Source organism: Chaetodon auriga, chromosome 20 (genome assembly GCF_051107435.1).
Source record: "Chaetodon auriga isolate fChaAug3 chromosome 20, fChaAug3.hap1, whole genome shotgun sequence".
NCBI lineage: Eukaryota > Metazoa > Chordata > Actinopteri > Chaetodontiformes > Chaetodontidae > Chaetodon > Chaetodon auriga.
The window spans coordinates 8,214,513-8,470,712 of NC_135093.1; the positions used below are offsets into that span (position 1 = coordinate 8,214,513).

General features: G+C 42.5%; 15 protein-coding genes across 25 annotated transcripts; 8 read left to right on the forward strand and 7 right to left on the reverse strand.

Moving 5' to 3' along the window:
- Positions 1-1,966: 1,966 nt before the first annotated feature.
- LOC143338649 (zinc finger protein 503-like) lies at positions 1,967-4,626 on the forward strand. Its single transcript, XM_076759205.1, has 2 exons — positions 1,967-2,497; positions 3,067-4,626. The coding sequence occupies exons 1-2, from the start codon at positions 2,243-2,245 to the stop codon at positions 4,501-4,503; spliced, it is 1,692 nt and encodes a 563-aa protein (XP_076615320.1). The 5' UTR covers positions 1,967-2,242; the 3' UTR covers positions 4,504-4,626.
- Positions 4,627-34,595: 29,969 nt separating this feature from the next.
- Positions 34,596-41,732, forward strand: LOC143338843 (catechol O-methyltransferase domain-containing protein 1-like). 2 transcript variants are annotated; one of them, XM_076759638.1, is made up of 7 exons: positions 34,596-34,719; positions 36,528-36,652; positions 36,771-36,876; positions 37,562-37,680; positions 38,715-38,769; positions 40,341-40,474; positions 40,566-41,732. In XM_076759638.1, the coding sequence occupies exons 2-7, from the start codon at positions 36,548-36,550 to the stop codon at positions 40,716-40,718; spliced, it is 672 nt and encodes a 223-aa protein (XP_076615753.1). In that variant the 5' UTR covers positions 34,596-34,719; positions 36,528-36,547; the 3' UTR covers positions 40,719-41,732. The 2 variants fall into 2 exon arrangements, with proteins under 2 accessions (XP_076615753.1, XP_076615752.1); XM_076759637.1 differs by lacking the exon at positions 34,596-34,719 and adding an exon at positions 35,162-35,295.
- On the reverse strand, positions 41,110-45,673 carry LOC143338844 (non-selective voltage-gated ion channel VDAC2-like). Of its 2 annotated transcripts, none has more exons than XM_076759640.1 (9): positions 45,568-45,673; positions 44,533-44,603; positions 44,356-44,405; positions 43,836-43,988; positions 43,696-43,748; positions 43,370-43,597; positions 43,051-43,201; positions 42,061-42,118; positions 41,110-41,956 (listed from the first exon to the last, which is right to left on the reverse strand). In XM_076759640.1, exons 2-9 carry the CDS (start codon positions 44,597-44,599, stop codon positions 41,865-41,867), a joined length of 852 nt encoding a protein of 283 aa, XP_076615755.1. In that variant the 5' UTR covers positions 44,600-44,603; positions 45,568-45,673; the 3' UTR covers positions 41,110-41,864. The 2 variants fall into 2 exon arrangements, with proteins under 2 accessions (XP_076615755.1, XP_076615754.1); XM_076759639.1 differs by having other exon boundaries at positions 44,499-44,603; positions 45,568-45,662.
- Positions 45,674-46,561: 888 nt separating this feature from the next.
- Positions 46,562-56,366, reverse strand: LOC143339393 (sphingomyelin synthase-related protein 1-like). The gene is given in 8 exon segments (XM_076760590.1): positions 46,562-48,335; positions 49,148-49,298; positions 49,400-49,517; positions 49,604-49,699; positions 50,236-50,811; positions 55,982-56,052; positions 56,054-56,089; positions 56,319-56,366. Coding segments are annotated over 8 exon segments (1,386 nt in total). The 5' UTR covers positions 56,352-56,366; the 3' UTR covers positions 46,562-48,030.
- Positions 52,199-53,107, forward strand: LOC143339388 (dual specificity protein phosphatase 13A-like). The gene is given in 3 exon segments (XM_076760585.1): positions 52,199-52,446; positions 52,552-52,769; positions 52,914-53,107. Coding segments are annotated over 3 exon segments (660 nt in total).
- LOC143339390 (dual specificity protein phosphatase 13A-like) lies at positions 55,061-56,694 on the forward strand. The gene is made up of 3 exons (XM_076760587.1): positions 55,061-55,302; positions 55,490-55,707; positions 56,257-56,694. The coding sequence occupies exons 1-3, from the start codon at positions 55,175-55,177 to the stop codon at positions 56,466-56,468; spliced, it is 558 nt and encodes a 185-aa protein (XP_076616702.1). The 5' UTR covers positions 55,061-55,174; the 3' UTR covers positions 56,469-56,694.
- A 3,791-nt stretch (positions 56,695-60,485) lies between these two features.
- Positions 60,486-62,887, forward strand: LOC143339389 (dual specificity phosphatase 29-like). The gene is made up of 3 exons (XM_076760586.1): positions 60,486-60,641; positions 61,554-61,774; positions 62,552-62,887. The coding sequence occupies exons 1-3, from the start codon at positions 60,487-60,489 to the stop codon at positions 62,776-62,778; spliced, it is 603 nt and encodes a 200-aa protein (XP_076616701.1). The 5' UTR covers position 60,486; the 3' UTR covers positions 62,779-62,887.
- A 911-nt stretch (positions 62,888-63,798) lies between these two features.
- LOC143339391 (dual specificity phosphatase 29-like) lies at positions 63,799-65,198 on the forward strand. The gene is made up of 3 exons (XM_076760588.1): positions 63,799-63,926; positions 64,147-64,364; positions 64,996-65,198. Exons 1-3 carry the CDS (start codon positions 63,799-63,801, stop codon positions 65,196-65,198), a joined length of 549 nt encoding a protein of 182 aa, XP_076616703.1.
- A 2,207-nt stretch (positions 65,199-67,405) lies between these two features.
- On the forward strand, positions 67,406-68,953 carry dusp29 (dual specificity phosphatase 29). Its single transcript, XM_076760589.1, has 4 exons — positions 67,406-67,472; positions 67,596-67,815; positions 67,890-68,113; positions 68,739-68,953. The coding sequence occupies exons 2-4, from the start codon at positions 67,634-67,636 to the stop codon at positions 68,951-68,953; spliced, it is 621 nt and encodes a 206-aa protein (XP_076616704.1). The 5' UTR covers positions 67,406-67,472; positions 67,596-67,633.
- Positions 68,954-69,845: 892 nt separating this feature from the next.
- Positions 69,846-93,266, reverse strand: kat6b (K(lysine) acetyltransferase 6B). 8 transcript variants are annotated; one of them, XM_076760583.1, is made up of 17 exons: positions 92,914-93,266; positions 89,887-90,745; positions 85,663-85,771; positions 83,892-84,007; positions 83,578-83,659; positions 82,949-83,078; positions 82,346-82,401; positions 80,202-80,323; positions 79,363-79,475; positions 79,098-79,239; positions 78,802-78,963; positions 78,213-78,306; positions 76,421-76,652; positions 75,968-76,127; positions 75,264-75,539; positions 74,106-74,397; positions 69,846-73,983 (listed from the first exon to the last, which is right to left on the reverse strand). In XM_076760583.1, the coding sequence occupies exons 2-17, from the start codon at positions 90,502-90,504 to the stop codon at positions 71,135-71,137; spliced, it is 5,553 nt and encodes a 1,850-aa protein (XP_076616698.1). In that variant the 5' UTR covers positions 90,505-90,745; positions 92,914-93,266; the 3' UTR covers positions 69,846-71,134. The 8 variants fall into 8 exon arrangements, with proteins under 8 accessions (XP_076616698.1, XP_076616696.1, XP_076616691.1 ...); XM_076760581.1 differs by having other exon boundaries at positions 81,440-82,401; positions 92,914-93,178; XM_076760576.1 differs by having other exon boundaries at positions 81,440-82,404; positions 92,914-93,178.
- A 2,375-nt stretch (positions 93,267-95,641) lies between these two features.
- LOC143338628 (adenosine kinase-like) lies at positions 95,642-196,837 on the reverse strand. 2 transcript variants are annotated; one of them, XM_076759169.1, is made up of 11 exons: positions 196,458-196,837; positions 193,563-193,637; positions 193,415-193,468; positions 181,410-181,488; positions 155,657-155,829; positions 153,591-153,699; positions 125,577-125,747; positions 110,155-110,190; positions 105,095-105,209; positions 97,231-97,317; positions 95,642-96,908 (listed from the first exon to the last, which is right to left on the reverse strand). In XM_076759169.1, the coding sequence occupies exons 1-11, from the start codon at positions 196,505-196,507 to the stop codon at positions 96,784-96,786; spliced, it is 1,074 nt and encodes a 357-aa protein (XP_076615284.1). In that variant the 5' UTR covers positions 196,508-196,837; the 3' UTR covers positions 95,642-96,783. The 2 variants fall into 2 exon arrangements, with proteins under 2 accessions (XP_076615284.1, XP_076615285.1); XM_076759170.1 differs by lacking the exon at positions 196,458-196,837 and adding an exon at positions 194,540-194,646.
- A 1,764-nt stretch (positions 196,838-198,601) lies between these two features.
- Positions 198,602-225,834, reverse strand: LOC143338629 (vinculin). Its single transcript, XM_076759171.1, has 21 exons — positions 225,505-225,834; positions 214,007-214,077; positions 211,438-211,588; positions 209,866-209,974; positions 209,165-209,287; positions 208,899-209,059; positions 206,401-206,491; positions 206,142-206,289; positions 205,471-205,624; positions 205,201-205,376; positions 204,396-204,586; positions 203,279-203,478; positions 202,390-202,518; positions 202,102-202,251; positions 201,837-201,945; positions 201,451-201,753; positions 201,231-201,355; positions 200,960-201,145; positions 200,670-200,873; positions 200,448-200,552; positions 198,602-200,320 (listed from the first exon to the last, which is right to left on the reverse strand). Exons 1-21 carry the CDS (start codon positions 225,670-225,672, stop codon positions 200,174-200,176), a joined length of 3,201 nt encoding a protein of 1,066 aa, XP_076615286.1. The 5' UTR covers positions 225,673-225,834; the 3' UTR covers positions 198,602-200,173.
- Positions 225,835-232,634: 6,800 nt separating this feature from the next.
- LOC143338576 (C1q-related factor-like) lies at positions 232,635-237,477 on the forward strand. Its single transcript, XM_076759040.1, has 2 exons — positions 232,635-233,463; positions 236,331-237,477. Exons 1-2 carry the CDS (start codon positions 232,816-232,818, stop codon positions 236,508-236,510), a joined length of 828 nt encoding a protein of 275 aa, XP_076615155.1. The 5' UTR covers positions 232,635-232,815; the 3' UTR covers positions 236,511-237,477.
- Positions 237,478-245,397: 7,920 nt separating this feature from the next.
- dcakd (dephospho-CoA kinase domain containing) lies at positions 245,398-249,582 on the reverse strand. Its single transcript, XM_076760812.1, has 5 exons — positions 249,265-249,582; positions 248,419-248,530; positions 247,697-247,900; positions 246,949-247,036; positions 245,398-246,678 (listed from the first exon to the last, which is right to left on the reverse strand). The coding sequence occupies exons 2-5, from the start codon at positions 248,528-248,530 to the stop codon at positions 246,393-246,395; spliced, it is 690 nt and encodes a 229-aa protein (XP_076616927.1). The 5' UTR covers positions 249,265-249,582; the 3' UTR covers positions 245,398-246,392.
- Positions 249,583-249,974: 392 nt separating this feature from the next.
- Positions 249,975-252,299, reverse strand: pus3 (pseudouridylate synthase 3). Its single transcript, XM_076760304.1, has 6 exons — positions 251,879-252,299; positions 251,459-251,736; positions 251,197-251,380; positions 250,858-250,967; positions 250,552-250,724; positions 249,975-250,407 (listed from the first exon to the last, which is right to left on the reverse strand). The coding sequence occupies exons 1-6, from the start codon at positions 252,293-252,295 to the stop codon at positions 250,136-250,138; spliced, it is 1,434 nt and encodes a 477-aa protein (XP_076616419.1). The 5' UTR covers positions 252,296-252,299; the 3' UTR covers positions 249,975-250,135.
- Positions 252,300-256,200: the final 3,901 nt, after the last annotated feature.

Below are 256,200 nucleotides of genomic sequence, written 5' to 3' on the forward strand. Positions count from 1 at the left end.
ACATAAAACAGTGGTGGAGGCAGGTGGAGGATAATCTGAGCCACCAAACCTGAATAAATTCAAAGAAAACACTTTAACAGTAAAAAAATATAACTTTGTCCTTTGAGACCTTAAAAAAGAGGTTTTTTGTCGCCCTGCATGTTGTTCACTAGTTTTGTTTTGTTTATTGTTTTATCTTTGGCCAAGGACAAAGGTAGACCTAAGGACAGCCACTGGTCAGTAGTATGAGTCTGGACAAAAAATAAAATAAAATAGAAAAAAGGATTTTTAAGGATCATACCTGAAAATGTGTCTAACTGCTCATTTTAGCCCCTTTTTTATTTACTAAAGTTTTCTAACAACCTGAATTCATGTCCCAAAGGAAGCTCTAAGGCACATTTAAAGAAAACAAAACATAAATGAATCCTTTAATGAAAATATTAATAATGAATCTCTAAATGCTCAGCCCGGATGGAGGCTTGTTTTTGGGGTACCCAGCCCTGCTTGTGAACGGCTGTGTTTGCACGGACTCCGGGTGATTCATAAACGTGTCCTTGTGTGAAATATACTAGCAGGAGATTTCAAGCTTTCTGTTTAAAAGTAATGAATTACGGCGACGAAAAAATGCGCAGCCATTTAAGGATAAAGCCGAGAATTTGGTGTCTGCCGCGGCGAGCCATCCATCACGTCCACAATAAAGGAGTTTTTGCCTGACGGTCGAAATTTATGGTCGCCCTTCTCTGCCCTAATAACTCAAAGCGCTGTGTCAGAGCCTGACAGCCGTTGCCGAAAACAGCCCCCCTGTTATCAATCAAAAAACACTTGCATATGTTTAACTTTCGCCTGATCAGCACGACATTTATAGGCTATTGAGTAATAAGATAAGTGGGTCTATTTCGATGGGAAGAAATGTGGAAGCTTTAAATGATTAATGGCAGCCACAAGAGGGTTTTTTTTAAGCGCTCTTGGAATAAAAAGAAAGATTTTTTGGCTCGAATGTGGCGGAAATGTGGAGGAATATTTTTAATTTTCAATACATGAAAAAAAAAACACTTGAAAAATGACATGCTATTAAATAGATGTCTGTAGCAGAATTAGGGCTCTGTAAAAATGCCTCAGAGCTTATCTCCAATTAAACAAATCGCAGTTTTGAGTTTTACCAGAGCAGGCAGACTAACAGGCCTAAATTATGACGGAGGAGAGAGGGAGAGACACATCATTTCTTCTCTCCACTTCTCATGGATTCACTTTACCATAGTTGACCTGAATCTGACTGAGAAGAGCAGAGAAAAAACTGCCAGACAGCTGACAGATAGCTGGCGTGCAGGACAGGGAACTGACAGATGACAGGCTGCGTGATTGAGAGGAGAAAGTTGCCGAAAATGTGAAACATGCCGATGGATATCGGCGCACGTTGGAGTGAATATCTGACCAGAAACGCCTTGTAGCCTTTACGAGTCAGAAGTTATTCATTAATGAGTCACTATGGTGCAAACGTCTTTCTTGCACGGAGCGGGCAATCAGATGGGCTTGAACTGTTAAGTGCAGTCCAGTTATCCAGAGAAAATTAAGTTTAAATGACTTAGTTTAAGTTTGAGCAAAGAGTGTAAACGTACAATATTTTGGTCAGATGTGTCATTTTGCCAAATGTCTCACTAGAACATCTTTTTCGTACTCTGCTGTCTGTGTTCAAAACGGTTTAAAATAAACCGTGTTCACACTTCACATAAGGAGGTTTTGGTCATTTTTATCCCCTTGCTGGCCTGGTCCCCAAAACCACACAGGATGCAGAGGCGGCGCATGCGTCCAAGTGCCAATTACGCAAAGACGCATGTAAAAAGTCAAAATTAAAAGCGTTCGGAGTGGGTGAAATGTGAAATAGACACCCGTCTGAGGAGGAAACGTCACATTCTCTCGACCCCCCGATCACCTCGGGATCTCTTTTTGATTGGGAGGCGGCAACGGCTGTGATCTGCGGACTAACTCAGACGCTGCTGGAGAGGAGGCGGAGTGATCTCTCCTGCCCACCACTCACGTAAACCGAGTCCGCTCTCGGACCCGCAGCCACACTGTCAGAGCGACACCGGGGATGAGGCAACGAGGCTGCGATACGCACGGATTCTGCTCACACACTGCGCGTCTTTTAAGGATTTAACGTTGTGTCTTTTATCTCCGGAAACGGCTTGAACCATCTGACGCTTTGAGTGTTGGCTTTATTTACCCTACACATGCATTTCTCAACCATTTCCACGAGAATTGGGTCATGATCACATCGCCCACGGTCTCTGTCCTGAGAAATAGCACGAATCCAGCGTGGGAGAGCGGCTCCTCAGGGGAGAAGGGCGCAGAGAAGATCAGCCACTTATCCGCGCACAACTCCGTCTCTCCCGCAGACCCTTCTCGTCAAGCCAGTCGTCTTCCCATAAAGGTTTTGAAAATGCTTACGGCTCGGGCAGGACACCTTTTACACCCGGAGTACCTTCAGCCTTTACCGTCCACCCCTGTCAGTCCCATCGAGGTAAGCACCGAGACGATTTTTGTGAAAACGTTTGCGCACACGGCCATCAATTCGCTTCATATCCAACAAAGTGTTTGACACTGAAATCACCGGACACTAAAGCTTAGATGAATGTTGTGGACACAGTGGGTCAGTTATTGATAACAAACAATATTTTATTTACACTATCCAATCGTCATCGAATAATGCTCTCTCGGTGTGATTTTTACCTCTATTTTCGAGCTGAATTCCGGCATTTTCACTTGATTTTCTTTCGCTCTGCGTTTTTTGGACTCGCCCTGAAATGTAATGACCTTGTCGCAAATTGATGTCCATGTTTGCGATGTCGTTTTCGACGCGTGGCAGTTGCAGTCTTATCTTGTATCTCACGTAAACCAGATCTGTGTGCAGCGTACGTTCCTTCTTTACATGCCCGTAACGCTGAGTTGCTCTGAGTTTCATCCTGAGATAAGTTCATGCGCAATGCGTAAACTATACGCGGAATGGTCATGTGCGTTTTTACCACAGAACATGATATGTGCGAGTGATTTCGTGGATTTCATTAATTGTGATTTTGTTTTATTTCACAGCTGGATGCCAAGAAAAGTCCTCTGGCTCTTCTGGCCCAAACGTGCTCTCAGATCGGCAAACCGGACCCGCCGTCCTCCTCCAAACTGTCCTCGGTGACCTCAAATGGATCTAGTGACAAGGAGACCAAATCCGGTCCGCTGAAAATGAGCGACATCGGAGCCGACGACAAATCCAGCTTCAAACCTTACTCCAAATCGTCGGAGAAGAAGGACTCGAGCAGCAGCCTCAGTGGAGATAAAACCAGTTTCCGAGTGCCTAGCGCCACCTGCCAGCCGTTCACCCCCAGGACAGGCAGCCCCAGCTCCTGCACCTCCGTCTCTCCTCTGCCCGCTGAAGGCAAAGCGGGGGACAAGGAGGAAAAGAAGGAGTCTGATAGCAATAAAAGCACGACAGAGAGCAACGGCAGCCATAGGATAAGTGGAATTACCTCTGATGGCAGCCAACACCAGGAGAACACTTCTGGATCCAAAACTGTTACATCAGACTCAACATCTGTATCTTCCTCGTCCTCCGTGCTCGGCTCTGGACTGGTGGCCCCTGTTTCCCCATATAAACCTGGTCATACAGTTTTCCCCTTGCCACCTGCTGGCATTTCCTATCCTGGAAGTTTAGCGGGTGCCTATGCAGGTTACCCGCAGCCGTTCCTCCCTCCCGGAATGACCCTTGACCCCACCAAATCCAGCAGCCAGCTTTTGAGTGCGCAGTTTGCTGCTGCCAACTCACTGGGATGCAGTAAAGCAGGAACGAGTCCCTTAGCTGGAGCGTCCCCGCCGTCTCTAATGTCCGCTAGTCTGTGTCGAGACCCGTACTGCCTGAGCTATCACTGCACAAGCCATTTGACCGGTGCGTCCAGCGCAAACTGCGCACATGACTCTGCGGCGGCTGCTGCTGCGGCCGCCTCCGCGCTCAAGTCTGGATACCCGCTCATGTACCCGACGCACCCGTTGCACGGCGTGCACTCCTCGGCCCCGTCTTTCAGCGGACATCCCTTATATCCTTACGGGTTTATGCTGCCCAATGACCCCCTGCCGCACGTGTGTAACTGGGTGTCTGCTAACGGACCTTGCGATAAGCGCTTTTCGTCCTCAGAGGAGCTTCTCAGCCACTTGCGGACTCACACGGCCTTTGCCGGCACGGAGAAGTTGTTATCTGGGTACCCGGGCTCATCTTCTCTCGCCAACGCTGCCGCCGCCGCTGCTATGGCCTGTCACATGCATATGCCTCCAAACGGCAGCCCAGGCAGCCCCGGCACACTGGCCCTCAGGAGCCCCCATCACCCTCTCGGACTGAGCAGCCGCTACCACCCTTATTCAAAGAGCCCCCTGCCCACACCCGGTGCCCCGGTGCCGGTGCCCGCAGCCACAGGGGCATATTACTCCCCGTACGCCTTGTATGGACAAAGACTGACAACAGCCTCGGCCTTAGGATACCAGTAGAGACAAGAAATTATACATTTATAAAGGAGATTTAGGCCCAATGAGTTTTATATTGTACTTCATGCAGGAACTGGATCCGTGTGGGGATCAGTGTATTTATTTGCGATAGCTTCAAGCGTGACTAAAATAAAAAAAAAAATAATATAACTTTGAAAAGCCTCAATGTGCATTATTTTACACAGGAGAGATGATTGTTCTATGTTTACCTGCTGTGCATCGAAACGGTATTTTTTGTGGAGATTTTAAAGGGACCTCTGTAAGTGATAAGGACATTATTCGTTATTCTGGCTCAGCTGCTCAGACGGACCTCCGCTCAGTGATCTGACAGAATGATGGACGTGGAAAAATCAGAGCAGCTTCTTCAGAATTGTTATTGATTGATCTTGTGGGGAGCAAAGCGTTTTATGAAGCCCGTTTTGACCTGGATGGCATTTTTAAAGCTTCACGCAGCTGTCAAACGGTTTACAGTGGTCTATTTTCCAATTTTAGAAAGGACATTTACTTTTATGAGGTCAAATCAGGTTAAAAATGCTTCAAGGTTTAGATAAGAGAAATTTATCAGGTATTTTATATTAAGGATTTCTTTTTTTAAATTTTGTTTGGGGGCGTTAGTTTGGCTTGTGAAAGATTACTGTGGGCTTTTAATGAAATACATATTTTTAATTTTTTTAATTTGCTTGTGAGGAAGTGGCAAACATAAATGCATTCTGTATAACGATCATATATATTTAATTTTACTGTGGATAGTCGTGGAGAAATCTGACTCCTTTCACGTTATTCCTAACTTAGCTTTTGCATTTTATGTTTTGGTGTGACCACGAGGCTGACAATGGGTTTTGCGAAGGGCCTATAGATGGAGAACTAATTATATAGCTGTAAATCCTCTGCATGTTTTATATTTAGTAAGAGATTATAGTGAAGCTTCTGTAGGCATGTTTTTGTTTTATTAACTTGTGGTGACAAGAAGCTAAAACCACTTGCAGGCCCTGGTGCCGTAGCTACAGTATGTACAGTGTGTGTGTGTGTGTGTGTGTGTGTGTGTGTGAGTGTGGACATGTATTAGTCATGATGTGAGGCATAAATCTGCTTACACAGTCACATTGTAGGGACTCGCCTTCCTCATGGGAACAAAACACAAGTCCCCATAATGTAAATCATTACAGTTTAGGGTGAAGACTGGGGTTAAGGTTAGGGTGATTCTCCAGGAAATGAATGTAAGTCTATGTAACATACTCAAAGTGATGGAAACACAACTGTCTGTGTGTGTGTGTGTGTGTGTGTGTGTGTGTGTGTGTGTTCAGATGCATTGTCTCTTGGGCTCATCAAAACATGCTGAATCTTCTCAATCACGAGGTCACGGATTATCGTTTCATTAACAAAGACAAACGAGCTACTGATATCAGCGAGGAGCTCCCTAAACAAAGATTTACGATGACACCAGATGTGGGGACGTTTCCACGGCTTTTGTGATCGCTGTAATGAAGCCACGAAGCAGAGAGCATGAAATAAAGCGAGGCCGAACTATTTAATCAGCCCCTTAAAACAAGTCAACTAAATCAAGCCAACAGTGTCATTATCCATCCTCAGTAAATCAGGCTGTTCTCCAGCAATAAAATCACCATCATTAACGGTCAGATGTCATATTCATCAAATCCACCCATCCCTCATGTAGATGAGTCCTAAACATAGCTCACTGATAGATGGTAATAAAGCCCCTAACCCACAACTCAGCACTGCAACCAGTCAGCCATGAAGCCAGTGTGGATCATATGTGATGCATCTTTTTTCATTTGCAAACAGCACATCAACGTGATGTGAACAAATGGGATTAAGATCTTTGGACATTATTCCTAAACATTTAATTGATGTGCGACACTGCAGCATAAATTCACACACGCTCTCATGTATGGGACCAGGCAATAAATTATTCAATACATTTGATTTTACAACATCAGCAGCTGGATTATTTTGAATGTAGCTATAGACGGAAAGTCTTGTTAAACTGCTTGAAAATTAACATTTAATTAGCAAGTCTTGGATTATATAGTGTTGTTTCTTATGTAATAGTCCTGTTTTTATTTAGGACAGTACATATTCAAGTGATAGATTTTATAATAATATGTTTTATAGTGGAAGTCTCGTGCAAATCAAAAACTCTTTTCTAAGAGAGACCAAACTATTGTAAATTATTAAAAAATATCAGTGGGGAAAATTTAAAAGATCAAGTGTCTCCATAACACTTCCATTTATATGAAGTACACAAACATTTAATAATTCTTTGTAACTCTCTGTAATATAGTTGTAAGCAGAAATAAATATTTATTAATGTATGAGTCTACAACAAAAGGTACCTGTGGGCACCCATAAGAAGGTGATTTATAAACAGATAATGAATGAAAATACAGTAAAACAACATACAGTATAATGTGTTACAAACATGTTTATATACTGCTTATAGATGCTAAATGGGGGGTTAAAGTAAAGTGTCGATGTTAGTGTTGACCCTGCATTCTGCTGCCATTAGCTCTGACTTCAACTTGAAAAACAACCTTAAATAAGATTGTAATGTCTTTTTCTTTAAGAAGGAGAAATGAGCTAATCTCCAGAATAAGAATCCAATTCAACTTTGTAGTTTATGAGCAAGCTGTTCCACAGGAGTTTTCTGCCGTCCAGCCGGTATTTCTAACACTGTACTGTATCAGCTCTTCGTTTGGCCACGGAGAGCAAGTGGGAGCACGGACGGTTTCAGTCTGTATCATACATTTTGCCTTCAGAGCTTGAGTGTAGAAAAAGTTCTCTTAATGAGGGAGCTCTTGCGGTCATCGGGGTCAGATGCTGCATCATATGGATGGAGGTTAATTATTACGTCTCTGTTTGTTACATTATCTGGATCAGTGGGCTTCACGTATATCTGCCCTGCATGTTAAAGCCTATCAATCTTTGAGGCAGTAACAGAGGATCTCTTTCCCACATGTTTGAACGTAAAACACTGCCGGGACATGAGACACTGGACGGCTTTGTGACGGCACGTTGAATCACGGGGGCCGGCCCCACCTGTTCTGCTTTGAACTGCAGCATGAGCAAGACACATGGCCTTTCACCTGAGGGGGAGCGCATCAGCGCGACGTGGCCCATCGCGGACGCGTTGGTGTTAAAAATGGTCACTTTTGCACAGCTGCGCGCCATGTGTTGCACTTCCTGTGGTCTGTTATGATTAAAGGTGGTGGACATCATCACTGCAACGCAGAGCTGATGTTCCTCCTCGCAGCGCCAACATGCACGAAAACTGACTTTTCAGAAAAAGGTTCACGCGTCAAACACATACATCAGCCAGCTTTAAAACACTTGTTCCGCATGTTGTGGTCACATAATGAATTTAACACCCTTTCGTCAGCCGTATTAATGATCCACGCAGGGGATTTCCCCATTGTTACATAAACTTTTGCTGCTTTGAATAAATCTTCCTCAACGCTTATGTACTCTGGCAAGGCGGGCGGATCTCTGTTTACAGACGCAAAAAGAAAAACCAATGACCTTTTGCATGTTCAATCAGCTGAGAAGTGTGTCTTCCATCATCCCGAGAAACATGGTGGTTTATGTTTGCAGGAGAATGGCTTCTCCAAACAAGCCCCATATTTATCATCACTCCATCATTTCCTCCCTTTGACAAGCAAAGCAAACAGAGGGAATGAGAAGTTAAAGCTGGGTTTCGCTGAGCCGGTGACCTTTGGAGCTCGTCTTCTTCTATCAAATCTAGTGAGGCATCATAAAATGAAGGAAGTGAGCTCGAGATTATCTTAATGTGGATAACTTGTGTGTGTACGCCGTATGGTCACAATAAAGCGGGCCTTAGGAGTTAGGAGCTAGTCGATGGGAAATGGAGGAAAAGGGGAATTTTCCCTTGAAGAGAGTCTGTCAACACACAAAGCAAAGGAAAGAGCAACAGTGAGTTAAACAGTGGGCCCTTGTCTTTCAGCACTCAACATGCCCTATAATTTACACACCACTGACAGGGGCCATTTTGAAGTCTGTCATAGGCGGCAAACTTTTTGTCTCCAAACGTCTTGCTCACAGTCAGCCGACTTCTGCTTGTGTCCGGGTGATTAATGACTTATGGCCTTATTGTGTGGAGGTGGCTAATTAACTACAGGCTGAGTGAAGAGACACGCTATGAAAACCCTCCTCTGATAACCCCAACTTTTTTCCCCTCCTCGTCTTGGCATGTGGAAGCTCTTACTGACAAATTTGCAAGCAGCAGACTAACGTTGAGTAAGATGAATGGCCTCTGAGAACAGTAAACAGCCTTTAATTCAACAGTGTTTAAATGTATGACACACTGGCATTGTGCTGCAGCGCTGTTCGTGCTCTCTGGTCGGGAAACGCAGCCAAAGTTCCCCCGCTGTTGGTTTAAAATTAGGCTTGGCATATTCATGGAGGGAGTTTCTGGGTGCTCGGGCTGGCAAACATGTGTTCATTGCCTCTTTAAGTTTTCTGCCGTCCCTTCAGACTGACATTCTGAGACAAAGACAATCAGTTTCTCTAGTCTTAAATGCACCGAGCAGGCAGCCGATGAGAAGAACATCTGATACAATCATAAACAAATCAAATTCTTTTGTAGAGCCAGCAGAGGAAGAAGTCAAGGAGAACATCATGTTGCACGCTATCTAATAATAAACCACACAAGCTTTTTCTTTAAGGTCAGTGGCGACTGGCCAGAAATTGTGCAGCCATCCCCTTCACTTTACGTCCCCCTTCCTATTATTAGGTTTGTTAACATACTGTATTGCCGTGTTTGCAGTCATGTCGACAGGCTAACTTAATCAAGTTACCATCGAACTTGTGTGCTTCGCCCAGCGCGACAGTTTTAGTGCCAGAATTATTGCCTTGACCTATGAGAGGAAATTAGCTGTGGACACAACTTGGAGACTTTTCTTCCTGGTAATATATATATATACACACCAGAACAGTGACAATGATGGAAAATAGCTGGTAACAAAAACGGTCCTTCAGTAACGTTGCAAATGAAAAATGCCACGTGGACCCAAAGTGGTGCAAAATGCATAATGCCAGCTGGCAGACCATTACAGGTGATGGACATTTCACTTACCTAAGTCAAATATAACAGACTGCTGTTCATTAATATACAGGAGGGCCTTGCAGAATCGAGCCTGCCATCTGGTTAAATCGACAGAGTAATCTACAGCTCGTGATTAGGGCTGAGGAGCAGAGTTTCTCTTTAATCTTTTTCAGCTCTCAAAAAAAATTCCATCTGCACCATGTGGCACATCATTTTTCTTTAGGACAAATGGACTGTTTTTGTATGATCCAAAATTAGATCAGCACAAAACAATCAATCTTGTAAAAGGCCTGGGAAAAGAATTGAGATTTGGATTTTCTTCTCCCTCCTCTTGTCTTCAGCATCTCACCTCTCACTTGTCATTGCATGACTGGCTTTGCAGCCATCAGCATTCCTCCCATGATGCGCTCTACTCAGTGCCATCACATATATCAGGCCCTGGACTAATGATGAATATGAAAACCTGCCTTAATGTAGTGGTCCCTCTTCAGCTTTGTTCCCCGTGGCGCTCCACAACAGATGGTGACCTGTGAGAATATGTGACACCAGAACCAAAATCCACACTGAGGCAAAGAAGAAGACAAAATACTTCAAGTCGCCCTGTCTGCAAATTAGTGAGATGACACAACTGTCAGGTGCCAGCCTCCTGTGACAGTTGCCCCCCCCTCCCATTACAGGACCAGCGATGCTTTCACTGAACGACAAAAGGGAAATGGGTGCGTGTTTTTTTATAGGAGACCTGTCTGTCAGCTGGCTCTCAAGTCATAACAAATCACCAGCACTCAGCTGAGGCTGAACATTCAGGGCGTCAGGAGGAAGACGGATGACCTGCAGGCCTTTGAAGTGCTCTGGCAGTTCAGATGGCTCAGCGGCGCTGACAGAGAAATATACACAACAGAGCAACCAATAATGAGAACATTAAACATTCCAGCCACCTGACAGGCTGACAAAAACAGCCTGGCCCCACATCAATCATCCGCTGAGACATAACCTTGACAATTAGTCCTTTCTGATACTCCCCGTAACCTCTGGGCCTGCGCTGCAGTATGACTCCACTTAAGGAGGAGAAAACCAAAGAGCTTAATCTAATTCCTTAATTCTGATTGATAAAGACATAGTAGGCAGAGACTGCAATATATCGGTTCAACGAATGATGGATTCAGAATCAGCTGGCAAGCTCTTTGTAAAGTAATGGCTCTCCAAGGATCGATGGGAAAATAGAAAAATGCACATACTGTAGTTCAATTATTCTCCTGGCTGCCTCTGAAGATGTTTCAGCTAAGAACACAAAAATGCATCCAGCATATGTTTATGGCTCTGTCTGCTCAAATATGTGTTTTAATGACGCCCCACAGGCATTTGGAAGCTATATAAATACTTGTAGCAGAGCCAACGCTTACGTTTCAATATAACTCAAGGCATAGTTTAGCATAAGGCAAGAATAGTTCTGTAATGTGTGCCTAACGAGGTTACATATCTTACATCTGTATCTGTGTAAACATGTGTTAAATGTCAAGTTTGCTATTAAAAAACTCCATAAATTTTGCTCACCAAAAGACTTAATATCATTGACGTTCTATAAAAAAAAGCTCCAGTGCTTTTCATTTGAGCGTACTCCTCATTAGCCACGTACGGAATATTCTTTAGTCTTGCCCACACACTATGCTTCAAATCCAAAAGCAGTTGACCCTCCGAAAAAAGCAAGGGGCCACGTTGTCATCACTCTATTCACTCTAACTATGTAGTTGCCATATGACAAATGAGCCATGTGAAATGACATTTCCCTTTTGCCTTCACACCTGTAGAGAAAAAGCAAAGCACCCGACAGATGGACGGATGGCAGAACCTCAAAACTACTGTATCTCCCTCTCATTTGGTGAAATGGAAAGATCCGGGGCCAATGGATGTTTACAAAGGCTACCTGAGACGGAGCTGCGGAGTTCCAAGCCCTGAGGATGATAAATGGCTTCGCTAACCCTGTGGGACTGCAGACCCAAACGAGGACGGAGCTAATTGCCGTGCGAAATACTTTGGCATGAATGAAAAGAAAATGCAGGCGAGCTGCGGCCAAGAAAGGGCCCGGTTGCCGCTCTGAACTCCAAGCTGGCTTTTGCTTACAAGAGTTCACTCGGTGTCCATAAATCACAGCCTGCTTACAGCCGAAACTGCCCTTAGTCATCAACATGCAATAGACTGAGTGACAGATTCCATCCTGACTACATTAGCCTCCGGTTCAAACGAGGCTCCTTTTTTAAAACTCTCCTACCATCTTGAACCTCACAGGAAATGAAAACCAGATGGCTGAGGATAGCTGTGTATAACATAAAGCTGAGCTCATAAGAGAGATAAAGACACAAAAGAGTAAAAAAAAATAACAAAAAAAGCATATACATTGTTGAAGGAAATGACAGGGGTCAATTTGAGGTATCCTGGGTTTTTGATATCCTTCAAATACTCCTTCAGATACGGCTTTATCCCGAGGCTATGATCTGCAGCACATTACTCATTTTCAGCTGACAGGAGACCTGAAATGTGGTTTCAGTCTGTGTTACTCCCACACATGTGAGCACCACTCCACAATTCGTTGGTGATTTCTGAACTCCGATGCTGAACTAGACAGCGCTCGCTAGAGAGCACGTACCTCCCCCAAGGCTCCAAAAAGAAATAAAAAAAGTATTAATTTTATATTTTAACGAGAAGGACGGCTTGAATTGCATCAAGGTCCAGATCTGCATCAAAATAATCACAGGGATAGTCAATAATGGGATGCTAGAGCCAGATTTTGTCATGAAAGTCAGTGCAAGAGGAAGTAAATGAGCAGGTCAGATTGCTCCTAGGTGCCCCATTTCACAATGTCAAGATGTTTTTTTCTGCACCAAAAACTAATTGCTTGCTACTTGGCCCATGGCTAAACTCTACACCAAGTTTTTTACTGAAATCATTGAGCATTTGTTGGGGAATATTTTTAACTGAGGATCTGGTGAACTAGTGAGACTTGACAGCAGCAGGACGGTGAATGTGGACTGAAAATAAACTACAATGCCCATATTCATCAAAATGAGCAAACATGTCATCCAGTGCGACGGTGAGGGTCAGAAATGTGCTTTTAAAAGTTTCTGGACAACAATGAAGATCTCTGGCTTGCAGGAATAAGATGTATCAGGCTGTGGCTGCACAGGAAATACTTTCGGTCTTTTCTTGGGATTTGTAGACAAGAAGAAAAATGTGTAATATCACGAGACTTATCCCGGACTTATCTTTAGTCCCGTAAAATCTTTGAATCACGGTCACATTATTTAAAGGGTTGGCTCACCCGTATTAGATATAAACCACATGGAGTTAGAATCAGTTTTCAGCCACGGCAGCAGCAGGCAAAGTGAGTCTGTCGGGTGGTCCACAACTGCAGGGTGACATTTTTGGTTTTTATTGAAATATCTCAATAAATGTTACACTGATCACCAGGAAATTTTGCACATACTTTCAAAGCCCCCAAAAGATGAATTCTGCTGACTTTGGTGATCCTCTGTCTTTTCCAGTAGTGCCACCAGAGAGTCAGAGTTTTCGCTTATCTTGAGATTTATCTCAACGTCTACTGGACGGATTTGCACAAAATTTGTTCCATTCATGGTTCCCAGACGATGAATCTTATTGACTCTAGAGATCCTCTGACTTTTCGTCTAGCACCATCCTCAGGTCAAAATGACAGTTTATACAATACTTTGGTTTATGGCCTGTAAAACTAGTGCTAACTCAGCCTCAGCTGTTCTTTGTGTTTATCGCTAATTAGCACATACTAGCATGCTACCATGCTAATCTAAGATGGTGAACATCATCAACATTACTGCATAACATCAGCATCTTAGCACTGACATTGTGAGCGTGTTCCTATGGTGACATTAGCATTTAGCTTTGAGCACAACCTCACAGTGAGGCTAGTATGGATGTAGACTTGCATTATACACTGTATCAAAAACTGAATCCGGACAAGTGCAACCAAAACTGTCTGCATGGCTACATACTGAAGGTCTTCACGGGTCCCCTTGGTTCATAGTTATCCAAAACAGGTCCCAGGACTTGTAAGTCCAAACTGTATTGCAGCAGGTCTCGGGTTTCGATGTCAAAATGTCTGATACCAAAGTGGATCTGAGTGGACCCACTATCAGCTCTGCTCGTGTGTTGTGTCAAAACACAGACACACACACACACACACACACACACACACACACACACACACACACACACACACACACACACACATTTGTGCATGTTTTTCATGAGGCGACTAGATATGTCTTGAGGTAAGTGAGGAAATATGTTTATTTTCTAATTTGGGTGAACTGGCCCTTTAATGTTTAAAACCAATTACGCAATGTGGCTAATGTTCCACTAACTTTTTACTGTATAATAAAACATTTATACTGACTGTTTAAAGATCACAAATTATATTCTCAGAGGAAAAAACTACCCCCCAGTTCAGTACTAATAAGGCAATCAGCATATCTCACATAATAGCACATATTTATCATGTGTTTTGTAATGAGTTCGGTCAACCTCTCCCAGTGCCTCCTGGGGATTCTCTTAATGACTCAGCTTTCAAATATATTTAATTTCTTTAATTCCAAATAGGTAGAGCTTGCAGCTGGTGCATGTTTGCTCATGAGCTTAACTACCAGCATGATTAGACCTTTAAAGTATTCTTTTTGTAATCTATAATGTAAAGGCCATGAAGCACATTATTCTCATCTGGTTAAGTAAACATCAAAGTAAAATCACAAAGAGCCTCATGTGGACGTGGAGAGCTGCACTACAACAACAAATGGCTGCAATGTAGTGGAAAGCAATTTATGGCGCAAAGCAAGCCTTTGTTTTGATTGATATATATTTATCTCAGGAATCTTTCCTTCGCAATAGATTCCTTATGTGAGCTGCAATCAATTATATTTTTAGTTTTCTTGCCACCATCAAGCAGACCTATGAAATGTTCCCACCTGCCCTTCATGCCATAACATTATTTGAGATTTTATTTTATGAGAAAAGCTGGCGGTGACTCATTTTAATTCAATTGCATGAACCGGAGGCACAATCTGTTTTTCATGTTCTCTGGCTCCAGCTGAAAACACCTGCCCTGTTCTCACAGCTAATATATTAAGTAGTAAGTGCCTGAGCAGATGTTGTAGGGTCAGCAGGGAGTCCAGGGCCTATAGAGCGCTCAATATTTATTGGATCAGAAGGCAATGACATGAGCCGTCTTCTCTTTTGATAAATCATGTTTTACATACAGGTAGAAGCCAGCGCATACTCTCCCTTCCTTGAAAAACCTTTTCCAATTTGTCAGCCTCTAAATCATTACAGAGGCCTGATGTTCGCAGGTGTTTCTACCTCTAGAAATGCCAATCAGGGGAGAAACCTCTTGGAAAATGTTCGAAAAAAACACTTCAACTTTCTCACTGGAAACTGTAACACGCTGGAATATTTTATTTGTGTTTGCTTTGCAATCATTCACAGAGATCAAAGCCTGTGCTTAAGGCCTCGGTGTCAGCGCAAGACATCGATGACATCTCCCATTCACACCGCGTCTTCTCCTCACATCTCACATGCACTCAGTCGTCACATCCCACAACAAAGAGAGATGCCCCGAGTTATCATCCATCAAACCGAGCCTTTTATGGCCCATCAAAAGACAATGAACTGCCAGAGTGAAAGGAGTGTTTGCAACATGAAGTGACAGCGAATACTCCAGACACAGATTAAACAGCGTTGGAAATGAGAGAGCTACATAATGTTTGGGTAATTTGTGAGAATTAGGCATTATGATTCATCTTTATGAAGGAAAAGAAGCCCAGATATAAGCACTGCACGGGCCCCCGCTCGGATAGTTCAGGCGTCTCAATTTACTTTGGTTTTGAAGTATAAGCTTCATATGGTTAGAGAGCGAAACACTTTGTTTTCAAACATCGTGAAACGTCTGTAGCGCCTCAGTTCTAAGGTATGAGCCACATGTTAAGATATAAAACAGGCTTACTTTCCCTCAAAGGCATCCCATTTACTCCATCTACTATCAAAGCAAGGGAGGTTTATGAATAAAGGACTACTGGCAGTACAGTAGAACACTGTGTACAATAAAAGACTTGCAACATAAACCATCAACGGCTCCTCTGTATGTTATCACCCATGGATTATTCCTCTTAAGTCAACCATCAAGCTCTGCGGTTACGGCGACGTACACGGCTGCACTGCGCGCCACCATGTGCAGCGTAGATTTTGCTGAAGCGTTCGGCAGAGGCCAAGTGAAACGGGACACCCGCATGATTATGCTGTATCCTGTCTGCTTCTGATTTATTGTGACAGCAGAGACTCCCTGCAGGACTGTGTCGTCAGGTGCTAGGACTTGTGCAGCGTGGGACACTTGATAGGCTTCAGGCTTTTAGTCAAGACCTTGTGAGACGGTCTCCAGAGACGCCGCGGAGAGCAGTCGAAATCCTCATTACTAAATATATGGCCGCGAATCTGCTAATGGTGAACGGAAACATACCACTCACGTTTGGCCTGAGAAGTGCCAGCTGTGACTTTCTTTTTAAACTGGAAATACTTAGAGGGGTAAGGGGTTCTGGCCCTGGTTTTGTTTGCTGGGTAGGGAAGAGATTTCAGTGAAATCTGGTGAATGTTGGAACAAGTGTGTCGGTTTTAAATGCTGATCCAGCATTTTTGAGACTTGAACATTGTTGTCACATTCTCAAGAGCTACCGCAAACGCTTATTTTTCCACTTTCCATGTATCTCATGATTGTTTATGCTTATTCTTTCTGAATACCCGGGTGCTTTCTACACACTTCTTATACTACGACTGACTAAAAGGGATTCTGCTCTTTAGCTTCTGGCGCCATCTTTGGTGATGAGCAGTTGTTGCTCAAGTGTGTTTGAACAGCTACTCTCAGAGATCACTTAAACAAATCATTGTCAGCAAAACCGTATTTTTTCCCTAACTTTGTAATCATTATGTTTTTTGGTGTCAGATTTTTCTTCCTGATTTTCCCTGCAAAAAGCTCCCCAGCACCACATTTGTCGGAGCAATAAATCTAACACTACCTACGGGCTGAGTTGCTATCGAGTTATATGAATTTAGGGTGGAAAAACAAACTTTTATTTAAATGTGCATGTCACAGATAATTACTTCGTCCACTGGGAGTACAAACCTGTCGTCTGAGTCACCTTTAAACCATTGTTGTGTGTCATTACATACATACTATGAAATAACAATAACAAGATACACACCGAGAGACATCAGTCAAACCACAGCTTTGAAATTCCACCGACAAATAAACTTCGCAAAGACAAAGAAAGTGCTTTTCGTAAGATGTTAATTTTTTGTTTTCTGAACTGTTTCACCACCATCCACAATTACTTTAAATGTTTTCAGATGCAAGCAGATCCTCCATTTCTTCTGTGCATTGCATTGGAGTACAATAGTGTCTACCAACAGCACATTCTCAAATCAAGTTTATTTTTATTTTTTTTTTAGTGTTTCCAATCTTTTTACATATTGTTACATATTGCAACTTTACAGTCAGTATGTAATATGGATAGGTCCTTTTCACAGATGACATTTTGAACCGTTACAGGAGGAAAAGCACAGGTGTTACTAATAAAATTAATGATGACTGAATTCCATTTAGCTCCTTCAGTTTCAGGGTCCTGCTATTGTTCTTTCTGACTCACCATTACACTGTCAAGGCTTAGTGGGACATTTGAATAGAACAGAGCCATCATTAATGTTATTAGTAACACCTGTGCTTTTCCTACCACAAGTCAAAATGTCTGCTGAGAAACAGAAGTAGTGGGATGAAAGCTGCGTCCCAGAGAGAGATGGAGTATGCAGTGTGGTCAGATTTAAAAAGTGACACAATAAATAATGTTCCTAGTCAGTACGCATACTGTAAAATGTTAATATTTTGAGTGTGCTGTTGATGTACATTGTTCCTCCACAATGCATGCACAAATAAAATGCAGATGCTCACAGCTGGAAACATTTTTCTGCCTCTTTGATTATGTTCAATTGGTAGCTGTTAAACAAAGTTATACTGACGCACTGTGCATGTATCATTTCCTGTTAATTTCCTATAAAATGTACGTTGGCATTTTTGTTTGCTATGCAGTACACTATTATGATAAGCATAGTACATACTGTATGGAGTTAGTATGCTGTATATATTTGGGACAAAGCTCGGGTATTAAAGGTGCTGGAAGGTAACTCAACAGTATTTGAGAGAAGAAACACAGCTCAGTGCGTCTGTATTCTCCTTTTGGTGTGTTATCATGAAACCCCAGAACCCCTTCAGAACGCATCTCTCACACACTTAATTACGGAGTTTAGCTGTGGCTGATTCACAGCAGTCAGCCTCCAGTCAGATGTGAGGAAGTGGCCCTTAAAAATCTATGCTGTCCTGTGTGACCCAGTGCATCTGGACACCAAACAGGAGCTTCTCAGTGCACACGGTGGTGACGGCGCCGGGGTAGAGTTGGGCCATGTGACTGGGTCTTGGCGTTCTGATCATATTTTAGGAGTGTTAGCCTCCAGAGGTGCAGATGCACAGCTGTCTGGGCCACATCAGGAGTCTGGACAGAGGGGTTTCGCTGCACAGCAACTGAACGGGATCCTCCCTAAAACATCTTAATCACTGCTAATCGCTCCATTGTCTCACATCACATGACACCAGCACAGCCCAGCGTGCTATTTCAGAGACACCAGTGAACCTTTCTGCATATGTTGTTTAGTAATTCAGTGCTCTCTGCAGAGAAAATTACATTAAAATAGTTTGTAATTAGATCCTCTGCAGTAAATTATTCATGATACTATCTTGGTTTGTGATCCCCTTCAGGAATAATTGAAAATATACTTAATTAACACTTTCATTAAAAGCCTCCCTGAATAATATGCATTTGTTGCTTTTCTTCTGTCAGCCATTCCATGTAATTGTTGCAATATATGTTTGTCTAGGGGGAAGGGATTAAAAAAATACAGTTTATGGCGGTATCACCTGAACACAGCACTTTGAGCATGAAGGGAGGCATTATTCAGAATAAATGGATTATCAGGGAAACCAGCATAAATGACTCAATAAAACTGTTAAGCAGCCAGCCAGCCAGTGGTGGCCAACATGATTAATCGCAGGCGTTCCAAGATTGGATTTATTTTGTCTTTTATTTCTCCTTTAATGACTCGCCGCGAACACCACTCTTAATATATCGCCCATGTTTCTAGATTACCAGTGACTAATGAGGATTCAAAATCGCCGTTATCTACATTAATGTCTTTTTATTTGAAAAGTCAATACTGCCCGCGTGTGCATGTGTGTGTGTGCATGTGTGTGAGGAATATTCTAGTGAGAGCGACTTGCAGTGATCCGTTATAAGCCTCCCAATTAAAAGGGTTTTGGAAAGCATTAAGATATGCTGGCATTTATACGAGTACACTGGTGTATCGTTGTATTTATAATTTTCTCCCACTCTTGATATAACTCATTCAAATAACTGCAAGACTTTGCTCCTCCGTTTATCAACCACATCCACTTTCAGTGTATTTACAATCCCTCCGCATACATCTGAATTATTTAAAGGCTCCAACAGTATGTTGTCACCTATTTTTCTCCACAGAGGATCAATGTTCTGCATTCGTGGGATAAATGAAGCTATACTTTACATGTTGCTGTTTTCAAAGTGGTTTTAGCCCGTGGAGGTACAGTATATTCTTGGTGGAGGGCTCTCAGAAGGCCCTGTGTTGAAGCAGGAGACATAGCTCAATTTAATGAAAGAGTCCGACTCAGTAATGACCCCAGTGATTCATATATCCGTAAAGGAAATCAATCCCACATCAGCTAAGTGCAGAAACAGGATCTTCTGCAGCTTTAAATCTTGGCATCGGGTAATATACGATAAACTGTAGGTTACATTAAACTGGAACATGTCATTGATGTGCAGAATAAGACAGATGAAGTTCATTACAGAGCTGAAAACAGGTATGAAGACAAAACATTGACTCCAATAATGGGCTGTGGGGAGAATGTAAAACGCAAACCCAAGGCAGTGCTTTGTCAGACTGGACTGTTGTGCCACCAGACTGTTGTTCTTTCCATCTATGATTTAACACAGCCGAGCGTGGCTAGATGGCACCCGGGAGAGGACTTGATTTTCATGTTTGCCAATCTTCCTCTATACCTGCCCGTGGTGACCATAAATACACTTTTATGCCTCCCGGAGAAATGCTTAAAGAAGCAGTTTGTCCAAGTCCAGTATGGACTCGCATGGCAATATTCTTGATTGATGACAGCAGCAAAGTTTAGAAGACGCCCCAGAGAGTTTTCCAATCTCATTTGTTTGGGAGTTTTACATTTGAGCATAATTCCTGCTTGGCTGTATTTATGTGGGTTTTGGACTACTACTCGGAGTCTTTTGTTCCCACAGTTCACTAATGAGGCAGAGCACCACCACTGGCCATGGTCATCTCAAAGAGCATGTTGTGGAGGGATGCTGAGATGTGGTCACCCCAAAATAGGAGTGTGATTAAAAAAGATTTTAAAAGCTCTCCAGGAAAACTTTAACATGCTCAGTCAGCTGATAGTAGGCAAGTAAATGACTCTGGGTCCGTTAACCCTTTTCAGGATCACTGATGGATTTATGCTGCACATCATAGTGGTTTTGGCAAAACCTGACTAGGACTGCAAACAACAATTATCTTTTTTTCTGATCAATCCTTTTTTCAAGTAATCAGTTATTTTTTCGCATATTTTGTCTTAATATGATCAAAAATATAGCATATAGTGATGAACAGAAGCATGATAAAAATATGGCAACGAGTGAGGAAGCTTTGAGTTTCAGCCTATTATTTCTAAGAATGGTAAAGTACGCTAAAAGCCATCTAGTCCTGTTCCACAGTTTGACCTTACAACTCATACACAAACAGTCCAAGGCCTAAATAAGTTAGCCCAAAACAAGCAAGCAAGACTACGACGGCGTGCAGCTCAGGTGACGTTTCATCGTACTCCCTCACATATCTATCACTTGACATTGGCAAACATACACTGAAAAAAAAACCCAATACTTTTAATCACCTAAATGCTGGAGGACAATTCAGGAAAACAACTTGCACAAAATGATATGACTAATATGCTTGTGGCCTACTTACTACACTTTGGTGACTCAGGCTGGGCCTAATAAAGCTGCAGCCAACGTTTCTCAGATTTATGGAATCTCCTCAGTGATCTGTCTTGTGTTTCATGGTCAGGTCCTTCTCAAAAGCAAGCTGAATTAAGAGTTTTCTGGCGGTGTGACACGCTTCTTCGAACACATTTTTCAAAGTGGAAAAAGACTTCTCGCAGCCTCTTACTGTAAATGTTAAATCCGATGATGCGTGAGCCCTAAAATGTCTAAAAGGGAAACAGTACGCAGCCTAGCCTTTCACCGACAACTCAAGCCAGGGTCTGTTTTGGTACCAGGCACTGGCAAAAGTGTGCTTCTCTGTGAGACGAGCCGAACTGGAAAACTATCCAGGAGTAGCTGGTTTTGTCGACCCTGAGGCCATCTGGAATTACACTGCCTATTTCTCCAAGATGAGGGTTGAGAGAAGGGCTGCTAGCCGATGCACAGCTGCCATCCTGTTCTGAGGTAGCTGCTGGGGGGGGGGGGGGGGGCAGGAACCCACCCCCTGGTAGTGGTGGTAGAGGAGATAGCAATAGGGGGTGGCTGCACTTGTCGTTCCTGCGGTTGCTAGCTCGAGGGTAACATCAATGCTAGTCCCCGTTTCATTACTGGAATCTACAAAGCTGTTAGCTGTAGCTTCTTGTAGTGTAGCTGCACCTGCTGAGTGACCACCCTCATTAGGTGAGCTTTTCATGCTGGTAAACAACTTTCTTATGTCCATTTTCACAGAGAAACATGATTGCTAATACTTAGACCAAGCTAGCCAGAAGCTCGCTGAAGTGAAGCATCATATCCACTTAAAAACGTCCACTCACACTGTTACACACACCTCAAAACCAGTCTAGAGGATCACCAGCAGAAGGTTTACTGAGACCATATTCTCTGAAACTAAGCCAATTTTTTCATCCCAATACAAAAACATGATACTCTGTGTCACGCTGCAAGATAGTTGAATACAAAAAAAAAAACATCTGGATAAACCACCCAAAATATATATATTATGCTGATTTATTCTAGGAGGGCCAAATTCCTTGATGGGCGGGTCTGGCCCTCTGGGTCCAAACATAACTCCTGGTCCGATCTTGCCACCTGCTTAACCCGTCTTCAGCAGGTGCTATACTGGGATGGACAAACTGGGAGGTCTGTGTACAAAACTGAATGACCCTCTGCTAAAAAATAACCCAGCTGGACTATACATAGAGAAGAGCCCCTTTAGCTTTTTCTGGGATTGATATATGGAAGAGCAGCAGCATGACAGAGTGACGCCATCCCAGCCAGCCGCTCTGACCTATCGTAAATACCTCCCATTACGCAGCAGGGTGGGTCGGTGCTGGGATTTGTTGAAATCATTTCTATAAAACAAACTTTTCCCTTGATGTTGTTGTTGATTGACTTTAAGCGGAACAGTATGGCAATGACATATTTATATCTCACAAAATTCAATAAATGATCCCAAACTGTAGTCAAAAACTAACAAAACGATTTATTGAAGGGCTTGTTTTATTGAAGTTCAGTTTTTGTTTTTGTGTTTTGAGTTTTGTCTCTATAGCAGCAGATCACTGCTTTGAACATCAGTTTTATGACTTTGTGTGTGATTTACATACTTTTTCCATGTTGTGACATATGTCATTATCAGAAAAATACTGTTATTAATAGAGAGGCACCCCGACGTTTACATAAAGCCTAACCTTTTTAATTTATCAAACGTTCCTCTCAGTTAGCGACATGCTCATCCAAAATCTGTGTCTTGATGTCACAGCTTTATTCTTATGTGAAAGATATGTTCATTAGGCACAGGTGCAAACAGGGCTATTTTAATACACAGAATTAAATTCATTAATTGCTGTCATCACGTCAATCTAATGCCAAGCTAAAGGAGATGACACCCAGACAGAATTAACTGCTTTCAACAAATACTTCACGAACAAAGTCATTTCTAAAACAAGCTAACAGCTGTTGGAGGGTGACATCTTCAGAATATGTTATACTTTGGGTAAATGATAGACAGAATAAACAGAGCCCGACTGAAAGTATTGGTGGAAGTCATTATTTTCCTGCACGCTGATGTTTCCATGACCGAGACATAATTAACGTAATTAACTGTCCAAGCTAAGAATACACTGAGCTCATAATGGAGGGGGGGAAAGGTGGCTGGAGACAGAAGATCATTAATCTGACCCATCTGTGTTTTTATCTGTGATCTGGTTTGAAGCACTGGTGGAATGTAACTGAGTCCATTTACTCAAGCCCTGTATAGGGGTGCAGCCATGGACCAGCGTCACGCTATACCATAGTATGAAAATTGAATTCTACCATATTAGCATTGTTTAACAAAAAAAAAAAAAAAAAAAGTCATGCTTATATCAAGTTTCATGTCTGTTAGCACATAATATGTTATGAAACTACAATAAAGGGTTCATTCAACCAAAAAAAAATGTTTATTTAAGTGTCATTGTGTCACAAGTACAACTAAACTGATAATGGATAAGTAGGTCAATAAAGTCAACTGTCACATTTCATGCAGATACCTTTCATGATTCTACCAACTACAGATAAACAAACAAAAAAAAAAAAAAGACGGGAAGCCAAAACCTTAATAACTTCAGAATCACTATGTCTTGTATGAAAATACAACACAACAAAATCCAGTTTTATATCGTGAAAAAGCGTTTGAAAAAATCCAGTTTAACATCCATCAAATGAACACATTTGGAACATGACGACTGGTATCATTGAAATGGTGCTAGAGCTCTTCTGACAGCACAAAGAGGGCACATCAGACAAAGAAAGCTGGGAACAAATGCTGTAGAATGAGAACATTCTCCGACCACTTGGGATCAGAAAACCCTTCCAACCCTACAGGACAACAGCTAATTTCAAAACAAAATATCTGTTTCAACACGACAGCATTGACACATAATGAGAGACCTGCCCTGACGCCTGTTGGGTGATCCGGAGCAGAAACTGAGCTGTATGGACGAGGCTGAATCAGACTGAGCGACTGGCCCACATGGCTAGCCAGATAGATACACTGTAATGCAGCATTTAGCGTCACATTACAGTGCCTTATGCTTTCCCAGTCAATAACAAGATGATTGGTTGGCAGTGGCAAGTCTAGTTAGCGGGACATTCTTGCGCTTGACATTTATCATAGCTCCAGGGTCGTGAACTTGAAGCTAAACAGCAATTGAATCATTAAATGTGAACGACTGCAAGACCGCCATCTCTGAGGCACTGACCTAAGTGTTTTCATGCTGAAACGAGTGATTGACTTCCGCTAAGCTAAACACGTCTTTGTTCAAACTGGGACATTATACGCTAAGAGGGACATATACTCCGGGGTTGGTGAAACAATGGCCGCTTTAACAAGCCGATTATTTGCTGCATTTGATATTAATACCAATTACTATTGTGGATGGATGTCTTCCTGAAAATCAAGTCATGTGTTTTGTCTAGGGAGGCCAAGAAGGAACAATCATTCCTTTTTAGACTGGATACATTACTCACTTCTTTTGTCTGTAAAGTAGAGGAGCATCATAATCATACGATACCAGAAAACAACTGGCACAAAGATCCAGTTGTACTTAACAACATAAAGCAATTGCTGCAAGGGCCTTTCAGTTATTCATTTAGCTCTTCTTGGCATAAATTCGGACCCTAATACTGCAGAGTTGTACGAGCAACATCTCTGTCATGTTTTGTAACTCCACATTTGGAAATATTTCCAGTGTGAATGGAAATTAAAGAAGAAGAACACTCTGTTATTGGATAAATTAATCAGAATCTGTAGTTCAATAAACAATCCAAATAGCTCAATTTCCACTCCTCAGCTTAAAGCAAATAGGATGCTCAATGAAAACATTGCACTGGCCCTCTCTGTTAAAAAAATCAATAGCTAGAGGACAAAGAACCTATAGCCATCACTTAATTCTCTTATCTGTGTGATTTAGGGGACACGGATGATGTTAAATAACTGTAAATCCTTATCTTTGACTTTGTGGGTGGTTTATGGCAGTTTCAACAGCAGTTCAGAGACAGAATGTCCATACCTTCTGCCGGACACACGATTTATAGCTTTATTACTCTTTGTCTAAAAGAGCAGAGAAACATATAATTGAAAGGAAGAGATAGCAGCTAGCGAGTGGAAGAGCCGGAGAGGGGGGCATGCAGGAGCTGAGAATCATCATTGCTGGAGACATATCACGGCGACAGTTTTATGGCTAAGGAGCTGGCCCTCTGTTTTTTGGGGGATCGTTTTTATGAAACAAGTGAGATCCAATTTTCTGATTCATCTGCAAACGGTCCACATTGAGTTTAGTATTCTAACGCCAGGCTTCAAGCTGGCCTACATGAGGAGCGTAGAGGTCACCGAGAGGGCTTGAGGAGTTGAAGTCATGAGTTTGCGCTCACACTGTCACAGGCCCGCTCATATTTTTGCCCTCAGTGACAACAAGCCCATTGTTCTCCCTGATAAGGCTTCAGTGTGCACAGTAATGGGAATTAAGCAGGGCATAAGTCACGGTGAAATTGGGTGACAGCAGATCAATAGATAGTGGTGAAGCCTCAGGGACCATTACTGAAGAGGATCCCTTTGTTTGTCCACCAGCGTGGAGAGTTAGTGGATGTTCGGTCTTGAATTAACTGTCGAAACTAAGAATACATTGAGCTCATAAGAGGGGAAGGTGCTTGGTGACACGAGTTCATTAGCCTGACCCGTGTGTTTTTGAAAACAGTGGGATGTCATTATGAGGTCACACCCGCCTCTTTTTTTTTTTAAACACAGGCAATCTACTGTTGTTACAGACTGCAATACAATCAGCTCGAGCTGCAACTAAAATGATCTCCTTTATCGATAAATCTGTTGATTGTATCTTTGATTAAAGGGTCAGTTCACCAAAAACACAAAAAACCTTTTCTGTACGGTGGGTGCCTGACCAGCCTGATAGTTCTGGGTCTGTTTGGGATAACCTCAATACAATTCACCTTCACTGAGTTTTTTTAATTTGTTTATGCTGTTCAACTCATGAATTGAACCTTTTTTACCCTTTGCATTCAGATTTCTTTATCTAATCACATTTCCATCCATTATGTGTATTTTATTCCATTTTATTAGTATGTTGTGTTGTCTGTTCTGCTGCACTATGAATGCATAGAGGCAAGTCCCTAACATCGTTTATTGTAATGGGAATAAAGTTTAATCAAATCATCCTGGCAAAATAAAGCCAAAATGATCTGCATGACTAGATGGTAAGTGAGAAAATATGCTCCACTGAAATTTGGGTGAACCAACCCTTTAATTAATTCATTGTCTATAAAGTCTACAAAATGTCAGAAAATATTGAAAAAGACATCAAAGGCGGCTTTGTTAAATTGCTTGTTTTGTCCAACAACAGCTCAAAATCCAAATATTTTTCATTTACAGTGATATAAAACAGCTAAAAGCAGCAGATTCTTACAAGTAAGAAGCCAAAACCAGCAAATGTTTGGTATTTCTACAAAAAAAATGGCAAACAATCATTCACCACAACTGTGGTGGTTTCATTTTCTGCCAATTACTTGACTAAATGCTTCGAAACTACAACGAATTGAATGAAAAAATCCATCCTCTTTCTTCAGCAAAGCGGTTTTCAGCTTCAGTTTTTCAGCTGTTACTGAGAGCATGTGTTTTTGTGGACTGTGTGGAAAGCATACAGCGTGATTAGAGACGCCCTGCAGCCCTACACTGACGCTAGAGGACGGAAATGCATTAGCCCCAATCTTTACAGTGTTCAAAATGATTAGCCAGAACATGTGACAACTCCGATAAAACAGATTCCCCCATTAAGGTCTTAAGGCAAATGCATATTGTGGCAATCACTCCGAGACATTCCCACTTAAATGCACAGATAATTTGTTGTTGCATTGCATTATTCCTGCCCCATAACCAGACCCCAGCTGAGTGAGCAATGTGCCAATGATAACTAAAGATATTAATTGGTATATCACGATGGCGGCACATGTATTTTCACTATTAATAAATTCCAAGCCATCGGGTTGTGATTTAATTATGAATTATGTAAATGGTTGCCATGAATCATTTAGGTCTATGCATTTTATTAGCTAAATGGGAGTGCAGAATGTAGGCATATCACAATGATGAGGATTTACACGCTCGAGTGACGACAGCACAAGTACGAGAATATTTAGTAACTTGATCACAACTTCCTGCTAATGGCAGAAAACATTTCACGTTGATGAATAATTGACGAAAGATGTTGTTAAATGGCTATTAAAGGGTCATGTCTAGCCATAGGTCTTAGGTTTGAAAAGTTCTTTGGTGTGTCCATTAAGATTCTGGCACTGCATTATATATTATTAGGACAGCTCTCTTCTCATCGTATATTCTATATGTATAAGTCCCATACAGTGTAAGGACAGGAGTCGTTTTGATTTTATATACATAAGGCTGCTTATAGCCATGGTGGGGAAGCCACAGTCCATCTGTTTGGATATTCAATTTTTAAGCAATAATGCCAAAAACTCCAAACCTCTGAACTAGGGCTGCAACTAATGATTCATTTCTGTGTCTTATTTCATTAATCTATTGCTTATTTCATTGATTATTCAATTCATTGTCTTCAAATAATCCTCAAATGTCTTATTTGTTTGACCAAACATCCAAAACCCAAAGATATTTAGTTCACTACCATAGCGAACCCTGAAAACCAGAAAACACTGACATTTGAGAAGCAGGAACAGAGATATTTTTTGTCATCGCTGCTTAAAAATTGAATATCCAAACAGATGGACTTCTCCATTAATTGACTAATCTTTTCAGCTCCGCTCTGAACGGCTGCCTAGATCTCTGGTTTGTTCATTTCAAACAATTCAAATGGGTCTGTTGCGTGGTTTACTGATGGCTGTTTTCCCTCGTTGGAGAATTAATGGTCCAATCAGAATTTTGCAGGCGGAATCAAGGATGAGGACATCATCTTCCTGTGCCAGAGCGAGAAAAATGGCAACATAAAAATGCCTGCAAAAATGGCAACAAGCACGGAGGAGATGCATGCAGCTGCACAGGTTGTTGTAAGTCAATTTACAGAAATTACCTAAGTTAAAAAGCTGGAATTTAGCTAGTAACCCACTGCAGCGATGACATACGCAGGGCAGATGCATCATGGGTCACTGATGGTTTGGGAAAACAAAAACTAAGCAACAGTAATTGGTTAAAATGAAAGGATGTGACTCATTGAATGAAATGTACTAAATGGCAAATCAGCAAATTTTTAACTATTTTCAGACATTTTAGGGACTAAAGGGTTCATTTAAATCATTAATCAATAGATGGATTAATAAGGTAGAGATAAGTTGCAGCCCTAAAACAATATAAGGGACAAGAAATAATATTTCATCACTTGTCCGACAATGACGGCAGAGTTAAGCACTGGGTAGCAGCTTTGTGTGTTCGGACATTTGTTTCTATTATTATTTCAAAGTGAAATCTATATCAGAGTATAGATATCTACTTTTTTTTTTTACCACTTTTCTCCTTGTCAAGTTGATGTAGTGCCAGGAACAAGGAGTATATTTGGTTTGAAGAGGGCTGTCAAATCAAACTGTCAGGCTGCACTTTTTGATGGAGTCGTATCGCTCGCTCATCTGTCAGTCAAAGAGAAAGACTGCTGCCAAAGTCAAATTCGAGAGTTGAGAGGAGCGGACTTACATGACATTTCATTGTCTGGGAGAGCAGAGAAGTCTGACGAGCACAGTGCGGCTCTGATTTCAAATTTGTAGGGCATGTTTGCTAAGTAATAAATTGTAGTAGCGAGTAACAATGTGGACGGTTGATGCAGACGTCACCTAAATCTTAACGAGTGCTCTGAAATGATATGTAGAGAGAGATAATGGACCCATAACGTTTCCTGTAATGTGTGATAAAAACAGAATATTGCCTCATCACACATACAAAGAAGGTCTTCACATTTCAGAGCACATTAATCATCCCGGCATCATAAAACACTTCATCTCACAGACAGTAGACTCGAGTCAGGCCGGCCTATAAAATTCAATCATCACAACAGTGTCAGACATTGTTCTGGCATACCAGAAAATTCCCCGACCCGGGGAGCGTGTCTCTCTGCTGGATTGTTATGGTGTTTACTCACACGAGAGGCTTACCCCGAGGCAAGATCCACACCTCAGCAGACCAGCTGGAAGCGTCCCAGCCCCCCCTGGAGGAACACTCTGCCCTCCCCTGCTGTCCGGACTCTGTCAGGAAGCTGCAGCAGCAGGCCGGCAGCCAGGGCTGTCTGGGAGCTGGAGATCAGTGAGCAGAGAGAGCATCAGGTAGCAAGCTATCAGTCAGGTACAGCGGGTATAAGGGGGAGTAATTTAGAAAACGGCACTTAATCCAAATCTTGTTCTCTGTGAGGATGAATACTCCCCTCTGCACTCTGTTAGTGTCACATAGGAACCTTTGCCGCCACGGTGGCCTTCACGCACACTGGATCTGTTTGTGTTTGATACAGCTTCTTTGTCACTGTTCAGTAATATTAGAGTATTTTGATTATTGTACTGTTGTGTAGTCTGCAGCACTCATAAAAAGAAGGCTCATTTCCCCCTCTAGTGGATACACTTCCATCTGTATCTGTCTTTATTACGAAATAGGAAAGTGTAAAGTACATTGCCTGCTTAAAGTATGAGATAATTTTGCCAGAGTGCTGCACATACACTGGGGAGCTGGAACCCTTAAACTCATACATTAAAACACTTTTATGTTGGAGTTAAAATGAAATGTACATGTAATAAGTTTATGGAGAAAAACAAAGTGGAGCTCTAAATGTTAATACTCCTCAGTCTGCTCTTGTACAGTATAAATGATTACGGATTTTGCTAACTTTTCAGTGAAAGCATGAGGAATTTATTAAGAGATTCATGTGACGTTGGGTTTGTATTTCTGGGTGTATGTAAGATTTGGAATAATTAAGGCATTTTAAGGCTTGTTTGACTGCTACTCATTAGGTTTGCCCTGTCTTTACCACGTAAAAGGAAACTATTTCTTATCACTAACACATGGTATCATTGTTTGTCTTGCACAAATAGAACTCTTAATTCTGCTTAGTCATGTGAGTTGAAGGTCATATCATATCATGTACTCTTCTGGTGTATTTATCAGAACAGCAACTATTTTCTTCCTAAATGGAACTTAAACATAACTGTTCATGGGGGACCAAGCCAGCATGTGTAGCATCAGTGGTAAAGGAGCGTCATTGCCTTGACAACACTGCCCCCCTCTGTATGAACACCAATATTACTTCAAATTCAACTTTATTGTCCATTTTATTTGTTTGCATTTTATACAGGAGGCAAAGCTGACACGTTATCGTCATTAGCTTTATGATAAGAATTATGGCTACTCCTTTCCTCACCAGCACAGACTTTGAGGATGGTGAGGAGGAGTAGCTGCTTTCCTCCATCAAGGTACTTCCATTTGTATTTAAGGGGAATACCCAGTGTCCGTGCCTTCAAGTCTACAAAGCCCCAAATCTTCTCTTGGGTTTATAAATTGATCAGAGCACCAATCAATAATCCAACCCAGACACGACAGGTTTTTTTTAATTCCATGTGATTTTAGTATTCACACCCCAGCCCTGCATAAATGAAAGCACTCACACTCTAAAACATAGATGTCATAAAGCAGAGTGTCAGTGAAAGGCCTCTAAGCTCCCAGGCCACCATGAGGACCTTCAAACCTTGATGAAGCATTTCAATGCAGATTAAAAAAAAAAAAAAAAAAAAAAAACTCTATACACACCTACGTTTCCAATCTTATTTGTCACAAAGTGGGTTTCGAGCCCAAGTGCAGAACCACTACAACACGGGTAAAGCTTTTATCAACCTTTTAATCTTGAATTGGCAGGACCAGATCAGCAGAAACAAGAACAGTCTCTGGTGTTGCGCAGGGAATAAAACATCCAGCAGTCACAGGCAGGCAAAGACTTGGGACGTGCAGAGTACAGTGTCTTGGAGTCTCTGTAAGTGATTGGTGCGGCAAACACCAAACACTCAGGTAAACAATATCCAGGAAACTAAAGCAAGACTCATAGTCAGGGACAAAAGGCTAAGGCAGTTACTGGGGAACAGTAGGACAGGCAGGGTCAGCAACGAGAGATCAGCCCAAGATTTAGCTGGAGAGTCTTGCATGAGGACAATGACAGTCTGGCCACCAGTGAGTGCAGCAGAGCAGCTTATATAATGCACTGATTGCAATGAGTCTCAGGTGTGTGATCAGGTGAGCAGGCAGGTGGGTGTGGCTGAGAGTGGTAAAGTACTGAGGGCACCGGTGAGCAGATGAGTGGCAGCAGGTACGACTGTGACACTTACTGACTCAAATACTTCTAATCCCAAGGTGCTTATTATAGGCTGTGCCGCTGATGCTCCCCCTTCTGTGGATGAGTTTTTAATGTTTTTTAATCAAAAAATCTGCCTCACTCCGCAGAGTATTACCTCCCTCATCAGTTTGTTTACCTGCTAGGCCTAATACTTGCTGCGCTCTCTTCAACTGTCCCTCAACCGAAAGCTCAAACTGTTAGAAACTGTCAAAAAAATGAACTCCTCCTGCTGCCTTCTTGACATTCTTCAACATCGATTTATTAAAGAAGTTTTAAACAAATTTTGTCCTTTTACGCTTAACATTTTGAACAGCTCCCTTTCCTCTGGTCCCATTATTCAAAAGTGATCTTATTCATTCCCTGATGAAGAAACCCAGACTAATTCAAATGATTTGAACAATTTCGGACCCGTCTCTAAACTCCCTTTTCTAGCCAAAGTCCTGGAGAAGATTGTTGCCTAACAACTTTTAGCTTTTATGAAAGAATATTCAAGATTGGAATCCTTCCAGTTAGGTTTTCGAGCTCACCAGAGCACATAAACTGCCCCTCTTAAAGTCACGAATGACTGGCTTTTAGCTGCTGATGCTGGATGTCGCTCCATTTTAGTGCTCCTCGATCTCAGTGCAGCATTTGACATAGGTGATCACACCATCCAGTGAAACTGAAATTGACTCATAAACTGTCACCAGGACATTCATAAATGGACGGCTCAAAATTTCCAGCTCAACTCTGAAAAGACTCGGGCAACAACTCCTCCAACACTCAAATTACAAACACAGTAAGTTCATACTCTCATCTCGTTACTCCACAGTGTGTTAACTTTGGTGTTCTATTTGACAGCAGCCTCACTCTGAACAGCCATATGAAATCTGTCATACAGCAATGCTCACAAAATTTCTAACATTTTGGCTGGCCAAAAACCTTGAAACGCTCTTTCATGCTTTTATTTCATCACAGCTAAATTATTGGAACTTCTTTTCCTCCATTTGCAGCAAAAAGTCTCTCTCCTCTTTACAACTAACCCAAAATACAGCTGCAAGGAAGCAGAAATAACAAGCACATCACAGTTATCCTTTCATCTGGCTGCCTATTAGTTTTGGCCTTGATTTTAAATTGTTATCACTTTTAAAGGCCAGAACAGTTTGGCCACAAGCCATTTTGCTGACCTTTTAACTCCCCATGTACCGTCACGGGTCCAGAGGTGCTCACATGCTGCTCTCCTGGTGGTTCCCATTCCTATTCCTGTTTGTTGTATTTATTCTGTGAAGCACTTAGGAAACTCTGTCTTGGAAAGGTGTGATATGAATGAAGTTTATTATTAACTACACATTTTTATTAGTTCCTTATAATAATAGTTTTTATCATAAGATGATAAGGTTTTAATTATTCTCTCAAAGTTCAAGCTAATACTGGACTTGTATTAATGGTCAATTGTCCTGATTAATAACAGAATTCCCTTAATAGTTTTCTGTTAATTCATTGCCACTTAACACAATGCACCTTATCACATACTTCTATGATTGAGTCAGTCTGTCAATGTGAAGATTTGGTGTCACTAGATACTAAATGCAGTTTGAAAATACATTTCAAAATATATATGATGTTACATATCAGACAGAAAATAGCACAAATAAATGCAGCTATGAGTTCAATTCCAAAATAATGAAATATCCAGTTATGGACACTCCCATAGAATAAAACATGTTTCTTTTCTGCAAGGTTGGCATAATAATACAGTAATTGTATTAGCTTTTGTTTTATATATAGTGTCTTCAGTTTTATTGTGACATTATATCTTTGAGTATAAATCTCCATAACATCTTAGCATCTGGAGTGAAGTCCATTAATGATAAAACAGACGGTGATAAAGCCATCATTATAAATGCCTGGTACTTTCTGGAGATGCAGAAATTCATTTAGTGGAGTGGTTTTGGGCAGAAAGCAATAAACTGTTAAACACGTGTCAACTCGAAATACCAAATATACACACAAACCAAACTGTCATATATACCACATTGAAGAAATATACAATTATTGTAACTTATGGTCCATGATGTGGTTTAATAACATAATGCCTTCACAACTAATAACCAGCAAAATGCAGACAAACCATTTATTAACACTGAGGATGTAGCTAACCTTCATTCATGACAACACAGCCCCATTCTGTAGGAACCTGTTTTAGGGGTACACAAAGATAATGGACGGATGGATTTGTTTTCATTCAGTCAAGAAAGAAGAGTCTCATGTTAACTTTGCTTTATTTTTTCATTTCATTATTTTCTGTATTTTCATGACATGACTTATTATCTACTGCTACTTAATATTAACTGTTTACATTTTATGTACAAAATGCAAATATGGCAAGTTACCAACCGTATCCCCCTGAGAATATAGCAGAGATTCAGAGACTGACTAAATGTTCACATCCAGAGACACAGCGAGAGTGTGTGCTTCTATTTTGAACTGAAACTGAAAGTATGTACCATTATTTAATCAATAAAAGGTCAGAAAAATGTGTTCAAAACACAAAGATATTCAGTTTACAATGATATAAAACAGAGAAACACATAAAATCTTCACATTGGAGAAGGTGGAATCAAAGAGTCTTTGGTGACTTTGCCTAAAAAATAACTTGGATAATTATTCAACAATCAGGACAGCTGCAGATTAATCTTCTGTTGATCAACTAATAAATAAATTTACTAACTGTTGTAGCTCTATTTGCATTAATAATAAGTCACAAACTGAACTACTGAACTGAGTTTGTGACATCATCTTATTGTGACACGAAAAGAGGCTCAGAAAGGACGTACGTGTCTGTTACAATGAGCTATCATGAGAGCTGCAGACGGTCAAATAACTGCCATTATCTACTCATGACAGACACTGTTAATGCTGAGGTGGCACAAAAACTATTCACAGAGAGAGAGAGAGAGAGAGAGAGAGAGAGAGAGAGAGAGAGAGAGAGAGAGAGAGAGAGAGAGAGATTGTGATAAATGGCTTAATTTTTATGTTTTATTATTCAGTCATGTCACACTGTTCTGCTTGGAAGCTACAGGTTAATGATTTCACAGCGACTTATGCCATAATTTTTACTGTGTTTAATCTTTAACTGCAGTGGTAAAAATTTACTTCACGCTACTTAATTACAATTTTAGATATTGTACTATAGTAGTAGTAGTACTCGTATCAAGGAGAGATAACAGATGCACCAAAACACATGTACTCCACCAAAGACCACCAGACTCAAACTATGACCCTTCTATAACATTTTTCACCCTGTTGAAGACAGAATTATTGGTATTTGGGGGTATTATTAAGTCCATTTTTACAATACTAATACCAGCAGCGTTCAGCCACAAGCCCGTTGTGCTGTCACTTGATGTTTCCATCACCGGACAGCCAGCAGTGAGTCGTAACAGGGCGTCAGTTTCACAATCCTATCGTGAGAGCTGATGCAGGTCATATGACCGTCATCACTTCTGTGTGACTGACCGCATGTCTAAGGTTCGTTCACACAGGAATTCATCCGATCGCTCCCAGAGACGACCATCATCTTAGACGCAACTTTGTGGTGAGTCGTTTTCAATTCAATTCAGTCCAAGTCAGTTTTACTTATATGACGCCAAATCACAACAGAGGTCGTCTCAGGACACTTTCACAGCTGCTCCTTATCCACAGAGACCAAACACACACTCATGAGCACTTCTTTATGTAACGGCTTACAGCTGCACGTTGGTTTCACTTCATGGCTCACGTCTAAACTGCGCAACACGCTTCATCAATCCAGTACGTTCGACTTTTATCACCTGTTTCGGGTGACTGGACATAGTTGGTGTTTTGTTTTTTTTCTGCTTGCGTTCCCGTCAAACTAGCTGTAGTCATTCGATCGTAGTGGCTGGACACGTAGGATGCCCATGTACACCTAACAGACATTCTGGTCCCATGGCGATGAGCAGACGCGACCTTCGCCTCTATTTGCAGTATTACGGCTCAACGCTACGCCAACGCGGAAGAGCTTGAACTGGGGCTATTTAATCGCGTGGTGTCACAGTTAAAGGCACCACTATGTCATTTCGGAATATTTCCAAAGAGGCTCTGGCTGGATCCATCACACTGGGAGTTGTTTTTATCGCTGGTTATTTCATTGGTAAGAGTGAAGGTGTTAAAGCTTTATACCGTCGCTGTTCCACCAAGGAAACCTGTCCGTCTTAAGGTGCGCGTCGGCTCACCTCAATCAGTGAAGGGCACCCGGAAAGAGCAAGCAAATCAAGTTTACCTGATTTGGCTACAGTGGTTTTTATTTAGAGTGAAGGCTCTGCACAACAGAGGAAAAAATGTTTACACAAGTAGAATAAAAGTTTCACAAAGGCGCTCAGGGCATTTGAGATCTGAGAGGAAATCTAGGAATGTGTCGAAGTACAGCAGTTTTCAGTGCAAATCTGGGCAAATGTGTTCTGGCCAGAGGGGAAAAGCAGGTCTTTTAAAGATGTTGGACATAATAACTGAGAATTACGTAATAGCCTGACCATTCTCTTTCAGGTTTTGTCTGTGTTTTAATTTTTGTGGCTTTTTCATAGTCATCTTCTCAATTTGGGGGCTATGCAAATGCTGCATTGAGGATTTTGAGTTTAATGGAAACACATGTATGCTCCTGAGTGATCCAAATTTGAGGTAGTGCTGCCTTAAACCACTTGGTCTTCCCAGCCAAGATTACATCATACACCAGTTAAGCATTAAATCCTGTGCATTACCAGGTTATGACACAGATGGAAAAAGAGCATGAGAATATTTATTGAAAGTTGAACTAAAAAGGTATGCAAGGTCATGTTTATCCTAATTTTCACCTCATATCAGTGTCGTATAATGTGTTTTCCAGAGACACAGCTTGTTTAAAAGTTGCACATTAAACCCCCCAGCACAGAGCCATCCAGTACAAAGTCCCCTTATACTCATTTACTTATTCACTCTTTCTTCCAGCTGCTATTGACCATTATTGCAAAACAGTCAAGCCTTCAAAAAAACATATGCCAGCTGAATATTAGAAATCATTTGATGCACATGCAAAATAGAAATGTAAAGACAGGTCACAAGATTGTTTTTGTCTAGATTGATTCATTTCATTGCCCTCAAGATGTGACGTTCTATTGTCTTCCGATTCCCAGTATTAATTTCTTTATCTGGATCTATTGCTGCTGGTGCAATAATTGCAATTTTCTCACTGAAGTCATTGAAGTTATATCTCAATCAAATAACTATTGTACACTAACTGGACCAGACTTCAGTTTCCTATGAGATGTATAAGCTTAATGGTAGGTCCCATGGCATCATCATGCTCTTACGATCCTTATCGGTGTTCCATGGTTTAATGTTCGCCCTCAGGGAAAAAGAAATCTTGCAGAATGAGCATCTCCAAAAGTCACGGTGAGGGAAAGGAGGACCCTCTGTTGCAGTACGTCCTCAATCACTCCATGAGGGAGCATCCAGTCCTGAAGAGGCTCAGACTGGTAAGAATATCTTGGTATCTGGAATATTGCTGTGCTCTGGCACAATTAAGCATTCAATGTCTCAATGTCACAAGATGTAATCACGTTTCACAATGAAATTTCCGCCCATTGCTTTCAGAGGACAATGGAAGACGCTTGGTGCATCATGATGGTCGCCTGTGAGCAGTCGCAGTTCATGGCCAATCTGGCAAGACTAATAAAAGCCAAGAAAGCATTAGAGATTGGTAAGTTAGACTTCAACTTAACATCACATCTAGTCTATGAAGCATGTCCATCTGCCACAATGCACTCAGACATGCCTTCACATGCACACAAGGCAACAAGGTTTTTGGGGGGTACTTGTAAGTTTGCTTATTTTTTAGCTTTTATTTGTTTTTTTCAGTTTGCAAGAGGAGAAATTCAGTTGTTGCAGCAGCACAAGGACAGAAATAAGAAGGAATACACAGAGAGTAAAAAATGAATAAGAGGTATTTAAAACCAAAATAAGAACACAGTAAAAATAGAAACTATGCAAAAGCAATTCAACAAAACATTCAGAGGTGGAAATGGTATGATTAGTAGCAGCAAAGTCAACAGAGCCAGTGTATGTACACTAGTGTGCACCAGATTAATATATAACATGACAAAGTATACTTAGTGTTTGCCTATTAACATTGAAATATAATAGAAATATAGTACATTCAATGTTATAAAACATAACAGTATTAAGTGTCTTGATGCTTTCTTGTTTCATCGGTTTCATATTCTGCACCTGAAAAAACGTTATGTCATTTTGACTATTTTTTTGCCTTTGAAGCTGACAGCAACCTGGTTACTTAAATGTATGCAAATGCCTATGCAAAAACCAGTGTCCATTTTGCATTTTCTATTGTCATTCGTCATCCTGATTTTAGTGTCCTCTCACTGCAGGAGTATACACAGGTTACAACACACTGAACATGGCGCTGGCTTTGCCTGACGATGGAGTTTTGGTGGCATGTGACATCAGTGAAGAGTACACCAACATCGGCAAACCCTTCTGGAAAGAGGTACCATTAACACCTATGTTTTATTATTTGTCAAAACACTGTATTATCATAGAGTTCATTATATGGTGTGTAATGCTGCTGTATTGTTCCCATATTGCAAAGTGCTGATCAGTGCAGAGGATTTGCATACGTTACAGGTAACAGATCTGTTTGATGCAAGTCTGTGTACCTGCATGTGGAGCAGGCTTCAGTGTCGGTCTTAAATCTGTTCTTTAAGTTTTAATCTTTTCTGTAAGTCTTTTGATAATCCTGTCAAAAAGATGTAGTTTGGTTGATTCATGGATTGGCAGAAAATAAATCAAGAACAATTTTGGTGATCAATTAATCACTTAAGTCATTTGTCAGGCAAAAATGACAAAGACTTGCAGATTCCAGCCTCTAAAATGTAAGGATGTGCTCGTTTCTGTTTTATATCAATGCAAGTTCAATATCTTTAGGTTTTGGACTGTTATTCAGACAAAACAAGCAGAAATTAGGTTGGCATTGGGCACTATTTTGTGACAGAATAAATGATTTATCAAACAACTAATTCATCAACAAATGTTCCCATTAGTTATGAGAGTCTGAATAAACAATATTGCTATAAAACGTGAGCACAAGAAGCATTATTGCAAAAATAATCAGTTTTAAAGTGATTTGCATCAACACCACATTCATAACTTTAATTTCATTGGTCAATAAATGCAGACTTCCAACTCCTCAATATTTCCGAGCACACAGCATTTTGAATTCTGCACGTTACTGGATTAAGATTTTAATTTCACAGTAAATCTGCTGACATGCTTGTTCATATACATTGTTGTATGCATTAGTAACTGGAATATATTGAATAGGCCTGACATGTAGCTTATAGTCAGTTGTATCCAGGCTGATATCACTTTATCTTATTTTATCCAGACAATAGCAAAACCAGGCTATTGTAAACAACTTCCTGTTTACACAACCAACTCATACATTGTTTCCCATCTGTTATCAAACATTTAATCTGCTGCACTTTTACTTAAGAAAATATTCTTGTTTCTTTTTGTTTACAGGCTGGAGTCGAGCACAAAATTGATCTGCGCATACAGCCAGCATTGAAAACTCTGGGTACAGTAATACGTCTCTTCTCTTAACTTACTGATCAAAATCTGACAGGGAATGCACAGTTTCCTGAAGCCACAGTTACAAAAGTCATTCCAGAAGTCTTGTGTGAGTCTTACTTTCCCTGAAATAATAAATCATGGATTAATGGTCCCATGGATTTCATATCTTTAGTAACTTGGATTCCAAGATGTGTAAGAGTTTTTCACAAGAATATTAGAAACTGAGGTCACTGTACATCAATTCACAGGTAATAATTCACATTTATTAATATCAAGAGAGACCTCAGATGCCTTGGAGGCATCCTTAAGAAACAGGGCAGTATCATCTGCCAGTCATCTACCTGTTGACAATAGCAGTGTCTTTTGAAGAGCTGGCTTCAATCTGTAAATTAAGTAATTGTGCAACTAGGAAGAAGAGGTATACAAATAGGACAGCCACAGTGGATGAATTGGTCAGTAGTGTAGGTAGGTGAGACAGGTGAACTGTTAAGTCACCTGAGGTTTTAAGTCACTCAAAGAAAAACTGCTTTTTTTGTGCACTGAAAAAACACACACAGCACACTTCCACTGTACGCTGTACTTCTTCAGCGGTGTTTCTAAGATATTTCCGTCGGATTTATGAACAGACTGCCTGAACCATGAACTCCAAAAGCTAAAGTCAATTTCCTTATTTACAGTTTGGCAAAGCAATTCAGCATTCATGCAGCGGCGTGTTAGCTAAACCTGTTAAATTTGACTTGTAATATGCTAAGCAACACAGAAAGACGCCGCGGCAGGAACGATAACCCAAAATATAGCTAACATAAGCTAGCTACATGGCTACAGATAATGGCAGCTAACGGCTAACGTCGCGAAAGTTTTCGTACCTGGATTCCAGTTGTCCTGCCAAACACGTCCAGCTGCTGCTCCTCTCTTCATCCTTCACCGTTTATAAGAAACCTAAGTGTGAATTATTTCGGAAACAGCTGAATACACAAACGTGTTTAGCGTGTTAGCTCAATTTTAGAAGTTTTTCCGGCTTGAATCAAACGCTAAAAAACGCAGTGACCGTGAAGACGTACGTGACGTCACGCGCATAAATCGTTGAGGCGGTCACCCGGATCAAGTGGCCTCGATTTACCTTTTTTTTTTTTTTTTTTTAGATTTTTTTTTTAATACAATGCGACTAACATATTTTACTAGCCAGTATACAGAATCATTTGAATGCGTCCAATGTAGTACAAATAATTTAATTTATATAATTCAGTTATCAACAAAAATCAAACTAATTTCGTCAAATCTCATCACAAAAGATTTGCATTTGCTTGACTGTTAGAAACTTAGATTCATAAAATCACTGTAAAGTGGGGAACTGAATTCTGAAATTATATTTTGACACTAAGATTTACAGAATAAGCAAATCTTTTAATTTCTAAATTTTTAGAAATTTCTTAATTTTTAATTTCTTATTTAGCAATGTGTACTGTTGACCAGAAAGAGATCGATGTTGAGTGACAGATATAGTACAATGTGGTGGAGGTTTTATCTGTAACCTGAAGTGTAATTTTCCTCTCTGTTCCGGGGTGTTTCTTTCAGATGATCTGCTGTCTTCTGGCCAGGCTGAAACATTTGACTTTGTCTTCATTGACGCAGACAAAGTTAACTATGACAACTACTACGAAAAGTCCCTGCAGCTGTTGAGGAAAGGGGGCGTCATTGCTATTGACAATGTGAGGGCTTCACCAAGACAAAAATATAAGTTTGACTTCTTGCAATACTTCAAGCAGCTAATTCTGTTAACTTTTTTTTCTGGCTTTTCAGGTCCTCTGGGGTGGACAGGTCATTAATCCAGCCCCTGACGACAGAGACACTGTGGCCATTGACAAGCTGAACAAGAAGTTACACCGAGACACAAGAATTAACCTGAGCATGCTGACAGTTGGAGATGGAGTCACAATGGCAATCAAACTATAAGACAAGTGACCGATAGCTGCAGTGATTTATAGGCTTTAGGAGGCACCACTTGGATACTCTAGGTCTTCTTAAAGTGAGTTACACTATGATGTTGGGTGTTTGATGGCAGATGAAACACATGTATTACCATCTGGGCTGAAGTCACCAACGGTCAATGACAATTATAGAACACTGGATTTTTACGTAATTTTCAATGCCGTTTTATTACATCAGTGGATAACTTAATCATGATTGACAGTTACGAGACAAAGTGCAGCATTGGAATAGTGACTGAATTTGGTTTAAAAAAAAAAAAAAAAAACTGTACATGCCATTTGTTTTTGTAGTGAATCATTATTTTACCAAACTCATACCATTATGTATTATTGTCAAATTACAGGAGAGGATGACAGTTGGTTTCAGGACTTTATTGCAAAGGTTAGACACACGCCAACACACAAACAGCTTCCTGATTAGTGTCACAGTTTTCAAAAATGGGAAGAAAAGTGGATGATTCACTCACATATTCTTTCACTCGAGTCACACTGAGGAAAGCAAAATTCAGTTAGCATTGTCTTGCAGCTTAGAAGCAGGTATTCAAGGTAGCGGATGTCTCAAAATCACACCGCACAATTAAGCCTCTCTAGAAAGATAAGTGAAGACCAGCCGATAGGTTGGCTTTGACCTTGTTAAGCATAATTTGTTAGAGTTACGTCCAACAGGCAGTACATCACTACCAAAATACAAATACAGTGTGCAAATAAAACAAAGGAGAAAGAGCTTAAATAAAGGTATAATTCTACTGTGCAAAATAACAGCTCAGATTTACATTCTACTTTATCAAACTTCAGCAAAGTAATAAGGTGTTTGAAACCATTCCTGGACATGTGCTCCCAGAAGAGGTTTGTTCTACCAATATAGAGGATAAATTGGCAGAAGGAGTAACTGATTCATAAATACATGTGATTGAGAAATGACTGGTTATTGTGACCACGATAAAAGGAGGCTGGTGGAAAGGTTTCCATCTCAACAGTGCTCAAGAACTGGGCTTCTTTTTTGTTTTGGCTTCAACTCTTTTTAAAATATCTGTTGCTGACCGGACAGGAACACTCAGGGTTAGATTCAGCTGATAGTCCTATTCTTCACATGAACTGGCACAGCAGACCCTCATGCCTCCAGCTCCAGGCCCAGACCAAGTTTGTGACCACCAGCATTGATATTCTTCCCATCCACCAGTGCAGAGAGGAGTAGTTTCATGCCTGAAATACAAATATCCAGTATATTCATAGAAGTTAATGAAAAAGAGGCCCATTGTGTCTGTAGGTTTGTTTGAATTGTATATTAGACTACAGATGGTTCTTACCAGGCCGCAGGGTCTGGGTGTATCCAATTCCTACCAAGCTGGCATTATTAACCTTGGCCTGGAGAAAAAGCATTAAATCACTAAACCAGCATTCCAAGAGTGTATACAGTACTGCCTGTAATGCTACACAAATTAATACATTTGCTTTAATTACACATACTATCGTGTGTGTGCTGGTCTATGTTATTCCATTTTTTGTTCTGCTGCAACAGCTCAAATTGCCGTGAGCTGGAAGGAGCTCAAAAATGAAACTCGGCCCAATAACAGGACACGATTGCGCAAGTGCTTCCTAAGAAATATGAGCCCTATCGGCCAGATGGTGGTGCTGTAATTAAAGGCCCCAAAACTCAATTATGGAAAGGCCACAACCCTCACGCCATAAGTCTGATCGACTTGAAATATGACACACAAGTCAAGCTCAATGAGCCTCTTGGACCAAATGGATTTTCTGCCATTTTCACTTTTTGGAGACACAGTCATGTGAAAAGACTCTGTTGGATTTTAACTGGATCAACACCAAAATTGGAATACAGCATTGCAGGACTGAGATACACATTTTTAATATAAATCAGGATGAGCTCAGCGAGAAGATGGCCATAACTTGTTGATGATTTGTCCAATCATCAGAAATCCTGATACTTGTTTTCAGGTCATGTTTGGGAATAGCATTCTCAGCCTGACCCATAGGAGGCGCCACAAATACCAAAACATTTACATCAAAATGCAAAAGAAAGTCACCAGTTTTGGTGAGCATGCTCTTGGGGCAAGTATTAACCGAAATCTAATATTAGTAAGGGAACGAGAAAAGTGGAAATGAAAAATGTTCAATCAAAATGTTAAAAATCCACACAAATATCAGTCACTTGTTCGTTAGCCCTCGGTCTAATTCCAAACAACATTTCACTGAACTCACACGTGTTTAAGACACCTGCTGACAAACAGGAAGGGAAACATAACTTCCTTGTGAGAGGTAAAAAAAAAGATACTTACTGATATGGAGGCACTGGAGTCTAACTGATATTTTGCAGCAATGCCAAAGCGAGTGCCGTTGCTACCCGCTGTCCAGGCCAGATTCACAGCAGTCTCCAGTTTGTCGTTTACCTTCTGGTAAATGGATCCACCAAACTCTGAACCATCATTCCTGGGAAAGAAGAAAAGTGCAGTGTCGCCTGCATGTCAGTATTCTTCAAACAAGTTTACCTTAAAACAAATAAAAACCACAAAAGTTCTTCAGAAAGCTATTTGTGTTACTCTGCAGTTAAGTCACTCATCTTGCTTAGTTTAAATATTTGCTCATCCCAAAACATACACATTAGTGTGGAGCTGGAAGTCGCCGGTCTTGTAACCGACTGCAAAGTTGCTCTGGGTCATCTTGGACTTGGCTGTGTCAAAGGTCATCTGGTAGCCTGCCAGCCAACCCTCATAGCCAGCCACACCTGCTCCATGGATAGTAGGACCAGCGAAATCTAAATCTACATCAACGCCGGCATTAAGGTATTCCCTTTTATAGGCTGTCTTGACCTTGCCGCTCTTCTTGCTGTGAAATTAAAGAAAATGAAGTGAAGTGAGAAGGGTGTTATCAACACAACGATTGCAAGTCATAACTTTACAAGTACGATATAAACTGCAGCTTACCCAGTATTTGGTGAAAATGTTGTGTCAAAAGTGAGTTTCAGCCCTTTGGTGATCTAAAGAAGATCATTCAGTCACAGTCAGTCACACTTAATTCAGAGCCGTTTCATTTGTTGGACGATCAGCAACATTTTTCAATTTACCTGATCCTCAACACAAATTTCTGTCCCGAGTGTGTTTTCCGTGGTCCACTTCTCTGTGAACGTCAGCCCATACTCAGCCCACTTGTACTTGGTCTCCAGGGTTCCGGTGACCTTGCTGGTGTCTACATTAGATGAGCCAGATGTTTTAAACTCCTGAAGTGAATACATGAGAAAATTAATTATACTGTCCTCTGAAACAATGCAGCGGGTTGGAGAAGTTCATCCACTGTCACTACAGTACACTACAGTTGAGATGGAGTAAGTATAGTAAAATGCAGACACTAATATGGATGGAGTTAAAAAAAAAAAAAAAAACTACTGTGACATATGTTCTGAAAAGAGCATTTTACAGTTGAAATATAACTTTCTGTGCTCTCTGATGGATAAACTATGTTTCTAAACTACCTCACCCTTGTTTACTTTCAGCCAACTTATAATATTATACCTGTGATAACCCAAAATCAGCTGAAAATACCTGCAACGCACTATGTATATTTATAGCAATAACAGCTAAACTCACCACTCCGCTTGAAGACTTTGTCTTCACATCAAGCTTAACCAGTCCAAAACCTGCAAGGACAAGGAAAGTGAGGGACTACTTTCTGGGCTGGGTGGCACATTTCAAACAGCCGGCCTGTCCTCTGAGGGACAATAAATACACACTTATAACACTGCCTTTTAGCTTGCTTCCAGTTACCATATCCCTTATTGAAGATGTCCTTTGCTGATTTTCCAAGGTCTGCATACGCTGGAGGAACTGCCATTTTGCTGTCAGAAAAAGGACATTTCAGAGTGTAAATGGTGACAAAAGGACCATAAGTGCAATTCTTGATTGAAACTAAGCACGTGTAGAGAAAGGTGAGAAAAATTAGGCATCTGTAAACTTTTAAGTTTAACTACCACCAGGACTGAAGCATGGAGGATGCTGAGCTCATATCCTCAATATCTTTTCTTGGAATTTGTGCTTTACAGCCACCTTGAAGGAATTCACATTCTACAACTTCTTCCTATTAACTACTTTTATACTCAAGTTACTTAAAATTGATGCTTTGCAGCCAACAACTAAAACAGTGAGGGTGAAAAAAATGGAGACAGTATCTCCCCACCTATTTCTTGCAGTGTGAAGAGGACTGCACATATTTGATTGAACAGTTAAAAAGTGCCATTTCTGGCCTTAAAACATTCGTACTGTCAGACACCTGCAGCACTTGAGTCATACAGTCTCCATGACTCTCAGATTCTGATGTCACGTCTCCTCACTGTCAAGGTTAGACCGGAGGCTCGTCTGAAGCAGCCTGCTTACAGTAACCAGGAACACAACACCTGGCAAAACACCATTTAATGTGTCTCTTTGCATTTACTACCATTACATTTCTGCATGCACATAGTTACCAAAGCAGCAGTTTTTAGAATAACATTTTGGATAAAATGGAGAATAATGGTGAAACTGAAATGATTGACTGATTTTCTGTTTGTTACATGCACACGCAGTTGAGGGTTGCTCATTAGGCATTTTTACTATACAAAGAGGTAAGAACCTCTGCCAGTGATACGACATATTATGCTGTGACCGGTGCCTGTTTCAGTAACGTTATTTCGAAGGAGTTTGAAACCATGAGAATGACAGGGGGCGATTTCTAGCTAGCAAATGGGACGTTTGGTAACCATCTTCCAGACATTCCAACAAAATACAACATGAGCAACGCAAGTAATTTTACGGCCATTTACTTACCGAATATTACTGTTGTTGGTGATGTTGCTGTCAACTTGAGGCAGGAAAAGCGGCAGGGACCGGTGTAGGACGATATGGAGGAGACACCGCAACAAACACCCTCCTGACCTCGGCGCCGCAGGACCCGAAATTTAGCTGTCTACTATGTGCCCGTTTGAAAGCGGAGCGAGAAGAGAAATCTGTAATTCTCGGTCATTTCATCGAGTGTTTGCTCAAAGGTTTGGTAGCTGCATATATAATTCTTGTTATCAACGAAAGTAAATGCTTGTCATGCCAAATGTGTACTGCCAGCACACCGGCACGTGAAAGCCCTCTAAGTCACCATGGTAACCAATACGCCAATGTAGCTTACGATTTACTTAGCTAATGCCACCTTTTACTTGTCACCATGAACAAACAAAAAGTGATAATGCCAGGGAAATAGAAAACTATTCAGCATTAAAGCCGACCATATAATTAGCGTTTTCATTAAACAACAATTTTACAGTACTTAACAGTTTTAGGATTTTTCATATTTTTGATTTTATCATCAATTGGTTACTGTCAAATGTGCCCAACATCAGCCATGGTGTCAGTTCTTATGTAGCTATCTTATATCCTGCGGACCTAAATGAAAGTATTACATAGGAACCTAAATCTTAGTCAATCTCTCTTTGTTAACTATAAAACAAACATAAATAATCTTATTTTTACTATAATTATCAAGTGAGTTTTACTCACTTTATTTTACATTAATTTTATATCCGTTTTCATGTTCATTCTATATGACACTTAAAACTGCATTTCTTGTATGAAGTCGTAAACAAATAAAGTTTACAATTATATTAAGAGAATAAATTCCGTATAAAATCCCCCCCCCCCAAAAAAAAAAAAAAAAAAATGAAAACATACTGTATAACAAATAGTTGGCATGTACTGTTAGCGTAGGAACCTTACAGAAACTAAAGATACTTCAATACTAACACATTATATATAAAAACCAAACAATCTGGTCTTTGATTTCAGCTCTTTAATGATAGAAACGACTGAACCAGACATGAAACGAGTAATGTGGCTTTGCAGGAGCGCAGGAGCGCATGAACACAACAGCATCATTCCTAAATGAAAGGATGTGTTGCAGTCTGTCAGCTCCACTGAGACTAATCATGTTTCTAACACGCTGCAATGATCAAATCAATGACATGTGGCAGGTTTCACTCAAGAAGAGGCCAATCTGAAATCAACGTTACACTTAAAAAGCACATTGTGTTTCAAACAAATACATAGTTAAGAGCAACTGTAAACATATTTTTCCATGTGCATGTTGCTATAACACAGTATATGAAATATAAAAATACCTATTGACATTTACAAAATTAAATAAATTAATATAAACAAATACATACAAATTTAAGAGTCCTTTTTAAGAACTATTACTACAGATTAATGTTAAAGATTATTGTCAGGGAACGCTCAAATCCTACACAAGTCTGGTCATTTACACGCTATGATGATTTTTAAAAAAGCACTATACAACTATCCAACAGTAAACATGAAAGACTTGGGACATTTTTAAAAGAGAAATCTTTTGTAACACTCAAGGTAATTGGCAAATGGAATTATACTTAAGACAGGTGGAAAAAGATCTTTGACTCCATGTTTTTTGGCTGATGATGATGTTTACTTTACTGTATCTTTTGTGGGTCTGGTAAGAAAAAGGCAGAAATAAGTGAACACTATCAACAAAGATCTGTTGTACTTTACTGTTGGTGTCAGTGAGCCATGAATTACTCAACATTTAGTAACACTGTTATAATGTAAGCATAATCTCAAGGAATGAAGAAGACTTTTAACACGATGGCAAAGATGTGTTTCTCAATACTGTATGAAACGTAGATCTTTACATATTGCTTTAACAGTGGTCCATAGTGTTACGTTTGGATAAATTACACAGTGGGAGGTAAGACAAACATTTCAGTCAAGAATCCAAACCTTGAAATGAATTTGTAATTGCACAGAAAATAGCAAACTGCTGTAAAGGATTGGGTACGCTGCTGCCTGAGTTTTTGATGTGGCTTCCTTCTAGCATGTGCTAACCAAATACTCGAACAGACAGGTATGTTTTTACAATGTGAGGTACTGACAAATGCAGTTCATGCTACATAAAATGATATCACTTAAAAAATAAGCAACCAACACTAAGACACAGTATCTCCACCATGTTCACTTTTTCAAATGAATGAATGAATGTAGGGTTTCCTGGTTTTTGTATTATCCGCCTTAAAATGGTGACAGGGAACGCAGGTTTGAGGATGACTCTCAGAATATAAGAACGTATGGCTCTGTGTATCCCATCAGGCCCTGGTGCTAACAGGATCACATCGGTTGTCTTTGTTGATGAAGGTAACACACACCACTTCAGTTGGCAACTTGACAAAGCAGACACAGAAACAGCACAAGCTAAGAAGTGTCTGATGCTGCTCATTATCCAATCAGCCTCCTCATCATCGCAGGTCTAGAGAAGGGCCAGCAGTACTCGTTGGGGACGGGCCCGTTGACGTTGCACTCAAAGAAGGAGAACATGGGGAACCAGATGCGAGCTCGTCGACTCTGCTGGTAGGCCCGGGTGTTGGCCAGTGTGTGGTAGTACAGGAAGAGTCTGGTGGTGATGTAGAATGCGATGAACACGTCGATGGAGTAGTGTTCGTGTGCAGCCAGGATGAAGAAGATGCCGAAGAGATTCAGGACCCAGGACAACGTGTGAATGAAGTTCCAGCTTCGTGGGGTGTCTGTTAAATACAAAGAAAAAACAGTTGAGGACAGATTCAGCAGACTAGCTTATTGTTGTTGTTGTTGTTGTTGTTGTTGTTTGGAGTTTCAGTGCACCATCCAGAAATCTGTCACATCCTGAGGTGACAGACGTCTTCTGTGCAGGTGGGACTGAGGAAGGATAGTTTTCATTTCAGTTGTAATACCACTGAAGGACACTGGGTGGCAACAAAGGGACAATGTTGCCAAATATGGTTACAGAGTTTCTTCCTCTGCATGCTCTGATTTTTTCTCTGATGTCACAAATAACCGCTCATAATATCACATCCTTTTCATGAATGAATGTGGGTGGAATCTGGCAAACAATTTTATATTCTAAAGGGAACTGTGTGTAAGTCTCAACAGAAAGCAAAGTCAGAGCTGTCTCATGTTTCTGTGATTTTTTTTTTTTTTTTTAACAAACTGCCGTTTAACTAAATCTTAGGTGAAATTATTAAACTTTTAATATCATATCATCAGTTATTATCAGTGATTTCATTGTCATTTCACCTTAATCTTAAAAGTCCAGTGTGAAAGATTTCAAGGGATTTATTGATAGAAATGTAATATAATCTTCACAGTTATTTTTTCATTACTGTATAATCACCTGAAAATAAGAATCATTGTGTTTCATTACTTTAGAATGAGCTCTACATATCTCGCACTAGATGCCACTCAATCCTTCACACTGGACCTTTAACATGAAAAGTTTTTGAAGTATAAAGCTATGAAGCTGGTCCTGGTCCCCACTGAATGTAAAGCAAAAATGACCTCAGACTGAGACACTACTCACACTCTGTGACAAAGAAGTTGAGCATGGTAAGGACCACAGTGTGGCCGCTGAACATGTAGTCACCACAGGTATGAACTCCTGTCAGGGTCATCCCAAAACCGCTCCAGATGGCCACAGCTCGCTGCAGTTTGGCCCACATGTCACCATAGATCTAGAACATGAGAAGTGAAACCGTCAGTACTGTGATCTTTCAAAAACAGGCAGAGGTGTAGTGTTTCAGAATTGCTATAGAAGAAATGCATCATGCGTCACCTTTCCTGAGCATTGCAGGTGCTGTCCTGGCACAGACAGGGAAGTGACAAACATGGTGATGCAGCGCAGCATGAACACCGTCCCCATGAGGCTGCACATGCGCCGCAAAAGGATGGACCTGCAAGTGGTGAGAAACAGTTAACCCGTGTATCCTACAGCACAGTCCACGCAGTAACAATACTGCACTGATGTGGATGGCTCTACCTGTGCTTATGGAGCAGCAGAACCAGCAACCAGATATTGCAGAGGATCACTCCACATGCTTCAGCCATAGCAAAGGCCCATGGTATTCTAGGCACACTGTTTGAACAAAAAAGAAAAAAGAAGAGGTTAGCGCTAAGATGTCAATTAGCTGTTCCACAAAAAGTTAACTGACAACTATTTGTGGTAATCTTTTAATAGTTATTTTTATTATTATTATTCTTATTATTAATAATTTCTGTCATGTATGAACAAAAACACGCAGGTTCACTAAAACCCTGAACTGGCACTTCCTCGAAATGATGTTTCCCAATAAACTGCGACATTCCATGAAAGGCTAAAGGCTAGTCATAAACAACGGGTCACACTACAAAGTAGGTCACTTTAAAAAACACTCAAAGATCTCTTTGAACCAAAGCTAGCCCATCAGGAATATGTGAGGACAATAATAGAAACATGCTACAAGGAAGTAGGGCAATTATAATGTCCACCATCTGGTGTGATGTTCTGAAAATGTATATTTCTGTTGCGCTGTCTCTTTGGAATTTCACAGCTGACTGTTTTTGTTGTTTTTTTGAGGGCTATCCAATGCCCCAGGTCAGAAAAAAAGAGTGTCTTAGCTGTCACACACCCACCTGTCGAGGAAAATATCTGGCAGTGGAGGGTACGTGCGCATGTCAGGCACCCTCTCGTGCACTATGACCATGACAAAGGACGTGAACCCAAACACAAACACCACGTAGATGGAGCTAAGCACTGTTTTCCAGTACTCTGGATCCAGGCGCCTCGTCTGCTGCTTGTACTTCCCATTAGTGTACTGGTGATACTCCTCTCCCACTGGTGCTGTATCAGTGCTATCGCAGTCCCTTCCTGAGTCCCCATTACACAGCCAGTCCAAACTGCCCCCGGAGCCTGTCGGAGAGTGACCGTCAAAGGGCAGACCCAGCTCCTCCAGCACGTCTATGTTCTGTTTCTGGAGCTTGCGGATGGACACCATCAGCCGTTTGATGTCCCCCAGCACCTTGAGCTCCAGAGGTGGCGAGCGGAGGTCATACTCGCTGAGGGCGAGCAGGCTGGTGCCGTCCAGTCGGTGCTTGTTGCACAGCAGGTCCACATAGTCACAGAAGCCCTCTTCCTTCAGCCACTTGGCGACGTGTTTGGGCGTCCAGCGACGGACACTCAGTTGTGTCATTTCCTTCTCACTCTGAAGTCTGAAGAAAAGCACATTTAAGTTGAAGTGTGACTCTAATGACTGGGCTCTCTCTTACTATCTGTTCCTGTCTGACTTCCTCACCAGCAAACAAAGGAATCATAAGGAGAAGTAGGCACTCTTTATTTCCACTGAATCAGCAATACTATAATAAGATATAAACAGAAAATGACTTCACTTTGTGTCCAAATTATGAATGAAAAGCAAGTTTAAGATGATCCCTGAGCTACACAGAGAGGCTGAGCAATCACATCTTAAGCAACCATGTGAGGCAAGACACAGGCTGGAGTTTGCTTAGATAAGTTTGCACAATGGAAACCACACCCTAAGAATTTAGGTGAAGGATCAGACAAATTCACCAGACCAGACACTGACTTGGAAATAGAGATGGATAAAAACATGCTGGTTATTATCCCTAATCTTATTTGTAGTTGACACCATCCTACACACTGAAAGGAATAATCCTCGTTTCAGCTCAACTTCAGTGTCTGTGCCAAAAAAAAGCTTTTTAAAATCTGTTTCCAGGATTGGAAAGACATCCAAACAATGTTAGCATCTATCTGTTCAGGGCTGACATATTTTGGCATTGTAGCTTTTGTGCTTTACAGACGGTCAGTAACTTTGTCCATTAAAAGCAGCTACCTGCAATAATCCCCATCACCAGCTATCAGTAAGGTGGGGCCACGAGCTAATATCACTAACGCCTTTCACTATATGGTCAGATAACCAGCCAGCCTGGCACTTGACAGTGTTCATAATCACAAGCATGTCTGAGGTCGACATGATAACAAGCGAAAGCATCCTTTCGTCTATCACAACAACCCTGCCCCAGCAGGCTAATTCAGTTCGAGCTAACGTTAGCTAGCTAGCAAGCAAGCTTTGATCAATGCGTGCGCCTTACCCTCACTCACGCGGACTGAGATGTAACAGAGGACGATGTAGAAACTCGTTTACGCAGCTAGCTAACTAAAAGGCATCTCACAAGAATCTGGAGAAATCATAATAGCGTTTGCTGCAATAACACGGGCTTGCTGGAAATCATTTCGCTTTGGCTTCGCGCTGGTTAGCATTTGTTGACAACGGAAAGCGGTAATGTCTACAATAGCTGCGCACGTGAAAAGACCCGCTACACGGGGTTCGGCTCCACCTGGCCAATAGGGACACCAACAGGTGAAAAGTGGATACTGCAGCGTGTTTAATTCTGTAGCATTGTGGCTGTTAAAAAGAAAAGCAAGTCATTCTTTGAGCAGTTAAAAGCCACAGAATTAGAAATCGTAGTTGGACATAAAATGTACTTCATAAAGATTTGGAGGTGCGAGGCTGACATTCAGTATATGGGTCAGTGATTTAATTTTAGAACAGGGACACCTGTCCTTGTCAGTACCAACATGGTTGTAGTAAATGCTCAACAGAGTTTGAAAACAAATGCTGGGAGAAGAAAATAATACAAATTTCAGAGTACTCTTTTGCTATGCAGACAACTATAAATGTGCATGCAGTCAACTATGAACCAGGACAGTAATGCAGCTTCCCCTGTCACTCCTTCTGTTAAAGACTTGGTGAAGGTTTTGTACGGAGGAAAAAGGTTTGGTAATCATGTGGATGAAGTTTGGCCTAACCTATTCATTGGCGACATGTGAGTGGCATTTCTCTTGACAGCTTATGAAATAAAAATAACCCCAAATTGTTTCTTTCTAAAATGCTTTTTTTTTCTTTTAATCCCTTTGTCCTTTGTCCACAGGTCAGTAGCCAATGATCGCTACAGTCTATGGAAAATGGGAATCACTCATGTTGTGAATGTAGCTCATGGGCGGATGCACTGTCAGGGAAGTCGTGACTTCTATGGCTCCACTGTGGATTATTATGGAGTACCTGCCGATGATTCACCATCCTTTGACCTCTCTCGCTATTTCTTTCCAACTGCTGCGTACATTCAGAGTGCACTTGACACAGCATGTGGTAAATACCCATCGTGTTGCTTTATTGTCACTCAGTTTTATCTCAGGCTATGCAGGCCTCCTGCACGCCCCTCATCTTATCCACAATAAAATCCCAGCATCAGCTCATGTTTTATGCTCATTGTAATCTTTTTCTTCTTACCAGCTCGGGTGTTTGTCCACTGTGCTGTTGGAGTGAGCAGGTCTGCCTCCCTCGTCCTGGCCTACCTAATGATCCACCACCATTACACCCTCCTAGAGGCCATCAATAAGGTCAAAGAGCACAGGTGGATTTTCCCAAACAGAGGATTCCTCAAACAGCTTCGTGCTTTGGATATGAAACTGCGCATGACATCCTGAGTAATCCTCTGCACCTCATAGATTTTCTAATTTACAGAGCCTCAAACACCTGTTTCCTCAAGATAAATGAAGGATTCAGCACCTGCCAGTGGAAGGACATGGTGTACTTTGACTCTAATCAGTTTGTTTCAACAATGCTATTGAATTAACTGTATTTTCATTAACTCTGATGCTGTGTTTGATGTGAATCATGCTGCCTGCTCACAGGATATTGACCCTTATATTCATAGGAGATGAGTGTAATCAACGCACCCTCAGGCAGAATCGATTCTAAGACTGAACATGAGACAAAATGACTTATTTAACCTTTCCATTATGTCGAAAAATATTTGCAACCCTGCTGCACACTTTCACTAAAATATCATACTTAACATTCAGTTTTTATAATTTAATTTGTTACATATTGCCCTTTTTTGTCTGTATTATGTCATGTTGGTAGCACTTCATTTTAATCTCTTGAATGTAGCGTTTAAAAACAGCATATGAACAGTCAGTAGATGGTTTATAACAGAGAATAATGTCGCTGCAAGCAAAGTTCAGGACATTTTAATGTGATTATTAATGTAACTGAAAACATATGAAGCACCCATAACTGGCATGCTAACAGTTTTAAGCTCACCTGTGAATGACAGATGTGCACGTCAACACTAGTTAATAAATGCTTTATAACAGGTTGTAAGGATTTGTTTGTAATCTAGCATCATTATACAAGATTACAGTTATGTTATGAAGTATTCCCTATCTGTTTATGCACTGGATATGAATATATTAATAAACATTTGTTTAAACTAAACTTAAAATGTTTGATTTTTAAGGAAGAATGAAATGAAGTAAGTAATGGTACTCATGACCTCAGTATTTCTCCATCAGATTCTTTAAAACCATGAAATAAAAGCAACCAGTGGTCTTAAATTATGCTGTGCACACTTGCTAATGTGAAGTGTTTAACTCCTCAACCCTAACCCAGAGACATCTTCCCCTCCATGACCGGAGTTCTTCTGGGTAAAGGATCATTCCTCTTCCCTGGTAAATATTCTAGAGCTCATTGTTGAGTGCCTCTCTCAGAAAAGTGCTTAAAATGCTTCGGAAACAGCTTCTCAAACACAAAGTATCCACACATTATCAACCGAACCTCTTCCCACACATGAGCATACATAACTACACTTAGCATCTGGATCGCACCAGAATCCCACATTAACCAGCAGGTACGGATCGTATATTCAAAGTATTACATACATATCAGGTGGGATTTATTCCCACCACATACACTACCATACGTTGATCAATAAGCAGAAGCAGCACTTTAAATAATCAATCGATAACTGTCTCCAGGTCAGAATGACCCGCAGACCTTTATTGACGGATTTTGTGTACAACATCAGGACTGACTTTTCACAGCACACCACTGCATCTATGCTTTACGCACACACACGACCCTGAATGAAGAGAAGTCATCACATTTGATGACTTAAAAGAGAGGTTAATTATGTTTTTCTTCCATTTAAAAAGCTGAAATGGAGGAAATTGACCTGCAACATAATAGGAAGGTTAAAAGAGACACTTGCAGCAGTGCGAGGGCTGTTTATTGTCATGTGCAGCCAATGGCAAAGCTTCACTTTTTTTCTCCTCTTCAGCCAATTTGCTTTCACAAGATATTCATGTCAGAGCGGTAAAGTAGCTGCATGAAGCTGTTAGAGTATTTCTGTTCCATGAATGCTGCATCACATCGGACTTTCTGTCATCGTAAGCAATGCACTTAAACATTCTGTCCTTAATTACATCCAATTATTGCTGCTTTATGGAATGATTCATCTCTGTTTGAGGCTTATTAAATTAGAGTCCCACAGCGGTGTGAAAAGCAGAGCCCGGGCAGCACTGTTTGTTGTTCTGCCCTCTGCACGAGTAAGACTACACGCTAGGTTAAGCACTAAATTGGGTAACTGTCCAGTGACAGCAGATAAACACCTGCTCGTACAGATCATCCTGAGCCGGAGCTGACGGGAACTGCTTTGATATAACAAACATTTGGACCAGTAATCGATCCAAGACAAGGGATTTGGACTTAAAATGTCAACCCTGAAAGACAAGAGAAAAGAATATCTGACTGTGAAGGATCTGCAGAAGGTTTTGGACTCGTGTAAACTACATCTCAATGAAGTTGATGAGGTCTGGCCAAAAATATACATAGGGAATGTGTAAGTATACAGTTTTATTTTTAATCAAACCCGACTTAATGAGTTCGTCTTGAATGGAAATGTGAAAATTGTTACTTGTAATGTTAAACAGTCATCTTTTCCAAATGATTGCGTTATTCTGGTTTGTGCTGTGATGCTTAGCGTTCACATATGTCTTGAACCTCTTTCTGTTTCTTTGTCTTGCTAGGGCAGTAGCCCAAAACAAGGCTGCCTTGCAGAAATTAGGTATAACTCATGTATTAAATGCTGCACACTCCAAGCGAGGCAGCATAGGGAACCAAAGCTTTTATGGCAACAGCTTTGTGTATTGTGGCATTCCAGCAGATGACTCAACATACTTTGATCTGGATGTTTACTTCCAGCCTGCAGCTGATTTCATTCATAAAGCTCTAAAGTCACCTGATGGTAAGAGTCCTCAAGGCTTCATTTTCACCTGAATTATCATATTTCAGAGTTCTAATTATATTAAACAGTAGCTCTAACGATAGAGTAATTTGCTGCAAAAATATGGTAGTTTTCTAAGTTCCTGCACATCTTTTATGTCACTCCTTTCATCCTTAATAAACCCACCTACTCAAATTCTCCCATCATGCTGTCCTTTCAATGTCACCACAATGTAACCCAACTTGCAAAGGTATGTAAGTGTATTTTCAGCCGGCAGTAATAATAAGGGTCTTACCTTGCAGAATTTAAGTCTATAATGTGACCATGGCTCTTTTCAGAGAAGCTATCAAGCAGAGGACGAGTTGGGATTAAAGAGACAGTCGGACCCAGTCTGCAAAGGGACCTTAAATGAACAAAGGCAATGAATTGTGGGAACTATTTTTAGCTCACGGCAGGAAAAAGAAGGGCCACAGCGTGAGACGGGCAGCCATGTATGATATTAATAAGACTGAGGCCTCTCGCTAATCCTTCCGTCACATCCCCTTCGCCTTCGTCTTGTCTGTTTTTCAGGGAAAGTTCTGGTGCACTGCATCATGGGAATGAGCCGGTCATCGACTTTGGTGTTAGCATACCTCATGATCTACTGTCACCTTCCGCTCAAACATGCTTTGAAGAAATTGATCCAGAAGAGAGCCATCTACCCCAACAGGAACTTCCTGGCTTTGCTGCTGGATCTGGATTTGCAGCTGACAAGAAAAAAGAAAACATGTCAGATCCTGTAATCACGAGAAGTTTACACTTCTTAGCCACACAGCAGCGTGGTATCTAGGGATGGTGGCGATGCCGGTCTGTCTGCTGCTCTGGAGTGAAATATCTCTACAGCTAATGGACTGTCATAAAATTTGTTTCAACTAATGATTTAATTTTCGTCAAACTCAGATATACTTTGAGATTCACACTAATTAATCATGCTATCATATTAAGAAAAAAAGAAGAATGGGAGAGCTGAACGCATAATGCACTTATTTAATCTAATAAGTTTTTTTTATTAGAATGTTAACATGTTACCAAATATCATTAATATGACAACATTAATTTAACACGCTAAATATTAATAACTTTTCATTTTTAATACTGTGATGTTGTGTACTGTGACTCATGTTGTGCTAAATATTAGCATGTTACACCAACATGTTAAAAATTAGCACATTAGCATGCCAAGTAGGCAACATCCATGTTATCACGCTAATATATACATGCATAAACATCAGCAAATTAGCATGTTGTTAGCATAGCAACATGCTTTTGTAAAAGTTTAGATTCTAACAGACTGTTAGCATCCAGTAAGCTAACTGTTATCATGCATGGAAGCATGATGGTTGTTGGCATGTTAACAGGCTAACAGATGTTAGGCTACACTCACGTTAACATGCTAGCATACAAAACATCACATTCTAAATATTAGCAAATTAACATGTTGCTAGCATACTGACATCCTATTGCTAATGTTGTATTCTAACAGCATGTTAACATCCAGTACACTAGTTGTTAACAAGCATGGAAAAAGGCATGCTAACATGCTAACACTTGTTAGCATTCATGTCACTGCACAACTGAGCCAAAGTACAGTTGAAGCTGATACAGCACATCAAACTGGAAGAAAGTTGCACCAAATCTGAAAATGAAGAGCAGCTGAGCCCATGGATACAGGAAATGAGCTTATAATACATTTTATAATTTTAGAATACGTCCATGGCTAAGCTTGTCAAGAGGGGTTTGAGGTGTGGTAATAATAACATAGTAAGAACATGACCTTTCCTCTGGCGCCACCCTCAGGCCAAGCTTTACATTTTAGGTCTCGGGGTCTAACAGCGCATTGCATTGCTACCATAGACTTTAAAGGCTTTTTTACATTTTTGGAGGCAGTAATGTTAAGAATGTCTTAACAAAGAAATGGGTTGGTTACAGAACAGATTAAAACTTAATCTATGTGAAGTGAAAACTGAATAACGAACACTAACAGTAAGAAGATTTTAGTGCTTTTTATGTCAAGTCGTTACCTCTCATTCATGTAAAACGTTTTCTTTTCTTCAACGCCTCACTTTGTTTTACAGCAGACTGGACCAAATGTCTTATGGAAAATGTTTTACAAAGCATCATTTTTGTAAACTCCAAGACTCAGAAAAGACAGAACACGTTTCTTCATGTCAACTTTCAACTCAAAATGGGAATCAATCTACGACGTCTGTCTCTGCACCAATCAGTGTTGACAGTGTGAAACTCCTTTGGTGTATTCATCAAGCTGGATTGAGCTGATCAACCCTGTACTGCACATCAAAGATTTTCAGGCCTTTGATTGTCATTTGAGAAACATTATGAATGTCAAACACAAAAAGGTACACAGATTCATCTGAAATATAGTTTGACAGCAATGATTCCCACCTGCTTTAAATCATTATCTCCCAAACTCACTATATCACACACACACGTACACAAACACACATTTGAATCAGTTCATTGTGAATAAAACCTCCAAATATTATGACAGAAAACAGCAGTATGTGGAAAAACTACACTGAATCATATGGCAGGAGTTCTATTAGACATTCAGTTTCAATACAATCTTTAGGTAGTTTATTTGGATCTGAGAGAAATGATACAGTAAATTAAGAAGTTTTACAAAAAATGATGAAAAGACATGTTTGCATTGTTTGTACATATGTTCTTCTCTGTGTAATTATTTTGACATATTTCTTTAATGCTTTAGCCAAGATATGTCCATATTGCAAGTGGTTTTTTTTTTGGTTTTTTTTTGCTTTGTTGAAGGTTTATCTTAAATCAGCTTATGTGTTTTCATTTTCAAATGATCCACATGTAAACGGAGATCAAAAACTCCTGACTTGACCACATGTCCAGGTGTTGATTTAAACACACCTCGCTGTAGAGAAGAATCTCAGCAAAGACTGTGTCAGATTTAAGCTCAAGTGCAGCAGCACTGATCTAATTCTCTTGCTATTGAAAAAGCCGTGTCCTATCCTCCCTCCTGTGCTGGTAGCTCGGGTAACCTTTAAGGAATGCAGAAGATGATGCCAGAATTATTTTGGGCTGAGATTCAGATGTTAAAATAGCAAAAAAGGTTGCAGGGTAGATTACCAAGGAGAACGAAGACAGTTGTGCTGTCGACCTACATGTAGCTCTTGTACAGAGAGACCTTGAAAAGCAACGTTTCCAGCCAAGGCAAGTGTCTACTAACAACGTGTTCTTACGATTTTATTGCAGGTCCATGTTGGAAAATATTTATTAGTGTGTACAGTGTCTATAAACTACAGTGTGTGTATTTATTGTACTGTATACCTTTGTTTGCAAGGTAAACATATTTCTAAAGCACTTATATAAATGAGTATGCACTGTGATGATACTGCATTGCCTGATGCATTACTGCTCTTTGTCCTTTTATTAATTTGCTAACAAATCCAGACGAACCACATCCAAAAGGCTAAAGAGAGAAGTGTAATTCATAAAACCACCGAGAAGAGGCCCAGAGGAGGTAAAAAGCCATTTTTATTTGCCCTCCATGTTAACCGTGGGCACTTTCCCATACATAGCATCTTTAATTACACAGAAGTAGAGCAGGAAGGACAGGTTAGCCTAAGGGGGGAGGCTATGAAAGCAGCGCTGCAGCTCAACATGTGCACCAGGGAAATCAGTTCTCTGCCCTGTTGGTGGGAGGGAGGGAAGGGTTGTACTTATAGATCAATGAAGAGAAAGAAGAGCCTCCAGGTACTCTGGGCACATGTTGTACTTGTGCAAAGACACACTTTATTCTGTCTTTATGACTCACAGACTCATATGCATGGAGCATATGCCTGGTGAGATGCAGCTTCTCTTGCATGCATATGCTCTGAGTGACACACATGCAACCATGCACATGCAGAGATGGATAAAGCCATCATGATGTTTGAGTGCACCTCCATATGCCACGGCAGCTTAACAAAAGGTCACTGAAACAGATTTGGTCTCAATGACTCATCCCTGTGGACACGACAATAAGTCTCCGAACCCCGAGCGCCACATTATGTCTCCACACACCAGCAAAATGCAAATATGAAGCTGAGCCGCCATCGGTTTCTTTACTATAACAATGCATGCACATCGTTCGTACGTCCTCAGCCTGGAGCAGAATCACACAGCTGCCTAAATGGATGCTAATGTATACAATAACCATAGTGTAAGTCTCTCCACAGCCCAGTGTATAAATTGTAAATGCACAGGTTAGACTTGCCTGCAGGAAATGAAAAGCTGATGTTTACAGGCCTTGAATACCAATTTTCTTTATCTCTGGAGATAAATAAACCCACCAAGTGCTACTGAACTGTAGATAAAATAATGAGAGCATCATGAGGTCATCTTACAATGTTGTCATCTTAATTATGTGTTCTTGTGGTCCTTTGCTGGTGTGGAGTGTATTTATTACCATATGTATTGTCTAGATTTAAAGGCTATAGGCCTCTATACCTGATGTCCTAGTAAATGATTATCTAGCATTCACAGGAACATCAGAATGTGTCTAAATCTGTATCCGCATTTCCTGTCTTCAATTGTGGATGAGCACGGTGAAGAAAAAACATTTCCGACCCTTCTAATGACTTCTCAGCACTTGTTGTGCTCAAACCTTCATAGCAATGACAAGTTCTGTTGGTTCAACAAGCCCGCTGCATAAACTCCCAGTTAAACTCTGGTAGAATATTATGTGGTACTTCTATGTGACAGGTTGTAAAAGCAGAAGTGGAGCATCCAGACATGCCCAGAGGCCTCAGCTGCTTGGCGAGCCCTGAGGGGGCAGACGGCAGGTATGAGACCCCCCCGGCTTCAGAGCTCCACAGGCTGATGTGGACAAAGAAAGGAACCAGCAGCCATCTGGATGAAGTTCAGCCAAGGATCTATATTGGAGACATGTGAGACCAGAATAGTAAAAATCTTTCTAACTTGTTTTACTACAAGACATACTAATGAAGAATATACAGATTGTAACCAATGAAGGTTTTGAACCCTCGTGTAAATGAAGGAAGTCAACTTTCTAATGCAGCCCTCAATTTTTCAGCTGTTGTTTAATAAATATGTTAAACATTAGCATTGAACTGGGCTAAACCTGTGTATGCCAACATATTAACGTAAACATTAGGCTATTTGCTAAACATTAGCATGGCACCATGCTAACTATATATATGCTAACATTAACATAAACGTTAGGCTATAATTATGCTGAACACTAGCACATTAAAATGCTAATTTCACACAAATTAGCCATGGATGTAGCATTAGCATGTGAGCATGTTAACGAGCTAATGTGCTAAACACAAAATATATCTGGGAGGTGCAGAGTTGGTGCACCCAAACAGAAGACAACAGTCAGCATAATGTATAAACTGCCAAGGTTTAGATATCTGTCATCCCAAATACGATGGAGCTGAAATAAATTTAATTTGTGCTGTTAAAAGTAACATTAAAAAAATTAAACAGCAAGTGAGCAGCAACTGACAACACTTGTATGTGTATTATTTTGGTGAAGGAAAGTTGCTCCAATTAATTATTAAAAATCAATCCAAACCAAAAGGTTTCATAACTTAAATGTGAATCCACAACTTAACAACAACATAAAAGCTCTTCTAATCAATGCAATATACAGCTTATTAATTATCTATAAGGCATTAGTAAATGTTTTATTAATGATAAATATGACAACCACTAATTAATTTCGAAGCATTCCTTATTGTGCAGTGGTCATACGTATTGTTTGCCATCATGGACTGTGCTCATAGGACGGACTAATCTGCACTGGACAGATAATTATGCTTTTTCCCTTTTAGGTATGCAGCCAAAGACAAGAGGACACTCCAGGCTCACCACATCACCCATGTACTTAACGCTGCTGATGGGAAGTTCAACGTGAACACGGGGCCCAGCTTCTACCGAGACACCAACATCACTTATCATGGAGTGGAAGCTTTTGACATGCCATCCTTTAACCTGAGTCCCTTCTTTTATTCAGCCGCCAATTTTATCAAGAACGCTTTGAGCTCGCCCACAGGTGAGCAGCTCTCACTGTACTCAAGGTATTTCTCATCACTCTTGCACATTAACTCAGGGAAGACGTTTTTTTTTTCTGCAAGGCAAAGAAACAGAAACATTTGTCAGTCAATTCCCATTAGAGCAGCCCCCCTAGTTGTATTAGTCATTAAAATGCAAATCAAACACTAAACATAATATCAAGCTAATATCTTTCCCCCACGGTAATCTTCTCATAAGCTCAGACCCTGGCCAGGAAAATTGGTTTTAAATGGATTGCCCTGGTAATTTGTAAGCAACACTTTTATTGGACATGGAAATTACACAATTATGTTTGTGGCCTGTGCCTGCCTGGCCTGTTATGCAAAGTGAAGCTGGTATCTGACATGACAGTAATAAGATGAGGCCTCCTCATTCACATGCTGGCTGATCGGGGGCTCCAGTGTGTGGCGGGGCCTACAGTAATCCCCGGCAGAAATACACAGACGCCAAGACAGTTCAATTACGCGCTCCTATGCCCCCTAATCCTCAGGCCCGATAAGGAACCAGGGATTACCGTGTGTAGAAACATTTGTTGCAACATTGTTGAAAACTTTTAGTCAGGAGTTAGAAGTACTCCTCTCTGTGATGTGCATGGTTTTTAATCCACAGAAGAGTAACAAATTAGACATCAGAATAAAGTTCACCACAATAATCCAGTCATTGGGTGGTTGTAAATATAGAAAAGGAGCTGGTAGAGGATGGCGGAGCTCTGGTCTGATCTGCAGGAAGTGAGATGTTGTTTCCCCCTCTTTGGCAGGTAAGGTGTTTGTCCACTGTGCGATGGGTCTCAGCCGCTCGTCCACCTTGGTTCTGGCCTACCTGATGATCCACGAGAACATGACGCTGGTGGACGCGATCAAAGCTGTCAGCGCCAACAGGAACATCTGCCCTAATGATGGTTTCCTGGAGCAGCTGCGACAGCTGGACAAGGAGCTGCACTACCAGGGATCGTCGCAGAGCTACAGTGTCAGCAGGCGGACTTGAGATAAAATCCATCAGCCTGTGAATTTGGATTATATTGCTGCTTCCTGTCAGTAACTGAGTTTGAAGTAGACATTACAACAAAGATATGACTGATTGTCTTTTCTTTGTGTGATTAAATTCCATTTTTTGTTAAGAACTTAAAGTGACTCATGCCACATTAAAGGATTTATATTGTAATGAATAAATGTTATTTGAAGGTCAAAACCAACAATAAGTTTATCCTAAAAAGAGAACTGTCCAAGCCATATAACGTCTTTACAATAAACACAACAGGTATAAAGAAAGAGCAACTACTAAATGTTTCCTTAGTGTTTTAGTCTGTGAATGACAAATCCTTAAAGGAATAGTTCAACATTTTGGGACTTGCATTCATTGGCTTTGTTGCCATCATGTGTTTTTCATAGTTTTTTGTATGATAATGTCATGCAGTTAATTCATGGTAGTGAAATAAATTCATTGTTGTTTTTGTCTCCTCAGACGATTTCTAGTTAAAAATGAAAAGGTAAAGTAACACCAGCATTATCTTTTAAGGTCTCCACATTAGGTACAAATTAATTAGTGGAGTGCTTTGGATGGACTAATGTGGCAACCTGACAATAATTCCTCACCATGTTTTGAACCGCTTCCACTATTACAACTGTAAACACTGCTGTGGTTCTGGAGTAGCTGAGTTGAAGTTGTCACCACACAAGCTGCCTGGCTTCTGTCACACTCGTCTGAGGAATAAATAGTCCACCCAGACTCTGGCATCTTCAGCTGTCTCATTCCAGGGGGGCTCAGCCTCTAAACAACACTGATTCTCTGCTCAGATGGAAAACAGAGCAAACTGTACCAATAAGGTTAGAGTTGACTTTAGTTCCTTTCCAGCAGGAGAGACTAGCAGGGGAGCAGCAATAACTTCTCAAGTTTTCCATCCAGGAACATCAAGCGTTTGGGGAAATGATCTAACTGCTAACTAGGTGCCGAGCTGAATATAATTTGTGATAATTATACAACAACACCAGAGTGAAAGACGCAGACATGAGCCCAGAGGAGGAGCCAGAGTATCAAACACCGCCCACCTGCGATCTGCTCAGCCTTCTGCTGAAGAACAGACGCCCCACTGGAGCTGTCAACGAGGTCTGGCCCAACCTCTACATCGGAGACGCGTAAGTGGCATTCTCACTTCAGGGCCCCGCTGCAATATGCTGATCCGATTGAGTAACTGTTGCTGCAAACAAGTCCTCTATTTGGCCAACTGATTGGATAAATATAAAATCTGTACATTTGAGTCACAAGTGTTGCATTTGCACACATATGCTTACAGAGCTGGCCACAGGCAAGAAAAACCCACTACACTCCTCGTGTCATCTCTTGTGTCGTTTACAGGGCTACAGCTCAGCGTAAACCCCTGCTAGGGAATCTGGGAATAACACATGTGGTGAATGCCGCGGATGGCCCCCAGCACATTGACACCGGGCCACAGTTCTACAAAGACACCGACATACAGTATCATGGAGTCGAGGCACCAGACTGTAAGGATTTCGACTTGAGCCCGTTCTTCGCCAAGACGGCTGATTTCATTCATGGCGCTCTGAGTCAGAAAGGTACGAACCCGTTTGAGCCAGAGGAAACAGAAGACACACATTGGGCCCGAGGTTTAATAATACTGCACAGCATCACAGAGTATACTGTGGTATAAAAACATGAGTCATTAAAGCTGAAAAATGATGACCCAAAAATGCACATTTCATTGTTTAGTTTGCATATATTCAATGACAGAAGGAGGAAATGAATATCATCCATTAAACTGTGTAAATTCAGCTGCTGCCTTAAAAAAGAAGTGTGTTTAAATTGGGGTTTGTTGCCAGCTGAAGCCTTTGGAGACTCCACAGTTCAGACATTTGCTCTTTATATTCATGAATTCAGCCTTTAGTTTCAAATTTCTTTAACTTAATTGTATTTTAATTGCATTTGTTTTTTCATCGAAAACAATCTATTTTTGCATCTTGCACCAGAATCTATAAGAACAATTTGTCGTCTTATCAGTGAGTTTTCATCCCAACTTTGTTATATTGAGTTTATTAAATTTTGCTTTCTTGTTCCACCCGTACAGGAGAACATCTGTCTTTGAAATCAGTCACAGTCTGATTGTTATTTAGCTATATAAGCTGCAGCTTGCATGTCTTGTGCAGTCACAGCTGATTCTTTGAGTGATTCTGCCTCCTGTCCGTGTAGGTAAGGTGCTCGTCCACTGTGCACGAGGAATCAGCCGCTCAGCGACTCTGGTTCTGGCCTTCCTCATGATCAAAGAGAGACTTACCCTCGTGGAGGCTGTGGAGGCTGTTCGCAGGTGCAGAAACATTCTTCCAAATGTTGGATTTCTGAATCAGCTCTGTCACTTGGACTCTTTCTTGGCCCTGCAGAGGAAAAAAAAATAACATCAAGGAGTAGAGCACAGAGGGAGAATTCCCTCCAACCAGGATCTTAAAGGACTAGTTTTGATCTGTTTAATATAATTCACATATTCTTTACATTACTGAACATTTTGGAAACATGGCTGCTTTGTTTTAGGTTTTTTTCAGTGTATTTTTCTACCTTCCAGACAGTATGAAAATCAGGAAGCACATGTTTCAAACTGACTTGAGTTGTGTAACCCATCACATTACACAACCGCATTTTAATGCCATTATAATGGATTTAAGTGCAGATTCAATTGAAGGTTCTGCACTGCATTACGTCATGACAATGATATAATTGAGAAAAAGAAATGCAGACTTGATGTTCTCTTAGTGGATTTTAAAATCAAGCAAATTTCAAGAGTCTGTAAAAGAGAGCGGACTTCAAACACTGGACAAACAAAACCGAGGACTTGAGATTTGACTTTCATTTTTGCTGTAAGACCTGATTAACTTGAGACTTTCTGCTGAAACAACAGGCCTCGCATAGTCACACAGCTTGAATATTTGCATTGAAATATTGTGGCTGTGCTTGAAAGGAATTCATCTCAGCTATGTTAAAACATGACAGCTCAAAGGAGGAAAATGTTCAAATGTTTGTCACTTTAAATGTCTGCCTTCAGAGATGTGAACGATTTTCATCTTGATTTGTAATCTGTTTATGACGACTTGGGACTTGACTTCAACTTGTCTAGAATGACTTGTGTATTGACTTTGACTTGTCTTGAATTACTCGTGACTTGCCTTGGAGGAGTCTTGAAAGACTTGAGACTTAAGACTTTCTGCAACAGACCACTGACTTGGTTCAGATTTGTCTTGAAAGACTTGTGACTTGACTTGAATTAATCTTGAATTACTTGACACTGGAGGAAAAGTCAGAGCAGCTCTGCCATGAACTGGTTTTATCCAGAAATGATCTGAAACCAGAGTCTGTCTGCAGTGTCAGAAAACACATCTGAAGCATTTAGCACGCATTTGAAAACAGCAATAATGTGAAGTATGCATGATTTGTCGTTAAGGAGCTGAGACACACAGAAACGCTGATCTGGCCCTTTAAGCTTGTGTCAAATACACAGCGCAATCAATACGTATCACAGGGGCCATTAAAACAAATGTAGCACAACTGCCAAAACCCCTGCTGTACTCGAACAACACGGAGACAGCGTATTCCTATAAATAAACAATGCTCCACTTATATATTCACATTTCTCAAAATACTGTGTCTTAACTGCTGCAATCCACCGCCGTACAGTTAAAACTGTGATGTCTAAAGAGGCTTGATACAAGATGATAAAAATATGCCAGCATGGTTCTGAGTGTGTGTATACAGATTCAGGTCAGACTTTGAAAAGAGATGAAACGCTGAAGCCATCTTAATAAGAGATGCTCTCCAGAGCACACTGGGAGAAAGAGAGAGGGAGATGCTGTCAAAATAAAAGGAATTGGATATCACAGGTTTAATGATTTCACTGTCAGAATGAATGATGGCAGAGTATGAAGATATGAGGGAAAAATAAAGGAGTCTGATGGTGTGAAAACTCTGTCTGACATGTTAGCAGCTTCATCCAGCCATTCTGCAACACAGTCATCATCACACTCTCACTTTGGGGGCTTGCATTTAGATCACTGAATGGACCATGCATATCATATAACGGGAAATCAAAGACATGTGCCATCCTGTGAAAAACCTCATCTGTCTAACAGTCTGACACATTTCAGTTCTCTTTTGGCCCCAGAGAGGCTCCAGAAAATGCAGAACATCCTTAACGGGTGTTGTGAGGCAGCGCTTACACGGTTTCTCCCAGCGTCTGAAGATATGCAGAAAGGCTAAGAGAGACTGACACAATTTCAAGGATTCGCTCATACGGCTGAGCAAAAGCTCCGAGTGTCCTGTTCACTCCAGTGAATATGGGTATCCTTTGGCAAGTGCAAAGTTTGGATAAGCACGGCTTCCTGCCAGCAGTGGAGATTAAAGTTGTGTGTTTAGAAGTGGATGGCAGGGACTGGCTGGGTGGAAGTTTTCCCCACAGGCAGGGAACGCGGCAGCTAAGGTCAGGGGCCCGCCACATCACAGCCCTAAAAATATCCTCCGCATTTGATGCCCGTCACAGAGCGGTTATACAATCTGTGCCCTGACTTGAGCCTGCCAGAATTAAACCTCACCGTGTTCTGCCTTTAAGGACTGCTTCACAACAAGCTGCCAGAATGATGAAAACAAAATTTTCAAGCAGGAAGACGGAGGACCTCAAACTCTCGGTGAGTGGTACTGGAGATGCATGTGAAAAACAAAAACCAAAACTGCACTTTCGCATGATTGCAGAGGGAGAAAAGTGGAAGGGAGAAAAAAAAGCGAGTGTGGTATTTCTTTTCCCCCTTAAGCTAATAAATCATGTGTGAAAGGAAGCCACAGTGAGAAAATGGCTTCTCACAAGTCAAAGACTGGCACCAAGATAAATGTTACAAAGGCAGCAGAGGAATCCAGTCCAGTGGATGAATATGTCACACCTGGGGGCTATGAGCTGGAGAAAATCCTCAACCGTGGGAGTGTGGCTTACACTCATGTCAACGAGGTCTGGACTAATGTCTACATCGGGGACGAGTAAGTAAAAAAGTATTACCAAACTGAATAAAACGACAGAGGATTAAAATAATATTCACACTGGCTTCTTGCAGGCAGACTGCAAAGGACAAGTATAATCTGAAGAGGTTGGGGATTACGCACATCTTGAACGCAGCAGAGGGGACGTGGAACAACGTAGACACCGGAGCTGGTTACTACAGCGACATGGACATTGTCTACTATGGCGTGGTGGCAGAAGATGTGGCAACCTTTGACCTCAGCCAGTATTTCTTCTCTGCTGCCCGGTTTATTGAAGAAACGCTGAGCAATCCTCAGAGTAAGACGACACGTAGTTAAAGGGTCATTTCAACATATCGCTTAAAGGAAAGGGTTTTAGTGACTTTGAGACATTTGCGTGTAAACATCCACCACCCGAGCATGCTTTTATGATCATTTGTGATCTTCAGAAGCATTGAAATGCAGACTTGTCAATGCTTTGAGGACCACGGTTGAAATTTAATTCATCATATTGAGCTGGTGTCAAAAAAGGTTTGGTTGTAGGAGCCCGATTTTTGAGATATTCGCCCTCAAACATCACCCGTCATCCTTCAATGCTGGCATGAAAGGAATTTTGATTTCTGAAGCTCAAAGAAACTCGACATTAATGTGTAGTTTTCCAAAACAATGTCCTGGTTTCTCTGGATTATCTGCAGCCTTTGCTGTGGACGGTTTTTATAGGGACTGTGAGGTCTGTGGATTATCTGAGACAATGTTTTCGGGAAATGTTTCTATTCTTTGAGGACCGCAAATTAAATTTGGTGGCAGAGATCTCAGTCATGGATGTCGCTGAGCCAAAACTTTCCGCATGGTTAGATACCACTTCTAGGAAAGTGAAAAATATTTTTTTGTGGTTTGGGTGAAAGTGTGTTATGAAGCTTTTCCATGATTGTGTGGTTCTCCAGATAAACTGCTGGTGCACTGTGTGATGGGAAGGAGTCGGTCTGCCACACTCTTCCTCGCCTACCTTATGATCTGCGAGAACATGACGGTGGTCGACGCCATCGAGCACGTGAAAAAACGCAGGCGGATCATCCCCAACTGGGGCTTCCTGAAGCAGCTGAGAGAGCTGGACATGCACCTCCTGGAGAAAAGGGAAGAGTCGAGAGAGCAGAGCTGACTGAAGGACTCGTAGGGCAAGTTAAGCCACGAGTCAAGCCTCAGGTCGACGGAGGCAAACTCAAGCTGGCTTTCAAGTGATGTGAGCAGTCTTTGTAAAGTCGAGCGTCAAGTCATCAGGAGCAAATAAAAAGTTTCGGTCATTCACGACAAGTCCATGTTTAAGTTCTAGTCAAGTCTGAGGGCGATCACAGCAACTCTCAAATCCAAGTCCAAGTCATGGTGGAATACCAGGTTGATCACTGCAAGTCTCAACATTCAAGTCCAGTTTATGTCTTAAGGCCAATTTGGGTAATTACAAAATCAATGAAGCTGAAGGTCAAACACTAAATATATTGTCTTTGTACTGTTTTCAATTTAGAATCGGGTTGTACTCATGTCTCGACTTGGAAATGACCCACATTAGCCTAAAGACCTAAACTGGATTGGTTCAAAGTTAACCTGTCTAAATAAGTAAACTGCAGTTCAGGATTCAAGTATTTCATGAATGAAAATTACACAGCGTTTGAACATTTTCCCTTCAAACCTACAAACATTTTCCAACAACTGACGCCAGTTCCTTTTAATGCAGAGGCCTAATAATTAAATATTCAATATGTGTGACCATGCAAGGCCTGTTTGTTTTTTTTATCTTATGGGATTTTACCAGGTAAAATCTTGAGATGAGAAACTTTTGGCTTTTGAGGTTTAATATCAAGAGTAAATCGAGTCTCTGAGCAGTCAAGTCCAAATCAACTTCTCTTTCTCTTCTTTTACTTCTTTTTAATCTAAAATACTGTTCTGCAGAGGAAACAGCTGCCTGGATGACCACGAATTCAAACTCTATCACTGCATGTTCACTCTGACACGCCTCAGGCTAGTAAATGTTTCAAATTAAAATGAGAACAGTCCAGTACATGGTCAATCATAATTTATTCTTATGCTAAAATGTACAGCATTTTAAGTAACTGACAAAAGGAGAAAAGTCATAAATACAAGAATGTCATTCTGTCCGATTTTTGTGCACATAGCCAGGTATTTCCCCCCTGTTCTTACCAGCAACTCTGTACAGGTACAAAGGCTACAAAAGAGCAATATAAACAAAAACACAAGTACAAGTTGCGTTTTACATGCAATCCATTAGCTTAGTTTGGTCTATTCACAGGCTCTATTCTTCTACACTTCGGTAAAATATAAATCCAACATTTTATAAAGATAGAAAACAAATCTACAGATGGAATGAAAACGTAGCTTTAAAGGCATTATGTAAAATATCAACTTTGGACTAAATTTATATTTTCTTTATTGTTATTCATCGTTATAATCATTTAGTTCTTTTAAATTCTGCCACACTTCTGGACATTTTGAAATGTTTTAGAATTTTCAGGGTACAAACACTGAGATATGCTTTGTTATTTTGACAGAAATCAGTCTGCTTTATTAAACAGAAAGCTGCCTCAAGGAGATCTGTTACAAAAGACTTCAGAATTATACATACATAGCAATAAAACCTCTCAAACCGAACAGAAAACAGGACTAAGTTTACATTTTTTTACATTATTAGAATTAACAAAATATAGTTTCATCTTTCTCCCTGTGGAGGGAAACCTAATAAAGGCCAAATATCTTTAAAATGGCTTGCTATTAAGCACAACACTTGTACAGTACTACTCAATGCACTGTCACTAACAGAGACTGAAGCATGCTAGTTGTCACTTTACAAAATAAGTACAATAATTTAAATATACAAAGGCATGAGTATAGTACAAACTAATTGTCAGCACTGTTAGACAGGTACACTGAACAGGTTCAAACAGCCACTAACTCCACTTGTAGCAGGCACATTAAATGGCTTCATTTGAGGCTGCTACACGACTGCAAGACCACTGATGAAATCTCTACCTCTGAGCTCTGAACCCGCCTGCTCTAAAGACACATCAGAGACACTAACACTAATTAAATAGATTTTCATCGTAATGATGTAAGGCTTCCCATTCGGAGAAACAAAAATACTTTTTAACATTAGCTTCAAAGTTTTACTCACTGATGAAAAATTTTGCATTCTTTCCAAGTGCTGCTGCTGGTTTTTAAGTCATAAACAATAACAAAAGGACACCAAAAGAAGAAAAACAAAAAGGCCAGATCAGTGCATCTTTAAACAGCAAAATGCACGTGAGAAGAAACAGCTGAGTCCTGCGGGGAGTTACCGCCTGATGAAAGGCCCCTTCAGGGACTGCTTGGACATGCCTGTGTTCATGTAGCCATGGTGACCAGCTGGAGTGTACACCATGTTGCCATGTGGTGGAGCCTGCATGGGCTGCTGGGGGTATGGCTGTGTTCCCATCATTCCCATCTGCATAGAGTACTGGGGTGACTGGTTCATATAGGCATGGTTGCCATGGTAGCCACTGTTCATCATGGGCTGGCTCATGCTGTAGCCATTCATGGCATTGAGGGAGGGCATGTTCATGGAGTTGACATTGTATGCTGGTGCCGGCATGATGTTCACGCTCATGTTCATGCGCGGCATGGCGGCCAGCGTCCTGGATGGCGCCTGCATGGCCACAGTCTGTGGCGGCTGGGCGTACATCTGCTGCTGGTGGTGCGACAGCGGGGCCGACTTGGAGCGTGCGGAGATGTGACTCTTGGCGGCCATTTGGGGCTGGATCCGCTGCGAGGGCGTGATGCCCATGTTGCGCTGTAGCATCATGGGTGGTGGGGAGCTGAGATTCGGGGGTGGGGTCATGGTGGCCTGCACCTGTGGGTTGGGGACTCGATGTGGGGTCTGGGACAAGGAGACCAGGCTGGAGTGCTGAGATGACAGCGATGGGGTGTTTGCATAAGATGTGATGGGGTGTGAGGCCGAGTGGTTGAAAGGCAGCGAGTGAGGGTGGTCTATGAACGTGTTGGTGAACTGCTGCAGTTTGGCCAGACTGAGGCCAGACGACTGAGAATAGTGCCCGCTGCCATACTCGCCCTGGTGGTTGATCCTCTCATAGAGGGCGAAGTTTGGGTTGCCAGATTCGGGAATGTCAGCCAGCTGCATGGTGGTGGTGAAGTTGGGGGGTATGGCACACTGCGCCATGGGCTGCTGCTGGCTGTGCTGACTGTGTTGATTGTGAAGGCTATGCTGAGCGTGCTGATTGTGCTGGCTGAGCTGATTGTGCTGCAGGTGGTGATTGTGGTGGTGACTATGCTGGTTGTGGGGATTGTGTTGACTGTGCTGGCTTAGCTGATTGTGTGGACCGTGCTGATTGTGTTGGCTGTGCTGATTGTGTGGGCCGTGCCTGCTGTGAGAGTTGTGTTGACTGTGTTGGCTGTGCTGGCTGCGCTGGCTGTGTTGACTGTGCTGGCTATGCTGGCTGTTGCTGGGAGGCCTCTCCACCACCACGCAGCCCTGCGGCGACTTGACGTTGCAGTGCGGTGGCGAGCTCAGACTGTTCTGCTGAATCATCCCGCAGCTGCCGGGGTTGACGGCAGCCATTTGCTGGCTCACGGCACAGCTGCTCTGGGCCAGGCCACTAGGGGGGATGCTGCCATAGGAGCAGCTGTTCTGGGAGGGGCCTGCCCCACAGATGCTGCCCCCCATGGTGGAGTCGTAGCTGCTGGGGTTCTCGTAATTCTCTGTGGTACTCTCGATGCTACCCAGATCGCTGAAGCCACTGTCCACCACCTGCTGCGAGTGATCTGACACCGACGGCACATCCATCATGGGGCTCGTCTCCATGTTGTGGAGCGAGGGCACTGAGATGGCACTGTGGTCGGGGCTGATCTGAGTGTAGCCGCTCTCCAAGATGGAGACAGCCGGGCTGTTAACAGAGCGTACGGACTGGCTGGGATGGGATTGCGCGGAGGAAAGGGGACTGCTGTGGTCTGACTGGGGGCAGTCATCCAGCGAGGTGAGCTGGGGGCTCTGGGCCACATGGGCGTAGGTCTGCAGGCTTCTGCAGGGCTCCTGGCTCTCCACACAGTCCTGGAAAACATTCTCCCGCTCAGTCTCCTGCGTCAGGGACTGAACAGCTTGGGCTGTCTCTGAGTCAATCTCTGTGCAGATTGGAGGGTCCTCCCTCAGCACGGGACTGAGTGCTGGCCTCTCTGCAGGCTGAGGAGGTGGGTGATCCGGACATGGACTGGGCGTGCTCTCTTCCTCTGACTCAGAGTCTACAGGGTTATCAGAGTCTACAGCTGCTACCGAAGCGACTGCTACTGCTTCAGGTGGTGGTGTTGCTACTGTCGTTTCTGTCACGGCCTCCTGGATGCTTTCTGCAGCGGTAGCTGGTTCCTCTTCACTACATGGTACTGTAGAAACCTGCTGACTCAACTCAGAGTCGTTGTCTTCTTTTGGATCTAAAAAAGGTGGGGTGCACTCGGGTATTTCTTTCAAACTCTGTTCTACATCTGCTTTGCTGATCTCGGCTTCTGCTGTCTTGTTGTGACTGTCATCTTCATCATCTGCATCCTGATCCTCAATTTGAGTTCTCTGCTCATCCTCCTCCTCATCTTCCTCATTGTCATTCTCCAGTGAAACAGCACCCACTGTGCTGTGTTCCACATCTTTGGCTGGGGAGTCCTGACCGTGCTCACTCTCTTGGTCTCGCTGTTCATCTTCAGGTGGCCCTGGGGAATCAGCTCTGTCCTCAGGCCTTGGGGACATGGCACCAGGAGAAGCAGCAGGTGAGCATACTGGAGAAGCCACTGGTGATCCTTCAGGGGAGCTCGACTTCTGGGAGGCATGATCAGCAGGACTTGGAGGCTCGGAGGGGAGCCTCTCTAGAGTTGTATCTGGACTAGCCAAGCCTCTGCCTGCTTTGCTGCCCTCATCTGCACTGACAATATCCTGGTCTGGTTCCCCTTTTGCTTCTTCAGTTTGAATATGGTGCTGCTCAGCTTCCATTGGGGTTTCAGGGGGTGTGTAGAGATTGAGCTTGAAGCCCATCTTTCGTTCATTCTTTAGCCTCCATTTGGGAGGGCCTCGTTTCACTCCTTTCGGCCAGCCTTTCTTCCGTTTCACTGGGCGGGGTCTGCTGGGTCTCTTAGAGAGGATGTCAGCTCCTAAGATGAAAAATAAAATTAAACAACAGTTCACTATTTTGTCAGAGAGATAAAACAATCAGCTATATAACAATTCTATGAGAAGTGATGTAGTATTTTTATGGCAGTCAAGATGCAAATACCTTCATTCCAGTGTTCAAGATTGTCTTTCTGTGCATTCTTCTCCAGCCTTGGGCGACCTCTCCGGCGTTTCATTGGTGTTATCGGAGTCTTGTCCTCCTGTTCCTCCTCCTCTTCTTCTTCCTCCATCTCGCCCACTCTGCAGGTGCGCTCCAGCAGGGGCATAGGCCGCTCATCCTCTGAGTTATCGAACGGCTCGTTCAGCACCTCAGTTGTCTCAGAGATGGTTTCTGTTGTAACACTGCTGTTTATTCTCTTCCTTTTACGCCCTCTCTTCTTGAGCACAATGTTTCTCTGAAACAAAAATAAAAGGTGAGCCAATGAAAACAGAATAAAACCTCCAATCAGAGTAGAGTAGTTTTGTAAAGACTGAAAACTAGGGCACTAGGTGGATGACCTCCATGAAGATATAACAGGAAGTCATTCAGGCTTTTGTGCTAAATGTAAAATGTTAAAACCACACAGTGAGGCTAAATGTTTGAGCAATGCAGCCTGGTGTGGAAAACCACAAATGAGACAGGCAGAGTAAGCAGAAACCACAGTCTATATTTTACATTCTCCAGTTGTTTCCCACCGGCTGCCTACGACTCAACCGCTCTCTTCTCCGAAATCCTCCACAAGAAGAATGTGAAATCAATACTGTAACTAATGCACTAAATAAACTCCAACAGCCAGCGTCGTTCTTTTCAGGTTTCCACACAGTTTTTGTTGAAAAGGTCTCCCTGACATCATGCACCCGGCTGTAATATTATCTCCAGCACAAGGGGGCAGTGCCATATAGACAGAACAGATGTGAGAAGCATAGAGGAGGGCAGTAAATTAACCATGACCATTGACAATAGTACAAGGTTTAGCCTGCACAGTCTCGACACCAGCAGTGAAAACACAATCTATTATCTACAGCTGCAGGCACACAGGGAGGCTCCGGATGACAGGAGGAAGCCACTGAACCCTCCACTGAATTCATGAATATTTATCAAACCCTTCCAACTCACCAGAGTACACAACACAGTCCCTAATGAAGGAAAATATCTAATGATATACACTCAATTCCACTTTGTCTTGGAATAAAACTCCAGATAATCAATGAGATAATCCCACTAGGGAGAACAGCTGACTTGTAAAAGAAGCATGATTCATCAACAAACAACAAAAGTCACCTTTCTCTTTGCTGCAAGCATTGCATGGGCTTTTGTCAGGATGGGTGGTGAACCATCGGAGTCATCATCATCGTCATCGTCATCAGCTTCGTCATCACTCACTTCCTCTGACTGCTGGATGCGCCTAGTCCAGGACAGTGCAGGGCGGCGTTCGTAGGTCCTGTAGGGAACCTTGCAGTGGACCTTCGTGAGAGGTTGCCTGCTGCTGTGAGTCATCATGTAGCCCTCTCTCTCCTCCTTCTCCCAGCAACTGGCCTGCTCCTTCAGCCGCTCAGCCTGGTAATTAAACAGACAAGACGCATTATCTCTGGGAAAGGCGCACGCACGGCTCCAACATCTGAGCAATGAGGCTAATGGGAAAACAAGAGATTGGAATTAACATCATGACAAATGAATCACTGCAGGTTTCTCCTGATAATAAGAACAGCGTCCTGATTGGATGTCTGCCCGTCATGGAGGAAACATTTCCGTTAAGCAACCGTGGAAAGATTGCATTTCATGGAATATTCAGCACTATCAATTATGTAGTGAACTGATTTAGGGCAATTTTGCACAACATTAGATGCCTGCTGACAGTGAGAATGCCTTTCCCCTTAACGGCCTCTATTTGAACTCTCCAGCTAATCAAACAAACATCCAATAATAGCATTGTAGGGAAGTGTAAACAAACAACTACTGTGTCCTGATTGAACAAGGAGACCTACATCCATCTCTGCCTCCCTCTCCTCCTCAGACAGGACAGCACTGAGAGTCGTGGAAGGCGTCCAGCGCAGGGCATCGGGGTCCACCTCATTCCGGCGTGGGTTAGCTCTCAGGCTCTCCATGTGCCGTTGAATCAATCGCTCTCTTCTGATCAACACGATCCTAGTTCACAGTGAGAAAGGCCCATGAGTTCACGTGCACAAAATAGTGAGGCACTAGCCAGGGTAGACAGAAGGTAGACAGAAGGTGATGTGTGGTTAAACACGGGCACAAAGACGAGCTCCTTGGGACAGCAGGTGCTCCATGTCCTTGGGGGTGCTTAACCTGACTTACTTCTGTCAATATTCAGCAGCATTAATGGATATGCTGTTAAAAATACCCGCTGGCCTGGATAAGTCAGACAGCATACAGAAGCGGCAGCACAGGCTGAAGGAGACTGCGGCTGCGGAACTGACCTGCCATCCTGTCTGTCAATCATGCCGAGCTGCTGGAGAGTAGCGGCGATGTCATGTGGACACATCCCAGTGGCCCTGCTTATTCCTTTAACACTGATGTGTTTATCTGGGTGCTTATAAAGGTACTCCAGTATGACACTTTTCCAATATGCCAGGTAGGATAAGCGACCCAGATCTGACAGCGGTTTCTCCGGGGAGCCGGCTTGTCCTTCTTGCCTGGTGAGAAGGTAACCTAAAAAGACAAGATTCAAACACAAACAAAATGCTTTAGTCAAGCTAGAGGCTGCTGCTGGGTTATTTCAGATTGCAATTCAGTCACTACACCCCCTCCCTTATGGATTACATATTCATGTAAGGATGTGACACCAAACCCTGGTTGGGATTTCACCTTCAAATAGTATAAAGGGAAGCGAGGCAATCAGTTTTCCTCTCCTTCAACCTCTGTCAGAAGCTATGATACATGCTGGCAAGGGCAACAAAGGAGGTTGAAAGAGGGGAGTAAAGAGGAAACAAAGCGACAGAGCGAAACAGAGAAGCAGCTGGATGTCATTGCTCACAAGAGACTGCACTTAGGGGAGATAACGAACAAGAAAAAAAACCTAATACTAATATGTATCTGTGTGTAATTAGTTTTATAGCGGCCCTGTCAAGGGTCATCCATTACGAGCGGCATGAAATTAATTAATGCCTTTTAATGTGCACCCACTACCGAAAACCAAACAAGCAAATCTAATCACCAAACAGTGAACACATAATATTCCAGTAATCATGACAATATTCATTACTAAAGCTGAGAAGAGGAGCGTGTGATAACAAACACTTAGCAATGAATATTCAAATAAATTAATTGAAAAAAGCCATATTTCATTCTGTGTCATTTTACAAGTATATTATCATTAATAAACGAATACAAAAGAGCTACTCTGCGTCCTTTGAATTATGATTTGAAAGAAAACATTTTTCACACAGGCACCCACTAATGCTCTGCTCTCAGAGCTACCTGAGACAAAGTGTTCCTCTAATACAATCCAATATAACAGAAAATCTTAATCTAAACAACTTCCAGCTCCAAAGCTACATTTTCCAATAAAGCCTTCAAAGAGCTCAGAACTCAGCTGTGTTCAATCTCCCTTAATCCCTGTCTTTGTTATCAGCACACTCTCAATATCACAGATCCTCTTGCATCTCTGTGTCTCAATGGCTCCCAAAGTGAACAGGAAATCAAATGCTCCATTACCGCCCGCCCACCCCGCACTCGCTGCTGCTCTCCCTTCTCTTCATCACACACAAACTCGGCAATGAGACAACTCTTGAAAACAATAAACCGCCTTTAATGACAAAAAAACTGCCCGCCTAAACACAGAAATCCACTCAAGGCAGCAACTGTTTTCATAAGTGGACCACAAAGCTTTAAATATTGTATGTGTTGCATTTACTGGTCTAAAACATGAAAGCACTATCTACACCTCATCACAAGTCAAGGAGAGAAATGGGGGCTGTTTCTATGAAAAAAGCTCTTCAGGCGATGCTTGGATGAAATACTATTGGCCATCAAATAATGCATGCAGTTAGAATGTAATGTTTCTCACTCCTAATCTTCTGTGATTGCCTAAGCACCGTACATGAATGCTCTTGATTAGGCTACTTCAAAGCCTTAACCAAATAACAGCACCTTGCCACAAGCTACAAATTCACCCCTTAATCTGAAAGTGTTTGTAAAGACCAATGAAAGAAGAAGAAGAAAAAAAAAAAACCTCAGTTCAGTGGTCTAAAAAAGCATTAAGGAACTTACTGAAATCAATAAGGAACCTTCCAAATCCTTGCCTTTGGTACTGAGGCATGATCATTATGCAGGAGACATTGTACTTCTGCTGGCAAAGCTTTTCCTGAGGGAAGGAGAAACAGATCAAGTATGTCAGAGCTCTGCTGAAGCTGGCAATTTACTGCACCTGCCATTGTCCTTGTCTAAAGCTGTGCACGTGCACGCCACAGACACAGGGTAATGAGCTTCCACTGGAAAGTTTCACTCTGTTCTGAATTATGGCTCCAACAAATGATAGCTATCTTTTTGTTGGTTAATCTGTCAATTATTTTTCAAAGTGATATTTTTTTAACGGTCCAAAACTTAAGGATAATTTAATTACAATGATGTCAAGCACACAAACACAGGAAATCCTTACACTTCAGAAGCCTGAACCAATGAGTATTTGGCATTTCTGCTTGACTAACTGATTAATCGACTCATCATTTACTGTGAATAAGTTAAATCCATGTTACAAGAACAGACAAATAACAGTAAGGTCTTACTGTATCAGCATCACCATTCAAAAATGATGTGCGGTATTCCTTCATTTCCCATATAATGACTCTGTAATTCTTACCTTGGAGAAATAGCCCACAAGATGACAGCCTTTCTCATCATTCTTTGTAAGTATGTAGAAGAGGAAAGGCTCCACATCATAATACAAGGTCTTGTGATCCAGGAAAAGCTTGGCTAACAGGCAGAGGTTTTGGCAGAATAGTTTGCTGACATTTCCATCAACCTAAACACGGAATAAAAAGAGCAAGAGGACACTATTCAAACAGTTCCCATTTTTCCCTCCTCCTCCCAGAACCCATTCAGTGGAATCTCATGCAGCATACAGTTATTGCTTTATTGCTGTAAAGGGAAGCTGACCTCAAATACGGAAAGGTCGTCCTTTCTGTAGATTTCATTGGCTGGCGGGTGGAACCAGCCACACTTCTTTGTGTGTCTCTGGAGAATGTTTTTGCTTCTCATATACTTTAGACAGAACTCGCACAGATAAAGCTTTTGTAATCTGGCAGAGACAAAAGGGAGAGCTGTGGTTTGTACTTCAGCGACACTGAAATAAACGTTTCAATAAAATGCACCTCCAGTGACAAAGAAACAGGCATTATTTGTCACGTAAAAGCAGCGTTACCTTGAATATTCAGGCGGGTAAGGCGATGAGTACCAGGTTTGAATCTCATACTTCCCAAATTCAATGATGGCAGGGCATCGCATGGAGTCTGTGTTCATCAGAGATCCCGTTCTCTGTGAAAAGATCGAATACGAGCAAATGGATAAATGTGGTGACCCAGATAATTGAATCTCACAGTGTCTCAAACTGAGACTGTGGTTCGATGTTCCCATGTCTAAATGAAAGATACATGAAATCTGACCAAAATCTGTCACCAGTAAGATCTTAAATACTTAATATTATCTCTAAGACTGCTGACATTTAGGTTAGCCTCTGAGACACTCGATTTCAGAATAGCAATACAAAACAAATTGGGATGAAGAGGAGTTAATATTTGTAACATGGTACACTAATCAAGATAATTCTGAGATACCTTTCAATATAAGAAGTTTGTCCTTGTCACGCACATCTACCCTTAACACATCACTGAGGGTGAAGAACAGTGGGAAAACATATGCGAAAGCCAAACTAAGGCTACAAACTCATAATCCTGCTGAACAAAGCCCGATTGGAGGAACAATGTGATATTTTGTGACTCCAAAATTGAAGGTAGTGTGGTTAAAAAAATGTTAATATCTTCAGTGCTTGTCCTTTTATTGTCATATTGGCAAAGGATCGCGATAATGAAAGTATCTGGAAGAGAAGTTCACTGCTGATTTGCTACTTCACACCTAAATATACATGAAGGGCATAGGGTATATACATCTTTATAAATATATATATATACTTGAAAATGTCAAAAATTAACCTAAAGTTCCCGTTGATGTGTGACATGCTTAGCCCTCTCCCAGTTTTCTCACCTGCACGGCGAGTTCCTGCACATGCATGAACGTCTCAATGTCCTCCTCTGTGACGTGGTCTCTGGACATGGCCGCGAACTCGGCTCTGGCCTCCTGCTTCACGCGCAGCTCCCCGTTGTGGCCTGTTACAGGCACAATAACACGACATCAACACATCAGACAGCACATCAACACCGGCCTGTTTGAAGCAGCCGTGGCTGAATAATCTCATAAATGCATTCTATGCAAATGTGTTTATACTTTGAGTACTTCTGCTGAGCCTGTTTGAGGCCGTGTCTCTGAGGAATTTCATAATGTATCATCTTTGCATGTTTATATGAAAATCCCTAATGTAATGAAGTGAAACTAAATCACTCTAATTGCGTAACTGCTTTCATGTGCTTAGTCATCCACCAAGACAGTTTCCCATGAATGAAGAAGCAGATGCAGTGAAGGGAGCGAGTGTCGACATGAAAAGCAACTGATGCTGGAAAGCAGGCAGTAATTTTATGAAAGACATCAACACCATGACTTAACCACCAAAACAAAAACCCATTACAAGTGGACGTGATGTGTCATTAACATATTTATGGAAATGTACTGTTGGGGTAAGTAGTGTTTGTGAAGTATATTGTTTAGAACTGCTTGAAACATATATCCATTTGTTTTCCTTTCTACCGTGTTATTTTATATAACTGTGACTCCATTCGTGAAGACAGTGAAATGTAAGGGTTACTGAACTTCTGGCTATAATCATCATGTCAGTTCTGAGTCAACTTGGGTGGGTGAATCACTGGGTTGTATGTGTCTAATGACCGCTGGAAGTGAGGTTGAGTGGAGACAGAGATTTCAAGAGTGAGGGTGGGATGAGGAAGAGTGCTGATGTGACTACAGCCTCTACTAGGTAGTGATCACAATGTGTGCACTACTGCAGAGGGTCAAGGACAGAGCAAGGAGCAACATGAGGGAGTTAGTGGGCCATGCACTATGACAAAAGCCAACGGGCGAGAGGATGGAAGCCACGTAAACTCCGCAGCCAAGTCAAAACGCAACGAAACTGGGTTAAGAAACTAAAAGAATTCAAATTAGGCAGAAGATTAGTAGTCTGTTAGAATGTTGAGGGTGTCTTCTCAAAGAAAAGATTAGCTCTAGCCTGGAAAAAAAATAAATAACTGCGAGTGTCAAGCTTTAAAAAAATAAAGAAGAAGCTTAAAGGTGTGGAGACGCAGGTCTTGGCTGGAGTTTCGAGCCTTGCTTACCATGATTATTCTCAGGCTTAATTCTTCCGTCTGTCAAGTCTCCCTTTCCTGGTGAGGGGGCTCCCTTCTGAGGGCTCACTTTATACCTCAGCCTGCCTAGTGTCCTGTGCTTTTTAAGGAAGGGGTTACGTTTGAAATGACTGACAATCTTAAATGGGTGTCCTCTGGGTCGGCCCGGCCCTGCAGATGTGGAGTGTAACCTATTTTTATTAAACTCATTCTTTCCAAGGCGCTGGGGCCCCGTTTTGGACGCATGGGGTGAATCCTGCTTAGGGTGCATGCGCTTAGGTGGCGCGTAGCAAGGTAGTCTCTTTTTCCGCGACTGTCCCTGAGTAGTATAAATGTGAGAGAGTCCGTCAAATAGTCCCTTAAGTTGGCTGCTATTGCAGAGACTGCTCAGGGAAGGAACACTAGACTGGCTGGAGGAGCTCTGGGGTGAGTTAGCAGAGGTGGAGCTGCTGGACACCTGCAAAGGGGGGCTAAGTCCCGGCAACGTGGGAGCGGAAGGAAGTGCAGGGGACGAGGGGGTTATCTTTTGAGTGGCGTCAGCAGCAAAGGCGAATGGCTCTGGTGGCTTGGACAGTTTGGGAGGACCCTTGTCTCTAGAGCTTAACTGTTTGGCGGGCGACTCTACGGCAACAGCTCGCGAGCGACGGCCCACGGGGGAAGGGGTAAAGAATTTGGAAAGCCCATCGATAAGCCCTTTGGTTTTCTTGTTAACGGTGAGTGTAGCTGGGGTGGAGGTGGGCGTGAGAGGGGGAGTGGTGGTGGGGGTGGAAGTGGTGAATTGGGTGGCGTCGACCGCACAACAGGGGTCTGCAACAGCCAATCTGTCTCTGGCGTCCTTCACAGATGCAGCATGACCAGATGAAGGTGTGGAACAGACGGTAATCTTTTGACCCCTACCAGGTGACCCCCTTCCTCCAAGTGCTACCATGGAGCCGTCACCACTGGTTACAGACCTGCTGAAACAAGAAAGACATAGATCTCAATGTAACAACATTTACTCCAGTGATGTCCTTAAATACAATTTTGAGGTACTAGTAACTTGTATTTCCATTTTATTCAAAAAAAGTTAAATCACACCGAACTCAATAAACAAGTAATGTCACTGTCGCTTGTATTTACTTATTGTTTGCTTGGTGTGTTGCTCTTCTCTGTTAAAGAAAATTGCAGTTTACTACAGCTCGTCTTGGTTTACTAGTTTTGCCCATATCTGCTGAGATAACACTGTACGCACCAAAGTAATTGCTCAGATCTGTAAACATCACACACAACAGTTGGTCAAAGCTGAACCAGGAACTTAAGCCAGCAAACTGTGATGGATGTTTGCCACAGACAGTTGTGGTAACAATATTACAGTTGGGCTAACCTGGGGACTTGTTTCAAGATGTCCCGTTTGATTTCTTTTCAGCAATGTCGCCATGTTCCCAAATCTCAGCAATAAACTTAATGAACTAATATTAGCACTTTAACAAAGTGCTAACATTCAGATTATTCCACACTCACATTCTTTGTTTAAGCTTATTTCTAGGCCTTCCGATTGGCTTTGCATATCGACGTTTGATCTGATCGGCTTTCTTGTGCAGCAGTTTCTTCCCATTCTCCTTCGGCCTGCAAACTTGGCAGATCCAGGTTCCTGGAGGGTGTCCAAACAGAGAGAGTACCGTTTGGGTGGGTTCATCAATTCAGAGGACATACAGTACATTCATTGGAAACATTTCCTTTAATACCGAGAGCTGGCGAGAATCCCACCAGCTCACAATGACAATCAATTACTCAGCACAAAGCGAAAATCCATAAGAAAAACATTGGGTCAATTCTCTGTCCAGTGAAATAGACTTCATGTCAGATTGCTGAGCAAAGCTATGCGACTTGTATGAATTGCCTGCCAAATGTCCTACTACGGTACGTGCACCATCATTACAAGCCTCGATGTAGGGTCAGTACTGTAATCCAGAGATAGCAAATCTCCCCGGGGATGCTGAAATAATTTGATATGCATGCAAAGCTTCTAATAAGCCACCGCTGCCTCTCTGTGTGCTGAGTGACAGCCCCATACGGCCGTCTGTGAAGAAAAGGCTTTGAAATGACAGCAGAGAGGGAAACAGAGAAGCCAGACAGTGTAAACACCTCACCTTTTGGCATTCTTGAAAGCGGCGGGTCGCAGCATTCCATGTGAAAGCCCCGATCACATGAATCGCAGAATAGCATTTCATCCTGAAAAGGAACAGCAGGCATGTGTAAAGGATGTCCCTGTTGCATACATGTAACACAGCCCCCCCCCCCCCTGATCATTTTTTGGAAAAATAAGCCCAGTCGTGCACAAGGGGCTTTTTACAAATCTGAGGGAAAACCAACAAATCCTCAGGGATGCACAAAATGAGATCTACCTCCAAGCCAGCAACACTGAAAATGGTGTGTGTTAAGATGTATGCAACATTATACTTACAGCATTTTTCCCCTGTATTCTACAGGAGCTGCAGGTTTTGCATTCAATACATTGCCATCGTAATCTCTTCACATTTGAGGTTAATTCGGGGGAGAACTTCAGACATGATGGATGCCCTTCGAAAGCAATGGAAAACGCATATTAGCATGCCTCATTCTTACCAGCGTTGACTGTGTCACAGAGCCAGAGACAAGGCTTTTCTATTTATTCACGCAGTAAGGTTAAACATTAACATATTATCTCATCAGAAACAATGGCGTGCCTGTATGTCCGCAACACTTTTCCCCCCCTGCCACAAGTTGTGTCTAAAAACAGTATGATCAAACATCTGAGCCGCTAATTACAGATAATTTGATCTTAATGAGGCAGAAACAGTTGCAGCACTCATTCTAATGGAAGCCGATCCATGAAAGTCATGTAAAAGCATGCCTTCTCCCTCACCCGGCTCCCTCTCATGATTGTAAAACAGCTGTTTTACAGTGAGAGCACAATTTGTGTACACTACGAGCGGTTAATGAAAACCACCTCGACGCTACTTAGTCAAATTTGAGCTATAAAAATGTCACCAGGAGAACAATTCCTTACGGCATTTAAAATAATTGTTCAAACATAAATGACTCCTTGGCAGAGGTAATTTTATGGGGGGTTAGCAGTTTTGTCTGGAACAAAAGAACAGTAAAGGAAATGCCACCAATCTGCAGCAGGAAAAGGGTTGATCTTTGATCCAGTGTGCCTGGTGTGCTCTATAAGAGGAATCTGAATTGAGGGAAAATGACTTGGGTGATTTCAGATTCTAAAAGCCACTTATGGAGCATCTGCCCTTCTTGAGCCCACTGAGGGTTGCAAGCAATTTGGATCCCTCCAGCCACTCAATTTGAACATTGTTCTTCCATTAAATCCCTTAAAGGGAAGTGAAAAATGTGGAGCAAGAATGTGACATCTGCCAAACCGATGCTGAGAACTGCCGGGTGATATGATAGTCACTGTGTATTGTGAGGTGTTAGATATCTGCCAACAATCACAGATTTTTATAACCTTTACACCAAGGTAGATTTGATATCTCTGGTTGGATGAGGCGATTGTAGGCAATTCCACAAGTCAATGAGAAGGAACGCTTTATGAAAATACTGGATTTGTGATTACGTGCAATGATTTTTCAAGTATTTCAGGCAAATAATAGACGTTTTCATCTCGTTAGATAAACATTTGGCCAACTGAATTTCTAGAAAATGCACTTTGTGATACTATAACTCAATAGGAAAACAATTTTTACATATATAACTTCACAGCTACATAAAATGACCATGAAATATCCCTTGATAGAAGATGTTATCCATGTCACTCACTGCTACTTTTCTGAAGTTACAATTATTCACCAGGAAGGGGCATAAATTCAATATTATTGTCATCTTTCACAAAATCAATTATTGTTATGATGTAATGATTTCATGTATCTTTATCTTCACAAACTCTGAAAATCCTGTGGTCCAAATGAATGATTCCAAGCACATTTAAGTTGAATGCATAGTTTGAATATTTTACATTGGATTTTGCATAAAATTGCCATATTGTGATGCATATAGTATATACAAAATAACTGTTCTTCCAAATATTGTGATGATGATGGTATCAGTCATATCTCCCACCTCTATTCCTCACAATTTTAATTGTGAGCCTTTGCTAACATAGACATACAAGTTTTGTCCAGAATACAGTATGTCATAGCTTGTGAGAACATCCAAAAACTGAAGCGTTACACAAGGCCACTTACCACTGCTCCCACAGTCTGCACAGGACAGCAGCTCTTCTGGCCGCTTGTCCCGATTTGACTCTTTCGTTCCAAGACAGAAACTGCATATTGGGATGGGGTCAACCCGGAGCTGGGTGGGAACACAAACAGAGACAAACTGTTTAAAAAACAGAAACGGGCACAGACTGTGTATGAAGTGCCTAAAAGCCTGTTTGTTTTTGGACATTTTATCCTCTCAGGATTTTTGAGATCACTGTAGACATACTGCTGGTTAAAGCAGGACGATAAAAGCACGTTGTGATTTAATCAAATAGCTGGAAAAATATGAACTAGAAGCATAAGCTCGGAGAACGAAAAAAAGAGTTGACTTCTCACAGACTAGAAATGAATAATAAATGAATCTCATCCTCAGAGATACACTGCATTTGAGATCCACCTCCTTTATCCATTACATCTGAATGGGTAAGTGATCTTAGTAATCATAGTTTAAGGGCTTAATCCAATTCTTAAAGCTTGCACTCCAGTCTGAAAGGATTAACCAGCATGTAATCAAATTACCTCAATAATAAAACAGGCTCTCATTGTTACAGCCATGATCCACTGTAAATGTTGCAAGTCTCAGAACAAACACTCATTTAAGGGCTTACGGTTAAGTTCAGAAGAAGTAAAATATGAGCTCAAGGTTTAAGAGGATTTCCCCATTGATCACTCACAATGAAGAGAGGCTGACTTCACAGAGGATAACTGGGGAGGACTTAGTGTCATCTCTTCCTAAACCAGTCAGTCAAAACTTAACCAATCTCAGGCTGAAATCATGACCAGACTAAACTCAGACTGACGCAATATGGCTTTCACAAGGTGTCCCTTAAAATATGAGATCATATACACAAGCCTCTAGAGGCGCATCAAACAAACTGCTGCCTCTTTTTCTTGCTTGAGAGGAAGTTCTTAACGGAAAATAACACTCACAGGGTGTGACCATAAATAACCCACCTCATCGTCAGTTTACACACTAAGGCCTCGTCAATTGACTGGAGCTTTGAAAGGCACTCTGGGGATGCCCATAATTAGTTCCTGGTTTCTATGACGCAGATCAGTGTCCCAACCTCAACAAAATTTGCGACCTCCAAATCTCTATTGGTCATGACCTCCTCCTGACCTGAGGAGATCTTGTTTTTGTTTCTTTCATATGTCAACAAACACAAGACAGGAGCATTCTTTCAACCTGCCACACCATCCAAATGAACCCCAGGGGTAAATGCATCGAGGACACAGTTGGGATTTGGTCATTGTTCCTGGTTGTTGTATCAATTAGCTGTTACGATGAGGGGAAGCAGTTTACTGCCACATCAGTGATTACACTATTTTCCAACCTGCCAGGTCAATATTTGAAAGCAGGCACTGGCATTAAGAGCTGACTGCTGCTCACACAGCTGAGATTTTGGACATAAAAACACTGAAATGCTACTGCGTGATGAGGCTGCACCTGTAGGACATAGCACTGTGGCTCAGAGGTAATCAGTGATTTTCATACCGTCTCTTCTTATGAAAGAGGAATAGAATATATTTCGCTCAAATTCAAGCTGGTCAGGTCTGCAACTGTGAGCTATCTTGCTTAAAGGGGCTTGTTATTCATATTCTTCGAAACCCAAATGCACAGAACTGGTGTAGAAACACAACAAAGTGCACATGAAGTTTACTGCCAACAATTCTGAGAACTGATTAATCGTTTAGGTCTTTCATCAAGCGAAAATGCCAAACATTCTGTTTTCCGTGTCTCAAATGTGATGATTTCTCTGTTTAAATATCATTGTAAATTGAATATCACTGGCTTTCAGACTGCTGATCAGATAACGGAACCAAATCGAAGCTGAGACCTTTGGTTCTTAGAACTAGTGATGAGCCCTTTTATTTAAAAAATAATTTTCAGACATTATATAGACTGAATGAATAATTGAAAAGATTAATCAATAATGAAAACATAATGAAGAAATTTTGCCTTTTGTCCTCGATCACAAGCTATTCTATGTTATCAGTGCTAACAGATGCAGCCAAAGGCATTTGAAAGTAAGGCCTCAGTGTTGTGATTTCTTAAAGACTTATTACTTCTTGTTCGTGTACAAAAAGTGCATCTGTCTCATTTTTATCACGTTGCCTGCAAAGGCCAACTGAAATCCCTGAGTAAACAATTTTCTTAAAGGCCCCAAAACTCTGATTTGGGGTTTACAAACATCATAAATATGATTTCTGCAAGAGAATTATAGATACAAGCAGGAGAATGAATGTAATGCTTGAAATTAATAAGACATCAGTGCTGATATGCAGCCTGTACATGCTGCTGATGAAATGCTCAGAGCTGATAGGCAAGTATTTTTTTTAATAAGTCTTCACTTCATAACATAGTCTCCACTGACTGAGCTATGAAGTCTAATCCAGGAACTGGAGAATTAATTTCCATCAGGAATATTCTTAGGCCTGGTGATTAAAACCAATAGCAATTTGCAATCTGCACAGCACCAAAATGTGAAAACAGAGAAACAAACACAGCTGAAGAGATGCTGATGATTTACTTGGGGATTCTAAATTAAGTACATTACAGGAAATTATGCTGCTTCAAAAGAGCAGGCTGTCCTGAGTGAGGGGGTGGGGTCCTATTAGAAAACTGCTGGTAGAGAGAGAGCTCAAGTGGTTGCATAACGCAGCAGGGAAAAAAAAAAAAAACTCTCATTCCTTGCCTTTGTTCCTGCCAGAGTCTCTTCAGAATCTCATAAACTCTGCCCTTTTTTACCTCAAAGTATCTTTTATTCTCAACACACACACACTCGTTCTTCAACAATTGAACAGGCAGAGCTGTCTCATCCTTTGATGTGGACAGTAAACCTGGACTGGGCTAGGTGATGTCATCAGGCCGGGAGCAATAGGTTGAAATGTTCCAAATGGAAAACAGCAGGCCCTCCTCAGCTATGAGAACCATTGCAGGACACTGTGTCTCTAAACAGTTCTCAGTTTCACTTTTGGCCTGACCACAGACACAGTCACAGTTGTGGCTGCAGTATCAAGGTGTCGCTTCCTGATTATTCACTGTGAAACTGGTGGGGAGCAGGGTGACATCTCTATAGCCTGATGCTGCTAGCCACTTCAGCTGCATAACTTGTGCATAAACTATTAGGCCGCACTTCATCTTGATAAGCCTGAACACGTGATCTGCAAGAAGCCTTTACAACAATCGAGATGACTATACGCTGCATTTTAGGGCCACACAATGAAAACTACTTTCCATGAAACACCTACTGTGCCTGACAGTATCTTAAAATTGTGAAGCAATTACAAAACTGCTGTCATTTCGCAGGCATTTGTCTGCAGTGTGTGTTATAGCTAAGCACCAGTGATAGAGACACAATCTGTGCAAACTATAAACCACCCCTGAGGTGCCAAAAGCAGCAGAAACAATGCAACCTGAAAGTTTGTTTATATGGTTTTATTTCCTCTCTGGGGCATCTCAGTTAGCACAAAGGTCATAATAGCTGCCTGCAGTCCGAGGACACTCTATCCTACCACACATACCTCAACTGCCATTTCTCGACACTTTAAAAAAATAATAATAATAATGAAACTAGTTTATGCTCATGCTCTTGTACATTACCAATAAAATATCCCAAATCTGTTCACTTATGCTTTGCTACTCAAAAGACAGCCAGCCACATCCCCTAAGGTCATTAGGCTAGAGTTACATAACCTGTGGGAAGCCTACAGCAGACTGCCTACCACACACTGTCAGCATGACTTTCTGATTATCCAAGCTCTCTTATTATGGAGACCAAAAGCAACACAGGCCCAAAAGGACACACTCTAGATGGCGTTGTTTCTGACCTGCCAAGATAGAGTGCCATAGATTAAGACCACAATCATAAAATTCCTATCAAGCAAATTCTGCTCAGTGGTGGCCCAAATTTTCTGGCTCCTGCTTGGTAATGATATAATGGAAATGCCACCATTAAAGTTCCAAAGAGAGGTCCTTAGTTTTCGACAAAGCTTTACTACATGTTAGAGCTGGGCAGGAGTTTGACATCAATACACTAATACTTCAAATTAATAAGGAGAACATTTTGGCTACATTTTTACTGCTGTGGTCACTGGGATGTTGCTTTAAGGTGGCAGCAGCATATGACAGACCAAAGTCCAGGGTAACACAGGGATAAGCATGAAGTGAAAAGAGTGACAATGCAGAGGCCAAGGTGTGTGTACCTGGTCTCGCTCATGGGGGAGGAGTGTCACTGATGACAGGACCAAGGGGGAAGCGCTTGGACACCTGGAGCCCCTTCCCTCCGCACTGCCATGGCTGAGCTTATACCGGGGCCCATTTTTTAACAACCTGCCGTTGTTAACTGACCGCTTGGCCGCCAGCCGCAACCTCTGCCGGAAAGCAGGGTTATCAACAATGTTTGAGAGGTCATCCTGGTTCCTCAGATACCTCTCGATGTTCTTTAGTGAGGAGCCATGGGTATCATCCAGGCCCTCGATGGCCCTCTTAAGTATTTTATTCCAATCAATATGGCGCAGATCACTTGAATTCCATATAGATTCCTTTGATGGCACAGATACATTTGCAGGCGGGATTGATCCAACTCTCCCAGGATATCCTGGGTCCTTGTAAGAGGCGCTCCCCTTATTTGTAACCTTGAGAATAGAGCCATCATGAACACTTAATTCCAACTGCTCAAGGACGGTCTTCTTGTCCAGTCCATGCGATGTGGCCACCGCATGACAAATTCTCTCCTCTGAGGGCCTCTGCTTCTGCCTTTTGATTTTCTGTATTGCTTCAAGAATCCACTCCGTGTACAGAGGGTTTGCAAGTTTTACCATGGTTGAACAATTACACTCACAAAAATGTGATCCATACAGATTCCCCCTTTCTGCTGCTGAACACTGGGTACATCCACATCCTTAATAAGGTCAAAAAGTTATGTTCCATGCCAGCATCCACATATTTCTTCTCAATCCTGGATATCTGATATTGAACTTGAGGAAAAGTTGGCACGGGTAAATTCCACAGTGGTAGTTACCAGCTGACCTGGAGCTTTAATTATTTAATCCCAGATCAAATCTACAAGAAAAAAGAAAACAAAAACAAAAACAGGTGAAATACATGTTTAAATTACAGCCTTCATTGGGATTTCTGCTTATTTCCTCCTACTCACAGTCTTTAAACTAGCTCATAGCATGTTGGATGTAGAGGCTAAGCTAGAGGAATGCAGGACTTTAAGATGTGTTACAACATGAGAGACAGATGGATAAAAACAGATGCAGGGGCTGTCATGGTTGCTAAAGAAATTCGAGTGACTTAATCCATAGTCTGACACCATAATCCACGCAGCAAACCAGATGTCCATTTCAAAAGAGACTATTTTGTAGAAGTAAGTTTTAACACCATGTCAGGTAACGTTAGCTAGAAACTTTAACCGAGTTCTGAAAAAGTATAAATAGTCTCCTCGACAGATAAATATTTTCGGTTTCAGATTCCTTGTCGACGTGAGGAAAAAAAAACAACACTTACAAGTTAATATTTATTTCTGCAGCACGCAATTTCCAAAATGTCACCGTAACATGTCACAGTCTGACACACGGGAACTATCTAAAAGCACAAAAAGGAGATCATACGTAAAGTTTAACCGTTAGTTGTCCGCACGCGACTTTTGACAGCCCGACGTCCGCAACGACAAACCGATCGGCGCGAGCGTTAATGACAGATGTATAATCAATGCTCACTTCCTGACAGCTGCCGTTAGACGTTCGAGGCACGTCTTCAAATAACCACCGAGCCTTTTGACGAAGGAAGGAACCGGTAATAACTACGTAACAAACCCAGAGTTGTGTTCCGCTGAGTTGAGCAGATAAATGACAGTGCTGCCAGCATTACTGATGTCACCTAAACAGTCGCCATTTTGTTACAATGTTGTAGTTTACATGAATCCGACATGACGCTGATTACAATCCAATGGAGTCTCATTAAACCTTACCTACACTAATGTGCCCTCCCTAGCAACTTCAATATTGGCTGTAAAGACAAGATCCGATTTCTGGTTTGATAAAGCACATGTCAATCTTTATGTATGAGCTCACTCTAAGAGGCACGGCACTGGCTGTATGATCTGTCACTTCACTCAATTGACCCGCCTCTTAAGGTGCCGTCAGTGATGAATTCGATATCATTTACCTCCAACACTCATTATATCTGAACTTAAAGCTCCAACCGCGACGATAGCGTGTTAATAAGTTATAAAAACACTACAACAGACAGAAACTGGCTGAGTAACAATTAAATTAGATAAATATTTAACCTCATTTGCAAGGCGTTTAACACCGGCCCACCTTTACTTAGATTCCTCCTTGAAACAGTTGGTTACACTTGAAAGTGATTTGGAACATTTTGGACTTTAATTGGCTGTTTGTTAAATCTATCATTTCTTTGCATAAAACCTGCAAAGGCACAAGCGCCGATTTAAAGTGGAACACATTTCATATTATATCAATTCCAGGTAGCATATTCAAGACTCCTGCAGGCTAAAATGTGCCTAAGCTATCGCCTTTCTCCCTCTTTATCTTCCTCCCTTTTCATTATTTCCCCGAGAGGAGCCGTAATTCTCCTGATATTTAACATTTAAACTACGTGACGTTCAATTGGCGGCGATAAATAAACGATCCGCCGTGCTAAAAAGTAGGTTTTCTGCTCGCTCCACGTCTGCCAGCGGAATTATTAACGTCCTGTGTTGCGCTGTGCAAGGATGGCATGACCTCTTTATCACCATTAACTATCAAATATCTCCAATGAGGGAAAATAGTGAGCCCCGGAGAGAAAAGAGACGTTCAGGGGGGAATACAAGTTAACACGACTGCTGGGAGAGTAGCTCCTTCATCACTGCTCCTCAATTATGTATCGCTAGTTTCTTTAGCTCCCATTTCTCAGCTTCAGCTCCGCTCTCGTTTTCCATATTTTATTAGGAAATGATACACAGCCCCCTGGATTTTTCACAGCTTCTTCTTCTTCTTCTTCTTCTTTTTTTTTTTTTTTTTTTGTTACATGTTACACAAACAGACCTACCTATGTAAGCTGCCGCCGCCGTGGGCGAGAAGAAGAAGAAGAAGAAGGCACAACAAATTAACGACCAAGTTTCATGCAAGGATGAACATATAACTAGTATGAAAAAAAAAAAAAAAAAAAAAAAAAAAAAAACCGAGGGCACAGGCTACCGTAAATATTTGCTGGTAGTTTACCTCTTCAAGTTTTCCCCCCCTCGGATACTCCTCTTCATTATCGGGGAAACGTCGAAGGATAAATGTACAGCGACATATCCGAGCGATTTCGTGGGATTTGATCTCTTAAAACGAAGGCTGAAAAGCTTGCGCCGAGACATGGAGAGGACCTGATAACAACTAATTGAAAGGTTAATCTACATAGCAGCCTGTGACAAAGTGGTACCCTCCCCCTTCTTCTTCTTCCACTGTAGACATCCCTACTTCAGTGTAGTGGAGCGGACCGTCGCCCCTTTAGTGCGCTCCTACAATGATATTGTCAATTTCACTTCCCCCCCCTCCTCCTCCTCCATCAACATGTCCAGTGATGAGCCAAGAGAAACATTTTTACACTTCATATTTTTGCTGGATTAGTCTCGGCAGGGTACATAGCACTTTCATGTCATAACACCCCTATTAACATTTATTCCCTATGGGCACTTTTAACTTCCACTGATGTGCTGCAGATAGAAGCTCAAATGTGATTGATTTTGACATAAACACCCAAATCTAGACTTTTATTTTGAAAATGAGCTGAATCTTGCACTGGCCAATAGTACCCAGGGCAGTTTGGGATATTATACACTAACACCCTAATCTGCTAATTAACTTCACCATGCCTAAGGAAGAGCAATAGTTGGTAGCAATAATGTAGATCATTAAATTGTCAAGTCTTTAGATTTGCGCTCCCCTCGCTCATTCACCAACTCTTTAGCGGCATTAGAAATGCCAGAAAGCTCATTTTTCATGCAGTAATACAGATGTAATTAGAGAGATAATTGCTAACTTCCCATCAGATTATAAACACATGCTGTACTGTACAGGCAGCTTTAAAGGGATCTCAAATGAAAACATTTAACCCTTATAAAAAGACATTTCCTGTGCAATTTGCATTCATTTAATTCACGTGTCTTGTTATTTTGTCATCATCTTCGTCAGATGCTCTTCTTATTACCTTGATGACCTGATTTTCTGTTTACCTGTACACATTTACAGTGTTTGATATCACTCAGTGTCTGATTGTCATTCAGTTCTTGACATTTATTTCTACTTACTGATAATTTGTGGTAAATACATGCAAATAAAATGTTATTTCAATGAGGCCCTGTTTTAAAATTTAGTTGAAGCAGGTGAAATGTGAATAACGGGGGGATGTGTTTAGGGCTGGTGTCATGATGGAGGCGCTGACCAAACCTGCCTGTGTCTGGTTATAATGAATGCCACCCTGGGCCCCAGCAGGTCCTCCACTGCTGCATGGGTCCAGGGATAATTTGAATTGGAGCATGTGCCATTGCAATCTGCCCATCCCCCTCCTCAATCCCTGCCAACTGCCACACTGGTGTTCACAAACACTGCTGCCCATCTGCGGGGCAAAACACTGGCCAGGGCCCCAGTTACTCCTTTGACTGCATTCAGAAAAATATACTCTGGTCGTGAACTCATTTTTGTAGGCAAATATAAGTTTTTCCTCGCCTTGATTCAAAGTTGTTAACAGCATATTTAACTCAAAGTAGTACATGAAAAGAGATTTTGCAGATTGCTGCGACACAATAAAACCAGCATTAAACATTTTCAAAATGCCTTAGGCTCACTAGCTTATGAAGCAGATCGCATAGGTACTGCAGAAAGTAAATTAAATGCATAGATTTAGTATTTGTTTTTTCCACCCCTTACATTCATTGAGCAAAGCAAAAGTTTACAAGGAAGAGTGAGAAAAGTACATTTAGTAGTTTCCTTATTGTGGCAGGCATTCTCATTACTTGATCATGGCTCCCTCTTTTTGTGTTTGTGTTTTGCCATCTGTCATCTTGAGAGGCAAATGAACCAGCTGCCATGGAGTGTGATCTTGCCCAATCAGAAATGTGGTCCTTTTCAAAGCGCATCTGTGTGAAACCTTAAAAAATGCTGATGAAAAAAAAGTGTCTCAAAGTTGTTAATAACATTTTGGCTGGAGAATGTTTTCACCTAGACGCCCCCAATTAGCATAAATGCATAAACTATGCCTCATTACGGAAAAACAGAGCTCTTGTGCAGAGAGTGTAAGAAAGCGGATTCCTTCTGACATGCTCAGAGAAAATAAAAGAAAATATGATGTAACAGGTTGTTCTAAGGGAACAAAAAATGTTATTCTCAATCACACTTCTTTGTCGAACAGATGAGTGTTGAATTGTTTTCCACAAAACACTTGAGACACTGCCCAACACTTCTGCTGGCCCACAATCAGTGGGAGGGGGGGGCGGCAGGGGAGGGGCCTCCCTCTGATCCTCGTCTCCAACCCCCAGCGACAGCACAGCTGGGCACGAAGGATCGGCCTAATTTTCAGGGCCCTCTAATGATCGCCAAGAAGAGCAACCACTAATCCCTTAACTGAGAAAAATGATCTCCTGTAGCCCTGCAGTGCAGCTCCAGACCCCGAGAGTCCAGTTAGGACCCAACAGGCGCGAGTGTGGGGGGACTGAGCGGAGCCAGGACACCAGGCCGGTCCTGGTCCCCCACCCCCCAGTCCCCTCCATAATGGAGAGTGTTGAGCTGTCCAAAAGTGATTAGCATGAGGGAGCCTCTGGCTGATTAAATAATGGGGCATACAGAAACACTGTCTGTTATAACACTGCTTTTTCTTTTTTAAAGTGAAGAAACTTCAACTGCTGGTGAAACAAATCTTATACATTGAACTTGACTTGGTTTTGGTATCAGTAGTATCTTGGTAATATGATTTTGATATATTTTTTTATTCGTGTAATAACAACAACAACAACAACAACAACGACAACAACAAAAAAAAACATCTTTTCCAATTTTGTCCTGTTAAAACTGTCACTGTTGAAGCCACTCCATCCAGAAACTCTGCAGCATGACGGCAGAATATTAAAGGAACACTCAGCTGAAAATGTACTTCATTTTATAGTATCTAAGTATCACAACTCTGATCCCCTGCAGGCTTGAAAAAGGCTCTAAAAAGTTTGTAGCTTGCTGCTTTGTGAAGTGTGGCACTCATAGTTTACACCACGAAATACACCACTCCTGTGTCACACGACTGCCAGCTCATAGCTCAGAGGCTCCAGTGGAAGTAGTGTAATTAGCAATTTATTGGCAAAGCGATAATTGTTTGGAAAATAGTCAGCATGAGGATCAACGGCGAATAAAAGTGGATTGTGCAGCAGGAGTGATTTGAGAAGTTTCTCTGGACGTAAATAAGTTTTTTTGGCCATGACTCTGGGTCACCACAAGAATCGATTGTAACTCGAAGCTGACTACAGATGCCGTTCTTCATGAAGTATTTAACAATAAATTTTTCAGAGGCACTTTTCTATGTCCATAGAAACTTTTCAAACCTATCCTGCAGGATAATGCACTTCTACATCGCGGATCCAGTTCTTCGGCGTGATCCAAACCATCGTTGTTGCTCGAATAAATCACTAAATACGCTACTTCCAGCAACGCTTCACAGCAGGAAGCAATACTGGGACACAGAAGTAGAGTGAAGCTCTCTTGTCGAGATCCTGAGAGTTTGAAACATACAGAGCATGTGGATCAATACTGGAGAAGTTTCTACTTGTGGCGATACATTCTGACATTCTTTCCTTTCAGGCCTACAGTTTCTAAAAAGATTTGTTTTCAGTGGAATGCTCCTTTAAACATAACCCTATCGTTCAAATATTTGCTACCAGTGCATTGTTTGAATTGTAGTAAAACATCTGAGTAGCTTATTGGAGCTTGATAAAATATTCAAGCTGCAGCACTTAGTCCCCTGTAGTCAGTTACTGTAAATAGCAAAAATGTACATAAAATCCTGAAGCATACATATACAAGTATCTTGTGGAAAAGACAAATATGCAGTGGTGCTTGGTTGCATCAGTGAAAGTCCGGCTTCTCTGGGAAGGTGCATCCGACCCGTCTGATGATGACGTTGGCGGCGTAGTGTCCGGCCCGGATGCACTCCTCCAACGCGCGCTCTTGGACCAACGCATAGAGGAATCCTGGGTAGACAGAAGAGCAAAGGTCAACCTGTAACCATGCATCACCTCGAAAAATTGTTTGGGGAGCAGTTAGCATTAATGTGAGCCCGTTGCTAATGGTTTCTGCAAAAGGGGACAGTGCTGTTTCATCCTCAACAGGATCCAAATGATGGCTGTTTTATGTGGTGCTAGGATAAGCTCATACAGAGTAAAAACAGCAGGCTAAATGTCACGCTCATATAATCTGGAGACATTACTATGTTACATAGTTGGCCGGTATCAAAGGTTAATTGGGAATGTACACAGAAATCAAGCTGTGCAAAAGATGATTTTCGTGCCGTACCTCCCACAAAGGCGTCTCCCGCTCCGTTAGTGTCCACAATATCGTTCTGGTCAATGTCCAGAACAGGGAACATGGTCACCCTCTCACCTGTGGTCAAGACAACGAAGGGGATTTAATTAAAAATGAACACCAACCAACCAAGTTTGGCTTATTACTTCTTTGATTGTGAATTCATAAAAAAAAAAGAAAAAGAAAAAAAATCATAGGTCATGTCACACAGCAAGGCTTTGTTATAATTGGAGAAAGTTGGTTATTCAATTTTAGCACTTCAGCATGAGATGGGGTTTTTTTTGCTAATTAATGACATGTAAAATAGAAGAATATGACTTACAAGACATGTACTGCATAATTAGAGTTGAGTAACCATTAAGGAACTCAAAGCTAATCATGTTGGAAGTCGGAGTAAAGATGTAGCCTTAATAGGACGGGAAACTTCACTTAGCATCATTATTATCATTATTAGTATCACTTTTTGAAGTTTGGGAAGCCATGAACCAGACAAGGTTTGGATCTCAAAACAGGCTGAAAACAAATATATGAATCTGATATAATGTAATAGTGAAGAAAAAAAGAAAAAAAAAGCAATTTGACTAATTTTGTCAATGTCTCATTAGGCTGTTGTATTAGCCATGCTAATGGCTCGCAATGGTTCCGTCTACCTGTCAGTTGGTCCACTACTTTGGTCCTGACAAAAATATCTCAACAACTATTTGAGACATTGTCGTGAAAGTTTGTGCACACATTCAAAATCTGAATTTGTCCAGTCCAATGCTTTATGACCAGATACCTGCGAAACAAATAACACTCCCATCAGTCTCAGCTGTACATTGTGTTTAGTGCTAAACAGCAAATGTTCACATGCCAACATGCTAAACATCAGCATTTTAGCATCATCATTGTGAGCATGTTAGCATGCTGGTGTTAGCATTTACCTCAAAGCAGCCTCGCGAAGCTGCTACTCTTAAGTCTTGACAGATGATAATGCTAACATTTGAGAGGCTGTATTGAGTGACTGTTCGGCATTTTTGCATCAGAAAAAAAAAAAGATTATGAAAATAGTTCTGTTTTATCAGCGGATGAAGGGATTATGTAACTACTGTTTCAGCACAAATGACAAGGTAAATTAGACCTTAAAGGCAGAATGAGAAGGATTGTCTGCAAAAACAATGTACACGCTAATCCCTCTCAATCATCGCTTATGACTTATGCCCATATTTTCTTATTCTGCTGTGTTTGGGTCATTTCTGGGCGTCAACCTTTGGGCAGTGGGTGTGTAGCCCTGGCCAATAATGGCGTGCAGATCCAGATCGGCAGTTTGTGAGCATGCATTCAAGAGGAAGCCATGAATGTTGTGTTTACAAACCGCAGCCAACAAATCCTACTTCTTCTACCTTTAAAACAGGGGGTACTCCTGTAACTGAAACACTGCAATGTCCTGCAGCGGCTTAAATAAAATTTCCAGAAGCAACAGATGATCAAATGCAAAAATTCCCAACCTCTCTAATGCTTTAGGTGAGTGCTCTGATAAACAGTCACTGTAAGCTGTTTCAGTTAAAACCGGAATCCATTAAATGAGGGTCTCTTTATTATCTTCAGTGGATTATATTGCTTCAATTATCAGTAGCATATGCACTTCAAAGGGACTTCCAGTTTAAAGGAGAGGGGGGAAAAAAGAAACAAAAATCTACCAGATGACAAAGTCTGGAGGTGTAGAGTGACATTAAATCAGCAACTTATGTCAGAACAATCTAAACCACACACACAATCTTCAAACAATCCGAGAGCTCTGGTGCCGACATGAACCTTCAAAAAGGTGCAGGAGACAAAAGACTGACATGTGGATAAAAGGAACACGAGGAGGCTGACAGACCTCTTATTGAGAAAAAAAGGCTGGAGTTTAAGAACATGAGAGAAAAAAAACTACAAAAAAGTTGTTTAATGAGGCTCCCTGCTAATCTAACAATGGCTCACAGGATATCTGTGCCGCACATAAGACACCCCACCTTATTAATTTTTGAATACATTTCTGTCCTTGTCCTACAGGGCAAAAGATACACAACCTGCCGCCAAGCATATGCTCAACACATGAAGTCAAGGAAAAGACTGCAATACACCAACTGTGAAAACTCCATCAAGTTGTGGTTGAAAATGACATCTTACCGAGCAGAGAGTGATTGTATTCCAGGTCAGGCACTGACGATGCATCAGATAAAGACTGTGTTTTAATAACGACACATTTTCTCTTCAAAAGGAAAGCAGGTGATTGTCACTTTGCTAATAAATTACAATAAGACACGAATCCTTTTAGGATCAGCTAATTAGCTGCATAACGACTTTGCTTAATTAATGCCACAGATGAAGAATCCTCCGCCCTCTTGAAACGATTAACCGCAAAGGAAAATGTGCTAACAATAAATTACACTTTGTCAGTTATTCCACAGTTAAGAAACTTGAGTCGTTAGATGTGGTTGTGCTTACGCGGCGCACTTTGCGGTTAGAAAAGCGGATGCTTTAAAATCTGAAGCTGCTGCACTTGTTCAGCACAGATTCGGCTGTTCATTGGACCTGAGAAATCCAGTATAAATAACGGTGTAAATATGTTTATGCTTGTTAAAAAAAATGGTTACTCTCTCCAGTGTGGGTGTCAGGTCTTATTAGAAATTGGCAACAAGGTAACTTCTCACTTAAAGTGATGCTCATCTTTGTGATAACACGACATGCAGAGGTGTCAGAATTCACTGAACAAACCTGAATCTGTTAGACCTATCGCTGTGTTGTGGCAATTAAGACTTCTGGAATTGGCTTCTTGTTAAAATCCTTTAAATTCAGTGGGAATTGGATACTCGAACATGCATCAGGGTGTTCTTTTCTTCCTCTTTGTGCAGCTCTCTGGCTGAGTTTTTTCCTTTTATTTCACTCAACTGGTGCTTCCAGGAAATTGGCATATTTACAATTTTTCCACCAAACTAGTGCATTTTTTCACTGTTTTCTACAAGAAAGAATCAGAATTTGGAACCACAGCTAAAGTCAATTTTAAGTTCTTTAAGTAATTGTGTTGCTCTACAGCTCACTACCGCAGCAATTACTGGAGGCAGTGCCGTGGACAATGAATCCTGATAACGTTGGCGACTCTTTAGCGCCATCATCAGGTGAAAATCTTGCAGAGGTAAATAAATTCCCATCAGCCTCAGCTGCACTTTGTGTTTAGCCTTAATTAGCATATGTTAGCATGTTAACACATGACTTGCTAAACACCAGCATGTTAGCATTGTCATTGTGAGCATATTAGCATGTTAGCTCCAAGTACCATTGAGCCGAAGTACGGCCTCATAGATCAGCTAGCATGGCTGTAGACTTTAAGTGTTTAAACATCAAGTCAATTTTACATATATGGACGAAAATCTTATAGATCCTAGATGACTGCAATTTCTTAAAAAATCACACCAAAACAGACACATTTAATGCAATTTTCTTTAAAAAAGCAGCTGCAAATTCATTCATTTTGGGCACAAAAAAGCTCAACAGGTACATTTAAGCATTTGGACTTGTACCTTGATATTTGGTCCTTGTCAATAGAGATGTTTTTTTTTTTTTTTAATTCTTCTTTTCTTTCATAAAACATGTAGACGCGAACATGTGAATTTGAATTTCAGCCCCTCTGAGACGTACTCTTTAACATTTCCAACTGATCGGCTCATTGTGGGCGGCATGATGTTGTTGATGGCGTTCAGAACTTTCCGAGAACTCTTTCTAGAAGCATGGCACAACACACATCCAATATTTCTCTTCCTTCTCCCATCACGGCCAGAGCTTGTACTCTGCTGCTGGGGGAAAGTTCACATAACCTCATTGATGCAAATTATTAAATTTGACTGACATGTTAACTCAGGTTACAGTCCAACAATTCCCCAGCCGTCTGCAGCACAGATCCAATTGGCAACAATGGCATGAAAAAAAAAAACCTCCTGCCAAAACACTCTGTTGTTACTGGCTTGTAGAACGTCTGAAAACATCACTTTGCTGAAATCATTTCACATTTCACTGTAATGAGATCGGCAACATTATTTTCAATCACTGAAACTCTGCAGTACTTTTTAACTGTACTTTAACACTAACATATTCTTGTTCCTAGAGTGTGGTTTGACAAAATGAGTGAAGCAGCAGACTGGTAGTGAATATGTGGGAGTGTAGTATGGCTGTGCTTTGACAGGTAAACTGCAACAGAGAGAGAGAGAGAGAGAGAGAGAAAAAAAGCTGTGAGAAAAAATTTGAAGGAACTCAAATACTTCCTTCGAGTAAGCTATAATTGTGTGCTTTTGTTAATTCGCTCTTCATAATTCCCTCATTACAACTCTTGAATGGTGGTGATTAAACTTAAGAAATTCTTTCAACAGGCGTCTCTTTGAAATGAGTATCAATTAAGCCCTTTATTATTGGCCATTCTTTTTAACAATGCCAATTCACAGCACAACACTGACTGAGAAAATGCTCTCCTGTTAAAAAAAAAAAAAAAAAAAGCAACTGTACATGCAAATAAGACGACCTCGGCTTTATTGGAAAATGAGCATATGGAGCGATGTTCTGACTCCGACTGAAATTATTACACGCTTCATTTGATTGTGTTCCAGCGCTCACTATTGTTGCTTTGACAGAAAGCAGGTAGATCAAATAGTTGGCAGGTCATTAAAATTAACTTTGATCCTGTCGTACTGTATCATCTTCACAAGCAAAACGATTAATGCATCATTTTAAATGACGAGCTGCTAAGTGACTGGAAAGCACACATGACTATTCAGCTGAACGCCATGAGCTAAAGGACTGAAGAGTTGAAGTACAACATCTTTATGTGAGAAACTTCCCCAAGAATACTACTTCTTCTTCTGGAACGTTTCCTTTTGCTTTCCAGCCAAACTCTGAGCCTCGAAGAGGAAAACAACGTCCCGCTCTTGGCAAACGCGGCAGGTTAGGAGCAAGTTGACATTCAATCTGTTTCCCTATCATAACCAGCATCTTTGTTCACAATTGAGTTAGAAAAAAATGCATATGCCTGTAATTACTGTAACCACAGGCAAAAGATCATCGCCAACCAATATCCTTTCAGGGAGACATGAAAGAAAACATTTCAATGTGAGATGCCAAGGGAAAAGAGAGGCGGTCTTTCTCACAGCGCTGAATGTTAATTGATTTAGTCTATCACGAAGTATAGACCATAAACATCCTGCTTTTTAAAGAGATTATTCAAGTCGACCTGTCAGTAATTCTGCAACGCTTCATCTACTGGAACTTTGGAGAGACTGACAAATAAACCTGCTTTAAAAAAAGCCTCCTGCCTTGCAGCCTGTACTCATTCCTCAGTCTACCTTATGTGATTAACATGTATAGATCAGGTTTTTTTCCAAGTCGAAATCTGCCTGCTCGGCCCCCTCGAGAGCCCTAAAACTCCGCAAGGAGCCGAGTCAGGCTTTATCAAGTCCTTATCAGCGATTAGAGCGGCGACCCCCGCTGAATGATCGTTTATTAGATCTTCTCACCGTTAAGGTTCAGGGCACAATGATCTTAATTACTGCTTTAATGGGTGTATAAGCAAAAGCCCAGTGTAGTTCAGCAGTGTCAGTGGCAGCTAAATAAAGGGCCATTTCCCCTGCTCCCAGCTCTTAAAAGGCACGTTTGAAGCGGTGGCGTGATGAAAGGCTCCAAATGAAGGGCAGGGAAAAAAAAAAAAAAGAACAATAACAAATTGACATCTCTTTTTGGAGAATTATACCACGGGGGAAGGCATTCTCCCATCCTTAATCACTATAAAATGGTTTAACATGACATGCAGAGGCTGGCAAATGATCAAATCCTGACAGGAGGACAAATTGCAAACAAAATGAGAGATCAAGTTTATTAGAGCGCCGCCTCTGGGAAATGAAAATCTTTAATTCTCTTTTTACATTGACATTTATTTGGCTGGCATGAATAGCGATGTTCACACACACACACACACACACACAAACACACACACCGATTGTGCTGCACCGACTACTGTAACTGCTCCACTGCAATGATAGCACAGTCAATGACATTTATCATGTTTGCCTTTGTAGATGACATCTGAAACACATTGTCTTTCATCCCGCCTGCATTCATCATGTATTTTATATAAAGTTCACAGCGGCGCGCGGCTCTGTCTTCATGCAGGAGCAATGAGAGGAGCAGGCAGGAATTATCCATCACCTCCAGCACAATGGATGGATTCTTGTTCTTTTTAACTGTCGGGCTCCTGCTTAAAGATTTCTTTTCGAATTCTCATGAAAGGCAATGCACTTCCAGGAATTCTACTTTGAAAATGAATGTGGCCGCCGCGTCGCCCTTCGGAGCGGAAGAGCTGCACTGAGTGATTTTTTATGTTATTTTGCATGTATTTGGCATAATATGACATTGACAAAATTATCTTTATTAATAGTGTGATATAATCATGAGTAGATACCACAGTGACATCTAATTTACACTTCCAAGAGACGAAGCAGCTTTAGCATTAATTGAGGGTTTTGTTTGTATGCATCAGTGTATAATATTCACCATTCTTTACGCTCTGTTTTTGTTCTCCACCAGCTCCTGAGGGAAATATCTGCTTATTTACCTGCTAAATGCTCTACTATGTCCCCCATGTAGTTGTTCACTGTGTCTATAGTGGGTTTATCATAGCTTTATTGCTGATAACAGCTGCCTGCTGTGGCTGTTAACAACACTGATGAGAGAGATCCTAACAGTAAAGTTACCGGCCGTAAAACCAAAAAATCAGTTAAAAGACGCTAACAACCGCAGAGTGAGGTATTCTATAATTCTGTTCATTACATCCCCTTTGACATCACACACCGTTATCTTATCCATTGTTAATATAAAAATATTGATTACAGCCACTTTCACCCTTTATTATACCAAGTTAGTCTCTTGAGACAACTGAAACACAAATCACAATGGGAAGCACAGAAAACATAAGATTAATTATTGATTTTTTAATAATGCCACCAGTGACATACTGTCGCTTCAGCTCGTAAATCCTCTTGCCAGCAGTATGAAATTGAGGACATTGGACACATGTGAAGGCAGTGTCCTGCAGTGCTAACAGCGCTGCTGTAGCTGTGCTTCTCTGCAGTCCCCAGTGATGAGTGATATGTTGGAGTCTTTACCTGAGGCCATCTCTCCCCGCGCACGACTAGTCTGAGCTGCAAGGGCAACGAGGAGAGACACCCCGTGGCTCTAAACAAAGGCAAAGGCTCCCAGCAGTAATCGGAAACTATCGTCTCTCCCCACACCGCTTAAACCTGCAACCCCTGCTCAGTTGTGATGACACTGCCTTTTAATGTCCCACTAACAAATCTGCCCTGAATCAAAGGAAACCGGATTGATTTGTGGACCAACATTGTCAAGCCTCTCCTCAAGGTCACTATGCCAGCATTTTGCAGGGGAAAAAAAAAAGGCCAGGATGTGAGAGTTGCAGCATTAAAAATTGCTGAGGACTGGCCTGGAGTCTGTCCAAGACAAAGTTAGAAGTACTTCACAAATCAATGCCTGCTCTCTGCATCCCCCACATTTCTTTTGTGCTGTGAAATGACAGAATGTAGTGCAAGCATTCTTTTTTTTAACATCTGGTGTCAATATTGCAGGTTAACTTCAAAGAAATTACTGATAGCATTCGGCTCTCTTCAGTCAGCAATCTACCATCTATTTAAGGCTGCGCTCTGCAGTTTTGAGATATGAGGTTTAAGCGAAGGGTAAAGATGTCCAAAAGGGGCCAAAGTCGGGGTGGCTTCAAGTGGTGCTTAAGTGGAAATATGTATAAAGAACAGATAAAAACCAGAAAACAAACTTGGCCTACCAACAGTTGCAACGGTGTCATCCTTGCCCTGGGTGAAGACCACCACTCGTTGCCTCTTCGTGTTGTCCTTGGGGAGGTTTTGGGTTTTCTTTGCAATCTCCGCGATGTCATCTGTCTGTAAAAACACCAGACCACTGGGTGAGTGTGTTAAGTTGACTGGATGCATCGTGAGGAGCAATTTCTGAGGAGTTAATCAAAGATCACAAGTGTGACTGAGAGAGGTCAGATTTTTCCAATGCTGGCAGACGGATCAAGTGATAATGAAACCAGATGGGCTATGAAACCGCTTCGAGAAAGATCAATAGGACTGCTCAATGATGTTTCCATGCAGTTACGGGAGAGCTGTAAAATATTAGAATGTCATATTCCCTAAGTGAGATGAAAATAAGCGTGTGAAGATATGCTGTTGTCAGATAAAGCTACTTCTGCCAGCTGAAGGGATAGGTGGTGCGTGTACTGTATCATTCTCTTCCTGAAACAGGCCATCTCTCCTCAGCATCTGCACAGAATGGATATTCTCGCCTGGAGACGACAGAACTCTCCGGAGTGCTTGCCTTTGATCATGAGAGGGATAAAAAAACCCACACCTGTCAGTGCTACTTTATTATTAACTCATCATGATGTACTATGAGCAGGTGGAATGTCTTTATCGCCGCTTCGCAGCGGGGTGGACTCTGCTTTTCCGTAATACAGCACACTGAGGAGCTAGCATTAAGGGTCGTAGACGCCTCTAGCATCTGTATCAAAGCTAACACTGGAGCACCTTCAGGGCGAGCAAATACTGCGGTTATGGGAGTAATCAGAGAGATAGGCTCCAATACCACCAGCCACACTGGCTCACTCAAACCAATGAGCTTTTACACCTCTAAATGCTTCCCAAATGTCCTTTAATCAGCCCTGAGAGGTCCGGGGAGACCCTTGGCTGAGGAAAAATGGGTGTAACACTCTAAGTAAGTGCTAATGGTGAGGTTAATACAGAGGCTGTTAGCAGGCGATGGCGAAAAAAAAAAAGGCAATTTGTCACTGTGACTGGATGTAACCACAAGCACTCCTCCAGACACTGAATGCAAAACCGCACAAGGCTTCGGCACATTGTCACCCTTCGGTTTTATGTTCGCTGACATAAAAAAAAGCGCTCTACTCAGGTTTAGGAGCTAAAAGGTTCTAAGGGCCAGAGGTGGTAGGGTAAGCATCATGGTTGTTGAGCAGGCTACACACACATAAACACACATAATCACACGCAGACAACGTCCTCCATTTCGCCTCTGCAGGCAAACTTACCTGACGAGTTCCTACGGCAAAAGAACGCAGAGAAATAACATGAGTGCAAGACAAATGAACTGACAAATGATATGGTCAATTGAGCTGACTGCTGACAAATGGCAATAGTTTCAATTGTGCGGCAATTGATCAGACATAAATCAACAAAAGCGAGTTTAACAGCGGTGCTAAAATGTGTTTCTGTGCCGAAGCCAGTGAGGAAGTGATCATCTCCACTGCAGGCTGTTTGAGAAACACAGCCAGGGAGAGATTCAATTAGAGCTGCGATGCACATAGTTCCTTGAGCATTTAAAGGAAACAGATCACAATCAGGCGACTGTGTTCACATCTGCTGATTGCTGTTTTAGAGAGGACAAGTGCTTTGTCTTGTATTTACACTGAAGAAGTGCTGCTGTCATTTTTATTTGTCATCCGTAATGTGATGATAACAATTCAGAGCACATTAAAAGAGCATCGTGCAGCGTTTTGGGTCAGGAATCGACTACTGGGCAGCAGCTCCAACAATATCCAATAATAGAATCTCTGACTGGACTTTAACTGAGTTTAAATGAACTTCACTCGCCTCCAAAAGAGTCTGTGACTCAATCTTGAATGCACTAATTACTTTCAGTTGTTTCTTAGATGTTTAGTGTAAATTTGACAGAATAACTTTTGAATATTTTTTGCGCCACAACTGGATCATAATTCTCAGTTGTTGTTAATCAGCTCATGCTGTAAAAATTAATGATTATGAGTGATGGGCTAGTATGTACACATGTAATCTTGTTTGATAGAATGCATGCTAATTAATGGAAGAAAGTTAACTGACACTTAACATTTGAGTTTAGCAAAACAATTCTCAGCACAAGAGCCACTTACTGGAAATGTTCTGGAGCTTTCAGCCACATCTCACCTTCCTCAGAGGATGATTTTGCTAAGTTGTCATGGATGGGGCTGTGCAGTATGACTGACATAGGTCATTTTATATCCAGATTTCCTGCCTGCATGCCTGTGAAGATTCTCATTCATCCAAGTCATGGTACCTCTAAGGCAGCTGGACTTGCTTGAGGTTCTAGAAGACGTTTTGGCCTCTCATCCAACAGGTTTCTTCAGTTCTAACTGACTGGTGGGGAGTCCCAGGCATTTATCCTCTTGCAGGATCATCAATCCACCCAGACATCATGTGAGTTGTTAGGGTCACATGAGTCATGGGTGTCAATGGGTGTTAATGGGTGAGTCATGGTGTGAATGGGTGGTCCTTGCGGTCTGGCCTTTTTGGATTGTGCGGTTCACATTGAAGATGAGAGATGAATCGAGGTCTACAGAAAACCTCCACACACCGATCAGTATTTGATCTTTGATTCTCACCACCCAGCGGGGCACGAGCTGGGGGTTATCAAAAGCCTACACCATCGGGCTCAGAATGTGGTCACAAGGACAGAAGCTTAATGTTTATGGCTACCCGAACTGGGCCTTCATCAAGACCATGAAGAGACACAGACCAGGAGGAGAAGAAAAAGGACCATAAACAGAACAATACTGTCATCCCTTTCATTGCGGGAGTATCTGAGAAACTCAGGAGGACTTTTAACAAACACCACATCCCTGTGTACCTCAAGCCCAGCAATACTCTGCAAGCTTGTCCACCCCAAGGACAAACACTCAGGCACAGGAGCAGTGTAGTGTACGCGGTCCAATGCAGCGAGGAATGCACAGACTTTTACATTGGGGAAACAAAACAACCGTTTCACAAATGCATCACAGGAGAGCCAACACCTCCGGTCAAGACTCAGCAGCCCACCCGCATCAACAATCATGTGCATAGCGGGGAAGACAGATCATTTGAAAGAGGAGTGAAAGAAGCCATCCATGTCAAACTGGAATGACCATCGCTGAACAGAGGAGCTGGTGCACAACAACACTTATCAGCCACGTACAATGCAGCCCTGAGATCCCTCCCCATGCGGCTTAACACTCATTCACACCAAGACTCATGTGACCCCAACGACTGGCCGGGAGGGTCAACGACCCTGCAAGAGGATAAACGCCTGGGACTCCCCACCAGTCAGTTAGAATTGAAGAAGTCTGTTGGATGAGAGGCTGAACGTCTTCTCGAAGTCCAGTTGCCTTTGCCAAAGAAAGCAAAGCGTTGTCCACAATGACGAGCAATATCGCCGTCAAGAGCGTCATTTGCGACACGATGAAATAAACGCTCAAGCACAACATGGTGTTTTTCTATTGTCACATGATACACATCATCAGATCACACAGCTCTAGTCATGGAGATGGCTCACTTGGTTTTATAAGCGTCACTGACATGATACCCGGTGGTCAGATGTGATCATCCTTGCTATATCTTCCTGCTGTTGAAAGCCATCAGATATGGCTGAAAGCTCCGCAAAACTGTGTGCTAAGGCTTTTGTCAAACTATTATTTCCAAGATCAGTAATGAATCTTGAAGTTCAGGGTATTTGTTTATTTTATGTTTTAAAAAAAATCATTATTAGACCAATTATACTGCTTTCAACTATATTACCCAGGATTATTCTGTACTCTGTTCATAATAGAAGTATATTGTGTATGTCTGAATGTTACATTTGCTTTAACAGTTGATTCAATTTAATAGTCTCTGCTTTAAACAAAGTCCTTGCGGTTACTCTTTACTGTATATATGTACTGAAGAATTGTCAGTGCACAACTATAGTATGGGGCCAAGTAAAATTGTCATCAGAAAGTGGCAAGTGGGAAAAAAGGACAACTGTGAACCATCTAGAAATGCCCTAAGTACAGTACACACCACTGATGTTATCTGAGAAATCACATTCATCCAATGCAATTTCGCAGAGTGTTCTGGCAAATCAGGTTGACATGGAAAATGTCAAAGAATTGTAACTACTAGGAGAGTCTACACTTTGCCCTTTGTGCATTTTTTTCTGATGTGAGCCCCCTCCATCACTACTCCCCCCCCCCCATTTTCCCCTGCCTTCATCCCTTCTCCTCTCTTAAACCTGTCACTGCCATCAGGATTGCATTTCTATTCCAGTCACGTTGATCACACCGTTAGTGATTCTGGATGACAATTATTCACACAGTGCAGAGCCATATTCAAGGCAGCACTACCTATGAAAGCGAGAAGGCACTCAAAATACCTGAGCGCATTTCAAAATCTCACATGCACCGGCCATTTGTGTTTTTGATTTCACATTTAAGAAGCAGCGCGAGGAATATGCAAAACACAAGCAAAATTTAGACCAAGGGAACATTCATTTTACACTGAAGAGGCAGCCCCACTTCAAAACACATAGTGCACATTCTATGGGGTAACAAGCACTGTAATTTTCATTTCCATAATCCAAAACCACAGGTGGCTGTAATTTGGTTATTAAAAGACTACAGTGTGTTTCAGTGTGGTGTAATGCTAAAGCAGTGAAGGGAAGACATACAGTATCATCCCTGAGTGCAATGAAGATAATGAGGAGGCTTTTTAACCAGGCAACCTGATGAGCACCAAGCCTGCAGAGAAAGGCTTGAAACCATGCCCAACTTCTCAGCTTCCCAAGAGGCTTTTCAAAATTCAATAAATAACATCTGTAGGCGATGTTGGGTGCAGACCTAGCAGAGTGCGTCATAACAGAGAGCTGGCTGAACAAAGAAACCATGACGACTGCCAGGTTTCCATAGCAACTGCTGCAAGGCCTGGAGAGTATAATAGCACATCAATCACTGTCCAAAAAGAACTTCATTATCAGCAAAAATAAACCTTTAGAATCTGTTTAGTGTGCAATTGCTGGTCAACTCACCTCAAAGCCCAGCTCTTTGGCAAATGTGGCCGCCTCCTAGAAAAGAAACACACACACACACACAAATGAACAGTTAATTACAGAGTCACAAACAGAGCAGAATGTCACACTCCAGACGTGAAGTAAAGACATCTCGCTTGCCTCCGCTCCTCACATGTGCAGCCATGTCACTTGAAAATAAGTAACCTGAGTTAGTGTTGCTCTGCCAACTCCTGATTTAATAGGCATGCAGCCCACCCGTTTAATCTATTGCCCCACTTCAGCTCATCTTACCACGGCAGCATGAGATAACACCATGTCAGCCTCCAGCCATGAAACCACCACTGAAACCATGAATATGTGCTGGTATGTGGGAATCCCCAACACTGCAGGCATTCAACACCTATTCTTATAGCAGGTGCATTTTAAAGGCCCATAGCAGAGTTAATGCAAGTTTTTGCCCCTTAACCGCAAATCATGTGATATTTACACTGAACGTTTTCAAACATATGCTGTAGTTTTAGATTGTGAGATGTATATTTTTTTCCCCACTCTTCAGGCAGCCATTGATTTCCATTCATTTATGTATGGCAGAAAAAATGGATGTTAAACTTTGTAAAATTTGTTTAAATTGTCTGTAAATTCACACTGTATAAGTTTTAGATATTCAGATGTATTTTTTTCTACAGTTTCAGGGTGTCTGTTAATTTCCATTAGAAATTCTCTTGAAACCTTTCTAATCGATCATACTGAACAATTCTGCATTATTTGCATTCTTTACTTTATCACTGCGTTGTTAGGCAATGTCAACTTCTTGAATCCATCTGCAATTAAACTGCATTACAGTTTAAGAGTTTCAAGTTTCAGGGGTTTTCCATTTGATTTTCAATGTGTGACTTTTAAACTGTATGAAAATGAGTGGAAATCAAGGGCTTCTCGGAAAGTATGTCCCAAATTTACACTGCACTGTCTACAAATATAAGTCATAAAAACAACAAAACAAATCTATGCTTATCAGTGTTTCAGTGTTTTTGGGACAAATTTCAGGGTCTGCTAATTGATTCCACATTGTTCAGAAATGAATGGAAACCAATGGATGTTAGTTGGGAAAATACTAAAATCTAAATTGCATCAGCAGGGTGTGCAATATGGCTGTGATGTCCAATTTGTGGTTTGTATTAAATAGGCCAAAATGTGCAAAACCACTGGTCTGATCCTTTAACTGGTGACAGAAGCTGTTGCTCGTCAGTTCGGAACGACGCCACAAATTGTGACAGGCAACCTCGTGCACTAAATTCACTTTTGACCCCAGATGGGGCAGTAAGTTGATGCTATGATTCTAAATAATCCAATTATCTGCAGAAGGGGGGCTGGTGTTTGCGTGACCTTGGGGAGAGGTTGACAACCTGGTCCTCAAACAGAAGGGGAGGAGATGACATGGAACAATAAGGTTACTGGGCCCTGGAGGAAAGCCTCACGGCTCTCTGCCTTGGATCAACATCACGGTGCCAGCAATATGTCAATTCATCAACCCCAAGCCCCCCCCCCCCCCCAACACACACACACACACACACACACCAACTCCTTCAACACACACACACAGAGGTTGAAAGGCTGGTCAATTAGCTTCTGTAGCCAAGAAGCGGTTTCATAATGAATAAAGGTGAGGAGTCTTGTCTTTTCTCCTCCCATTGCCTTTTCAATCCACAGAGGGCTTAGGTCTCACATTTGTTTTCATTTTATTTACAACCACATATTGACTTTCCTCCTCAGGAACGTTCCATCACGGACCAGCATGAGGCATCTCGCAGGGACACGAGCAGCTTGGAAAACGTCTTGTCAAAACAGTGATATTTCATCTCAAAGCATTTAGAAGAGACACATGAATGAAGGATGGGATAACAATGGTGCTGTTGAGCGGCACATGCCTCCATCTCACCCTCCGTCTCTCTCTAGTTAGCAGCTATAATATTTGTGAGAAAAGCCTTTCGAGAGAGTGTGGGTGTTAGAAGAAAAGATAATTGAAGCGATGTCTATGAGCCACATGTGTACAGTGTACTCCCTTTCAGGAATTTATTAATTTCTATGAGCTCTTATGAATGCCAACATCAAAAATATTTGATACTATAAGCTCAGCTAAACCTAATACATATATTGGTATGATAAATACTGTATGGTGGTAAATATGCAATTACTGGGACTACACAGGCAAGCCAATGAAACTGAAAAGATAGGAAATAAAAGTCACAATTTCTTAAGGGGCTTACGGTATTAATATTCAAAAATGTTTCAGGCTGTGCATGTTTCACATTTGACGTGTGCTGTTTTGGTACGTTGCGGTAGACGCTTTTCAAATGACAGTCCATGTGCTCCTACAGCTGTCGCAACAATGACAAGTGCTTCGAGTGACATCTGGGCAAAATCCTCTCGTGCTCAAAAAAGCATCTCGCTTGTTCGGAGATTGCTGTGATTGCACGCTCGCCTTTGATGATCCGCTCCGAGTCTGATTCCGAAGCAGAGAGGACTGTTGCAGATTTCGGGGCCTGCAAGTTCTCCTCCTTCTCCTCCTCGGGCAAACAAGGTAAAAGATAACAAGGCGGGCTGAGTGCATGAGCCCTCTGCAGCCATAGTTAGTATAAAGCTATCAGAATGTGTGAGATGTTGCTGCTGTCAGAGGCTTAAACAGTCAAAGGGATATTTTTAGAGAGCTTAAGCTAATAATCCAGAGCCCAGTCAGGGGGCGGGAGTCTACAATATCTTGCCAAGCAAAATGAAAGAGAAAACACACACTTCATGCAAAGGGCAGTTTTCACACTTTGTTTTCCTTGACACTGTATGTGACAGGGGCCTAACAGGCCTGGTTTATAAACTGTCTGTGCAGCCACAGAATGTGGGTACTCTACACGAAGCTATCCAGGCTGTACAGACTTCATTTTCGTCCTTTAAATGAAGCTAAATTGGTCAATTTGCATCCAGTCTTTATCTAATAGAGGAGCAAAGTGGGAATTCAGGGTTCTGGAAGTAAAAACTTTACTCATTTTCTTGCTGATTGTGTTAGGTGACTTGCAGTAAGAGTACTTCTGAGTCTTGGATGGACACCAACATTAGTAGTCATTCGGAGCCTTGTTCTCTGCCCACCTGATGAAATACACTCCAATATTTATTTGCTCTCCTTTTAGCTCTGCTTTTGGTCTCGACCAACTCATGGGCTAAATGCTATGCTACGTTCAGCAGCAGGTAGCGCCCTGTGCTCCTAAACCTGATTCCCTTCTTTGATTTAGCTAAACCCTCATTCCTGTGCTTTTAAGTTTTGATAGTGTATTTTTATATCAATGATCAATAATTAGATTTTATTTTATTTACTAAGGTTATGTCTATGCACAAACTACTGCGTTGATATTTACTACTCACAGTGCACACGCTGATACAGCCCTACTTACCAATGCTGGCATATTGAGGAACGCGGACTATTCATGGCTTCAGCATTTAAAGAAAACTGCTTTGCTACTAGTCCACTTTGCTGCATTGAATCCATAGCAGACATTTTCTACTGGCCTTAACATTTAATATATGCATGTTTGCTTGTGAGGCACCATGGTAGAAGAGGAAAGAAATTAATAAAACTAGAGAAGCCACTGGCTCTCCTTATAAAATATTCCAAGCAACAAACCAAAGCAAGCATTTAGTTTTTCTCCCTTGTAACAAGTTGTTGAGCATATGTCACAGCAGGAGTGAGAGTTGAAAAAAAAAATCCAATTTCAGTGTTTCCCAAAGAATCTAAATCAAAGAGCAAACCTCAGTGCTAAGGTTAATAAAAGTTGATAAGCTGAAAAGCGTAACTCCCCCGAGCCATTCAGAAAATAGGCATTTGCTTGACCGTGTTAGCCTAAGCTGATGCTGAAGCTGAAATTGAATTGTATTTGACATTGTGTGTGAGTGTGGGGGGTGAGATACTGAGGAGGGTATAGCCCTGACAAGCTATTTACAACAACACCCTTGTTTTCTTCTTCCTTCCTGGGCCTTTCAATCAGAGCTCATTTCAAAGACACTGGAGTCTTAAGCCTACAACCATTTAAAGGAGAACTGACTTCCTCGACTGTAGAATTAACATCACGATGGGGTTGGAAAATACGCCTGACTGGCTTAGTCGTCAAACTGCAAACTGGGAGAGAACAAATGATCAGGTCTGGACAGATGAGTTGGAAATGACAAACCACTTACTATAGAAGCCTGTTAAACTAAAATGAACCTGACTGGGTCATGGCACCTCAAATAATTCAGCCAATTATCAGTACTTACAGATATATACAACAATGGCGTAGGACATATTTTCCTCATTCCCTGCATGTAAGCGTAAGACATCACTGAGGCGAGTCAGACAGCTTCCATAAACGCCCAGTAAAAACAACATCTGGCATTCAGCTCAAGCGTTTCCAGTCAGATTACTACAGCATACATTACAGGGCTGTGGGTGGGGGCGGAGAATGAATAACTAATCAAGGCGATGGCATCAGTGGGGATTGTTATTGCCCTTGACTTGGCCTCTGGGTCACAAACATGACTCCTCCTGGATGCCAGGACGTCAGCCCCCAGCACGAGCCCAGGTGCTGCAGAACAGGAAGCTGCCACCTCAAAGATATGTGGGCTGATAATATGATCATGCAAGCTGATAGAACCTCGCTCACGCTGGGTGGAGGCAAGGCGGCCGCCTGCTACTCTGCAGGACAGATTAGGTAGGAATAAATCACCTGTACCGAGCCCTCCTGTAGCTCCCAGGAGAATGCAGCAATCCTGCTCAAGCATGACATGCCACAAACATGAGGGTAAACACACACGGAGCAACACACTCCAGAGAAGCAGGAGTCGCTTTTACCACCTCTGGGAATTTACTCAACAAAAACTGATGGAATTTCACTTTCGTTTGTACCAAACCATTAAGCGCAGTGTTTCATCTCTACCTAGTTATTTTCTTACATTCGAGTGTGATCGTTCGGGTTTAATCTGCAGGGTTTTTTTTTTTTTTTTTTTGTTACTGACAGACTTGCATCTGCCACGCACAGACAATTTAGCCGGATTCCAAACGAAAGCTTCCTCTCACTCCCAAATGCATTACGTTAAATTTGTCTTCTTATCAGTGTTTCTCTAAAGCTGTGAAAAAAGTTGTGAAAAGTCAAAAAAAAAAAAAAAAAAAAAAATGCACCTGCTGGAAAATGAGACTTTTTAAAAAATAACTCCATTATTTCTCCCTCTACGTTATACAACTTCATCCACTGTTCACCAGATGGTGTATTGTTGTGAGATAGAGCATCTACTTTTTCAGTACCTTCTGCAGTGCATAAGATGGTATTAATTTTCAACTTCTGTCAAACCTCTCTGCTAGCCTCGGGATATGTTCATTATATAATGCGCTGCTGTAAACTGTAATGTCACTTCTGCGTAGAGAATAGGGAAGTCTCACTCATGTTTTTCGCCTCTCAATCCAAATCCAATCTAAACCACAGTTTGCATAATGTTTACTATCATATTTTGTGGAGTGTCTAATTGTGTTGGACAAGATTTGGACATCTCTTCATCTCAAGTATGAACAAATACTGAAGTATTTTGGGGAGCTTTTGGCAGGTGCTGCTCCTGATGCAAACAACAGGCTTTACACTGCTCAGTCCTGATTCTGTGGATTGATTCAGGACGACCATTAGAGACGTCCTAAGGATCGTACTGGGGCAGGTCCGGGCATATTTTAACGATTCGTATCAGCTAAAGTAAAGTCGATAAAACTCTGATCCTTTCAATTTTACTGTGTTTGTCCAGCTAAGCCTGCTAGTTCCTTTATGACAGCCAGGCTGCACAGTGCAGCATTTTGCTCGCATGCCTGAGAAAATTAGAGTGTGTGAATATTAAAATTGTGGGTGACTCTGAGTTCAGGCACTGAAGTTGCTAAAATGCGTAGATTTGCTGATTATCATTAGCAAATGGACAAAAACAGTCAGGTTGCATTCAGGTCTCATTTTCAGGCAACGTGACCAGTGCTGTCACCAGTTAAAGTGACAAAAGTCGATGGCAGTAAATCACATCAGCTGTCGCTAATTAATGTTAATTCTGCGATGATGGCAGGCCCAAACAAAAGTTGTCTGTTGTTGGGATTGTGTGTTCCCTGCAGCCGGTGCCTGTATGCAGCCAAAGATCACTTTTGACAGAAGAAGCATCATTCTGTGACACCCCTCTCCGATCATGAGTGGACTCGAGTGGACTGGTCAACATTTTTCAGAAGTTCGCATTCTCCCATTTAATCTTTCCTTCATATCATATCAAATACGTAAGCTTACAAAACTTAATATATTTGAACTCTCAGTGTTACGTGTTTTGTGAAAAGGTGTGTCAGACTGAAAGTAGTCTACAGCTGTTATTTTAATATGTTGGGTATATTCAATCAGCATCTAAGTAACTATAAGCTATGTATGTTTATATATGTGTGTATGTATGTATGTATGTATGTGTACATATCTATATCGATATATCAGTATCAGCAGTTGTCTCAGAGTGGGATTGGGGCCAAAATTTTATTAGGCCATCCCCGACACTACTTAAAAAATTACTTCTGTTCATGTCGGCCTTTGGGGCACGAAGTTGATCACTGATTACAAGTATTTGATGTCACACACGAGGGAGACATAATGTGTTTAAATGAAGGGCTGTGAATTTTTACTGTACAGCAACGCAGGGTGTGCGAATTTCCCCGGCATCAGCAGTGTTGAACTGTGCCAGTTCATTAGATAGCACTGCAAACTGAACCAGAATCAAGGAAAAAAAAGACTGAAACAATTTGGTTGAACACTTCCCCTTTGAGTCCATTTGGATGAGATTTGTCCAAACTTGAAAGCAAGCGACAGGCTTGACCTAAGCTTTCATGTGACCAATTTCAACACTGCCCTTGCCTGCCAGTCCATTACACACCTCTAGCAACAGCCTCCGCTCCCATCTATCTCAGTCTGCCTACAGGGGCAGGAGAGAGGTCTCTTAGCAAGCCCACAGGGACGGCAGCAGCACCTACAGCACAGGTCCAAAGGTTAAACAATCGGAAACATGTGCAGTACATAAATATCTCTGCTGATAGCAATCTCAGCATGGGAAAGCAGGGTTTGCATAAGGGGCTCTGAACAGAGGATGTAACCTCAGATAGAGCAGGAGGGAACAGGCAGGGCATTCAGCCAGTCTGGTGGGGCTAATGGAAGCCGGGGCAGCGGCAGTAGCAGCTTTGTACTGGGGGGAGTTAGTTATCAGCCTGATGGCCTTATCAGCACTGAGGGCCTCTATCACACATCTCACCTCTGGGCTCTAACAAGGGGTCAGCACACAACGTCAGACTGCCAGAGACCGGCTATCTCTCAGGAAATGACACTGGATGAAGGAAAAGTGGCGGATGACTGCTCAAACAAGCAGGGCTAATGCAGCAGCTGAGTTTAGAGTTGAAAGATTTTTTATACCTTTTCAACATAAGCTATTACATATTTGTATTGTGGATACTATAGTTAACAGATCTGACTTCTCCTGATAGTTTGACTCTGCAGTGGATCAAGGAAATGCAATAAGGGCCCCTAAATGTACCCGAATGGCTGCTAGCACAACTCATATTGTTCTCAAGTTAAGTTTTACTTTTGCTTCAGCAAGTTTTATTGATTGTGTGGAAGTTTGTTTGGTCAAGGTCCACCTGATTGAATTTTTCAGGATTCAGGACTTCCACAGCTCGAAGATTACCGTTTCTTAGTCACGCATATGAAAGCAACTGAATTACAATCTTGATAACAGCTCTTTGGGCCAAATTTTCAGGGTCAATACATCATTTTTTCTTCACATTTCAGTGATAGAAATAATGCGTTTGGGTGCAACAGCAAGTTTGGGAATTGTTCAGCACTGGTGGAGTTTAAGTTCTCTAAATGCCCTCTAGTTAGAACCAGCTGCTGAAGGCCTTGAAAACCTATTTTCTTAACAATGCACCTTATGCTGCATGAAAGATTTATTGCATCCGTGTTTGGCCTGTGCTCTCCTCTCTTCTTTTAAGTGGGAAGAAAAAGGTGATGCCACATTTTCCATGCACCAATCAGAAAGGAACAATATAAGCATCAACAACATTTTGAGTTGTTTGCTTATGTTGTGAGTCAGTGAGTAAGTGAGTCAAATGTGATCAAAGCACACCCACATGGTCCTGATGAACCTTTTGAGTTTTGACTACTATTCACTCGAAGCTTAAGATGTTCATCCTAACTTTAACTGTGATTGCTGGTTATTTCGTACTGAATATTTTAATGTATAGAGACATGAAATCCATTTAAAAGCTCGCGTTCCTTCATTGCTTCTATCATTTTGCTGTCATGTTTGTGTAATCCAGTCTGGGTATTCTCCAGTCTGCTTTATGTTTTGAATGAATTTATGCATGCATATTTGATATGTGTAAACTCTGCTTCAAATAATGACCCGAGAATGGTGATTATGATTCTGCATGTATTTCTCACTCTGGGTAAAAGCAGTCTTTGTTGAAAAGTGTGCTCGGAAAACTTTTGATGAGGTTGAACCCAACGCCATCGCAGTCCATCAGTTACTCGCAGCTTATTATCCAGTAAATTCAACAGACATTTGGTTGCAGCTGCTGCAAACAAAGGTCAAGAAAGCAAACAGCTTTTTTCTGCTGCGAACTGTTGAGAACAGTGACCATGTCCTCCTGTGTATAATAAACATATGAGCATTTGGCCTGCTCTATTTACCCCCTAATGAGAAACAAAGATCTGCTCTGGAGGGACTTGCATGCTACAGACAATGAAAACCCGGGGAGGGGAAAAAAAGCTCTCAGAATAATTCAAACCATTTGTGTGCACAAGGGACATGAGAGCTTTGTCTGAATAAATTGGCCATACAAAAATTGAGATGATGTCCAGTGTGTTATCTGTTGATGTGGCATAAGATGGCCATTTGCCAGATGAAAAGCTGCACGGAGGGCAGGGGCCCGTCAGCACGGAGGCTAAATCATTTCACATTTATGCACACTGCTTACATGTGATGGTTGCAGGGAGAGCGAAATAATGGCACGGCTATTCTGGAAAGAAACACCTGGCATGATGAAAAAAAGGCAAGATAAATCAGAGAAACAGTCGTTTAATTCAGTTCAAGTCGGAGCAACAGGCAGCTTGAGCGAAGCAACGTTTCTGAAATAAACCCACGAATTTCATTACTCATTGCATGAGGCAAATTAATTCGATATTACGGGTGAGTAGATTATGCTTGTTGATTACGTCTTTGTCGTTTTCTTATCCAGAGTTTCCTAACCATGAGGAGAATAGGGGAGACCTCCAAATGACACTGGAAAACATGACTGTATAGCCTGGACTGTGGGAATACAATCATGAGAAGACAAAGGCCAGTCCTCCCGCCAACTCTGTGTGGATAAGAGGATTGGAGATGGGTAGAAAGCAAGCAGCCAAACTCCAAGCAGCAGTGGTTTGGGGGGTGTTCGTGGAGGGGAGGGGGCAGGCATGAGGGTTGTAAGGCTATCTGGGAAGCCCGCCGGTGTTCAAACTTCTACGAGTCCCTCCAGCAACAAGCTGATATCCTGCACTCTCTCCTGCTGTGACAGAAATACACTGGTCTCAGCGCCAGCAGAACGTGGGCACTATTGATCTGCTCCCAGCGCAATATCTCCTCTTACATCCATAATTATTCTCCTTCAGAGGACTCCACCTTGTGCCCCGGCTGCCCGACTAGCAGGCTGGCTGGCTCTCTATCCGCCTCCTTGTTAAAGATGCTCTATGGTCTCACATTTCACGATGCACTGCCAAAGACCCCCCTCTCTTAACCCCGGCATTTTCGAATATTTCATGGTTCAATCCCAGGGTTGGGGAAGGCGGCTTCAGCACAGCACAATTACAGTGGTTAGCCGGACTCCTCTGGTGGAGCCATGCTGGCTCCCAAAGTACCATGACTCGCAAACAGACAGGCCAGGAAAAACAGAGGAATGTTGGAGAGCTCATTCTTCTTCTGTGCGGAATCCTCTCACTGCCAGTGTGCACACAGGAACAGGCTGGTGCTTTGATTGCAGCAGTTGCAGTGTGATGTGGTGACACTTTACTTGATCTAGCGAAGTGGTTCCTAATACTTCTGGCTTGTGACCCTTTAAGGTGAGACTGTGTACCCTTTGAGGGAAATAACACAGTCTTCCAACAACAAATGGAAAGTTTATTTCTTGATTTAACACACTTTTGCTACCCCTGCCTCACTTGGGGTTGACCGATAGCTTATAGTTGCTAATGTTAGCTAACATATGAGCATCCTTTAGGTAGATATTGCTGCATAAATGATATTAAGGGGGACAGTTTGCTGACTTTACTTCTTGTCAGACTACATTTTAGCATGTAAATGATTGTGCATGGGAAGACATATTCGGTTAAGTGGCGATCATGTGACTTGCACCTCTGATTTTGGCCACTATGCTAAAATTGCCGCACAGCCAAGAACCTCTTCCACTCGCTCTCGGTCAGATTGCTGAATGATGATGTAATTCAGTGGTGGGTTGCAGGTCGATTCTGAGTAGTATGAGTGTCAGCACTGTCCCAAAAAACCTCCACAAACTTTGAAATGTAATTTTCAGTACAGCAGCTGTTGTATGGCGCTGTATATTTCATCAGGCCTGTTTACATGACACGCTGAAAAAACAGCTTTTCTAGGCTGAATGAGCTGAACTAGTTGTAACTGCTGTTGCAATGCTTTTAGTGTTTTATTTAAGCCATAATTGCACTCTCTTGCTGCAAGGATTCTTATTTCATTGAGCTTTAAGCCAAATGTGTAGTAGTAGTAGTAGTTATGTTTGTATCTTGTGCAATAAAATTAAAGAGCAATACAAGCACAACACAAGAAGGTCCCAGGTTTTAATGCAATGATTGGCTGAATGGAAAAGAACTGACAGGGTGTTAAGTGGGTCCGTGGTATATGTGAGATGTCTAAATTTGGACTGTGAGGCTAAAGCGACTACCTGAAGACAAAAATTCAACATCAGCAAAATGCACATAACGTGAGCCGAGCAATGTTTGCTTGTCAGCGGTTGTCACATGATTATGAATCGTGAGAAGTTCAACTAATGAGTAATCAAAGAAAAGTCATAAAAAAAAAATAAATATGTGGCTTAAGTGTTCTTTTTTTCCTCATCCAGCACGTTTAAATTCAGCAAAAACCTAAAAATAAATAAAACAAACAAAAATACAGACGGCAGCTTTTACATTTAGCAAATCATCACAGCTAATGTGCGCTATGACTCACCATACAACTCACTGACTGTACGTCATACTGAAGGTCAATGCACTCTGGCGCTGAACGGAAGGCATGTGACTCATCACAGAAATAGCACATTCAATTAAAATTCAGCTGTGAAAGACACAAAGGAGAGCAGCAGCTAATACTTCATGTCTTTTCCTCCAATGACACATTGTGATTGTTCCGCTTCGCTAGCTTTAGAGATGGTTCTGTGTTCATCCTCCCAGTTGGCCTGTGGGGTCTTGTGAATAAACACATGGAGGTTAATGTCTCATGTTCTTCCGCGTTCTCTGCAGACAGCTCTGACAGGAGGGGGAGAGGGAAGAGCCTAAAAGGAAAGCTGTTTCGGTAATACGCTAATCTGGCTCTCACATCTCTTTGTTTTAGGCAGTGAGACGGGATATTTTCCCCAAGCTACTGTTGAGAAGTACATCTCGAGTCCGCTGTGGGTGAGCTGTCAAGGGGAAATTCTTTCTCGTATTCTTTTCCCCCCCCTTTTTTTTGTGCGAGAACACCCCTCATACCCTGAGGGGCCTTTAGCGAACCTGCCATCATCCACACATACTGACAGCGGAGAGCATGCAGTTCCATGGTCCCGCATACGTCACCGGCGCGATAAACAGCCACGGGCCTCGCCACAGAGATAACGCTTCCAAGCAGTCTATCAAACAAACAAAGCCAAATGACGAATCTGGAGAGATGTTAAGAAATGACGCCATATTGCCCATGCATCTCCTCCGCCTGCCTTTTTTTTTTTTTTTTTTCCATCCACACAAACACACATACATGTATATATATATACTTGTGCAACCACTTCAGCCTGTCCTGGAAAAATCATTAGAGCCCCCACCACCTCACACACACACTGCATGCAGATGGAGAAAAATAGGGCTGAGAGCCAAAACGCCTGAGGGGCTTTTCATGACAGTAACCTTCTGTAGAGCTGCTTGTATCCCTCCACCTAGATCAGGGAGAGGCGCTGAGGGATGGATGGGAAAATAAGCGAGATAACCATACAAAATATTAGGCGAGGAACATTCACACAAAGTACAGAGGAGGAAGAAATCCGTGTCATTTTGCTCTCATGGCCTGGAGAGATGGCAGGCTAAATGCTCTTTTAAAACAGCTTGAACATTGAAATGATGATGGCTCCTTTCGCCTCAGCAAAGCACATTAATACATAGCCGAATGCCATTTCCACTTTTGTTAAATGGCTCACCTATTGAGTATTCAATTACAATGGCTGTCTCTCGTTTGGAAGACGGGGCTGGGACCCATAAAAATAAGCTCCCTCTGAGTGTGGAGCTGCAGAACACATTGGACAGCAATGGAAGGCATGAAGGGCTCCTGTATGGGGGTGGTATATAATGTTAATGGCAGAGGAGCGAGGAGGTTGTTGGGTATTGACTGTGGGGAAAAGACTAAGCTCCTCATCTGCGGTACCGTTTTATTAAGGAAGCACATTTTTAAACCATTTGCACACATGCAAAAAAAAAGGAGCCCAAGCACATGAAATGATCTAAATTGAGAAAGCCACGAATCCTGGCTTAAAAAAACATCAGTCAGGGTGATTAATTCAGTCGTGATTAATCGTTCCATTTGTCTATGATATGTCTAAAATTCCACAATACAAATCCGCCAGTAATGGTCCAATCCTTTCCCCCCATTGTGTGGTTTATCTCTTATGCTCAAATAGCAAAAGCAAATTGTGGCTAATTTTATCGGCGAATCCACTGGCATGTGGTTTTTCCAGCGGTAATGATTCCCTCATTCGGGCCTAATTAACTGCAGCCATTAAATGGAGGGAAATGTAATGCCCTGGGTTCCATGTCAGGTAGTCAGAGGAGGACAGCACAGGAGGACTCAATTAGGCCTGCGCTGTTCCCAGGTTATCACACGACATGTTTGCCAATTAAGTGAAGTAGCGTTTGATGTCTATGCGCCTCTGTCGGCACCATCTCAGAGGCCCTGGCAACGCAGAAACGGCGTCGCTAGCCTGTCCACCCCCCCACCAGCGAAGGAACAGACACTACACTATGCCCCAAAAAGGCAGTAATTACAGGATGGATGGGAGACTGTTATATAAGTAGGAGGCTGCCGATAGGCCAGGGAGGGCCTGCTGATGCCAGGTTTCAAACAAGTACCAGCAGGATCGAGTTACAGCAGAATTACCAAGGGTAGACTCAGTCAGAAACACAGACACATTTCAACATCACAAGCAGGCAAAAACAAGAGAAGAAAGAGAGGGAAACAGAGGCTATTGACATTTTTCGGAGTCTGCAGTGTTGCACGACGGTTTCAAACGATCAAAGGGGAATTGTGATCTGACTGAAATGAGATCCCAGTCATGACAAATAATGCGGAACTCGATTCTCGAAACCTTCAATCTTGCCCCAAATTATTATTAGCCACTTTCAAAACATGAGATCTTACAGCTGCTTTAAAACATATTTCCCCAAGTGTGCGAAGCTCTGTATCGTGACTCAGTAAGTGTGGGAGAGGAAGGCAGAGACAGGCAGACACATTAGCCCTCCCTTATGGCACATTCTGCTAGGCTATAGGAGTCAGTCTGCATGATCCTGACTGTCACTGACTTGTTATGAAAGCATCATGGGCTGAGGCTGATCCATCACTTTGGGGGGGTGGAAGTTGGGGTGAGAGGACAGCCAGGGGGGCTGGATGGGCGAGCCAGCCCTGTTGCCTGTCACTCACCATGCACCACTGCATGACCGCCAACCTTGTCTGGCTTGTGCACAATGGGAGGTCTAGGGCTCGACTGTATGAGCAGTCATTCCCCACCCCCCTCCCAGCAGCCAACACAGAGGAAGGCCAAAAGGAGTCAAAACACTCTGGACAGGCATTAGTCCTATATAGACCCGAGAAGACCTCACTGCTTGAGGCAGCTGAGCAGTGAATATCTGCTCTGTTTCCCACTGAATCTCTTAGTCTGGCGGTCTTAGCCGGGTTCAATTCCGGCGAGCAAGCCCTGACAGAGACTCCAAAAGATAATCTCCCTCAACAAACATGCATTGCAATTATCCAGAGTCATTAAACTGTAATGACTGGAGGTGTGAGCAAACTTCTTAAGCAAACAGTTACAGTACCACCCACCCGAAAATACATAACGCTTGCAAAATGTACGCCGCGGTGTAGGAGACAGAATCGTTCCTCACAGCAATTAGGGAGCAAGAGAGAGAGGTGCATATGTAAAAGGGAGGTCTTATGTTGGGAGAGGAAAGAGGAGAGGAAAATGCTGAAGTCAGCAACAGCAATAAATCCTCAAATGCTGAGCAGTGTCTTCCAGCTCTGTCCTGGTCTGTGGACCCCATCTCTAACCTGAAGACAGGGCTCTGTTTAGTAGCTTTAGCAGTGGGGAGGCAAGTTCAGTCCAGTGATTATCCACTCCCCCCCCTCCCCCACCCCAAAGGTGCAGTTTGTCCAGGCGGTGCCTCCGAGTCAAGCTCAGCTGGCCTGTTAGAGGATACTTCCCAGCAGCACCACGGTGTGTGACCACAGCTTGACCTCCAACCAGCTACTCACTTCCACAGAGCTGAGAAAAATCAATGGATCACCCGGCATGAAATGGTGACCCGATTGAGATGAATGATTACTGGGCTAATTCTTATTCATCTCTTTATGGGGCAGTGATAAGTGAGAACTTAAATGGATTCTGAGGAGAAATGAGAGCAATGAGTGGAATGAAACAGTGGACATGGCATTTTGATTGATGCTTTAAACAAGGTGAGAGGATATAGTGTTAGGCACATACCTCCACCAAGACTGCACAGTCCTTTGAATTTATTGCATTAATGCTAGATATTATATATATATATCCAAAGTATTTAATCTGCATCTAGTTCTTTTGCATCTGCACACACATTTAGTGCTAATTAACTGATGGCAGCCTTGATTATTTGGAGAGAAAAGCTAAATCCTGTCTGGGAATATTAGTTCTTGTACAAAGATGAATTGTGATGATGCTAATATGCCTAGCAGGTACGATGTTTACCATGTCCACATTAAAGTTTAAATGTGTGTTATAAAGTCTTTCGTGGAGCATACACAGAAACATGCACGGTACATCTTAACCAGAACAATGTGTTAGCAAAACGTCTGCACAAGCGGGCGTGCACACGTCTCGTTTCACTTACCGTCTCGTTGCCAAACAAGATGTCGACATAAGGCATGACCTTCATCAAGGGCTCTTTAAAGAACTGGCTGATGAAAGGTGCTGAGAGGTTCATGCAGAAGATTTTGTTGTTATCTGAAGCGTGCTTCGCCACCTTCAGGATTGACTCCGGGGACACAGTCAGGAAAAACCCCTGAAACGAAGAATAATATTCACTTACGTCATGTGTTCAGCAGTTTGACTGACCTCAACTCAACCAAACAAATTAATCTGTACAGTAGCAGTGCACAGGCAGCAGTATCTGTGTTTTGACAGCACAACATGGGCCAGAATGGACTGAAGCAGGGGCTCCTATAGACTGAAAGACCTTAAAATGCTAATTTGTGGGTTCTGGATTCTGACAAGGCAATTTCAGGATGACAAGGCCTGGTAATACTGAAATAACACAGGAGCCAAAAGGGAAAAAAAAAGCAGCAGTAGTGCTGAAACATTTATCTGAAATGGTTTCTTAGAACATACACAGAACAACAAAGAAGAGGAAAAAGGGCAGGAAAAAATCCATCCAGGACAAAGCCTGTGGCTGGGCTCCAAGGCTCGTACTGGAGGAAGCAACATGCACGTATCCGATGATAGAGCGAACAAAAGTCTCGTCTGGACTCTCCTTACTTGGAAACAAGAGAGGCAGGTCCACTCATTGTGTGAATGAATACAAATCAGGTAAGAAAACACCTTTGTGTTTCAGGTGGAAACCTGAAGCGAGACTCTCCTGCAAGCCACACAAAAACACTCCTCCTTTGATACTGATCTTCTTAACCTTGTTTTTCAGCAACAAGCTGCTCTGTAAAACCACTGTGTCACAATAGGGGCACAGGGGGGAGAGAGGAAAGGAAAGTTTCAGCACAGTGATACATTTAATCTGGCTGAAAAGCCTCCATTGTGGGCTACAGTGCAGTTCTCATTAAAGCACTATGACATTTGCAGCAACGGAGGAGCCACCTCCATGAAAGAGAAAAGGGTATAATACCGATGAATAGAGGGTGACTGTGTAGTCAATCAAATGTACAAGGCATTACAATACAGCCGAGCTAAGCAGGTGAATTCTTTATTACACATTCATGGTGTCATTCACTCTCTGGGCAGCCATTCTTATTCCTCCATGGTGTTGTATGTCCTGAGGTTTTTTGGAAATGTCTTTAAGTTATGGCCCAGGTCAGCGCCTGTGGTTGCTGTGTCACGGTACCATCTGTTGAGGACTAAAAAGGTGTTTTAAATGGATCTTGGAGCACAAAAGGAACTCACTCTGGGCTAATGGCCCATCACTGACCCTGACATTTTTCTTTTGCGGCGTGCCAACGTGTCAGAGGAAGGGGAGATTGTTTTCTGACACAAATGGTCTTTTTTTTGGTAGTTGAAAATAAACTGTCATGGTTACCGTAATGTTAACGCTGATCAAAGGCCGGCGGCTCGATCAAATATCCTGAGGGGTGGTGAACTTTAAAAGCCGTGCCACAGCTTCTCTAATCACACACTGGCTCTGTGTAATTTACTTCTAACCCTCTCTACCACTGCCAGTGCCGTCACATTACATCGCTCAGAACTGTAATACATACGCTGACTTCTTGATGAATTACATCCACGTAATACTAAGACAATACTCAAACACTTAACACTTATTTAAGCACTCAAGCCCACTTGGATTTGGGGTGACACATTTACAGGATGGTTTCAAAGTGCTGAAATAAACCAAGACAGACAAAAAGATGCACCATAAACCTACGCAATAACAGTGTATTAAGGTATACATAACCACCATTAACTAGCTGCTTACTAGCATGCATATTAGTAGCATACTGGCTCTTTAGTAGTCATCATAAAACACTTAATAATGGCTTATTCTGCATGATCATATTCTGCAGCTACTAGGTCATTAACTAAGAGCTTCCTCTGAATAACCTCCTAATTACTGCTTATTGATCGTTAGTAAGGTAGGTGCATTAATTATGATCTTATTAACTTAACCCTAACCCTGAAAAACCATGAGCTGAGCAATAATAAGTGCTTTATAATGACTAATAAAGAGCTTAGCCAGCCAGAGCTTGAATATATGGTATTTGTTGAGTGATGTAGTGCTTCTGCAGTTTTTTGGTTACAGCTCTATTTGTTATCTCAACAAAGTGTATTAATCTATGATGTTAGACCCACGTCCACTACAGAATACCCTGAAAATGAACCCCAAAATGAATGTGCATATCAAAAAATTCTAAGATACAACGCTGACAGACTTTGGATTGATGACTCAACGAATCTGAAGTCGATATCTGTGTTTCAGCGTGCACACTTATAAGAAGCTTCACGAGATCCGTAAAAAGTCCTTCATCAGCTTTGGTGCAGAAAAATGAAAAATCCAGCGGACAAATAAAAACCCTTTTGTGCGTCTCTGTGTTTGAAGCCAAAGTAATGCTGCAGGAATCTCGTTCATAAAAATCACAGGGGCCATTTTTTCCACCAGGCTCCAAATGTTGTGACTCCAGTGGCTTGCGGGAGAGGAAAAAAAACCCTCAGTCTGAGCCATGTGAAATTCCAGTTCCCATCAGTAGTCTCTGCCGACGACGAAACAGGAGAAGTTAAGTCTTTAGTGCTGCGGTGCAGATCATGTATCAAGAATACCAGATCCAGTTTCCCAGGTGTCAGAGAGCCCTGTGAAGTGGGGTGACTATCGCATTTCAAGGTCAAGATGATCAAAGCGCTTGGTACACTTCGTACAATTTCCACCCAGGCAAAACATTCAATAAAGCATTCAGAAATGCATTTTCCTGGCAGACAATAATGCGGAGCGATGTTTGGCCATGTCAAGTGGTAATTTGAGGGAAGAGCTGGAAAGGCAGGGCATCCATTTTCAATGTTTACCCTAAAAAGAGGAATGACTTCCACTTTACTCACACAAAGAAAACGTCTAAATGCTACTCTGAGATGAAATTAGTGGCAGTCTAACCATAGAGGTCCTAACTACACAGCAGCAGCACGCTATCACACTTTCCCTGCATTGTATCAGTGTTTTCCCCGGGGCTGCTCACATCTGAAACGCTGGGTGTGATGGATGGCATGGTGTCACCGGGCTTAAAATAAAAGTGGACATCTGAAGGGTAAAAATGATCTATTTTGGGAAGGGCATTTTCATTTGCACCAGCAGCAGAGGTGGTCATGGAAAAGAAAAGGCTTTTTTTTTTTTTCTTCTTCTTCTTCCAGGTCTATTTTAATTCTGCAGGGATATGGGGGAGTGTTCAAAGTACTGTGTCGTGAAGGTTTTGTTTGACACTTCCTATTACTCAGGAATGATGGAGGGAATTTAAACCATCACCACTTCAGTGAAAAGAGTAATTATGGCCTCTGCAAACGTACTAAATTTCATCAAATCCCCAGCTCTTAGTCAAGTTTATTTATACAGCCAGAAATCACAAGTTTCTCTCAGAGTGTTTAACAATCTGAGGTCTCTCTGTCCTTAAGGCTGCTCTTATCAAAATTTTATTAAAATGGATGAAATGACTATGCAAAAGGGGTCACCTGTACCACCCGACTTCAGCTCCCTTGAGCTCTATGTAGGTTTTTAGCATCCTTCATCTCATTGTTTCAGTTTCACAGCTCAGAATTGGACGGTTTTTGGCTCAGTCTGACTGCTTTCCACAGAGTTCTTTCCAGACGGAGGAGGCAGCTGTTTTCAGCGAGAAAGCTCAAAAGTGATAATCCCACTGTGCAATACCTGCCCAGCACCGAACGGCAGACAGACACGGTTAGCGACTAGCTGGTGAACATAGTGGAGCATTTAGCAACTAAAGAGCCAGATATTCCCCTCAGGATTTGATGAGGACTTGAGGAGACCAAACCAAAACTAAAAGGAAAGTGAATGTTGGGCTTCCATTCGCCAGATGGTCTGAAACACGACTCCACATAAATACTAATGGTGTCCGTGTCTGCTGGATGTGTAATGGATGTTTTTCTTGCTACTTTTGACACAAGCGTCCTGAGGATTCTGTCATTTTTCCCTGTTATTTTTGTTTTCTTGGGGGGCCCTATCCAAACCGAGGGTCTATGGATAGAGGATGTTGTAGGTTGTACAGACTGTAACGTAAGATAACATGACATAACCGCTTCGTAATGCTATAACACGCATACGCAGAAAAGCCCCCTGGTGGCAAAAAAGTTACTGCATGTCTAAAGCTGGGACCACCGCCTCCTCATTCATTTCAATGAAATCACTGCACTGGTACAACAAGGCCACAGATGCGTACTGATTGTCAACGTGGTAACTTTCCACCGTGTTACAAAACGCTGTCATTTGCTGCCTGTTTAGTCTTCAGAGTCACGGATGTTTCCTGGATCGTATTTCATCTTCTCACCTCTACCTGTAAAAAAACACCAACGCAGCATTTGTTTAACGCGGTGCCCGTTTTCAGCCTAAAGCTGCAGTCGCACAAGCTCCAAACTCTGCGAGTATCTTCTTTTGAGAGGCAGTATGACTGACGCTTTCAAGGATGTGTTCCCGTTTTGGTGTGATCGCCGGCCCGCTCGAGCAGACTCATGGGTTGTATTTAACCTTTGTTCAACTCCTCTGTTGGCCAACAACACTTATGCAATGTGCTTGAAAATAAAAGACATTATTCGAGCAGCGTACCTTCACCCTGTTCAGTGCAGTGCCACACCGCTAGCCTACAAACCACATTACCGCTATGATGCACCTTTCACAGTTTGTGATCTTGCTGCTCAGTATTTATTTCAGGGTTTTTCATTATTTCAAAGGCGTTTCAATGGAGGGAGGGCTAATGTGATGTGGTTTAGACCCTCAATTCAGGTAAGCACAAGCCTCTATTACACAAAAGCATCCATCAGAATAAAAGGGAGAAAACTCAGGAGGAGCAATGGAGGAGGGATTTCTCTTCTAGGACGGACGAGATGGAATAGGTGCTGCTTGTAGAGAGCAGAGACAAGCAACAACGGTAGAGTTATTAAGTAGAGAAACTGAAAAATACAGTATGAAAACTACAAAGTGGCTGTGCTACAAAGCAACAGAAGGACTTCATGTATTCACTGAATATACAGAATGAATAGAATTTTGCAAGGCAACTTTATTTCCAGTGGTTTTATACAGGTGACGGTTCAAGCGATCAGCTCGTCGTTGTCAGGAAAGCCCTGTGAGCTAACCAGCAGTGTTTTAAAGCTTTTCAAAAACCACCCAGGCCATGCTGTCCCTGTCATTACCATAGACAGCCCCCCATCATGCTCTCTGGTGCACAGGGTTCATTACACAGAATTAGATGTCACACAGATCAGAGCGCACGTGAGGCCACACACTGCTCTCCTCCTCAGTTATCTCTGTAAAGCACCATTGCGAGGTGGATCGATAGCTGAGGTTTGGAGCTTCATTAGCTCAGTATGACTCCATCGCCATCAAGACACCTCTGGCACGCTACGCCGGTGTTGCGAGATACATTTTACTCCCCGATCCTGAGGGTCCTGCTGTTTTACACACAAACACGCAGGGACAAACAAGAGCTTCACACACGATGAGGGGTGGGGGAATCTGTGTCAGTCTCTGGCTCGATAAACAGGAGAAAGAAGGAGGACAAACAAACAGAGGTAAGTGATTAATTGTGTCACAAAATGCCTTGAGTGGAGGAGAAAAAAATTACAAGGATGAAAAGCGCTCATTTAAGGCTTTTCATTTCAAAGGAAAATGGGCAAAAAGCTACAAAGCGGCTGGGACTTTGACGATGCTAATGATGTTTTGTTTGCATCGAAGCGGCCAGTTGGTTTCATTTAGAAAGAAGTTCAATTAAACCAACAGAGAAGATAAATGTGTAACAACCCTGCGACATGATTCAGCATTCCCTGCACTTTAAGGATGTTTGATCTGACTGCAAGGCGATTCAACCGCGCTGATAGCATCTGCCTCCTCTTCTTCTTCTTCTTCTTCTTCTTCTCTCTTCCATTTAGAATCGTGTTCTGCTGAAGCTTATCAGACATCTAGGAATTCATCCACTTCTTCTGAGGCAGCTGGAGGGAGGCCAACTGTACTGGAAACAGAAGGGAGGGCTGTGCTTTTAAAGGCCGCTCAGAGATGAAGAAAGGGGGCTATCATGTCAGCCAGGATCTCTAGGGCAACATAAATGTGCCACAAACGCTGGATTTAACAACTGGGCAGAGACATCAGTTACTAACTGTTGCAGTACTTATTTCGAAAACATTTTCCCTGGTTTAAATATTATGTGTTTTCAAGATAGCGGATAGTCTTCCTCGATGTCGTGAAGGTCTTTTGTGGTGTGCCTGAAATACAGAGATGCAGCTAGAAGGTCCTGGCAATAACTAAACATACCTGGCCAAGGTCGTCTTAATGAGTGTGGCTAAAACAAGACATTAGAGCCAACCGCAGCACACTTGAGGGGAGCGTGTGTCACACTACCAGCCTGCAATTTGTACAACCATCAGAGACCGTAATTACATTAACCTCAGACGCCTCCACACTGTAAAGTAATGGATGGGGGGGAAAAAAACCAAAAAAAATGAAGGTTTTTAACCCCAACTGGAGGTTAAGGGTTTGTTGGCATCACAACATTGGAAGAACTGGTTTGATTTGAGTGGTATCTCACTAAAAGTAATTCAAGATCAGCTTCAGGGTCTTTTCAAATGGCTGCCTTTTGCTCTCCTGTTAAGCTCTACAGTTTCAAAAATGTGTTGGCCGGGGGAAGAGGCCAGCCTGAGCGGGAGAGCGGGATGCCAAGGAATGTACTTAAGATCTAAAACAGACAAGATTTAAAGCCAAGAGCATTTAAATGCCAATACTAATCCACAAAATAATTCACCGCATAGCACAAACTGACTCTCCCTTACAGATACCATATGTTACCTCTGTGAGGAGATGAAACGAAAAAAAAAAAAAAAAAAGAACGACGCCAGAGGAGATGCTTTCTTCTCCTAAAACTGTGTTATCTTGGTAATGAAAAAGAAAACCATCTCTCTCTCGCTCCATGTTCTAAAGCTAGTCAATATTTCTACTCTCTCTGGTTCCTACTGTTGTTCTTGCCTCCATTATTGGGAGATTAGCCCAGAACAAACTGTTTGGTTTGCAGGGAGTTAAAATTTGCTAATGCATACACTCTCAAGTGTCCTTGTCTGCCACACTGCACTTAATTAGCATTTTAGTGCGAGCAGTTCTCTCTCCTTCAGTACCTCTGAAGGGGAAACATCACTCTGACTCACACATATACACTTACAGAGTCAAGTTGAGCTCCTGTAGTTTCTTACACGATTTGAGAACAGGATGGGGAACGGAAAGGGGGGTTTGTGGGGGTCGATGGAAAAATGGGATAAAAGTCTGCAATGTGAAAACAGATGTCGGGGCTGCAGAGTTGTCTCCTCTGAACTGGCTTGAAAGGACGTATTAATATATGGGTCAGATGTATAAAGCAGAGGTTCAGTGTCAGAGTGTCGACGCTGTGGAGGGGTTTCCAGTTTCAGCGACTCGGAGGTTGTGCACAGACAGAAACCAAATCTCTGCAGACATCGCCGCTGCTGGGAAGTGAACATTTCCAAATGTGCCACTCTGTGGATGTAAATGAATTAGTGCACTTAAGTTGAACACTAAAACGAGGAACCAAGGAGACAATCTTTCACTGTTCACAGTCGCTCCGGTGAAAGCTAGCGCACCAGGTTGGAAAATTACAGGTAATTGCTGAAGCCATTGAATCCAGTTTGGTTTTGGTTGAAAGACTAAAATAACAAAGCTCTGATTGCTGAAAAGACAAGGGCAGGGAGCTCGGAGGCCCTGTTGCTAAGAGTTAATTTGATACATATTTCTCCCCCTTGAAATGTCTGAGGTACTGGCAAGAGACGGCGAAAAAAAAAAAAAAAAAGAGTGAGAGGGAGGGTGAGACCCCCGCTCTCCCTGCAAATACTATCCATCTGCCATATTACATTTAACCAGCATGAGAAGCTAAGGGAGCGCCCTTGCACAATATTGTGTGAAGGCTGTCAAACTCAATGCAGGAGCTCGGTGCCCACTGCTCAGAGCCGAGGACACGGGGCCGCTTAAATTCAGTCTAATAATAACTTCTGACTGTGTACGCTCAGCACCGGCAAAACGGGAGAACACGTGGCGGAAAAAGAACTTTTAATTATTAATGGCTGTTTAAAAAAAAAAAAAAAAAAAAAACAGAAAAAAAAAATCATCTAATTGAAACCGTAATGTGATGGCCCCCCGGATGAAAACACCAACAGCTATCAACAGACTTTTTCCCTCATCGGAAAATTAGAATTTGAAATGAGCTCCCAAAAAGTTGCAGCCGATTTTTAGCCTGCGAATAAAAATGTCATTTTTCTGCCAAACGTTTGCCGCCGTCTCCAAAGCGCTGCTTTAGGTTGTTCCTATGGCGTGATCTTTCATATGATCTATGTTTCAAAGAGGTATTCCAGTGATTTAGGCTGAGACATCCTGACTTTTAGTTGCTACGATGGGTCAAGCTCCAAAAATACTGCATCCACTTTCCATAATGCAGCATCACAGTGTCTTTTCATTAAACCCTGCCTGCCTGGTTAATGCCCATGACGTCAAAACTCCATGTCCCCGGCATGCCAACATACTTAATTTGTAGTCTCCAAACCCAAGCTGAGAAAATAACTCCAGATGACATCATCAGGGGTTATTTTCTCAGCATTTGAAAGGCTTCTGCAGAGCCACAGAGGACAATACACTATAAACTGTTTGCACAGACTGAGTTGTACCTGTTAGTAAAAGCAATGGAGCGGCCTTCAGTTCTCATCTTGTGTCACGGTTTGTAGTTGTAGGATCTTTCTTGGCCAGAACAAAAAAAAAAATCCAAATTCCTAATATATGTAAATTTTGCGCAGACTTTCTATGATCTATAATTAAACAGAACTATAATCAAACTAGCGCTGCAAATTAGAAAAATTTTCATTATCGATTAACTCGCTAATCACTTGCCGATTGTTTAGCCTACACTGACAAATGCACGTGTCCATTTGCACGCGTTTTGTCCGACCAGCAGTCCAAAAACCACCAAATATTCAGTTTCTACACACAAAACACAGGAAAGCAGAACATTTCCACCCTGAAATATCAGATTTATTTTCTGGATTACATTTTTCTGAGCTACATCACCACACTTTACATTTACACTGCTCACTTTAAAATTATAAAAAAATCACACCGAGTTCAGATGAAGGTCTGAGGATCTTTGGACCTCCGTGACACAACATGCTGCTAACACTCACCACTCAAATTGTACAGCACTAAAATCAAGCTCAGAAAAATCAATTGCCTGGAGGCAAGAAGTGTGAACTTTCATACCCTAAGCCCAATTTCCTTGAAAGTGGAGGTCCTAAATCAAATCAAACCAAGCCAATGCGCCGTGGAATTATGCACGAAATGACACAGCTATATAAAATGACAACTGGTAAGAAATACTGTCAAGGCCAGGAAACTTTAGAGCTTGTTTATTCACTCCACATGTTTTTATCTTCCTGGTGCTGTGATGATGTCAATGCTGATTGTCTTTGTTTTTATTCAGGCCAAGAGGGAGAAATCTATTGAGTGCACGCAGATGATGTAAACACACAAAAGAGGAAGAGCAGAAACAGTGCACTCAAAGGAGAGTTGGCTCGAATCGCCAGGGCGAGAATACGTCCTGCGAAGACTCACTTGTTGCTGCGGTATTTTGATTGTTCGGGGAAGGGAGGGGGGGGCGGTTTCGGCAAAAACTTCGCAATTCAGTGGCGACAACTACCTCTACCTGTGTGCAGCTAACTGCAGCTGAAATACCTCAGGAGGATTTCAAAATCTTAGCGATCAAAAGAAAAAAGACTAAACGACACTAAAGGAACTTTCAACTTTTTAAAGTGAATGCGTGATAATGCCATTAAAAGTTGGCCAGCGTGCCTCTACTTATATTCTGTCTGTGAGTTATTGTCAAAGTCATTGCTTTCAACTGGGCTAAACAGACATTTTCCTCCCTCAAAGCACTCACATATTAGCAGTGTAGTGTACTAAGAGCTTCTCCCACTTGAGAATTGCATCTCAGACTGAGATGGCTATAATCACAGCCAGAAAATATGAGTCTTTCTTAAGCATCAAACAAAACCTAAAAATCACAAAATTCAGATGCTGCTGGTAGGCGTCAGGGTTGTCTGCCAAAAGCACAAGTAACAGGGTGAAGAAATGTGTTAGATGTTAAATCAAAATTGTTCAGAGGCATTAGTATGCCGCTTGCCTTTGATAATTCTGACTTCAAGACTTATTAGTCGCAATGTGGTTAATATTGCCTCCCTGTATGACAAGATGACTAACACATCGGGGACTTGTTTCAGGAGGATAATGTTGTGCTTATCTACAGGGTTAAACCAGTCTTGGACTAGTCTAATAGAAGGAGGACAGTTTAACTGAAATTAAGGTTTGTCAAAATGTAAAGATCTTCCCCAGACATGTTTGATGCATATAAAACACCTGTAACACCTATAAATATCCTGAATCCGTGATTATGCAAACGTGCAATTTCCAAAGTTTAACTACTCTCTGGCTTTACAGGTCCACTCTCAGCGTCTGTGCATTGGACGCTTCAGGTCTGAGGTTGAACACTGGACCAGGATTGGCTTCCAAACTATCTGTGATGTCTCAAATCCTGCTCATCATTCAGCCTCCTTAAACCTGGATTTTCAATGAGCACAGAGTTTCCACTTTCAGCACAGCTCTGCATGAACATCGTCCTGCGCAGTGAAGCTGAGACATCCAATAGGAACGAGAAGACAAAAAACATATTTTTGAGTGCCTTAAAAAAATGGCCGACCTGCCCCCGGGCTGCCTCCGAGCTTAAAGACACTGCCATGGCAACAATCAGTGATACTTGTGGACCGGTGACACCAACCACCTCCCCCACCAAACAAAAAGCAGTACTCATAGTGCTCGTAATTGAGTTTTTACAGGCCGACCCGGAGGTCAGCATCGCCCTGGGTCCCTCGCCAAAAGTTTAGGATGCTTGTACGTTTTGTTCAATGAGAAACATAATGGCAGAAGGAAAAAGCCAACGTTGGTTGCATGACTTCAACATCACCTCCGCTAAGTGTCCTACTACAATATACTACACACACTCCACTGTAAACTGAGAAATCTGCCAGTTGGGAAGTTGGAATAGTTTGCAGGAGTGCGTGCACAAACAGAGGGAGGCTGTAAAGGCCAACGAGCGAGTAGGTGAGTTTCCGCGTTTGGCGTGATGACGTTTAATGTCCCCGACAACCTCTGTTGTCTCTTTTGGCCTCTTGTTAGCAAAGTCATTCTGCACAAACTAAAAACGGTCATAAAAACAGGTGGATGGTACTAGTGCTGTGAAGCTGTAACTCGCAAATCTTGTGGGATTTTTAGTGTAAAGCTACTTTTTCCACACTTAAAATCAGAGAGCTTTGATCGCTGATGAACTTAAACATCTATCTGAGTAGCTTCTTCATGAGACCAGACCCAAACCAGCATGGATTTCAACTCCCTGAGTCCAGGTAAGTATTTCAGCTCTAAACCAAGAGCTTAAAGTGGTCGTAACTCTGTTTGTGATGACAATATTACCGATAAAGCAAAATGTTCTCCTCTCTGTGCGGATTATAAACCTCTTTAGCCAAGACCTCAGAAAAGACCAGTCGCCCTCCCGCCTGATTTATTATAACGAGAGCCTCTCAGACGGACAGGAGAGTCATCCTCAGCTCCTACAGCCACATCCATTTTTCTAAAATTTCAAAGTGCTTGAGGTTTCTAAGTGGCGCAGCCTAAATGAAACACTGGATGTGGAGTGCTACAAAGGAAATGTGTGAATCATCCTGAATTTACTACAGCACACTGATTGGACCGCAGAAATCTCCTCTTCAAAGACAAAGAAACATTAACAAAAATTTGCTATCCAACACGTCAGCCTGGTTGAAGAGTATCCATTACTTAATATACACCCACACTTCTTAAAGCTTAGCCACAACATGAAAAATTACCACTTAAGGGAAAAATAAACGTATAAAGCTGGTCTGTGGAGCAGGAGGTGGAAGGTTGCCTTCTAATTGCTGGAGGGGAGAGAAACCATGTTAGAGTAAACAAAGTCTGATCGATGGTGGGGATTATATCAGAAAGAGCCTTTGGCCTTTGGCCAAGACGAGCAAACACACTGGTCTCTGTCTCTGCTACAGATGGAAAAAATAGCCAAGGCAAAAAGCTGGTGAGTTAAAAGCATTATATTTCACAGAGGGGGGAGCAGATAGAGCGTAGTACAATGCCAGATATGACATGTAGCCAACTATATCACGTCTTGGCTATTTGTATCAGACAGAAATGCCAGTAGATAAGAGAGGAGTGTTGTGAGAGTTTGATGGAAGGCTGTTCCGGCTGGGGGCTTAGCTGTAGGTCAGGCTATACTCCCACGGCGCTGCAGTGCTGTGTGTGAAACCTCTCCATCACCACACGCACAAGTTCAACGCGCTGTTAGCTGGTCACGGCCGGGAAGAAATGTATTCTGTATACTCCCGGCTTCAATGTGGCAACTGCAATTCACATAAGCCACTTAAGGAAATCTGCAGGGGGAGAGAAAAAGGTATAAAACTGAGAAGGGCTTACGAGTTATTGGAGCCTTTTAAACACGGAGGCTCCTCATCAGGCTGGGTTTCCTTTTTTCTCACCAAGTCTTGTAAATGAGTTCACTCCACTGCCTTTAAAACCCCTGTAAAGGTATTAAATCTGAAAATAACATAATTCATTACCTCTGTCTGAAACATGTTTAACTTGGAAGATGTAATACGAGCAAAAGTGCTTTGGTCTCGGTTGCAAGGATTTAAAAAAAGCAAAAAAAAAAAGCAAGCAAGCATGTGCAAAATGTTCTCTATTCTGTCTGAGATGTCATTCAGCACAAAAGGGATACTAATGACTTTTGAATCCATTTAGTGACTCACTTCAATTTGTGATTTATATTAATGGCCCGTGTATTGCTTTCTCCACATCCAACAGGGCTGTGTTCTGCTAAATTTCACCATAATATTCATGTCGATAAGCAGGTGACGACTTGGGAGAAAGGACTGATTATATTTGCTAATCCCCAAAGAAATTAGGCGAGATTGATGAAAGCGTGCATATACTCCACACAAAGCCTTGGGAGTCTCTAAAAGCTGTTACCATGGTGGTATCCCATTAGAATAACAAACATTTCCCCTGGATGTTTAACATCGCTTCCCAGTGAGCACAGCCCTCCCTAAGCCTCCCCTCTCTCCCTCTCCCTCTCTCTCGAGCACCTGCCTTCACATTTTCCACTTCTAAAATTCCACCAGCCGCTTGGAAAAAGGAAAAAAAAAAAAAAAAAAAAAAGACGAAGGGTGAAATATGAAATGCAGTTGCGAGAAAACTTGAGTGCCAAAAAAAGGACTTTTCTTCAAACCCGTAATAACTTTCCATGGGAATAGGGAGAAACTTAAAAAGAATAACACTTCCCCTTGATTTTCTACTCCTACCACTTTTTTAAGCAGGCAGTGAATTTCCTGGAGTGATAAGGGCTTAGCCAATGTAATCCTCAGAGGACCCTTCTCTGGCATGCCAGGAATCAAGAAACCTTTCCCTCTTGAAAAAAAAAAAAAAAAAAAAAAAAAAGACAGGGAGAGGGAGGCAACAGTAGGTTTGGGAACAAGGAGGAGAGGCAGCCAGCATGGCATCTCCCACACATGCTGGCGAATGCAAATTAGCATGTGTGGAAAGAGCAGCCGGACTCGCCTCAGCTGGAGATCAACAGAGGAATATTGATATGACAATGCAAGGGGCTTCCCTGACTCAGACAGCAGGGGCCACCGAGGATGCTCTAATTGGCCTTACGCAAGCGGGGGGGGGGGGCGGGCGGGCGGGGGCGACACACATAAATGTTTCACACAGATTGATTCATTATCAGTTTGCTCGACAGGCTGGGTGGGCCTCGTAAAAGTGTACCATCTTGAACTGGTAGCATGTAAGTCACTGTCGCCGCGGCAGGACAGAATATATCATCCCGACCTTTCACTTCAGATATTGAAATGAGAGCCGGTAACATGACTTGCCACACTGCAGGACTACTACTCTTGCATTTCAAAAACGCAGGAGTAGAAGGATAGCGCAATGATAGGTGACAGTGCAAGGGAAAATATTAATAATTTACGAATGCCTCCTCTGTCAGGATATGCCAGGCTATGATGTTCTGTCTTTTTTTTTTTTTTTTTTTTTTTCCGTGCACCAGGCGTCAAAGCCGGCTGCCAAGTTTCAGGTATAAATACTCTCTTGATTAAGGAGCGAGTGCCTGTACAAAGTAAGAGGCATCCTGTCTGTATTGTCACGCAAAACAGATCTAAAAAGTTGAACTAATAAATCATTTTACTGACTGTAACTTCTGGTTTACATTGATGGCCAATTAACGGCTTCTGTATCATTATACAGTAAAAACTTACACGTACTATTTACTGTAACACTTTGCGACATGAGAAGTCATAAAACTTTACGGCCAAACCGTCTTCCGTCTCCTAATGTGGTTAAACGGAGACGCTTTTGCTCGGTGATGAATGTGTACAAATTATTCAATATCCCACAAAAACTAATCTGTCCGTTAAAAAAGAACTGCAGGCTTCACAGACACGCAGAGCTGCCGAAGATCACTAGCAGCCATTTAAGAGCCGTGAGAAAGGCAGTTGAGCATCTCGGCTTCTCGCTGGGTGGTTGGTTACATGTGGTTGACACATTTGCATCTTCAAAGATGCACACAGACAAACTCAATATGTGTGAGAACGTCTGGGCGGCATGTGGAAAACCCCACTCCTTCCTCTGAAGAGGTTTCCTCCCCCTCTCAAAGACTATATGATGTTTCGAGGTCCTTTATCTGTCGAGCAGTCGCTTCAGCAGCGAGTTGTAAACAAGTTGCTTGGACTGGATGCACAGAAAACAGTTGCTGCGTACCGTGCAGCACTGCCTGCTCTGCACCAAACCAAAAAGGCGCTGCAGGAAACTACAAATCAGGAGCCATTACACAGCAACAAATATGACAGGAACAGTGCTGCACATTATTTGAGCTCCAAGACTCATTCACTCAGTGTCTCTTCCAATGAGCATGAACAATGCAAGCAGAGTGTGCATTGTGCTGCAGAGCAGGAGACTGCTCCTCTGAATTGGGGGTAAATTACAAAAGAGGCCTGTGCAAATTAGACGTGATGGCTTCATAATACGTCTGAAGTGTCAGCTTCTCCAGAAACCTATCCCCAGGCTACACTCACGGATCGACGCCTTGAACTTCCAATTATTCCTGCCAAACCGCTGCAATCACCGCGCTGTAAAACAATCATTCTAGCATTACGAGGCGCGCAGGATCAACGTTGACTCACTTGTTGGCAATGACAGGGTTACCAACTGAAAGAACGCTTTCATAGCACGATGTAGTTAATCTATATCTGCAAGGGACACAGATATCCGCCTTGGCGTTCAACGCAAGTGTGTAAACTCTTTTTTTTTTTTGCTTCCCTTTTGAATGCCACTTGTGAATGAGGTCCTGGAAGAAGATTAATATCCCAAGTGTTTGTAGTGGTTTTAATCCTGAGAGACCATTTGTTACAGAAGGAGGACGAGGACCGGAGGGAAACAGCTGTATTTCAAGAGGAACCATCCAGAACTGTGTTCCCTCCTGATGTTCATTTGGTGAGGGGATATATTCAAGCGCTGTCACAGTTCCATAAGATTACAGCACAGAGAGGACTCATAAACAGAAACACAAATCCCAAACAGGATCTGGCATGTGTGCAACTGCTGAGCAATTTTATATTACAATATGACCTCTTACTCATGCATAATTTTGCTCGCAAAGAAATAAATTACCTTTGCAATTTGGGACGCCTCCAAAAAGGCACTACTGGGTGCCGTTCATCGACAGCACGTTGAGTGATTGCAAACTAAAAGAGAGGCTAAACCCAGGCGGGATGACCGGGTCGAACACCTCAGTTGAACCGGAAAAAGTGACCACAACGGTTGAATAGAGTGAGAGTCTGAGAATAAAATGGAGCCCCAGGGGGAGGCAGGCAGAAAGACAGAAATGCTTCCTGTAAACACTGGCTAAGAGTTATTTACTCACAAGGCTAAACATTAAAGCGTCCTCTCATCCTTAATTAAGTCTTGTTTATATTTCCCTGCGACGAGTGAGTAATATACATAGGATGTCTAGTTGAGATGCATCAATATTGTCTCTTCAACTGCGCCTGCTACATAATTAATACACACACTGACATGACATGGATATGATATGACAAGGGTATCAGAGGCGAAGAGTTAGAAAAAGAGCGGAGTGAATGCATTTTTCATGAACTGCAGAGCTCCCCAGCCAAAGTTCTAGACATGATGTTTCAGTTTGAGAGACGAAAAGGGGCATGGAGGGCAAGAGAGGCAAATATGTGGCTGTATGAAAACAAACCTGGGATTTCATATGCAACCGCGCTCATACTGATCTGTCCACATCTCCGATCACACATCCAGAGGTCGACTTTGATCGGCCCCGCGTCTCCCTCTTGGCTATCGGATCGGGGTCCTGTTCAAAAAAAAAAAACTGCTAATGTGATACAGCATCCTCTCATCTTTTTACTTCCACTGATGTCTCAACATCTGATGGGCTGTGGCGTTACTGCAGCTGCTGATACTTAATAAAAGTGAAGGCTGGATTTCTTTAAGGGTAGCATTTTCCATTTCTTTCACCAATTCTCCTCAGATTGGTGAGGCTATAAATAGCCTCAATTTCTAGTTCTGTAGAAAAAAAAAAAAAAAACACACACAGGTGTAGAGAAGAATTCATTTTGCAGTGTATTTGGACAGGGCTGCTCTGCTCTGCCACTGGGAGAGGGGCCTTACAGGAGCCATTCCTCCTCATTCAGAGCCATTACCACCCCACTGTCACTGTCAGTCTGTCCCCTCACCCATCACAGAGCCCAGAGCAGCCCCACAGCCCGTCTCAAACCTTACAACTAAATCACATTCTACGCACAAACGGCCGGGGCCGTGCAGCATCCACTGTATCTAATCTAATCTGTCCATCTCCTGTGTCCCTACACACGCACATCAACACACACACACACACGCACCATCCAAGTCTCTGGGAAGACAGGCCAACATCTCAGCACCTCAATCATGTACATTTCCGCCGTGTGTGGTGAAACAAGAGTCGGTAATGCAAATCAGAAATCAGGATTTGCCTCCATAATTGGGGCTTTATCAGCTCATTAAGAAACAGGGAGGCATCGCTCAAATGAGCATGCAATATACCCATTAAAACTGCCAAAGGAGAGAGCACTTAGAACATATCAACACGAGTCCTTGGGAGAGAGGGAAGCAGCTGTGATTGATAAGGTTACTATCTTGTCAGCTAAAAAAAAACACCTAAGGGAAGCAGCAATTGAACAGAGCAAATGTTCTCAGGTGGCCCTGATGGCCACTTGTCCGCCCCTCAGCGCTATAATGCCCAATACAAAATGGCACATCTTATTAAAAACTTGACAGATTTATTATTACAGTTGTTTAACCTCTTTATAATCAAATCATGTTAGGGGTTCAAGGAGACTCTCTCCCACTGAATTACAATCATTTGGGCTTGATTTAAATTCTCACAGTGTGGCAGGAATCCAGTTACGCCATGCAGGCAAATTTCCTGTTTACATTCAGCAACGTTCAGAGTCAAGTGCACATGGGCGACATTACAAAAAAATATATAAAAGGAATCAGGCCACTTTTTACACTTCAAGTCCTCTGTAACAAACACAACAGTGAACTGCTTTTCACAGCTATTCTATTGTGTCATAGGGAAATGATAGGGTACAAAGTTGGTGTTCCACCCTCCTCCACCAAAATAATCAAACCTTTGTGGTACAAACTGTACCGCTAACGCTCATAGATCTGACTGGCTGGAAACAAATTCATCACTATTGGAAGTGAGTGGGCAAAGCCACATTAATCCCACAGCCTCTGCGTGACAGACAGGGAGGGTGACATGCTGGCATATTGTGTTTCGTGTACAGTAATTGCTGCAGCTCAGAGTGCTCAGAGGTGAGATCGTAGCATACAGTATGACGATGAACGAAGCGTGTCATTGGGCCTACAGGGAGAGGACTGTCATTAGGTACAGGACGTTGATGATTGAGTAACACTTTCCTACTGCTGCAGAGGAAAAACAACCGAATGCCTTCAGCAAAATCAATACAGTTTGAGCTGCCGGAATGCAAATAGCGACTATTCTGGCTGCATGACACGGGATGATGCACCATTACTTATTCTGGCTCCATTCAATGTCATCATTAGCCTTTACAGTGTCAAATCCGCTCAATAAAGGGCATTATTTCCAAAAGGATAAGCGCTGCATTAATCCTTTTATGCTGCTTTCAGCAGGATAGAGTCTCCCATAGCTAATATTAATGTGCTAGGTGTCAAGAGTGAGATGGCTAATCCTGATAACTCAGGATGTACAGTCAACTTTGCAGATGGCTATCTGCCCTGGACTAGCACTCCTAATAGGCGCAGGAACAGGATGTGCTTTTAAAGCTGCACTTCCCCAACGTCGTCTTCAAAGAAAACGATAATTTTCAACGGGGCTTTCTGAACTGAGAAGATAAGCCAGAGAACGGGGGAGGACAAAATAAAAATGATGCTCGCCTCAGAGAGGAAAAATAGCTTCCTGATATAGTCCTAGCTCCCTCTTTAAAGCTGACACCTAGAACATACAGTTTATCAATTATACATGAAGCCAGAATCCATCTTCTGTTGGCAGCTTGTTTGGATCCGGCCCGAGCCCTCTCACTGGTGAAATGTGTCTGGGAGCCCCCATCCCTCCTGTCGCCTTTTTCCACTTGCAGCCTGTCCTTAAATCAATCCCTTTTTAGGCCTGAATTTATTTTTACTGTAACAAATCTGTCTTGGCAAATGATGTCACATAAGCGGGGAGAATGACAGCCTGATGTCTATGCGGGGAACATCAACCTTGCTCCAGCAGCCTCCTCCCAAGGTGAGTAATCATGCTGAGGAGCGGTGCAGTGTGTGGATGCCAGCCAGAGTCCAAACAAACCCAGAGTCTGTTGCTCAAGATAAACAAACCAATTAGGGGAAAGGCATGTTATTCCTCAGTTGGTGGGATATTTGCTAGATGGAAAATAATCAATGCATTCTTATTTCCACAGGGTGAAGCTGAAAAGTCCTGAGCAGAATAAAATCTAGGCAGAGAGGGAGAGTAAAATTATTCATTAGAAAAAATAAATAATGGGACTAAACTAGCTACTAGTCATGTAATTAATCCATGCAGGCTCAGTGGAGAGAGGAGAGCACAGAGGGGAAGATTCATCATAGCTTTTCGCCCCTCGCTCCCAGGGATACATGCCCTTCTTGTGTGGATGAGTCAGCTTACATCTTCTGACAATTGAGAGCCAAGGGCTTTGTCAAAAGGAACCACAGTTATTGTTTTGATTGGTTCCCCCTTGTTATGTTGGGAGCGCAAAATGCTTTCAAATGTGATTGCGCCACAGCATCTGAAAATAAGGCACGCAAATATAGAACATCAAAAAGGAAGATGTCTGCTTTTTATTTACAGAGGACAATGATTTGGCACTTTGGCGCTCTCCCTGGCCTCTCCTCCACACTGGAACAAGCAGCCCTATCAGTAATTGCAGGGAGCGGCCCCGTTGGCCAGCCGAAGCATTAGACGACTGGGCTCACGGTGCATGACATTCAAGCTGGCCAATAACGACGGACATGCTAATCAAAGTGGCTCTGGCCTCCCGATCACAGTGCGACTGGAGGACTTTGCCCAGACGGGGTGGATGTGCAGCTGCTCTGGCTGCGTTTCCACTCTGCCCCCTCAGGGCCTGGGCACCAGGCTAACCACTGGCACAAGAGTTTAGATGCCGAGAAAAAAAAAAAAAAAAAAAGAGGCGGAGGCTAACAACACCACACATGAAAAATAAATCACAGCCAGCTTGTTAGCATGGCAAGGGGAGAGGGAAAGAGGAAGAGGGAGAGACCGAGAGAGGAAGGGGAGGAGAAAAAGAGAACTGGGTTAAGAGATTTAATGTGCTGCTGAAAATCTGACACTTGCCAGAGGTCCAAATGTTCCACCAGAGCAACGGCAGCCCTGCTGGCTAAGTCTCTATAAAGCCTCCAAAGCTGCTTACAATATACACTTGAGAAACAATAGATAAGGTCAGAGTACTAGCCTATGTCTGAGTGGGACCATGTATGAAAAATAAACACTTTCCCACTGCACGTGTGAGCCTCAGACATGCTTACTGAAACACAGCAGTTTCGCTGCTGTAGTGAAACTATTGGTCAATTAATGGATTAGACAACAGTCGCAAATTGTCGAGCAAATCTCCTGCACATTCTTCGGATCCAGCCTTTCAAATTTGAGGTTTTGCTGTAGGAAAATTGTAGGCAGAACAAGTACTCTGACATCACCTCGGGCTTGAGGAACCAGTGACGGGCCTTCGTCATCACAGAGGCCTCTTATATCAGTCCACAGCCAGGAGACAGTTAGCTTAGCTTACCATAAAGACTGGGAGCAGGGGGAAACAGCTAGCCTGACTCTTTTAAAAGCTGCGGTTGTGTGGGGGGTATGTGTGGAGGACAATTTCTTACGGAGTGCATTAATTTACTGGCAGTGACTTATTAAGACTCCCAAGAAGTCACTGCTCCCAGCCAAGAAATAGTCCCGCTTGTAATAGCCCATAAAAGGACAACATGCTGTTTTTACATTTCAGTTTTCATAGACAGAGCAGAGGCACATGTGTGTGCGCACCTCAACAAAGCCCTGGACTGAGACAATGATGAAGACGAAAGAAGACAGCCAACACGGTTACACTAAACTGATGGAATGCTGTTGTGAAATGCATGCATGCACCAGTTTTTGTCCTCCACACCACGTCCAATACATGCACACAGGCGTCATTCACTGTGATCACCTCGTGCGTGTGGCATTTTCAATCGACATAAAGCCAACTTGCCTTCAAGTAAACATAGCTCTGCGCTGAGGTCACATGACGAGGACTGGGCAAACTGAATCGGCTGAGGAGGAAACTAAGGTTCAAAAGAAGCCTCTGGAGAAAGCCAGTAAGTGGACCTTGACTGAAGATTTATGTTTTGGTCAGATTTTTGTCAACTTTGCTTCCCGTTTGGAGGATCTGCCAGCAACAATGGAAACAACTAAACAGAGAGGTTATACACAATGGAAACTCACTGAATGGCTATTGCAGACCAAACGCTGGCAATAAATTGTATCAAAACTGAGGTGTAATATAATGAAAATCTTGAGGATTATAACTTAAATTAATGAATTATCAAATCCTTACAGAATATTATATTATCCTCTGAAGTCATTAGTCTCCTTTAAAAAGGGAGAGGAAAAAAATTACTGGCAGTTTACAATGGATCCAGGCCAAACTGGCAGAAGGAAGATATGCACAGGCTTATTACAGACCATAAACAAATTACAACGACATAAAAGGGAAAAATGAAACCTTGCAGAAGGAAACAATTCTCAAAGAACAGTGTCCAGCATCTGCTGCACAGAGATGCACATCTGTGGTGATTCTTTGTAGGCCGCTTTCAGGAACTGTCGAGCTGACCCGGGTGATGCGGATGGTTTGCGGTGAGGAGAATATTCCAGCAATATTTATTCAGTTGAGGCTTTATGCTCCAGCGTGATAATATAACAGTGTCTGACACTTAACTCAACTCACTATCTTTGCCCAGGAGACACACTATCCTAAAGCGTCTGCGGTTTCATCATGTGAATCTTAATCAGATACTTAGCCAGTAGAGCAGGTTTTTACTCTCCCTGGTGAGAGTATCAACACATGGCCATCAGGCACAATTCACGGCCGCAAAGTGGCTATTTATTTTCTGCTCAGCATTACTTGACAAATAATTACTCAGTCTATTCAATTAAGCTGTGGAACTCGCACAAATGGCCACAACATCCCAGTGTAGGACTGAAACATTATTCTACACTTTACAACCGGCCTCATGAATACAAAGGCGCACACACACACGCCGGGCGCTTTGATGCAGAGGGAGCGAAAGGACAAGGTGATGGAAAGTAGAAATATCATTAAGTCTGAACTATTTCATCCCTTTTACAGCAAGGCAGAGGAAAACAGACTTGTTGCCGGTGGAGCAGATGCACACAGTAATCCGGGGTGAAAGGACATGGTGTTTTCCCTGCTGAAGAAGAAAAACTGTTTTTACAAGGTAACGTGGGTGTACAAGGAGAAAGTCACTGCATGCTGGCGGAGTAATATGGACTACAGCCTGGAAACCTGCCAGAGTCCAAAAATGTTGCCCCCCAAGAGGCAATTACTCAAGACACAGTGGATTAAAGCATTTTTTTCCCTGTTGTTGTTCAAATTAGGATGCTGGAAATAAAGACTCCTAAAATAAAACCTGCAGAGCCCTGCCAACTTTTAAGTATTTCCACACACGTCTTACAAAAAATAAATAAAAACAAAACCCACAAATACAACAAATCTAAACCAAAATAGATGCCATTCAGCGTGATGAGAACCTCTCCTCGATAATAACAAAACGAGGTGAACTCTGACATCTGTAAACTTTCTGCACAACAGTTTCAAACACAGATACTTTTGCAGAGCTTACTGTGTTTATATTGTAGTTAATCAAACAAATAATGCAACAATCAATAATGTCAGTACGTACATTTGATAAGGTACTTGTATTTTCATTTTGTGCGACTTCATACTTGTACTCCTCTGCATTTGAAAGGGAAATATTGTACTTTTTACATTTATCCGATGGCTATTTTCCAACTTTTCAAACTTTGGAGACTAAGTTTTTACAGAATCGTTATAGAGTACCACCAGTTTATGATATACAACCCCGATTCCAAAAGAAGCTGTCATTGATTTTTGTAAATATCTGCTTATTCTGAATTTGAAGCAGCAACACATTTCAAACATGTTGGCACAGGAGCAACAAAAGACTGGGAAAGTTGTGGAATGCTCCAAAAGCCCCTGAATGACCAGGTGGGATACTAAAACGACTGAATACTACACGAACTGCAGCAACTGACTCCAGAGCTGCGTCCGAAATCACCCCCTCATTCCCTAATTCACGACTCGCTGTATCAGTTCACTTTACAGAGAGCAGATTTCAGACACCATCATCATGTTGCATCATCGGTGACAGCTGTTGCGTCATACCACTTTTAATTTTCACATCTATAAAATATGACACGTTGAGGGATCATTAGCAGAATGTAGTTTACATGTCATGGACATAATTCTTTTTTGGCTCCACTGTTGGAATCTTTGAGAACACTATAGATGCAATAAGCCCATAAACACTTTTACACATGGCGGCCTTCAGTGAAAACCAAATGCTGGACTTTTGATGGAGAATGTTTGCAGTGCAGTGTTGCTACTGCAAAACATCTGAAAACCTCTTCCACCTTGACATGAAGAAGTAAAACCAGGAGTCAGGATAATCGTAAACAAGCTAAATAAATCCCACAGACGAGTGAAAGCCACAGGATGTCTCCGCAGCCAGCGTCGTTTGGCCTCTCCACCCTAATTTGCCACGCTCCGCCCACTCAGGCCTGCAGGGCTGCGGAGCTGGCTGATCCTCCAGCAGGGCCGGGCAAGCCAATACGTCCCACTGGCACGGGACGCCCCGCCGAGAGCCAATCACCAAGCCCGCACTCCTGACAGCTCATTACCACTCAATTAGGCAGGTGCACCTCCACGCACAGCCTTCTGACAAATACAGCCCTCCCAGATGCATGTTTAACATTCGAGAGAATTATATAGTGACAGCAAACACTAAACGCCTCACCCTTATCACTTGATTGCCTCAAGATTTAAATCCTATAATTGGCCCAGGCCAGCGGGAGAAAAAAAAAAAATAAGCCAATAAATATGATGCAGTCGGCTTGTAATTGAACAATTATGAATTCATATTCATAAGATGCTTGCTGGCAATTACAAAATGCCATCTGATTAGGCACAATTTGAAATGACATTGTTCCATGCTAAAGACACTGTGGTGTCAGCCTAATAAAGAGAAGACACATCATAGCAGTTGCTCGCCCACCGACATGACCTCCAGAGACGGGAGACATGCTGACACAGTGGCTTGGCCGGTGACGGACGGGACTTGGCACCCATTGCTCTTTGTCCCCCAAAAACCTACTGCTCACACTCGCTCGCACAGAAAAATAACACCACCAAGGGTTGACTTTCAAATTTTAACACCAGTGGGCACAGATTGTGCACATAACAAAACACAAGCAAGGCGAAAAAATGTTGATCCCTTGAGAACAGATTCTAATCAAGATGAAATGATTTACAAATCTATTTAATAAGGCTTGCCAGAAGTCAAACTTGGCATGTAAATGCGGTGGGGATTAAATTTCATCGGCAACCAAGACTGTAACTGATCGCCTGCAGACAAAGGGGGAGCCTGCCAGTTTTTTTTCTCCCCCCTCCACTTCTCTTCCCTCCCTCCCTCCCTCCCTCTTTCTCTCCACCGCCTGCATTTTGCCTCGTGATCCCTCCCTGGCTATGTGGAAGGACAGGGGCAGTGCAGAGTGGTGCAGTACAGAGTGGAGAGGAAAGGGAGAAAAGACAGAAAGGGAGAGGGGGAGAGGAGGGAGGATATGGAGACAGAGGAAGGGAGGAATACTGGAGATAAAGAGCAGCGGTGAGAGGGAGAGCAGAGCGAGAGAGGAGGATAGAAAAGAAGGACAGAGGGAGAGGGAGCTCAAGGTCAGCGTGAGGACAGTGTGGTCCTCTGAGTTGGACAGAGACACAGCCGCAGTCACCTCTGTGCTAATCAGCCCTTCGGCTGGCTGATGAGATGTCAGCTAGTTGTGTGTGTGTGTGTGTGTGTGTGTGTGTGTGTGTGTGTGTGTGTGTGTGTGTGTGTGTGGAAAACCTCTCCCTTCGCCTTTTTGGCTGCAAATTGCAGGGGCTGGTGGGGCGGAGTAACAATGTGTGTGTGTATATAAGTGTGTATGTGTGCCACTCTGGAGTGTAAGCAGACTGACGTGCTGCTTGTGGTGCCAGTATTGCGCTTTTTTCCCTGCTTTTGCCCTCCCCTTCGCCTCCTTTCCTTGCATATTATGCTACGGTGACTGAAGCTGAACTCAGCTTTCCCCTGCAGTGAGGGCAAGAATACAACTGCCAATTAATGCTATATGCAGTGTGCCAGTGTTAACAGTGTGAGGCATTCTGCTTCAAGTTGCTGCGCTGTTTGAAAAAGAAAAAAAGGCGGGCTAGCAGTTTTCCTCAGGTGCGGCTAACCTCTTGCAGGCTACCGGGGGCTGCGCCATTAGCTTGGGGCGTAAACGAAACAACGCACACAGCTGTGATCGGGTTTGTGACCTAACAGCACTGCAGCTTGTGTCTCATTGGGTGAGTTTTGTGTATCAGGCCAATTGGCAGCGGCGAGCGTCTCCTCCGTCTATCCTTGGGTTATTTCTGACCATCTGTGCCCAGTCATTAACAGGCCTTTTCACAGTCAATTGTCTTGTTCCATCTCCCCTCTTCTTCATCTCTGTTCCTTGCTCCGTGCATGACCATGAGATGGACCGAGTGCTTTCTTTTTTTCCTGAATGTAAATGGCATAAGTTAGGAGAGGCTATTTTATTAGCCGGGGCTAAGGAGAGCTGTGGAGCCATAGGTTAATTCAAAGTGGCATCATGGAGGATGCATCAAGCAGTGGAGATCAAATTACAGGGCAAAGCGCTCAGTGGCAAGAAAAACAAGCCAGTGGTATGCTGCAGAATGTGTGCGTGCACGCTGTGTGTGTTTAGCAGCAAGTGTATGTGTGTCTGAGAGACTGGAGAAGTGTGTGTGTGGGGGGGGGGGCAAAGGAGACAGCAAAAGGAGAGGAGGAAGAGGAGGGGGGTGTCCATAGAGGGCCAAGGGGGATGGGGATGGAAGGAAAGAGGGACGGGAGGGAAGGAGGGGGGAGAAGAGGCTAACTGGGCCAGCACGCACACATCACCCCCACCAATTAGAGTCACTCATCTCCCCTTCGCACAATACATCACCCTCCATTTCTGATGTTTACAATCGTGGTGGAAAGAAATAACTGTAAACATCACTGCAGCAGCGATGGCATTCAACAACAACAACAACGAAAAAAAAAAAAAGAGAAATCCTCTGCCTGAAATGCGTTTAGCCATTCCTTCTTCCCCCTCACGCCTTTGTTATTGGTCTTTGTGCAATGATTTGCCTAAGGACCCAGATTTCCTAGCAACAGCCTGCCACCAAACATTTGGCAGGAGTTCAACATTCTCTCTCTTTGTGAGAAATGGCAGTGCTGCCTCCCTGCTCTGCGTCTGCCACCAGCCCTGCTGCTGCCGCCGCTGCTGCTGGATGAGCCAGACTGGCTGCAAGAGCCCTCTAATAATTCTGTTTTCATCCAATCACACCACATAGTAGCAGGCACCTTGAGAGCCTCTGCCAGGAATCATCAATCACCTCTTTAACACACATGCTCCAGCAAACACGGACGCACGTGCGAGCAAATAACATGCTAACATACACACATGTGCGCTTTTTCGGTAATTACATTTACAGATTAGAGTGTACAAGACTGCGCATACCGCCCAGCAGCCGTTTAATGAAAATCAACAAAGCACATTAATACGTGGCAGAGGTTGGTACAGCGAGAGAGAAAGAGAGAGGGAGAAAATGTACAATCTGGCTGTAAATTGGGTAAATACATCTGAGTGCTCTCGACAAGGTTAATGGAGAGAGGAGGCCTTAGTGAACACCGGTCTAGACACGCCACACAGTATTAAGTGGGAATAGCTGAGGCAGTGTATCTGGCTAAGTACTTTAGAAGTGCGAATGGGACTCTAATAAAGCGAATGATCCCCCTGTTTTGACAAAGAGGCCCAGGAGGGACGCTGGAAACGACGTTTGAGATTCCAAGCACTGACAAACACCCATTTGTGGCCCTTCTATCCCCCCTCAAATCCCACGGAAGCTTTTCCCTGCGCGCAAGACTGTCGGATGTGGGCAAAACCCAACTGCCAATTTGCAGAGGATGTGCCGTGTTTGCTAATGCGAAGCAGAGGCTAAAAATGAGACCACACAAACTCTGGAGGATGGACCGAGTGATCTGCTTTCTGGCACGAGCACTGACGGCTTTTTTGTGTGTGTGTGTGTGTGTGTGTGTGTGTGTGTTAGTTTCTGCGACTGGGCGGTTAATTATGAAACCTCTGTCATTATTGGACTGCAGTGCACTCGTGTTTAGAGGGCTTGTGGGCAACAGGGGGAGCATTGTGAATTTCACTCGGGACAATGAGCCAAGGAGCACGTTGATGGCTAGGCTGTAATGCTGATTTATGCCGATAATGAACTGCTTAAAGACGTGGAATGCGGTGCAATTTCATGGCTATCATCTTGACTGGAGATGAGAGAAAATGTTGATCTGCCAGAATTAAATATAATCCCAAACAGTGAAACACGAGCAGGCCATCCTACTCCAGGAGCTGTAAGTGAAGACATTACCTCAGTGGTGCAGCCTGAGTGTGTGTGTGTGTGTGTGAACGTCTAAGCGCACATCTGTCCTCCTCGATCTGTGACTGTGTGTGTTTTATCTGTAAGGGGAAGATTGTGTAGGAGGGGGTAAAGCAGAATGAACTTGAATAATCAATTTTCACACTTTCACAGCACCTGTTGGCTTGTCTTCACGTTAAAAGGAATGAATGAATGCATTACATGTAGAACAATTTCACACTGTGCTGCAGCTTCGCGCACAAAGACGAGGGGAAAATAGAGAGAATGGAGCTGTATTGTCTCAATAGGTAACATAGCTCATTTCACTCTACAAAGCATGAATGGTTATATTGACAATGCAGAAGGCGCACTGAGGCATTTCCTGAATAAAGCCTCTTAACATTTTGTCCTCTTCTGGCAATAGACTTGGGGAACAGTCATTTTGAATGTAGAGGGTCTCACTTACCGCAATATAATAGACCTTGGCTTTCTTCACCAGCTCCCAGTTGCTGTCCAAGTCCAGGTGTTTTTCCTTTTTGTAGCAGTTTGCCGCTGCCAGGTTAGCAACAAGGGACCTGCCGAGACAGACCCCATAAATCTTCTGCCTCGCTTATCATCCATCTTAATTTTGTCTCAAAAATATCCCTAAAAACACTCGGGCCCCAGACTTTCCTTTGTTCTCTCACGATATAAAAGGATGATAATGCTTTCTTAGAATGTCTGAACCAAGGTGAAATTTCTTCCTGATTTTTTTTCCCCTCTTTAAAAAAGGGTTATCTCAAACACAGAAAAAGAGGAGATTGCAATAAGCAGAGGGATTTTCAAGGCCAAGAATGAGCCACCTTTAAATTATTCATATTATCGTATCACCTGAATAGCGGTCCGCTGTTAACAAAGGTGGAAAAACAACTGAAACGCATGACTAAATGAACACTGGAGTTGAGCAGTGAGAGCTGGAAAGTGAAGCAGGTGGCATTATCTTAACATAGCTCATTAGCCAGTCCTCGTGTGCTGTCGCTTTATGAGCAGCCATCAAAATGAGTGCAACTATCATCGCTACTCAGAGGAAAAACTGTTAAGCGACCATATGATAGAAGGGTGCTGCTACAGGAAGAGATCCGTCCTCACGTGGCAAGAAAAAAACTGCTCACTGTGGTTAGCATGGTGAGCTAACCATATCCATATCAAGCCCCTGTGTTTCACCACAGCTTGTCTGTGTGTCCTCCAACCGAGATTTGCCAGTTGACAATCTAATTAACGTCACCAAAACTGAGCTATTTCTAATAAACACATAAAACTAACTGCGTGTTCGTGGAGCCTGTGGCTCCGCGCTGTGGTAGAAGAACTAGGATTACCTTACAGACCCAGTTCAGGGGAAAACGAGCATCAGGAGTCCATTCAACATCTCATAGCTAACTGCACAGGCTAACAGCTTTAATTATTATAATCAAGTTGTTTAAACACCTCAAACTCTTAAATATTTAAATATTAGCCCATTTTATTGCAAAATAACTGAAAATTGGTCACAAATTGGAGCACTTTTTATTTTAGAAAAGCTGATGAAAAATAAATAATTTTGGCTCTGAGACTTAGAGACCGTGAAGGGACTGACTGAACCTTTGATTACAGAATAAACTTATTTTCCTGTGCCTAAAATGTGACTATTCAACATAGGGTATCTTCACAGACTGGAACTCAAATTGTCAGACTTAGCAATGGAGGTAGATTTTCTTTCTTTGAGGACTTGCACTAATCAAAGCCCGGGAGCTGCGACACACTGGCTCCCAATCCTTCAAAGCCATCACCCTTCCAATCTGGCCCTGCTGGCGACCTTTCCTCTGGCCTCCTGAGCTGTCTGTTAAACACCTGTAAGAAATATTACAGAGCTCGTCTCCCTGAGCACGGCACCTGACCTTTTCAGGTGTCAGAGCCCACATCAAACAAGCCCACTAAGACCATTCAGCGGTGCCGGCTCCCGGGGCGGTCGAGGTCCAGCCGTTGACTGACTGACAACACCAGTAGCGGCGGATGAAGGGCTGCAGAGGAGGGGAGTGTTTAGAGAAGGAGGTTATTGATCCACACTTGGTCTATCATGAACTGGAGCCCTCACTGTTACTGATATACTGTATGTGTGTGTGTGCGTGCAGGCTTTGACCTCTGCTGTCTCAGACGTGCTGATGATGATGCTAGCGTGAGAGTCGCCAGAGACGCTAAAGCCCCTTTTACAGCCGAGAAGGCTGACAGGTGAGAGCTGGGATAGCCCTGCCATCTCACAACACATTGCTACTGTCAGCCTATAGATGGATGACAACCCACTGGGGCGGCAGAGACTGAGTGGGGGCCCTGGAAAAAACACACTCAAGCTGTTCTTTTTCCTTTTGATGTGTGAGCTGAGCTATGATTCCCTGTTATGACTTCCAGCCCCGAGGAGTCGACTGCCTGCCCGAGGATGTAAAAATGAACCAAAAGGACTATTTGGAATCTGAAATAGAGGGTCATTTCTTGGTCAGGGGTGAGTGAAAGGTGGCTAACCTATTGTCCCCGGTGATGCAGGCTGCACAGGTACCGGTCGGCTCCTCGTTCTGTTCATAGTAATGCGCGTCGACGTGGGCTTCTTCAGCCTTCTTCTTCAGGATCTCCCCGAAGTGGTCGGTGCCGATGCACCCGAAGAAGGTGGCCACCTTGTGGGGTTTCTGGATCATCCACTAAGAAAGAGAAAATAAAAAAAAAAAAAAAACAGCAGCTACAGTGAGCTCAGTTTACAAAATATAAGTCTGTTTGAAGGGTCAAGTTCAGCTAAGGCAGATGGCATACAAACTGTAGCTTCACAGCAAACATACTGCTTGTGATATATGAGGGCTGCGAGCTGTCGTAAACAACCCGAGACCATTTCCACTCAACATAGAGGCACTATTCTCATCCAAGCACTCCCTCTTCCCTGTGTGCTAAAAACAGTCTCATCTCCTTATTTACACAAACCCCATAATTCAAGGCTCCATCCTACTTATGCAAACACAGACTCTGTGTGTGTGTGTGTGTGTGTGTGTGTGAGAGAGTGTGTACCTGCTACCACAGGACACTCCCCGAGCTGCTGGTCGGCCATTTTTTGGTCTCGACAGTCCTGATGTACTCAGTGACTTTTACTTGATGGAGGTGGGGGGGGTGGGGTGGGGGGGGTGGCTGCTCAAATTCTACAGCGCTCAGGTTTAACCTCCAAAGATTTATTGACGTACAGTACGTGCTGCTGTTTGCTCATTTTATTGCAGCCTCCTGTTTTGTTGCTGACGGGGGCCCCTTGTGAATGAGATGTTGCTGCTTTTGGGGATGACCTGTATATGTGTGAAATTAATCATTTCACGCGACCAAATAGCATCTCGGTGGGGGAAGAAAAAAAAAAGCATTTTCATCACCCGTCCAGAGATGCTCTCCCCTGTTATTTTGCTCCTCCTCCTCCCCAGGTAACTAGTTCAGATGGAAACATAAAAAAAAATCAAATTGAAAACAAAAAAAGAAAATCCAGGAAAAAATGCATTACTTTAAGCAAGGGTCGTGTGTTAGCAGGCCGCAGCTCATCTGAGAGGGTTTTGTGGCTTTTAACTGGTAAAACATCAGGCTGCAAATAATTACTTTCCCTGTCCATTAATGCCTTTGTTTTTGTAAGCAAACGCCACCATCGTAATTTCCCATAGATATCTTCAAACTGTTTTTACAACCAAACCAGAAGAGTGACAAATCCTCATGTTGAGTCGTATCTGCAAGCAGCTTTTTGCGTCATAAATGACAAACTGTTATCTGATTATCAAAACAATTGTCGTTTGACTTTCTGTCAATAGACAGGTCAGTTAATCGACTGATCTTTTCAGCACTAGCGCCAACAAAATGGACAGTAATGCCACATATGCCTGCTGTATCTTGGTCCGTGAGCGGGCCTACCATGTGTCATTTTGAGTCACGGCTCAGTCATTCAGCTGTGCGCCCCCGCCCCTCCCCACCTGGCTGAAACACACACTAACACGTGCAAACACGCACGCGCAAATCCACAGCGAAAGCCGACAGAAGCGAGCTCTTCTTCCCTAACCTCTTGCTGCAGGCACGTCACACTTATCAAGGTCACTGGCTCGGGTACACGTCAAGTCCTATCTGATTTTCCCTTCGCCGTGATGAGCTCCGAATCCAAGGTTAGGAGCTGCGGGCTGTAAATAATGACAGCGCGGCCCCTCCATTTGCAGGCCTCTCAGGTGGGAATAGAGAGGGCCACTGAGGGGCCCCTGTCCCTCTGATGACAGCGTGGTGAATCACAGTGGAACCACCAACCTCGCAACCATACCCCCCGCCCCACCACCACCACCACCTCCATCTGAACTCTCCTGCCTCTTCCACCTCCTCTCCCTCTCCCCCTGACCGTCGGCTGTACTCTCACTGCCAGCTCAGCTTGTCATTTTACAGGGTCATTAACAGACACACATACACACTAACATGTGCATGAGTACACAGTGCACCCACGCAGCGAAACGGCTGATACACACACACACACACACACAGAGAAATCCTCTCTAGTGCCACAGCATCAAAACTCCCTCCCCTCCTTAAAAAACCCTCCCCTGCTTTTGCCAGAAGCTGCTCTCCTACTCCAATAAACACAAAGCAGCAATAGATAAGACGAAAATGTCTTCATTATGAACATGTAAAAAAATGTATCTTGCAGGGCTTTTTTTTTCTCCTCTGTGGTGCACAGGAGCGAGGAGTTATATCAATTCATTTCCATCCCTGGCACCCTGCAGACAATCCCTCTCCATTCCCAGATTATGTGAGATAATACCTCCATTATGACAAAAGCGCTATTCGCGGGGTTGCAGAGAGGTCAACCAACCCTGTGCTGGGTATTCATGCTTAGTCACATCCCAATTATACCGCAGTGGCAGAGGCAGAAATTGGCAAATGTACATCAAGGCGCTTCATTACTGAGGGCCGCTCCAGTGAAATTAAGCAGCAGATGAGACAGAGTGAGATTTGCCCCCAGGCGGCATGTTAGAGAGAGAGAGAGAGAGACGGAGAGGAGGTTGGGAAGAAACAGGGAAGCTGAATTAACAGATTTTTCTGAAGGTGCTTGGAGCTTGTATCATGCACAGCAGCTCATGTATATTTACTTAACTAGGGAGAACGCCGGTCCCCAAAGATTAATAAGTTCCCATGATACACAACAGCGAACGATCTCTAGGTGCGTTTAGATACGGGAGGGAAACCTAATACAAACAAGCAAGAAAAATATCCCTGAAAAGCAGGGGGTAAGATGCCGCACAGGCGTACCCGCTAAAGGCAAAGAGATGATAAGTATACATCATATTAACTGGAGAATAAGGCGGGCGTCTCTTTCTGTTTGGCTTCCATTTACCCAAATAGTCTCACCCACCCAACGCTGGCCCCCGGGGGGCCCCGGATAGCTATTAATTATGACATCTCATGGTTGCAAGGAGCCCCACTTGGGGAGCTGACCTAGGCCTGCTCCTCAACATCCAGCAGCTGCCACTCTTCACTACAGCGGCAGCCGCTTCGCGTGGCAGCTTCCAGGAGGGCAATTACACAGCCCAGATGAGATGAGGCGGCTGAATGTTTGGGACTTGAGCGCTCAGACTGCCATTAGCACTATAAGCTATTACATTCCCTCTTCTTCTGCTTTTTTTTTTTTTTCCTGTCTCCCCTCCCTTCTTCCCGTCTCCTCGCTCACTTGCTGCTGTATATTGATGAAGTGGTAATGGGACCTTCTAGTTAGATATTCCTCCTGTAAAAACATTGTCTTGTTTCTAGTCTCCCTCAGGGGTCAATGTATTCTCCCGGAGTTGCTGGGAATCATTTCTGCTCTATTAATGATGCAATTCCAATGCAATTCAGATCTACTGAAGACGCTGCACAGTGGGCTTTTGCGGGGAGTTGATAGATGACGCTGTGTGTTATCCTGCAGCTCGACAACAAAGTGGCGCCTTCTGCACATCACCGGGAAGCTGGTTGGCCGTCACTCCAGTTTCCACCCTCTCGCGGTGCTCGGTTCATCCTTAAAACAAGGACAGAGGAGAAGTCTCCATTCTCCTCCCTTCACCTCACCAGCGGGGTCCTCTTGAGAAGAACATGTCCGTGCCTAATGATGGTCACATTAATTATAGGCTTATCAACCCCGGCAAAAATTCAATAGGGCTATTTATAGAGGCCTAAAATAGCAGAGGGTGAGGGTGCAGCACGCCGGGGTGGCCTGTAACAGCCTGCTCCCGCTCCACAGCCTGTCTTTTAGAGCCAGAGGTGGAGGCTGATATCCGTGTTTCTTTTTACTGTGCAGTTAAAACAACTAGCAAACATCTGTCCATCAGGACCTGTCATGGCGAGCGCTTTTATATAAAGCACGGCGGAGCGGAGGGCCTTCACCACAAGCGCTGACATTGATGAGGTCTGGCAGCTTCCATTAAATCACTCTTTCCTGTAAAGTGCCGGGCATCAAAGCAACCGGCCGAGGATTTTTCACTCAATCAGGTAACACACAAGCCACCCCCGCCTCCTCCCTGTCCTCTCAGGGGCTGGAGCCTTCTGGTCAATAACTCCAATCAGTTCAATTTCATGCACAGTTAGCCATGTTGGGGTGCTAGGGCACCGCTCGCGTCAGGGTTGCATATGTTGTTGTCGCTGTTGTTGTTTTTCTTTAATTTTTTCTCATCCCTGGGAGGGTTGATAAGTGGGGTGGGGACCCGTACTGTGTAAAAGTGGAGACTAGCCAGGGCTAGCATGGTTGTTTTAACTCTGCCTCACCAAAGCGGGCTCCCTGCCAAGCCATTAAAAGTCTCTGTGCTCTGCTTCAGTGACACAGCTAAAAGAATAGAGAGCAGACGAGGGGGAGAGCTGTAAATGATCAACACGATAATGAGCTGATTATCAGTCAAAGGCATGGATAAGCTCTCTCTCCAGTAATTTCCTTTCAGATCAGTCAACCACATTCTCCTCTCTGCAATCAACACTCAAAGGGGAGGCATAGCGTGTAGCCTGATGGGAATCTGGCCCAATATCAGCTTCAAATATCCAGATCCTCGTTGTCTTCAGATCGGTTCCTGGCTCGTCCCTTGCTGACACAACAGCATGGTGGGGAGGCTTGTGTATCACGACTCAAGTCTGCTTTTGTAATGGTTGTTTCACAGTTGCCGTGCAGCTTCAGGCTCTGGCTGCAGGACAATATAGAGCTGACTGATTGTCTACCGATGTTCAAATATACTGTACAATCTGCGAGCATTTCCTACTGTTTGGGCTCTGCTTCAGCATCACATTTGAAATTTAACTGAGGTTAAAGTCTCAGCTGCCAAGATCCCATTAAAGGTCGATTTTTATCTTCAGCGATTTCAGCGATGACGTTACGCTAGTAGGCGTGACTAAGAAGTCCATCGCAGGTTTCTGAACAATCCCACGCTTCAGCTTTCCCCATCAAATCAAACTAATCCTGATGTCCCATTGGTTAACACTTCAATCCTTCGCTGTGCTATGTCTCAGCACAACAACTTGTTTGAAGTAATGATACAATTTCATGTATCATTAAGTGTGTCTGAAGATGTTCCCTGTTTTCATCCATACCGAGTTAACAACATAGGGATTTGTGCCAGTGCAACCAGACGAAGACGGGGATACATTTCCTCATTAGTTCGTTATTTTGCATTAAAATATTGTGCAAATGCAAATCAATTTGCGTCTCCATCAGCTACTGTTACGCTAATAGACTTGACGCCACAACAAGATTACATAATTAATTGAGGACCAGTAACTTTGATGATGGCTTTTCAGTGCTGATTCCCACTTCAGATGGCATTTGTATTATGCATGTGATCTATGTCGCATTTTTAATCAGCCGCTGGGAGTGGGGGGGGGGGGTTGACGTGTCACGTATCAGGTTCATAGACAGATATTGCACATGCTTCTTTTTTCTGGTTTTTATTAGATACCTGACAACAGACAGACACCAGGGCACCCCTCAAATACAACCTTGATTCCAGAAAAAAGGGATGCTGGGTAAACCATAAATAAAAAGAGAATAAAATCATTTGCAAACAGACTGTGTTTACCGACAACAGTCTTACCATGTGTTCACAAAGTGGTGAACCTCTCTCCATGCTCGCTTATGAACGACTGAGCCTTTCCAGGATGCCCCTTTCATACCCAATCATGATACTATCACCTGTTACCAATGAACCTGTTTACCTGTGGAATGTTCCAAACAGGTGTTTTTGGAGCGTTCCACATCTTTCCCAGACTTTTGTTGGTCCTCGCGCAACTTATTTGAAACATGTTGCTGCATTAAATTCAGTATAAGCAGATATTTAGAAAAATCAATGAAGCTGATGAGGGAAACATTAAATATATTGTCTTTGTACTGTTTCAGTTGAGTAAATGTCAAAAAGGATTTGGAAGTCATCACAATCTGTTTTAATTATGTTTTATACAGCAGCCCAGCTTTTTTGGGAATATTGGATTTCCACATATACTTGAACATTTTTTGGTGATTTTCTTTTTTTCTGTCATGTAAATATCGTTTGACTCAATGTGCGACAGTACAAAGCCAACACCCTAACAAACGTGTCATATGGACTGTACGTGGTGTCAGCCATGTTTAAAAACCCAACCAATAAAAAAAAAAAAAAAAAAAAAAGCCACAACAGAGCAGAGAGAGGATGCTACAAGTGAGAAGGAAATAAACAGCGTGTCTATACAAGACACTGTTACACTACCCCAGGGGAGTGATGTTAGACAAACACCAAAACAAACGAAGGCAGCTCGCATGTCCGCGTACACGTGTGTCACAGACGGGGCGGCGGGCGGTGAGGTGACAGCTCCGAGGAGCAGCCCCCGATGATAAGCATCAAACCCGATGACGCGCTGACACACTCCATAGGTTCTGATGTTAAACACGACAAGAATGTCCCCGACAGTATCTGTGCACCCTCTTCAGAGAGCTATCAAAGGGCAAGTTTCAGTGAGCACACAAAATAAACCCCTCCGCACACACACACACACACAGACACACACACACCCACCCACACACACACACACCTCCTAACACATCTCACTGCAGCATCTTCTCACTGCATAGGAATCAGGGATGTGTCGCTGTCCCCAGGCGGCAAGTTTATCTGAAAAGGAAACACCTGATTTTTTTTTTTTTTTTCTTTTTGGCTTTTCTTCATTCCTCGCCTCCCTTGTTAAACACACAACCTTGATTTTGTTTCTGTTGCCCGGGAGGGGTGAATTATTTACAGGATAAACAAGGTGACGTTGTTTCAGTCAGTCAGAGCCAAACTCCCATATCGCAACAGCAAAGAGGCAGACGGGTTTACCTGGCAGGCATGAGGGGCTGAGCTCGGATACAGAAGCTGGGGAGCAGCTTCACAATCACGGGCCGTACAGTGATACCTTTGTGGGGGGGGGGGGGGGGGGGCTCCACACCAGATTCATGGGCTGGGAGTCCCAGACTGCTGGGTTGTCCTATTTATCTGCAGAGACAATGGTGGCTATAAAAGCACATGAGCTGATTTACTGAGCGTGTGCATGAAGTGAAGATGGGGGTGTTATTAAGTGATCATAAAGTGGCATTTGTGTTTGCGGGGGTTGTTGCTATACAAGGTTCAGACGGCGAGATGATGAGGGACCTTTGCAGCCAAAGCCTCTAATCCTATCTGTGGTCCATGGGCTCCAGCTGGTGGGAGTGCAGCTGTGCTCGACCCCTGCACAGGTGAATCAGTTCTACCCCGCCGCCCCCCCCTTCCACAACTCCCCTGTATGCAGTATGGCGGATTTGCACGGTGCTTTGATCTCGTGGAGGTGGCAGCGCCCCCCCTGGATACGGTGACAGCGTGGGTTATCCATATTACGGAAGAGATTTTTTTTTTTTTTTTTTTTTTTTTTTTCTGAACATACGCCAAATGACAGCCCCGGTTGAGGGCTTAGCACAGGTCAGGCCCGGCTAAATTTAATGTGACAGTGCGGAAAATTCACTTCAAAACATTAGCTGCTGGGAGGAAGTGGGCTCTAATGTGTGTAATGACTACATTTTGTGACATAATTTAGCATCAGCGAAATGATGATGAAGATTATTTAACAAAAACTAAACATCCCAGACAATACTGACCCTAATCTCCCAGCATTATTCACTGCTGGATCGCCGCCACCCTTCAGTGATTTGGACATATATAAAACAGGTCCCTGAACATAAGCAGCTTAAAACAAGACTGCCACATATTCTGTTAATGGTGATCATGCTGCATTATTTCAGCCAGATGCTTGTGTTTTTCGAGGAAACACATTCATCAGAAACAAGCAGACAAAACAACAGCGCTCCCAGTTTGACCTCTGACCCCGTCTGCACATTCGCTGCGAACTGATTCACATTTACCACACTGGTTTACTTTGACAGAGACACAATGGGAGGATATGATTCGGCCCTTTGGCGCAGATCAAAAAACAACATTCCTAATGTCTTTACGCACTGTAGCAAGATCCCACTTATCATATTACTCATGCCTTTGTGTCCTTTTCTGCAGGCAAAGAGGTTTCTCTTCATGTTACCAGCTGGAAATATCAGTGATGAGCTTCTCCGCTTACTAAGCTCGCTGGTGTAAAGGCAGTTTGTGTGCAGATTCTGTGGCTGGCTGGCTGCACAGGTAAGCAGAAAATAGCTCTTAGCTCCGGCCTGACCTTGAGAAGGATGCCATTCAATCAGTGAGCTCGCTGCAGTAAAGGCCCTATCATTGCACTAATAGACTGAATCTTCCTCTCTGCCCGGATCATGGACAATGCATGGATGGCTTCCTCCTGCTTGGCAAGTTAAAGGGGCAATTGATTCAATAAATTAAACAGAGAATATAAGCCATGATGAAAGAAATACTGCTGTTGGGCGGGTATAGATTGAACTTGTGTAACAGTCTGCACACCTAATTTAATTTTCAGTTTATAGACATAACAGAATTGGATGACAGCAATTGACAAAACAGTTAAAATGCAAGACTGAACAGACTGTGCTCGTGCTCTCATTGCCAAGAACGAACATCAGAGGTGGAGAGAATGTGCGGTGCGCTCCTTATCTACACCCCATCATCCAGCTGGAAGCAGACAGAATCAACGTAATAAGGAGAAGATTCAAGAACAGTTGCCCGCTTTGAACTCTGAGGTTGTGCGATCAAATTCCACCTTATCAACTGGCAGCTTAAACAAGTTGTGTTATTTTTCTGACGGCTTACAGAGAGAGGGAGAAGGGTGGGGGGGGGACAAGCTGGAACCGTCATAACTACTGGCTGCTGCAGTGCATCGTGACAAACAAGGGCGAAAAAACTTGGGATTTATTGCTCTGATAACCTTCCAGATTCCTTCGGCTGGTGCTGTATGCCAGACAACTCCGACAGAGTTATGCATCATTAATCCCCATGAACACTGCCAGTGATAAATAATGCTGTGCGTCCCTATGAAAAATAAGGCAGTTATTACCAAACCATAAAGAATGGTATTCGTATCATCACTTCAAGCAGATAATAATGTGAAGATACGATGTTTCAAGGATTCAAAAGCACACTCACAGTGACAGTGAGCTGTATATTTCTGCTCTCATCCGCAGTGTACGCTGCTGGAAAGAGAACTCCTAATAAATAACAGCACTTGAGCAGCGTAGATTAAAGATCTTTATATAAATGTCGTAACGCTTTCAATACTGAGCAGACACTCAACCTATCAAACGCTATTTAGTACACAATAAACTAATGTAAATAACGACTTATAGCTCCACATTTGCAATCATGAATAGCATAGTAGCGAATGGCAGCTAATCAGTTAGTACGCAGCAAAAATAATGTGTGTCTAGTAACCTCTCGCTCCACGTTTCCCACAAAGAGCAGCTTATTTCACTCATCTGATAATTTCTCAAGGCTCAGACTTGAATCCAGTCCAATAAACATAGTAATACTATATCCCCTACAGGTGTAAATTCTTGGTGGTTAAGCAGCGCAAAGAGAAACTAGAAGGAACTCTGTTTGATACAGAGATGTTTCCAGCACCAGATGCTGTGGGGCCCTCTCTTGTGAGAAGCCGGGCGAAGATCACTTACTTTCCTATTGAGAGTTGGAACATAAATTCAAACCCAGCAATAAATCAAATATAAATTTTCAGCTCCCCTCACTTTCCCGGGAACGGCTGCAATAACAATGTCATTCGACTCTGCCTGGTTACCATTAATGCTCTGGATTCCATCCATGCTAATGATTTGGTCCTGTATCCTGTGCGTTTTACAACAAAAAGAAGGGGAATGTTACTGACCTATTTAACGCTTTGCAGGTTAAGAGAAGAAACTAAGGTCTGTGACAGATGCTCTTAACATATACAGTATTTCCAAACTCGCTCAAAATGGATTCTCCTTGCCAGATATAACACCCCGTGTGCCAATAATGTTAATATACCGAAACTCTGCGGCTGCAACGTTCACATTTCTAGACAGCAAAGTTTCTGAGCCAGAAAGGAGGACAATGCACTCCAGTTAAATCTAACTGGAGTGAAAAAAGTGATTTCTATTTAGATATTGTTCCCCGTGCCAACCAGCCTTTGCCTGTGCCAAAAAAGCAAATTCGATCTCATTCAGTCTATTTTCTCCTTGAAATCACAGTCTCATAATAATCTTTAGAAACTGAGTGTGGGCCAAGGCTGATTCACCTAACTCCCATCCTACACTGAATATTTACTGGAATGGCCACATATCACCATCTGAGCAGTTTTCATAACCCAAATATATACAGTCTAGCATCTAGAATCCAATTCATACTGTATATTTGTTTCGCACAGTGTAAACAGACTTTTTAATTCCAGTGAAACCATAACCCCAAAGTGGAGCACAGGGAGCCGATTCTGGTTACAGGGACTGTTTAGAGAGTGCCATTCTGGGTGAAGCACACTTTACTTTTTAAGCAAAAAGCAAACCAATTTCAGTGCAGCACCTGCACCCTTCTGCCCTGTTGGCTTTGGCGAAGCAGATTCAATGAGTTTTCAGCCAACACTACACGGCTGTGTGCCTGTAAGAATCTGCACCGACAGAAGGCTTTTAGAGAAGAACCAAGGTCACCACTACAATAACACAGCACAGAGGATCTGCTCCGAGCCAGGGGGAAGTGCTGTGTCTCTCTCACACCCTTGAAATAAAAACCAGTGTGTGCAGAAGGATACTAAGTTCAATAAACTTAACTTCTCTTTGTAACCTCTGCAGAAACACTACATAAGCAGAGGGCTAAAAAGCTGTGCTTGTTCTTCTGGTATTACACACTTAAGTATTAACCAAACGTGTGTATGAAACAAATCACGCTTACTGCATCAATTGCATCTCTCTTGTCCAGTATAAAGCTTGCAGCATGCAGTGTAATGATGCCACGAGCTAACGGCTGACATGCTAGCCTCTTTTCAGGGGAGATGTATTATCCACAGCTGCAATTAGGAGAGCAAGAAAACATATTTGAAGGAGAGATGTTATGCTTAATAACCAGAAAATAGAAACCACTGTACTCTACATTGTAATTCAATCCAATACCAACACAACTGCAGTTTTCAGCAAATATTACTCACAAAGGAGTAAATAGTGCATTTGCTGGGGGACTATTTTCTGTTGCTCTAGCGAGTATTTTATGCTTGTAGGACTGACTCAAAAGAAACTACAACAGCTGTGTTCACCGTAATGAAGTGTCAGCTAAAGCATCAGGGTGGCTCATTTAATGTGTTTTTGGGCTACAGTGGAAGTCTGTGGCACAGGTAGTACTTGTTAGTGGATCAATTCACTGCTAGTTCTGATCTTTTCATGGGATTTGTTGACAATAAGAAAAAATTAGAACCTTTATCCTTTATATTGCTGCTGGTCCAGGTGCAGATAAAATGTGAAATAACATACTGAATAACTCACTTGACCTGTATTATTAAAATCATATTTAATAATAACAGCATTTCAGGGGTTAGAGGATTATGCAGCCTTGGTAGAGCAACCAGTTTTTAACTGTTAGCACTACTTCAGAGAGGTGTGCATTCAACTTTCTGTTTTCAGGCTGCAGTTTGTTACATTTTGTTGGATTTCATTACATTCGAAAGTATTTTGAACATTTCTGTCTGCCTCATTTGAAAACAGTGCCAACAAAAACAAGTTGACGAAGCACTCGTGCATCTCGTCTTGTATCTCGATGTACGGGGGTTTCTATCCTTCTGGTCTCCCAGTGTAAAGTATGTACAGCACAGTCTAAGTACAGTGTATCACTGTGTATGTGTGTGCATGCAAGGAGATTTTTTTTTTTTTTTAATATAATTGTTAATGATGGGAAAGCCCCAGCAAGCTTCTTTAAAAGGCTGTCAGAGAAATCGCTAACAGCTGCCAGCCGCAGGAATTCAGAAATGCCAAACCAGCACTTTGTGATTGGCACAAGGAAGTTACACCCACTTTGTAATAATATGTTTCTCTTTGGTGAGTTGCCAAATGGGCTGCTGCCAAAGTAGACATGACAGACTGATCAGATCATTCTGTACAAAAACATCAGGCCAAGGAAAACTATAATTATTTGTCTGAGGCCAAGGTCAGGTCGCTGTAAAGCTCGTAAATACAAATGAGATGTAACTTACAGAGCAAATCTAATAATGGTGACTCCACTCAAAAAGTCATTTTGATGAATAAGCCTTAATTATAGCTATTTGCCTTTACATTCTTACACTTCCATACCTAGTCGGCATTCTGACAAGGTAATAATGACATGCACAAAATCGTGTTACAAATATTAAAGGCTAATTCTTCATAGAAAATAAATTCAAGCAAACAAAAGGACCAAAAGAAAAAAAAAAAACCTTTCAGAAGAAATTAGCTCAACAGACAGACTGCGGTCGTACATCTTCCTCGACTCCACCACACCTGCTCAGGTCTGCCTGCAATAACCTGCTCTGTCTGCCCTGCAGGTGTACTCTGCGTATTCACTCCCAGACCCATTTACCACAAATACATGCTACTGTATGTTATGTTCCTCCAGCAGCTGCGTTTCGTCTTTTGTCTCCTTGCTGTCAATCCACTCCCATCCCAGTCCCAGTCCTAGCCTTGATGATACATTTGCTTTCCATAAATCAATTTCTGAAACTCAGCAATTACCCCAATCCACAGGGAGTCAGAGGAAATCGATAAGTCAAAGGTCCTGAGGATGCTCAATAGTCAGTTCTGTCACTTCCTGTCCGCTTGCTTCAAAACACAGTGATGGACCTCGGTGGCAAAGCTAACGCGGGTCAATAATAACCTGAATCTGACCAGACGCAAGTGAAAAAGAGGAGCTGGCTGGGGAGAACAAAACAAATAAAAACAGGAGAAGTGTGCACACACCTGCATCGCTGTTACACAAAGTTTAATGTGCAGAGACTCCCATCGAAGCCACATTTTCTTACATATGAAACACCTTTCACTTATTCTTCACCAAGAGACCAGGAAGTAAAGAAAATGACTATTATATATGTATATATTAAAAAATGCACTCTGCTACCTAAACTGTGCCTTCAAACGTGCAAATTAAGACCGTTTTTAGTCTGATTATTATCAGGCTTCAAAAAGCCGCACCAGACGTTTGTCTCAATTTTAAACTACATATTAATATGACACGATATGTGGAATACATTAATTTTAATTGTCTACTGGTTGAACAGTTAGCATATTAAGAAATCAATGTACTCCTCTGTTTTCTACCAACAGGAACTATTACAAGACTTGCTTTAAGGGACGTCAATCAAACTGCAACTTTGGAACACATCTGCTTAATTACTCCTCACAATAAGAAAAAAAAAAGTGTTTTTTTTAATGCTTAGTTTTTGTCTCTGAGATGTCCCTGCAGCTGTCTCACCAGCGTCTGAAAGTTCCTTTGCACATTAGTTCCTTGAACAATGATCCTCATGAACGCCGCACTCAAAAATCAAGCACCTCCTTGACTGCTGTATACTCAAAACGTGCTGAGAGAAGTATGGATTGGCACACAGAGCTTCGTCAGTGTTGTTGTAATTCCTGTTGGTTGCAGATAGAGGTCAATACCGGTCATAGATTACTTAATGCACCTTTAATAACTTTTTGATGCGGGGAGTAATGCTTCCAAACACTGGCGGTATTACCACTGAGTGGCATGTGCAGCTGAAGTGCCTGAAAGACCCTTGAGACAAAAACTGATATGTGATATTCGACTGCACGTCCCACTGCTACTTTAACAGCAGCTTTCAAGAACGGAGATTTAATTTCTTTACATGTTTACCTTTGTTTCATCCCTCCCTACCCCTCCCCTCTAACATTTCTCTTCTCTCTTCCCTCCCAGGAGACAAAGCAGGCAGACAGCTCTAATAAACAGTGGTGTGAAGCCTCACAGTGACGGCGTATGCCGAGGCAGCCGATGTGATCAATTATCGAGTGGCCGATTCCCTTTAATTAGAGGGTTTAAGTATTGAGTTAGTCTGGGTGGGAAGCTGAGAAGCAGCATGTAAACCAACCTCATTACACTGCAGTGATTCACCTCCCAGGAGCTGTGATCCACGCAGTGTTTACACCATACATTTGTTTCTGTGGTAACATATCGAGTGGAGGAATGGCTCAGTGACAGACCCAGTTTTTTTTCCCCCTCCTCTCCTCTACTCTCTCTCCATTTTCTTTCTTTCACTCTCCCTCCCACTCACTGCTGAAGAGGCTGTCACACTGGTTTGCCTTTTGTTGTGGAGAGTCTGGAGAGGTAGCACAATGTGTCCTAGTTAAAGCAGTGCCCCATCTGCCCGGCATAATTAGACAATTATGCTGGAAGGATCCGTCATTAATTCCTTTGTGGTGGCCAATTTCGCACCACAAAGAGGTCTCAGGTTTAGTTTTTCTTTGCAGATATCTGTTCATTTACCCTGGCCCCTGTTATCGTCCTCAAGTATTGATACTCCGGCAACTTGGGGCAGGAAAATATTCTCCTGCCAATATTGACTGGTTTGTACTGTTGTAGTGAAAAGGCCAAGGGGAATATTGGCTGCTGTCTCGTGCTGAATAAAAACAAGCAGCTAGGAAACAGCACTGTGAAAACACAGGCAGACACACAACAAACAACCATAGTTAATGTATTGAGGTTAGGTATACTGATGAAATATGCATTATGTGGAACGAGCCTAGTGTTGCATTGTGGGGCGTATGGACTAATCTGAGCAGGAGAAGCTTCACATCAATTCGAAATGCCAGTTTGACCTACTAAAACACAATCAATTAAAGCTGGGATTCATTCATTATATTCATGTCAGAGTGATGAGATAAAAAAAATAAACACTTAACCACCACTTTGAAGAAATGTTGATCTGTTAAATGAGGTCACACTTCCTGTTATTATATATCCACCTTAGCATAGTATCCAATTCATAATGACATGAAAGGGAAACAACTCCTTCATGCACTTGTGAAGCTGGAGCAAATGTTTGGCATCTTTACTTGGGAAACACCCAAAATGTTGCACTAGCATGTATATCATTAGCATACACTTTGCATGTTAACAGGCTAATTTCAGAACATTAGCATGCTATGATACACGCTAATGTTAGCAAGGTATATTATAAGCTTACATTAATGCCAGCTAAGATGGCAACGCCAGCATTCTAACATCCATACAGCTAGCTGATGTTCATGTTGGACATTCATTGATTTTTTCAAGGTATCTTCTATGAACTGAAGCATTGGAAAAGGTGGAAATTCGACCCTTTGGTGGCACTAGGGTGAAAACAAGATCCCCGTCCTTTATTATCCTCGATCAATATGTGTAATACTAAGATATTTTAAGACTGGCCAAACTGCAAAATCTATGCTGCTGCCTCGGCTAAAAGGTCAGTTTATCATCTATTAGCGGCTGAGACCAAGACAGGTATGAAACTTCCTTTTTGTTACCACAGGTACATTTTATTTGAGTGTCCAAATTAGCAGTGTAAAACTAAATGTGATACATAGTGCCCTCAAACAGTGTAATAATGTACAGTAAAAGTGTAAAAATGTACAGTATGCACAATACTTTCAGCCCTTTATGCAACAAAGAGTCACTCATAAATGTGTTGCAACACCATCAGTGATGTCCCAAATCTACATTTACTGCTCACAGCAAGAGCAAACTGTTGAGTTTTCATTTTGCAAAGAACGGTGCACAAGTGAAGGAGGGAGTGGTTTCACAGTGCAAGACATCACCTCAACCCTGTATTCAGCTAACCAGCCTTTATACTTAATTATAGGTGTCTGACAGACTGAAGTTCCACCTCAGCTCTCTATCTGCTGCACAGTGCAACCTGCTGCTTGTACAAAGTACAATTTGTAAACTCCCTATCGAACATATGTGTTGTCACATTAACTGTTTCGCAGTTACACTGAGTAACTCAGCTTGACAGAGACATGTAGGAAGCTATCTTACAATGTAACTCAAATCTGATTAGAGCGGTGATCTAATCAGCCATGAATTCATCTGTGAAGACAAGCAGGCAAGAGAAAATCACCGCGGAGAATTCTGTATAATTATCAAAAATCTCACAGCGGTACATTAAAATTCTAATTACGACATATTATCTTAATTGCTAAGGAGATGCAAATCAAAACAAGGTTAACGCTGCTCCCTTAACATGCAGGAGAACATGTGGTGGGAAACTCTTCAATATTCACTGAATCAGCTTGACTTGTTCGACATGAGAGGCTGTCATTTTGTAATGCTTCCCCCTCTTAGGGGCGATAATCCTAGCTGAGAGCACAAGCAGCGGTGGCGCAGTCGTGCAACAATAAGACAGAACAAACATCTAATTGCTGTGCATTCATTTCCTTTTATTGTATCAAACAAAGCTGGTGACAGCTCATCGCAAGCCAACTAATGCCGCCGTCCGGAGGAAACCGTGTACCTCCAGTGCATTTGGAAAAGCAGCCTCGTCTTCAGCTTTGTGACAATGCACTTTCTCGATTAAAAAGGGAGGGGGGGGGGGTGCAATCCTTCAACTTATCTGAACCAAAAAAAAAAAAAAAAGACAAAACAGATACTTAATTTTCCCTCTTGGCCAGAAATGCTGCAGGAGAAACATCCACATCTAATGTGCAACAAATACAAGAGAACTGGAAAAAAAGTTGTCAAGAAACTGCAATTCCCATGGTACACAACAAATTGCTTGCCATAAATTGTATCTGACAGGTGCACACTGTAACTCTGCAGACATAAGACAGCCGGATGACGGCAGGCACAAGGGGTAATGGTGAAAGGAGAAGAACATGCCATCGAACATGGATTTATGAGCGGGTCCACGCTGACGCGATCCATCAGTGGTGTCACGTAGCATCAAACATGGTCACGTTTAGGGCACGTTTAGATGAGGCTTTGGAGGGTTTCAACGGGTGCTGACGCTCAAAAAACATGTGGCGTTTGTTGGGAAACAAGCAATTTGCTGTTGCCACCCACAAATCCAGTGCAGTCTCTTAATTGGAGTAGTTTTGCTTTGATAGGTTCTCGCAGTAGGCTACTAACAATGTGTGGCAGCTTTAAACTAACTACAGCCATTTTTGAAAACATCATATTCCTGACAGAAAATAATAAACTGGAGGTGCCCCATGTTTTCACTAGAAGATATTGGAGTTTCTCTACCAATTGGCAATGGGACGGTGGTTACCCGCATACTGTAAATTGAGTTTCTCTTTCTCACTTTCTCCCACAAACACAGACATACAGTGCAAACACTTTCCCAGACACACAGTCCTTCCCTTGCTGGCCAGAAATAAATGGAGACCCCAGGAGTTCCCTTTGGCCCTGGCCCTAGCAGTCTATAGCAGAGCCGACAGCTCCGATCACTCCTGAGAAAGCAAAAGCTGCTCAGGGATCGCTTTACAATTCTCAGGGGCTCGAATAACCTGATCTTGAACTGATCCCGTGCACTGATCCTTTGGTATTGGGTTAGGAACGTGTGAAGGGGCCTGTTGAATGAGCTCGCTGGATATCAACATCCTCACTCCGTGTTGCTCCAGCCCGGCAGATTGTTTGACTTGATTAGTCTCTACCCGAGTGTTAGACTACCCAACGCCAAGCCCTCCAGACACCGGTATCAATGTGTCAGAGGGAAAAGTGCTCTCCCAAGTCTCAAGGTGGAGCCCATTACCCTGAGTGAGAGCACTGTAAGTTAATAGGATTTGCTCGCGATCAAGAGACTGAGCTATTTCCTGAGGCTGTTACAGACCGAAGCACAAAAATAAATGTTCCTTTATTCAACACTATTAAGCGTCCCCCCCCCCCCCCCCTCCCTAAAAAAAAGAAAAGTCCCCACCACCACCGCCACCATCCACTCTGACCCCACCCCTCCTTTTTCTCCTTGTTGGAATATCTGTTTTTACTGCAGGAGGCTGCACTCTCTCCATTCTTGTTCGTTTTTTTTTTTTCTTTTCCTCCCAAGCAGCCAGTAAAAGTAAAAGGTTGGCACTTTTTGTCTAAAGGAACCATTTGTTCAGGTGAAAATGAAACTTGCATGGTAAGCAGAGCCAGGCCTGCGGTTGGACAGGGGCAGAGGGGATTCCAGATTAATCATATGGACTATACGCCATGAGGATATTCATTGAGGAGTAATTGCCAAGGGGCTTTATGTAATGTATTCTCCCCATGAGGTAAAACCTTGTAGCAGCGAGAAAGGATAATAGAGTAAGAGGATCATATAAAAATGTTTGCTGCTCCAACCTTTAACTCGGAGCTTAACCCTGACCTCGGATAGTAATTACAGAGTTAATTGCCAACTGATCTGAGGAGGAAGCTCCATCCAGCTCCACTGCAGATGTCAGTTGAGCCTCCTTCTGAGGTACAACAGATCACCGATTGTCTTGCATGATTTAAAGAAAGGACAGTTAGCAGCATAGGGTCAAGTGGTGTTTGGTGTTTACACATAGTTTGTAACAACCAGAGCTGGCAGATAAACTGTCATTGACTGATCTTCACTGGAATCATATAAGAACTGCAGCGAACACATTTATTAATAATGAATCTCTTCGTTTGTGTTTCTTTAGTCCAAAGCCCAAACATGTTTTGTTGACACTGGCACAAAAAACACAGAAAGCAACAAATCCTCATATTTAATAAGCTCTAACCGGAGCCTTTTTTTGTTTGTACATTAAAGGGATAGTTCAGATTATTCAGCGTTTTAAAGGGTTAGTAAGGATTCACTGAGGTCACATAATAACACGAACTAACCAATCGAGGCAGACCAGCAACTTACACGATCTGCAAGGTAAAATGACCATTTTTGTCAAAGGAGTCTGGTTTGGACCTTTGCTTTGCAATATTAACAGCTTCAGTTCCCGTCGAACAGGGCTGTCTGATGACAAGATAAGCGGTAAAAATAACTAACACTGTTGTTTTTTTACACAATTGTCACAATGGTGCTCTTACTTATCATTAAATGGATTTAAAATAGGACAGGTGATAATTTAACGTTATCATTTATGGATTTTCATTGGAAACATAATATTAAATTAGCATATTGTGTTGATGTTTGACTTTACACAGTGCTATAATACACAACGTAAACTGTAACTGTCACAAATCTGGTTATAAGTTTTGGTTAGAAGAGCCTTGTCTGACATAATGCATTAGCAGCTGAACACAGCCTCATGTTGCATTAAACATTAAGTTGTTTATACTAAAGGAGATACACTTAGAAAGCTGAAAAATAATTATTAATATTGTGAGACACATTTTCACCATATGCCCAGCCTTAATAGTAACCAGTCTTCCTTTGGTGTGCATGACAACACACGAGTGAAGTTTTGACAAGTGAAGATATACAGTAAAGCACATTAGACTATATAATAAGCCTCTCTGAGTGAAAAAAAAAACAGACAGATTTCCTCTGGATTTGTTTAAAACCTTAAGAGAGAATAGAACTGGCGCATTTCACCGCAGATCTGAGCACAGCTCACTCAGGAAACCTGAATGTCTTCACTGAGTCAAATAGTTAAGTTGAGCCGGTGCTGCCATAAACCCGGTGGGAGAGCTTGGAATAATCTAGGCGATGTTAATGATGCAATTTATATGTGAGGGGACCGGTGTTTGGCAGGCTCTTTCCGTCTGAGCGGGCTGCACAACCCAGCGAGCTCCCAGCACCCCCTGCTAGATGGAGGGGGTGGAGTAGGAGGAGGATGTCAGAGCCCATGTGAAAAGAGGGAGCGAGCGAAGCACTGATAAGAGCCATTACTATTAGTGTCTGTCTGTCACCTGCTGTGCGTCATCCAGCCTTCTCTCTCTCCACATGCGCCCCCATCCCCGTCGCTCCATCCCCATCCGTTTTCCTGAGGCACATCACTTCAAATTTGCACTCACCTACACATTTTCCATCCTGTCACAGATATACTCAGTTGGCTCGAAAACTGAGCCGAGCTGCACTCTGAAAACTACCGTGAGCTTTGTTTCAAAACAGTTGTGAATTAGTGAAGGTGCAGGCAGCTGCCAGCATTTATTCGATAAACAAAATAGCTGCAGATGAATAACTGAATTGGCACAAGGGGACGCAATATTCGAGACATACCGCTTCTCAGTTTTTCCAAGCGAACACAAAGCCTAATTTGGTATTTCATTTATTACTTGGCACAATACTACAGCTCCTTAAACTTATGAACTCGGGAGAAATGAACAGTAATTGCAGGCTGTTCTTTATTTTCTTAAAACCTTTTTAACCAAAATATTTAAAGCTGTTTTTCTCAGTTGCTATGCAACACTTCAACCGCAAGAGTGGGAGCATGCTGAGAATGTGCCAAATAAATGCTACTGCCACAGACATTCTGCGGGGAAATATGAGAGAGGGGCATCGTTCAATCATAATCACACGAAAATGTAGAGCAGTTGTGTAAAATGCACAATCATCCTTTCATTCATCAGTTACTTGACCTGTGTCAACAGATGATTCCAACCAATAGTTCGTTTAATGAACCATTGTTTACAGTCTGAGAGGCTCTCAGACCATTCCTCTGCCATGTGAGCACATTTTTTCATCTCCTGTGCACCAAACGCACAAGTGCCTGCTTTTAACTGCAGAATACAGCGACGTGGCAGGCGAACTAAGTGTCCTGTGCAAAATATCGTTCCGTAATTTGACATGAAAATGCTGCCAGATATGTAGACTACTGTCTGTTTCACAAGTCCTTTTAGATTTCACTCAGAGCTCGCCTGGAGCCCGGGCAACTGTACGACAGCCAAGCATAAAAAAAAAAAAAGAAAGAAAGAAAGCAAGCAAGCCAATGGTGCAGCCTTTCTTCCTGAGCCTGGAACCAAGGACTTAAAGCAAGGACACGTTATGCAAGATATCACATTCAATTCCAGTGCCAGCCTCTGAGGCCAGATGATACACATTGAGTGCGTCTGTCTCTCGAGCCCTCAATGTTAATCAACACTCTTTCCAATGCATACTTATGAGTTACAATCTACTCCCCACGTCTTCCCTTTGGCAGCTTAAATTAAGTCGCAAATTTGACGGCAAATTAACTTCAACAGGGACGGTAATATGTCACCTATACAGCAATCTGTGCCATTTCTCGCCAGGGCAACACAAATCTTGTGAATCTGAGAGGAAAATTAAATCAAACAAATCATTTTCGAGTGAAAGTCAAATTCGAGGGAACACAAGAAAGACGGCGCCACACGGCGGGGCCTTCGGCTGTTAACAAATCCCTCTGATGACAAAGCCTTGCATAATCGCCTAGTCAACCTTTATCACTGTGATCACAGAGCTTGAGATTTGATGCACGCCGGTATTAGCTGTGACATACAGTCACAATACAGTCGAGGTGGGAGGAACACATGCTCAGACGGTGTGTGCACGCACACGTGTGTGTAAAGGCGAGGTGGATGTGGAACCAACAGAGATCTCCCCACTTCATCATTGAGTAAATGGCAGCACAGACGTGAGCTGCGACTTCACAGCTGCCTCATGGCGGGTGACATTGAAGCCCACGCATGAACACATCGCTCATCAAAGCGAATGAGGCGTTCGTTGCTTCCTCTGCTTGTGCCGAGAAAAACAATGGCAGCCCCCCTCAAGTGCGCACTTGCACACCTGGAATGTCTAGAATGAGTGGAAATGGGAATGAAAAGGGAGGGGGGAAAAAAAAAATCCATTTGGTTTCATGCATCTCTCACAAGAAGCTTAACAGACTGTGACCTTCCACCGCTTCGTAATGGGAAGGAAACGGCAAGACCCCGGTGCCATAAAACGGCTCAGAGCGGGTGCTAACAGTGGTTCTGCAATTAACCTGTCTTAAAACAAACAAGAGGCTTTTGCTTTAACAACAGGCGCATACTTTAGAGGGTTGATTTCTGCGGCGTGAAACTCAAAGGCCCACCAGGGTTCAGGTTTTAATCAGTCATTAGCGTGCTCATTTCGGCACAGCTGCGCCGAGATCTATGCAACTACAAGCTCACTCGATGTGATCAAAAACCAAAACAAAAAAGTCAAAGCTCTTTTCCGCGGATCCCAGCGACAGAGTGAACCGCCGCTGAGCCAAAGCCCTCCAAGTCTTCTCGCATACAAAGACTATTTGTCTGAGCGCTAACCATAAAGTGTCAGAAAAATTTAAGCAAAAACAGAAAGCAACAGTAAAATTGTGAATGCCCGTTTTTGCACATAAGCACATCCTCCTGAAAGTTCAGTCACATAGTTTGAACACAAAAGCTCCAGTCTTTCTCCTTAACTGTCCTCTTTTCTCTAAGTGGAACCAGACGTAGGCATTTCTTCATTTAGCCCATTCAAATGGAGGCAAGTTGCTGTTCTTTATTTATTTAACAAAACGAGCTGCAAAAGCCAAACATTAGGTCATGGAATATTTTCAACCCGAGAAATAAGTCAATGCCTTCAATGAGACATCAAACCCAGTTTAAGTATTCCCCTACAAAATATGAGCTGGTGAGGACCTTTCTCGAAGTCAAGTAGTGCTGTGGGATTTTTCTGTTTTTTAAATACAACTTTCAACAGTGTGGTGCACATGCGTTTCCAATTAAGAGCTCAGAGCCAAACATCCAAGCCTGGGCCCCATTCACCCCTTCCACGATTGACCAAGTCTGAGGAAATGTTAAACAGGCATCATAACCATAACAGAGACGGCAGATTTTTCAAAAGCCTTTACTTTCTAAACAATAATTAAGACATCACAGTGGATTGATGATACAGACTGCAAACACCGCACAAAATCTAAATAAAGAAAAGGGAACGCACTTAATCATAACTTTTTGTGACGCGTTCACAGCTAGGGCACTTAAACATAACAACTTGTCCCGTTGGTGAATGGGTACAAAGCGTGCTTACAGTGCAGAGAAATAAAATATGTCAATGCTGTTGATTTGTGAGGATCATAATGAGAATGCACGGTTTACACGAGGCACTCAGAGTAGGATCTACTTCCCTGGCAGCCGCAATAACTCCCTATGAGCCTGTCTCTGCTCAGACTTCAATCTCTGGGCCCTAAGGAGCTGTTGGAGGACTTTGATGTTGTGTCTAAATGAATTGACTGTGCTTCTTGATACAGCCCTCCAGTCAACTGGCTCCCCCCACTGATTCCGTCACCTGTGATAAACACCACGCGAGCTTGGCGGTACCAAAATTCTGGATCCCATGCTCGGAAAGGCCACCGTTTTCTGTTTTTTTTTCTCCCTTCAACTTTGTAAATGACTGAAAGAAATATGATTGTTGTTTCCCGCCGTGCCCTATCTGAGCAGAAGCCCTTTGATGTGCAAGGCTGTATGTGAGCAAGCGACGGCTGGGCTGGTTTTTGTTACCTTACAGCCCTGCAACATCCAGTAGGTGAGCCTTTATGTCGGATGCCCCTTCAGGGCATGGTGTTTGTTAGAGCCTGGGCAAAGGCAACAACCTCCAACCCACTTCTATCATTGCAATTTTTTTTTTCTTCTTCTTAAGAACCAGAGCCAGAGAGCTCTGCATACTGTACAAGCTTGCAACTTCACTGACTTGATCCAAACAAGATCTAAGGCTTACTGAGGAGCACTGGTGCACGGCTAAGGAAGTACAAATGTGTTGATACATCTACCTTGGGACTTCTAGTTTGTCACAATGTGTGCTTTGAATAAGGATAAGCAGTGACAGGAGCCGTAATGCATGTAAAATGAAGAAGAAGAAGAAGAAGAAAAAAAAAAAGCCATGTTCCAGTGCTAAAGATAGCACCGACTGCAACCAGTCAACCACTAGCAAACACTGCAACGTTTGATTTCGATCAAAGAGCCGGGCAGAGACGGCGGTTAGAGGGAAACAATACTTATCCATCTAAGCTTCGGCTTGGTCAATTCTCATTTGACTAAATCCAATTACCATCGATTCTGCATCTTCTTAAAGCCGAGGTTTAGGTGTTCCTTGATAGTGCAGAAATCTTAACTCGGATGAAGCGGCAGTATTTAACCTATTACAGCCTCCGATGAAGCGGTTGGGTTTTGGAGGAAAGTACGAGTTCTACTGGCAAAGGCATTGATCCTCCCACACCCTGGGTTTTCCCAGCGTGTGCAGCGATTCCTTTGCAAAGCCTCTGAACACTTCTCTCTCTCTCCTCCAGCAGCGATGGTGCTCCTGAGCAAACCTGCCCTGGATCGAGCATCTCATTTAGTCACTGGGCCCTTTGATGTGGATTCAGTGCTGCATCGCATATCATTCGTGTTTGAAGGTTCAGCTTCCACAATACAGCAGGGTTTGAAGTTTCACATATTGCAAGTGCTACAATGTGATAATCTGGGAGCCGGTTATGCATTATACATTTTTCATAAAAGAACACCATCACCTGAAAGTGAAACGTGGAAAAGTCAGCGCTTCAAGGTATATATTGACAGAAACTGTTTCTGAGACTTCTGGGTGTGGGACGAAAACACTCTTGTTATCTTGAGCATTTCAGAATCAGCTCTACATCTTCCCTCGGAAGGGGGTAAATATCCAAATAAACAGAGTAGAATAACATTTGACTGGGGTCTGCCATGCCATTATGAGACAGAATAATTTAGCTGACTGAATGCTTCTCGCAGGGCACAGAGGCCATGACGGCCCTTTCTCCAGCGAGGGCCTGCAATAAAAATCTCATTCTCCATCTGATTTCACAAGGGAGCTGATACCCAACTTGGGGCACCTCCTTCAGCGTCTTCTTAAATCAAACACAAAAAGTCCTTGTTAAGGTCTATGACTGACCAACCTAACTCCACGGCTTTGGCTGGAGCGATGGCGAGAAAGGCGGGGAGCGATCTGTTGGAAGAGCGAGCTTAAACCCAGCCGCATCAAGCACCTAAGGTTTAAAAAACACAGGAGGAATAAAATCAAGTTGGCAGTTAATGTCTGTGAGTGACTGAGCTTTACGCTGCCGCTTCTGATCTTGATAATTAAAGAGTGTTTGTATGGCGTTGCACAGCTCCGCGTGCCATTTTAAAGGATGCTTACCATCTCCAAAGCACGGAGATGGTGGCAGCCTCGGGGCCTGCCTGCTTTCTTTTCCCTCTCTCTGTAACTATCTTGTGCTAGATACACACAAACGCACACGAAAACGCGCACACACACACAAGCACATGCGTACAAATCCGAACTCTACACACTGCACTGACACATACAAACAAAAACCCACACACAAGAAAGAGTCGGCGCTTTCACAAACATCAGCCTCTCAATTAGCTTCTGCACTCATTTCTCCTTGGAAGAGAATTATTTTTCAGCTGGATGCTTTCTCTTTGTTTATTGTGAGCCGACCAAAGCCTTATCAGCAGCTAATCACGGCATGTCAAATTCACAGACTGACTGCAGTCACTTTAAAAAAAAAAAAAAGAAAAAAAAAAAAAAAAAAAAAAGGATTCAGTGAATAATCTTCTCAAGTTCAGATTGCCATTTTAGATTTGGACAATCACCAATTTCTTTTAGATGCTCAGATCTGTCTAACAGCCAGAGAGAAGATCAGCATTTGTTTGATGTAATTTGTTGTGACATGTTAATTGCATCTACTTGTAATTCTCTCTAATTGATGTTTGATATGTCTCAGGAAATTAGGCCAACTAGATAACACTGCAAATATTATGAATCCTCCCTGCCTTTCTCTTTCCGTGGCAGGTCTGATGAATTCACAACACCTAAAACTGTAATGTGTCAACATGCTGTGCAGCTATGCTCTGTATTCCCAGGGCTGCCAGGCTGACAAATCTAAGGTTACAAGCCTACCACTGTATATTCAAAACACATTCAGGCTCACTGTAGAGTGCCAGAGAAGACTAACCTGAGCAATTTTCACCGAGTTCTGGGTCGAACCACCGGCGTGGTATTCAACTTTGTTCCTCTTGACGATTTCTTCAAACCTGAAACGGAGAGAAGAAGAAGAGCTGTTACAATGGATGACGTTCAAGATCGACTACAAAGTGAATTAGACCACAGCTGCTGATAAAGGCTTTGTGTAAACACCACGTGTGACATGGGCAGACTACAGGTTTCTCAACACCTGTCACATTGCAACACACGTAGGAGGAGTGAGGCGTAAGCGCCGCAAATTAGCCAATACAAATTCCATCAGGAGAGGTTACACGGGTATGGTTGAAGAGCGGCTGTGAGCAGAGAGGACGTGAAAATGTCCGAGTGGTATATATCTCAAAACTATTGGATGGGCTGCCGTGAAATTTGGCTGAGACGTTTGTGGTCTTCAGAGAATGGATCCTAATGATCCCTCAACCTTTTATCACTATCAACATGTAATATCTTCCACTGGGTCAGTGGTTCTCAAACTGGGGGGTGGGCCACATAGTTTTCTGATGCTTGTGCTGGCCTTCAGTTCAATACATATGTAAGCATCACAACCTGCTAACATGCTAAACACATATTAAACTTAGCATGCTTACATAACATCTGAAAGTGAGCATGACAGATGCATGTTAGCATACGAACGTGAAATGCCACTTACATAATAAACTTAAGCTTGATGACATGCTAACATTATGTTAAGCTAATGCATTTGGGATGCCAGCAGAGTCTTTGCACATTACCATGCAAAACTTAAAGCCGCACGACTCAACATTTTCAATGGCTCAAATGACAAATGTCATGTGAAGGAGGTCACTCGCCGATGCAAAATATCACCAGAGTGCAGTTCCCTTCAGCTCTGCACAGCTTTGAAGTCCTTTTTCAGCTCACTGTTCGGCTACTGCTTTGGGTCAGTCTCAGCACACTCATCAAAACTTGTTTTCAGCAAAAAACTCTCCTAAAGCAACTGAACACAACACTATTTTCCAAGCACTAAATGTCACACACAAAGTTTGTGACTACCTGGTAAACATATAGGAGCATTTACATTGATGCAGTGCTGCTGGAGTGCACCGGAACAGAGTATGTCATGCAACAGAGTCAACAAAAAGAAATGGAGCGGTCAAAGTTGTCATATTGACATTTAAGGTGGACTGATCTGCAACATCAACTGAAAACATTCCTCCTTAAAAGTTGCAGGCAGCTGCCGGTAACCTCTGAGCGGCACAGTGAATTCAATTATTTCTTCTCCAGTCTGAAAACGACCCGGCGTTACTACTAAAGATTCACTGCAACTTTTCCTCCTGATGGCTGCTTCGGATGCTGCTTGTCTCAGGAATTAGTGGAGACCTAAACAGACCTAAAATGAGAATTAGCATTGTACAAATTAGCATAACGACTTTCCTGCACTCTCAGTCACAAGGCGTAGAGTTCAGGTGTTAGACTGCAGCTTACTGTATGTGGATATATTTTTCCCATCAAACATCATTTCTACTCTTCAGCCTTGTTGGGGTGTTTTTTCCCCCTTTCTGTCCTCGCTGTAAAAGAGGACAACAGTATGTCAACTCTGCACTACGATAAACTTGAAAGCGGTATACATTTTTTTTTGCTTTTTTTGCCGTCCTTCAACTGTGACATTCCAGGTGCAAGCTGTTAATATAAACTGCTTAAGAAGAAAAGGGAGGCGGGGGGGAAAGCAGCAGGCAAATGCTGGATTTTGTTAAATGGGATACTTGACCACAAATGTTGCTTGAGTTGAAAAGAACCCGTGAGGGTCTGAATGTCAGCTTGATAAAAGCAAAGGCGCAACATTGTCCACACATGGTTGCAGTTAGCTATACAGTATTAAAGTAAGATGAGCAGAGCAAGTCATTTCTGAGGAACTTGAACTGCTTCCTCAAAGGGAATCATGAAATAAAAGAAAGTATTCATCTTTCACTTCGCAGAGATTCTGCAGTTTGTGTTTTATAGGTGATGTTTCAGAGCAATTAGAAAAACAACTTATACCATTTCTGTGTGGACAAAAAACCTCACAGCCAGACAACTTGTTTAGGGATAGACCACATCTGATTAAATGTTTGATGTATGAACCATACAGCAAAGTTGAGAAATGACTGTAACAGACTAAACACAATGAGTCAAGAAAACAGACATGACATTGGGGAACGGGGAGTAAACAATTGCTGAGTTTTCAAACATAAACCACAGGAACACCCCCGGGTCTACAGTGAAATACTGAAGACGCTTCTGTCATTTTTGTATTTTCCCATCATACTGCCATTTCAAACATCAATAGCACCAATGCTTAGGCGTAACATGATGCAAAGCTGGCATACGCTGCGAGATAGAGCCTTTATCTGCGGAGCTGAGAACATGAATAATGTGTATTCTCCACATCGTTCATACAAACAACCTCCCAGGGGGCTGGCTATACAAACGTGTCCACCCCGCGAAGGAAATTGACCTAACTGCAGTCAAGATGATACGCCACATTAGGAGGTCCTTGACTTTTTTTTTTTCCTCTCAACTGTAAATTGAAGACCGTCCATTTGTGAGTGTATTTACGTCAGGGGAAAAAAATCCAATGACATGGTAAATAGTTCAAGGTGCACCATACCATTCCCACTGGTGTAATGTGTAATTCCACCTTAAATTAACTGCGTAAGAGGGGTTGTTGAGGAAATGCTTGAGTGTAATCCCAAGGGGCGCTGGTTATGTAAAAGCTCTGCTGCAGAGTGCCAATGCATTCCCTTTTTAGGATTAGAAAAACATTTTGAGGGGAGGTCAAAGGTTGCACGTTTTGGGGAAGCAAACTTGTTGAGTCTAGAAATATGTTGCACACACTCAGTGCGCACCGCAGTTAATATGTATGCAAAGTGCATCATGGCTTACCAACATATGTCAGCCAGGGGTGTTCAATACTTCAGCACAACCTGGTTTAACTAGGCATGGCCGAATTTTGAGCAAGTGTGAAAGTAACCTTTACTGCTTCAAAGAAAGTCTGCATATCATGTCTCGAGGCAAGGGGTCTACCCAGGGCAGAATGTTCCTAATAAAGAAAAAAAAAACTTTCCATGCAAGTGGAAAATATGCTAACTGGGAAAAAAAATCCTTCCTGAGACACCTGTTATGACTCCTTGACAAAGGAAGAATTTGAGCACTGTGGGTGTTTATAACATGGAGGCAGCCGAGGGACTCCAGAACCCATTTCAAATAGACACACAGCTTCTGAGGATTTCAGCTTTTTTTTTCTTCCTAGAAGTATTTGCTCCACCTTTCAGTGCAGACAGCATGGGGCCCTGCTCTTGGATGCCTCGAAAATCCCATCCGAAAAGGAGCAGCTGCCTCGAGACCTTTACACCCTCAAACATCATGTGATCCCATAGTAGTGACACCGTAAACGGCCCCCTTGGCCATTTAGGAAGAGAAAATCCCTTCCCATCTACTGCAGTCTGAGCTCACTCTGTGATGGGAGGGAGCAGAGAAAAAGAAATTGTTTTGAACAAAATGTCCTCAGCCAGTAACCCCTGCTTTTAAAACCCACTGGTGTTGTTCAACGGAAGAGCAATTCCAGCTATGCCATGCATTCCACTAATGTATGGACAGCCCGTGTTATATAACACATGCTTTACAAGAGACTGCCCCCGACGCCCTGGTTAAATACCACTCTTAACTAAAGGCACTGTGCTATTTTTCAATTTCATACCTTCCAATTTGAGACTAATAGAGGCACTTATTTATTCGGCTTAAATCAAATTAGGGGAATTAGGCTACTGAATGGAATATTTGTATTCAGAGGATATGAGAGTCCTCCTCAAAAACTAATACCTCCACATCTCCGTGGCTTAACACATACAAATTGTTGGGGCAGATCACACCAGTCAGGAACATCGTGTTGTTTACATTCCTGGGGATGGAGCCCCCACCGTTGTTTCCCATCAAGGGAAATATGAGAGCTTCCAAAGTACCATGAGTGTTCTCTGCCCCGAGTGACTCATGAGTTCCTCTCTCACACCCACCACCTCCCCCCCACCAAAAAAAAGAAAAAAAAAGAACGAGCCAAGTAGATTATTTACATGAGGCAATAATTCAAGATTTGCTCCTCTAAGTCTCTTACATGGAGGGCAAGGCGAGCCCATTTACCCAATCCCTCTTCATTCGCCTTTGATGTTAGCCTATCTCGATAAGACCGGATGAGTGCCCTAAAATCCCTGTCGAGTGATTTCACAGGAAGAACAAGTCTCTGTTAATCAATGGCTAGATTGGATCTGGATCCTCGGGAGTGGTCCGGCGTGAAAGTCCTCCCGAGTGTTTGAGTGCACACCGGGGTAATTCATCGCTAATGATCACCGCGGCACCCACTCTCCTCCGTTCGTCCTTATTTAATTGCCTCGTTCACGTTTAAACAGCTTACAAATCACAAGGACAGGCAGGGAAACATGATCAAACAGCCCCTATCACTAATCAGGGGAGGGCAAGGGAAGAAGTGAGAGGACTGGGGCTTCTTTGCTGCTCTCCTTGGGGGATTAGGAAGGAGGAGGGTTGCACAGGAACAGTAAATTATCTCTGCTTCAGCTATAGCAGGCAGGTACATTTAAACAGGCAGATCCATCTTTCTCTCTCTCTGACAGAAGCAGAGAGGGGGCAATACAGCTAAAAGGCTTTGGTAATCCCAGTTTCAACACAGGCATCTGGAGCGGAGACAGGTTCCACCATTGATTAGATTCCCCAATCAGCGTGTGCATCCTACACCAGCCTTCCTTGGTAGTCTGGAGGCAGTACAAGGCCTGATGCACAGTAATTGTTTCCATAGGTCAGGCAGAGGAAAAACAGCTCGGGGACGTGATGAAAGGGAGATGGAAAGGGTGAGGAATATTGTTGTTTTTTCCCCCCAATTAAATTGTTTGTCAAACCCTTCACAAAGGGTTACGCAGTTTATCTGTTTAAAATCAATACGCTCGTCTCAGTGTGAAAGCTTGTCCCAACACAAGACAGGCCCATTAATTATTCTGTTCTGCGCGCTATCGCCGGGCTGCTCAAGGTTGAGCCTTATCTTTTCTTATTTCAAATCAATAATTATCTTCTACCGTGCTCACGCTCCCCCTCAGAAATAGATGTGCTTTTCATTCAATGCCTGTAGAGTCTCTCTCACTCAACTCTCTGTAGCAACTGGTGAAGAACGCAGAATGAATAGGACATTCTTATCAGTGGAACATTAGGGCAGGATGGGAATAGATGGCGAAGAATGAGGCGCATAAAAGTACTGAACACAAATGAGTCATGATTCAAACAGCGAGCGAGGCCTTGTTCCCGTCCTCTGACATCTTCTCACACACTAAAGTGAGGGATGAATGTTGATTTGCACAACGGCATTGCGATATCGCCATCGTTGAGGTGTCTCGGTCCAATCCCTGCTAAGCCGAGAAATCTCGCCGCGAGTCCCTCGGCGCAGAAAAACGCCGGCCGCGATGAGCCTTTCTGCATTATAGACTGGATGCACAATTAATGACTGCACAATTACATGGTCATAATGGGTGAGTAATTGCATTAGAATGCAGAAACAACAAATGTGCATCCCTTTAATAATCGGCCAATCCAGCAGCGGCGGCAGCAGCCCATTTGCTGGCATTAACCGAGGACTGCTGTTTGTACTTAATTAGGCTGCACTCAAGGATTAGGCGGCGGGGGCAAAATCTGGTCATGGAGGATGAGTTCATATTATTTCCTCTAAAATGTCACAGGTTTTTGGCTTCGCGCTGCAGAGGGTGGCGTTGTTTGTCACACTGTACTGTGTGGCTGTGGGAGAGGGAGTGTGAGAGTGTGTGTGTGCGAGGACATGAAAGAGAGAGAAAGAGGGACACATTGAGGGAGAGAGTGGAGAGACGGGGTGTGTAAGCAAGGATGGGGCTTCTGGTGTTCTCCTGAGGATTGAGATTTGAAGCCGGAGCACAAAGCCTTTGAGACATTCCCCTTATCTTGGAGGTTGATAGCAGGATCTCGGTGATTCAGAGCGCTCCGTGTGAATAATTCCACCAACACCCCCTACTGCGAGGACCATATGGCCCAGTGTGAACTTTAAACACTCGGGGAGCGTTTCTGCTCACCAGTCAGGCCTCCCATCTCTACCCCCGCACGGGCTAGGTGTAGAGAAATGATCAGCACAGATAGTGTACTAACTAGCCTACATGTATGAGGGCTGCTGCCATCAGTGGCTTTTCCTGTGTGGCTGCTGGGGATCAAAGATGACTAAAAATAGCCCTGAGCATGCTTTTCTGAACTGAACATGCTGTATGTACTGGCTGAGACGCCCACATTTTAATTATAAAACGCTCTTTAAAAGGGGGAGTTGGAGGGAGAGGAGGGGGGGGGGGGACGCCCACATGCACAGAGATGTGGATTATGTTTGTTACACTCCCTTTGACTTGTGATGTTTCCTTCTGGCACCACCTGCTGGCAGCCGCCGTCAACAAGAGGGAGGCATTTGCAGCTCCGGCGAGGACGAGCCTTAATTATGATTGCATCAGCCATCTCTCATGATGCAGCATGTATGCTTTTAAATACAGAGCAATCACCCTGCATCCCCACGCGACAACCTATTTCATCAAAAGACGACAGCACAGCGAGACAGAAGGCTTCTGTATTTCCATTATTCGAAAAGTTTTCTTGTTTTATAATTCAAAAGGTCTAGATCCACATTTCTTACGGTTGAGTACGGCTCTGGTGAGCACGTCAGATTTATGCAAGCGTTCCAAATCGCCGGATTCATGCATATCAATAAAACATCGAGAGCAGCGCGAGGCTGACGGCTGAACATGTTTCTGATGTCTCAATTACCAGTTGAGTGCCATTAATCTCTGCTCTCTCTTTTTGGCTCAGAGGCCGGCTGATGGATGCAGGCCCGCGACCTTTGCCCTCAGCAGCAGGGGGATGCGGATGTGCTGACCCCCCAGCGGGCCGGCGGAGGTGAGTTTAAGTACTGTAGTACAGCACTCAGCCTCAGCAACAGACAAGGGAGCTGGGAAGTAAAGGGTGGGGGGGGGTTGTAATGTGTCTACACACTCAGTCAAGCATGAGTGCATCCAGTGAAGTGGCACCATGGCAAGCACATGCAGCTTCTGCACGCATGCTTGCATGTGAGCACACACACACATACACATACACATACACACACAAGGGGGAGTGTTTCTCCTCCTGACACACCAGGATAGCTCTACCGGCGGTTTTTCTAGCACTCACAATTCGCTTATGTATTAAAAAATAAAATAAAAACAAAAAAAAAAAAGCGGGGTAGAGTCAAGTGTGTTTACAGAGCAGAATCTATCACACACACACACCCAGGAGCCAGAGTGTTTAGCATGTACTCAGTGAGAGAGGCCTTTGTTGTTTTCCTTCCAGTAAGCAGATTGAGCTGCACGGCAGCAGCAGGGGTGTGTAAGATGTACACAGACAGCGGGGTGCGTGAGTGGAGAGGCACCTCCACTGATCTCCTGTGTCGTGTGATGATGTGTGTGTGATGTGTGTCTCAATCCAGGGCTGATCCCCCTGAGTCAGCCCCGTCAGTGATATGAGCCTCCCACCCTCTCTCCCTCTCTCTCTCCCCCTCTCTTTCTCCCTTTCCTTCGCCATCCGGAATGCTAATAACAGCCAGCCACTAACGCTGCATCCCTGAATTATTCATGCAGCAGAGGGTCACACGGCATAATGAGGAGTTTACTCTCATTCTGGATGCGATTGTGACGCTGCTAATCTGCATTTAGCACAGAGAAAGAGAGAAAAGGAGGCAGAGAGGGGGGTAGGGAGATGGTGAGGGAGGAGGAGGCGGAGGGAGGATGAGCACTGATGAACTTAATTGCTGTGAGCAAACAACCTCTGAAAAGAGTCACGCCATCATCCAGAGATGAGAAAGTAAACAATTAATTATCATCGGACAGAGGGAGTCATAAAACAAATGTTTGAACGCGACTAATATTCAGGAGCCAGCTGATGTTTTTTTGCTCCCCCTCGGAGGTGACAATACACTCACTGTAACAATGACTCACTCATTTGACACACTAATAATCATTAGCTCTAATATGATATGGTTAACAAGCCCAAGAGGGTTTGGTTGGATGGTGTGTTATGAAATGCTGTGTGTTCCAAACAACCTGTAATGCCTAGTTATCCTGAAATAAAATGTCTATTTGCCCACATCATAATCTCCTGCAGAAAGAGGCGTGTTTTCATTAGGTTGACATGTTGTTTCCTATGGAGGCTCCTTGGGGTAAAAACAGCAGGCTACTGTTGCCCCCTGCTGGATATCAAAGGTACATACCCCTTTTACTGCAATTCAATACTGAGCAAAGAAATTCACCACTGGGAAAAATGTAAAAACAAACGACCAACCAGCTGCAAACCATGACAAAGGCCTCCAATCGAAAATAAAATGCAACAGTGTGAACTAACAGAGACACTTCGGTAATAGAATATGCTGTTTTTCATATTTGTCTGCTCATCGGAGCATAAAGACATTGTGTACCCCAAGTCTTTGCGAGCTATAAATAGGAATTACATATTCCCCCCAGTGTGCAGGTACCAAACTTAAGCCACATGATGGCAGCAGCGACTACAAAAAGTGAGCGAGACCTACAGCACTACATCTGACAAGATCTCCCACTGAAACGCAGAGCGACGCTCCTCTCGGCAGGCAGGAAGGGAAGTCAAACACGGTGCTTTGGTTAGACGGTTTCCTCTCACACACCAATTTCAAAACACACAAGGCAAAAAAAAAAAAAACAGCTGACAACATCCTCTTCAACTGCAGCTCCAAAACCACAGTGGAAATATTGTTCAAATAAAAGCAGTTAAAGTACAAGACCTGAGCTTTAAGTGCAACATGACTCACTAACCACCACACTGTAAACTCCAGATTTAACACTGAGAGGCTGCAGCTGCCTTATATGGAGGAAAGCATGATGAGGGTATTGGTTTGTGATTCAGCAGTGCTTGAGATGAAGTGATTTATGATTTTACTTGGATCTGAAGCTTTTCTTGGGGTTTCTGGCCATTATTTGATAGGAGAAAGTGTGGAAAAAGACAGGAAACAAGGGGAGAGAGACAGCGGTATGAAAAGCAGCAAACGTCCGGGGCCGGAAATGAAGCGGGACATTGTGATCATACGGTATGCATCTTAACCACAAGGCCACCGCGACATCAAGGAGGTTAGCAGGGGGTTTTTCAGCACATTAAGATTTCAGCAATGTTCACTTTGCTAGCATAGACGACTATGAAAAAGACAAATATTGCCATTTGAGAAGTGAGAGGTTTTGGCACTCGATTATCAAAAAATAGTTTAATTCCATTTTGGTATTTTTGCTTGTTAAATCACAAACAGCTGTGGATTTCTGACCAGTCAACTCATCCATTAATCAACTACTTTTTTTAAACTGTCGTTTCCACAGCAAGAGCACTGACGCACTTTCAATTAAAACTGGGAAGTAATTGCAACTTGTGCAACATCTGAAGTGAAATGAAAAGGCATCAAAAGTCACAGTTGAGGCTCATTCAGGATAAAAAAAAAAAAACAAAAAAAAAACTAAAGTCCCCAGCCAGTACTAACAGGGATGTTGATGGTTTCTACAGCAGGCAATTTCTCAGCCACAACAGGATTATATGGGCTCTGCTGTGACTAGATAATTGAATTCAGGCATGGCCACAGTGCACTGCATCCAATGATCTCTCTCCCACCAGGGTGATGGGGAGAAAAAAATGAATCTTGTTACACTCTGTAGATTCAGGGCCCGACAATGGTGTTACTTGACTAGCCTTGTAAGTCTATTGTGGCCTTTTAAGTCACGTTATTTGTCACAACACTTCAGTCAAGTTCTTCTTCTTCCATGGACCAGTGACCTTGTGAATGACCTCTCTGCACTTTACTAGTCACTCATCCAGCATCCTTAATGGCAATGCTGTTGCTCATATCACAGCATGTTAAGCTTAGGTTGCTATAGGTTAATAGAACAAAACACCATATGTACGGTCAGATGGAAATTTGACGGACATGGCTGCAGAGCATGATGTTGTGTGCGTGGTACTGGAGGGGACAATGCATTGAAATGCATTGTGTTGGGAATAAACCACCAAAGCCGCATGTTAATCCCGCCCTGACCTTGTGCAGAATGTGGAGGGAACGATGTCTGTGGGGCTAAAGATAACACCGCTGCCTTTGTGCTGCAGGAGAACAACACTGCTGATGATGCTGCTGCTTTGTGCCGCTGCTGCCGCCCAAGGTCACATGCGTCCCTTTGTCAAGTAACAAGACCCGACAAGGTAGCCTATTGTAAAGATACAGACGGCCTAATGCACGGCCCTGTCTTTTACTGTACACACATTACTCTGCCGCTTAATGATTTTACAATTACTGCACTTGCTTAGAATTTACACACGAGACACTAAAACACAATCCATAACTTCTCAGCTCTGAAATCAGTCAACATGCACTCCCCTAAAATTAGGCACCATCAACCTGGAAAGCACTCAGAGGGCAGACACCTCTGCCAAGGCTGCACGGTCCTCGAGATCTGTCACTTCATCTGAGTACTGCCATATAAACTAGGACACTGTAGCACGTAAACACCTTTTCCTGGTTTCTGAGCCATCTCGTAGTAGCGGAGACACACCTGCAGGTGGATGATACTGTTATGATCATGTGTACAGCGATATAAATGACAAGGTTTTCATCTTCCATGTTAATTCTGTATCCCCGATACATTTAAAAACAGGATACATCTCAACACCAGGATACCAATGCACAGGTTAACACACTCATGGGCTCGATGCGGAGACCAGGAGGATGAACTTGGGTTTAGAAAGTTAAAGAACAGCGCTACACCTCGATCTTCATTACCACAGCTGAGGTGCCCTCGAGTGAGATAGGCACCACCACTGTGGAGCTGCTCAGTGACCAGCAGATAAGACTTATGTGGTTATCTTGCATCCAACAGATAAGACTGTTGTAGTGGCAGCTTTGAGGTGTGAATGTGACCGAGTGTGGAGCAGTGAATTCCCGTACAAGAGCATTTGTGCTCAGTGGCCCTGGTTAAATAAAGGCCTGAAAAAAAGTCATCTGCTGCACTCTAGTAAGAGCGGGCCAAGTGGAAACACGCAATCTGGCTACAGGCTACGACTGAATATTATATACGATGTCTGGTAAGCTCCATCATGAGCAAAATGAACAAGAGAAGCTCCGGGATCCGATCAGTGACGGCATGAGTCACCACAGAAAAAGGAAGAAATTGTTCATTGTGACATCTTCCTATTTTCTCATGAACGACTGCACTTAGTTGAATTAAACAATAGAACTGATAACTAAAAACAGATACAGTATATTTGGCTTGTTTTTCCTATCGTTCAATAACAAACCTTTGATGTGTGCACTAAAATCAAATGCAGGAGTAATCAAGGCTGCGTTCAGTTTTAATTTGTTAGTCTTTCTGTCGCTAACAGTCTGTGTTTACCTTCAGGTTCAAAAGAGTGGGGCGCTACGTTCAGGGACACCTAGCCACGTTTTCGAGGAAGGCTACACTATTTTTGCTGCATCCGCTTTCAGTGTGAAGGAGAGAAGGTCTGGAAAAGGAGCATACATGCTCAACAAAAACCCTTCTATGAGTGAATAATATCAATTCATTCATTCTGTATCAATCTAATGAGATGCAGTTAAAATGCTTATATGTATATATGTATATCCACTATTTAGCCCAAAGCTGGGGTATATTCAGAGGCATCTTGGTGTAGTTTGGCACACATTCAGCATGGGAAAAATGTGGGAGGGTCTAGTTCTGAGGCTCCCAGCTACAGAGGGCTGATTTATAACGTGGCTATTTTGAGCCCAGCTTAAGTGTCAAGATGGTAGTAGCGGGTATGAATGACAAGTGTATCCCGTATTTGGTTCCACGTAATCTTAACTCTGCGTTACACTACTGAAGCATGTGATGTCCCAGTGAAGTTTAGACTCACAAGGCTTTGTGTTTGTCCTCAGCAAGGATCTGGTCATTAGGCTTCAGTCCAAACCTTTAGGAAAGAGAATAAAGACGTTTAGAAAGTGTGTTTGAAGGCAGAGAAATATGAAGGAATCAGTGACAACAAATGAGTCGTGTGGACTTACTTATCAAGGAAATCTTTGTCCACAACAGCTGAAATGTCGAGCAAGGGATTTCCCATCCCAAAGAGCGTGTTTTCACTGTGGAAGGACAAAAACACATTGTATTACGTAGACTCCCACTCACCAGCTCTGCACCAACAGAGGACACAAACAATCCGCTGTGATGCAGAAAATCATCTGTTTCGAATTTGTTGGATTAAATCAACGAAACTTTGATAAACCTGTGTTTCACCGATGGCTCTCCATTAGCTGACCCTCTCTCTACGGTCAACATGTGCACGACACATGCTACAGAATCACTGTACAACTGCAAACTGATGAGCTCATACTAGACTAATGACTCAACTTTTATGACTTTTGGAGAGATTGCTAATCAGCTTGCACAGACTGCCAGTGATAGGGTTTATTTTTCCCCCAATCAGATGGAGATTAGTCAAATGAAAAGCAGACACTTTGGCACATTGAAATGATCAAAATAAATTATGTGAATGACTGATGTGTCAGTATTCTCATGTTAATGCGCGCTCAGACTAATGTTGATGTGTCAAAGCCGTAAAAACTGCATTCTGTTTGAATTGCGTTAAATGTGGCATTTTTTCCCCCCGTGACCCCTTAAAGTAGAATATTTCTGCAACAAGATACCATGGTGGTCAAAGTCTACTCCTGACAACAGAGTTTTCACAACAGGTGACCCAACTTTCATAAAACATAAGACAGAAAACATGTTGAATGTCTGGTTAAGATCAGAGAGAAACAGCTGTTTTCTTGGGAAGCAGTTTGGATGCATGAACATCCAGACTCATTGAAAGTGTCCTAACTTAACACATCAGCCTAAAGGTCTGACAGACTCTTACTTGCTGTGTTATCAATCAACCCATTGAAAGACTGATAGCACTGTGAGCACAGTTTAAAGAAAATCATCATAATAGCAGAGTTGTTCCTTGTGGAAACACTGGAGGATGTCAGCATTTGGCTCTTACCTCGCTGTTGGCATTACGTCAGAAATCTCAGCAGCTTAACCTGATGATTAAATGGTCAACAGCTTCCTCTTCACTGTCCAAGCAGTGTGCTTTTTGACTACAGGAACTGCAGCCGCACTTTGGGCAACACTGACTGGTTGGCGGAGAAAGTGGGTGGGGCCTTGGTATCTTATAGACATATGATTGGCTGCACATGTTCCAATTATTGCAATGCTTTCCATGCTGCGTTTGATGCCATTGGGAAAGAAGTGAAACGCTGTGGTAAATATCAACAGCAGCAAATGATGACATTTAAAGGACTAATATGTAATTTTGTAAGCATACAATACATGTTTATTTACATATGATCCAACTGTTTGAGTTACATATAGGAAAATCAGCATTTTGTATATTTGGTCAACTGATCACAACAGAAATTATTGTATAAAATCTTTGATAGCATCAGAAAAAATGATGATTATTTTGCTTTTCTCCAACTAAAGTGTCTTAAATGGGAGTAATTAGGTCTTATGGGAAAATTGACATGGGAAGATTATCATCCTAGTTATAATGTCTATGGATTTCTTTATTATCATTAATAAAATTTGTATTTTATTTTGTTCTATGATATCACCTGTTCACCTTCTTCTTTTCTATCTTTACATCAAGGCCCACAAAGAATACAAAGTGGCCTTAAACTTACATTGTGCTGTTGACATTTCTGACCATATGATTCCCAGTCGAGCCTCCCTCCCCTGGTCTCCTATTAAAATCTGTCAACACTCTGTCAAAGACCTGAGATGCTCTGAACAAAGGCTCCCAATTGTGCAGGACTAGTGCGACATGACACTGTCAATAGCACAGGTGCCACTAATAACCATAAGCCATGATGATGAGTCAGCATGCACAATACCTGGAACCTGAAACTGAAGCATTAAGTTGCTTGCTGTCTCTCTGTTATGAGTCAGACTGGAATGACTGTGCTGTTTCTAAAGTATACAATACAAATCATGTGGGAATTACCTCTGCAAAGAGCAATTCACATTAAAACTTACTCATCCATTTTTATTGGCTTTACACATTAACTGGGAATAGTGAAACTATGGAGAAGTTTTCCGCAAGTCAAGTGAACGCCGCACCATTCACTTAGCATTATGCAAAATGTCAATAAGACACCAGCTGCCTGCCAGCGCTTTGCATGGTATGCTAACATGTGATTCATTTCGGATGATAACGTACATGAAACAGACAAATATTGAAACTAATATTGTAATTCAAACATACAAATATTATTAGCTATTTTTCACATCAACGTTTATGTTGTATATTTGGATAAGTTGCATTATCCCTATGATCTGCTTGTTTGTCATATTTCATAATGACTACTGTACGTTTGTTAGCTAAACCCTGTTGTGTTCACGAAAAAACAGCATTTTTCCTAACTTGACGAATTAAAAGAATATTTAATAAACATAATATCCTTATTATGATGAAATACCGTCTGTGGCAACATCGCTGATGTTTAAGTTAACTTCTTAGCTAACATTAAAGTTGCTCTCCTGCCTGTCAAATCATAAACAACGCTGTTTTCACACCAACGTGACTATTAACAGCCACATCTTATTAACAAAAGCACAATAACAGGTGAAAATATAGCCTCAGTTCTCGTCCCCCAGTTAAATGATGCACCCACCCCCTCCTGCTAGCTGTGGTTAGCATCTTTATGACCGAACAATCCGTCTCTAAATGCTAACAGCTGCTTTATCCGAATGCTTGTGTTGATGTTACGTTCAAAGGTTCAAGCTGCTTAGCGCCTTATCGCCTCCCGCTGACAGTTAGCCACAACACACGAGGCGTTAGCGTCAATTCACAGCTAGCTACAGCGGCTAACTACACAGCACGACACGCATCCGTTGCACAAATACCGTCGGCTCACTACCTCAACGCCGTTTTCTTCCCTGTCGACATGTTTGGTCCTTCGTCAGACATTTAATCGGCAACGGCTGCGTTGACGCTGCGGAGCCTGGGAAGCCACTCCTCACTGCTGGGGAAGAGTGGTGCGAGGCTGCGGCTTCTTTCCCCAGAAGATGATGGTGAAGAAACGGGTCGACAGCATGCAACCTGGACCGACAGTTAATGGATGTGTTCAGGGCTTGTGTTCGGTAATAGCCGGTTACTTTCCCCCGATCGAACCAATGCATTTGAATCACATTAAAAGGAAAAGAGATATAGTTATCTCGCGTTATCGCGGTGCTAGTTCGACTCCACAGAGAGCCCATCTCAAACAGGAGCACGGTCCATTTAACGTGTTAGGCTGCTGAGTTCAACACTGTATTTTACCATAGTGCTTTGTATTATTTATGGAGTATTGTTGCATTAATGCAAAACTTCCCAAAATGGAGTAAAACTACACACCTCAGCTCAGTTTATGCATCACTAGGCTGAGGTACCAAACGGACCCCAGACCCTGGAGGTCCCAGAGGGGCCACACATTCATTGCATGCAGATTGGTGTAGAGTAATTTAACTGATTGCAAATTAGTTTGGTAATATGCACCAAAACCATATCATCTCCTTCATTATGACTCCTCACATCTGCCTGTCTTGTCAGTGGGCCCTGTGTCAAAATATCTCTTAATAAATTTGTGTGTAACCAAATAACCAAAAACAAGGGGCAATAGATGCAGCCTGACCTCCACTTGACACCAGGAAATGTTATTATGCAAATTCAGGTAATTTGCACAAGTTAAAATGAAACCATGAGAGCTGTCCTGGTGGACCTGTGGATGAGATGCACTGCAGTGCTTCTGTTTCAGTCCTTGTCAGGCATTTTCTTCTTGTTCGATGTTGCTTGTCTGAATCGACAGTATGCTGTCATGTCAACTATCCGGTTAAAGGTAAAATACGTAGAAATTAAAGTACATAAAATAATAATTTCAGACAAGAGTATCTCAAAGTCTTGGCAAATAAAACCAAAAGTTTTGGCATGGCTGGAAATAACAATCGTTTGCACATCAAAGATGGAAATTCAGGCTCAGCGTCACTCATACTCTCACCAAAGACACTGCACCAAACTCCTTTCAAAAATGCTGCAATTTTGGTCATCAGCTAAGAATTCCAACAATCAACAAGTCTTGATTTTTATGATTAATTTACAATTTTGCAATGTTAAAATCAAGGCTGGATTACTGATTGGACAAAACAGGCACCTAACAGTCATCTGTGGAAATTTGTAGCAGAAAACTGAAACAAAGGCCCTTTAGGCAAGTCCTGTATTTGGTCCAAAAATGTAGGTTTAACACCATCATTTAGTTTGTTGACATTGTGCTCATGTGATGTATATCCTTAAATGACTCGCTGTATAACTCATTAAATTCAGACAATACCATAGCAAACCTAGAGGTAGTTAAAATTCCAGTGGAGATTTGTTTTATGGGCCTCAAGGCAAAATATAATTGTCATGTGTACTCTGATGTGTGAACTCTACTTTATGGGCATGGCATTCTTGACAGTGACAAATGCACAGAACAAGGGGTCAGTAGGGAGCACAACAGCTTATATTTGCCAGGGCTCCCTGGTGGGTTGATTCAGCCAGTTAATGCAAATTCAGGAAAATGAGTGTGGAATGAGGGTCAATTGGTCTGTGTGCAGAAAAAGTCTAATGGGCAAAGTTCACGGCAAGCAGAGCCTTAACACAATGCAGACGATTAAGTTGGAGACATCTGAACAGCACCTGCAGGATGATCCAGGTGCTGCTGTAGAGGTCAGCAAGTCAGGGATGCAGCCTATTCAACTATTTAGTATTTCTATTACATAGTCTGCATGATATATGCAATTGCTTGTTTATGTCAACTACTTACAAGCTGTTCACAAGCAGTTTTCATGTTCAGCAGGTTTTTGCATGTGGATATTCTCACTCATTCACACAATTGCTGAACACAGGAACAAGCAACTTTCCCAATATAGAATGAGAAATAATGCTTCTGGAACAATGAAATTTTACCAAGAGCTTCAACTTTCTTACAATAGAGGCACATATTGTATTTGAGAAGAACAGAAATTATTGAGCAAACACACCTAAAAGTGCTATAAAATGCTTTATTACAAAATTGTGAGCAATGCCTCAGCAAAATCTTGTTCAGGCCCATTTAAACCCAACTAAGTTGCATAATTTTTGATATCTTCTTAAACAGACTTCTTCAGGGTTTGCATAGAGCATAATCTGACTTGAAGTTAAAGTTACAAAGCGGATGTAGCTTTAAAGACGAAACATGTACAACAAGTGAACAAATCAACATAATTTTACCTTGTACAAATGATACAAAACATCTAGAAATGAAAACTGTATCAATTGCAAATAAAGTTTCTTCCGCAAGGCACATCAGTTGGTATTAGATACTTAAAAAGACACATTCACACCAACGGTCTTCAGACATGTCAACATATCAACTACAGTTGCCACAAACTGCGGCCAGTTATGTTTAGTGTAAAATGAAGATTTCACCAGCTGCAGATGACACTGTGCTTCATCTCTAAACTCTGGTCATTCCCTTGACTACCTAGTTGAAGTGTGCAATTCATATATCACGAAAAAATGATTGTGCACAAGAAGACACGAGAAGTACAACTGTGTGCAGTGTTTTGAAAAGCAAAAAACAAAAAAAAGACAGCAGTCGAGACGAGCCTCTCTGAGGAAGACGAAGCTTTGCTAGCTTGAGTGAAAATCAGAGTAATAATTTTTGGCTGTTAGGCCTCAAACTGTCGCGCCAGCCGCTTTCTTACATGTAATCTCAACGCAACACGTGAAACACAGAAAGAGTCGAATGCAAGCTGACAAGCAGTTTTCATCTTTACCTGCCGCTGGTAGAAGTTTTAGTCACTTTTGTTTTATTAAATTATCTTGTCTAAAACACGAGCCCTCAATACTCAAAATGTGTATGACAGACCAAAGGAAAAACTGTATTTTCAGAGATCATGGCAGAATGTCTTTGGCAGAACTCGTAAGAAAATAAAGATTGCTACAATTGCATTACAGTATGTAAAATAACAGTGTTTCTCTTTCACTTGTGATAATATAGAATAGTGTAAACAGGCATAATACCGCTGAATACATGTTTGCGTGTGCTGAGCGTAGGTCTATACTGTACTTGTAACAACTCATGTTCACGTGCTTATCCAAGCAAAGGCGAATGAATGATAGTGACGATAAAATTATCAGTACAAAGATATAAAAATGTCTCCAGAAAATCTAGTTTTTTAAATTTAACTTAAGGTTTGTGTCTAGAAGAGGCCAAAAATAACCTTGCATTATATGAAATCCAACCTCTAATCAAAACATATATATATATATATTTTTTATTTTTTTTTCCTGGGATTTGTCAAAATAAGTTTTAAAACAATTTTTACACACTTTTAGAAAAAAAAATTCCCAGTAAGAATCTAACCCATAACTCGCACTGACAGTCCCATTGTTTACACTCTACCAGAACAGCAACTGTTACAGACAGGACATGGGACTAATAGAGAAACTTTGCCCATATTGTGGTGAAGGGCACTGATATCATAGCTCTGGTAAAGTGTACATATCTGTCCATTCAATGTCCTCCTGGATGGCTGGATAGAACCAGTATGAAGCAGAGGTACAGCGGCCCTTCTCTTACTGGTACCATGGGGTCTTTCTGACCCAGTGGAGAGTGAAGCCTGCATCTGTTCGGATCTTGATGGAAGCTGCCTCGGCCTCCCTGACGGTCTCCTTCACGGACTGCATCAGGTTCTGAGCATTGTGGACTAACATCTCAGTGGCCTGTCGGATGAAAAATTAAAAGAGATGCGGGAATAAGAGAGAATGGAATTATGTTTTTCAATGGCTATTTTAAGAAGATAATGGGAATCATGTGATCAGACACACTCATAATAAACACTCTTCTCACCTGCTCTGACTCCTCCTCACTGATGTTGGTACGACCCAACATGGTGGCCTTGACTGTGGACAGGATTTTGAGCTGAGTGCTGATGGTGGGAATACGCTCGCACACCTGAAAGTCAGAAAGCCAGGTGAGGTCGAAACATTTGACACCAAAACAGTAAAACACAGTCTTTGCACAGCGAAAAAGCCACTGCCAAAACCTCGTGATGACGACCGCTGAACTGACCTGGAGCAGGTTGGTCCGGATACGCTTGTCAGTACACTGCTTGGCCACCTCCTTGGCCAGCCGCGTGACTTCATCAGAAGCCTTAGCGATGTCCTTGGCGCACTGGATGAGAGCGCGCTTGTTACCGCTGCCTCCGCGCACCAGACGTGACATCTCAGCCATGAGCAAGGCCATTCGCTTGGCAGCACCAATGATGTCATTTCCCTACAAGGTACGACAGGAACATAATCAATCTCAAAGTATTTGATTTCAAAGTAAAGGTCATTACTCTGTTGACAGTGTTCGCTTACTTTGCTGGACCATTTGCGGGCTTCATCGTGAAGCTGCCTAGCAGCCACCATCATGGGCTCGTTGACCATATCACCAGCCTTCTGTTCAGGGAACTCCTCATCTTTCTCCTCTGGTGGTGGAGGCCTGGGGGGAGGAACCTCACCCTCAGGAAGCGGAGGTTTGGGTGGTGCTGCCTCATCATTAAGCTATGAGGATACATTCGAGTAATTATGGTTTGGACACTAAATCAAAGCAGATCATTAAGCAAGTTGTGCTTATTTGAGAACTTACATTAAGTTGATCTAGTTCAGGAGGAGGTGGCGGGAAGTCTGGCTCCTGGGGCTGGAATGCCTCCCTGACCTTTGCCACAGCACCAAGAATCTTGTAACCTGAGTCCAAAAAGCCCTTCTGAAGACCTGATAATCACAAAAAAACGACATTCATCACTGAACAGAAGGCTCCACATAAGTATAAAACACCATCCTAAAACCTGTTCACAACATCAGCTTACTTGGATCCTGGATATTTCCGGCCACCGCCTTAGCATCCATCACCATAGGAGAAATTGTCTGGCTCAGTTCATCAGATGCAGCCTTCACCACCTCCCTGAATTTAGGATCCTCAGAGTTCTCCACCTCTCGCTTCGCCACCAGGAGAATACGGTTGGCTCTGCGGGCAATGCTGGTAGCGCCGGCGACCAGCATCTGAGGCTGGTGGTTGGCCATGGCCACACGGCACTTATCCAGGTCCTTCTTGATGGCCTCCTCTGAGGCATCCAGCAGAGATTTGGTATCGATGGCCTCGTCCACCAAACCTAAACATCCATAACATGTTAATACAGGAAATGATACTATGAGGTACAAAACGGCTGCGATCTGGGGATTTACTGCACGCCACCTGTCATTTTCTCCACATTGTCAATCCACTGATTCTTCATGGTTTCAAAATGTTCATACGCAGCTTGGTTCCCAGGGTTTCTCAGCAGAATACGAGCTGCAGATACCACCTAAAAAAAACATTCCCAGCTATTAATTGTCAGCCCAATGACAACTGCTACAGACTTGGCTCAAGAAGCGAGAAACACTTAGGTTCTGTGACTGGTGAAGCAGAGCAGAGGGCAGACACAAACGGAAACAGATATAAACACTAAACTGTGACATACTTGTGGTGTTAAGTCTCTTGTTGACTTGACGGCAGCCTGGATTCCCTCCACTGTGCTCTTGTTGGCAGTGCCGACAGCAGCAGCCTTCTCTGCTGTGGTGCCAAGCTTATTGGCGTGGTTCTCGAAGTTGGCAGCCCTTTCATCAAAGACCTACGCACAATCAAATAAAACAATTATCCAAAGGGCTTGTTAGGAATAATACAACACCTTGCCAGTAAATATTACACCACTGGAGGAGGCTGGCTGCAGTGAGATCACAGTGAGGAGCGGGGTGACTGTACCACTGACCTCATCTCTGTTGGGGGCGTCCAGGGGGGCGGTTGCAGCCACTGCCAGTAACTTGATGGGTGTGGTTGTGTCACTGAAGATGTCTGACACTTCCTGAGTCATCGCCTCCTGCATCTTCCCTTTCAGGTCCTGGGAGGAGGACAAATAGATGTTACAGCTCACTGAGATTATAGACTGTACATCAGAAATGGTTTGTCCTTGCTGATGTTGCTGATTGAATTTAAAGATTGATTAATTGATTAGCTGCTTCAAAACTAAACCGATAGCAACACTGAGTATATATATGTTCTGGAGAACAAACGGGATGGGAAGCAAGACTGTAAGAAATCAGTTTCAAGGTTTTACTTTTATATTTAATTTTTGCAGAATCTATACTTTTATCAACAACATTTCAGTGAAAATACTCCAACTTTTACTCCATTATATTGTTAATATGATGTTCTTAAAATGACAGCTGCTTCTTCTACTTGTCTTTCAGATTTAGAGCTTACATTCAGTTTGGACAACATAAACACAAAGTATGGCTTCTAGAAAAAGCACTCTTTTAGGGAACCATGAAACATTTGTTTCAGATATATTTTAAGAACTTTAGAGAAGTTTCTCAGCCTGTAGCTTCTTATCTTTCAACTCATCTGAAAGCTCAGAAACCCTAAAGTTGATCGGATTGAATAGATTCAAGGTTTCCATTATTTCTCAAAATCTTAGAATTTAATTTCCTTCAGTTTTGCCAATTTTTATCATTGAGAAATGACATTTTGTTTTTGTACTTTGCATTTCTTCCCCCATTTTTAACCAGCAGAGGGCGGTGTTTCACTGTCTCTGTGTATGAATCCTGATGTATCTCAGTGAAGCTGCAGGTCTGAATGAGAATGAGTGTGAGCAGTCTTACTTTCAAAGCCTCCTGGAGCTGCTGAGCCACAGCACGTGCCTGAGGGGAGTCCCCTTCACCGCGGGCAGCCAGGTCGGCCAGCTGGGCCATGAGCTGCTCCACCTGCTCACATTTACCCAGCATCTCCTGCCTGTAGGGGCCCGGCAGAGCGTTGGCCAGCCTGCGGCCCTCTGCCACCAGGCCGCGGATGGCTGCCTGGCCTAAACACACAAAGACAGAGACAAATAAATACACAAAGATTCACTTAATTGCTAATTAACATTATGTTATTACCTCTGGGTGCATCAGCACTAACAAACTAACAAAAGTGACAAGTCATTCTCTGTTTCTGGATTTTTTTGTGAAATCAGGACATAAACCTTCTATCACTTAAAAACTACTTTAATATGAGTTTTTAAAATCTTATCATGGCATATTACTGTTTTTGATCAATAGTCTACAAAAACTTTGTGAAAAATGTCCATCACAAATCCCACTGTGACATTTTCAAATTGCTTGTTTTGTACACCCTCTAGCTTAAAACCTTAAGATAACCAATTTATGATGATATAAATGAGAAATAAGAGGATTTGCACATTTAGGAAGCTGGAACCTGAGAAGGTTGGCATTTTTGCTTGATACATGACTTCAATGAAATACTAATCTGAAAACCGTACTTGTTTTATCACTACTTCACTGTAAAATCAGCTTGTTAATGCCAGTGTTGAACTTTCTGCAAATAGCAGCCCATAAAATGCTGGCTAGCTTTATTGGGTGCTTGTATCAACACCGGGCGGGAAAGAAACCCATGGCTTCTACTGTATCATTTCATGTTGTTTCTTTGAAGTAAGCATTGCCTCCATTATGTTGCGAGAACCAATCATTCTCAGAGCAGTCAACATACTGGGCTATTGTAAACATGTAAGACGATGTCCAGGTTTGAGAGGAGACAAGCCAAAACCAAAAACAAATTACAGTGCCGGGTGAGCATTGTGGAATGTCGAGTACAGTAGAACGCCACATGTACACAAAGTGTCTGGTCTGCGATTTAGCCACAGGAGCAGTGGAAAGAATGTGAAAGAGTGTGAGAGAAAGATAGAGAGATGAGGAAGTTGGGGAGGAAGGGAGTCAGACTCACCCACGCCGCTGTCATCGATGGTGGGATTGTCAATCCAGCGCTGTGCCTGCTCAATCTTTCCTTCCAAGTGCACGGCTGCCTTTGCAGGCCTGCTGTTTGCCACAGCTTTGTTGGTCTTGGACTGCAGGTTCTGCAGAGCTGTTGCAATCTGTTTAGCCAAAGCTCTGGCCTCAGGAGTGTCACCTTTACCCCTATACGGAAGTGAAAATTAAAAAAAAAAGTCTGTGGTGGTGTGTTACCACACAAATATGACTGAAATGAAGTCCATAAATAGCCAACGGCAGTTAGAGAACAAATAGCTATCAATCAGTTTGACTATGGCCGTGTCAGCTTGGTCTAAATCTGGAGTAGTTTGCCTGGCTTTTTTTTTTTTTTTTTTTTTTTTTTTTTAACAATTCCTGCTGCACAACAAAAACCATTATTACTCCAGTCTACTTGCGCAAGGTGGAATGATAACGGTTTCAGTCGAACTGCAGCATGAGACCTGTACTCCCTGTACCCTGTGCAAGTTTTGACAAGATCTTTGGATGAGAGCTGTTATGGGGAGAACGGAAGAGATAAAATACCTCATTGATTTCAAGGCCAAGTTGATAACCATTACTGAACACTCACAGACTGACTCAAATTTCCCTGCGCATGCAAAAACAAACACCAATACTTCCCAGCAACAGTGGCACACAGATGGGATTTGATTTGATTTACACCAGTGGGGTTAGGAAAAGGGGAAAGTTAATGCTGGGCTCAGACTAGAAAAAAACAAGCCCAGCCTTAAATCATGCAATATTTCCACCAGTCAGTAACGTACTGTCTTCTGAGATCAGACAGCTTGGCAGTCATGGCAGCAATCTCTCCAATAGAGCGCAAGATGTCATCTCTTTCTTTGGGGTCCTCACACATGTCTGCAATCTTTTTGGCCTCAGTGAGCAGGGCCTTGATGTTCTCTTCTCCCTCGGGGCCACCGTTAGGGTCAGCCAACCAGTTCTGCAGAGGCAGGAAATGCACAAAACACCATCAAATACTTGCATTTAGAGGCTGGACTCCATGTTTTGTAAGGCATGCAGGGTTAATAACTCGCCTGTGCAGCATCAATCCTTTTGGCGATGGCCTGCTTGGAGTTAGTCATGGCCTCCAGCTTGCGAGCAGCATTTTCCACCTTGCCAGTTAGCACGTCAAGCCCCTGAGAAACCTGCTGTGCCTTCTGCATGGCAGCTGGGGACGCGCCCTGACCTCTGAGGTTGACAGAAGGAAAACATATGGATACCATAAACTGCAGCATCGCTGTGCCTTTAAAGGCCACACATGCACACTTCTTCATTTGTTTACTCAAAGCCTTATGGTCCTCCTGTTTAAGAATAATTTTTCCAAACTGAATGTCTCCATTTCCAGACAAGGCTCAGAAGCATCTCTCGGTTTTCAGAGGAGTAACTCAACCAAGGGTTAAAGTAGATTATAGATTAATACCAGACAGCTGCTTTAAATCTAGCATGACTGAGGGTCCCTGGTGACAATCAGATTTCATATCAGAAGAATATCGCTTCCACTCTTACACAATGTATTCCCCTCTAAGGTGCTTACTGCCTTACACTGCCGACCATTAAAAGGATGAATACTGCTTAAAAGAAGCATTTATCGATAAATATATCCAATGCAAACGTGATTATGGAATCTGTGGAGAGGAATTATCTTGCTCTATTGTAGTTGTGACACACATACACAAAACAATATGTTTTATGGTGTATAGTGTACCTGGCCCTCATCTCAGACACCTGGTCAGTCATCTGGCCCAGCGTCTTGGCCGTGCCCAGGATATCTCTGCGCTCCTTCCCAGCACACAGTTCACCAACTTTCCCAGCTTCATCAAGGATCTGGCGGATGGCCTGCTCACCTGCATCCCCTAGAAACAGAACATAAAGTCAGACACATAGTTACAACTAGATTATGGGTCTGAGGAGGTGATTAATGGCAGGATGAACAGTTTAAGGTCGAGGACATGGATGTTTATTACCTGGTTGAGCGTTTGGATCCCTAAGCCAGTTCTTAGCCTGGGCCATCTTTGAGTCGATGAGCCCCAGAGCCCTCTTCATGGCCTCTGTGTCCTTTGGGTTTCAAAGACAGAATGAATGAATAACTTCAAAGGGAATCAATGCAATCCAAAGATAAAGGAGTCGATCAATGCTCATGTTGTCATTCCACTTGTATTTGTTCTCTCTACGAATCATGACATGATTGTTAGAGACACTGGAGTTTGAATTCCTGTAATTAGTATATTCTGTGCGAATGAGGTTAACGTGTTGTCATATAATTATATTCCTATTTGGAAATTCGGTCATGACTCTTAAACTGAACTTGGAGTGTAGGAGTTCCTAATATGGTCAAGAAAAGCTCCAAGCTCTCGTCATTGTTACGATTACACCCAGCTGTTTAGTTATTCCAGCAAAAGAAACATACAGCGAAGTTCATGTGCAGCATCGCTAACGTCTGTCAGGCACAACCACGTAGTGCATGCTGTTTCCGTCATTCTTTTAAACCATCAATCATGAGCGTGTCATGTTATAAAAGCCAAACGACTCTCCATTGTATCTCGATCGGAGTGGATGGAAATACAACAATCGGTCCAACAGCAGCTGACTCGACAATGAGTCCACTCATTGCCGGAGTCTGCAAAACAAAGCAGAGTCCTGTAGGACATGGAGCAAAGCAGGAGACCGGAGCGGATGAATGAGCGGTTAAATGAGCTTATTTTTCATGGTAAGATAATAGAAGAAAACCACAAGTGGCTATTCTTCATAATGCAGCTTGAATCTTCATCACAGAGTTCAGCAAGACTACATTAGGACGAATAAGAACAAACCTCTGCTGTTCCTTTCAAAAATATTCATCACAAAATATGTCTGAGCCTACACAACAATCCTTTTGTCAAAACGAAGGGGAACAACAAGTGTGTTTGTTTGAGTAACTGGGACTGAGGAGCTGAACAAGGGAGGGGGGGAAAACCGAAAGTAAAAAGGTGAGAAGTGATGTTACCAGAGCTGTGTGAGTGTGTTAGTTTACTGTTCACACTTGTGCAGCTGCTGTTCTGTTAGCAACCACCTGTGTATGTGAGTGGAAAAGGCAGTGAAGTGAAGTCATAGACTGACACATATGGGATCTGTGCACTCATACCAAATGCAAACACACATTCATCACAGGCTATAATCAAACTCAACATGGTATTGGTCAAAATTAGACAAGGTGTGGCTCATGGCATTAGTAACGGGGATGATGTGAAGGTAGAGGACACGTTTAGTGTTCATGGAAATAAGATTTGGGAGCAAACTAGGCCACATCTGTTGGGTGAAAACTAACAATTAGCCATTCATACAACAAAATCCATATCAGCTTTTCTATGTGCCCTTCTTCTATGGCTGTTAAAGGCAAGTGCAGATCAGGAAAGACCTAATCATCATGGTTAAAGAGGTGACTGCTGAGAGAATTCTCATTACAGACACCAAATCAATACAGCACGAGTCAGGTCAATCAATAATCAGACAGGCTGAGGACATGCATATAGTGAGGTTTAACTGACATAGGAGAAGGACACACAGATGTTGATACAATGTCATGTTATGAAGCAAAGGAAATCCAAAAAGAGGGAAAAAACATACTACATGAATCAACATTTCAGCAATTCAACCTGTTCAACACTTGTTCAATAAACACCATTCCATTAACAGTACAAAAATATCCAAACTGCTCATTTACTCTATTAACAGTCGACAGTTTAACCTCGCGACTGCCTCACTACTGATGAGCACACAATGGCACCACAAAGCAGACAGCACACACATCCGTCAGACATGCTGCTGCACAACCAAGGGGCGAGAGAGGCAAGGCTTACCTTCTACAGGGGGTGAAGGGAGAAAGAAATGGTAAAAAGAAAGGAAGAACGACATAAATACAAATATTGAACTGGACATACCAACTGAGAGCAACAAGACAAAGTGTCAACAAAAGAAAAAAGTGGCACAGGAAAGAGCCATTTGGAGAGTGTGAGAACAGGAAAGAAGCAGACCGTGCAGAGCAGATAAAACCTAAAAGAACCCACAAGATTAACCATCCACAAAGAGACAGAGAGAGTTAAAGCATTCCTACTTTAATTACTGACTGTATGTAAGCTTGAGAAATAGCAAAAGCATTGAAATAAGGTCATCCTAATGAGACAAAGTGCATGCCCTGTGAAGACACTAAAACAAAATCCATCAAATGGGAATAACATCACTTAATCTCTCCAGTTTGCAGCCTCCTGCCAAAGGCACTCTGGAAGTGTGTGAGAGCACAGTGGGTAGCTGTCAAAATTGAATTTTTTGCTCATACAGACACTGCTTCCAGCTGTGATCCACAAAGACTGCACAGAAACAAAGTAAACACACACAGAGCAAAGCAGTCTCTTCCTCGTGTATATTTATAAAAACAGTGTGTGCATGTGATTTTGACGACCGCAGACATGCGCCTTTTCTCACATACCTTGTTGGCCCATGCATCTTCGTCCCAGGATGTGAGCTGCAGCACTCTGATGATCTCATTGATCTCGGCACTCATCTTCTCAAAGGTGAAGTTTCGATTCTTCAAGGCCTCCTCTACACCCTGGCTGCCAGATGTCTTGGTTGTCACAAAGATTTTTATACCTGAAATGCAAAACAGAACTCACATTAAACAACACAATATTTCAAAATACATTGTGAGGGCCGGTGTATTTACTTTATAACGAAGAAATTACAGCGTGTGGCTACCTGAGATGAGGATGGGCAGCAGCTCTTTGACTGTGTTCATGGAGTTGACCAGCATCACACGGTGCTCCTGGTGCGTCAGCTCCTGCTGTCGCTCATCTATCATCTTTGCCATCTTTGTCATCCCTGGACACAGACAACAAACCAGAGGTGGAAAGGAACTAAGTACATTTACTCGAATAACATCCTTTAAGTGCAATTTTTAGGTAATGGCACATGAGTATCTCAATTTAAGACATTTCCAAGGGAAATGCTGTACTTCCTATGGTAAAACATACACAGCTGGGTTTAAGATTATACATTCATCTTGAGAAAAGATCATGAGATATGATGACTCCAGTAAAATAAACCTTTCATGGACAATTCTGGGCTTTCTCTAAAGAGCATTAGAGCATTTAATCATCATGTGGAGGAGCGTGTAATCCCTCAACTAATCGGAAAACATAAAACCCCTTGAAATTGGATATTGGAGGGATTATTGATGCATACTGGAAATAATTCAACAATGTGACAGGAACACTTCCTCAGAGAGGTTTACGTTAATTTTTACGCTTTACGTTACTTTACAATTCATGCATGCAACTTTCAAACTGTGTTTACTGAAGTCAAACTTTGAATACAGGTTGTAAGATAACAAATCTCTGAGATACTGTCAAGCCAAGACTTCAGCAAAGTAGTCTTGCCACTCCTGTATCAGCACTGACCCGGTCCCAGGTTCTTTGTGTATGTGATCAAGTCCTCCATAGACTCCACCACTTCTGCCACAGTCAGGTACTCCAGGATGCCTTTGCACACCCGGATTATTTTGCGGACCTGTGGTAATGACAGGATAAAACAACAACAAAAGCTAACTGAAAAACAATGTCTCTTTCCCAGAGAGAAGTGATTATGCAAACACAGCCCCCCTCTTCCCATTCACATTCTCTCTAATTACACTCTGATAATGCTGCCTACTGACATTCCAGCCTCTTTGTCCTGCCTCACTCCAGCTTTATGTGGACTGCTGGAGTCACCACTCCACTATACAGAGCGCTGCCTGAGCTGCATTGGAAAACATGATGGCACCGCTGACCGATGACTCCTGCTGAGTCCTGCTGACTGCTGCAGACAGCGCTGGGATGCCTGATGTCTGCTTCCAGATAGCTGATGTGCGACATTTTTTATTCTACTCTCCGTCCCTGAGAGGAAAAGAAAGATGGGCCTGATAGATGATACTCCTGCCTGGGTCAAGATTTAGGAAGAGAAGAAGAAATATGGAGAGGTCCACGGATATGTGTGGTATATTTATCTACTTCTTTGTCTTCTTTATAAGCACGACAGTGCCCAAGGAGAAAGCAGTGATGAATACCGCCCTTATACCAGCAGTGACAGCGGGGCTCTGCCACGCTCAAGTTTCCTTTAAAAAGACACTTTCAGTTTGGCTTCTGCTCAATGAAAATCAGTCGTACAACCTTTAACTCAGTTACAAGGTAGTAATTATGTCCATTTCTCTCCTTCTGTTGCCTAGTGGTGTTTAGTTTAAGTCAGTCTTGATGGTACAAATACAAATAAACAGTATTTTTTACAGCCTGACCAACACTGGATTTTAAGGTTATTATTATTATTTCAGAATAATAACAACATATCAGTTGAAATTAGGACCAAATATGCCAAATAAAAGTAAAATATGTTCAATGCTCAGGCTACATATTTCACTCTGGCAGCCCTGTTTAGCACATACTTGGCTCCCTGCTGGTGCAGCTGACTTTCATGCAGGCGTCGTAATTCCTGCCTCGCCATTTTTGTATCTGGTTGCACTGCAGTCATCAGCTTATCACAAATTCTGCTTTCTGTTTTCATTTTATGTTTGTAACCATTTAACCAGCCAAGTGCAGGGGAAGTGATATCATACTGGCACACTCACAGTAATCTCCAACGTCATCTGTTAATAACAGGCCAGTCCAGGTGAAAAAATAAAGAACATTTGGCATCAATGCTTAAGAAGTCCAGTGCACAAAAAGCAGAGAAATCAATTCCTCCATTATCAAGCGTCTCAATAAACCATTATTACATTTCTGAAGCTGGGGCTGCAACCACATACTGCAAAATATAGGAAATCACTAGATGGAGGAGGTGTGCAAGAATACACTAAACCTCTAAAACTGAAGTTAAATAGCAGTGTTACCTGATCAATATTTCTCTCCTGTAACAAAATCTGCATTCTGACCACCTTGTTCAGCAAACTTCTGCAGGTTAACAGATTTTTCAAATAAATTAAAGCATGACAGACTGTGTACCTCGGCCTCATCAAAGGTCAGGAGGAGGTCAGAGGTCCCAGAGAGGATGCCCCGGGAGCCATCGATGAGGTAATCTCGAGCAGGAACGGAGTATGGATCGGCTTTCAGCATGGAGGCGGCCTGCACCAGCTTTGTGCACGCATTCTCCACTCTGTGGAAAGCAGAAGATGACTGATCTGAGGATTATTTAAAAAAAAAAAAATCCTTAAAAACAAATCATGCTGATGATACGAAGCCCTGAAGAAGCCAGATGGACATTACGCATGGAAACAGCAAACTGCCTACAGCAAAAACAGATGGAAGCTTTGGGATACAGCTAGCCATAACGTCCAGTAGCTGCTGTCTAAGCATGACTTTCATTTCCTCTTCGACTTTATGAGGCAAACACTCGTTTAAAAGCTGATGCAGGCTAAATCCAAGATGAAACACTTCTTAATCATCTTCCATACAGGGGTTGAATTGGGAGTTAGGAAGGGGCAGTCTTCTCTACACCTACAGTCAAAGCCTAAACCCATAGTTCTTCATACATTTATTTATATAGGAATTTAGGGATTGAAATGACTTAACAAGATTAGCTTTGACTTTAACCAAGACATTACAAAAATGACTATATCTCAGCTCAAAAGAGGCGTGAACTGAAATATCTGCTTGCAAAATTTCACACCATTTACAGTGAAGTCAAACATCACGTGCTTACTGTAATCTTGCTCATCCTGATGCTATTGTCAGCCATTTCCTTCCTGTGCCACAAAATGTGTGTGCGCGATTAGCAGCTTGTGTGTAAACTAATCCTGTTCAAAACAAGCTACAGCGCAGCATGCACCAAGACACTAATTATTATATAACTTCATCAAACTTCATTCTTTAGTAAGCAAATTATGTAGAAATATTTTCAGAGCTTTTTATATTGCAAAGTTCCCAATGAGGAGAGGTCACAGTGTTTTCACAGAGTAAACTGTATGTGGTGTTGTACTGAAGAGAGGCTTAGGAAATAAAGAATGGAAATGGTAGTTGGCTTTCAGTTGCATTTTTTGAGCTGAAAGCTCCAGAAGAAATCTACTGGGACAAATTGAAGGTGAGATTTTTTGCCAAAAAGGCTATTCTTTTTTTTTTTTTTTTAGGGAATTTTTGAATGAGTGGGATATAGAGGAAGGAGGCTGGCTAAAAATGAAGAACACGTCTTACTGTTTTAGTGGTAGAGGTATTAAGGATAGAGAGTGTCATGTTGTACAGTCTATAAAGCCCTGTGAGGTACATTTCTGATTTGTGAATTCAACTTTATGCATAAAACTGACTTAACTGTGACCTTAATGCACATCTGCAGCATGAGTTTCTATAAAAAAAAGCCTCGGTTTTGGATTTGGATTTGGACATCAGCTCCACTCTGGCTGGCTCCAGGCCAATTTAACCCATTTCCACAAAAATGTAAATGATTGATAGTTGCTTCCTGGGTGTGATGCACTCAGTGAACTACAGAGCAGCAAAAACTGCAGGCTCAGTCCTTTGATTCACTGTCATACATGCCACCTGCATAGTATCATAACAGCCTTATTGCACATAGAAACAGGCAACAAGCCAAGGACCGCCACATGTTTTCGTTCCCACAGTATACTTTCCAAATGTTGCTCTGGTGACATGGGATCGTTATTATCAGTTTTAGGCGTTGCAAAGGGGCCAAATAAGAGGAGCTCAGTTTCCATTCTTCTGAATGAGCATGTCTCCTGCAGATAAAGGCTAATGTATGTGCATGACATCGAGGCTGACGTGTGTGTGTGTGTGTGTGTGTGTGTGTGTGTGTGTGTGTGTCTTTGCAGAACCAGCCAGCAGTGTCCTTCAGCGTGCACTAGCGAGAAACAGCCATGCATTAACCGGGCCCCGACAGACACTATATTTAGTGAGGGAGACGCATTCCAGCACATGTGCTGATGGATGACGACAGGGTGACGATGTGACTTCGAGGCGCCAAATGTGTTGAGCCCGGTGACCTGTGCCTGCCAATGCGTTTCATCCCTGACCTTGGGGGGCTCCCAGGTCTCGCCTCTCCCTCCCCCGACTGTAGTCTCTCACGTTATAAGGATCGGTGAAAGACTGTGATATGAGCAGGCAGCAGCTGGGCACAAGTTAATGATTTAGCGGATATGGAGTGAGCCAGGAAAACAAAATTTAAATATATACATCTCTCCTTTTCCACATCAATATAAGAACTGTTTTTCTATGTATTTTATGTTTCAACATAAACCAAAAGCAGCAGAAGCAGCAGCAAGTGGCTCTGATGTATGAGGACATGTATGAGTTTGTGGCCCTTGTCCTTTGGGGTAAAGGAACTCCTCAGTGTGCAAAAAAAGTATTTATGTTACACCAGGGCAAGATTCCGAGGCACTTAAAATGCCATGTCTGACCTTTGGTTGGGCACAACCGGCCATTACTGCAACAGATAAAGAGAGAAAGAGAGCCAAAGAGAGGCTAGTGGGTTCCACATACTGTAGAGAGGAGCAGTTTATCTGAAGACATTTGAGAGGTTTGTCACTGTATGAAACTGAGGTCTGCAAAGAGATCCTTCGGTGCTTACTTGATAAAAGCTGGTGGCATGTCCCTTTTCATGATCTGGTCCTCTGTAGTTTGTACAGTCTCCTTCCCCACCTGGAAAACACAGATTCTTTATGAGTAAAAATCAATCAACTATGATTTCATAGAAAAAGACATTTGAAGGAAATGAAGAGGTGGTTTAACATATCAAAGGCATGATACGCCATCTAGAGCAGCATGCGCAACTGGGGCCCTAATCCATTTTAATACTTTCCAGATGCCTTCTTTTCCCCCTTTTTTTTTCCCATTTTAATGTTTCTGAGCTGTGCATTTTATAATCATATCACCCTACTCAATAAGCCTTGAATAAATAACATAGGGGACATACTGTTGACCTCTCCTCCACAGCAGGTGCTCAATTTGACTTAACCAGTAAGTTTCACACAGACTACACCTGCTTGTCATTCATTGTATTTGAGTCATCTCTTTGAGGTTCACAGTGGGCCGGATCCTGCACAGCATGCACTGGGCAAAGGTGGAAGAAACCTAGCGCAGGTCATCGGCCTGTGACAGTGTCAGCACAGATGCTGTGTCACAGTCACGATTTAAAGCTGTGGGAGGGCTGGAGGAGGAAGTTATGGAAGGTAATCCAGATGAACATTGTGACAACCCAGAAACAAAGCGTTGTCCAATTATTCTTGGAGTACCTTTACCATGTTTTGGCTTAATGTGCAACCAAGACATGCGATGTGCCAATTTCGGCTTACTGCACTGATGTCATATTTTACTTTGACTGTTGACTAAAAACACATTTGGTTAAATCAGGCTTTTATTAATGACAACACACTGACATTAGCTAATGGAGTTTTATTTCTTCAGATGCCTCATCAGAGCATTATCTGCTGACCGTTATGATGACAACTGTCGACAATACAGTATCACTAAAGGAGAAACTAGTTCGTGGTTGGTTGAGCAGTGTGACTTACAACTCAAATATAGTTCAGACATTCAGTATAACCACCATTCTATATCAGTGCACAAGTTAAAGTGCAGTAAGTACAAAAAAACAGCAGTAATGTTTCACACTTGATCTCCTGATTCTGATTTAATCTTGGGCTTATTAGACACAAACAAACTCTTAAACAAGCTTCTCCATTTTCCTTTGATAAGAGGCCATGGTATGAACATGATAATGCACTCTGTGGTGTAGTAACATAGAAATGAATGGATTCAGTTGCGCTCTGGACCTCCTACTTCATCCATTATCTTCTAATCTCTTTTACTGGAAGATACTACATGCTGTTCCTTTATCGATGCCGAGCCAGTTAGCTGCTTTATCATATTTAGAAAGTGGAAAAGGCCGCACAGGGGGTGGTGAAACAGTCTCCGCTGGAGAGAGGAAACACCCTCCCCGCCCCAGCCTCAGCCCTGATGACTAGTTCATCAGTCATGAGGACTTTGTATCACTCAACACTTGAAGTTCTCACACTAAGTTGCAGAGGACACGGCACAGTTGTGCTGCCTCAGGAACTTTCAATTCCCAAGCTTTCATGCAACTTGAGCGTGCATTTTATACATCAATAGCATGGTATATGCGTGAGTAAAAACTCTGTTACCACAACTTTCCCCCTAAGGGAGTTTTGTCTTCAATCGTGCAGTTTTTCAGAATGATGTCCTGTTACTCGTCCAGCGAGCCATTATTTCGACGAGGCAGCTGCTGGGGTGATGCCAGGCCCGAGCAGTTATAATGTGTAAAGCAGCTGAACGCCTCCTCTGCCTCAAATGCCAAAATGACTCACCTCCCCCATCCTGACCTCAGCTCTGTAGGGAGACACAACTCACCCACGTCGAGCTGCCACGGGTGAGAGAACACACGCGTTCATACCGGGACATGGCTCACGCTGACTGGGTTAAATGAGCTGCACCCCGGGCCAACAGGGAGATGTTAAACCTTTTCTTTTACATTTTACATTATTGCTATAACAAACATTAACTACATAAGGGATGACCTCACTGTCGCACATAATTTAGCAATATATAACATGTTTAACTGTGCAGAACTTGGCTGTCGAAACTTGCTCAGCAACTGGCTGCAAGCTAGCCAAGGTTTACTTGATATCCTTTTTACACAACAGATCATTAACTATGCAAGGTAGAAATGAACTGCTGAAAAACTATTTTTAAAACTGATGAAGTTATTTATCAAACAAGTTTGAGTCATTTACATCATTGGAAATGTTATATTTTTACATTTTGGTCAGCCCTACTGTGGAAACTACAGAGAAAAAGCTAGATTCTGCTTTTATTTTGAAGATTTGGGCAGTAGTAGTAGTGGGTAGCCTTGATGCTGTGGTGAGCACTCCCAGAGAGCTTGTCAACGTGTCCGACTTCAGGCAATAGCAGAGCCATTCCAGGTGGTTGACGTGGAGGCTGTAATGGAGCAGAGCAGACATCCATCTCCACACTCTCTTTTCACTGGACCAGAGGGACTCTGAGTAATGAAGGGGTTATAAATTAGGGCCAAAGGTTGTGCCAAACTAAAACTGGAGCTAAGCAGGGGCCGTCCATCTCAGAGTGAAGTGGCAGCGTACATATACCACCCTGACATTCCACCAATGAGTGGCTCTGAACAAAAGCCAACAGCAACAACTAAAGCTGTTCTGTCCCGTTCAAGTAAAGGGCAGCAGGGCAACAGAAATGGGATATAGGACACTGACAGGGTACTGAACATAAGTGATGGGGGAGGAAGTAACACAAAGACCTTACAACCTTGCCAACACAACAGAACACAGTAGCATCCACTAAGAAAGTAATGCCACTCTACTGCCTCTGATCAAATGTGAAGCTACATCATATTTCTTTGACTGATGATTAATGACTGCACATCAATTCACACAGCAGCAAAAACACCAGAAATCTGCAGTAACTTGAGATCAAAATTACAAAAATGTACTTGATTTGAGCTGTAAGACTGATTTGATTAACTGAATTGTTGATCAACAGGAAAATCAGATGATAACAATTTTGGTAACCAGTTAAACAATCAAGTCATAGTAAACATTTGCTGGTTATGGCCTGTTTCATGTCAAAATATGTAATTTTTTTGGACTCTGACAGCTTGTGATAATGTCATATTTTTGACATCTTATACATAACACGATTAGCTAAATAAACACATAAATAAATATAGTTGTTGCTTTTATTTTTTTCGGATTCATTATGAACAGCCACAAAATAAAAGCATGCTGACCTTGGAGGACACATTTCCCAAGACAGTGAACTGCAGTTCTGACTGAAATGACTTGCTTGAGTAATCTGAGAGCAGAATTGTTAACACAACACTAAGATTTATACGAGATCAAGTCAAGTTTAGACATGACCTAAACTGAATAAACAAGAGAAGACTCACTACACAATAAGCCAAAAATGTGGAGGCCAAAATCTGAGAGCACACTGCGTTTAACGAGTACTGAGTCATATTCTCCTTAATGCAGGAGTGTCTGACACCAAGCAGAGGCGCTCTGTACTGTATCCAACGGGCCACCGCTGTCTTCCTTTTCCTCCTCCCTGTGGAGCCACTTCCTGCTGTCTGAAGTTCAAAAACAGTCAGCAGCCGAACAGCGATCCAAACAATTCGCTGCAGAAATAGAACTGTGACCCAAGTTTATAACTGCTGTTGTCAAGCAGCAGCTCATGATGCCTGGCCTCCTCTGCTATTCTGAGCCTCCGTCCAAATTTTAGATCACATTCTTATGATAACACTGACCAAGCCTGACATTAGGGCTGCAAATGGAGATTAAATGAACTACTGATTCATCTGCTGAGCTTTTTGGCATAAAAGATCAATAGTTTACTCTACAGTATCTTACAAGGTTGTGAAAATGTCCATCTGTAGTTCTTAAAGTCCAGGATGATATCTTCAAATTGTTTTGTCGGACCAACACCGAATGAACTAATAATGATCAAACTTTTGTCAATTGCTTTTCTCTCATTCAACTGATCAATCGTGAAATAAAACATATTATTTATTGGCATTTTGCCTACATATGATTATTGATAGTGAAGACAGGAAACAAGTGGGAGAGAAGAAAAGGTGAAAGACACCGTAGAGACCCATGGCCAAACCACTACACGCATATCCTGTTCCCTGAATAGATGCTAGCAGGCCGCTTTCAAGAAGGGCAGTTGTTCACTTCCACCTTCTTTTTAAAATCTTTCACTGATTCAGTGTCATCTTCTTCCAAGCTGTCATGTACCACGCTGATAGTCTAATTTACCGTTTGTGTCTGGAGTGGAAACACTGACACTCCCTTTTACCATCCAAGAGCGCTGTGTGGAAACCCTGTGTTGTGAAGCAGCTCGATAAAGTGGCTGCTCCTTTAGAACAGACTCGGCTTTGTTGACAGCAGCCCATCGCTCTGCTGGGAGAAGAAAGGCCACTCTGAAAGCCTCAAGGCTGCCAAGACACAGCCTGCCTTTCACATGTCGGGTAGTTTTAGCACAATGCTGTGTTAGTCATGGTGACCACTAAGATCTATGATGGCAAAATTCTGGCAAGCGCTTTAACCGCTGCCCTTAGCAATCTGTATGTTATTCTGCAGAGGATTAGTTCCTGGATAAGTCACACACGGATTCCCACTCTAAGTGACTTTGTACTGCAATCTGATGAGACTTGCTCACACAAATTGATGGCGCAGCACTCCATTAGCTACTCTTGATCAATAGTCTCAGAACCAGCAGGTGCTGCATTCTGAGATATCAAATGACTTTTGACTGGTAACGACTCAGAGGGTCAGCAGAGAGGTTGCACTGAAGGTCAACGCCTTCATCATCCATCTGTCAAACAGTGTCAAACATGGTTTATCAATTTGGTTCAGGAAGTAGCTGCACATGGGGTGTCCAAGGCGATGAAAGTCACAAATCAAATGGCCTGCTTGGCTGTTGCAAAACAGGCCCCGCAGCCAGAGAGAATATACATCACAACTATCTATCTCATGTTACAGGGGCTTCGCAGCTTGTGCAGTGTTACTGGGGAGGGGCACTCATCAGCTTGAATCCCTCTCTTAAAAAGAAGACTGAGTCAATACAAGGCTCGTCGTTGACGAGCTGTCAGTTTTCCACCAGAACAAGGATTGCCAAAAGAACAGCGATAACAAGAGATTACTTTTATTGCATCTCCTGAGAACTGGGAAGGAAGGGATACCATACCCAGGCACCAAATCAGGTTTCATAAACCTATTTGTTGCTCTCTAATGGATCTCAAATCTTTCCGTGCATTGCAGGACTATCACTTTGAATTAGACACAAAGGTCATGGTCCATAGATGCCAAAACCAAAGAAGTTTTCTTTGTATCCCTGGAGGGGCTGTTCACCATTCACTCAGTACACTCACAAGAGTCTGAGCAGGAATTTCTCTGTGTGTTATGTTGGGTTTGACTCCATAGATGGCATAATTATGAATGAGGGTAGTTCTTGAAAAAGACCATTAGTCAACAATATAGACTGCCATTAAGACAGATTTCTATCTTAATGTTACCTACTACTCAGTACTGCCACTTTCTAATGAGTGTAGGTCCATATGATACAAGCAAACAACGACACAGAAAACATTTCCTAAAATACAACACAGGCTACATGGGTTGTATTCAAATTAATTCCAATAAAGTAAGTATTTGTTCTCAATCATTCAAACTTGATTAATTTGGAAAAAGTGGCAACCCTACTGGATTGTATCCTTTGTCGTGGTCTGCAGCCACAAACATGTCATTGCCAAGGGAGAGGGGATTCCCTTCACTGGGCTCTCACTCCTGTTCCTGAGTGGAGCCGACAGCTGCTGGGTCTTCCTGACTTGGCTTCCTGCATTTCCTCATCTATTCAGCACTCCTCCCGTGTCCTCCAGCCGGACAAATTTTCATCTGACCCATGACAAAAAATAGACTGCAGGTCCAGCACCAATCCATAACACAACAAAGCATTTCAGTGAAGTGCTCTTTTCACCGGAGACCAAGCAAACATTTCAGACTGTGATCGCTGCATTGTCGCCAAGATGACAGAATCAAATAGTGAGCAGCATGGAATGATTTCCCTTGACAAATTGCAGGAAGCAAGACTACCAGGTAATAGGAAGTGTTTTCTTTTGTGTGCCTTTAAGCACTTTAGTTAATGAACACATTGGTTTCCCATCTGTAAAGGATTAAAGAAGTATGTGCTTGAAATGACTGCTTAACAGCTTATCAAACTCTGATCTGGCCATAGTTTAGTATTTAGAAACGTCCTCACATTACATCTGCTGTATCTTTCTCAAAATTTCAGATGAAGACTAACAAAACTTCCAAGTGTGTTGCTGAAGTTTTTTGCTTAACGAGTGAAACGTATGAAGTCATATTTTTCATACAACTCGCAACTCAAAGACTACCATTGAGTCCAACTTCCACTATTAACATCTCTTTGGTGCTGTTGCACAAAGCACAGTGGTATTTGGTAATCTCAGCAACATTGCTAAAGATAGAAAAAGCTTTTTTTTTTTTAATTCAAAATCAACTGTACAGACATGAATTGATCTGCACACTGGAGCAGCTCTACACATCATGAGAGCATGCAGACTAACATTTACAACTTTATCTGCTCTAGGTACATCACAGGCATTCTTTTCTTCATCCAAGGCCTATAAAAAGAAGCTATAAAAATAATGAAGTACAACAGGCCTGAAACAAAAAGGGCATGTTATACTTCACTGACCAGTCACACAGTGAATCATGTTGTTCTTCCAATTACCCCTGCAGGAAAATACCTAAACTCTCGGAATCAATATATTTCTACGTCATTTAGCTGTGATGTGAACAGCAAATATAATTCTACCCAGAGTGCTTTGGATGTAATGGTTTCATTGTGATTCAAACACTTTTTAGCATCACATGGTCATCTTGAAACTTAAACTTGAGAGCTATGGGACAAAACGAGACTGATCCCAACCACCCAAGCTATGTAACATTACAGTGCAATCACTGGAGTTGGTTCTTTACAGCTGAGCAGGGTTGAAGCTACCAAGTTTTTCCTCTTGCTTTAAGTTATTGTTACACAAGCTGACTGTGCAATGAGCAGAAGGCTTGGTGATTGCAGACAAACTGAACACATCATCTGTCACACTATTCTCAACGCACCACTTTACCACACATCCACTGACTATGGTTAGCCACATCGTGCTAGTGAAGACATTCAACAACTTCCAACCAAGAGATATCACAGACAAAAAATAAAGCTGACATGAACAGTGTTGTGACCACAAGCTTTGCTCAGGGAGCTTTGTTAGTTGATAAATATACTCAATATTTCAGGAAAATTGTTCATTCAAAGGATCAGCTCAACCCCCCTCCGAGCAGGGACGCATTCCTGCTGGCTGGAAATTCTTCACATTCCTCACATTCATCTTTAATTGAGGTCTGGCTCATTGTCTCAATCAGAGAACACCGAAGTCAGAGATGCTGAGCACTAGTGAGGGGTCTCTGTTAGACCGGACATATTTGACTCTCAACGGTTTGTGGTCATGCTATGCTTAAAACACTGGGTCAGGTTACAAGGGCTGTACTTTTATCTCCATGCATCTGGAATAATAAGATTAGGCCCTTTCAAATTAATAATTTAAATGTCTACACATTTATCACAGTGAGTGCACCAGATTGCCTCAGACAGACTTAAGCACCCAAGAGCACCCTAAACGCTCATCTTCTTTTTCTTTGACTGGCACCGTAAAGTAACCTGACACAGCCATCAGAATATGTCCTTTGAAATGAACAATCATTTGTCATCCAAAACCCATCTTGATGAACTGTGTTTGAGCTGCTGGCTCAAGATATTTTGAAAAGAATTCAGGCCGGAGGAAGTCTGCACAACATGTGGTTTTCTAGGTAACAATGAGCCGAATGTCTTCTCTTTGATACAGCCTGAGAATGTGAACTGCAATCGGACGGCCTCCTCCCGTTCCCTTCCAATGGATGATCCTTTCCTTAGACAGTAATTTGCTCTCCACTTAGATGTTTACTTTGTCTAACGGACTCCATTAAGCCAGGCTCAGACTACAGGTGTTACAATCCTAACTGACTTTGAAATCAGGTTGCGTCATGAGGAGAAACTTCACAGATGTTCTTCTCTCTAATCTCAAACATGCACACACTGCAGGATTTGAAAATAATGGTGCATCACACACATCACAAACAAAAGCAGAAGGCTAAATGAGAGGTTGGAAAAACTTGGTCAAGGGTGAAGTGGAGGTGAGATTGTAACTGTCAGTTTTAATATCTGTCTACCGTAATACACTCGCTAACATTAGCCTCAAGGGTAAGAATGCTTGTCAACTCAATCAGGTACTCCATCTCTTGTAGACTTGTCTCTCTCATTGGCTATTGCGGTAAAATCATCCAGATTTTAACCTCTAAATACTAATCATGTTTGAAATTATTGGGGCGGCCCAGACGAATCTGGAAGCAGTTCAGGAGGTTTAAGACTGGATCTGTAAACGCTGAACAGATCAGTATCGACCGGTGTGTCGCAGACCAGATTTCTCCTCTGATTGTCAGGAGGGATAAATCGGGGATAAACTGGCACAAAACCTGTAGTTTAAACTGAGTGATTTACAACAGCTGCAAACACTGAAAATGCCACAATACAAAATTATAAAAACTTGCATGAGCAAAATGGCAACACCTTGATGGCACATAAGTGAAAAAACAACAGTCCTGTTTCTTGAAAACATGCATTGCTATCACTAACAAAGAAGTAAGTAACACACTGTGTTTATTCTCTCCTTTGAGCTTTGCAATGTATGACTCACAGGCCTAGTGGGACTGAGACCATAAGAAATTACATCTGATCCTTAACTTGAATGAAATCATAACACTGTCCATGTTGTTATGTTGCTACAGCAACTGGAAATAATTACAGGCCTATCCATTCATTCATGCCACTGTTGGAAACATCTGATCACAATTCTGAATATCCACAGAGCCTGGATCATTTCGCCCCAAGCTAGTTGAGATTGCACAGCACATTTCACGTGTGAGGAAATGCTGACAAGTTCTGCAATCATGTAAAACAATGTAATGTTTCCATATTTAAAGCTGCATTCGTTGATGCTCTAGCCACTTGGGGGGAAAGACGAAAATTAAAACAAGCCGACAGACATCCAACATATCACTGTCTTATAATGTTACATGCATTAGCTAACATTTGCCTATTTACACAACCAGCAGACACCTCGCAACATTAGCATTCATTCATACAACTAGAGTGTACAGACAGTAAATGCAACCCAAAAAATAAGCTACAAGAGGCTAAAAATGTTGTAGACAGCAGAGTTGCTGTTACTTCTCCGTGGGTTCAACATTGCAAGCAATACCTTTCAAATCACTTGATATTAAAAGTATCTATCAGTGGAACTTTCAGCATGATTGCAAGGTTTTGATGAAGTTTTCAACTTTGTTTGACAGTGCACACTTTAACTTTAGATGTAAGCAGCATGTATCTAAAATCAGAAGTGGTTTGCCTAATTTTCCTTTGCATCACACACACCTATCATCATAATTCCTTTGAAGAACAGACTAGTACACATATCTTCAATGACTCTTTACCAAGCCTGTTCAATCTATTTTACAAGCAGATCATGTCACTGTTTATACTTACGTCTGATTACAAAACCAAAAACGTAGGCTGGTAAGGAAGTATTACGATTGCTTCATGTAAAGTTCTACTGTGTAACCAAGAACTGTTTTCCAAGGTATTACTGCAGTATGATGTGATAGTGGGTTCTCTGTCAATGTATGATGTCAAACATAAACATAAAGTAGCACACACCGTCTAAACACCCCTCTATAATGCCCTCGGGGGAAGGAAGTCTTGTGGGTGTAGACAATTATGCACACAATGGGGTACAGACCTAGTTTGAGAGTTGGCATTGAGGAACAACAAAGGCATATGGACCATAAAACCTACTAAATAAACGGTGGGCCAATAGTAGGCAATCCCTCTAAACAAAGAAATCTTTTGCTGAAAGGAGACACCAGAGCAATTGTCCAAATTTATCACCCAGCAACTGCCAGGGGGTCTGTGCTTGACCAGGCTGATAGAGGGAACACCACTCAGTCAGGAACCAAGTCTTCCTTAAAACTAGTCTCCACTTCTTCCTCTGTTAACAAGCCACAATATCTGACAGCCCCCCGCATAGCTCCTTCTTTCCTTTCTAAGAAACTTCCAATGTATTTCTTTGTGTTCAAGGCTAAAATTTGAGGAACCAAGATGGTCATTTCCTCACTCGTTGCCATGACAGTTGTGATGCAGCTCTGAGGAACACCATTGTGGTTAGGTCTTTCTTGATTCTAAATAGACATGAAAACCACAGCTGCTTGTGGTCAAGAGGTCAACGTCATGAAGGGTTTTCGAAAGACTGTCTGGAAATGCATAATTAATAGCCCCAAAGACATTTCAATTGTACGGTGTGGGTAGAACAACATCATGGGCCCCAACAAGATATGTTGATGTATGAGCGTTGACATAGTGCGTCAGATGTGGGTCAAAGTTAAAGCTACTGTACATCTACCAGGAAATGTTATATTTCTGGTTCAGTTGGCTTGTTTGTTAGTTGGCAGGTTCTTCCAAAAACAATTTTGGATAAATTCTGTGGTTCTAGGATCTCTAGGCCGTAACACAAGCGATTGGTTTATGTTCATTTTCATCAATCAGATTCTTTGATGCTAGTGAATCAAGTATGTAAAAAAACTAATACAACATTAAGAAAGGTGAGGATTTCTGGCTTTACAGTCAGACAAACCCACAGTACTCACTACTGACTACACATTATCAACTTGCCCCAGTTATGCAGCCTTGGTGGAGGCTTGATGGTGCTTCCTGGTCCTAATTTTATTTCATCACATTAACAGAGCATGGACAGCTGACATATAATATTTACGCTTCCACATCGGCGATCAATCATTTCTCCAGTTGTCCCGTGCAGGAGTGTAGTCTATATAAATCTGTCTGGAAGTTACATAGCAAATGCTATGCAGTGATATGAACTGTCCCACCTACTGACCTGAGGTTCCTGAAATCAAACATTCTGTACTTAAGTTTCATTCATACTTTGATTGACAGTCATATCCAAAGACGACCTGAGCTACTGTTTTTCTATTTTTTCCCCAATGAACTGGATTAAATAAAAAGGGAATTCACAGTAGTCTGCTCCAGTACCTGGCTCATGCATAATGGCAGCAGTGCCTACGTCAAGATATGGCAGTCAGCTACAGGGGAGGCAGGGCATATTTTCAAGGGGAAAAGGGCGTCAATGCCCTTTGCCCCGAGTCAAATAACTTCCACAAACTTTGACAGCATGCATTAATATTATCTGCTCTTTAACGCACAAGGCTGAGCTAGCAACATTCGTTGTGCGTTAACGTTCACGTAAGTTAATTCGAGAGTGGGACAAAGAGCGACAGGTAGCCTACAACACCCGCCGAGTTTAGGCAGACTTTATCAAGCACAATTTTTGTTACTCACCCGAACAAGGTTGCTAACAGCTGCCTGCACGGCAGCCACCGGCGCCGACAGATCTGGAATAGCTTTCCCGTCAACTTCACCTTCTTCGTGCATTATCACCAGATGGGATATCTGCTGAGCCACTGGCTCCAGGATACTTTCTATCGTTTTCGTGTGGAAAACCGGCATGGTGACAACTTTAGACCACTATCCAAGAGAAAAACAAGTATATCTCCTACCACCTAAGGCAGTTTTCTCCCAAACTCCCGCTCCAAAAGCCTAAAACAATCCCGATAGCTTTTCTTTTCCAGGACAGTTTCACCCTCCGGCATGAAGACTACAACTACTCCCGTGAAACCATGAACGTAAAAAAAACTCCCTGCCAGAGAGAGAGAGCGCGAGCAACCTAAACGTCACCTACGTTATCCGCCCTCCGACCAATCAGCGAGTGAGAAGCCAAATTTCCTGGTGTCTGATTGGTCATTTGGGATGTCGCTCTATCTCAGCGCCGCCCGCTTCAACACAGGCGAGTTTGCTAGAGATCCGAGTGCTCCCTAAATTACGTAATAGATTCTCATGCCCTAAAAAGGGAAATATGTGTCTACTGTTTGTGAGGAGTAGATTCCAGCCACAGTGAATTAACTAGTCAGACAAGCTTTCCGCGCTCCCAGCACAGAAATATAAGCTGACAGGAGATCAGAATGCAGAACTCTCTGAAAATTAACAGGATATTACTGGCTATTCCTCATACAACTTCAAAATGTTCCTTCCAAGTAACATCCTTGAAAGAAGATAATTAGTTGTCCCACAACTATTTTTGTCATCTACTCATCACAGAATAATCTATTACAGTGAGTATGAATGTGTACCTCAATTAGGATAGAACAGATTGCAGAAATAATAATAATTAGACATCAGAGCACTGTGGGAGACCAGTGATGTTACTTTGACAGTTGTGTTTCAAAATAAAAGATTGGGTTCCTTTGTCACTTATTATAGATGACACCAACCACACACAATTGTTTACTAACTCAGGACACAGCTTTGTCAAAACTGTCCTGTAGGGCAACAAAGCACATTTTTTCAATTCCTTCTCAGTCCCAACCTCACACCCTGAAATAACAATATCTGAGGATTGAAAACCAACTGCCAAGCAAACCAGCTAAGGAATTCCCACAGAATCCCAAGAGGGACTGCAAGGCAGCGGCCGATTTCCTAAAAAGGAAGAGTCCAAATAGAAAGAATCAAGGAAGTTACTCTGTTTGAACCCTTGTGTAAACATGCAAAGAGCTGATATGCTTTCATTTCATGTAAGGGGTTATTAGACCAATGCCATTGAAATTGACCATGCCAATGAAAGATAATCACACTGAAGAGTTCAGGATTCCAACACTATCTGGACTTTGCTGTTTGATTATGAGTTGCGTCCCTCACTTTTGTTAACCCAGCTATTTTACGAGGTAAACATGGCCACAAAGGCAAAACTGGAGTACAAGATGTAGTTTCTCACTTCAAAAAATATAAGTATGTTTCACCCTGCATGTCCCAAAAGTCAAATAAATGCACTATCCAGCACAGTCCATCCTGAATATAGACATCAAAGATGGCTTGCCGTTTCCTCAGGTCTCCAGTTACTGACAAGGCCGTCAGGAGTGTCCAAGCTGGAATGTGAGCAGGGCTGCTCAAGATGGGTGGTCTGCACCTTCCCCAGTTACTGTGGGGCTGATCCGAAAGGCTCCTGCTGCTGCATCGAGGTGAGATAGTGTCCTGACATAACAGTGCACACAGTGTGTGGACTCAACACCATAAATCTAGAATTTGCAGTGCACAAACATACTGAAGTAGACGATCTTGTTTCTTGGATGCTTTACGATAACACATCACAACTAAAAGAGTTGTAGCTCTCACTCAATATGACAATTTTAATGTAAATCCATTGACAAAAATGTTTAATATAAAGTTCTTCATTGTGTCTTGCTGCTTTTTTCTTTTTTAATCTCTACAAAGAGTGAGCAGTGGGCGCCATCCTCTGGTTGAAAGAAGTAAATACAGTGGGTAAAACATAACCAAAGTTAGCGTTTCAGGTGGGGGGAAAATGGCCCACTCATTCATCTTATTTCCTAAATCAATTTGGCAAATGGCCACTTATCCATCTTCAGGATGTTGTGAGAAATTGCAGCTAAAAGAGGCAAATCGGCTCTACAGAGGCACAAACTGCTATTACACTGATTATTCGGACTTGAAATGTTCATGCATTAAAGAGTGTTTCACTCCGAGCCAAGCTCCAATCAGTGATGTCACAGCAGGTGTATTTCCTCTGACAGTGGATGGAGGAAACCTGTTGGGACATCACTGATTGTGCTGAAGCCAAAAGCATCATCCTGAAAAGATCCAAACCCACATATGCATATATTAAATATACACTGCCACCAGGTTTGGAATTAATATTTCAAAATCAGTCAAAGAATGTAACTTGTGCATCATTATGTTTATTCCAAACACAGAGGCATCAGACAGGACATGAAAATTAGGCAGGTTTTAAAGGAACCATTCAACATTAATGCTTATTTGTAGGTGAGAAGATCCATATCAATTTAATTTAAAAGCTCTGTTTTCACAGTTTAGCTGTATAACTTTGAATTTAAACACACAGTGAGGGTCTGCTGCTGTTGCGTGTACATGACATATTTTGTAATATGTTTAAAGGCCACATGGGGGCACTAAAGTCTCTAAATAGAGCAAAGTTGTGCAGTACTTTGCAGAGAAGGCTGACATGCACCTATACTGTTTAAGACACTGATGCAATTTATTGTAGGTTTTGAAATTTGAATGCTGTAAACACAATGAGTGTGTGTCTCATTATTATCAGTGTTTTGATTGATGTTTGCTCTCCTGAGCTGACTGGGGGCTCGGCAGATGCTTGCACTGTAAGGCCTGGTGTGCGTACTCCATCATTACACTTATATTTTTATTTGTTTTGGTGTTTTTTTTTTTTTGTTTTTTTTTTTAAACTCTAGCATTTTATAAAATAATTTTTCCTTTTTGTCTGTCCCACATGTTGGTAGCAGCAGTTTCAATTGACATCGTATGTGACACACACTACCGGCTCAAAATTGCATATACAGTATTATATGTAGGATTTTTGGGATAATAAAAGATTTAAGAAGCTTAAATATCTCTTCTGTCATACTGACTATGTGGTCATCTCTCTGATTTAGTGTATATTGTCATCAGCTGGAGAGACTCAGCAAGAAAGCAGTGCTCGAGGTGTCTGACTCAGAACTATTGTCGTGTCCTGTGACAACAGCAGCATCAAAAATGCGGGGAGGACTCACAAAACTACTCTGCTTATGCTACTCTCATGAAAATCTAATATCACCGGATGATTCTAACATTTTCAGTCACACTGTAGCCACGTGTATGCAGTTGGCTTCAATGTGACTTGGTTTGTTTTGTGGTTACATCTGTTAATTCGTAGGAGGGTAGGTATATCGTCAGAGAGAAAATGTGCATAAAATTGACTGTGTATAGTTACCAGATGAACATTTTACTTTAAAAGCATGAACATCGTGTTTAGTGCTTCACTGAGGCTACACCATGCCTTTAGGGAAACAAGATCCACATGACTTGGCCATCCTTTAATACACATTTTACTGTATTACAGTATTACATATTTAATGTCTGTGGAAATGAGGAATTTTGACAAGATTTTACATAAATATTCTAATGTAATATACTATTCTATGGGTTTGAACAATGTCTGCATGGGTTAACGAGGTTTAAGTTAATTAGTCAGCCAACAAAGGAAATTGCTATCTGCAATTTTTAGTAGGATAGCAGTTACATTACTTAACATATAATGTGTATAACCCTGATTCCTAAAAAGTTGGGATGTTAACATAACATAAATAAAAATGGTGACAACAGCTCAGTGTTCCTGAGCCCATGTAGTAATATCCTTTATACGATCATGTGTTCACAAAGTGGTGAACCTCGCTCCATCCTCGCCTGTGAACGACTGAGCCTTTCCAGGATGCCCCTTTCATACCCAGTCATGATACTATCACCTGTTACCAATGAACCTGTTTACCTGTGGAATGTTCCAAACAGGTGTTTTTGGAGCATTCCACAACGTTCCCAGTCTGAAGTTGCTCCTGTCCCAACTTGTTTGAAACATTGCTTCTACAAATTCAGAATAAGCAGATATTTACAAAAATCAATGAGGTTCATGAGGTAAAACATTAAATATATTGTCTTTGTACTGTTTTCAATTCGGTATATGTCAAGAGGATTAGCAAATGATCACATTCTATCTTATTTATGTTTTTTGCACAGGGCCCCAATCATTTTGGAATCAGTGTTGTGTTAGTAACTGCATGAACAAATGTATATATAGTTTATTTTCATGTCTGCCCATTTATTCGACCCATCCCTCATGGAATTACTCAGACACATTAATATGTTCTAAATCAGATCAGAACATCAACTCAGTTTTAAAAACGATTGACTGAACAGATTGCTGGCAGTGGTTCCTGAATCAAGCAGAGTCCTCTCTGCCAGCACACTTACTTTGGTGAGTATGTATTTACTCAGCCAACTAATTGAGATTTATTTAGTTATTGCAGAATATGCACTGTATCGCTGCTTAATGTTCAGGCTTCGACATATTCATTTACCACAAGCATTAACACAGTCGAGCACAGTAAAAATCTAAACATCTCATCAGCATTAGATGCAGAGTTCAGTGCGGGCTGTTATGTAATCTACTGTACGAGGACACCAGCTACCATGGGGCCATTCTTCAACAACACATCTTGAACCACTGCGAAGAAAATACCATCTTAAAAACTATAGATGCACTGATATGCATGTGAACCTCGCAATCCTCCTGATATGCATCTGCAGAATAGTACTTGTTAGCTATGCAGATATAATTATTAACTTGTTAAACTCATTAAGATTCATGGCATAGAGCAGACTGTCTCTACTTATGTATTGTTATACTTCAGCAATAATAAGCTGTAGATGACAACTAGCACGCATGGCATAGAGCGTAGAGTGTAACTATAATGAAAAGTGAAACAACCTGAGACATAAATCAATTAATTTAGAATTATAATTAAATTGTTAGATGGAAATTAGCATGTGCAGCAAATCGAAATGTGTTTCCATATCTTGTGTGTGTCAAATCTGTTTTGCATTTCATATGCAGGCAATATTACAGAAGAAAATAACTATGTGAATGGACGCAATGCAAAATAAAAAAAATTAAATTAAAAAAAAAAACATTAGTGTAAAGCAAAGATCAAAATATGTGGGCCTATAAAATTCATAATGTGCAAACATAAGCTTTTATGTCTCAACATCATGCATATAAAAAGCATGAAAACGACCATAATGTGCATGTGAGAAAAAAAAAGAGAGAGGCAAATAAGCTCAGCTACTTCAAGAAAGAAATCAACAGTTAATACCAATATAAATATTAACATGATTAAATGACAGCAGCATAAAAACACAAATGAGATGCCATACTATGGCCACAAACAGGGAGAACTGTTAACACAGACAGCCTAATAGCATGCTATCTGCTGAGTCACATGCTAACATGTGGACCAAGAAGAACCAAGAAGACATAGACCTACAACATTCACGTTAGCTCAAGCAACAAATACTTTGTTTAACTACTGACAGGAAGTACTTATTGCTTGCATACGAATGCAAAAGTCTCAGGAGAGGAAAATATTTCTTCCATAAACTCCTCCTGACTTGACATGTTAGCTTTGCTTGCTAATGTAATGCTATACAAGAGCAGCAGTGGTAGCAACAATTGTTAGCAGCAAATTCATATGGAAACAAAGCAGAGCTTGGCTTGGCTTGGCTAATCTTTCTCCTGTAGGGTTTTATTACCTTTACATATTTAATTGGACCATCTGCTATTGCTGCTAAGTTGTCGCAGGTTATATTTGAATGTGAAATTTTCATAGGCAACACTTTGGCGTGTCATGACAGGAAAAACACAGGTAGAATGATATTTATAGCAGCTGCATTCTGTTGAAGGGTGCCAGTTCTGGGGCCCTCCTCCTGTGAATCCAAGCTCACTGTCATGGCTTTCTGTGGCATTTATGATCACCTTTGATTCCAGAGGCCGTGTAGGACTTAATTGAGTGAGTAAATTACTTTCATATTCATTAGGATTTATAATACGGATGTTGTAATACAACAGAATTTAACTTATTCTGAATTGCCCCTTTACTGGGCATTTATTGGATGTATATTCATCACTCACTGTCAGCATAAATCCGTATCCCCATATTGTCTAGTGCATCATTATTCATTGTATATATTGTTTATTATTGTTAGTATTATTATTATTCATGTTTAAACCAGCGTCAGATTCCTTGTAAGTGCACACATACTTGCATACTTGGCCGATAAAGACGATTCTGATTCTCTCTCTCTCTCTCTCTCTCTCTCCCTCTCACACACACACACACAAAGGCAGATGAGAAGATATATACACATTCTGACCTTGATAAAATGTGGTTTTACATTAAAATAAGACAGCTATATCTGTAGCTGGCTGCTGACTATTCGATGTCTCAGATGAGTTCTTCTTGTGCTCAAAATAACACATTTTTGCACATAAGTGAACAAAATCAATGCTAACTGTTTTATATTGTTGAAAAAAGTCAAGTATACCGCCACAAGAATGGAGAATATGAATTTCAGTGATAGTGCATAAATGGACTTTCCAAAAATTAAAATATTTCTTATCTGCGCAAACTTCCCTCAGATCTTTTTCTCCATCTCTGTCTTCACCATCCAGCGAACATGAACTGATTGATTATGATCTCGGTCTCTGTGCTCTACATATCACACCCCTTCTTTATGTCTTCCCTGGCTTTTCACATCTGCCAGTAGGAAAGTGCCCTCCTCAGCCCTGACTCAGATGGCGAGTGAGTGTATGTTGCTCACTCTCTCCTCCCCTTGCTTCTTTTCTTTTTTTTTCTCTCAAGCTGTCTTCCTCTCTCCCTCCTCCTCTTCTCTTACACTCTCTCCTCACTCGCTCAATCTCTCTCTCCTTTTGATCACTTCGGTCCCTTGCTCCACTCCCTCTCCCTTACTCCTACACTGCTCTGTCACTCACTCACACACTCATACCAGCTCTCTCTGGGCACCATCTCGGAGATCCTCAGTGTGTCTGCGTTTTGCCAGGTGGACGCACTCCCCACAGTCACCATTTCCACCCCGGAGAGCTCCACGGTGGCTGCGCAGCCCCTTCCCCGGCTGAGCATCGGGCGGAAGACCCTGGTGGCAGCTGCTGTGGGGGTCATGCTGGTCCTGGTTCTGGTGGTCCTCATCCCTGTGCTGGTCAGCTCCGTTGGCACAGGTGGCATAGATGACAGTGCAAGCCACTACGAGATGCTGGGTACCTGCCGCATGGTTTGTGACCCTTTCCCCAGCACGGGCACGACGGGCACAGGTATGCACGCAGGAACAGATACAGCGACCGCAGGCCTACAGGTGGACAGCGACGCGGATCTGAGTGATCACAGCATCGGCCCACCGCTGCCTACTTACAGTGCTCACGGCCCACAAGGTAAACCAGGCCGTCCGGGCAAGCCTGGACCCCCAGGACCACCCGGAGAGCCAGGCCCACCGGGACCCAAGGGACCACCAGGAGATGGTGTGGACATTGTACGGACAGGGATTCTAGGTTTAGGGGGTAAAGGGGCAGTTAGCACAACCACCTACAACACCATGCCACGGGTGGCATTTTACGCAGGACTACGAAACCCTCAAGAAGGTTACGATATTCTACGATTTGATGACGTGGTGACTAACATTGGCGGTAACTATGAGGGCGCAACGGGCAAGTTCACCTGTAAGATTCCCGGTACCTACTTTTTCATCTACAATGTGCTGATGAGGGGAGGAGATGGCACCAGCATGTGGGCTGACCTGATCAAGAATGGTCTGGTGGGTAGCACCTTTAACTCCTCAGATACCTTTTCAAAACACTTGTTTCATGGTTTACTGTTGAATTTGATGAATGGAATGAGCACCATTTCTCAAAGTACAAATAGTGGAGAATTAGCATTTTACTGACATTATGAGTTTCCTGAATCATACACTGGGATGAACCCACATCAAAATGCGCAGGCAACAGTGTAACCAGTGTGCTGGCAGTCTAAATTGAGTAGTCATGCATTCATGTGGATAGTGATTTTAGGTCTGTCTTGGTCTGGTGTTATAGTCCACTATAATGACAATGCACAGTGGCACGCTGCCAGATTGTGTATCTGTGCATATTACACATCCAATGATGTACACGTTGAAGTGAGTGGAAGGAGTGCAGCGCTATCTCAACTCTGCACACATCAAAACACACCCTGGGGTAGTGGATAGTTCAAAGCTGGTGCCCTTTGAAATACAACAAACTTCATGGAGCCATGATGTGCCAGTATGTGTTATCAGACTGCCTGTCAGGCCCAGGCGTTTCAATATCAAATCATGATATTTGCCATGTTCATGGATAATTTTGTAATGTCTTTAAAGCCCCAGGTGATGACACTGATCAAACGCCATGTAAATCCAAACCTCGACATTTTCCTTCAAACATTTCAGCCAGGCTGCAACAGGCTGCACAGAGGGTGGACACAATAACACAAGCACCTGTATATTATAATGCAACCCAGTACAATGACCACACAGTAAACGCTACATTTGCAAATCTAATAGACACCAATTTTTGTGGAGACTTCCACAAAACTGAAAGTTTAACTCTGTGTCCATAGTTTTTGGTGTTTTACTAGGTTGCATTGCAAAATGCAAGACTCCACAAGACTTTGAAGTAATTTCAAGATACACCACATTTAACACACTTTGCTGTCGTGTTGGACTGTGCCATACCCTGAGGTGTTTGTCTGACAGAAAAAGTACACTGCATTCTCCTCTCTCCATCCATCTCCACAAACACAGACATGTTAAGTTTCTCACATGTAGTATTTATTGCATCATATTAGATTGTATCTTCAAGTATTCACCCACTACCCCATATATATTGCTTAAATTTCTGTAAATTAGGGTAGCAAGCAGGGATGTGCACATATGTTTTAAGAGACAGTGGCTAAATTTGAAAAAAGGGCACCCCCAACCTTCCTCACTTATCATTCTGTATGATATATGTGTGTCCAAACACACACATCAAAAAATGCATTAAAAATGTAAAAACAAGCAGTAAAAATGTAATAGAAAGGTCTAGAAAACCGACTTAATGTTAACTTTAGCTGAAGGGAAAGAGACAAATATACGCACTGGAAACAGAGTGTTAGCGAGACACTTTAATCATAGTGATTCACCTGTTGGCGGACTGTTGCTTTGTAAAGACTTCTTCAAGCTTCCTCCTCCAGCTCTTAACCTCCCTGCCTCTGTCTGCTCTCTTTAGAGGGCAGCGACGCTGTGTGAAACACCAGATAAGAAGTTTCACATATAGAGCTACACTTCAGTTTACCACAATAGAGAATGTATCTATTATACTTGCATAACTCTTACTTATAATTACCCCATAACTAAACTCAAATACAGCCTCTATGTTGTTAATGAGGACCATTTAACAACAAAACGGTCATGTAAACTTGGCTTCGGGCAAACGTGCAAGCCAACTGTAACTGCTGATGCAATTTCAAAAGAAAGGTCTAATGGAGAAACGTGTAGAGAAATCAAAGAACGACTTCAACAATATTTATTAAGTCCAAAGGAGGAGGCACTTCAGACATAGAGGGCAAAGTGGCAAAAGCCCACTTTAGCCACTCTGCATGGTTAAAATTACTATATTGCTCACACAGGCTGGACAATTTCTCGCATTTACAACATATAATAGTGTGCTATGATATTATAACAGCAGGAGGGCAGGATGCTTAAGCTGCATTGCCCTCATGTCTCTATCATCATGCTGTCATCAACCTCTCCTCTCAGACCCTGCGGCCTCTTGACGAACACGTTTGTACTCCACTGGCACCAATTAGAACTCCATGTTCCTGTTTTGGGTCTAACTTAGTTTTGAGCCTGTCACCACAAGCTGGTTGGAGCCGGGATTACACTTCATGGTTGGTCTGGCGAAGCTGCAGCATAACAGCCAACCCGGCAACCCTGATCATTACGCATCAGCTGAAGCTTAGAGGGGATGTGTCCTTCAGTGGCCAGCTGTACATGCAAAGCAACTTCTGACACCCTCAGTGATTACCCCCTGTTGACATGATGACACTTGTGTTTGGGAAAACGTGGCATTTTCAGTACTCCACCCTGCAAAAGGTGGATGTACTGTAAGAGTGAAACTCGAGGCGAAGGGATAGTATGTGCTTCCATCCTTCCTCAGAGGCAGACTGACTCAAGCTTGACCCTTTCTGTTGAGTCATGAGAGAAAAACAAGATATTCACCACAGGGGACACACTTTACACCAACTCTCAAATTCACTCTACGCGTCTTGCAAATATTCGTTTCTTAAAATAAGATCTTCTTTTCCTTTGCGGAAAATAAATGTGGCCTCATGTCGAGTGAAGCCGCAACTCATTTAATATGTGTGCGTGTCAAATTAAGCATTTGTTTCAATACCACCATCCACTTCAGTCATGCCATCCTAATATTATCCTTTGGACCTATTAAAAATAATTATAATCATTAATATTTGCTTGTTATGATGATAAGTGAATGCATTATTCTAATATTTATTAATTAAGCGATGCATTATAATAGTTCTTCAATGCAAATCTCTTGCTCAGCGTTCTACTATCATTTACTTTCCTTCACTTCCTCTCCTTGTCTGTCTGTGCGTGTCATATTCCAGGTCAGGGCCAGCGCCATTGCCCAAGACCAGGACCAGAGTTATGACTACGCCAGCAACAGTGTCATCCTTCATTTAGACGCGGGCGATGAGGTTTTCATAAAATTGGATGGGGGCAAGGCTCACGGGGGAAACAGCAACAAATACAGCACCTTCTCAGGGTTCATCCTCTATGCCGACTGAAGGCTGAACAGGATGTGGGCTCAGAGGTGAAAGGTCGCAGCCAGAGGACATTCACTTCCTGACTTTCACTTGGCTCTCGCTGTAAGGTTAATGTTGCCCATAGCCACTGATCCGCAGTCAGATTGTTTTCACAGATGTTTAAGCTCAGCATTGATACAGCGACTACGGCTGTGGATCTGTGGTTGTCGGTAACTATCCACCTCATCCATACGTTCCATTGTATACAGGGTGCCTACGCCGCTATTCTGATGGATGCGAGCTACGTAAAAGTGACAGTCACTGCCATGTGTCATGCTGAGGTACAGTAACAATTCTGACGGTGCAAAAGCCTCACCATCATTTTTGAGCTGTCATTTCAAATACAAGTCTGGAAATCCAACAGTTGTGGCGACTGCAGTGTTTGTAAATGTGCTGTTTTTTTGTTTTTTTTTGTTGTTTTTTTTTCTCATGCTGTTTGTATAAGATGTTGAGGAGATATATTCCGCACCAAGAAAGGCTAATTTGTCAAATATTGGACGCCAAAATGAGATTGTGTTGAGTGGCAGTGTCACAAAATGTATTGTGTCTCAGTGTGATGATTTGGAAAATCATGTCATATCAGCCCATTATATTTGGCATATTGTTAGTGTACATTTGATATTGAATCTTGATGTCTGAACACAAAGTCAAAGTAGTCTACATGCACCATATTGTGTGTCTATTAAAGAATATAGCTGTTGATAGATAGTTGTACAATTATATCATGTAATGGTTAACGTGCTCACCTGTGAAGACTAATTTATTGAATTCTTGCATGCAGCACCTGTTAAAAATGTTCTGTATGTTTCCACGAACGATGAAGAGAAATACAGTAATTTTAAACAAAGTCTGAATAGCTAGATGTGGGCTCAAGGAACATCTATTGCTGTTGTTTTTACTTTTAATGTCCATGATTTTTCATTAAAAATGGGTTTTTTGAATTTCCTCACACGCGTGCATAATGTCACTCACCTCATCTATTTCTTGATCAGCTGTTCGGATCTCTCATGTTCCAGTGAAACCGGAATTTCGTCCTTCAAATGTTACTCACAAGACACCAGCGCAGCGAGAGGCAATCAAGGCTGAGATGATCATTGAGGGAAAGGCAGGGGAAATCACAGCTGTGTTAAATGCCAAATGAAGCGGGAGATGATTGTGTTTCACAATCAAAGGAGGGATGTGTTTTTTCCTCTAATGGGTGTGGAGACGCTGAGATATAGCGGGAGAAAGTCAGGGGACGGGTGTTAGAACATATCATGACAAAGCTTAGATCAGTGTCGGAAAGTAATCCAGGCAAATTAGGCTCTGCTGTGACGGCGACACCAGTGTCAGAGACAAGAAAATAGCTTCCAGGGCTAAACTGTATAAACCAATATATATTTTCTGTTTCCTTAAGAGCTCACTTTGATATTATGAAATTCTTTGGACAGAATTCGCCTTTAACATGGGCCACGTAGGGTCCAAAACTGTCTCTTATATAGTTTGAAACAACAAGTTAAGAGTTCAAGAACAAAAGTTTTGACAGTGTGAAGACGCAGAGACATGGAAACCCTGTCAAAATGCACATTTATTCATTCACTGAAGCTACTAAACCTGAATGTCAACCCAGTGTTACCTCTCAAAATGCCACTTGAAGCTCAATTAAATTCAGCATTTTGTTGTGAGCTGTAAATTGGTGTGTGATAGTGTACAGCTGGTGAAAATGAAGGACAGAGACTGGGTTTGCAGCACTGTGCAGTGTTAGAACATCCTGTTGTCTGTTTAACTGCTCTATGCAGAAAAGGCCAGGAAGCCCTCTGGTCTAAACTTAAGCTTGTCTTGAGACAGCAGAATTCCTCCAGACACAATTAAGACTGAGGGTCCGTGCCTAAGCAGAGGTCACCCGAGCCACGGGGCAGCTGAGCACTAGCACGGACTGTTTTCTCCTTGCAGGGTGTATGAGCACATCGTCAAATTAGAGACTTCATGTCACAATGTCAAAGACAAACGCCTGAGGTCGGCGAGAAACAGCTTTCACTGCTGAAACCGTTGGAACTGAACGTTGCCTGAGAGTCTGCAACAACTGTACTTTTCCTGAAGTCCTCGGGGAGAAACACAAACACACCAAAATCATTCTTATATAAAAACGCTTAAGAGACCTGGAGGATTAAGCCAGAAGTTCAGTATTTACTGTTTGAATATCTATGAGTGACGAGAGCGAAATGAAAATGCACCTGAACTCATTCGTATGCAGCTTGTTCCTGCCGTCTTTCCCAGAACATTAAGTACTTCAGTTGTGCCATCACCGAAGCAAATAACACTAATTATTGCATCACACTGCACAGACAAAAAGGAACCCCCTGTTTAGCCAGCAATGCATCAAGGCTCATTTATTGAGGTCAGAGTGAAACTGGCAACAGGGGTAAGCCCAAAACCGTCTGTGGAGAAACGCAGAAAAATTCTCTTGGCAGGCACCGTCTGTGCCTCATCCTGCAGAACCGGGTGATCCTTGCTCAAGCTATTGTGCTTGTGTAAGCGACACAAACCCCTCCTCGGGGGTCTTTGGTTTTGATGGTGACTTTAGCTGAACAACCTACCCCAACAGGACACTCTGGGCCTGGTGTTTTAATTTGTGATGAAGCGGCATCTGGATTGTGCGCGACGCTTGAACCTTTGACTCACATTTCAGCTCATGTCCTCCCTGACTTTAAGCAGGTCCAGGGTTTGAAGATAAGTACTCCTCTGAGAAGTGCTGTAAGCTGCTTTTTGTTGACGTAAGCTTGGACTCGGCTGTGGGGATATTTTGAGATTTCCTACTGTACCTCTTTTCATCATGTATAAGTAGAGGGATTTGAAAGATTATGCCTCTACTGCAGACTTGTTTTAATTTAGGTAATCTCCAGCGTATGCAAACGTAACTGAAGGAAATTTTGATTCATTCACTCCCACCCAGTCGCTATCAGTACGCTGAGATGGCTTCCGCTTGACATTTGCAGGGGCCAATTGGTGAGGCGTGAGGCTTATCAGGCTACTGCAGAGTGTCCATGCGTGTTTGTGGGTCTGTGTGCGCGAGTATTTGGGTCAGTGTACAGGTCAGCGTGCGTGTGTGTCCCTGCATGTGTCTTCAGTCTAAATGAGACAGGAGAACGCTTGGCTTGGAAAGAGTACCTCCTCTGAAATGTCTGGAGTGACATTAATGAGCCCTTGGTATTGTTATCTTGAGCGTCCCCACTTAACTCACCAGGGAAGATCCAAATTACAGATAGATGGTTTAATTGTCGAGCTAAATTGCCCGTCGTGCTCATGTACATTTCCTTCCACCACATGTGCGGCCATCTTCCAACACCTAAAGCGCACAAATGGTTCTCCTAAGAAGATGCTTTTTTATTTTAACACTGCAAAATCTCTATTTGGCTGTACACGTGGACACATATGTCCTAATTCAGCACACACACAGGAGCAGACAAGAAACATGGGAGTCTGCCAACATGTCTGTGAGGCTGCACTGCTTTGCTAACATGCTACAATGATAATGCTAACATGATACATAAAAAACAAAAACGTCTACCTGCTTGAGCCATGACAGGAAAAATGAGGGGCTCCATCTACTGGCTACACAACATTTCATGGCAATCATCAAGTAGTTTTTGAGGTATTTCAGTCTGGACCAAAGTGGTGGACCAACCAACAGACTGACATTGGACATTGCCATCCCTGGAGCCATGCAGCTAGCATGGCTTAAAATTAGCGTCTCCTCAACACTGACTGGCTGTCAATAACTGCTGACATTCAACAGAATCTGCTGCTCTGCCATCCTCTTAAGACCTGTCATCTGAAGGGTCACCACAAGCCTGTACTGTATATATATATATATATCACACTGAATACTTAAAATAAACAGTAAGTGTTATGTGTACACGAGCTGACCACATCCTTTATGGTCCAATCGGAAATACAGCCTTACAGGTACATTAACAGATGCAATATTCCAACATGCTGTCAACGATCCTGTCATGCCTGCCTGAGGAAGCCTAAGTTAACATTGAAACCTGGTATACAGTATGCCCTGGAAATCTCAGTGAATACCATAAAAGGCATGATTACAAGGAAGAAGTTGGTCGTGATTGATCTTTGTGAGACCCTAAATCTTGCATTCATTGTGAAAAGGACAATGCTCTCATCAGTTTCTGCTGCTTTCTCATCAGTTTTCTCAGCTTTGTGGCAGAATGGTCAGCAAAGCCAGAGGGGAGGTATGCATTCGTGACAAGCTCTCCCCGTGCTGTGTTTTTTTTAAGTGCAAGTTATACCGCTAATGCTTAAGATCTGATTTGATATGATTCACTAGATAGTTATGTAACATGCAAATGTCTGACCCCGAGTATTTTCAGAAATACTGGGTAACCACAAGGTGCAGTACTGAGAAATAAAACTGAAGTTAATAGCATTGATATTATATGAAACCCTTGAAATAATTATGTCGTGTATTTCACAGTTATTTTTATTTTTTAGACTGTGTGGGATTTGCATCGCAGTGATAACCCTTTACTGTTTCTATTCATTTTTATTTGCAGTCTATATTTGCACTCTTTCCTACTTTGCACTGCAACTGCTGCAGAAGCATTTCCCTCAGGATGCATAAAGTTCTGTGTTATATTATCTTATAATATGCTACCAGAACTTCGGGGGTACAGTAAAGTAACAAAAGGCCATTTCGGAAGATTTCTTGAAACTCAGACGGGGTGGGTCTAATGTATAAAATATACGAGTTATGTCTCTGAATGGCAGCGTGGGTACTCACCAATGCTGGGGTACAGCAAAGTAGTTTTTGAGTGCGCAGCTTGAAGAAAAGGGGTAGAAATCATGGAATAATGTTGGACTTGTGCAGCCCTATATTCACTGGAGTGACTACAACGAGGATGTTGTTTCTTACAGTAATGGTACAACAGATTAATACCTCTTTGCTTGCGGCAGTTAAGTAAGGTAAAGTTTCCTCTATAATACACAGTCAAGGCTGCGGGAAAGACTTAGATGCACAAAATCACTGCATCTTGCATTATAGTAGGTCATGTACTGTATGCATGGGTGTATTACCCCTTGTCCTAGCACTCCTTGGGAGAACATGACAACATGCATCGTCCACTTTCCTCCCCTTGATCTAGGGACTGTCCAGTGTGTCAGTGACTCAATACCAACCTTGTCCTTGTTCCCTCATGGCCCTGACTGAGCCGGGGCTAACACGTAAGGACAGGTTGAGTCATGTGGCCGGGGACGCTCCGCTGGCGTGTTGCCTGTCTCTTCACCTCACCGCAGCCTCGTGGATGCAGCCTGACAACGGGCTACAGAGGCGCTGCGAGTGCCCCTTCCTCAGCGTGACACCAGATGCCAGAGTTCAAGAGCACTACAGTCGTTACAGTTGCTCAGGCCAGTGTATTCTACCAGTTGGTGTTGAGCTGCATTTGTGACCTGTTGTACTGAGGGAGAGGGAGCGCATCAGTGGGGTTTTCATCCTCGCTCCTTTCGTTGAAAACTGAAGTCAACATTTTGTATTAAACAAGCCGTCCTCAACAGTCAATAACTCCCAAATTTTCATGTTTAACATTGAATAGATTCTCGTCAACCTGCTTCATTTGCTGCTGCTTCAATTAGAGATTTCCCATAATGACCGCTGTCAACCCAGAACGATGAAACCTCCTTCGTGTGTTCCTCAAATCCACAGAAGACAGCTGCAATCATTGTGATTGTCTTGTCAAAGTAAGTGTTCCAGTCCAGAAAAAGTGCCAGTACAGTGCAATTAGAAACCTTGACAATTATGTAAAAAAAAAACCCTGTCACACCTCCATAAAATCCATGAATGTAGAAGGTGTGAACGCTTTATATTTTGGTACACTGAGGTCACTCTTTCCACACCTCTTCTATGTGGATTTTTTCAGTATGATTATTACTGTCTGAGTTTAGAATGGAGCTTTTGAGTTCAGAGCAAGCGAAACAAATGCATTTCCTATTGATGTTTTCCACAAAAGTGTGTAATCAAACACTGCAGATACACAGGGGGGAAATGTCTTGATGGATGTTTGCACCATTCATTGTACTTTGGGTCACTTACAAAGAAACACAAATTAGCTATAAACTTTTTTAAAGCTATAAATTTTAGTTTATGGCTGTTAGACAGTTCTGTTTAAGGCCCACACAGGTGTTTTCTCTCTCTGACTGATTAGACGAAGTTGGAGCAAAATTCATGTACTAATAAGAATCATAAAGTTGTAAGTTGGCTCATCCAACTGTACCAGCTGCTGTTCACATCCGCACACTCCTGAAAAAAAGGTCTAATTAGTCGAATAAGCAAAAATAATAATAATTATTACAAGGACTTAACATTTAGATCCAAGCCAGATTTGAGACCTCACTCTTACATACACACCAGTCACCCTCCTCCAAACACACACACAGTACATAAATACTAAAATGTGTCTACAACTGCGAATGCCTCATTTTAATTGATAATTCACTAGAATGGCACAAGTGAATTGCTTTTAACAACCCCTGATGAATACTGAAAGCCTGTTACCCTCTGGGACGGCACGCACTTTCATTGTGGTGATTAACAATTAGCCCCTTGAGTAAACAATTCAAAACTCAAAACAAGCCTGACTAATGCAATGGTTATTGAAAATTAATTCAGACTGTCAATTATCCCGAGTTGCGGCCGGGTTTGGTGCAAAGCTATTTATTTTGTTTGCCTTTGCCCAAGCTGTTTTACCTTCCCTGACGGCAGTAGGCGGGGGAAATGATGAAAAACCACTCAGACAGGAGATTCCAAAATGTCGACACACTGTGGTGCCGTAGGCCAACTCTCTGAACATGATGGTGAGATTATAGAAGTCTTTACCCCCTGCCATCAGAAAATTATTTGCTCTGCTCCCGGAGAGGACCCACATCACACAATAAAGCGGCGGGTTGTGCCTGCATCCATGCACTTTTACAAAGTGCAACAAGGCAGCTTAAAACTTTCACCTTTTAGCTTGACACCTTCAGAATTAAACCCAATTTATATTCAGACTGAGACTTTGCCACCGTTCTCTGCCTGGGGCATTCACACTTGCTGGTACAGATATAGTCTCCCTTCCATGCTCTGCATCTGGCCTCTGTCTGTGTCTGAGAAAGAGACTGTGAAAAGGAACACTTGAAAATCTCTGCTGAACAGCTGGCTGCCCAGTAAAGCATGTTACCCCGTGGATCATGGCAGAGCCAGCTTTTTTTTTTTTTTTTTAAGGCAACCTAAGAATAGACCTAATTTTTTACCATGTCTCCGAATGACAGGACCCTGGGCTGATTGTGTTACAGTGTGGCTGTGTATTATGTACACAGTTTTATGTACCATTCTTCAAGTGTGCAAAAGATTACATTGTGTTTGTGGCTGTGATTTTGTGCACTACATAGGTATCCAAATGTGTAGCCATACAGCCTTGGTTGACTGCCCACCGCCCACTGCAGCCCGAGTCACTTTGCATTAATTCTGCAGCGGCTTGATAAAAACAAGGAGCAGACCAGTGGGGGCTTTAGACGGAGCCAAGTGAGCCACACAGGCTAGTGGGACCTCAGTGCCAGAATGATGTCACCACGCCTGCCTGTGGGCCCCGGTTTTCATGCCTAAGCTCTAATGTGGACAAGAGCAAGGACATCACAACTGACCATTAATATAAGTTCATTATTTTCTTCTCCTGAAGTGCTGTCACTAACACATTTTCCTGGTGGATGTGATTACGTCAACGTCTTTGACCAAGAATCTTTGGTTGGAAGTTGATGCATTTGAGTATCAGTATGGCAGCCAGCATGATTTCTGTTCATTAGTTCGGGGACTGGAGCAGCGAAGAGTAGTCGACTGGTTAGTCAGCAGAGATTAATCTGCACTATTTTGACATTTCAATCATTTTTGGGGCTTCATCTTTAAGCAAAAGTGTCAAATCGTTCCTGGTTCTCAAATGTAATAAACAGAAACAGACACTTTTCACTACTTTCTAGTAAAAATCAATTACACATACCATTATCTGTTGACTTCTCCTCTGTGGTGTCTGATGATGTCACAGTGATGTCATCAGGGTTACCACAGTTTGGGCCTCAGACTTCAGATTTTCAACACAAAGGATATCACAAACTGGAGGTGTGGGCTTTCAAAGATAAGGGCCTTTACCATCCAGGGAAGGTTTAACGACCAGATGCACTGCTGAGATGCATTATGGGAAATGTAGGAGCCAGTGGTTTCATACTCATGACTAAAAGTCAGGATATCTTGGCTCCTGTTGCTTCAGTTATGACCACTCTTTTCCAGATCTGTCCTTTAAATCCCTCAAAGTCCAGTGCTAAATTGCTGGAGCACTCCTTTAACCCCCCCTAAAATTAATTAACTTTTGACTAATATCTTGATGAACGTTGTTTGAAGATGAAAACTTCTTAAAATTACATCTAATCCTTCTCCATAATTGAGAAATCCAGAATCTATAATTATGCAAATATATATATATAAAAGAGGTTAAACTAGACTCCTCCTTCACTGTGAAGTCTATTCTCAATATATGTACACAGGAGATTTGAAGTTTCCAAATCACACTGGGGCAGTCTGTCATTGGACGAGGACTGGCTTCCAAATGAATTGGAACTTCACCCAATTCTGCTTGTACATATTAGTACTAAACTCAGATTTAAAGTGAGCACAGAGCAACTTTGCCCCTTCATCAGATGAATCTAAAAACAGCCTTCTAGAGTCAAACTGCAGAATCATCCGCCTGCACGGCGGAGCTCAAACACCCGAGGGAAGGAACGAGAAGAAAAGCTCCTTTTTAAGTGGGGGGGGGGGGGCTTGAAATGTTCAGAAACTCCAAACGCTCGCACCGTCTGACAGTTGTGGTTTCTTTAAAACAGTAGTACTGGATCATTTACAGCTCATTAAAGCAGCTAATGTTACAAATGTTTTGTTTCAGTTACAAGTGAGTGTGAACAGAAAAAAAAACAAAAATCACAGGCTTAGTATTTACAGACGAGAGCTTCAAGTGTAAGAAAATACAGTGATAAATATAAAGTCTGTTAATTTGTGGAAATTCACGCTGTTCCCATTAAAAATGGATTGTCAGATACATTCTCTCATAGATCTTCATTACACAGGTCAGTAATATACAATCATAGCATATTCTGTAAGCATCGAATCGTCCCTACACAGCATTTCTACTTATTACCTAAAATATTCATGGCCGGGGACACCTCTGACATTTTGTACTAAAAACTGAGGTGACAGACAACATACAACCCCCACAGTGACTCCTGCACATCTACAGTGGTTAAATATGTACAGCCTTTCACGTCTCTCTCTACTGTCCGGTGTTTGTATTTACAATCTATACAAATCACCCAAAATGTCTAATTTGGAGAAAGTCATAAGGTGTAAAAGGTGTAACAAAATAAAATCTCTTAGCTTGTACAACTGTCAGCTGTGCCTTTTTTTTTTTTGTTTTTACTGGTGTTAGTTATGAGTTGCACCAAAATGAAAAGTTTTTAGGCCGCAGACTGATCGCTGTTGAAAGCAGCTTATCGAGCGACTGAGCCTCTGTGGTACTGCCTTCATGTTTTAGTGTCTCTGAGTAAAATCGGCTGAAATTGCACGTAGAAACCCTTCACACCAAACCACATTTGTCAGTGCATGTTGTGTCAATAATGTAAGACAGCGTTAACTGCAAACGGAGCATGTCACACCTCTGAACTGTAGCGGTGGTGCAATGAAACTAATCTCACACTATGTTGCACCAGCACCCCCGACATGCCTTCTCCTGCTTCTATTCACACCCTCGTCTCTTGACCTGGGCCAAAAACCCCCTTCTTCCCCTCACCTCTCCTCTGTTAGGACAAAAGTATCTTGGCTGCATACAGCAGTATCCCACCCAGACCAGCAGTGGCTGCGATTGCAATGACCCTCACTAAGAGGAAGTCCATGGAGTCCTCCAGCTTTGTGTGCAACCGCAGGACCTGCCGGTGGGTGTCCTCGCGGCTGCCCGAGTTCTCGATAACATGATTGGCCAAGCCGCGCTTTTCATTGAGCGGCATCTGCGCAGCCATGCGCTGCTCGGCCTGCTCCTGGGTCAGGCCGTCCCTCTGCATCAGGCGCGATAGCTGAGTGGCAGGGTCACTGAAAAGGAACAGACAATGGAGGTTATTTATGGTGCAGCCAGGGCGCCTTGTTAAAAAATCCAGAGGCAGTGAGTCACACTAATAAGACACAGAGAGAGATGGAGAGAGGTAACCAATATCTCACAAAACAGGGCTTAATGGCCCATTTCTGTCAAAAACAAACCTCCAAATATTCACTGATTTAAATAGGAAACCTGTGAGCAACCAATCTAAGAATAAAACTCTAAAGTGATGAGGGAGAGTGGAGCAAAGTGAGCGGTGGTCTTACCAGTAAACTACCACAGTGTGGTTTAGAAACTGAGTGAGACGTCTGGTTTCAAAGAGGAGGGGCACATCCAGGACCACATAGCGGTACCCTGGAGAGACGGAAGAGGAGAGGAGGGGAAGCATTGTGAAACACAATCAATTAGCGTCAACACATTTACACTCTAACATCGCAAATATACTGGTAACATGACGAAGTTAATTACTTTTCAACAAGGGAGAGACGATTATTTTAAGGCACCTGATGTAGCGAGTGGGAGTCATATTTGAAAGATAAGGCAACAGATCTGCAAGCAGCGACTATTTATTCCTTTTATCGCAGTTCCTTTCACCTTTTGCCCAATCTCTGAGCCCATCAGATATCATCTGACAATGATTTAGCCCCTGGGGACAAAGGCCAGTGCTCCAGGGCCTCCAGCGTAGACAGAGGATATCCGAGAGCCAAGACTTCCTCTGCCGCGGCCGGTCTGATTAGCAACTTGACTTTCAGATGGAAACCAGGATGCTTAACAAAATCTTGTCCCTAACTAGCAGAATCATGCAGGTATCTGCTTGTAGAAATGACCTTCGACTTGATAAAATGGGGAATATTCTGAAACATTTCACTAGCAATTCATAAAGCTTTGGGAGAAACAGCCTAAAACCCGAATGCCCACTGCTGCACTGCACATCAGCCTCGGCTCGCTTTCAGTAACTCACCCTCCTTCTTCCCTGTTAACCGATAACTGAGCCAAACTCCGTTCCTCCCTCACCTCTCAGAAAGTAGAACAGGATCTCTTTGAGCATTGCTTTATGGATCTCCGGGTGCGTGATGGAATTCAGGAGCTTCCTCTTCTCCTCGCTGGCGAAGATGAGCTGACCCAGCATCTTCCGGTCGATCTCCCCGTTCTCGAGAAGGACCTCCGGCCCGAAGTGGTAGACGATGCGGGAATAGGCGGGAGTGTGCGGCTCCACAACTGTTCTCGAGAAAAGGCATTGTTTTAGGTAATAAATAACGTGACAAATAAGAAACGTATTTCAAACTTGTAGCACATGGAGTTACAGAAAATGGACAGGCAGATATTTAAATCTATTTCTAACAGACTCACGAACCACCCAAACTTTAATCATTAGTCAGATGCTTTTTATGTTCTCCTACATGCAGCTGTGACTGTTCACCTAGTTATGTGACCTTATCTTCACCGCATAACTAAAGCATCATCCCTGCAGTCAGCCCGAGACAGCCGCCGTGATTCATGCTCTCTCTCCAAGCGATTGTCTTAACGAACCTCCTACAGGCCCGGCCTCTTTATGTCCATGTCAGGAGATAATAAACGTTATTACACCGAGCATCGGCGATGTGGGGCATGTAGGCGAATCCCAGCTCCCGCATCAGACTTTATTTGAGAGATTGTCTCCTGGAGAGGAGTTCAGCCTCATGACGGTTTTGACTTTGCCACTGTGAATAGTTTTGAGGGGAGAGATATTCACCAACCTTTCCTGGCCACGACGTCAGCTTCAATAATGGGGCATCCAAGCTCCCGCAGCATTGAAGACACTGTGCTTTTCCCTGAGGAAATACCTCCTGTCAGCCCCACCAGGAACATCTTAAAGCACAGACACGGAGGGAGAGACGCATCTAAGTAATGTCAGGAAAGTCCGACTCAAGTGTTACGGTTTATGCTGACTCACAGAAAGTAAACAAAAACACAAATTGTGATGGTGGCATAAAATGAAACCTGTCGATCAGCTACAGCTCGGCTTGTTTGTATATAACAGCAATCAAAAAAACAGGAAAATATCAAACACAAAAATGTCACTTCTCACAAAAGGTGACAACATACAAAAGGAAATGAAGCTGAAAAATAAACAGGCCATATGTAAATGATCCACAGTATATTATGTATATATTCACACACAATAATGCCAATAAAAGTTGTCATATAAAAAGATTAAGCAAAATCCTAACATAACAAATACCAAATCTAATAATAGAATAAATATCTGGATATATTTAGGTGTATAATTTGAAGGTTTCTTTAGGAGAGGAGTATTTTAAAGCCTTCATTAGTGCTGTCATCAGGTTTAACAACACGCCCCCTGCTGTGGAGGAGCTGAGCTGCACTCGGCTCGTGGATTTTCTGTTTCAGCAGCTACCGAGAGTAAAAACTGTCAGACTGGTAGAATATCAGCTTTCAGGTTTATTCTTAACTAAACGTCAAGGTAAACCCTGACGAGGCTTAGCAGCTCCTGAACGTCGGACTCAACTCAGACAGTGGGGAGAAAGACAAACTTTTGTTGTTATCCACAAAAACACACTCGTTATGCGTTTAATCTTTACCTCGCGGACGTGTGGTACTCCTTAAATCAAGTGAAATGTGCCGTGGAAATCCGTGCGGACCCACAGTGGTGGGGCTGGTGCAGTAAACAACCTGGGATGCTAACAGGCTAACGTTAGCACAAGTCTTGATCAGGTCAGAGCGACCGCAAACAGGCAGCCACACGACGCCGCAGCCATTTCCGCCCCGTCCTATCAACACGTACAGTCAGACGAAGAGGTTGGAGACGGCCGTGTTGCTGGATATCGCTGTTTGTAACTCTGACTTGTACTCAGCTGACAGCTAACGATCTAGCTTCTTAGCTTAACGAGCGCCACCTCAAAATTCTTCCGACTGGTACTTCCGGTTTGCTACTGTCATTCCCGTTCAACTTGAAGTACAAGAGCCTGAGGTGGAGGAAATATTTGGTTTTTCACTTGACAAGTAGTACCACATTGTAAAATTACTCTATTAGAGTAGAAGTAGTAACAAAAAGTTAGATTTTACATTTGTAAAAAAAGATTAGCATTAAAATATACTTGTAGTACCAAAAGTAGAATTACCAAAAGTAAAATTCATCACAAGTTATTAGTTTATGTATGTTTTCTATTAATAATCTACCTCCAAAATCTAGTGGAGTAGAGCTTGAAGTGGCATGAAATGGAAATACTGAAGTACAGATGTCTTAAAATTGAGTAACTGTACTTGCGTACATTGCACCACTGACGACAGCCACTTTCTACACAACGTGTTTATTTGCATGAATGAAGATGTAAGATACTGTTATTATGAAATAAAAAAAGATACATTTGCTTCCTGAAATAAAATGTAAATGTAAGTGTTCCCCCATGAGCAAAAATAACTTTGGCAAGTCCATTCTCCTGTGAGAAACGATCAATCTTCTGCGTCCTGATCTGCATTTTCTTTTGATGACGACATCCCTGCAGAAACAGGCAGACCGGAGGAATTGTGGGAATGTTTGGACCTTTTCCCTCTGTGGACCGTTTCACCTCCGTTCTCCCCTTCCTCCCTCTCCAGCCTGCCCCTTTTGACAAAATGGTTTATCCTGGACTCCAGGCTCTCGCAGCATGGCCGCTCCAGCAGGGGCCGGTAGTTCCTCTGCCTGCTGCCTTCTACTAGCCAGCAATGGTCAGAGGATACTCCACCTGTGGGCGGAGAGAAGTGACACAATTTACATCCATTTTATCCAAACAGATCCGGGTTATCCGGATAAACAGTAAACCAGTTATCAGGTTAATGATGAATCTTAACATAGTAAAGTTGAAAATGGCAGAGTCTGATGATCTCACCTACAGCCTCCAAACCCTGGATCATCCCATGCAGGACATGAGTCTTGACCGCACTCTGGGTCCAGTGTTGCTGCAGTGCAGACAGGACGTGGCTCACCTCTTCATGCTCCTGTTTCCAGCTCAAACCTTCAAAGTGGCAGTTGTATAACACAAGTGGGTAGTCTACTGCCATGCTGGAGACAAGAAGGGAAATGTTTAGGAAGGATTCACACTGAAGCAACTGTTTATTGTTACGATTATTCGTTTAGCTTGCACAAAAAGAAAAAACCTGACAACGCACAGCCTCTTCAACAGCAGTCGATTCACCTGTATTGAGGCTTCCTGGGGTTACTCTGAACATCCAGCAGCTGATTAATTATCTCTGGGGCTTCCAGCTTCTGCCCTATCAGGAGAAGCAGTGCCATCATGCATCGTACCTGCAGCATAACACAACAGGAAATTCACCGCAAATGTCATGAATCAAAATAATCACATTATGAAAGAGATTAGCTCCACAAGACATTGAATCTAAATTGCAACCAGTCTTGCTGCTATTGAAACTTTGCATTAAAAAACATTTTTATTGTTACTCAGTTTATATGAAATGAACAGAGCTTATTGTTGAGCAGAGCTGTAAAAACTGGCAGAGCTAATGTCTCTTGATACCTGGTGGTAAAGGAAGGCGAGTCCTTTGATCTCAAACATGAAGAGGTCATACTGGTCCGTGCTGGAGATGTGCTGAGGCTGCACAGGCTTGACTGATGCCGACAAGATGGTCCTCTCAAACTGCAGGACGCCGTTGCCCACATCCATTTTGCACAGGTTGCGAAAGTCATGAGTGCCCTCATACCTGTTGGGCGTCAAAGAGCTCCTTAAATCAGACCTGTGACTGCGACTTCAGTGTTTGTCATGCTGCGTCTTTACTCACCTTTTTGCAGCATCTGCCATCAACGCCACATCCAAGGATCCCCGGGGGAAGTAGTACCGGTACGTGCGGGACTGACAGTCAAAGCGCGCACTGAAGCCCTCTGCTGCTGGCGCCCAGTCCAAGATCCTGATGTCCTGGGGTAGGACTCTGTTCAGCATCTTCACATATGGAAGCTCAGAGACAGGTGCTTTACTCTTGGCACAAGCATCAACATTTTCAGGGAGTGTGACGCCGAGTCCTCCACAAAACTGTGTGGAGCGCAAATCGATGGTTATGACCTGAGGAGAAGAGACAAGGTTTTAGTTTAAACACTGTACGGACAGTTACAAGAAAGAGGGGGTCGAAGCATTCGTGTATGCAGGAAATTGTATTACTTTGGTTTCATTTTGGAGTACGATAAATGAGTCTCAGTGAACTCACTTGGGAAAAGGCGCTGACTCCTTTATCAGTGCGACCGCAGCGGTGGTAGTTGGAGCTCTGTCTGTCCTGAATCAGCCGTGTCTTCAGCAAAGCTTCAAACAGTCTGGCCTCCACGGTGTTGTCTGTGTTCTCCTGAACTGCAAACCCCTGGTAGGCCCATCCCAGGTACGCCAGCCGCAGAGCCACATGGCGCCGAGGGTGGGCTGAGAAGTCAAAAGGACGCTCTTTGCCTGCTTTCTTACCCTTCTGGCGGCTGTTCGTGTTGCAGTCAGGTCTGCAGTCTCTGTTTTCATGAGCAGATGCTTTGGACATCAGCTCCATGTCACCTCCAGCGTCACTGCTCTCTTTCAGCTGGGACTTGAGCTTCTCCAGCTCTGCTTCCAGCTCTTTTATTCGCTCGATCAAAGCCTCTGACATGCTGCTTGATAAATAAGTGAAAAGAGAGCCTATTTATGGAGGATAACTTGAATTCTTCCATAGATACTTTGATGTTAGCTGATATATAAAACTACACTTAGCTACATGCTTTATTATTCTCGTTTTATATTTACAGTGTGAAACCAAGTTAAGCAGTATAATTTGTAATTTTGCTAAATTCAAAGCTGGGTGTTACCACAATACTTAGCCACCTAGCTTGAGTCACTACACTTCATGTTTACTGGCTAAATGCTACACACACAGTATGGCAGCTAAGGTGACAGTTCTGCAGCTTTGGATAGAGTCTAAAATCATACCTTTACTCAGACCCATTAATAAACTCTTTAATCAAAAGCTTTTAGTTTTTGTGAAAATGGACTATTCATATCAGCCCTGCATGCTTATATACTGTGGTACTCTACGAGCGCTACATTAGCACACATGACTGATCAATTGAAAACACATACGAATGACAGGAAATTCTTGGATTTTACTGTTTTTTTGTGTATTGACCACAGTACTCTCTTGCCAAACTCACCTCACCTCCACACTGACGGAACACAATGAGAGTTTTTCATAGGGAGTTGCTTGGGTCTGCTTTTATTTTCAGTTTTTAGATATGATTTATCATGTGTCATTAACAAAGCCGAAGTAGTTATGTGTGCTGATGACTCAACTTGGTTTTGTGCGCCACTAATTTTAGCCAAGCTGAGAGGGAATCTACATATTGAACTGCATTTCATTATTAAATGGGTGAAAGTGACCAAATTAGCGCTGAACATTGCCAAAACTAAATATAATTGGCAGTAACAATGTTCGTCCTTACGCCACTGAACTCAACCAAATTAATGGGTGTTAAATTAGATAACTTACTGTCTTGGTCTGACCGTATTGATTACTTTGGCTCCAAGAAAGGAAAGGACATCACTATTATGTTCCATCTTCTGTTAGGTCACTTGTTCGGTCACACCTGCAGTTCTGCCCTCTCATCTGGTCAAATGCTGCTGATAAACATCTACAATACATTGAATTTCTTGCATTACTTACCAAGAAGATTGTATTGAAGAAAATGAACACGCATTTGAAGCTGCAAAACTTGCACATTGTCAGAACTTGATGCGGGAAACCCCAGTTTGCACCGTGTTTGAAGAGAAAGCAGCAGACCGAGTGTGAAGAGATACGAGCTGAGCATCTAAATGTAATTCAGTCGTGAGCGTGTCATGTGACCTTATGAAAATGAACAGGTAGCCTGATAAAATTTAAACTGATGTATCACATGAAAACATGAAGTCCCTGTTAGGCTATTTGAATAGTAGCATCAGTGAAGCGCAAAAAGTACCATAAATATGATAATGTGAATATAGTAGCTTCCATATGCTGTAGGAATATAATGTGAATATTGGCCCCATGGATGAGCTTGTTTGAAAATTATCGTAATCTTTCTGACTTATATACACCAACATGGTTTGTAAGATGCTTTAACAATTATAATTGAATCTATGGAAGCTCTGGAAAGCTCTACACTTATCAGGATTCTTTCCTCCTGCAGGTAATTAGTGCAATTAAACAATTCAAATAGATGATTTTCTTTACAGCCAGTGAATCGTGTTTCCTCCGTGAGCTTTTCATAAGTCACAGGAAAATAACAAGAGAATGTTTATTCCTAAAGCGTGCAGCTTCTTTCTGTCTCCACTTTTACTTAAAGCCTTCTGACTACTGGAACTTGCTTCAGGGATGCTTCCATCCTTTTGAGGACCAAGCTCTTCCCCGAAGCGTCTCCACCAACATCTGGAGCAGCTGCAGGAAACCTGACCCTACTCCACAGGCTGGAAGAGCACCGAGGCCTCTGGCTGCAGCACAGTAATCTCGGTCACGGCAGAGTGAGCGGCTGGGCTCGACTTGTGTCACACCGCCAGAGTGTCCTCTGTTCTTCTCTCTCTGTCCATTCGTGTCATTTTCTGCCTCCATCTCCTCAGTGCTGTTCTTCTCGCCCCTTTTCCTGCTTTGTTAGAGCTCGAGCCAGAGTGCATCAGACTGCGCCGGACCATGCTGCTTTCTAATTTCAGACATAGCATCATAAATTCTGTTCTTTACTCTGCCCTCATTAACACAGCAGAATCCCAGCAGGCTCTTCGAATGTATGTGAGGGAAGAGATCGTGACAAAACAGACTCAGCTGTCGCCTCTGCCATAAAGTTTTACTCAAAAAAACTAAATATTAGAAGGACACACAGCGGGTTGTCTGTCTGGCGAGAGTGTGAGGTTTTTGTCTTTCTATCTGCTCATCACTGACTCTCTGTCCGTGAAGCTTTATCTACTTGTTCTTATTTGCCTGCAAAGAAATTCAGGCTGAGGAGACGAAGGAGAATATTTTGGGTTGCTGAAGTTGAGTCTGTTTTGTAATTGTCAGAGATTCAACTGAGGGCTTTAGTGGACCCTGATTTGACCGTTGTTGATGCTGGTCGACAGATTTTGATCATTTCTGCAACCTGAGGCGTACAACCACAGGAGGGCCCCATTCCACTTTGTTTCTTAACAAGTGAATGCTTTCAATTCTTGGGTTGCCATCCCTGCACTTTAGCAGAGTGATGGAGCAGGCATGTGGGAACAGGATAACATGGAGGCCGCATGTCTTTGTAGCACTTCATGGGAACAGGAAGTCAAGTGATTACCATAATTGGAGTATCCCGTCACAGAGAGTGAACATTGTCCTTCCCACTCTTTGCTTTTCCTGTTTTGAATTCCTGAAGACTTGTTCAAAACCTTGTATGATTTCCATGTGATAAGAATAATCTTTGAAGAAGTAACCAGGGTTGTGCTATTTACTCTCCAGAATATTAAGTTATACGCTCTTGGAAAAAAATGAAATTATAATATAGTGGAAACGTCCGTATATGGCAAAAAAGAAAAGTACCACAGAATTATACTGTATTCTCTGCCATATTTTTACCTTATATGGCTCTTTCTAAAGAATGTGCCAGAGCTTAGAGGACCCACATTTTTCAGGATCGATGTCAGGTGTTTTGACGTTCTTTCATTTATTATATTTGCGCAATTCAAAATCAGATCAGACTCATCAGTCAATGCGAATGTAAAGGACAGAAAAACAAGAATAAGCATCTCATAGCAGAGCTTACACTGATCCAAAACGCACTAACTACATAATTGGGTAAAATTTAGATAAGACCAGAGTCCGCTGTTGGAGGGTACTATTTTCGACTTTTGGGGAAAGGAAAGAAACAAGAACAACAGCACATGTAACATTTGCAGAGACTAGAAAACAGAGGTAAAAACTAAACTGCAGTGTGGTTAGCAAGGCTAAGGTGAGACAGTTTTTTGTCTTCCTGTAATTGCAAAATCAATTTTAATTGAAATTGAATTGAATTAAACTCCTGCTAAAGACAAGTTCAGCAGAGCAACATGAGCAGATAAATGAAGATAATCCTTTATTGACACCCCTGAGGGGAACTTCTGAGGTACAAATAATATTCAAACAAGGCGATTTGAAGTATTTAAATGGTCAAAAAGCTATAAAAGGAAGAAGAACTCACTATTTCTGAATACCGTGCAGGATCCAAATTTTTGTTTAATAATCAGCCTAAAAAGGAATAAAATGAAAGTCGCATACTGTAGTTTGGCCAAGAGCCTTCACTATTTATTTCTTGAACCACATCTGTGTAAACTGTTTGCGCTTGTGTGTGTGTGCACGTGTGTGAGTGCAACATTTTGAACTTTTCTCATATTGGACAGCAAGAAGTGGGGACAGCAGGTCTGTCCATCATGAAACAGTTTATCTTTTGTTGATGTCTGGTCCATTAATCAACCTGCTTTTAGCTTTTTAGGGACATGTTTGCAGTCCAAAGTAAATCATGTGCCTCCCACCATATGGTACTACTTACACATACC

Excerpts from the sequence above, each read along its gene's own strand:
- LOC143338629 (XM_076759171.1), bottom strand. The coding sequence starts at position 225,672 with ATGCCGGTTTTCCACACGAAAACGATAGAAAGTATCCTGGAGCCAGTG. Across the intron at positions 214,078-225,504 it reads CTGTTAGCAACCTTGTTCGG|GTGGGGAAGGAGACTGTACA; the intron begins GTGAGTAACAAA and ends TGTGTTTTCCAG. Across the intron at positions 206,492-208,898 it reads AAGATGCATGGGCCAACAAG|GACACAGAGGCCATGAAGAG; the intron begins GTATGTGAGAAA and ends TGAAACCCAAAG.
- LOC143338576 (XM_076759040.1), top strand. The coding sequence starts at position 232,816 with ATGCTGGTCCTGGTTCTGGTGGTCCTCATCCCTGTGCTGGTCAGCTCC. Across the intron at positions 233,464-236,330 it reads ACCTGATCAAGAATGGTCTG|GTCAGGGCCAGCGCCATTGC; the intron begins GTGGGTAGCACC and ends GTCATATTCCAG.
- LOC143339391 (XM_076760588.1), top strand. The coding sequence starts at position 63,799 with ATGAGCCCAGAGGAGGAGCCAGAGTATCAAACACCGCCCACCTGCGAT. Across the intron at positions 63,927-64,146 it reads AACCTCTACATCGGAGACGC|GGCTACAGCTCAGCGTAAAC; the intron begins GTAAGTGGCATT and ends TGTCGTTTACAG. Across the intron at positions 64,365-64,995 it reads TGGCGCTCTGAGTCAGAAAG|GTAAGGTGCTCGTCCACTGT; the intron begins GTACGAACCCGT and ends CTGTCCGTGTAG.
- LOC143339390 (XM_076760587.1), top strand. The coding sequence starts at position 55,175 with ATGTCAACCCTGAAAGACAAGAGAAAAGAATATCTGACTGTGAAGGAT. Across the intron at positions 55,303-55,489 it reads AAAATATACATAGGGAATGT|GGCAGTAGCCCAAAACAAGG; the intron begins GTAAGTATACAG and ends TTGTCTTGCTAG. Across the intron at positions 55,708-56,256 it reads AGCTCTAAAGTCACCTGATG|GGAAAGTTCTGGTGCACTGC; the intron begins GTAAGAGTCCTC and ends TCTGTTTTTCAG.
- dusp29 (XM_076760589.1), top strand. The coding sequence starts at position 67,634 with ATGGCTTCTCACAAGTCAAAGACTGGCACCAAGATAAATGTTACAAAG. Across the intron at positions 67,816-67,889 it reads AATGTCTACATCGGGGACGA|GCAGACTGCAAAGGACAAGT; the intron begins GTAAGTAAAAAA and ends GGCTTCTTGCAG. Across the intron at positions 68,114-68,738 it reads AACGCTGAGCAATCCTCAGA|ATAAACTGCTGGTGCACTGT; the intron begins GTAAGACGACAC and ends GTGGTTCTCCAG.
- kat6b (XM_076760576.1), bottom strand. The coding sequence starts at position 90,504 with ATGGTAAAACTTGCAAACCCTCTGTACACGGAGTGGATTCTTGAAGCA. Across the intron at positions 79,240-79,362 it reads TACCCGCCTGAATATTCAAG|ATTACAAAAGCTTTATCTGT; the intron begins GTAACGCTGCTT and ends TGTCTCTGCCAG. Across the intron at positions 78,307-78,801 it reads TTGTGGGCTATTTCTCCAAG|GAAAAGCTTTGCCAGCAGAA; the intron begins GTAAGAATTACA and ends TCCTTCCCTCAG.
- pus3 (XM_076760304.1), bottom strand. The coding sequence starts at position 252,295 with ATGTCAGAGGCTTTGATCGAGCGAATAAAAGAGCTGGAAGCAGAGCTG. Across the intron at positions 250,968-251,196 it reads TCGCCTTCCTTTACCACCAG|GTACGATGCATGATGGCACT; the intron begins GTATCAAGAGAC and ends GTTATGCTGCAG. Across the intron at positions 250,725-250,857 it reads CCCAGGAAGCCTCAATACAG|CATGGCAGTAGACTACCCAC; the intron begins GTGAATCGACTG and ends TCTTGTCTCCAG.
- LOC143338649 (XM_076759205.1), top strand. The coding sequence starts at position 2,243 with ATGATCACATCGCCCACGGTCTCTGTCCTGAGAAATAGCACGAATCCA. Across the intron at positions 2,498-3,066 it reads CCCCTGTCAGTCCCATCGAG|CTGGATGCCAAGAAAAGTCC; the intron begins GTAAGCACCGAG and ends TTTATTTCACAG.
- LOC143338843 (XM_076759637.1), top strand. The coding sequence starts at position 35,214 with ATGTCATTTCGGAATATTTCCAAAGAGGCTCTGGCTGGATCCATCACA. Across the intron at positions 36,653-36,770 it reads TCCTGAAGAGGCTCAGACTG|AGGACAATGGAAGACGCTTG; the intron begins GTAAGAATATCT and ends CATTGCTTTCAG. Across the intron at positions 37,681-38,714 it reads GCAAACCCTTCTGGAAAGAG|GCTGGAGTCGAGCACAAAAT; the intron begins GTACCATTAACA and ends TTTTGTTTACAG.
- LOC143339389 (XM_076760586.1), top strand. The coding sequence starts at position 60,487 with ATGCCCAGAGGCCTCAGCTGCTTGGCGAGCCCTGAGGGGGCAGACGGC. Across the intron at positions 60,642-61,553 it reads AGGATCTATATTGGAGACAT|GTATGCAGCCAAAGACAAGA; the intron begins GTGAGACCAGAA and ends TTTCCCTTTTAG. Across the intron at positions 61,775-62,551 it reads CGCTTTGAGCTCGCCCACAG|GTAAGGTGTTTGTCCACTGT; the intron begins GTGAGCAGCTCT and ends CCTCTTTGGCAG.
- LOC143338844 (XM_076759639.1), bottom strand. The coding sequence starts at position 44,580 with ATGCAGACCTTGGAAAATCAGCAAAGGACATCTTCAATAAGGGATATG. Across the intron at positions 43,598-43,695 it reads ACATTTTCACCAAATACTGG|CAAGAAGAGCGGCAAGGTCA; the intron begins GTAAGCTGCAGT and ends TTAATTTCACAG. Across the intron at positions 43,202-43,369 it reads TTCCAGCTCCACACTAATGT|GAATGATGGTTCAGAGTTTG; the intron begins GTATGTTTTGGG and ends CTTCTTTCCCAG.
- dcakd (XM_076760812.1), bottom strand. The coding sequence starts at position 248,530 with ATGTTCCTGGTGGGGCTGACAGGAGGTATTTCCTCAGGGAAAAGCACA. Across the intron at positions 247,901-248,418 it reads TGACGTCGTGGCCAGGAAAG|TTGTGGAGCCGCACACTCCC; the intron begins GTTGGTGAATAT and ends TCTCGAGAACAG. Across the intron at positions 247,037-247,696 it reads CCTGTTCTACTTTCTGAGAG|GGTACCGCTATGTGGTCCTG; the intron begins GTGAGGGAGGAA and ends CCGTCTCTCCAG.
- LOC143338628 (XM_076759169.1), bottom strand. The coding sequence starts at position 196,507 with ATGTCTGACGAAGGACCAAACATGTCGACAGGGAAGAAAACGGCGTTG. Across the intron at positions 105,210-110,154 it reads CCAAAGAGCTGGGCTTTGAG|ACAGATGACATCGCGGAGAT; the intron begins GTGAGTTGACCA and ends GTGTTTTTACAG. Across the intron at positions 97,318-105,094 it reads TGACACCGTTGCAACTGTTG|GTGAGAGGGTGACCATGTTC; the intron begins GTAGGCCAAGTT and ends TCTTGACCACAG.